At 43.7% G+C, this 205,710-nt stretch overlaps 1 protein-coding gene across 6 annotated transcripts; it reads right to left on the bottom strand.

Annotated features, from left to right (window-relative positions):
• Positions 1–27,796: 27,796 nt before the first annotated feature.
• lamb4 (laminin, beta 4) lies at positions 27,797–183,655 on the bottom strand. 6 transcript variants are annotated; one of them, XM_041203600.1, is made up of 35 exons: positions 183,590–183,655; positions 178,169–178,231; positions 154,729–154,892; positions 150,764–150,899; positions 150,333–150,406; positions 139,059–139,247; positions 138,061–138,124; positions 129,930–130,144; positions 128,322–128,442; positions 123,418–123,606; positions 121,904–122,083; positions 109,306–109,418; positions 107,621–107,700; positions 106,820–106,970; positions 103,441–103,569; positions 101,107–101,286; positions 100,189–100,310; positions 96,097–96,217; positions 94,411–94,588; positions 90,563–90,706; positions 87,635–87,866; positions 86,731–86,888; positions 79,348–79,572; positions 77,148–77,365; positions 76,782–76,878; positions 72,204–72,573; positions 59,042–59,196; positions 46,880–47,088; positions 39,724–39,927; positions 39,448–39,592; positions 37,583–37,790; positions 33,833–33,971; positions 32,428–32,604; positions 30,290–30,440; positions 27,797–28,235 (listed from the first exon to the last, which is right to left on the bottom strand). In XM_041203600.1, exons 2-35 carry the CDS (start codon positions 178,194–178,196, stop codon positions 28,102–28,104), a joined length of 5,400 nt encoding a protein of 1,799 aa, XP_041059534.1. In that variant the 5' UTR covers positions 178,197–178,231; positions 183,590–183,655; the 3' UTR covers positions 27,797–28,101. The 6 variants fall into 6 exon arrangements, 5 of the variants coding, with proteins under 5 accessions (XP_041059534.1, XP_041059533.1, XP_041059535.1 ...); XM_041203599.1 differs by having other exon boundaries at positions 154,729–154,981; positions 183,590–183,637; XM_041203601.1 differs by having other exon boundaries at positions 183,586–183,634.
• Between the last annotated feature and the right edge of the window lie 22,055 nt (positions 183,656–205,710).

The following is a 205,710-nucleotide window of genomic DNA, read 5'->3' as shown; positions in this document are numbered from 1 at the left end:
TATGGCCCTTGATTCCTTTACTGGTTAAAAATCTGTCTATCTTAATCTTGAATATTCTTAATGACCCAGCCTCTACAGGCCTCTGCGGCAAAGAATTCCACAGATTCACCACCTTCTGAGAGAAGAAATTCCTATTCATCTCTGTCTTAAATGGACGACCCCTTACACTGAGATTATGCCCTCTGGTTCTAGACTCTCCCAGAAGGGGAAACAGCCTCTCAGCATCAACCCTGTCAAGACCATTAAAAATCTCATACGTTTCAATAAGGTCACCTCTCATTCTTCTAAACTCCAATGAGTACAGGCCCAACCTACTCAACCTCTCCTCATAAGAAAACCCCTCCATACCCTAGTAAACCTTCTCTTGACTGCTTCCAATGCCAGTATACCTTTCCTTAGATATGGGGATCAAAATTGTTCACAGTATTCCAAGTGTGGTCTAACCGGTGCCTTGTATAGTTTTAGCAAGACTTCCCTATTTTTATACTCTATTCCCTTTGAAATAAAGGTCAACATTTTATTTTCCTTCCCTATTACCCGCTGAACGTGTATGCTAGCTTTTTGGGATTCAGGCATGAGGACCCCCAACTCCCTCTGTGCCACATCTTTCTACAGTCTTTCTCCATTTAAATAATATGCAGCCCCTCTATTCTTCCTGCCAAAATGCATAACCTCACACTTTTCCACATTATATTCCATCTGCTAAGTTTTTGCCCACTCACTTAACCTGTCTCTATCCCTCTGTAGACTCTTTGTGTTGTCCTCAACTCTTGCCTTTACCACCTATTTTTGTGTCATCCACAAACTTGGCGATAGTATATTCACTTCCCTCACCCAAGTCAATAATATATATTGTAAATAATTGTGGCCCCAGCACTGATCCTTGTGACTGTCCACTTGTTACAGGTTGCCATCCTGAAATGTCCCCCTTATCCCAACTCTCTGTCTTCTATTAGTTAACCAATCCTCTACCCATGCTAATATATTACCCCCAACATCATGGGCTCTTATCTTTTTAAGCAGCCTTATGTGGGTACCTTATCAAATGCCTTTTGGAAATCCAAATGTATTACATCTGCTGCTTCCCCTTTATCTATCCTGCTTGTTACATCCTCAAAGAATTCAAATAAATTTGTCAGGCATGATTTCCAACAAAAAAAAAAATTCCAAGAGGAGGACCCACCATACATGGTTATTATCTAAAAAAGTTAAAAATAGTATCAAAATTAAAGAAAAAGCATGCCATTGTGCAAAGATGGATGGCAGGTCAGAAGATTGGACAGAATATAAAAAACAGCAAAGAATGACTAAAGAATTAGAAGGAGGGAAAATTAAAGTACAAGAGAAAACTAACTGGAAAAATGAAACTAGATAGTAAGAGGTTCCATAGTATTTTAAAAAGAGTTAACAAAGTGAGCATTGGTCCTATAGAAAGTGTGTTTGGGGAATTAATAATGGAAAATAAGGAGATGACAAATGAATTGAATAGGTATTTTGCATTGGTCTCAGAATCCCAGAAATAGCTGTAAATCAGGAAATGGATGGGACGGAGCAACTCAAGAAAATTACAATCACCAAGGGAGTGGTACTGAGCAAATTGTTGGGCACCCGACAATTCTTCGGGTCCTGATGGACTTCATCCTAGGGTATTAAAAGAAGTGGCTAGTGAGATAGCTGATGCATTGGCTTTGATTTTCCAAAATTCTCTAGATTCAGGGAAGGTTCCATTATATTGTAAAATAGTGAATGCAGCTGTTTTATTCAAAAAGGGAAGGAGACAGAAAGCAGGAAACTACAGGTCAGTTAGCTTAACATCTGTCAGAAGGAAAATATTAGAAGCTATTATTAAAGGTGTTATGGCAGGACACTTAGAAAAATACAAGGTAATATGGCAGAGTCAACAGGGTTCTGTGAATGAGAAATCATGTTTGACCTGTTGGGGGAAGGAAAGGTTTAAAACACAATCTACTGGAAACCGGGGGGTGGGAAGCTGTTGATGTGATTTACTGGTTCAGAGGAAAACAGGGTGTTGGACACCAATGTGTTTAGCAATTCTATAATTTAGCTGATAACAATAAGTAAGTGATAACTAGCACTTGGGAAAGAAGGTGGGCATAGTGGTAATGTCGCTGGATTAGTAACCCAGAGACCCAGGCTAATTCTCTGAGGACATGGGTTAGAATCCCACCAACACTTCTGATGGAATCTGAATTCAGTTAATAAATCTGGTAAGTCTCAGTGATAGTGACCATGAAACTATCATCAATTGTTGCAAAAACTCATCTAGTTCACTAATGTCCTTTAGGGAAGGATATCTGCCACCCTTACCTGGTCTGGACTACATGTGACTCTAGATTTTAGGCCAGTCATCTCAGCTGCAGGACATCACTGCAGGAGTCCCTCAGGGTAGTGTCGTTGGCCCAACCATCTTCAGCTGCTTCATCAATGACCTTCCTTCTATCATAAGGTCAGAAGTGGGGATGTTCGCTAATGATTGCACAATGTTCAGCACCATTCACGACTCCTCAGACACTGTACCAGTCCATGTCCAAATGCAGCAAGATCTGGACAATATCCAGGCTTGAGCTGACAAGTGGCAAGTAACATTCACACCACACAAGTATCAGGGAATGACCATCTCCAACAAGAGAGAATCCAACAATTGCCCCTTGATCTACAATGGCATTACCATCAGTGAATCCCCCACTATGAACATCCTGGGGGTTACCATTGACCAGAAAATAACTGGACTAGCCATATAAATACTGTGGCTAGGGGTGTCAGAGGCTAGGAATCGTGCGACGAGTAACTCACCTCCTGACTCTCTAAAGCCTGTCCACCATTTACAAGGCACAAGTCAGGAGTGTGATGGAATACTCCCCACTTGCCTGGATGAGTGCAATTCCCACAACACTCAAGAAGCTTGACACTGTCCAGGACAAAGCAGCCTGCTTGATTGGCACCCCCTCCACAAATATTCACACCCTCCACCACCAGCGCATAGTAGCAGCAGTGTGTACCATCTACAAGATGCACTGCAGGAATTCACCAAGGCTCTTTCAACAACACCTTCCAAACCCATGACCACTACCATCTAGAAGGACAAGGGCAGCAGAAAGATGGGAACACCATTACCTAGAAATTCCCCTCCAAGTCACTCATCATCCTGACCTGGAAATATATCGCCGTTCCTTCACTATCATTGGGTCAACCTGGAACTCCCTTCCTAACAGCACTGTCGGTGTATCTACACCACATGGACTGCAGCTGTTCAAGAAGGAAGCTCACCACCACCTTCTCAAGGGCAACTAGGGATGGGCAATAAATGCTAGCCCAGCCAGCGAAGCTCACATCCCATGAATGAATAAAAAAAAAGACCCACAGTAATGTGGTTGACTCTTAACTGCCCTTTGAAATGACCGAGCAAGGTCAGTTCAAGGACAATTAGAGATCGGCAACAAATGCTGGCCTTGCCAGTGACACCCACATTCCATGAAAGAATTTTTAAAAAAGTATGAAGGATTGTTATATGTAAATAAATGAGTTATAACAAGCATGGATACATGTGTCTTTTACCCAATAAGTTGCCTGTGATCACTTCTATCTGTGGATCATTGGCTCTCTGGTCAGTGTCCCCAGTGTTGAGTAAACCAGATTAACTCCACTCTCTCCGGACTCTGAAATATCCCACAACATCTGGTGCAGTTGGCAGGATATCAGGATATCCATATACAGGCGGCGGCTCCACAGCTATAGTCTGAGTAAATAGAAATACTATATTTTATGTAAGAAAGTAGCCAAGTGGTTATGATACTGGGTTTGTAACCCCAAGATCAAGAGTTCAAATCTCACAATGGCAAACTATGAAACAATGTAACTTCATCTGAAACAGATGGAAACGTGTTTGTACTCGAAAGAGTTACTAGAAAGTAGAAAGTAAGAAAATAGAACTACTATCTTTTCTGTTAGACCGACCCGGGATATCCAAACTTGGGGTACCGGTGAGAGGGGAGGTTACTGATCAAAGGTGCACCCAAGCTTTAGGCTGGTTGGCTGGAGAGGGAGTAGAATCCCAGAATTTTATTGGAAATATAGTCCCAGAATTTTATCGGGTGTACAGTCCCAGAAGTTGTACAGGGAGTATAGTCCCAGAGGCCCCAGTGAAGGGGAAACCGGTTGGGGGGGGAACTGTTTTCTACCAAGGAGTATAGTCCTCATAAAATAACATTAGTCATGTCTGAGAATGACTCACAGTGGGGACCGGTGGGTCCGTGATCAAGTATTTTATGGACAAACGTAAGAAAACTGGGAGTAAGATGAAAAAGGATGGTTTGGGACCCCCAGATGAACACTGTGAGTGGTGGTCCCGCCAGCAGAAAAATAGAAAGGAGAAAGCTATGATAATAATGTGCCAAAGTCATGTTTGTGACCTGGCAGACATAAACAGGCAAAGATCTGAGAAAGAGAAGGAAGCATTACAAGCCCAAATAGCTAGTATTCGGAGATGAACACAGAAGACATTATTTGGACAGGTGATCTATGACGATGACGTAGACGAGGGAGATTAGAACAGAGAAGTCTTCGAATACAGACACAGAGACGACTGGCCAAATGACTGTGAGGATGACCCACCTAATTATGCCAGAGTTAGGGAAGAAATTCCAAGTACCCCAACCTTTTATTCATTCTTACTGGGTCTAGAGTCAAACTGCTAGCCCCTGTTATCTATCGATCAAAGAATGGTGGCCAGAAAGTAACAGAAGTATTTAAACCCTTTACACCCGGGGGAAAGCAGATATTGCCAAAAGACCTGGAAACCCTTAAACTGAACAATGGTAACACCAAGTTCTGGAAAAATATAGAGGAGATGATTGAAATTCATAGTATGCATTGTAGAGATATCCACACACTGATCCTGACTAAGTGCCCACAGACAGCCTGGACTAATTTGCCACAGGCATGAGAGATGGGACATGGGTGGATCTCCAAGATCAAAATGTGGCTCAAAGATATACTGGATTTAAGAACACCATCAAGCAAGATCTAGGGGATGGCCAGGGTAACTGGGGACCATCACAGGAATCAAGTAAAAGACAGGACCCCCGATGGAATATGTAGAGCGTAAATTCACTGCCTATAAAGAATTTTCAGGAATGCCCAATCCCACTAAGGATAATGAGGTGTTCCTAAAGATGTTAAAGGAAGGGTTGGGACCCAGTCACAAGAAGGTGTTAGACCTGGGACTACGGGTGGGATAAAGTATCGTGGCAATCCTGCAGTGGGCCAGTGAGGCAAAGGCAAAGTCTGAGGGTATAATGAAGGACAAAGTAAGTGCAGCAGGGGCAGTGATGGGTGATAGTGGTCTGAGATGCTATAATTGTGGGAGACAGGGACATTTGGCCCAAGATTGCAGGGAGGCAAAGCTGAAGAATGGCGAGTGTCATAATTGTGATAATTGTAATAAAGCCGAATGTCAGAATAAAAGCGGACGTGTGGAAGTCAAAGATCCAGGACAAGTAGCCCAAGGTTCCGAGACATCCGGATTTGGGGGAATGGCTTTGACCCCCGAACAGATCTTAGAGGTGATAAAACTTACCCCTGAAAAATAGGTAACACCTTTGCATCGTTAGGGGACGGCGGTATACAATGTTAGTGGATACAGGAGCTTCAGTCTCTATTACAGATCAGCTATTACCCACTATGCAACATGCGATACGTATAGCAGGTGTGGAGGAAGAATTTTGCTTGAGCTACGTAGTGAAATATAAATATTAGAAATAGAAAAATTGGCAATGCTACTTTACTTTTGGGTTTGTCCTAATCCAGAGGGAACCATATTGGGAATAGATATACTTGGGGAAATCGATGAATCCAGGGTGCAAGCGGGTAATCTGGCCCACCTCAGTGTGGTACACCTGGTTAGTATCAATAATAGGAAAATACTAGAAAGGGACTGGACGCAGGAGGGGATATATGGACTTACATGCATCCAGATACCTGGAGCCTGTGCAACCCACAAACATATCTGCGGAAGGGTTAATATGGGGCTGTGGTGATAAATGGCCATGCCCATAAGCCACACAGAAAATGTTCCACCAAACCGGCTGCCTTAGAGGCAGTCAAGGGTATTATATAAGAATTGGTTAGACTGGAGTGCTCAGGGAAAGTAACTCAACCACAAACTCACCCATATGGCCTGTCCCGAAGCCTGACCATCGATTCTCCTGAATTGAATAAAGTCATCCTGTGCCAACATCCAATAGTTACTAGCCCCGCAATGGTTTTCAGTGGATTGAGAGCAGAACACAGGATATTCACAGTCTTAGACATAGTGAATGGTTGTGGGGCTATGTCCCTCGCTGAGGAAGCACAGGGTAAATTTGCATTTACAGTGGATAATAGACAATACGCCTGGACACGATTGTTGCAGGGATTCCACAACAGCCAAGGGATGTTTCACCAGGTAATAAACAACACCTTGGAGATGATTTTCCGAACACAGTAGGACAGTAGTGTGTTATAGTATGTGGATGACCTGCTGATTGCATCCAGTGGTGAAAGAGAGCACTGCGGAGCCTGTGTCTGTGTATTGCAGCTCCTGGAAGTTGCAGGGTTTAAGCTCAGTCCAAAAAATGCCCAGGTAGGCAAGAAGGTGGTACAGTACTCAGTTCTCCATCAGGCAGGGACATGGGTCCTATCAGAAGACAGACATGCAGCCATGTGAGATTTGCCACGTCCCACAAATGTTAGAGGTCAGAAAGGTGCTGGGACTCTTTAACAACTGCAAAGATTTCATACACACCAATGCAGCCATTGTGGGACCCCTCCAGGACCTGGTTAAAAGGGGACGAGCACCACTGGTGCTAATAGTTTGGGGACCTGACCAGGACCAGGTACACCGAGAAATAAAAGGAGCCCTCATTCAGGCACTCGCAATGGGTCTTCCAGACATGGAGAAGCCATCCCGCCTATACTGCAATCATGACGGGCAGTAGTATTACAGTGAAATGGTAATGCAAGACCACGGTGATCAGAAGAGACCAATCACATATTATGGAAATGTGCGTGGTCGCCCCTGACTGCTGCCTGGGCAGTCAAAGCATGTGAGCCAGTGGGGATAACCGGGTTGATATTACTATGCAATAGACATGGTCAAGTTGCTAAACTCAGGCAGGTTGTGATCAGTATCCGATAGCCGCCAAGCTGCCTGGGAAGCGGTATTAATCCCGAAAGACAAGTCAGTACAGATAGTGCGGGATACCAGAGTTAACCCGCCCGATGGCATGAATCCCACAATGGTGAGGATCAGCTGTAGGAAGAGGAGATTAGTCGAGTACGAGCCACAGCCATGACTGACCCTGACCAGGAGTTCTTTGTAGATAGGCTAGGACCAGGTGGGGAGTGGTTATTTTCCAAGGTGACAGTAGCTCAAGGAGCCCTGAGACCCGTGGACTCAGCTCAGATCACAGAACTGGTAGCGTGAACAGAAACCCCAAGATTGGAGAAAGGAAAGGCGGATACACATTTACACAGAGCGTTGGTATGCATTTGCAGGAGCGCAACATTACATGATGGCCTGAGGCTGTGAGGGTTTATCTTACCGGGGTGGGGGAGGTCAGGTACAACACATGGATTTAACGAAGAACCTTGTGGAGACAGTAGGGCTACCTGCGGAGGGAGCGCTGGCTAAAGTTAAAGCCCACCAGAAAATCATTACTCTAGTACAGCTGGGAAACATGTGGGCAAGCCAGATAGCGAGGCAAGCAGCCAGCGCAGAAATGGAAATGTCTGCAGGCACAGCCTGACAGGAGGGGGAGGAGGAATGCAACCTGGTGGACATCTACAAGACCACCGAAAAGGGACAGAAGGAAATGTGGGAAAGTAAAGGGGTGACGAAGGGACCCGACGGGATATATAGGAAAGGAGGGCGGGTAGTGGCAGCCGAGTGTGTGGGCCAGGGTTTACTAGAACTTTACCATGAAACAGTTCAACAGAGTAGACCACCGAGTTATTGCGACGAGGCTGGTGGGCCGGACTGGGTCGGGATGTCGCAAAGTGTTGCCACAAATGCTGAAAATGTGTGTGCAACACAATCCAGAGAAACCCATCAAGCTAAAGGTGGGATATCAGGAGTGCCCCAAGGGTCCATGAGGAAATATCCAGATTGACTTTTGTGGGACCCTTACCAAACAGTCGAGGAAAAACCTATTGCTTAGTTGTAATAGACCAATTCACACGATGGGTAGAGGCATTCCCGATAAGGGATTGCACTGCCAACACTGTTGCCAGGATCCTACCGGAGGAAGTAATATCCAGATGGGGAGTATGCTTTCAAATAGACAGCAGTCAGGGAACACGTTTTGCGAGCAAGGTCATGAAAGAGGTCTGTTAGGAGTCAAACAGAAATTTCAAATACCCTGCCATCCCCAAAACTCGGTAATGGTGGATGAATGAACTGGGCCACAAGGACAGCCATAAGCAAAGCAATAGCTGAGAGTGGAAAAGGATGGGTACTACCCACCATACTGCTTCAATTCAGATCAACACCCAAATGGATTAAGGGTATCACCCCAGATGAGTTTATGCCGGGGAGAGCAATGCAGATCCCAGTTGGAACACTGATGGGTATTGATGACATAGGACCTGCTAAAGATAGGGTTAGGAGATACTTGCAGTTACTGTGCCAACAACTGCGAACCCTTGGGCAGGATGTAAGAGAACAACAAGGCATAGACGACGTGAAGAGGGCAGCCGGGAACGAGGGAGACCTGGAGATACCAGAGGTAGCCAGCCAGGTAATGATTAAAGTATTTCCAGAGAAGCCAGGTGGAACAGACCCTATGGCATTGTGATGACTAGTGACAACTGTATCTGCATAGACGACATAGGTGGAAGCGCTGGCCGCAAGCAAAACTATTTAATGGCTGATTTGTGTGCTTCACGGAGACCAAGGGCAAGGCGGATTCCAGAAATTAACTATATCATTGCAGGTTTAAACATGGCCCCCCACATATGGATCCAGATATGTATCGTTCTGTTGGTCATAACAACATCCACATGTGCTTACAGAAGATTCAGGGAAGGAACACTAGGGAAACTAATTCAAGTTGAGGGGGAAATATATCCTCAATGGGGTGTATTCCAAAATGGCAGTGCCACTACAAAATGGCACGGTTAAACTGGTAACTGTATTTGATGGTGGCACCCTCTGTTTTCTACGTCCTAATTGCAAATAACAAGAATGGAATTCCTCCATCCCAATCCCTTGGATAATCCTGACTGTACGCTTTCATCATAATTTTTAGAGTTTGATGCCATTTTTCCAAAGCCCCTTGTGACTCAGTATGATAAGCTGTTGACTTAAATTGTTTTATTCCCAAACTGTTTATTACTTCCTTAAACAGCTGTAACATAAAATTTGAAAGCTGATGTGAATTTCCTTAGGTAAACCATATCTTGTAAAAATTTAGTTAACTCTTCCACCGTCTTCTTTGTTGTAACATTTCTCAAAAGGTATTACTTCAGGAAACTTTGTAGACACATCCATTTTTGTCAGTAAATACTGATTTCCACTTTTTGTCTTAGGGAGAGACCCTACACAATCAATCATGGCCTCGTAAAAGGTTCTTCAAATACTTGAATTGGAATTAAAGGTGCTGGCTTAATCATTGCTTGTGGTTTCCCTATCACCTGACATATGTGACGTTCTACAGAATTTGACTACATTCCTATGCAATCCAGGCCAAAGAAAAATGTTTTTGTACTTTCACCTATGTTTTTCTAATTCCTAAATGTACCCCCATTAGAATTTCATGAGCTATCCTCAGGATCTCATTTCTATATCCAAATGTATTACAATTTGATGTACCTCCCTTCAGCTTTCATTTACTGAAACATATTAAGGCCTCCATTTTATCATTAAAGCATTACCCTTAAGGTAATAACATTCTGGAATACATTTTGCCTCTGTTTCTGACTAAGCTGTTTGATATGAATGAATGTTTTGTTTGCAAATTCTTTTTCTGTAACTCAACTAACCTCCTTGAGTTAAATACTTAAGCTGAATTGTCTTCCAGTCTCTTCTAGTCTTTTTTCCTGAACAATGTTATCAAACACAGTGTCAGCTAATTGGGCTTCCATGTCTTCTCACTGCCTTTCAACTTCATGTTCTTCTTGTTTCAACCTGTGAGCCTGTGATCTCATTATCACACAATCTGGAAACAATCCAGGATGCTCTCTCTGTAACAGTTCTGTTGAAAACACTTCTACAGGCTGCTCAACTACCATAGGCTTCACCCACATTTGTGATCCAGCTATATCATTACCCAGAATAAACTGAACCCCTGCAATAGGCAATTTTTCCACTACTTCAACAATCAACTCACCTGTTTTCCACTTACTCTTTAAATTTACCTTCCACTATGTAATAGGTTTAGCATCTCCATGAACCCCACTTATTATTAGCTATTGCTGCAATGCTCCTTCTGAATAACAAATGTCGCTATCCCACAACATTAAGGATCGACTAGCCTCTGTGTCTCTTAAAATTGTAACATCTTTACCTATTCCACCCCAGTACACATGGAAAGACTTTCCCTTCACATACAAAATCTTTAAACATCTCTGCAACCTGCTCCTCTGAATTCTCTTGGGTAAATTGTGAACACGTTCTCGCTTCTTTACCTATGACTGATTCTTCCTGTTTCACCTGTACACAAGCCACTGGTTTTGCCTGTTCCACAGTACTTTTACTCCCAGAAGTTTTCTGCACCCCTATAATTCCAATAGATTTTCCCTGCAATTTCCAAAACACTGACTTTGTGTGTCCAACTTTATTACAATGAAAATACCTCAATTTTCAAATGTCACTTCTACCCTCAGCACCTTCCTTTTTATCCTGAGGATAAACTTCTTACAAATTTCCACTCACTCATTCTCTTCCCTGACTACTTACCCTTCTTTCACCTTCCCACTTTCTATCCTTTTCTGATTTAAAAGGGTGATGAAAAACAGTTTAGCTCTATGAACTAACTCACAAATCATCAGCTACCTTTGCTGCTTGTCTTACCGTTTGAACCCTCTGTTACTCCACGAGTTCTCACAACCGAAGGAAGTGAATCTTTAAATTTAAATTTTTCCAAGACAATTACTTCTCTAAGAGCTGCATATGTTGTTTCTATCTTTCATGCCTGTATCCACCGGTCAAAATTACTTTGTTTTACTCTTTCAAACTCAATATAAGTTTGCCCAGGTTGTTTTCTCATATTCCTAAATTTCTGCCTGTATGCCTCCGGAACAAACTCATATGTACTCAAAATAGTCTTTTTTTTAAACACCTCATAATTTAGTGACATTTCTTCTGACAGTGAAGCATAAACCTCATTTGCTCTACTCACCAACCTCGATTGTAACAACAATGTCTGGTTTTCCTGTGGCCATTTCATCTGTTTAGCTATCTTTCCCAGTGAAATAAAGAATGCTTCAACATCTCTTTCCTCAAACTTTGGAAGAGCTTTCACAAATTTAAACATCTTCCCACTGGGTTTTAGGTTAAAGGTTTTTTCATCATCAGAACTTTCATCAGAATCTGAACTTTTTAAAATCCAGCTTTTTAAGCTGATATTCTCTGTCTCCTTCCTTCATTCTCTCTTCCATTGCTAACTTTTCCCTCTGGAGATCAAGTTTTCACATTTTCATTTCTTTTTGAAATAATCTCTCTTTTTCCCTTTCTTTCTCCGCTGTCTCTAGTTCCAGTTTTTTCATTTCCAATTCTTTTTCCTTTTCGTTTGCTTCCGATTCAAGTTTTCTCAGTTCCTTTGCTTGTTCAAATTCAAACCTCTTCATTTCTAACTGAAGTCTTACTCCCTCCAGCTGTGACTCACTAGTGTCAGGTATCACTTCCAACTTTAAATGCATTGCTATACTTACAATTATATCTGCTTTCTTAGCCCCTGCAGATACCCCCAATTGTAATTTATCCGCAAATTCCAGTAACTTAACTTTAGTTACCTTTTGTAAACCAGCCAAAGTTATAGCTTCAAATCTCAGACAAGTTTTAGCAACTGCCAAAGCCATATTTCAGCCTCACCACTTAAAAAAATCCTTACACCAACACCTGAATTCAAAGTGTTTCTCATATTCATAACCTTAAGATTCAGCAATTCCAAACCAATCAAGGATTTTCAAATATATCCTGTAAAGAGCCCCCAACTATGTTATGGCACCGCTGATGGTAAATGCTGAGTTGTTCAAATCCCAAAGGGAAACTTGAAACAATTGCCACAATTTGTTTTGCAATTTGTATAAATTTCAAGATGCGTGCCCTGAATTCAGTAATAATAAGACTACCAAGTCTTACAGGTTTTTGCAAAACTAGATTAAACATTTATTAATAGAAGAAATGACTTTAAATACATACATAGATAAACAAATTACTACTATGATAACTTTTAAATCCCCAACTTAATCTGACTCCCAGTTACACTTTCGTTAAGTCAACAGTAAGACATATTTTTAAAAGACCCAGGCAAAGCAAACGATACCTTGAACAGTTGAATTCAAAGTGAGGTCAATTCAGTTCCTGAGGACAGTAGTTTGAGGCATAGATGCTGAAGGCTTTTCACACTTGTTGAATCTTAGAATGCCTTCCTTTATACATAATCTTCGCTCCTTTATACATATTTTCTCCTTTGAATGCAAATTCCCATTGTTTCACTATGTCTTTGGACTTTATCTTTCTGATAATCAAAATCTCTCATAGTACTAAGTTTTACCAGTAATCTTTGGGGAAAATAAAAATCTCTTTCTAAACTATACCTGACACATTTCACTCCCTCTTTTGAAGACAACCTAGCCTGGTTTATTTAAAAATGCAAATGTTCCCTTAACACCTATGTTTCTAAACATCCCCCATGTTTAACTAATTAACATTTCAAACATAACTTCTCTTCTTACATCAAAACACCCAGACTAGCTGCCTCTAATTCAATTAAGTCTCACACTCACACAGACACTCACACACACACACACACACACACACACAGACACATATAGACACAGACTCTATTTAACAATAAATTCCAGTAACACCATGGACATTATTACATCTTCCTGACAATGAACTGGTACCCATAGGCCTAAACATATCAGATATAGGCTTATCCTTTGGTGCTGGTCAGAACTTGGGCACTGTACATGGCATTGCTGAATCAAGTGTTGAAACAAGCAATTCAGTTCAATGACAGAAGTAAGCAAGATCCCCGACTCCAGAGAAAGGGGTGGAAAAAGTACAATCTGGTTAATGACACCACTACACTGTTGAACACAGGCCATTCGGCAGTTAATTCGATTGATTTGACATGGGTGGACTATAAAGTTGCAGGTTGAGTGCTCCACTTCAGAAAATATTAAAGGAGGAGCAGGGATTCCAGAGCAGACAACTCAGTATGGACCAAAATCTGACCTGGATGGCGTAGGCCTTGCTAACAATATTGTAGAGTCATGCACAGACTATTAACGAATTAATTAATGAAGGCCATAATGCCTCACAGAAAGCAGCACAGAATGATGCTGGAGGTACCTATGGATCATGGGTGCTTGAACAGACACAAGAGACTCTGAGGCAAATAGATGAGGGAGTAATACCCCTGCGGATCACAAATAAACAATTGACCAACCTGTCTAGAAAGAGAGGGTCAAACATAGCTCAGAGGTTTGATACATGTGTACTCAACTAATGCAGAATGTGTTGTGAAAAATGGTATGTTGCTCGGTTTGGTCTTGCCAATCCCTGTGATAACAGAATTTACACCAGGAAGAACATTATATAGAGCAGAAAATATAGAAATAATTTTTAGAGGAAATTATTATGTAATGTGCCATCATATGTAGTGGAAGTAGAGTACTGTCCTAGATGGGTGTAATGTAGTGTCCTCCACAGCAGTGTGCCCCCATCCAATATACAAGAGAGAAAAGGCCAGGTGTGGATTTAGTACAACAAAGTCTTTGAATATTTTTAAGGCAGAGGTAGATAGATTCTTGAAATGCAAGGAGGTGAAAGATTATTGAGGGTAGGCAAGAATGTGGAGTCGAGGTTACAGTCAAATCAGCTATGATCTTATTGAATGGCAGAGCAGGCCCGAGGGGCTGAGTGGCCTACTCCTATTCTTAATTCATTTGTTCATATGTCATACCCCGAAGGTACCCCCACCATCCCCCGGCAAAATATGCTGGCAAACCCCTCGGAAGTCCCAATGCACTGACTACATGGGAATTGCCCGGGAAGTTTGGAATTCTGATGGGCAATTCACCTGTGTCTGGAACCTTCTGAAAAAATTTCCAACTCTGAGTTAGAGTCGGAGACTTCGGATGGTTCTGACTCACTTACCTAAATAGTTATCCAGGAAAAATTAGAAGGATAAAAAGCAGTTCTAACTGACTCCCTGAATACCCCCCCACTGACCTGACTGGCCCCTGACACCCTGACTTACTACCCCAACTACACGCCCCCCGAATCCCTGTACAACCACCTGACTCACCCCGACCCTGCCTGACCTATCCTAACACCTAACCACCCAGTTGCCATCCTAACCACTCTTCCACTCACATGCCATCCTAACCCTTCAACCATTAACCTTACACACTTAACCTCTCTCTGTAGCTTCTCAAAGTGGCTTGGGAACCTTTAATCTTTCTATTTACCAGAAATAGTAGCTAGGGAGAGACGGTGGTGTAGTGGCAATGTCACTGGACTAGTAACCTAGAGGCTCAAGCTAATGATTTGGGACGTGGATCCAAATCTCACCATAGCAGGATTTGAATTCACACAGTATCTTTACAGTGCAGAAGGCGGCCAGTTAGCCCATCAAGTCTGCATTGGCTCTCTGAAAGAGCATTCCACTTAGTCCCATTCCCCTGCCTTATCCCTGTAACCTTGCACATTCTCTCTTTTCAGGTAGCAATCCTTTTGAATACCCCGATCGAACCTGAGGAACTCCACTACAAACCAGAAGTTTCCCAACCACTGGGGTCAAACTGACTGGCCTATAGTTGTCAGCTTTATCCTTACACCCCTTTGTGGTCAAGGGTCTAACATTCTCTAGTCCTCTGGCACCTCCCTCGTGTCTAAGGAAAATTGGAAGATTATCATTAGTGACTCTGCAATTTCCACTTATCCTTCCCTTGGTACCCTTGGATGCATCTCATTCGGTCCTGTTACCTCATCTATTTTAAGTAAAGATAGCCTTTCCACCACCTCCTTCCTCTCTATTGTAAGTTCTTCTGATTTACAAGTTACCTCCTCTCCCATCTCAGCTTGTCTAGCACATTCTTCCTTTGTAAAGACAGATAAATAAATCTGCAATATAAAGCTAGGTTCAGTAATGGTGACCATGATAACTGTCATTGATTGTTGTAAAAACCCATCTTGTTCACTAATGTCCCTTAGGGAAGGAAATCTGCCATCCTTTCCTGGCCTGGCCTGCATGTGACTCTAGAACCAGTGTGGTTGACTCTTAACTAACATGTCACTCACTTCAAGGGCAATTATAGATGGGCAACAAATGCTGGCTTTGCCAGTGAAGCCCACATCTCGTGAAAGAATAAAGAAAAAGAGAATGTGGCTTTGACAATAATTCTCCCCATTGCGCTCTGCGAGGATTGCTGCACTGCGTGACATTTTGTCTGATGTGAAATTTTGGGCCATTGTCTACTCCAGGCAGACATTTCAGCTGTGGAAACAGATTCAAGCTAACATTAAAGAGATGATATAGATCACCAGATCAGCATAAGAAGGGCAGTAATTTGTTCGACGAGGAGATAGGAAAATGATTTTAATGGGAATCCTTAATCAACCGACTAGAAACTTGGAGAATTCAAGTTCTTCTTGATGTAATGTATCAAGGAACCAAAAATAAGCCATGTTCATCTTGATTCAGTATTCATTAATAATCCATAAAATGTATCTGACCTGAAAATCAAGCATCCGAGGGGACAGTGACCACAGAATGAATAAGTTCAACGTGATCTGGGAATCAGCAATGCTGAAGACCAGAAGCACTGCACAAGTTTAAAAGGAATTAAATACAAAGAAATGAAGAGACAGATAAATGAAATGGATTGGGGAACTTGTTCAGCAGCACTTCAGATGAAGAGAGGTAGAATACTTTTAAAGGTAAAATGCTGAGCATGTAGACTAAAAACATACCCCAAATCAACAAGCTCTGTCTGAATAACTTTAACCTTAAATTAAATTACAAGCATCCTGAAAGGGAAATAACAAAAATTACCTCAGTAAATGCTACGGAAGAAGATTAAGGGAAATAATAAAATATAGGAACATGTTTAAAATGTAATAAGAAAGATAGGGAAAAAAAGCATAACAGTAGAGGCTAAATATAATAAAAAAAACAACTTTCAGTACTGCAACAGTTGGATGATAGTGTTAGGAAATAGAGATAGTTTAAGTAAGTTATATTTGTATTTTTGAGTTTTAGGAATGAGTTTAAGCTCTAAAGTTTAAGTTTGATTTGTATTTCTGTGTTTGTGTGTTAAGGAAAGGTCAAATTGAGTTTAGTTTCACTTTAAAAGATACGTGCATTTCTAATAAGTGTTTTACGACTTGTAGCTAAGTTAACAAATAAGAATAGAGGAATTGGGTTGTTGCCTAGTAACAGGGGTCCAAAGAGGCAGGTCCCTCCCACAGACACAGACATAGAAAAAACTAACAGCAGTTTGATTTAGAAGCTGTTTGAGTTCAGTTGATTTTGAAAGTAGCTGCCAGGAGAGACTGGAGCAAAGGGGACAGATAGCCAGTCCCAAACTAAAGGAAAGACCCCAAAATCCAATGGACTGGAACAGGAAAAAGTCCTAAGCAGACCTTCTAGTCAAAGGAAGGACAGGTACCTGGAAAAGGTCCTGTAAAGTGAAGTTAAGAGTGAGGGGCAGAGAGAAAGGCTCCAAGCTTCAGATTTAAAGAGACGAAAGCTGCAAAAAGCAGATTTAAAGCAAGAACAGCTTACAAGAGGCCAGAATGTCCAAAGAGACAACTGAAGGTCTGTAACTCTTTGTTATGTGCATGTGAGGCAGTGATACTGTTGACGGCTAAGTTGGTGAGAGAGACTGTGTGGAAGACAGCTTGAATGGATGTGGTGACCCAGGGGAGAGGAACATTGGAAGGAGAGTTCAAAACCCTGGAGGTGAACACTTGTGAAAGCCATCTGAGAGAAAGCGTTGGTTTTGGAGAAGATTCTATAGCGAGTTCTTGGAGATTGGAAACTCTCATGTGAAAAACAGACTTTGGTGAGACCAGTTGGCTCATGGTGTGATAAGTGTCTGGTGAGAGGGTGGGGGGGTGGGTGCGTAGTTGAAGAGAGATCCATAGCAACTGGTTGGGGTGGCATCTGTCATTTGGTTTCAGAGTGTGGTGTGTCTGACTGCTGGGTGCCTATTGGTTTATATGGACTGTGTACTACTGTGAACATTAGAGTACAAGATGGTTTTTGTGACTTGCGTTATCTTTACAATATCTGTAAAGGTATAGTTGTGGGTAAAGGAGTATTGTAATATAATTCATCTTGTTAAATAAATGCTTTACTCTTTTGTTAAAAGTTCATTAGCTGACTCTGGTGACTGTTCTGTCGCCACTCTCCACATATCTAAATAAACAAATTAAAAGTTAGGATCTATCAAGCTGGGTTCCATGCTGGGATCAGGCTTGTCCTGGGGTAACCTTCGCTGGGATCATAACAGACAAAGAAGATGTGGAAACTATATAATTGGCAAATGGGCTTTAAGGATGGGTGAAAAATAAATATTCTGGATGATGACAAGGGAAGACATGAGTAACATACCCTTCACAGATAGAGATAACAACCAGCATCAATGATTCTATATAAATGAGAAAAAAAAGTCCAAAAAAGAATTAACAAATAAAACAAATATAATACAGGCAACTACAGTTTATTCATTTTATTTCCATTCCATTTAAAATAATGGAGTTAATTATCAGGAGTAAATTTAGAGATTATCTCTTTAATAACTTAGTAAATAGATCCAGATGGGGAAGGTCCTGCATGACGAAATCCAATGGATTGTGAAAAGCCCTATGATGTGCTCTCCTTTGACTTCTAAAAGACTTTTGACATAGTTCCAAATGAATACTATTACATAAAGCAATAGGAATTCAGGGCAAGTCAAATGAATGAATTAATAACAGACTGACTGAAGGATAGAAAATTATGAGCATTCATTAGAGAAGTTATGCTAGGGTGAGAGTGCATTACTGAATGAGGTAAACTGATGCTTTGGTTGTGGGATCTCTCTAATTTACTTAAATGGCCTGGACTTAGAAACTTGATGCAAACTGATCAAATTTGGAAATGATATCAAATTAGGAACGGCACTAAAATTGGGGGAGGCATCTCAGAAATTACAGGACTAGCTGGACAATGCAGATGAAATTAATGTAGACAAGTGTACTGCAGATTGGAAGGAATAAAAAGTGCCATACACTTTTCCTTGAGTAGTGTTGATATAGCTAAGCATGAAGCATCCCGTGAAAGAATAAAGGAAAAAAGGCTGGATGAGTGTCAATAACCATAGAACCATAGAAAAGTTACAGCATAGAAAGAAGCCATTCAGACCATCATATCTGTGCCAGCCATAAAAAGAGATAAAAGAAGCTAGCCAATCATTTTTAATCCCACTTTCCAGCACCTGATTTGTAGCCTTGCAGGTTAGAGCATTTCAGGTACATATCCAGGTACTTTTTATATGAGTTGAGCGTTTCAGCCTCAACCACTAATCTAAGCAGTCAATTCCAGATGCCCACCACCCTCTGGATGGAAAAGCTTTTCCTCATGTCCCCTGTAAGCCTTCTACCAATCACCATAAATCTAAGCCCCCTGGTAACTGACCCCTTGGCTAGGGGAAACAGGTCTTTCCTGTCGACCCTCATAATTTTGTACACCTCAATTAGGTCACCCTTCAGCATCCTCTGTTCTAAGGAAAACAACTCTAGCCTATCCAATCTTTCTTCATAGCTGTAATTTTCAAGCCATGGCAAGAATCTTGAAAATCTCCTCTGCACTATCTCCAGAACAATTATGTCCGTCCTATAATGTGGTGATCAGAACTGTACACAAAATTCCAGCTATGGGATAACCAGCGTTTTATACAGTTCCAGTATTACATCCCTGCCTCTGTATTCAATACCTTGTCCAATAAAGGAAAGCATTCCATATGCTTTCCTTACCACCTTATCCACCTGTCCTGCCACCTTCAGGGACATGTGGACATGCACTCCAAGATCTTTCACTTCCTCAACCCCTCTCAATATTCTCCCATTTATTGAGTATTCCTTTGCTTTGTTTGTCCCCCTCCACCCCAGATGCATTATCTCACACTTCTCTGGATTGAATTCCATTTGCCACTTTTCCGCTCACTCAACCAAACCATTGATATAATTCTGGAGATAACAGCTATCCTCTTCACTATCAACTATGTGGCTAATTTTTGTGTAATCTGCAAATTTCCCAATCATGCCTCCCATATTTAAGTCCAAATCATCAATATATATGACAAAAAGCAAGGGCCCCAACACTGAACCCTGTGGAACGCCACTGGGAACTGCTTTCCACTCGCAAAAACATCCATCGACCATTATTTTTTGTTTTCTGTCACTAAACCAATTTTGGATTCAACTCACCATCTTCCCCTGTATTCTATGGGATTTTCCTGACCAATCTGCCAAGAGGAACCTTGTCAAATGTCTTACTAAAATCCATGTAGACAACATCCACTGCAATACCCTCATCAATCCTTTTTACTTCCTCAAAAAATTCTATTAAGTTAGTAAGACACAATCTTCTCCTAACAAAACCATGCTGACTACCCCTGATCAGTCCATGCCTTTCTAAGTGACAGTTTATCATGTGTCTCAGAATTGATTCCAATAATTTGCCCACCATCAAAGTCAGACTGATCGGCCTATAATTTTCTGGCCTATCCCTTACACCCTTTTTAAATATTGGTAGAACGCCTGCAAACCTACAATCCTTTGGTACCTCACTTGTATCTAGTGAGGATTAGAAAATGATTCTCAGAACATCTGCTATTTCCTCCCTGGCTTTCTTTATCAACCTGGGATACAATAGATCCGGACTTGGTGATTTATCCACCTTCAAGGATGCCAGTCCCTCCAGTAATTCCTCTCTCATTATGCTTATTGCATCTAATATTTCACACTCTTCCTCTTTAACTAAAATACCTGCATCATCCCTCTCCTTCGTGAACACAGAGACAAAGTACTCATTGAAAACCCTGTCCAAATCTTCAGCATCAATGCACAAGTTATCATGTACATCTCTGATAGGCTGTACCCTTTTCTTAGTTATCCTCTTGCTCTTAATGTACTGGTAATACATTTTTGGGTTTCCTTTGATTTTACCTACCAATATTCTTTTGTATCTTCTCTTTGCTTTCCTGATTTCCTTTTTCACTTCACCCCGTACTTTCTATACTCCTCTAGGCTTTCTACAGTAGTAAGCTTTTTGTGACTGTCATACGTTCTCTTTTTCTGCGTTATCTTACCCTGTATGCTGCTGGATAGCCAGGGGGCTCTAGATTTGGCACTACCCACTTTCTCATTGTGGGGACATGTCTATACTGTACCCGTAGAATCTCGCTTTTGGATACCTCCTATTGATTTGACACTGTTTTCTCTTCTAGTAGCTGTATCCAGGCCACTTTCACTAGTTCACCTCTCAGCTTTGTAAAATTTGTCTCCTGCAAAGTCAGAACTTTTACTCCTGTTCTATCTTTTTCCTTTTCTGTAATGATGCTAAATCTAACTGTATTATGGCCACTATCTCCAAAATGGTCCATCACTGTTACTTCATCCACTAGCCCAGCTTCAGACTAAGGCTACATCAAGAATTGCGTCCCCTGTTGTTGTGCTGGCTGAAAAAAATCTCAAAAGCAGTTCAAGAATTTTGTGCCCTCTGTAGTCTTCACACTGTCCGTATCCCAATTGATATTAGGGTAGTTGAAGTCTCCAACTATTACTGCTGTCCGAGTTTTTGCACTCAGAAATTTGCCTACATATTTGATCCTCTAACTCCCTTCCACTATTTGGGGGTCTATATGTGGATGCCCTTTTTTTAACTTCTGAGCTCAACCTATGTGGCCTCATTTGCTGCTTCATTTAGTATAGCATCCCTTCTCACAGCCATAATTGTTTCTTTAACCAATAATGCTACACCCCACCTATTTTGTCCCCCTCCCTATCCTGCCTGAAAACTTTATATCCAGGGATGTTGAGCTGCCATTTTTGCCCCTCCTTAAGCCAAGTTTCCCTTATAGCTATGAAATCATTCTGCCATGTATCTATCTGTGCCCTTAGCTCATCAGCTTTATTTGCTGGAGTCCTTGCATTTACATATACACCTTTTAACACTGCCAAATTCCTGTGCTGTACACTTTTTAATCTGTGCTGCTGCTGTCTTTCAGAGTCACTCATTAATTCTCCATCTCCTGTTCCCTGCTCAGGTTCCCAGCTCCCTGCCAATCTAATCTAAACCAACTCTCTCCCCCCACCAACTTTCGGCCCCCGGCCCCCAACAGCACTAGCAAATCACCCTGTTAGGATATTCGTCCCAGTCCTGCTCAGGAGTAGACTGTCTGGCTTGTACTGGTCCCACCTTCCCAGAATGGGTCCCAATGCCTCTGAAATCTGATGCCCTCCCTCCTACACCAGCTTTCCAGCCACATGTTCAGTTGCTGTATTTTCCTTTTTCTGTACTCATTTGCACGTGGGACCAGGCGTAATCCTGAGATTACTGCTTTAAAAGTCCCGCTTTTCAATCTGCGTCCTAGCTCCCCAAAATCTGCTTTTAGGATCTCATCCCCTTTCCTACCCAATTCATTGGTACCACAACCTCTGGCTGATCACCTTCCCCCAGAAGAATGTCCTGCAGCCGCTCCGTGACATCCTTGATCATGGCACCTGGGAGGCAACATACCATCCTGGAGTCATGTCTGTTGTCCATAGAAACGCCTGTTTGTTCCCCTAGCTAATGGATCCCATATCACTACTTCCTTTCCCTTCTTCTACCTTCCCTCCTGTACAGCAGAGCCATGTGTGGTGTCACAAATCTGGCTCTGACCATACTCCTCTGAGGAACCAACGCCCTCACCAGTATCCAAAACGGAAAACCGATTGGCAAGCGAGATCTCAGGGGACTCCTGCACTACCTGCCTAGTTCTCTTGGAGCGCCTGGTGGTCACCCATTCCCTTTCTGATCCAGACCCTTAAGCTGCAGTGTGACCACCCCTCTAAACATGCTATCAACGTAGCTCTCAGCCTTGCAGAGGCCCACAGGAACTCCAGCTGCTGCTCAAGCTCTAAAACCTGGAGCTCAAGGTTCTGCAGCTGGTAACACTTCCTGCACATGTGGTCGTCTAGGACACCGGTAGTGTCTATGACTTTCCACATATTACAGGACATGCATTCCACATGACTGAGCTGTCCTGCCATTGCTTCAATTTTCTCAACTTATGTTAACTTTATTTTACTTTGGTTTACTTATACTACTTTATTTTATCTGGCCTTGACTTTACTTTATTTTCCTATTGCTTGTGTTTCTTACTGAAATCTAAGTAGCTTGCTCTTTTAAGAAGAATAGGTTTTTCTAATTTTCAACTATTTGAAAATCCTCCCTAACAACAGTTTCTCATCAACCGATGAACTTGTGTTCTTTCTGTGATGTCACTCTTGCATATTTTCAAAACTCAGCCCTCTCGTGCAGCTTTTCAACTCCTGGTCTCCTGCAGGCTGGGAAAGATAGAGAAAGAAAAGAAAAGAGAGCACCTCTGGCTGGCCAATTAACTGCCGGCCAGTGTGAAATGCACGCAGAGACAGGCTCAGCTCTGTTGGCAAGGGCAGGAAGAGGGCGGGGGCTGGGACCAGTAATGATGTGGACAGGGGTTTAAATGGAGCTCCCTGAAGGTTGGAAGTCTGTGTTCAAGAGCCTCAGGGAGCAGCTTTGAAAATCGAATTGTTTGACTCATCACATCAGTTATTGTACTGTTACTGTCTGCAGTGTGTCATCTGCACCCACAGCCCATATCAGGTGGGATGGAAGTGCTCAGAGCCAGCCTGCCCCTTGCTTTTCCGATGAGTGCCTGCGGGTTTTGCTGGAGGCAGTCAGTGCCCAACACGACATCTTGCTGCCATGAGACGATAAGAGGAGGCAAGCTCATGTGACAAAGAAGGCCTGGATGGATGTGAAAGGCCTGGTCAGTGACTATGATGTCATATGTAGGTCCTGGATCCAGTGCAGGAAAAGGCTCAATGACCTTCTGGTGACCAGGGTGCATATTGAATCCAGTTGGAACCTTAGATAGATGTCCTTGTGGATGGCAGCACTTGCTGGTGCTCATGGGTATAAAATGTAGAGCGTAAGGTGGCACATAATCCTGTGCCTTAATAGACTATGGCTAGCATGTATTTCAGGGTGAGGTGCAGCAATGTGAAGGGTACGTGAACTTGCGTCCATGGTGGGGGTGGCTGCGATTTTCTGGCATGTAGAGGGGGTCTAATGAAAGCACTTTTGGTCTGACAGGAGGAGTCACAGTGTGCAGGAGTGAGGTCGGACAGATGGTGGGATCCCAAACCTTCTCTTAAGTCAGGCGGAGGAGCAAGCACTGGCAGATGGTGTGTGAACGTGGAGCCAGGTCCTGCCGGTCACAGAAAGGCAGGGTTCTTGGATGAGGGTAACAATCCAGTGAAGAGGGAAGGGATTGGGAGAGGGAAGAGAGATTTCGGGCAGCGGTTGTAAGATTGACATGTGAAATCCACTAATCCCTGTTGCTTGCCCATTCAGAAGTCTTTGTTCAGCCAGATGTCCATTCTGAAAAGCAACCAGGCTACATGCACTCTGACTTCATTATGCTGTTTGATACTGACATTTTTTCTTCTTCCCTCAGATGGAACATCATCATGATCCCAGAAGAACCCCGAGGACCTTCCTGTGACCGAGGGTACCCAGCTGCCAGATGCACACACGTCGCGTCCTCCCTCTGTACCACGCACCAACACAGATATAGACACATCAGGAAGCATATGTGTAACAGAGCAGATCGTAATGCACAGTGGTGATTGCACGTCACACTCCTGAGGAGCTGGCGGAGGCAAAGTCCCTAGGGCGCCGGCAGTTGGAGGATTGCCGGAGACCAGGACGATGCTGAGCCCAAGGCAGATGATGAGCCTTTGGAGTCGTCCATCAGGTGGTCGATGCTGGATGTCCAGCAGGATGCCCATGAAGATCTGGCAGAGATCCCTGATCCCATGGTCTCAGTGTTTGAGGTGTCCATGCACAGAGTGTGTACTGTGTTGGCCCAGAGCTCAGAATGCACAGCTTCCTCTATAGAGAGAGCGGCGACTCTCATGGAGAGGCATCTCCAGGAACTCATTCAGAGCTTTCAGGGATTGTGTTCAGACCTGTAAACTGCCAGTGTGAGAGATGATGAGGCACCGAATGACTCTGCTAACTGCCCGTCCATCAATGGTGAGTAGGGAGGTTCAAACCAACCTCATCTGGGCAGGCGACTTGCAGTATGAATCTGGGCTCTCCTCTCAGGGCGCTCTTAATGATAGCAGCAGCTCCTCCACCCCTCTTCCAGAGACAATTGGATCTGGGGAGAATGTGATGACTGAGGAGTGCCCAGCTGGACTCTCCTGCCCAGATGGGGCCTAAAAAGACTCCGCTGTCTAGAGGATGGTTGCTAGTCATCAAGGCCGACGGTGCATCAGAGTCAGCAGCCTGCCTCCAAACCAGCTGCCAGCGAGGGGGAAACACCAGGATTTAGCACCCGCAAACGGAAATTTAAGTCACAATGATCACATAAAGGGTCTGACAGGTGATTAATTTCTCCTTGACACATGTGTAATGGTATACTTATGTCTCTGCCTTCCATATTAAAACATTAGATAAAGTGCAATGGCCTTAGTGTGCTTCATGCAATTGTTAGGGAAGAGACCTGGGATTCGTGTGTCACATATATAAATGGCTGAAAAGTTTATTTCAGAGGTTGAGGCATGAGTGAAAGGTGTCAGGAGTGCCTGATGTTAGGTGACATTTCTCTTGCCATCACCTTGACTCCTTGCTTTGGATGTATAGTTGAAAGTCCTCTGAATCAAGGCCTCCCTGGTCTCCCTGCCTTCCATAAGCATGCTCACATCGGGATCTTGTTCCTTACCCTGGGGCTCTTCAGGCTCCTCCTCAGACTCAGCACTTGAATCATCCTCTGTGGCCTCTGGAGCAGATTTGCTGTCTTCATCCTCCAATAGGTCCCCCTCTTGAGAGAACAAGATTGTGTGGTGCGCAGCAGACAAGAAAATAAGGGAGATGCGTTCAGGAGGATATTGCAGTGATCCTCCCCAAGCGATCCAGGCAGTGAAGCCTCATCTTCAGTAGGCCTATAGTCCTCTCAATTACTGCCTTTGTGGAGACATGACTGCGGTTATAGCTCTCCTCAGCTGTAGTCCTTAGGTGTCTCAGCGGTGTCATCAGCCACCTTTTCAGCGGGTAGCCTTTGTCTCCCAGTAGCCAGCCATTCAAACGTGCTGGAGCAACGAACAGCCTTGGCAACTGGGAGTGAAGCAGGATGTAGGTATCATAGCAACTTCCAGGACAACTGGCACAAAGCTGTAGTATCTGACTCTTGTGGTCACACATAATCTGGACGTTTAGATAGTGGAAGCTCTTTCTATTGACAAAAGCACCCGGCTCCCCTGCTGGCATCTTTATGGGCACATGCATGCAGTTAATGGCTCCCTGAATTCGGGGAAACCCTGTAATTGCAGCAAAGCCTCTGGCTCACTCTGCCTGGCTGGCCTTTGTGTCCTGATGTGGATGAAGGTACTGACCCTTTGGAACAGTGCACCTGTGAACAACTTGATGCAGCTAGTGACAGCCGATTGCAAGACACCATGTAGATTTTGCACTGACCCCTGGAAAGATCTGAGGCACAAAAGTTCATGGAAACTGTCACCTCCAGAGCCACTGGTATAGGATGGCCACCTACACAGAGGCAATTTCGGAATTGATAATTTCATACATAGAAGTGACAGTGTCCCTGGAAAGGCGGAGCCTTCTTTGGCACTGAACCTCTGACATGTCCATGTTGCATGATCACTGCCTGTACACTCAGCATGCCAGATAATGACATCTTATCTGGACCCTTCTGACTTGCACTTCCTGCTTGCCCTCCACCCCTTCTGGCTGTGCCTCTCAGTCCATAGGGCCAACTCTGGGACGGTTCCTGCAGGCAACTGGCCTTCTCTCCTTCTGGCCCTCTTCCGAGGAGGTCCCTCCAGCAGAGTACACAATCCCCATTTTTGTCCAGATGGTTGCACAGGTTTCTGCACAGAAGGGGCCTTTCCGCAGGAAGCCTCCGCAAATGCTTAAAAATCAAAAGAGTTCGCCAAAACACTAAAAACAATGCCAGAAATGATCTCTAAACCAACTCCAGACAACTCACAGCATAATTCCTAGCACCTCACTTTAGCAACGCCCTGTAGGCCTTTTATCCCGCCCTGGATGTGGAAAGAATGAAAAATGTGAACGATTGGCCCATGCACTGAGAATAAAAGCACACGGACCACTCAAAATTACTGACCATTGTCCTTTAAATGGCTTAATTGGCCCTTTAACTGTTGGCAGACATGGGTCTGACTACATTGGAGAAACCAAATGTAGACTGGGTGACCGCTTTGCAGAACACCTTTGGTCTGTCCGCAAGTATTACCCAGACTTCCCTGTCACTTGCCATTTCAACACTCCACCCTGCTCTCATGCCCACATGTCCATCCTTGCCTTGCTGCATTGTTCCAGTGAAGCTCAACGCAAACTGGAGGAACAGCACCTCATCTTCCGACTAGGCACTTTATAGCCTTCCGGACTGAATATTGAGTTCAACAATTTTAGATCATGAACTCTCTCCTCCATCCCCACCCCCTTTTCGATCCCCCTCTTTTTTTTCCAATAATTTATATAGATTTTTCTTTTCCCACCTATTTCCATTATTTTTAAATGTATTTCCTTTCCATTGTTTTATCTCTACCTTTTAGCCTTTTTTGATTCCTTCTCCCCACCCCACCCCCACTAGGGCTATCTGTACCTTGCTTGTCCTGCTTTCTACCTTTAACTATCACATTCCTTAGATAATATCACCACCTTCAACACCTCTTTGTCCTTTTGTCTGTGACATCTTTTGGTTATCTCCACTGGCCCTCTATCCAGCTCTACCTGTCCCACCCACCCTTAAACCAGTTTATATTTCACCTCTCTTCTATTTTTACTTAGTTCTGTTGAAGGGTCATTTGGACTCGAAACGTTAACTGTGTTCCTCTCCATAGATGCTGCCAGACCTGCTGAATTTTTCCAGGTATTTTTGTTTTTCTTACGTTTCCGACTTCCGCGTGCATCAGCCGACCAAAATATCGCGAAGTGTCACAATGATGTCGGCACGTCCTCCGCAATGTCCCATTTCGCGACCATTTGTGTCTACCGCGCGCCATTTGGCCAGCACAAAATTCTGGTCAAAGAAAGTGAGCAAGGTACAGGAGCTTATAAAATAAAGAAATAAATCAAGGATGGGTAGATATTTGGTAAGCAAGTTATATCAGGTTAGAGATGTTACCAGTTGATTGGAAGTCCAGTGTGTTAGGGAATTGTTTCTTCTTGTGATTTTGCGCATGGTTGATTGGCAAAGAGGGATAATTAAATATTTGCAGTTGTGGTCAAAATCATTGCTTTTATTACAATTTGCAGCTTTGCAAAATGCAAACAATAGTCATTTTGAATGAATCATCAAGGAGTCAACATACATAAGTTCAATTTATATAAAAATTAGTGTCATGTTGCTAAGGTGATTTCATTGTGCATAACAAAACATAAAAGCACCTTTACAAAGTATCACTCTTCCACATTAATGTTGGCATTTAAAAAAAATTATAAACGATATTACGTAAAATTTTAATTTTAAAAGTTACAAAAAATAAGTGATAATATTAAGGTACAGGACTGGAGTTTACAATGGTTAACAATCATTGTAGAAACTGACCTTGTTGTCAATTTCCTTTTTAATGCTGGTCACATTTTTTTCAAGGTCAGACAAATAATCTGTCTTCGCCTTTATTTTCTTATTTCCATCTTGTAATTTCTTCTCCAGGTCTGTAAGTGCAGAAAACAAAATCAGTTAGCATTATATCACTATTTACCATCTGTTGTCCTCACTATTAGACTACTAATCAACAGATTTTTTTTCCTCCACTTGCTGCTAACATTACTGATGGGTTTCCTATGGCACACTTTGATTGTGACAAAGTATGGCGCGTAACTTCCGGTGGCGTGGCAATTGAGCTGGATTGCCACTCCGCTCACATAGTTTCTTACCTTGAAATCCAGCTGTTCCCATCTCGCCCGACCTTTTGACTCAGGCAGGGTGAGAGCTGAGTAACGCAGCAGATTCGTGAGGCCTCCAATCGAGGGCAGCTCAGTCGAAGGTAAGCAAGCCATGCTCTCTTTTTTGTGGCACTAGTTGTAAACCAGGTAAGATGAAAGGTCCAGACACTTTGATAAGCCAGGGAGAAGTGTATAAAGTAAGTGGGTAGCATTTGGGGCTGGAGGGTCAGGTGGCGGTGGTCGGTAGGGGGGGTGGGGTGGGAAGCATGGGTCAGGGTGGTTAGTGGGGGAGGGCGGTGGTCAGGGTGGATCAGTGCTATAGTTACACAGAAGTTAGAAATGGTTTTAATTCTTCAAACTGTTTCTGGATAACACAGTCAGAATCATCCAGATGTTTGCAATTTAAATCGCATTTTCGGATGGTTTCCAATGCAGGGCAATTGCCCAAAGGTTGTTTGAACTTCCTAGACAATTGCCATGCAATCCTTACCTGGGAACTTCTGGTGGAGGGGGAGCCAGGGGGAGATTCCCCTGCCTATCTTTGGGGTACTCCTCTGATACACTGCCCTGGAGCTCAGAAGGAACGGCCCAATATTCCAAGAATGTTTGTATTGATTTTCAGATGGTGCCTGCATCATTGCATCAGGATACCCTGGGTCTTTGGAAATCCTGTACATCCAATTGTGTGATGTTCCTCTTCTTTTGGTAAGTTAATGAGGTTTAGAAAACTTGCTATGAAAGCTTCAGTTATGTCCTTAACACACTTTTACATTATATTCTAAACAATGTCAACATCATTTCAAACAGCAGCTTGAAAAGACCCTGAGGGAAGAAGTGAATACAGCTGTAACTTCCATCCACAAAAGTTGGAACAATGGGATTCACAGAATTAGTGAGCACTTCTGCAGCAATAAAGTACAGCTTGCAGACCTACAGTTTCCCTCATTTAGCCTGAACTTTTCCAGACACTGCTGTTAAGGGCCCATTCTTCACCTAGGACTCCTTATACTTAGGTAAGTAACTCTTTTGAAACACTCTTCATAGATCAATGCCTTAGAAACAAAACGGCCAAAGCTATCCCAATCAAACTAGTAAGAAATCGTTTTTGGCATACTTTTTAAAGCTCGTTTGATTAGATTCAAGCTGTGTATGTCGCAGGAAACTTCTAGTCATAGTGAACAATCATGGTCAGTCAAATGTAGGTAGGAACTGCTTCCAGTAATTGCTAGTTTGACCATCTTCAATATGGTGAGTGTTGTACAGTGTTGGTTATAGTTCGGTTGGTCAGAAGAAGTCTTCATGGTCATATGTAGGTTAACTGTAAGTCTTTATTGACTCTTAGAACTATTTGCAAATATACAGTAAAGGGTGCAAGCTAGGAACTGTTTCCATGCTTGCTGGCACACATGGCTCTGTCCAACACTCAAGTGACCCTGGGTGCAGGTAATGTGCCCTCTCACATCACTGGGTGGGTGTTAGTATACTCAGTCCCATATTAACCCTATATGTGCCAGACTATTATACTACACTGAGAAGCTTTTTAAAATAAATCCTTGGGATGTGGGCCTTGCTGGCAGGGTCAGCATTTATTGCTCATCCCTAGTTGCGCTAGTAGAAGATTGGCTAAAAATCCTGTTTTTAGAAACTATGTTGGCATCATGAGAGCTCTCAGCAAAGCACAGGTTGTACATTTCCACAGCTTATATTTTTTTCAAACATTATGATTAATAAATGAATAAAATAACTGTACAACAATGAAGAGGCTAGGCTCCACACAAATCAAACATATACCCCATTCTCTTGGTTTAACAATGGACATCTACCTGTAATTCTTCTCAGTTTTTCTTCCAGGTCTTTGGCCAGATCAGCAGCCTGTTGTTGTAATTGTTCTGCGTTTTGTTTTCCATCAGTTGGAATATCTTGTACATTTATTTTGCTTAATTTTACATAAGTTTCATTCATTTTTTGAAATTCCTTCAATGATCAAAACATAACAATGTCTTCAAACAAATCAGATAATTTACAAGTAACATAAAATAAAGATATGCTTAATTGAGAACAAAATCTGTTAGTTGAGAAAACACATTGTAATGGTTTAAAAAATAGAACAGCAGAACTCAACACACAGGTGGTCATTCAGGCTCCAATCAACTTAAAATGGCTGTGCTAGTTCACAGGTAGAGCAATCCAAAGCTAATTTCACAGTTCTGTTCTGTTTATAACTTTATATTTACCTTTGTTTCAAATATTTATCCCTTTTTCTCCCAAAGATATAACGGTCTCTTTGACTGTAGTCTAACCATCGATTTGTACAAATTTATTATTACCCCTTTGCCTTCGACATCATCTCCATGACCTTATGGCCTTCTCCATTATGAGAAAGACCCATTAACCCTAAACCTTTAATTCCTCGGCCACTGAATAAGCCCAGATCTGGTTTAAGAGGAGGTTGTTTTTTTCGCTCCCCAGAGTATAATGAATATTTGGAAATGCTGGCTGCTTGTGTGGTGAACGCTGATTTGTTAAATTCCTTAAAAGGGAGAGCTGGACTTTTTTTGTGGCTGGTTCACATATCACCTCATACAAAAAGTAGATATTGTATCAAATTGATGGGGCCAGAGTGATGCCAGATCTGACTAGTTTTGATCACCTAGAGTAGTGGAAGAGAAATTTCCCAATTTTTTCCCCCACAAGTTGGCCCGTGTTTTTATCTGGTTTTCACTTCTACCAGGAGATCATGTGTTTTTGGGTGGTGAGGAGAGGGTATTGTGATACACTTTGACATTAATCAGCCCCAGAATGAATGGCAGAAGGTTAAAAATTAAAAATTGGGGACTGGATCTCCAGTCGGTCACCAGCGATCATTTTTACAATGACAGATAGCATGATTTACATATGTCCTGTTTTGGAGATACTGGGCAGTTCATTACAATATTTATACCAGGCTCTCTCATTATATTTGGGAGTTTTATTTAAGCTTTACAGTTGCTGTGCAGGTATTGGCAAACCTAGCAGCTAAATAGAGATGGGAGCAGCTGACTGCAGAAGTTAAGTACTTCTTAGAGCATTGCAGGAGTGCTTCCCTCTAGTTGCTCGTACAAAGCTTTGGCTTCTTTTCTGCTTGCCATTGTCTCCCCTCAATGCTGGGGTTGATCAAATGCAGCAAACTACCCACTGCCCCCCAATTGCTGTGAATGGCCCCCAGTTCTGGGCTTATCCCACTGGTTTACCTGCCCAACACCTGCCAGCCTATTAAGCTGTTGGGTGGTAAATGAAAGGAAAAGATGATGACCTGTGGGAAATTTGGCAGCATTTCAATGTCTCCAGGATTTACCCACTTCTTAATGCAGCCACTTGTTATCATGCACCTCTGCACTTTGTATATTGTAAATATTGGGGTAAAGGCTTCACAACTGTGTTCAACTGGCTGGATAGACCTGTCATTGTTTGTATGTTTGTAACTTAACTTTCTATTCATAATGCAATATAACTCTGTGGAAACTGCATCACTGAGGAAAATCTAGGCCTCTATATCTTGCAAAACAAAAAAGACCTGCTTCTCAATGGTCTGGCTTGAACCATGGCCCTACAAGTGAAAATTCTATGTCCTAATCTGCATTACCATTGGGGTTTTGCACCAAGAATTGATAATTGTTGGGTACATCCCTGACACACCAATTAGTAGTTAAGATAATAAGCATCAGAGTACCAAAAGTTAATTTTTACTCACAATATTACTTATTTGGCCCAATAGGTCCATAGTGTTTATGCTCCACAAAAACCTTATGCCTTCTTCACCTAACCTGATCAACGTCTCTTACTATTCCTTTTTCCTTCATGTGTTTAGCTAGCTTCCCCATAAATGCATTAAAGCTAATCGCTTCAACTACTTCCTGTAGAAATGAGTATTTAGTAATACCATTGTATTATAACTTTATGAAGATATGATTAAAATAATTACTTGTTCAGCTTCCTCAGCAAGATTCTTTGCTTCACTTGCTTTCTTCATTGCCTTTTTAGTCACAATCTTGTTGTTAATGGTCTTGTTTTCCAATTCTTCAAATTCATTTTGTAACATTGTTAGTTTGTTCATTAAATGCATGAGATTGTCAGAAATTGACTTGGTTTTCTCATTAACCTGTCAAGAGGAAGTTAAAACATGAAAGCCTAAACATGGTGAGTTGAGAAAAAATGCAAATTAGTGATCTTTCATTGACTGGTGTTAATTTTAGTATTGCAAGAAATTATAATTAAAAACCAATTTAAAAAGATGTGTGACAATGCTAGGCTGGTTACACATAAGAAAATCACTTGTATGGAGAATTTGGAAGGGAAATAAAATATATTTGAAAGAAAGGGTATGACAAAATACTGGCAGGTAATATAAAGGTTAAATGATAAAAGATTTTATAAACACAAAAGGTAAGAGAATAGTTTAAAAAGTTTATAAATGAGTTTTCTGTAGTTGCCTATTAAGAAATGTTTAGTTGTTGTTGATTTTTGTTATAAAGTTTTATGGGAATCTTGGTATACGATTCATTTGTGTTAGTCACTGAACAATTTGTATCTCTTTATAAAAGTTATTGGTCTCTATGGGAATCATAATACTATTAGTTATCCCTCAATCAACATCAAAAAATCAGATTATCTGATCATTATCACATTGCTGTTTGTAGGATTGTAGGTTTGTAGGATTGCTGCATGCAAAATGGCTGCCAGGTTTCCTACATTACAGCAGTGGCTACATTTGAAAGTGCTTCATTGGTTGTAAATCACATTAAGATGTTTGGTGGTCATGGAAGACACTATAAAAATGTAAGTGTTTTTTCCTTTCTCTGGCCATAACTTTTCAAATGTCCTTGGGCATGGCATTCATGCCAGATGTCTAGAGGATTGTCCTTGTAGCATCTATGTTCAAAAAGCCTAAACCAGTTAATAAATGATGGTTATATAAACAAAAATCAAAATGTTAAATTAAAGTGTTGGGAGGTGATTGATATATGTAACCACACTGTAAATGCATTAAAAAAGATTTATGATATTGGTACACGTAATGGCTCGAGCAATCTCAGGCCAATATTAATGTACATAGTTCTTTCAGAAACATGAAAAATGATTAACTGCAGAACGATGTTTAACATCCATATGGGACAAGGTGGTCTCTTGACAACCCTTTTTGTCCAAACCATAACTTCTGATTTGAAAATAGAAGGAAAAACTGTGGTATAGTTGAATATTATACAATGGGATTAAGACATATTAAAGATTACCTGGCACCTTTATAAAGAATTCAAGCATTTCTGTAATCTGGATTTTAAAGTTATAACTTAAAACTTTTAATTAGAATTAAGATCCTTCCTATTTACCTGTGAAATCTTAGTCTGAAAATTATTTAGGTAATCAAAGATTGTCTTCATCATGTCTGTGACATGTTTTTGGACCGCTTTAACTTTGTCCAGATCTTTCTGTAGTTCCTTTGGGCTTGGGATCTCTTGGGCCGCTTTCCTAAGAATTCACATAAATTTACCACAGTATTTATGTACCAAGGAAAGTTAATACACAAAGACACTTTTCAAATGTAAATGGATTCACTGTCTGATAGCTACTGTTAAAATAATATTATGCAGTATCATGCATTCAGATGGCACCATACCATAGACAAGAAACAGTAGAATAACACAATTGCACATATTTGTTAAATTCAATCATAATGAGGTTATTAGGTGGATATCACATTAATTGTTTGGTGTGTTATTAGTGCCTGTTACAATTGTGAGGCATATAAGATTATGTTTTGGGATTTGTTCTTTTGGTTTACAGGGTTATTCAATTTTGGGACTGTAGCTTTAAATTTAGGGTAGAGGAAAGGGGTCATGTGACCTGTTCTACAGTCATTCTGACAGTAAGCCTGAGGGGTTTGATTGTTAGAGGAAAGGGGCCATGTGACCTGTTCTACAGTCATTCTGACAGTAAGCCTGAGAGGTTTGATTGTTAGAGGTCAAAGGAGGGCTCAGATTATTTTACTGAGAGGAAGGTACACGGTATACATGCTTGGAGAGAATGACAGCAGTTTCTGAGTCTGCAATGAGTTGACTCTGTGTCCCCTAAAGTCCCAGAAAAGTGTTAAAGTTATTGAGTTGTAAACAGTTGTGCCGTAAAATATCCTATTATTCTAAGTTTGAATGGAGTTAGGATCAAGGAAAGCTGATTAGCATTTCTATTTAGATGTAAAGCTAATGTGTTTCCTGTTGCACGGGGAAAGAGGTAGAGGAAGCCATTGTTGAAATCAGGCTACAGGTCCTATAAATCTGTTACTATCCCAGACAAGATTTTTGTCTTGTGTGACCTTTAGCCATCTGAGAGGCAGAGAGCAGGAAATAGAAGCAGCCTGGCCTGGACATGAAGTGCAAAAAATGCTGCCTCTGCTATTCACTACGCAGAACACAGGTGTGAGATCACACTCAGATTGAAGACCAAATTTGTGAGGATTTAGAGGAGGCGGGCAGATTTGCATAGCCTGGAGCTAGAGGAAAAAATCTACAGTAAACCCTCACAGGAAAGTCAGTTCTGCGATTGGAGCTACCCAGCTAGAAAATTAAGAAGGAAGTAACTCATTGGAAGCCAGGACAAATTGGGAATATTTTGCTATAAGAACTGTAATGCTGTAGAGAATGCAATGTGTGATAATTAAGTAAAAAGAAAATGTTTATTTCTGTATAAATTATAAGTTGTCTACAAAAAGTAAATTGTGTTTAGTCAATAGTGTTTCTTTAGTCATTTGTTATAGTGAAAGTTTTAAAATGTGAAGTATTGACATGTCATTCTTTCAGCTTATAACTGGAAATTTGAAACTATTTTTAAAAAGTTAAAAATCGGTACAGAGATTGTTACAACTCACCCAACCATTTGTATGTTGATCATTTCAACTTTTGTAGAATTTGCTTAATTTACATGGTCTGAGTGAGTCCCTGTCCTATATTGGGTTTGTGGCTGGGAACTTGTTGAATGGGTCTATGAAATCTCTTGTAAGCAGGTATTAATGGTTGGCTAAAATGGGTGAATTTAAAGATTGCTAATATTTTTAATGTATCCTTCAGGCTTTGCAAAGGGTGTATTAGGCAACAAAGAAACTTGGTGATCTTAGCATAGGCATGCAGTGACTTGGAGGTGTATGTTGACAATATCCAACTCTACTTTCCACCACCAACCTCAATACCATGAGCTGTTCTGGTTGTCAGACTATTTGTTGTAAATAAATCAGAACTTCCTTCAACTCCACACTAGGTAGAATAAAGCCAATAAATCACCTACCATCAAAAACTCATTATACCTTTATGTAATTTTCATGCCCCTCTCCAGCTGGGCACTCCCTATACACCATCAGGTTTACCCTATCAATGTCCCATACATCCTGAGCTTTAATTTCGACAATATCTCTGCCTCTGCCTTTTTCTCATTCTCACTGAATTCTTTATGCACATTTACATTACCTCCATATTTCTCTAATGCTTTTCTTATCCATTTCTTGTGGTTTGCCATGTACAAACTGCAACTTGTCATCAGCTATGGTGTCCATATCCTGTCCTGCATTAATTCAGATTGCTTGTAACCCCCATCCTCACAGATCTATTGACTCCATTTCCAAAAATCCTGATTGTCATATACAAATTTCTTCATGGCTGCATGCCACTGTACCCAGCTCTGCACTCCTGCCATTTGTCTTTACTCCATCGGTTCTAATTCCTGTGCATCTCACCCCAACGCCAAGTCCAAATCCTTGCCACACCTCCCTCCTGATCCACCACCCTCGGCAGAACTTTCAGCTATCCCAATTCTAATCTTTAGAGCTATCTCACTTCTGCCTTACTGCTTCTCCCTCTGTCTTTAAATGTCTCCTAAACATTGGCCAGGATTTTTCATTGGTCGGGCAGGCTTGGCAGGAGCGGGTGGGGGTGGTTGGGAACCCAACCACCGCCTGTGATTGGCTCCGTACCGCCATTTTGCGCAGTCGGGCCTCCAGCAGAATACGCGAGCGTTCCTGTGCGTGCAGGGGAAGGAGGGAGAGTCAGGTCCAGCGCTCTTTCACACATGCATGTGAAAGAGTGCTTCAATCTCCCTGAGGCAGAGGACTGAAGCGCTTTTTAAAAAGATAAATAAAGCCAATAAAAATTTAATGAAACATGTCCCCTCATGTCACATGAGGGGACGTTTCATTAAATTTTTATTGATTTTATTTGTTTTTATGACTGTCACATGAGATGGGACATGTTTTTATTTTTCAGAAAAAGTTTTTGCATAATCATTATTAGCCTTAGGAAACCTCATCCTGCTCGTGGATGAGGTTTTCTGAAAAACGTAAAGGCTGCTTGGCCTTTTCGCCTGCCCGCCAACCATTAGGTTGGACGGGCAGCGTAACAATCATGTTAATTATCTGTTTAATGACCTTAATAGGCCTATCAATTATTGGCGAGTGCGCAGTCGACTCTGGCTTGCGCCGGCTGAGTGAAATATCACGAGACAGTGCGATGACGTAGGGGTGCATGCCCGATGTCATCTCGCATCATTTTACATTCCGGTGTGTTGGGCCCTCCCCCGCATGCCGAATGGAAAATTCTGCTTATTATAATTTTACCAATGTTTTCAATCATTGATTCTTAACTCTGCCATCAAGTGGCATCCATTTCTGCTCTATAAACTACCTTTGAGGCATTTTCTAGATTAAAATGACTATATTGCAAATTGTTGCTTTCATTGTTGATATACTCTGGCTATGCAAAGATGCACGATTTTCCATACATGACTCATCTATCCAAATGGGTGGCAGGACAACAGGGGTACCTTTTAACAAGTCATGATTTCTGTTTTCCATGCACTACACTGTCAAAGAATTGAGCATACACAAGTTTGATCATGAGATAACAAAGTAAAGGAACAAATCCTTTTCTCTCCTTTTTTCTAGCTATAGTTAAGATTGGGATGCAACAACTTAGGGAATATGTAGCCAGTTTGCAGCAGAAGAATATTATAAATAAAAAGTGAAGAGGCTGTAAACTGTCAGCAGTAGATTACAGAATAATAATTAACCAGGCAGGTTATTTAACTATAACCCTACATACTCTGCTTTCATTGCACGTTTCAAAAGCGTCTTTGCTTCTTCAGAGCGGTTGTTCAGTCTTTCCACTTCTTTATCTATGTCATTAATTTTGGAAAGGATGTCTTGAATTTGTTTGTTTTTCTTCCTCACTTCCTCGGGCGTAATGGGTAATTTGATGGAAAGAACGTGGTTTGCAATTTTTTCAAGATCTTCGGAAGAAACGCTGTCCGCTTGAATTGGAAGAGAAAGTGTAAAAATACAAGTTGCCTTCATAAATGAAATATAAAGAACACATTTCTCAAACAAACAATCTGAAGTAGAATTATAATTTTTACGATCATAAATCCATACTGTCATCTCTTTATTGGATGACCAGCTTGGCAGATGGCCTATTTTTGGTGTAACTTCTACAAACGCTTATTTGCTGGATTGAACAAGACTGTGCTGATGTACGATGGTATAATGACTGAAAGACCAACTATTATAGGGTACGCTTGCCAATTGTAAGAGAATGCAATTTTTCAAACAAGATACATGCATTCTCAGGAACAAAGTTTAACATGTTTCACTCCTCCTTCGAATACAAGGAAACATGGGAAAATAAAGATAAAAGCAAAATACTGTGGATGCTGGAAATCTAGAACAAAAACAAACATAACTGGAAAAACTCAGCAGGTCTGACAGCATCTGCGGAGAGGAATGCAGTTGACGTTTCTAGTCCATATGACCCTTCACCAGAACTAAGGAAATAGAGAAATAAGGTGAAATATAAGCTGGTAGAGGGGGGTGGGACAGGTAGAGCTCGATAGGGGGCCAGTGATAGGTGAAGGCAAAGAAGAGATTGCCAAAGATGTCATAGACAAAAGGACAAAGGGGTGTTGACAGTGGTGATATTATCTAAGGAATGTGCTAATGGGGACATTAAGGGTAGCAAGCAGGACAAGCTAGTGGCAGATGGGGGGGTGGGGGGGAAGGGATCGAAATGGGCTAAAAGGTGGAGATAAAACAATAGATTGAGATAAATTTAAAAATAGGTGTGAAAAGAAAAATATATTTGTAAAAAAATTATAAATAATTGGAAAAAGGGGGATTGAAAAGGGGGTGGGGATTCTTGCTTGATGTCTTAATGTCCCCAATAGCACATTCCTTAGCTAGTATCACCACCGTCAACACCACTTTGTCCTTTTGTCTATGACATCTTTGGCAATCTCTTCTTTGCCTTCACCTATCATTAGCCTCCTATTGAGCTCTACCTGTCCCATTCCCCCTCTACCAGCTTATACGCTTATATTTCACCTCATTTCTCTATTTCCTTAGTTCTGATGAAGAGTCATTCGGACTTGAAACGTCAACTGTATTCCTCTCCGCAGATGCTGTCAGACCTGCTGAGTTTTTCCAGGTATTTTTGTTTTTGTTATGGAAGAATAAAGCACCATTTAGCCTTGAAGCTCTTTCATTTCATAACTCTAATCATGAACTCTACTTGTCCCATTTAATGTTCAAAGGGATAGCTGCCAAACTTTCAGCCAGTGCCCAAGGGTAAATCAGATTGTAAATACTCTACAATAACTGTAACTTAGTCATTTCAGAAAATTTGCCTCCCTTAGTATGACATTTCTAAGCCTGCAGCATCGCAGAAGCCAAATTTTTCTTTATAACATTTGATTATCTCTGTAAGTATTCTTTTCCCCCATCAAATTCAACTCATTTGTTCTCCTTGTGAACTTTTCCCCTGCAACTTTCTCTTTCTTTTCCTCCTTTGACTGCTTGACTGTTTACCATGATAAAGTTCCACAGATATCATTTGCCCTGTTATACCAAATGAGTCTTCTTCCTGTAAAGAAAATCCAATAAAAGTGGCAACAGGGAGGGAAAAGGACTAAGTACCTGTGAGAAACTCTTTCACTTTACTGATGATGGCTTTGCTTTCTTGCTTTTCCTTTTCAAGTTCATCCTTAGTCTTAGTTACCCTATTGGATAATTTGGTTGCCTTTTCCTTGGTTTCCTGTGTCATGTTTCTGAGGGAATCAATCTAGAAAAAAAAAGGAAGGCTGCCTTACTAGTACACAAAATTAAAGCCTTCCTAAATTCCTTGGCTTTTGCAATCTAATTGAACAAGTACATAGTTCTTTATCAAAACCTGAAACTATAAGACATGGTTACCATGCTTATTGTGTTCTGTAATTTTTCTAAGAGACGGTTCATCTGGTCCATTGTTTCATCAGCTTGGGTTCTTGCAGACTTTGCCTCTGACAGAGCTCCAGTACAGTTTGGGGCACCACATATTTGATTTCCAAACCTGTCATGACATAAAGCTCCTCCACATCGATCTTCATCACAGGATAAATTCCCTTGTGCTCCACAAATCTACAAAATTTGTTAGAGGAAAGTAGTTGAAAGCATGATGTACAATGTGGCAACAGTAAATACAGTTGCACCAAGTACTTTTGGTGTTTTGAAACATAAGGCAGCATTTTCCCGCCAGTGAGCAGGGGGGCGGGGCCTGCTCGGCGACACGTAAAATGATGTGCGGTGACGTCGGGCAGGTATCCTAACGTCACCGCACGTCATTCAGATTTCAGTTTGGCGGGCGCGTAGCTGAGTCGGCTGCGCTCCCACCAAACTGTCAAAGGCCTATTAAGGCATGTTAAAAAGTTATTAGAGTAATTAACTGAGATGCCCATCCAACCTTATGTTGGCAGGCAGACGAAGAGCCCAGGTGGCCTTTGCGTTTTTCATGAAACCTCATCCATGGGCGAGATAAAGTTTCATGAAGGGTTTATTATTTAAATAATTTTTTTTGAAATAAATAATGGACCTGTCCCAGCTCATGTGACTATTTCACGTGAGGGGACATGTCCTTAAATTTTTTTCCCACCTTTATTCAAATTTCTATAACTTAAACAAATCTCCCTGAGGAAGATCTCTGCACGTGCGCGAAAGAGCACAGGGAACCACTTGGGGAACCACCTCCCCTCCCCCGCCTGCACAGGGAGCGTTCAGCGCTTCCGGGCGTGCGTCATGATGGGCGGGCCTTAATTGGCCCGCCCACATAAAATGGCGGCGTGGACCAAATCAGGGGTGCTGATCGGATTCGCGCCCACCCCTGCACAACACCCCCGACAAGGGGAGATTTCTGGCCATAATGTCACAAAAATTCATTCTTGTTTTTTATCTGAGAAGTTTTTGTATTATGAAAATGTGGTACGTTTCCATTTAGGCAGGATCTCAAACTATTCTCAACATTATTGCAACAAATTCACTCTTTTCTGTAGCAAATCTTAGAGGAGCAGTTCTCCATAAGTTTTATCGTGCAACTTAAAAGTAATGTTTACTCTTTTCCTTCTATCATTTGTAATTGAAGTGTTATCTTGAAATTGTAGATTTGTGACCTTTTAGAGTCGGAGCACTAACATGAGTTTGGCTCGAGAAGAATTACATTTTTATGTTCTCTCAGCAGTGATGCAATATTATCACATTAACAATTCTACCAGTAGAAAGGCCGGATTTCTGCTGTTTTAATCACCCGTAGGGCTAAAGGCTTTAAGTTAAATATTGGGAATGAAATGCAGGGACACTACTTAATTAGTAAAAGGTGATTTCAGGACTAATATCAGGAATTCCTCTTTACAAGTACAGAGCAACATTTCAGACAGCCGTGGAGAAAAGAACCAAAGATAAGATTAACATTTATATAGCAACCTACACAGGCGCTCTCCGACATTCCCACAGAGAATACAGAAACGAAATGGAACATACTTTGAGACACTATCCACATTACTGTGATCTCAACCTGAAGGTGCCCTGTCATTGGTGCTGGGTTGAAGTGGAAGTCAAACCTAATTTACTTAAAGGAGGCCTGTGAGTTAAGAAGTTTCACGTTGATGTGCACATTTCTCACCCCTATTTAAAATCGTGGCTCACATGATAGAGGGACAGTCATTGATGAAGAAGCTGAAGGTCATTGGGTTGTGAATATTGCTCTGGGGACTATGAACTGGAACTATGCACGGAATTTCTGAGCCCACTGGCGGTGGGCGTAATAGGTGGGGTGTGCGGAAAATATGGCGGGACCTGCTTCACGACGGCGTGAGCACAGGTCACGATCTTCTGCTCAGCCTGCCAATGGCGGGCTGCGTTTCCTGCCATCGGTCAGTGGGGAGCTATTTGTAATACGTTAGCATATAATTAAAAGGCCATCCCGCCAAGCTCTTGGAACCCCGCCGTATCGTCCATCTGCATTGGTGGGAAAGCACGCGACGTGTTTCACAACAGCACACAGGCGACGTGCAGTTGGCGGCCTTCACTCTGGGGCAACTGAAGTGAGTGAGCAGCAGCGTTCTCCACAGCTCGCCCGTTGTTTACAGGCCTCAGGGGCGCCGGGGGTGGGGGGTTCTTTTTTGCCAATCTCTTTAAACGTGTCCTCTGGTTACACACACTTCTGTCACTGGAAATACTTTCTTCATAATTATTTAATCAAAACCATTCATGATTTTGAATACCTTTATCACATCTCCTCTTAAGCTTCTTTGCTGTAAGGAGAATCATCTCAGCTCCTCCAGCCTCACCACATAACTGAAGTCTTACATCCCTGCTACCATTCTGGTAAATCTCTTCTGCACCCTGTCAAAGTCTTGACATCCTCCATATAATGTGGTGCACAGGTTTGAACTCAATACTCCAGCTGAGGCCTAATCAGTATTTTAAAAAGGGTTAGGCTAGAATTTTCCAGACCCGTTAACGTCGGATGTCATGGTGGACGAGGTAGGGGGACAATATGGCCAGGAGGCCAAAAATCGATTTCACGCTGGTATGAATGCACAGTGGGATCATCCGATGGTGTCTGCCCATGGCAGAATGCCAATCGTGGTGGAGGCTGGCGTGAACCCACTTTGTATCCTGCTAATGGGTAAGACCCAACCAGAACCGTCCCCCCACGCCAGATTTTCTGTTACGCCGGCGGGAAAACACGCAAGCCCAGAACAAATATGGACAAATGTGACGTGCAGAAGTCGGGACTTACAATTAGGGCCTTACCCAGATCTTTGACATCTGAGGAGCAGAAGACACTGGAGCCCTACAGCTACCGGACCCTGGGTATGCTGGGTGGATGCTCACGGACTTGGCTCCACCATAAAGCAGCTCATGGAAGGTGGGAAGTCTCTACTCATGTCTCGGGCCTGCTTTGAAATATCATGGTCTTGGCCATGGGCTGCTCCGAATGATCGGCGAGCGGAGGGCAGAGGAAGATCCAGTTGTGAGTGAGAGAGGAAGATGTACTGGGGAGAGTGAGGTTGGGAGGGGTGGGGGATGAAGATGTCGGGGGCAGGTGAGGTTGGGAGGGGGAGCAGGGAGTATGGGGGGGGAAGAGGGTGTAAGGTGGAGGTAGTGTGGCAAGAGGGAGAAAAGGTGTAAGGGAAGGAGTCGGGAGCGGGGGAGGGAGTATAATGGGGGTGGGGGAAAGGAGTCCAGAGGGGCGGAAGGAGCCTGGAGTGGGGGGTGCGGGAGGGGAGGTGTCTGCAGAGGGAGGAAGGCATTCAGAGGGGGGAGAAAGGCATTCGGAAGGGCGTTCAGAGGAGTCTGGCGGCGGGGTGGGGGGGGTGGTTGGTGATGGAAGGAAGGAGCCCGGGAGGGGATAATGGTGGAGGAAGGAATGAGGTGCGGGATATCAGGGTGAATGTGCAAGGGAGGGGTCTGTGGAGTCAGTTACTGCCTCCTGGGGTGGGAATTGAGTGTGGATGTGGTAGGAGGGGATGGTGAGTATAAGAGGGGGGCAGAGTGAACCGGAAGGCTAGGAGGGTGAGAGTGCAATGGTGTTAGTAGAAAGAATGGGGACTTGGAGGCTGAAGGGTACCCTGGGGGTGGGAAGGAGGTGGTCAGGGAGGTCAATGTAGATGGGGATGGGATTCTCAGGAAGGTAGGGAACCTACATGTTCACCTGGACATTCTGGAAAGAAAAGGGTTCTGGTTGCTAGGTAACATGGGGAGGTGGAAGGTGATGTCAGGGGAGTCAACAGTGATGGGGGAAAGGATATGGGTGACTGGGGGAGGGGAAGGGACAAGGGAGCTTATGAGAAACATGATGACGACCATGTTTTTCAAATCAAAGTGAGCGAAGCCTCGTGTTGGATAGGCACAGGTGCTGCATGAGTGTGCAATTGGTGGGTGAGTAGAGATGCAGGTCAACTCAGGTGGACAACTGAAATAGAACCCTAGCAGACAACACTTGTGATCATAATTTCTTACCTTTTCTAGGCTTACCACTTTTTCTAGGTGCTGCCTTGACATCCACAGCAGGGTTGGAGACAGCCTGTGCAACAGTTGGCCCTGTTGCCTCTGATGACTTCATCATGGGTCTTCTGGAGAGCTGAGGCCTTGTGGGTCTGACTTACTTTAACTGTCCTCCTGTGGGCCAGCTGTTCCCTCTGCAGTGACAGAGGACAAGGTTGAGGGGGTCACAGGCAAAGTGCACTGGGACGGAGAGGACAGCTTCTGAGATTCCTGAGTGGATGACCCAGGAGTGTCCAGCTGCCACTTCTCCTACCTTGGGGTGGTCGAGGGCCCCGGACTGAGTGACACCTTGAGGGGAAAGAGCATCTGGAGGGACGTTGAGGTGCCCTGTTTTCCTCACACTGTTTGCCACTGCAGGAACTCACCCGTGGCTACCGCGATGGAGTGGAGGTCTGTGTGCATCTCCATGTTCTGCTGGACTAAGGTCTCCATGGCATCCACCATCCTTCCAATGGAGGCCTCCATAAGTGCACACGTGGGCACCATTTCATCAGAGAGCAGATGGATGCATTCTTCTGACTCACGTGCCACTCTGTTGAGGGCTTCCAAGAGGTCTGCATGATGTTCCCTGCCTTCTGTTGACTCTCTACGAAGAGTTGGAAGACCGAATCCAGAGGCTCATCATCTGACTCGGACCTCACAGGTGCTTCTTTCTCAGCAGTCCTCCGAGTGCCGGGGAGCTCGGCTGAACCTGCCTCCTCCTGCTGCGGATATGTGTCTGTGCAGTGACCACCAGATTGTGAACTCAAGCCTACTCTAGATCTAGATCTAGGTCCCACTGAGCTGTGTCTCTGTGCTGGTGCAGGGTGTGGCTAAGCGCTGCGATGGGTCATCCAGACTGTTTATTTCCAGCTCTTCAATGGAGGAAATGTCTTCTCGGCTGGAGCTGATGACCTGGAAGGAGCTGAAGTACTGACTGGCTGAGGGCTTCGGTGGCTTGGCAGAGCTCCCTGTGAATGAAAGTAGAGATAATTAGTGCATGGCGGCAGAGTCAAAAGCAGGAGAGAGAGAGAGAGAGTATTCACAGTTGCGTTGAGAGAATGATGGTGCGGTGCAGGATCCTCACATGGGTGTTCACCACCACCCTCATCGTCGCCATAGGCATGGTCATGTCCTCAACAGTCAGCGCAATAGTACACTCCTCAAAGTGAGTGAGTGGCCTAATGTGGGCGATTGCACCCCCCTGTCTGAGCAGGCTTCTCCTGCATGAAAACAAATGAAGAGAATGTGAGCAGGATGCATGGCACTGCATGGAATGTTTGTGTGATGAGTGGAGCCATGGATGGGATGAGGACATGAGCTCCAGAGGATATGAATCTGATGGAGGTGTGAGTGTGTGTGTGAGTTAGTGGTGTTGTCCCTTGAGGTGTGAGATCTCCGTGGATGTGTGATGGGTTTGTGAGTGTGAGAGTTGAGAGTGATGAGGTGGTTGACTTACTCTGGCTGAATGGATGAGAGCATTCACCCTCTTCCTGCACTGGATGGCTGACCTCTTCTGTGCTCCAGTGGCACTGACCGCTGCTCTCACCACCTCCCAGGCTAGATTGGTGACTCTGGTGGACCTCATGCAGCCAGAGTAGGGGTAGAGGACATTGTAGTGGCTTTCTGCAGTGTCCAGTAGGCCCCCCTGAGAGGTGTCATTAAACTTGGGGGCTGCCATCTTCTTTGCTTTCGGGGCCATCTGTCGCCTGGAGCAGTCCTGGTCTGAAGACATGGGGCAGCATTTTCAGGTTGGCGAGTGGGAGCAGGGGTCGCTCACCAACGCGTAAAATGACACAGGGTGACGTTGGGAGTGCATCCCGACGTCACCCTGCATCATTTAGGTTTTCAGTTTGGCGGGCTAGCAGTTGAATTGGCTGTGCACCCACCGACTTGTCAACGGCCTATTAAGGCCATTAAAAAAGTAATTAAAATGATTAATGGACCTGCCCGTCTAACCGTAAGGTTGGCGGGCAGGCGAAGAGCCCAGGCAGCCTTCTGAAAAAGCATGAAACTTCATCCACGGGTGGGATAAGGTTTCATGAGGGATTTAAAATGTTCGAAAAAATTTTAAGTAAAGGTAATGGACGTGAACCAGCTCATGTGACAGTGTCACATGAGGGGATGTGTCAGGAAAATTTTTTCTTACCTTGAATAAATTTTTAAAAGTTCAGCTGATCTTCCTGAGGCAGCACTTTGCCTCAGGGAGATCCATGCGCTCTTCTGTGCGCACGTGTGAAAGAGTGCACAGGGAATCCCCCCACCCCGCCCACACAGGGAGCGCACAGCGCTTCCGGGCAGATGTCATGCTGGGCGGGCCTTAATTGGCCCGCCCATGTAAAATGCTGGTGCACCCCCGACTGGGGGCGCCGACCGGGAACACACCCGCTTGCGCCCGTTCCCACACAACCCCCCAAAACGGGGGATAAATGCTGCCCATGAAGTAGGCTGCTCTCTGGTGCGCTTTAAATATGGTCTGTCCGCAAGCGATCCGGCGTGTTTGCTATGAATGCATTATTAATGAGGCGGGACACACCGGGAACGGGATAATACGCGCATTGTGGCCGGCGGATAAAAGGTCCTTTTCGCCCACTACCGCACTTTGTGCAAATCCTGAACGATTCCACCCTCAGTGATTTTTTCTTGCTTTCATACTCTATTCCTCTAATTAATAAACAGCCTGCTCGACTTGTCCTGTCGTCTTCAAAGATTTGTATATGTATATTCCTAGGACTCAATGTTCTTGCATGTCATTTAAAATTGTACCATTTAATTTATATTGCCCCTCCTCAACTTTCCTACCAAAATGTATCACTTCATGTATTAAATACGTTTCTGCCTATTATGCCGATTAAAATCTATGCATTTTCAATATCATGTGGTTAAAGTTCTTTCTAGAATTTTTAATGTTTTTGGCATTTTAGAAAGCCTCACTTTGTCTGTCATGAACTGACCTGATTTTTAAAAATTCTTTGTATTTCTTTGCCCATGAATTATCAACAACCATCCTATCTTTCCTTGAAATGGTTTTAATAAATGCAGGACCCACCTCATTATTCATAGTATGCAAATCCAATAGCTTAGTCTTGTTCTTCAATGCATGAATCCTATTTCTATCAATCAACATTGCTTTGTCTAACAAGGTGGCTGCCTTTTCTCTTGTTATTTTTGAGTTGTTCAGCAGCACTTCTGAATCATTCACTTTTTGCTGTGAGGCTTCTGAATTCTGGTAGTATGTTTCAATATCTTCAAAGCTACCTGTCAACAAAAGGAAAATCATTATACTATCAGCCCTTGAGCTGAACCTAACTTCTGACTATAAATTTTATCACTATAGACTGATGGAAGAAATGTCTGAACACTATTTGCTCTGAATGAGCTGACTTATTTTATTAAGCTATTAAAAATTGGTATGCACACCTCAAAAGATTATATTACCCTGTATTTTATCTCAAGGAAGCAATTAATTGCAATGGACTTCCCAAAGCTTTCATGCCCATAAATGCAGACTTTTTTCACTTCATGTGCTATATCTTAATCAATCCTTTGGCTTTTAGCTTTAGTGGTAAGAACAGAAAAGCAGAATATTTTTTAAAATGTGTGAAACTTCTAAGCGTTAATGTTCAGAGAGACTTCAGTGCACTTGTAGAATGAACACAGGAAGTTAGCATGCAGGTATTGTAACTAATTAGGAAGTCAAATGGCATGTTGACCTTATTGCAATGGGATTGGAATACAAGAATAAAGAAGCCTTACTGCAATTGCACAGAGTTCTGGCCAGACCATAGCTGGAGTATTGTGTGCTGTTTTGGTCTCCATTCGAAACAAAGGCTGCACAGTGAAGGTTCACTAGAATGGTTCACAAGGATTGTCCTATAATGAGAGTTTGTGTAAGTTGAGCCAATACTCTCTGGTGTTCAGAGAATGAGATAATCTCATGGAAACATACAAGATCCTGAAAGGGCTTGACATGTAGACACTGAGAGGTTGTGTCCCCTGGTTGGGGAATCTAGAAATTGAGGGGTCCAGTCTCAAGAAAAAGGGTCGATTACTTAGGACTGAGATGAGGAGACATTTCTTCAGTCAAAGGGTTGTGAATCTTTAGAACTCCCTACCCCAGAGGGTTGTTGGTGCTCCATCATTCAAAATATTTAAGGTTGTGATAGACTGATTTTTGATCCCCAAGGGAATCAATGAATATGGGGAGCAGGTGGGAAAGTGGAGTTGGGGCAGGAGATTAACCATGATCAATATTGCAAGGAGAAACAGGTTCAGCGCATCTACTTGTCTATAGTCTACTCATGCTCCTTTCTTATGTTCTTAATTGTACATAACTGACTGACAGCCTGTTGTCTGTGATCAGGTTTTTGTTGGTTTCTGGAGTCAGGAGAGATGAATATATCTTAAAAATGAAGGGGGCACTTTCCAAGTAGACAACTTTGCTTTGATTAAAGGAAAGATCTGGACCGCTTAGATTATTTCGCAATAAATTTTGTTACAGTCTAATTTGGGTCAATAGACAAGAGTTTAGGTGTGGCCTGAGCAACCTCCACATAGACTCCCGAAGTCTGTTGAAGAAATATAAGTCATAAATGATCAGGTCTCCAACGTCATGATTTTTCAATCTGAGTGGTAGTGGTGTGAAGAATGGTTTAAATGCATCAAATACACGATTGCCGTTCATTATCATGGTGGCGAAGCTATGCTAATTACCTTCTTGCACAGAATTACATAGCAAGTACAACACACAAAAGAGCCATTGCTAAAGTTTATGCTCCACACAAGTCTCCTCCTACCATAAATTATTTCATATTATCTTTCTTTCACATGTACTTAACCAGTTTCTCTTTACATGCATTGTTTGCTGGTTTAAAAGGTAATGAATGGCCAAGCATTGCAGAAGTCGTAGAAAATATGAACAAGGAGCAGGAGTAGGCTATTCGGCCCCTCGGGCCTGCTCCACCATTTAATAAGATCATGGCTGATCTGATAATAACCTCAAATCTGCACCCCGCTGATAACCTATCACGCCTTGCTTACCAAGAATCTATCCACCTCTGCCTTAAAAATATTCAAAGACTGCTCCCACCGCATTTTCAGGAAGAGAGTTCCAAAGACTCACCACCCTCAGAAAAAATTTCACCTCACCTCTGTTTTAAATGCGCGACCCCTTATTTTTAAACAGTGACCCCTAGTTCTCGGTTCACCCACAAGAGGAAACATCCTCTCCGCATCCACCCTGTTAACGCCCCTCAGGATCTTATGGCCTATTAAGGCCATTAAGGATTTAATTAACGTTATTATAAACGCCTGTCCAACCTTATGGTTGGCGGGCAGGTGAAAAGGCCAAGCGGCCTTCGCGTTTTTCAGGAAACCTCATCCATGAGTAGGATGAGGTTTCCTAAATCTTTCATTTGATAAATAAAAAAATTTTCATTAATATAAAAACATGTCCCAACTCATATGACACAGTCACATGAGAGGACAGGTTTAAATCAATTTATAAACCTTTAATTTTTTGAACATCAATTTAATCTCCGAGGCAGCTCCATGCCTCAGGAAGATTGAAGCACTGTTTCACATGCATTTGACTCTCCCTACTCCCCCCGCCTGCACAGGTAGGGCTGAGTGCTACTGGCCATGTATTATGCTGGAAGGGCCTTAATTGGCCTGTCTGTGTAAATTAATTATCTAAGTTGAGATGGCTGGGCAGATGATGTGCTGTAGCTGTATAATGTGGGAGCTGGCAGATCCCATTGCGAGTTGCAGTGACCACATCTGCAGCAAATGTTGTTGCTGGAGGAACTCAGGCTCAGAATTGATGAACTGGAGTCCGAGCTCCGGATGCTGCGGCACATCCGGGAGGGGGAGAGTTACCTGGACGCTTTGTTTCAGGAAGCAGTCACACCTGGTAGATTAAGTACCTCAAGTCCGGTCAGTGGTTAGGGTCAGCAGGGTGTGACTGCAAGTGAGGCAGGTAGAGGGATCCTGTGTTCAGGAACAGAGAAGCCTCAGCTCTTGACCTTGTCCAACAGTACAAGGTACTTGCTCCCTGTGTGGATGAGGAACAGGGCTGTAGGGAGGATGAGCCAGCTGACCACGGCACCGTGGCACAGGAGGTCATTCAAGAGGGGGGAGCAAAAAGACAAGTGGTAGTTGTAGGGGATTCTATAATTAGGGGAATTGACAGCTTCCTTTGTAAGCAGGATCGAGAGTCCTGTATGGTATGTTGCCTGCCTGGTGCCTGGGTGAGGGATATCTCTGACCGCTTGAAAGAATATTGGAGAGGGAGGGGGAGGATCCAGTTGTTGTGGTCCACATCAGGACAAATAACATAGGTAAGACTAGGAAAGAGAACCTGTTTGGGGATTATCAGGAACGAGGCAGTAAATTAAAGAACAGGTCCTCAAGGGTTATAATCTCCGGATTACTACCCGAGCCACGTGCAAATTGGCATAGGGACACGAGAATAAGGGAAGTAAACACGTGGCTAAAGGAGTGGTGCGGGAATGAGGGATTCCATTTTGTGGGGCACTGGCATTAGTATTAGAACAGGAGGGATCTGTACTGTTGGGACAGTCTCCACCTGAACCAACCTGGGACCAATGTTCTAGCGAAAAGGGTAAATAGGGTAGTCAACAGGATTTTAAACTAGAAAGTGGGGGGGAGGGAAGGGTAAAACTCCAAGAAGTATGATGGGAAACAAAGCAGCAGATTAGCATATGGGGGGGTGGATTCAACTTCATGGAAAATTATGAAAAAACTGAAAAGAAAGGAGAGCCCAGGAGAGGCTATTAAAGTCTCCAGAATACAAAATAGGACAGAGTGTTTGGAAAGGGTTAGGAATCTAACTTTAAGCACATCAGATAAAAGGATGACAATGAGAAAGGGGATGGGAAATACAGGACTGAAGGTGTTGTATCTGAATGAATGCAGTGTACGAAATAAGGTAAATAAGCTTGTGGCGCAGATTGAAATTGGCAGGTATGATGTGGTGGGCATCACGGAGACATGGCTGCAAGGGGATCAGGACTGGGAGCTAAATTTCCAAGGATATACATGCTATCAAAATGATAGGCAGGTTGGCAGAGGGGGTGGGGTTGCTTTGTTAGTAAGAAATGAAATTAAATCAATAGCAAGGGTCAGATGATGTAGAATCTGTGTGGGTAGAGTTGAGGAACCGCAGAAGTAAAATAATCATAATGGGAGTTATGTACAGGCCTCTGATCTGTAGTCAGGATGTGGGGCACAAGATACACCAGGAGATAGAAAAAGGCATGTAAGAAAGGCAAGGTTACAGTGATCATGGGGGATTTCAATATGCAGGTAGACTGGGAAAATCAGGTTGGTAGTGGATCCCAAGAAAAGGAATTTGTGGAATGTCTACAATGAATGAGATGGCTTTTTGGAGCAGCTTGTGATGGAGCGCACTAGGGAACAGGCAATTCTAGATTTAGTGATGTGTAATGAGGCAGATTTGATAAGGGAGCTTAAGGTGAAGGAACCTTTAGGAGGAAGTGACCATAATATGATAGAATTTACCCTGCAATTTGAGAGGAAAAAGCTGGAATCAGATGTAACGGTATTACAGTTGAATAAAGGCAACTACAGAGGCATGAGGGAGGAGCTGGCCAGAATTGACTGGGAGATGAGCCTAGCAGGAAAGACAGTGGAACAGCAATGGCAGGAGTTTCTGGGAGTAATTTGAGAGACAGCAAAAATTTATCCCTAGGAAGAAGAAGCATACTAAAGGGAGGACGAGACAACCATGGCTGACAAGGGAAGTCAGGGACAGCGTAAAAGCTAAAGAGAAAGCATACAATGTGGCAAAGAGCAGTGGGAAACCAGGGGATTGGGAAGCCTACAAAGACCAACAGACAACAACTAAAAAAGAAATAAGGAGGGAGAGGATGAAATATGTCGGTAAACTAGCCAGTAATATAAAAGAAGATTGCAAGAGTTTTTTTAGATATATAAAGGGTAAGAGAGAGGCAAAAGTGGACATTGGGCCGCTGGAAAATGACGCTGGAGAAGTAGTAATGGGGAACAAAGAAATGGTGGAGGAACTGAATAGGTACTTTGCGTCAGTCTTCACGGTGGAAGACACGAGTAACATTCCCAAAGTTCAAGAGGTGAGTATGGTGGCCTTTACCAAGGAGAAGGTGCTAGGAAAACTAAAAGGTCTGAAGTTGGATAAATCACCTGGACCAGATGGATTACACCCCAGAGTTCTGAAGGAGATAGCTGAAGAGATAGTGGAGGCGTTAGTGGTGATCTTTCAGCAGTCACTGGAGTCAGGGAGGGTCCCAGAGGACTGGAAAATTGCTGATGTAACCCCCCCTGTTTAAGAAGGGAGTGAGGCAAAAAGACGGGAAATTACAGGCCGATTAGCCTGACCTCAGTTGTTGGTAAGATTTTAGAGTCCATTACTAAGGATGAGATTTCAGAATAATTGGAAGTGCATGGTAAAATTGGGCAAAGTCAGCATGGTTTCATCAAGGGGAGGTCATGCCTGACAAATCTGTTAGAATTCTTTGAGGAGGTAATGAGTAGGTTGGACAAAGGAGAGTCAATGGATGTTATCTATTTGGACTTCCAGAAGGCCTTTGACAAGGTGCTGCACAGAAGCCTGCTCAGTAAGATAAGAGCCCATGGTGTTAGAGGCAAGGTACTAGCATGGATAGAAGATTGGCTATCTGGCAGGAGGCAGAGAGTGGGGATAAGGGTGTCCTTCTCAGGATGGCAGCCGGTGACTAGTGGAGTTCCGCAGGGGTCAGTGTTGGGACCACAACTTTTCACTTTATACATAAGTGATTTAGATGAAGGAACTGAGGGCATCCTGGCTAAGTTTGCAGATGATACAAAGATAGTTGGAGGGACAGGTAGTATTGAGGAGGCGGGGAGGCAGCAGAAGGATTTGGACAGGTTAGGAGAATGGGCAAAGAAGTGGCAGATGGAATATGACACGGGGAAGTGTGAGGTCATGCACTTTGGTAGGAAGAATAGAGGCATAGACTATTTTCTAAATGGGGAAAGAATTCAGAAATCTGGAGTGCAAAGGGACTTGGGAGTCCTAGTCCAGGATTCTCTTAAGGTTAACTTGCAGGTTGAGTTGGTAGTTAGGAAGGCAAATGCAATGTTGGCATTTATTTCGAGAGGACTAGAATATAAAAGCAGGGATGTTCTGCTGAGGCTTTATAAGGCTCTGGTCAGACCACATTTAGAATATTGTGACCAATTTTGGGTCCCGTATCTCAGGAAGGATGTTCTGGCCCTGGAGAGGGTCCAGAGGAGGTTCACGGGAACAATCCCAGGAACGATAGGCTTAACATATGAGGTACGTTTGAGGACTCTGGGTCTATACTCGATGGAGTTTAGAAGGATGAAGGGGGGATCTGATTGAAACTTACAGAATACTGAAAGGCCTGGATAGAGTGGACGTGGGGAAGATATTTCCATTAGTAGGAGAGACTAGGACACGAGTAATTTCCCGTCTTTTGCTTCACTCCCTTCTTAAACAGGGGGGGTTACATCAGCAATTTTCCAGTCCTCTGGGACCCTCCCTGACTCCAGTGATTCCTGAAAGATCACCACTAATGCCTCCACTATCTCTTCAGCTATCTCCTTCAGAACTCTGGGGTGTAATCCATCTGGTCCAGGTGATTTATCCAACTTCAGACCTTTTAGTTTTCCTAGCACCTTCTCCTTGGTAAAGGCCACCATACTCACCTCTTGAACTTTGGGGATGTTACTCGTGTCTTCCACCGTGAAGACTCAAAATAAAGGGAAGACCTTTTAGAACAGAGATGAGGAGAAACTTCTTTAGCCAGAGAGTGGTGAATCTATGGAATTCATTGCCACAGAAGGCAGTGGAGGCCAGGTCATTGAGTGTATTTAAGACCGAGATAGATAGTTCTTGATGGGTAAGGGGATCAAAGGTTATGGGGAGAAGGCAGGAGAATGGGGTTGAGAAGCTTATCAGCTATGATTGAATGGCGGAGCAGACTCGATGGGCCGAATAGCCTATTTCTGCTCCTATGTCTTATGGTCTTATGGCGGTGCGGAGCCGATCGCAGGTGGCAATCGGCTCTGCGCCTGCCCCTATCCATTCCTGCTGAGCCCGCCCACCATATGAAAAATCCTGCTCTATATGTTTCAATCGAGTTGTCTGTTACTCTTCCAGATTCTAGTGGATACAAGCCTAGCCTGTCCAATCGTTCCTCATAAGACCATTCCAGGTATTAGTCTGGTAAACTTTCTTTGAACTGCTTCTAATGCATTTACATCCTTCCTTTAAAAAGGTGACCAATACTGTATATAGTGCTCCAGATATGGTCTCGCTAGCGCTCTGTATAACTGAAGCATAACTTCCCTACTTTTGTATTCAATTTCCCTCGCAATAAATTATAACATGCTATTAGCTTTCCTAATTACCTGCTGTACCTGCATACTAGCTTTTTGTGATTCATGCACTAAGACACCCAGATCCCCCTGCATCTCAGAGCTCTACAATCTCTCAATATTTAGATTAATATGCTTTTTTATTCTTCCTGCCAAATGGACAATTCCACATTTTCCCACATTATACTCCGTTTGCCAGATCTTTGCCCACTCACTTAACCTACCTATATCTTTTCATAGCCTCCTTATATCCTCGTCACAAATTACTTTCCTACCTATCTTTGTGTCATCAGCAAATTTGGCATCATCCCATCCATCCCTTCATCCAAGTCATATATAAATTGTAAACAGTTGAGGTCCCAGCACTGATCCCTGTGGAACACCACTCATTACATCTTGCCAACCTGAAAAAGACCAATTTATGTCTACTCTTTGCTTCCTGTTAGCCAGTCAATCTTCTATCCGTGTCAATATGTTACCCCCTATACAATGAGCTTTGATTTTCTGCAATTACCTTTGATGTGGCACTTTATCAAATGGCTTCTGGAAATCTAAATACATTACATCCACTGGTTCCCTTTATCCACAACACAAGTTACTTCCTCAAAGAACGCCAATAAATTTGTTAAACACGATTTTCCTTTCACAAAACCCATGTTGACTCTGCCTGATGACCGTGGACTTATTTAAGTGCCCTGCTATAGCTTCTATAGCTAATTGGGCTGCAGTTTCCTGCTTTCTGATTCTCTTTTTGAATAATGGAGTTACATTTGTTATCTTCCAATCTAATGGAACCTTTCCTCAATCTAGGGAGTTTCGGAAAATTAAAACCAGCGCATCAACTATCTCACTAGCTACTTGTAAGACCCTAGGATTAAGTCCATCAGGACCGGGGCACTTGTCAGCTCACAGCTCCAACAACTTACTCAGTACCATTATCTCTGGTGATTGTAATTTTCCTGAATTTCTCCCTCTCTTCCATTTACTGATTTATAGCTGCTTCTGAGATGTTAATGGTGGCTTGGTGTAAGTCACTTGCACCATCATCTTCTGTAACATTTGTGTTGGGACATTACCACACACCATAGATAGATCATTACTGTGGCACAACCTTTCAGCAAATTCAATAGCATATTTTACATGTGTTGCAAATGACTAGTCCTAAATGAGATGATTAGAGATCTTTTCTATGGAGTCATTTGAAATTAACTTCAACACTTCTGAAATTAAGGCCTTGATATGTATGGGGTGAGAGAGGGAGCACATGTTTCTGGGGGAAGCATAAAATGCGGAGGTCCTGCTGAATTTAGCAACAGGATCTTATCAGTATCTTTTACTTTGTTTCCCAGCTGGCCAGTTGCCAAGTGGGAAAGCCACATGTAGGAAGTAACAGCCGGAGAACTCCGTGTACAGTTTCCTGCCATTGGAAAAGAACAGTGAATGATGAGGGGTGCAACAGCCAGGAGGGAAAGAGGGAGGGAAGAGTTGGAGCACAGTAGGTTAGGACAAATCAGTGGGTTGTGGGAGGGAGAGGCAAAGGTTGTGGGGCAGTGGTGTTGTGGACTGGTAAGCGGAAGAGACGGAAAAGTCCTGGGGATGAAGGAAGGTTCAGGTTTGCGGGTTGTGAGGAGCTGCTGGCTGATTGTGAGCTATGGGTCAGCAGATCATGGCAGATGATTTGGTAGGGGGTTGGGGCATAGCACTCCTGCTCCTCTTAGCCCACAAGCACTCCTGGATCTAGCCACTCCAGTCTCTTGAGCCCTTTGCTGGCCAGCATTAAATCCAAATGTTTATAAAAACCAGAGGAACTGGGCCTCAATGACATATTATAATGATGGACCTGTCTCTCCAGAGTGGGCCACTTGGACTCCACGAAACCCATGTGGTTAAACTAGAAGTGGGTGCATTTATGGCATGTTTCACACATTTCTGAATTTAACCACCCTCCTCTTGACTCTCTCTTACTGGTTTTGTGGTTGTGAGGCAAGGGTGTGTGGTGGGAGCGGTTAAAATTCCCCCCACGTCTCAATCCTTGTACTGATCTTTTTCAATTTATATTTTTACTTACTGAGCCTGAATCTAATGTTGATGATTCTCTAATTTCCTGATCATTATTTAAAAACTTAAGAAAAGCATGGAATGAGAAGGGATGAGATTCAATGGATTTTTAAATCTCCTAAAAAGGAAAAAGTCTGCCATCTTCAAAAATTAAAATCAGGCAAATGTCAATAACTTTGTGCTGACCTCATTTATACCAGGGACACAAAGAAATATATTCTACATAAGAATAGACCTAACTAGTTTTCTCTGTATGGAATTTCCCCGATTCCACCATATAATAACTGCAAGTGCAACAAAATAAATGACCAGGGAAATGGAGGAGGAGAGGAATATGAAGGGAACATTCCACACATGTAGGGCTAAGAATCTGCTTACTGCGACTCATTAAATTCACCTGGTAGAATAGGTTTGGAGCAGGTCAGTGAAAGAAAACCAACCATTTCACTATGAAACAAAAGCAGATACAGTGAAAGGGCAAAAGATACAAACCTAAGAACAATGATAAGGAATTTCATGATTGCTTTCCACCCCCAATCATATAGCATGAAAAATACACGTAGACTTCGCTAAAAAAAAACCTTGAAACAAGATTTTGCAAAGCAAAGAAAACTTAATTAAAATGGAGATAGGCATTCCAAAGTAAACAAGGCAGACCTAATTCTGGATTAGCAATATAACTGAAACGCTGTTGAGATAAGATATGCTTCACAGCTTCCGTTCTGCACAGCTGAGTTTTGAGGGCCTTAGTAACTAAAACAGTTATGGCTTAAGTATGGAATAAATCAAGCAACACCTAGCCTGCCCTAGGCTTGTGACAGGATGTTATTTCTTCCATGAGTGAGTTGCAAAGCAAGTGTGAATATTTTATGACACCACTCAACTCAATATGTTGGTAGTTTGCTGTCAACTACTATAAGGAAAAAATCTTGTTGCAAAGGGGTCTTTAAAAAATGCTGTTAATATGGCACTGCTACCTATTAAGAAATAGGGACTTTTTGTTTGGGTTAAGCCTTTATAATTGTGTAAATACGAGGTGTGTAATGGTGGAAAAAATGAGAAGGTTAGAAGTTTATGATGTTAAGTACATCTTGTGAAGAAATTGTAAAGAAACCTCCCAGGGGAAAAAGGTGTTAAGAAATAGGAACTTAGTCCGGGCGGAGGCAGAGGGCTCCATTTCCCAGCAGGCCCTAGAGTTCCAGGCATGTGCAGAGTGCGAGAGTGTGACAGGCTGTGTGTGCTCTGTTCAGGTTTGTTTTTTTCAGTTGAAGGGCTCAGCCATCCGGGACATCGGGAGTACGCCTGTGCAGGGGGTGAGAACAAGGATCACGAGACCCAGGGTTTTGGGCACCATAACATGGTGAGTCCCAGGACCGAGAGGAGAGAACACAGAGAATCCAAGGAGAGGTCCCAGAGAGAGAAACCACTGGGGAGAGGAGCAAAGAAAGAGGCTCCAAGCAGCAAAAATGCTGCTGTTGGTAGGCTCCAGGTGGTGAGTGCCTGGGAGAAGCCCTAGAGAACTGAAAAGGCAGTGGAAGGTTGGTGACATTGTGTTGTGGGCAATTGGGGCAAAGGTAAACCTTTGAAGCAGAAATGTTCTCTGCTCAGAATAGCTGAAGAGCTGGAGTTGTATCTGTGAGTCAATGCTGGAATATGGTCTTGGGAAGCCGGTGGAATGTAGTATCAGCAGAAGAGATTAAACCATCCAGAGGTGAGCAGTCATTGAGGCATTCTGAGTCAGAATAACTTTGAAGGAATTCAGAGGCTAGATCTTCAAAAGCGAAGACTTGAAATCCTTCGTAAGGGAGACAGAGTTTTATTGAGATTGTGTAATTCACAGTGGACACTGACATCTGGGTGGGTTGCTGAGAAATCCATGGGATCTGTCTTGGTCGCATCAGCTATTTATTGTGCAGGGTGGTGTGTTCAACCACAATTTGCCTGTTAACTCACACACACCTCATGTTAATTCTGATTGTTAGAGTATAAGATAGATAATGTAAATTGTTTTACTTTTCTGACTTTGTATAGTAAAGTTTATTTTGGTTTGTTTTAAGCCATGGAATCCTCTGGCTTTATTCTTTTAGCAAGTACCTTGGATCTCAAATCCTTGACCTCCCTTCCTAACAGCGCTATGGGTGTACCTAATCTACATGGACTGCAGCAATTCAAGAAGGTGGCTCACCACCATCTTCTCAAGGGTAATTAGGGATGGGCAGTAAATGCTGGCCTGGCCAGTGACTCCCACATCCCATGAATAGAATAGATAAAACAAAAGAGATAACTGTGTCACAACCAGTCTTTAACTCTGATCTGTGCAGATCGAGTTGACTCCACACAGTTAAAGAGTTAACATGCTCTCCGCAGTGACATCATTTAGATGTTTAAAAACACAATTGTAAAGCAAAAACAGAATTACCTGGAAAAACTCAGCAGGTCTGGCAGCATCGGCGGAGAAGAAAAGAGTTGACGTTTCGAGTCCTCATGACCATGAGGACTCGAAACGTCAACTCTTTTCTTCTCCGCCGATGCTGCCAGACCTGCTGAGTTTTTCCAGGTAATTCTGTTTTTGTTTTGGATTTCCAGCATCCGCAGTTTTTTTGTTTTTTACAATTGTAAAGCATATGGTTATTTCAACAAATCACTTTAATTTTAGTAATCACCATTTTAATCAGCTAAATCCAGCATTCATTTAGCATGGACATACTCCACAGGAATGTTAGTTTAATGGCTCTTCCACTTGTATACTTACCATTTATGTTGGCTTTCACTCTAGAGTTCTTTCTGAATCTACTCACATCCTGAATGAGCTTATCAACTTCCTTATTAAGATCATCAATGTCTCTATTAAGCACTTTGGTGCCATTTGAAATATTCACATTTGGATCAATCTGCATTTTGGTTTCACTGCACAACAAATAAATTGTAAAGATATTTAACACATTATTACATAACACATAATTACATAACTGTGTGGTTATATATTAACACCTTTTGTCTCACATTAGTACCATGTGTGCCATATTCTGGCAAAACTGGAGTCAATGGGAATCAGGGGGAAACCTCTCCGCTGGTTGGAGTCATACCTAGCACAAAAGAAGATGGTCATGGTTGTTGGAGGTCAATCATCTCAGTTCTAGGACAAAAACAAAAATAGAATTACCTGGAAAAACTCAGCAGGTCTGGCAGCATCGGCGGAGAAGAAGAGAGTTGACGTTTCGAGTCCTCATGACCCTTCGACGGAACTAGTTCTGTCGAAGGGTCATGAGGACTCGAAACGTCAACTCTCTTCTTCTCCGCCGATGCTGCCAGACCTGCTGAGTTTTTCCAGGTAATTCTGTTTTTGTTTTTGTTTTGGATTTCCAGCATCTGCAGTTTTTTTGTTTTTATCAGTTCTAGGACATCACTGCGGGAGTTCCTCAGGGTTGTGTCCTAGGCCCAACCATCTTCAGCTGTTTCCTCAATGGCCTTCCTTCCATCATAAGGCCAGAAGTGGGGTTGTTTGCTGATGATTGCACTATGTTCAGCACCATGTGCGACTCCTCAGATACTGAAGCAGTCCATGTCCAAATGCAGCTAGACCTGGACTATATCCAGACTTGGATTGACAAGTGGCAAGTAACATTCACACACACAAGTGGCAGGCAATGACCATGTCCAACAAGAGAGAATCTAACCATCACCCTTTGACATTCAATGGCATTACCAATGCTGAATCCCCCACTATCACTACTACCATTTACCAGAACTGGATTAGCCATATAAATACTGTGACTACAAGAGCACGTCAGAGGCTAGGAATCCTGCAGTGAGTAACTCACCTCCTGACTTCCCAAAGCCTGTCCACCATCTACAAGGCACAAGTCAGGAGTGTGATGGAATACTCCTCAATTGTCTGGATGACTGCAGCTCCAACAATACTCAAGAAGCTTGACACTATCCAGGAGAAAGCAGCCCGCTTGATGGGCACCCCTTCTACAAACATTCAATCCCCCCGCCACCGATGCACAGTAGCAGTAGTGTGTACCATCTACAAGATGCACTGCTGAAACTCACCGAGGCTCCTTTGACAGCACCTTCCAAACCCATAACCACTCTCATCTAGAAGAACAAGGGCAGCAATCACATGGAGACACCACCACCTGGAAGCTCCCCTCCAAACTACTCACCATCCTGACTTGGAAATATATTTTGTTGTTAGAAACTCAATGGCTGAGATTTTCCCAGCATGGAGTGAGTCCTGACAGTGGACCGAGAGGCAGGTCCCAAGCCCATGTGGGAGGTCAACCAGACTGTGGTGGCAATGTTTCTGTTGGCGGCCAATTAAGAGGCCTCTGCTGAGCTTGTCATGCAATTAAGGATGACACGCTGTCAGCCCAACCAATCAGAGCTCTGCAACCTGGGCAACACCACAGAGAGAGAGGTGAAAGGGGACTTAGGGGAGGTAAAAGAAAAAATGTTGTTGTTCTGGGGCCAGGCAGGGACACCCTGGTGATTGGAGGGGAAACCCCTCCAGTGGTGGTGTCGGGACCAGGGTGGCGTGGGACCATTGCCGTTGGCAGCCCCCTCCTTGGGTAATGGAGCCTCTAGAGCCCCCTCACCCCACTGGAAAGCTGCTGGGAGCCATGCAGTGGCGTCATCATGTGACAGGCCTTTCCCCCCCACCCCCATCTTAGGGATGGGCAATAAATGCTGTGCCAGCAAAACCCACACCCCTTGAAGGAATAAATAACAAGATACATAAATACTGGCTTCCATATGTCATCTACTTTCCAAAAATTAAAAAGAAAACAAAAATTAAATTTAAAAAATGGGTTTCAGTTACGTATTAGATTCATAATTATCATCAGGTTTATGCCTTAGATTGGTATTAGGTTTGAGATTATGTAAGATTTACAGCACAGTAGGTGGTGATTGGGTAGACCTGGTCTATGCCATGTTTATGCTCCATGTAAGCCCTTTCCACCCCTCTTCATCTAACCCTATCTACATATTCTTCTATACATTTTTGCCTCATGTACTTACCTAGCTTTCTCTTAAGCAATGTATGCCATTTCCTTCATCTAACCCTATCTGCATATTCTTCTGTTCATCTTTGCCTCATGTACTTATCTAGCTTTCTCTTATGCAATATATACCATTTCCTTCAACTACTCCGTTTGAGAGCAAGTTCCACAGTTGAACCACTCTTTTGGTAAAAATAGTTTCTCCTGAATTCCCTATTGGATTTATTGATGAACATCTTCTATTTATGGATCCTAGATTTGGACTGACCTGATGGCTAAAACATCTTCTGAATCTTGACCCCTTTATAAATTTATAGACCTCTTATTAGGTTACCCCTCTGCCTTTCCTTTAATGGAGAAGTCACAGTTTGTTCAGTCTTTCTTATAGCTACAACCTCTCAGTTCTTGTAAACTATTTTTACACCTTTTCAATACACCTATATCCTTCTGGTAATATGGAGCCCAGAGCTGTATACACTACTCTTAATTGTGGACTTCCCTGCTTTTCAGTTCTAATCCACAGGACATAAACCCCAGTGCTTTTTTTGCATTTGTTATAGTCTTGTAAACCTTATTTTTTGCTACTTTTACTGATTGATGAATGTCTAGCCCTCGATCACTTTGCTCCTCTATTCCATTTAGGGATAAATACAGTGATAATACAACTTTATTTGAGGAGATGGTTGCAGAGGATTGTTTTTTGAAGTAGAGATGCAAACTGGGATGAATTTGTCAGGGTGAGATACATTTTGGAGATGACTGTATTGTGTGAAACTGGCCACCAGTTTATGTATTCATTATGATGCAGTCACAGTCAGTAGTTCAGGGTTGTATTTTGACAACAACCTGCCATTAGGTGACAGGTTTTTAAGGGGCAATCCTACACCTCATCATATATGATTTCCACATTACAGAATCTGTGTATAATCTGTCAATGAATTAGCGTACAAATAAATTGATTGGAAGAAGTGCAAAAACAACTCCAGAGGCAATATTACACGACTTAGTTGTTCATTAACTGTAATCTAACTTTTAAACTTGCAAATCTGAGGTTTAAAATATGCCAAGCTCCTTTACATTTCAGATGTTAGAAAAGCAATACCTGTAACTGGCACAAAACAAAAATAAAAATAAAAATACCTGGAAAAACTCAGCAGGTCTGGCAGCATCTGCGGAGAGGAACACGGTTTAATGTTTCGAGTCCGTATGACTCTTCAACAGAAATGTAACTGGCATCCTCTTTTCTAAAATTAAGATTATTTCACAGATCTTCAGACTGGTTAAGTACAAAAGCTCTGCTCCTCTAGTTAGGTTATAGTGAGCTTTTAAAATAACTTAGGGGAAAAATTTTGGGTGCAGGGATCATGATGAGTAATTAGCCTATGCCTGGTTCTGGTGAGGCAGGCAGCACACTCAACAGGACACCGCATGATGTACAGCCTAGACCTGTTAAAGGCAGCTTGCCACTCTTAAAAGGGGAGGTGTACTCAGGATATAGCAGCTGCTGCAACTGCCTCAGGAAGGCTGGGATGGAAAGTAAAGGACAGCAAATGAAGTAACAGGCCAGAGAGAGGGCTCCCAGGTTTTCAGATGTGGGTGAGGGTGGTGGAAAAGAAAAGAGATGCCATGTTCCCCATGGGGGCCTAGAGGCCATCAAGGCACACACTGAGAATGGAATGGGAGCAAATGGCCAAGGAGGTCAATTTCTGGGGTCAGGCCCAGAGGACCGAGGGCTGCAATGCTGGAAAAAATATGAACAAATGTAACCTCATGACAAATGCAAGTATTGCAGAGTTCCCCTGATCGATCCAGGCAGCAAAATCATTGTCTCAGGATGTCGATAATGTTGCTCCATGATGCTCATGGCGAATACATGACTTTTGTTGTAGGCATGCTGTCCATGCATGGTGGGGTAGCAGATGGGAGCCAGGTGTACAGCATATATCCTTTGTCACTTAGCAGCCACACTTTTTTGAGTTGGGCCAAAGGTAGCTGGTACAGCTGACTGGCACTGAATGAATTTGTCATGGCTGCTGCCAGGAGGACAGGCATTCACTGACATGATCTTCTGGGCATGCTCATATGCCAACTGATAGAGTGTCAACCCTTGTGGTTGAGGAACATCTCCCTGTTAATATGTGGGGCCTGCAAAGCGACTTGTGTGCAGTCAGTATTACCCTGCACCACCTAGATTTTTGCTATCCTGGCAAAGCCATGTGCTCATTCCGCTTGCTTCTCTCTGGTCAGTGAGAAGACAATGAAATCTCTTCTCTTTCTTTCCAGGGGCTGTGTCACCTCCCTGATGCAGTGATGGATGGTGAACTGAGAAATGTTACTAACCTCACTTCTTTCCACCTGGAAGGATCTGGTGACTTAGAAATTCAGGGCCTTGGTGATCTTGACAGCCACTGGCAGCACACCCTCCCTCTGCCATGTGGCTGCAGGTTGGGTTGTAGGAGATCAGTCATCACCTTCTCCATGAAACATGAGTGCCGAATGCACTGCTCCTGGCTGAGATAGAGAAATGCTCCCCAATGGTGGATAGTGCCTTCGGTTGAGAACCCTGTCCTCCTCCTCACTTTGTATACCGTTTCCCCTCTCTGTGGCCTGTGCTCTATTTCCAAATTGTTCTGCAGCCCAAGAGGTACTGCAACTATAGTCATAATGAAACAGATCTTTTCCTGAAAGGCCTTCCAACTTCTCTGACATCCTTGTCAAAATCCCGCAAAATCCAAAGTTTGCAAACTCCTCTAAAGACAATTAACGTAGTGTTCCCACTAACTCTGCACCAGTGGAAGAAAATCAGAAGACCTCACCTAAAGGTAATATGGTTAACCTTCTAAATAGTGGGCTATCCCTTGCACTTTTGAGCACATGTAGAACTGGGAGTGTTTGAGAAAGGGCATTGGCTTGATCTGCATGATCCAAAATGGCAGCATGTCAAATTAGTGTAGAGGCTGTTTGATTCCAGGATTCACTCACTCTGAATGTTTCCTGTTTACACATGACACACCCACACAAGCTCCCTGACAATCTTTGGGAGTGCACAGACCACACCGATAGTGACTGGTAGTGTTCTGGCCGCCATTTTTGGAGCTTTGGGCTGCTGTAACACTGCCACAAGTGACTATGGACATGAAATTCATGGCCTTACTGTAATCCGTCACAGCCGTCTCACCAATATTAGTCTATGATGTGGTGGACTACAACTAAAGCACTACATAAATAGAGTAAAGATTCTACATGTTTCCACAACACAAATTTACTGTTAATATACTTATAGTTATACTTCTTCATTTTTGTTCAAAAGATATATTTTATTTAAATGTCTGTAACTCAAAGTGCATGTTCCTTGGAAGGATGGACTGTTCCTGAAAACTCATGGCCCTTTAAAAATACAATGTTCATTCTGCATGTGATATTTGGTGCTGACCCTACCTAAGTTTTTGATTTTGGGCTGGGAGAGCATCTAATTTACATGGACCAGTCAGCCATCCCAGGTGGATGCCCCAGCCCCCCCAACCAGCAGGCTGGCATGGCTGCTTTCACTAGCTCGCCAATGTCCTGAGGGGAGGAAATTTCTGGCCTGGGTGTCCTGGGCAATGACCACACCACTGGCATTGTTTTGGGTAGCTTTCAAGGCCTTGGGCAGGGCAAGACAGCTGGCTCTGTCTGGCTCCCAGCCTAATTTGTAGCCCTTTCACTGCACTTTTGGCCTTATGTAATAGAAGGATCATGGATCTTTGGCTCTAGTATATGGTATTCTCAAAGGAAAGTAAATCCTGAAATAAAATAAAATGGGAGATTCAATGTGAACCAACTCACATTAACTGGAAAGATGTATCAACAGTTAGTTTTTCACCTATGGTTCATATTTCAACTTTTTCTTTAGGCAAAGCCTATAAAATACCCTTCACAGACTGCAGATATCACAGGAAGTTTCAATTACCTTTGCCTACGATCGGAATTAATTAAAAAAGCTACACAAGCTAGTTGCTAGAGGGCTGACTTAAATTATGCACAAGCTGCACAATTTAAGTCAGCCCTCTAGCAACTAACTTGTCACCACATCATAGCATGGTAATGGATAAGGTTCAAACTGAAAAGTTAAAAGAAGTGTGGGTTTTAGTGAGTGTTATGATGTATCAGAAAGATGCTATTATGTGATATATCCCAACTAAAAATGATGAGTGCGTCAGAACTTGTCTATAATCTTCCAGCACATTACACTAGCTTCCACCCCACTTCAATCATTGGCGTAGACAACCACATTGCTTGCCTCTTGTTAAATTTAAAGTAAGCCAGGCAAGCCGTGGATTTAAAATTGTAACATCAATTATCTTATTATGAAGGGCATTTGTTAAACTTAAAATGTTGTAATCATTGAAAAATATTTTTCAATAATTAATTGAATCATTGTTCAAAGATTCAATTAATCATTGAACTAATTCTATGATTTATGATTTTATGGATGCTGGAAATCCAATACAAAACTCAGCAGGTCTGACAGCATCTGTAGAGAGGAATACAGTTAACGTTTCGAGTCCGTATGACTCTTCACCAGAACTAAGGAAAAGTAAAAAAGAGGTGAAATATAAACTGGTTTAAGGTGGGTGGTGGGACAGATAGAGCTGGATGGAGGACCAGTGTTAGCTGGAGATAGCCAAAAGATGTCATAGATAAAAGGACAAAGAGGTGTTGACGGTGGTGACATTATCTAAGAAATGTGCTATTAGTGACATTAAGGGTAGAAAACAAGACGAGCAAGGGACAGATAGCCCTAGGGCAGGTGGGGTTGGGCGGGTGGGGGGTGGGGGGGTGGTTGGTGGTTGGTGAAGGGATCGAAATAGGCTAAAAGGTAGAGATAAAACAATGGACGGAAATATATTTAAAAATAATGGAAATAGGTGGGAAAAGAAAAATATGTATAAATTATTGGAAAAAGGGATATCGGAAAGGGGGTGGGGATGGAGGAGAGAGTTCATGATCTAAAGTTGTTGAACTCAACAGTCAGTCCGGAAGGCTATAAAGTGCCTAGTCGGAAGATGAGGTGCTGTTCCTCCAGTTTGCGTTGAGCTTCACTGGAACATTGCAGCAGGCCAAGGACGGACATATGGGCATGAGAGCAGGGTGGTGTGTTGAAATGGCAAGGGACAGGGAGGACTGGGTCATGCTTGCGGACAGACCGAAGGTGTTCCGCAAAGCGGCCACCTGTCTGTGTTTGGTCTCTCCAATATAGAGGAAACCACATTGGGAGCAACGAATGCAGTAGACTAAATTGAGGGAAGTGCAAGTGAAATGCTGCTTCACTTGAAAGGAGTGTTTGGGACCTTGGATGGTGAGGAGGGGGGAAGTAAAGGGGCAGGTGTTGCACCTTTTGCGGTTGCATGGGAAGGTGCCGTGGGAGGGGGTTGAGGTGTAGGGCGTGATGGAGGAGTGGACTAGGGTGTCCGGGAGGATGCCACTTTCAAAAACAGTTTCTCTGACATGTCTTCCTTCCTCCTTAACGGAGGTTTTCCACCCATGTTAGTTGACAGGGCCCTCAACCGGTGTCTGGCCCATCTCCCGCGCATCCGCCCTCACACCTTCCTTTCCCTCCCAGAACCATGATGGGGTCCCCCTTGTCCTCACTTATCACCCCACCAGCTTCCGTATTCAAAGGATCATCCTTCGCCATTTCTGCCAACTCCAGCATGATGCCACCACCAAACACATCTTTCCTTCAGCCCCCCCACCGGCGGCATTCCGCAGGGACCATTCCCTCCGGGACACCCTTGTCCACCCCTCCATCACCCCCTACACCTCAACCCCCTCCCATGGCACCTTCCCATGCAACCACAGAAGGTGCAACACCTGCCCCTTTACTTCCCCCATCCTCAACTTCCCCCGTCCTCACCATCCAAGGGCCCAAACACTCCTTTCAAGTGAAGCAGCATTTCACTTGCACTTCCCTCAATTTAGTCTTACTGCATTCGCTGCTCCCAATGCGGTTTCCTCCACTTTGGAGAGACCAAACGCAGACTGGGCGATTGCTTTGCGGAACACCTTCGGTCTGTCCACAGGCATGTCCCAGACCTCCCTGTCGCTTGCCATTTCAACGCACCACCCTGCTGTCATGCCCACATGTCCATCCTTGGCCTGCTGAAATGTTCCAGTGAAGCTCAATGCAAACTAGAGGAACAGCACCTCATCTTCCAACTAGGCACTTTACAGCCTTCCGGGATGAATATTGAGTTCAACAACTTTAGATCATGAGCTCTCTCCTCAATCCCCACTCCCTTTCCAATAATTTATATATATTTTTCTTTTCTGACCTATTTCCATTATTTTTAAATGTATTTCCATCCATTGTTTTATCTCTACCTTTTAGCCTATTTTGATCCCTTCCCCCCACCCCACCCCAACCCCACTAGGGCTATCTGTCACAACAAAAACAAAAATACCTGGAAAAACTCAGCAGGCCTGGCAGCACCTGCAGAGAGGAACACAGTTGACATTTCGAGTCCGAATGACCCTTCAACAGAACTAAGTAAAAATAGAAAAGAGATGAAATATAAGCTTGTTTAAGTGGGGGGGGGGGGACAAATAGAGCTGGATAGAGGGCCAGTGATAGGTGGAGATAACCAAAAGATGTCACAGACAAAAGGACAAAGAGGTGTTGGAGGTGGTGATATTATCTAAGGAATGTGTGCTAATTAAGGGCAGAAAGCAGGACAAGCAAGGTACAGATAGCCCTACAACTTTAGGTCGTGAGCTCCCTCCCCCATCCCCACCCCCTTTCTGTTTCCCCCTTCCTTTTTTTTTCCCAATAAATTATAAAGATTTTCCTTTTCCCATCTATTTCCATTATTAAAAAAAAACCCACTAGAGCTATACCTTGAGTGCCCTACCATCCATTCTTAATTAGCACATTCGTTTAGATAATATCACCAACTTTAACTTTAACACCTATGTGTTCTATCGTACTATTGTCATTGACATCTTTTGATGATCTGCTTCAATCACTGCTTGTTTGTCCCTACAACCACACCTCCCCCCCCCTCCACCTCTCTGTCTCTCTATCTCTCCGCCCCCCCACACACACACCTTAAACCAGCTTATATTTCAGCTCTTTCCTGGACTCGAACTCAAGTTCTGTCGAAGGGTCATGAGGACTCGAAACGTCAACTCTTTTCTTCTCCGCCGATGCTGCCAGACCTGCTGAGTTTTTCCAGGTAATTCTGTTTTTGTTTTGGATTTCCAGCATCCGCAGTTTTTTTGTTTTTATCTCTGTGTTTAATTGACTGCCACTGCTCTTCAAGAAATGCCTACCTCCTTGAAGAAGTTCTGTTCCTCTCTGCGACAAGATTTCCGTATCTCTCTATTGCCTTGTTCACCTTCATTGCTTTCCATTTCCCTCCTAGTGTTTGACAAGGTGTTTACTAAAACCCGCTTTCACAGCCATATCTCCTTTCTCAGTGACTGTCTCCGTCTCCGACTTACCCCACGTGGATTTCAACTGAAATTCCACCCCTCATGTTTTGAACCCACCCAGGATTACAGGTATCTCCGGGACATAAAACGTTTCTCGGACTGCTGTTCCCGTCACATTCTGAAATCCACTCTCAGTGCCATGCGCCGCCATATGAACACACTTGACCTCTCCCTCCAGCAGCACCGCCGTACCCTTTTTCAAAGCTGCGCGTGCCCCCAGTTTCATTTTATCCTTCGGCTCATCCGACGCCTCAACAAGAAACTTTTTCTCTTTCTCTCAAGTGCTAAGGAACGCAAGCTCCAACAACTCATTGACACCAACACCCATCTAGGACCCTCCATCCCTGCCTGTCCCTCCGTCCCCACCCTTTCTTCCAGTCCCAACCCCAGCCGTGTATTCACTATACCCCCTGACCTTCCCCTCTCTGATGCTGAACGTTCAGTGCTCAGCAAAGGACTTAGTTTTATACCCTTACGCCCTCACCTCAATGAATTTCGGGCTCGGCATGATACTGAACTCTTCTTCCGCCGTCTTCGTCTCCGGGCTCACTTCTTTGGGCAGGAGTCCTCTCCCAGTTCAACGGATCCTTTTACCCATCTCCAATATTCTCCCTCCACCTGGACCCCTCCCTCTGGATTCTTACCTTCTCTCGATCTTTTCATTAAGAACTGTCGGCGCGACATTAGTCGTCTCAATTTCTCTGCTCCTCTCACCCATTCTAACCTGTCTTTCTCTGAACTTACTGCACTCCATTCTCTCAGGTCCAACCCTGACATTGTCATCAAACCCGCTGACAAGGGTGGTGCTGTTGTTGTCTGGCGCACTGACCTCTACCTCGCGGAGGCTGAGCGTCAACTCGCAGACACTTCCTCCTACCTCTCCCTGGACCATGACCCCACCACTGAACATCAAGCCACTGTTTCCAGGACTGTCACTGACCTCATCTCCTCTGGGGATCTCCCTCCCACAGCTTCCAACCTGATAGTCGCCCAACCTCGGACGGCCCGCTTCTATCTCCTACCCAAAATCCACAAACAGAACTGCCCTGGTAGACCGATCGTCTCAGCTTGCTCCTGCCCCACAGAACTCATTTCTCGTTATCTTGACTCCCTTCTCTCTCCCCTTGTCCAGTCCCTTCCCACCTACATCCGTGATTCCTCTGACACCTTACGTCACATCAACAATTTCCAGTTCCCTGGCCCCTACCGCTTCCTCTTCACCATGGACGTCCAATCCCTCTACACCTCCATCCCCCACCAGGATGGTCTGAGGGCCCTTAGCTTCTTCCTCGAACAGAGGCCCGAACAATCCCCATCCACCACTACTCTCCTCCGTCTGGCTGAACTTGTTCTCACGCTGAACAATTTCTCCTTCAACTCCTCTCACTTCCTCCAAATAAAAGGTGTGGCTATGGGTACCCGCATGGGCCCCAGCTATGCCTGTCTCTTTATGGGGTATGTGGAACATTCCTTGTTGCAGTCCTACTCCGGCCCCCTTCCACAACCCTTTCTCCGGTACATCGATGATTACTTCGGTGCCGCTTCATGCTCTCGTCAGGACTTGGAAAAATTTATTAATTTTGCTTCCAATCTCCACCCCTCCATCATTTTCACGTGGTCCATCTCTGACACTTCCCTTCCCTTCCTTGACCTCTCTGTCTCAATCTCTGGTGATAGGCTGTCCACCAATATCCATTACAAACCCACCGACTCCCACAGCTATCTCGACTACAGCTCCTCACACCCCGCTTCCTGTAAGGACTCCATCCCATTCTCTCAGTTCCTTCGCCTCCGTCGCATCTGTTCCGATGATGCTACATTCAAAAACAGTTCCTCTGACATGTCCTCCTTCTTCCTTAACCGAGGTTTTCCACCCACGGTCGTTGACAGGGCCCTCAACCGTGTCCGGCCCATCTCCCGCGCATCCGCCCTCACGCCTTCTCCTCCCTCCCAGAAACATGATAGGGTCCCCCTTGTCCTCACTTATCACCCCACCAGCCTCCGCATTCAAAGGATCATCCTCCGCCATTTCCGCCAACTCCAGCATGATGCCACCACCAAACACATCTTCCCTTCACCCCCCTTATCGGCATTCCATAGGGATCGCTCCCTCCGGGACACCCTGGTCCACTCCTCCATCACCCCCCACTCCTCAACCCCCTCCTATGGCACAACCCCATGCCCACGCAAAAGATGCAACACCTGCCCCTTCACTTCCTCTCTCCTCACCGTCCAAGGACACAAACACTCCTTTCAAGTGAAGCAGCATTTCACTTGCATTTCCCCCAACTTAGTCTACTGCATTCGTTGCTCCCAATGTGGTCTCCTCTACATTGGAGAGACCAAACGTAAACTGGGCGACCGCTTTGCAGAACACCTACGGTCTGTCCGCAAGAATGACCCAAACCTCCCTGTCGCTTGCCATTTTAACACTCCACCCTGCTCTCTTGCCCACATGTCTGTCCTTGGCTTGCTGCATTGTTCCAGTGAAGCCCAACGCAAACTGGAGGAACAACACCTCATCTTCCGACTAGGGACTTTACAGCCTTCCGGACTGAATATTGAATTCAACAACTTTAGGTCGTGAGCTCCCTCCCCCATCCCCACCCCCTTTCTGTTTCCCCCTTCCTTTTTTTTTTCCAATAAATTATAAAGATTTTCCTTTTCCCATCTATTTCCATTATTAAAAAAAACCCCACTAGAGCTATACCTTGAGTGCCCTACCATCCATTCTTAATTAGCACATTCGTTTAGATAATATCACCAACTTTAACTTTAACACCTATGTGTTCTATTGTACTATTGTCATTGACATCTTTTGATGATCTGCTTCTATCACTGCTTGTTTGTCCCTACAACCACACCACCCCCCCCTCCACCTCTCTGTCTCTCTATCTCTCCGCCCCCCACACACACACCTTAAACCAGCTTATATTTCAGCTCTTTCCTGGACTCGAACTCAAGTTCTGTCGAAGGGTCATGAGGACTCGAAACGTCAACTCTTTTCTTCTCCGCCGATGCTGCCAGACCTGCTGAGTTTTTCCAGGTAATTCTGTTTTAGCCCTAGTACAGGCAAGGTACAGATAGGGCTGTCACTTGCTTGTCCTGCTTTCTACCATTAATGTCACCATTAGCACATTGCTTAGATAATATCACCACTGTCAACACCCCTTTGTCCTTTTGTCTATGACATCTTTTGGCAATCTCTAGCTATCACTGGCCCTCTATCCAGCTCAACCTTCCTACCACCCCCCAAACCAGCTTATATTTTGCCTCTTCTCTATTTTTCCTTAGTTCTGTTGAAGAGTCATATGGACTCGAAATGTTAACTGTATTCCTCTCCGCACGTGCTGTCAGACCTGCTGAGTTTTTCCAGCTATTTTTGTTTTTGTAATCAATGAAAACCTGTGTAGTCATACAAAATGGAGTACATACCTGATCTTTACAAAATAATCCTTTGTCCTTTCAAATGCGTCAGAGGAAATAACTGAGTCATTCAGAATTTTGGCAAGCGCAGCAATTTTCTTTTCTAGCTTTTTAAACCATTCAAAGGAAGGCCCCAGTTTTACTCCAGGCACAGAGTTGGTCTTGTTGAACAGGCTTTCAATTGCTGGGATGAGTGCACAGATCTCTTCATCCAGCAGTTTAAAGCAAGGATGACACGGTGTGCATTTTGGAAACTCCTTGCAGTAACCCCAGGCACATTTGTTGCAATGCTGCCCTGTTACACCTTCACGGCAGTTACAAGTGCCTGTCGTCTTGTTACACGCAGGATTTTCTGTTCCTCCAAATTTGCAGTTACAGGCTGCAAGGGGAATATTGAAAGAATGAGCATTTTAAAATGTTGATGTGTGAAATGCTTCTGAACAATGCTTTGTAATAGCATGGCATCATACATTGACTATGATACGCAGAATCACCATTTCGATTGGAGGAAACAGGATGAAAACTCATAAGTGATATATATTTAGCTTAGGCAGTTAAAATTGCAAACGAGTATGAGAAGTAAAGTACTGCTTAATGGGCACTATATAATTAATCATTATGAACAGCTATATAAAATTGGCCAGTTTGCATTTCACTTCACTTCAAAAGATCAGGTAATGTACTCCATTTTATATAACTACACAGATTCACAGTTCTTCACCTCTTATAGCCATTATTCTCCCTTACACATTGGTTACTCATCAGGCTACAACGCAGGAGTTCGAAAAAAGGAAAAAGTGCACTTTCTATCCATGAGAGGCAGGTTTAGAATTGTGATGTAAGGAACAGTACTAGTGAGTGACACCATGCGGATTAAGTCAGGAAGCCAGCAGGCTTTAAATTGAGTGAATTACAAGGTCATGTCATAAATGGTGTGCTTTTCTCCGCTGTTGTTCCAAATTATATATTGCTTTTTCACTGGGGATCTTGAAGGAAAACATGGAATCTCTTGTTTCAAAAAAATAAATTTAATAGGAATTATTTTCTTTCAGTGTAGATATAATTCTGAGTGATGCTGTGTGATTAGATCTCTGGAAGGTTGTTATTTAGTGAATACTGTATTATAGTAGGGTGAAATAATATTTGCAAATTAACAATGCCCTAAACATTCTATCCTACACTTTCAGGCTAAGTGCTTGCTTGTCTCCTACTCTGTGTATTGTGATCTGCCCAAGGGATGGATTCTCTGCTTATTTCTCCATGCCTTGGGGTCCTGCGCTTTCCTCTTCTGTTGCTCTTAAGAGCCTCCCATTTTCAACTTTGATGAGCAATGAGCAAAATGACCAGGGAAAAGAATACATGACGAGGTTTCCCATTGCCAATTCCTCATGTGCGCTTAAAGGAAACAAGTCCTGGTAAGCAACCTGTAAGCAACCATTGTCGCTCGAGGTTCTAGCTCTTCCACCAGGGTTGGACCTGAGAGAACGGAGTGCAGTAAGTTCAGAGAGAGACAGGTTAGAATGGGTGAGAAGAGCAGAGAAATTGAGACGACTAATGTCTCAACCCTAACATTGTCATCAAACCTGCTGACAAGGGTGGTGCTGTTGTTGTCTGGCGCATTGACCTCTACCTCGCAGAGGCTGAGCGTCAATTCGCAGACACTTCCTCCTACCTCTCCCTGGATCATGACTCCACCACTGAACATCAAGCCATTGTTTCCATGACTGTCACTGATCTCATCTCCTCTGGAGATCTTCCTTCCACAGCTTCCAACCTGATAGTCGCCCAAACTTGGACGGCCCGCTTCTACCTCCTACCCAAAATCCACAAACAGGACTGTCCCGGCAGACCGATCGTGTTGGCCTGTTCCGGCCCCACGGAACTCATTTCTCGCTATCTTGATTCCCATCTCTCTCCCCTTGTCCAGTCCCTTCCCACCTGCATCCGTGATTCCTCTGACACCTTACGTCACATCAACATTTCCAAATCCCTGGCCCCAACCGCCTCCTCTTCACCATGGATGTCCAATCCCTCTACACCTCCATCCCCCACTGGGATGGTCTGAGGGTTCTCTGCTTCTTCCTCGAACAGAGGCCTGAACAATCCCTATCCACCACTACTCTCCTCCGTCTGGCTGAACTTGTTCTCACACTGAACAATTTCTCCTTTAACTCCTCTCACTTCCTCCAAATAAAAGGTGTGGCTATGGGTACCCGCCTGGGCCCCAGCTATGTCTGTCTCTTTATGATGTATGTGGAACATTCCTTGTTCCAGTCCTACTCCGGCCCCCTCCCACAACTCTTTCTCCGGTACATCAATGATTATTTCAGTGCTGCTTCAGGCTCTCTTCGGGACCTGTAAAAATGTATTAATTTTGCTTCCAATCTTCACCCCTCCATCATTTTCACATGGTCCATCTCTGACACTTCCCTTCCCTTCCTTGACCTCTCTGTCTCAATTTCTGGTAATAGACTATCCACCAATATCCATTACAAGCCTACTGACTCCCACAGCTACCTCGACTACAGCTTCTCACACCCAACTTCCTGTAAGGACTCCATCCCATTCTCTCAGTTCCTTCGCCTCCGTTGCATCTGTTCTGATGATGCTACTTTCAAAAACAGTTCCTCTGACATGTCTTCCTTCTTCCTTAACCACGGTTTTCCACTCACAATAGTTGACAGGGCCCTCAACCGTGTCCGGCCCATCTCCCGCACATCCGCCCTCACACCTTCTCCTCCCTCCCAGAAACATGATAGGGTCCCCCTTGTCCTCACTTATCACCCCACCAGCCTCCGCATTCAAAGGATCATCCTCCACCATTTCCGCCAACTCCAGCATGATGCCACTACCAAACACAACTTCCCTTCACCCCCCTGGCAGCATTCCAAGGGGATCGTTTCCTCTGTGACACCCTGGTCTACTCCTCCATCACCCCCTACTCCTCTTCCCACGGCACCTCCCCATGCAAACGCAGAAGATGCAACACCTGCCGCTTCCCTTCCTCTCTCCTCACTGTCCAAGGGCCCAAACACTCCTTTCAAGAGAAGCAGCATTTCACTTGCACTTCCTCCAACTTAGTCTACTGCATTCGTTGCTCCCAATGAGGTTTCCTCTACATTGGAGAGACCAAATGCAGACTGGGTGACCGCTTTGCAGAACAACTTTGGTCTGTCCGCAAGAATGACCCAGACCTCCCTGTCACTTGCCATTTCAATACTCCACCTTGCTCTCTTGCCCATATGCCTGTCCTTGGCTTGCTGCATTGTTCCAGTGAAGCTCAACGCAGACTGGAGGAACAGCACCTCATCTTCCGACTAGGCACTTTACAGACTTCCAGACTGAATATTGAGTTCAACAATTTTAGATCTTGAATTCTCTCCTCCATCCCCACTCCCTTCCCATTTCTTCCCCTCCTTTTTGTTTTTTCCAATAACTTATATAGATTTTTTATTTTCCCACCTATTTCCACTAATTTTAAATGTATTTCCACCATTGTTTATTTCTACCTTTTAGTATTCCCCCACCCCCACTAGAGCTATCTATACCTTATCTGTCCTGTCTTACACTCTTAATTAGCACATTCCTTTAGATAATATCACCACCTTCAACGCCTCTTTGTTCTTTTGTCTGTGACAACTTTTGGTTATCTCCTCCTATCACTGGCTGCTTGTCCCAACAACATCCCCACCCCCCCCCACACCCCCCTTAAACCAGCTTATATTTCACCCCTTTCCTAATTTTACTTAGTTCTGTTGAAGGGTCATGAGGACTCGAAACGTCAACTATATTCTTCTCCGCTGATGCTGCCAGACCTGCTGAGTTTTTCCAGGTATTTCTGTTTCTGTTTTTGTTGAAGTGTACTTGTTGACTGGCTGACTGTGGACTTTCACCGAGGGCCTATGGGGATTTTGTTGCTGGAGGCTTCAGTGGGCAGCATATTGTGAAGATTCTGCATTTGATTGAATCATTCATGTGTAGGGCAAGGATGGTTTACTGCACAGCTGATGCTTGCTTTCTACAGCATCCTCCTATTCCTCTAGATAGTAAATCCCCAATCTAGATTGTTACACTGATCATGCCATTTTATGTCTGGAGATGGTAGATCTCAACAGCCCAGTTTCTCTGCTACTAACAACAGTCACTTTATTTTGGTAAAGTAAAGTACCCAAAGAGCAAGACACAACTGTTTAGATATGAATGAAAAATTTAAAGTTAGTTATAATAATACTTTGTATTTTTCAAAGGAGGTTATGATGGTGACACTCTCTTTAATGCAGCTGTGGGAATATGTAGAGCATACTCAATTTGGGTTGCTGGTTGCGACAAATTGGTATTCTGCTCCTTAAGTGTTAGTTACCTGACCCAACCTGACAGACAAATAAAGCTTGGGAAATTAGTGGCAACACATGCACTGATATAGGTTCTGCTAAAAAAAAAATTCTACGAGCTCTTAGTTATTACCTCATAACAAAGTACAATTTTCTTTTTGTTTTCTTGGTTCCAAAAATGTCCTAAATCTTTGGAATCTCTCTAAACCATTTAAATTACCTGTGTATAAGTGCTGTCAGAGAAATAGATACTCACAGTTGCACTGCCCCCTTGGATCTCCATAATAATTATCCTGACATTCGGAACATGTTTTTCCACCATAGCTGTCCTTGCACTGACATTGTCCAGTAAACTGAAAATATATAATTAAAATCAAATGTAAAACACAGATTCTTAAATTGACAGTTAAATGAGTGTTATTAGCTGGTGTGGTGATACTAGATTCAATGCAGTGTCATTTTTAAGTGACAGAACAATGGTTCCCTCTCCTGGACTGAGAAGCAATGCCCAACACTTTACTGGTGCTCAGAAATGGCTCTCAATCTATGACTTGTTCAATATTAGTATTTTTACATGCAGCATTGCTATATCTTTGATTAAACATGCTAATTTCCTTCTTGCCTCGTCACATTGCGTGCTAGCGGAGTTCCGAGGGTCACAATAGCAAGGTTCACATCCTCTTCCACTGAGCAGGTTCCAGAAGCCCGGAGCACATTTGTTGCAGTTGCTCCCAACCACATTTAGTAAACATGGACACTGACCAGTTGCTTGATCACACAAACATACGGCATCAGGAAGACAATGTCCTGCGTCAACTCCAATGCCATTGCAAGAACATTCTGAAACATAATTTAACAGCAGGGTAGATTAGCATGTAAGTAAAGAACTTGCGTTTAGCTATAGTGGCTTTCACATTTTTTGGATGTCACTAAGTGCTTTTCATCCCATGAATTATTTTTGTTGTATAGTCACTGCTATTATGCGGCCAGATAGAGTAGACTCGAACGCAAGTTCTGTCGAAGGGTCATGAGGACTCGAAACGTCAACTCTTTTCTTCTCCGCCGATGCTGCCAGACCTGCTGAGTTTTTCCAGGTAATTCTGTTTTTGTTTTAGAGTAGTAACCTATTTATTTCAAATGGGTTAATACCACTGTTAATATAGCTAATTGCAAAATGCTACACATAATAAGTGTTTATAGCTGATTTATAGGCTTAACTATATACTAGCCAGTGTTAGTAATGCACCATGTGATTCAGGAAGGGTAGCATAGCGGTAATGTTCCTAGTTTATCCAGAGGCCCAGAGGAATGCTCTGAATATGAGTTCAAACTCCATCATGGCAGATGGGGAATTTAAATTCAATTAATTAATAAATTTGGAATTAAAAAGCTAATCTCATTACTGATGATCATGAAACTACCAAATTGTTTAAAAACACATCTGCTTCATTAATTCCCACCAGGGAAGAAATCTACCATCCTTACCCTGTCTGACTGACATGTGTCTCCAAACGTAGCAAGGTGGTTGACTCTTACCTGCCCTCTGAAATGGCCTAGCAAGCCGCTCAGTTATGTCAGACTGCTACAACTGGACGGACCACTCAGCATTGACCTAGGCAGCAGGATTGCCAATGGCAAACTCTGCCTTGTCGATCCTGCCAAGTCTTTCTCAGTAACATTAGTGCTTGTGCCAGAATTGGGAAAGTTCTCCCAGAAACTAGTCAAGCAACATGCTGATTATTACCTGATGCCAACCCTCACTATCACCTTCTCAAAGATAATTAGGGATGAGCAATAAATGCTGGCTTGGCCAGTGACACTCACATCAAATGAACAAATAAAAAAATTTAGGCCTTTGATAACTTTTTTCTCATTCTTATGCAAGAAGACATTTTTAAACTTATCAATGCAACCATTATCTATAATGGAACAAGTGAAAATGAAGATAAAAGCAAAAAACTGCGGATGCTGGAAATCCGAAACAAAAACAAAAATACCTGAAAAACTCAGCAGGTCTGACAGCATCTGGTGAAGAGTTATACGGGCTCAAAACTTTAATTGTATTCCTCTCTGCAGATGCTGTCAGACCTGCTGAGTTTTTCCAGGTATTTTTGTTTTTGAAATGAAAATAAAGTGTTGGTCTTATTTAGTGTACACACCAAAGAAAATAGATTGGGATTATTCCTTTTCATGGATGTCCTATATAATATGCTACCTCATTAAAACCATCAACTTTAAGGTCTATAGCATTTAACTGCAAAACCAAGGTTAAAGTTTCTTAGCAGCCTAGCAGGACAGTGCTACCAAAACAAAAAATGGGATAATTAAATTTCAAATGTTGACAATTGCACTGGCTACTATGTAATTCATTACAGTGAGGAAGATTCTCTCATATTTTGCTGTGTTACATGACTTAGTGACAGAGATCATGTTTTACCAGATGAATATTGCAGTTGGCTTGAGATTCAGGGCAAGAGTAGCACAAGAACTGAACACGTAATTTGGACAAGACTTGTGGCAGCTTAACAGTTTTATCACTAGATACCTTAGCAGGATAACATTGACAAAACTAATTTCAACCCTGCTTCTAACCTAGAAATACTAAATTTCTGCATATTAGAATATATATATTTTCAGTGTGTGTGTGCTGTCAGCCTACAGTAATTCCTTGTTGCTAGTTACACAGTCAACTTCCACTCCAAAGCATAGGTTGCAAATATACCAGTGAAATTCTACTCTGAAGCTGCCTTTAGGATGTATTGAGCTATAACTTGAGCACATCTATAACCTAGTTAAACTGATTAACCTCTTCAGAATCTTACTTCTGCAATCCTTGTTCACAGCAGATCCATGGTATCCTGGCTTGCAGAACTGGCAGTTCGATCCATAGGTGTTATACAGGCATTTCAAACACTCTCCTGTCTGCTGGTCACAAGACCCTGGATCTCTCCTGTCTATGTTATTATTACAGCTACAAGGCAAACAGCGATCTCCAATCCCTGTCCGAATGCCGTAGAATCCAGGGGAACATCTCTCACAGTGAATTCCTGGACAGAAAGACACAACAATTTTAATACAAATGCAGTTCTACATTGGAACCAATCTAATGGAATATAGAGACATGTCACCATGGTGATATACCGAGATGTGAAGTGAATTACAGACTAAATACATTGCTTCAAGAAATAAAAATTCAACAACCTTTATAGACCTGTGAAAAATAATAAATTGGCTATTTGATCATAGTTTCCTCACTTGCCCCCCAAACCACACCTCCCAAACACCTCCATCCATGACGCCTTCTGATCCTGGGGATCCTGGAGTCACTGTGGGGACCCATGGTTGGTTGGAAGTGGGATTGTAACTGTAGTGCCAACTGTCTGACCACACTTGAGTTGTTTGAATTTACCCCATTCTCTTTCATTTCATAAATAGTAAAAATTGAACATCATCTTAACCATAATTTTAAACAATATATGGATCTTAGTTTCTCAGCTGTAACAATTACAGCAAACTCAAATAGCAAAGGGCAAGGCTGCAGCAGCAAGGAGGGGATTTTTAGATTTGAATATACTCGATGGAGTTTAGAAGGATGAAGGGGGGATCTGATTGAAACTTACAGAATACTGAAAGGCCTGGATAGAGTGGATGTGTGGAAGATGTTTCCATTAGTAGGAAAGACTAGGACCCGAGGGCACAGACTCAGAGTAAAGGGAAGACCTTTTAGAACAGAGATGAGGAGAAACTTCTTTAGCCAGAGAGTGGTGAACCTATGGAAATCATTGCCACAGAAAGCTGTGGAGGCCAGGTCATTGAATGTATTTAAGACCGAGATAGATAGGTTCTTGATTGGTAAGGGGATCAAAGGTTACAGGGAGAAGGCGGGAGAATCGGGTTGAGAAACTTATCAGTCATGATTGGAGCAGACTCGATGGGCCGAATGGCCTAATTCTGCACCTATGTCTTATGGTCATACAACAGAAACAGACAACTCATATTTAGATATCACCTTTCACATTGTAAAATGTTTTAAAGCTTTTCACAGGAGCATTATCAAACAATTTGGTACTGAGCCACTTTAGGAGATAATAGAGCCAATGACCAAAAGCTTCAGAGAAGTAGGTTTTAAGGAGCATCTTAAAGGAGGAATGAGAGACAGAGAGGTTTACAGATGAAGTTCCAAAGTTTAGGGCCTTAACAACTTAAGCTATGGATGTAAATGACTGGTTGATTAAAATTGGTGATGTTCAAAAGGCCAGGATTTGAGGAGCACAGATATCTCAAAGAGCGTTTATAGGCAATATACCATCTAATTTGTTTTTTGGGGCAACTCAAGAGGCCAACTTGTGCGCAGCCTATACTGGACAGCAATTTAGAGGGGACATCAATTGTTGGGCTGGGAAAAATTATAGAGATAAGAACGGGTTGAGGCTATGGAGGAATTTGATAACATGGTTGAGAATTTTAAAATCGAGACATTATTTGGATGATTTCAAGTTTCTGGAGAGTAGAATATTGGAGCCCAGCAAGGTTGCATTGAAATAGTCAAGTCTAGAGGTGAAAACAGAAGAATGAGGGTTTCAGCAACAGGTGAGCTGAGATGGAGCAGAGTCGAATGATAACAGAGTTATAAGGTTGGAAATAGACAGTCTTAATAATAGCACAGGTATGTGGTCAGAGCTCATCTCTGGAGTCAAATAGGATGCCAAGATTGCAAAAAGTCTGGTCCAGCCTTAGACAGTTGCCAGGGAGAGATGGGAATTGGTGGCTAGGGAATGGTGTTTGTGCTGTGGACTGAAGATAATGGGCGGAATTTTCCGAGCCCGCTGCTGGCGGGCGTGATAGGTGGCGTGCACAGAAAATATGGCAGGACCCACTTCACGACGATGTGAAGGCATGTCATGATCTTCTGTTCAGCCTGCCAATGGCAGGCCGCTTTTCCAGCCACCCATTGGCGGGGAGCTAATTGTAATACATTAGCATGTAAGAAAAAGGCAACCCCGCCAGGCTCTTGGAACCCTGCCGTACTGTCCATCCAAGTCATTGGCGGGAAAGCACACCAACGTGTTTCACAACAGCACGCAGGCAAGGTGCACTTGGTGGCCTTCACTTTGAGGGAACGGAGATGAGCGAGCAGCAGTGTTCACCACAGGTTGTCCATTATTTACATACCTCAGGGGCGCTGGGAGGTGGAGGAAACTGATGCCCGGCCCTGCAGGTGACTGCTGAGGGGGTTGGGGGGGGGGGGGGGGGGGGGTGGGGGGGGGTGGTGGGGTGGGGTGTCAAGCGCTGTCCTGGTGTTGCATCCCGCGCACAGGCAAACGAGGTGGGGGGCCAGGGTAAGTGAGGGGAGTGTCCATGCATTAGGGACACCTATAAACTGACCATGGCTCTGCAAGTAAGACAGATCAGGCACAGCCACAGTTATATGATTGGGGTCGGACTCCTAGCCTGCCCACCCATGCAAGAATTGCAGCCCTCCCCACCAACTCCCCCACTGCTGGAGGTGCTCACAGCCCCTTGCAATCTCAGCGTTAAGTGGTGGTCACACAGGGCCAGAAAAGGTGCTAAGTACAGCCATGATAACCATGTCTTTCTCTCTTTCATGCTGGAGGAGCACCACGTCAGGATCATGGATCCTGGTGACTTAGCTGTATGCCTGATGGTCTACAGAGACCATAGAAGATGGAGGAGAGAGCAACTGAGGCAACTGGCCACGCAAAAGCAGGAGCAGCAACCTCAAGAAGAAGGGGCAGTAGGGGCTCCTGCACATGCTGTCCAGGAGTGACAGCGAGCCGTGGCTGGTCGGTGCCTAGTGACATCCTGAGTCTATAGATGACTGAGAACCAGTGTCAATGAGGCCTGCACATGCCTAGGGACCTGGTGGCTCACATCTGCCACTTACTGCAGGACATGGTGCTAAGGGGACATGGAGGGCATCCACTGCCAGTGGCTCAATTTCTATGCCACTGGGTCCTTTCAGGGCTCCACAAGTGACCCCTGTGGGATTTCACAATCCGCCAACCACAAAATGCATCCATGAGGTCATGGATGCCATCTTCTCCACGGCACACAACTTTGTGCATTTCGCCCGGGACATGGACAGCCAGGATGCAAGGGCCATTGGATTCACCCTGATCTCGGGATTCCTACAGGTGCAGGGTGTGATTGATTGCCCTCATGCGGTGCTCAGGTCTCCATCACTACAAACGGTGGGCTACATCAACTGTAAGGGCTTCCACTCAATGAATGTGCAGCTGGTATGCAACCACCAGAAATGCATCCTGCAGGTATGTGCACTGCTTCCAGGGAGTGTGCACAGCTCCTACATCTTGAGTCGTTCGTAGATCCCTGTAGCCTTCCATGGTCCACAGAGGCTGCAGGGTTGGCTCCTTGGGGACAAGGGGTACTCGCAGAGGCCGTGGCTGATGACATGCGTGCGGTGGTCTCAGACTGCAGCAGAGCGACGCTATAGTGAGGCTTATACAGCAGCTGCAACTTGGTGGAGCAGACCATCAGGATGCTGAAGATGCAGTTCCAGTGCCTGGACTGGTTTGGTGGATCCCTGCAACACAGTCTGCAGAGGGTGTCATGTATCTGCTGTGCCCTTTACAAACTGGAGCTGCAACGGGGTGAGGAGCTAGCTGAGGAGGAGCTGTATGTCTCCTCCGATGAAGAGGATGCTGACGGGGATGAGGGTGAGGGGGTCCTCGATGGTGACAACAAAGGAGATGAGGATCTTGCACTGGCTAGACGAGGTAGGCGCACTTGGGAAGCCTTCATAGCTGCCAGGTTTGTGGAGGATGATGACAACATGCAGTGAGGTGTCCCCATAGATCCTCACATCACAGTTGTGAATGTTTTGACTCCAGTCTGGCTTACCTCAGTGCCAATACCCTCAGAGAATGCTCCTGTCATGGAGATGCAGTGGAGGCCCTACTAGTCACTTGATCGCAAGAGGATGATGACCACATGCAGTGAGGACACTCCATAGATCTTCACTTGGCCTCTGAGAATGTCTGACTCCTGTCTGGCTGAGGGCAGCTCGCTTGCACTCCATGATCAGGGCCATCTCAGAGACGTAGCCAGGAAACTTTAGATGCATCTGATGCTGTGTCCGCCTTCAGCACCTAAGCCCTTCAGGAGCTGGTGCACAGCATCTCTGGTCGCAGATACTAGTGTGTTGGGGGCCAGCCCCACCTTATAGGTGCTGAGAGCACACAGAAAGAATGAGAGAACTCTGTGGCGCCTGCTCACTATATTCTGACAGCAATGACCAGCACTGCTGAGGTGCAGGCATAAGTAATGTTTCCAGGGATTGTGAGGCTGGACCATCACTGTGGTCTGAAGGCCGAACAGAGCACAGGCAAGAGGCCCTGGATTGAGACACCTGCCTTTTATCTTGTGCATAAAGGTTTCACATCACAGACAAGAATACTGCCCATCAGAACAAGGAGCCACAGGCAGGGAGACATTTTTGGGAGTTTATTGACAATAGTGAACATTCTGTACAAGTGATTAACACCCATGCCCAGGCTGCGCAACTAACTGTCCTTAACTTTCCTAACCCTGCTGTTACATCTTGGTGCTCCCCAGACATCCACAGCAGAGGTGGAGGCAGCTTGCTGACTGTGACACTCTGTCTGTGATGACTTTGGCGGGTGTTCTCTGGAGGGCCGAGACTTGGAGAGCCCCGGCCTGCTTTCGGGGTCCTGCTGTGTGGCAGTAGCACTCTCCTCGGCCTATGAAGCTGGATCTGCGGAGGTCACAGGAAGAGGGGAATCAGATGAGCTGATCACTCTCAGAGTCACCTGGGTGGATGGCCCCGGAGCGTGCTCCTGCTGATCCTCCTCCCTGTGGATGCCCCTGGCCGACTCCGTAAGCGGGAGGGGTAACTGGAGTGAGATTAAGCTGCCTGGCACCCCTCTCATGTACACACTGGAGGCTGGCTATGGTGTCAACACTGGAGTTAAGTCCATGCAGCAATGCAGGAGTGACATCCTGGATCAAGGTCCCCATGGCAGCCGCTATCCTGCCAGTGTTGACCTCGGTACTTTGCAGTGCTGGTGCTATCACCTCAGCCTGAAGACAGACGGAGTCCTCCATCATGCCCTGCAATCTGAGGAGTGCAGCTGACATCCCTTCCTGATGTCCCCGAGCTTGCATTTGCAGTTCCAGCAACTGTGCCATGACCGAGTCCAGAGGCTCAACAATGTTCTGGCTTCCAGCAGTTCTCCAAATGCCAGGGACCTGGGAAGTCCCTGCCTCCACCTGCTGTGGATCAGAAAGTGCGATGTGCTCACCAGATTGTGGTCCCTAGGTGTGTCTTGCTGCGCTGGTGGAGGGTGTGGGTGAGCACTGTGGTGGGATTTCTGGGAGGGTGCCTTCAGATTCCTCTTTGGAGGTTTCTTTGGAGCTTGCTTGGGGGCTCTGGGTCATGGACTCTGTTTGCTGCTTCCCAGATGTGCCTGCGAAAGCAAGGAGAGATAATTAGTGGATCCTCACTTGGTAGAGCAGCGCCGAGCTCACCATCGGCATAGGACCAGTCCCGGTCGTCGCCAGCCACCTGGGTGGCCCTGTTTTCAAATTCTGTGAGAGCTTTGAATTCTGGCATCCCTTCACCTGTCTGTGATCTTTCCCTCCTGTTGTGAGCCAATTTGTCCTGCATGGATAGAGATGGGGAGAGTGTATCAGGATGCCTGCCGGGCCAGATGACAAATATGCCTGGCCTGCGTGGGTGGTGAGGGTCCCATGGACAGGATCAGGACAATGATGGTGTGTATGAAAGAGTGAATGGTGATGTCCCTTGCACTGGCAGTGAGCGAGGGCCCTGTGGGTGTGTGATGGGTTTGCGAGTGTGAGAGTTGGGAGTGATGAGAAGAGTAACTTACCCTGGCAGAGCAGAGATCATTCATCCTTTTGTGGCACTGGGTGGCTGTCCTCTTCTGAAGGGCGTTGGCGCTGACCACCACTGCCACAGCCTCCCAAGCCGGGTTGGTGATATTGCTCCCATCCTGCGGCCAGAGAGGGGTTAAAGCACACCCCGGCGGGCCTCCACAGCATCCAGAAGCTGCTTGAGGGGCTTGTCGTTGAAGTGGGGGCTGCAGTCTTTTTACCTTTGCTGGCCATGTCTCCCAGGCAGCGGTGGTGAGCTGGTGGCGATGAGCGCTTTGCTGGCGGCTGCCTTTTAAAGATGGCGGCTGGCATGATGCAACAGCGGGGTGATGGCGAGTGGGCGAATGAGAGCCCCACCGCCATGGAAATGGTGTGTTTCGTGGGAGTGAATAAATAATGAGGCGGGCTCAGGAAGACACGGCGTGAAAACCCGTCATTTTCGTCAGCAGGTATTACTCCATTTTATCCGCTCGCTACTGCACTTAGTGCAATTCTGGGAAACTTCCGCACAATAGTTTTGAAGACATTACCCCAGTAACTAAGTGCAGCTTATTTTGTCAACATAGTTACAGCAAATCTCTATATTTCATTGTAATGATAAGCCACAATAGACCACTTCCTTGCTCCCTTCTTAACACATATTCACACCAATGTAAATATCTGTCAAGTGGAAGGCAGAGAGAGGTGTTAAAGTTCACTTTCACTTTGTGTGTTATTACTATTTCTTTTTAAACTACAGAACATAGACTTGCTGGGCATAACTAATGTAGTATCCAGATTTTCTTAAATGCTGAAAGACTTTGTCAAGACATCAGATCTGAAAACCAGTTGAGAACTGACCAAACTCAGTGCAAATGTACAATATGGGTCTGACCGTAGAATCAATGATGAAGCACTGTAAGTATCTTGCAGTAGCTATTCAATGGTGTATTTTGTAAGAGCAGTGTATAACTGAGCCATTCAGACCAGAAGCCCCATTTGCAGATGTCACCTGAAGTTGGTAGGGCAGCTACAATTGGCCTCAATGCCTTGAGACACATATCAGCCAAGATTCATGTTTATGATCATGAATCAATGATCCTTGATGGTAAATACACATGTGGATATTGAATGTAGCCACATAGATTTCTGATACTTAAGTGAAAATGCCACTTGCTAAGCACCTGTGGAACTCAGAATGGCTCAGGTTATTCAGGAGAGGAAAAAATGCATCTTATAAGTTCCTAGAAAATGGTTTTTAAGGCAGTTAAACTATCATGTCATATTGTTGATTTATGTTAGTTAGAACACACTATGAATAATCTTCACACCTGTATGGCCTTCAAGGCAGGTACAAACCAGTTGTACAGTTCTAGGATCTTCATAACAAGAATAAGCAAAATAGCGTCCACTGTTTGGGATGTCAGGACACTGACATGGTTGACAACGTTCATTTAAAATTGGATTCCCAAAGTAACCTTCACTACAGCTGCAAAGACAGAAATACAGTTTTAAATCACATGTGGATGATTAGGAACATGTGAAAACATCCACTGTTGTAATTTATTTGGTTACCAATATGCCACAGAACACGGATAATAATAAAATTAATGCAGACTTATCAGCACTGTTGCGCTAATCTTCTCAGGAAACTGGGAACAGCCTTAAAAACAGAAACATGGCAGCAGGAAACAGCCTTGGAAATGTTAGTAGCATGAAGCTCAGAACAACAAGACACTTGATGTGCTGAGTTCATCCTGTGCGATCTCTTTAATTGATACAGTGATCATTGTGAATAGAAACTGAAGCATTTACACTATATCCTGCTGGCAGAAAGAATGCTGGATCTTTATGTCCTAAGTGTTAACTGTTGATAATGGAAATATTTTGTTACCAGTACTGAAATTAGTCTAGGCAGGAAGTCCTTTTGATAGAAATCATATGATTCTATCAGATAGTGCACAGATGTACTTTAAAGAAACCATTAACATATTGAGACTGGTTAAGTCTTGTGCCGGCTTTGATATTGATAGCAAGTGCCATTTGCCAGCTGCTACTATTCCTGTTGTTTGGCATCATACGGAAAGACATTTAGAATTGTGATTTCCATCATATCAAAAACAATCCACTTACAAATAGGTACAGCTGTCATTAATGCTTGGATTTCTAATATAATTGATTTCTATCATTATTAAACCAGCAACAATGTTAAGACTAAAATGTTGCACTCCATACCGTTCGCAGTTATTTCCAGTGGTAAATGCTCTACATTTCTGACAGGCTCCTGTTTGAGGGTCACAGTGCTTTGAATAACCATTACACTGACATGGCCGACAGGTAGGGAATCCATAGTACCCAGGCTGACAGCGATCACAGGCACGGTCAACGATATTTCTGCGGCAACGGCATTGTCCAGTTCTCTGATCGCAGATTGAATCAATGGATCCTTGACGGTCACAGTAACAGGCTGGAAGAGGAAAGTTTAGCAATCATGAACTAGAGGCAATCTCCAATCAATGGAAATAAAAGCAGGACACCAGGTGCAAGAGATTAAAACTCAGATCAAAGCATTCTTCAGCACTGTCTTCTATCAACATTAAACTATCTATCAAGTTTTAAAAGCTGACAACATTCGTCATTTTCTTTTGAGGTCACGGGGGCATTAGAGTCACTTTAATTTGCTTTAATTGCAAGGCTACTTGTTTGACACTGGTTAATTAACTAGGTGAAAGCCCATGTTACTGCTTCACTTTCTATTCAAGGACAATACAAAACATTGATGCGAAGCAGGTATGACTGCTGCAAGAAATGATAAGGGAGGGCAAGTTTTATTTTCTCAGTCATTCTTCAGATGAATGAAAATCTATTGCTTTTTACATCAAAGACCTGGTGAGCTTTAAATTATTCCTAACTGCCAGCATTGATTTTTAATTCATGTTTCAGCACATTTTATACTAATGAATAAGCTGACTGAAAACAACTGGAAACAGTTTTCCAAGCACCTTCTCAGAAAGGCAGGTGTCTGTCTTTTGGCTTTAAAGAAAAGGGAAGATGAAGAGCACATGGTGTTTGAAATACACACTTGTTAATATTCGAGCACAAGATGTTCCGAGATCAATATACATACAGTGTACTCCAGGAGTAAAGAATTAAAGTATTTGCCAGAACATCAAGGCAATAACAGCCCATTGACAACAAAAACATCCATCTGCTATCTAACCTAATCTCACATGGGATCAATTGAATTCATCCAATCAATTTAACAATGAGACATTCAAGTTCAAGTTGAGACATTCAAGTTTTGCAATTGTAGTTATTGAACCATATTTGCAAAAAATGTTACGTTTATAAGTAAAGAATCAAAATTGACAGTGGATCAAGACCAAAAGAGGACACCATCAGGAATATATAATAATTCTCATAATATTATTGGAATTTATTATAAAATAGAGTAATAGTGGGATGTGTCTGTATGAGTCTGTGTGTGTCAGACTTAACTGAATTAGTCTGGGTGCTTTGAAGTAAGAAGAGAAGTTAGGTTTGAAATGTTTATTAGGTAAACATGGGGAAGTTTAGAAATATAGGTGTCAAGGGAACATTTGGATTTTTAAATAAACCAAACTAGATTGTTTCCAAAGGAGGAGTAAAATATGTCACCTAGCCAGGTATAGTTTAGAAACAGTGTGATTATTTTTCCAGAGATTACTGGTATAAAACCTAGTGCTATGAGAGGTTTTTATTATCAGGAAGATAAAGTCCAAAGACATGGTGAAACAATGGGTATGTGCATTCAAAGAGGAAAAATATGTATAAAGGAGAGAAGACTGTTTGTAAGGGAAGGCATTTTAAGATCTTAGAAGTGTGAAAAGCCTTCAGCATCTATGCCTCAAGCTGCTGTCTTGTTAAGAAAATTCACTTTGAATTCAACCTGTTCAGAGTATCATGCTTCTTTGCCTGGGTCTTGTAAAATCTATGTGTCTTACTGTTGCCTTAACAGAAATGTAACTGGGAGCTAGTTAATTAGGGGAATTTAGAACTTATCATAGTAGTAATTTTTAGATCTATGTATGTATTTAAAAAATCATTTCTCTTATTAATAAATGTTTAATCTAGTTTTGTAAAACCTGTAAGACTTGGTGGTTTTATTACTACTGAAATCAAGGCACACGTCTCGAAATTTATACAAAATGCAAAACAAGTGGCAGCTGTTTCAAGTTTCCCTTTGGGCTTTGAACAACTCAGTATTTACCATTGGCTGTGTCATAACAACACATAATAATAACACATTCCAAGGTAACGGTCCATTGTTGACTGTATTTAAGGCTGGGATAGACAAATTTTTGCACTCTCAAGGAATCAAGGGATATGGGGAGTGAATGCAAAAATGGAGTTGCAGCCCAAGATTGAATGGTGGAACAGGCTCAATGGGCAGTATGATCTACTCTTGCTCCTATCTCTTGTGTTCTTATGTGAACAGATTGATATCAGGGTAACTTTATCAAACCAAACAAAGTGTAGGCTTGGACTCAAGATTTAAACTGAAGTTATGATGTACCAGCTAATAATCTCATTAGTATAGAAAGTAACATTCTAAAGAGAATAAACAGAAAACAAAATGCACCATATCATTTTTATGTGGTACATGATAGCAATTCGGCTGTGTACGAATGGAAGTACTAAACACTGTCTAGTGTAAAGCATCTTTTCATCTGACAGGAAGCAATGCCAGGTACATTCTGCTGAAACTACACAGACAGATTGCTGGTAAACAGTTGTTAGCTTAAGGAAACATTATCAGTATATTTGGCCAATATTAAAAGAAATGAAAAATGCAGAGCTTTATGATGATACAAGGAGAATAATGAAAACATCGTTAGAGCTTAGAGCTCTATAGGAAATGGTGGCAGGTTGAAAGCAGTTTGGATAGTTAGAGGAAGCTCTGTTTGATCTTCAATAATTTTGTTGGTTTGTTCAACTAAAACAACTTAAAATAGGAATAAGCTTTGAAAAATTAATATCCTGCACCCGTACACTTACTGGATGACTGTATGCTTCAATAGTTTATAATGAACATTTGTGTACACCAAATAACCTTTACAAATATCCATAAAACTTGCCTTTTATTAAACCTTCCTATTCATGTTGTGCTAGCGACTGACTTACGTGAGCAGCCATCGGGACCAAATCCATAAAATCCAGGTGCGCAGAAGTCACAGCATCGCCCAATCACACCAGGCTTACACTGGCACTGACCACCAAACTTGCTGCAGATGGGACTGATTGACCCCTGAGAATTACAGCAGCAGGCTGTGGAATGTATAAAATAAACTCAGTTCAGTTTGCAGGTAATTAACACCACTGTTATAGCTACGGAATACAAAAGTCGGTAGCATTATATCTAAATTAGAAAATTCAGACCAAATTGTAGCACTTCACGATGTTATAGTGATTAAATAAATAAATCCCCCCTCTAATTTTCTCTTCTTTTTTTTACCTTATCCTGAAGCACAGGGGCAATTTTAACCTAATTCAGGATTGTTGGGGTGGGGGGCAGTGGGGGAGGTGGGCAATGCTGGATTCATACCTGCCCAATGCAAAGACAAGGTGCAAAACCAGCGTTCCATATAATTCCATGGGTTTCTCAACTGGTGAGTTAGGATAAACTTACCCCTGAACAGAACCTTGCTATGGGATGGAACCAGGGCCACCAGTTACCCTCTGGTACCTCATCTTTGTCCCCTTACCTCATGGGTAAGCATGGGTTTCTGGTTCTCAATGTGGCTTTGACTGATCTTTCTTTTGTAAAGCATCCACACGTGCACACTTTATGGCTGTGAGGGGAGGCGATGGTGGTATTGTTGCTGGACTAGTAATCCAGTGACCCAGAGTGATGCTCTGGGGACCCAGGTTCGAATCCTGCCATGGCAGATGGTGGAATTTGAAATAAATAAAAAATCTGGAATTAAAAGTCTAATGATGACCTTGAAACTATTGTCAATTGTGGATACCCTCCATCGTGTTGTGTGGCACTACCAACATACCAAATGGGATAGATTTCGAACAGATCTAGCAACTAAAGACTGGGCATCCATGAGGTACTGTGGATCATCAGCAGGAGCAGAATTGTACTCGAACACAATCTGTAACCTCATGGCCTGGCATATCCTCCATTCTACCATTACCACCAAGTCAGGGGATCAACCTTGGTTCAAAGAGTGCAGGAGGGCATGCCAGGAACAGCACCAGACATGCCTAAAAATGAGGTGTCAACCTGGTGAAACTATAACACAGGACCATTTATGTGCCAAACAGCATAAGCAGCAAGTGATAGAGCTAAGCAATCCCACAACCAACCGATCAGATCGAAGGTCTGCAGTCCTGCCACATCCAGTGTTGAATGGTGATGGACAATTAAACAACTCACTGAAGGAGGAGGCTCCACAAATATCCCCATTCTCAATAATGGGGGAACCCAGCACATCAGTGCAAATGATAAGGCTGAAGCATTTGCTACAATCTTCAGCCAGAAGCGCTGAGTGGATGATCCATCTCGGCCTCCTCCGGAGGTCCCCAGCATCATAGATGCCAGTGTTTAACCAATTTGATTCACCCCACGTGCTATCACATGGCTGAAGGCACTGGATGCTGCAAAGGCTATGGGCTCTGACAATATTCCAGCAATAGTACTGAAGACTTGTGCTCCAGAACTTACCGTGCCCCTAGCCAAGCTGTTCCAGTACAGCTACAACACTGGCATCTACCCGGCTATGTGGAAAAGTGCCCAGGTATGTCCTGTACACAAAAAGCAGAACAAATCCAACTGGATCAATTACCACCCCACCAGGATTTGTTCTGCTTTTTGTGTACAGGGCATACCTGGGTACTTTTCCACATAGCTGGGTAGATGCCAGTGTTGTAGCTGTACTGGAACAGCTTGGCTAGGGGCGCGGTAAGTTCTGGAACACAAGTCTTCAGTAAAATAATGGAAGGGGTCATCTACAGTGCTATCAAGCGGCACTTGCTTAGCAATAGCCTGCTCACTGATGCTCAGTTTGGGTTCCACCAGGGCCACCTGGCTCCTGACCTCATCACAGGCTTGGTTCAAACATGGACAAAATAGCTGAACTCCCGAGGTGAGGTGAGAGGGACTGCCCTTCACAACAAAGCTGCATTTGACCGAGTATGGCATCAAGGAGCCCTAGCAAAACTGGAGTCAATGGGAATCAGGGGGGAAAACTCTCTGCTGGTAGGAGTCGTACCCAGCACAAAGGAAGATGGTTGTGGCTGTTCGAGGTCAGTCATCTCAGCTCCAGGGCATCACTGCAGGTAGTGCCCTCGGCCCAACCATCTTCAGATGCTTCATCAATTACCTTCCTTCCATCATGAGGACAGAAGTGGGATGTTCACAATGTTCAGCACCATTCACGACTCCTCAGATACTTAAGCAGTCCATGTCTAAATGCAGCAAGACCTGGACAATATCCAGGCTTGGGATGTAAAGTGGCATGTAATATTCGCGCCACACAAATGTCAGGCAATGAACATCTCCAACAAGAGAGAATCTAACCATCACCCCTTGATGTTCAATGGCATTACCATCACTGAATCCTCCACTACCAACATCCTGGGTGTTACTATTGACCAGAAACTGAATTGGACTAGCCATATAAATACTGTGGCTGCAAGAGCAGGTCAGAGGCTAGGAATCCTGCGATGAGTAACTCATCTCCTGACTCCCCAAAGCCTCTCCACCATCCACAAGGCACAAGTCAGGAGCGTAATGGAATATTTTCCACTTGCCTGGATGAGTGGAGCTCCCACAACACTCAAGAAACTTGACACTGTCCAGGACAAAGCGGCCCACTTGATTGGCACCGCATCCACAAACATTCACTCCCTCCACCATCAGCGCACAGTAGCAGCATTGTGTACCATCTACAAGATGCACTGCAGGAATTCACTAAGGCTCCTTAGACAGCACCTTGCAAACCCATGACCATCACCACCTAGAAGTACAAGGGCAGCAGACACATGGGAACACCACCACCTGGAAGCTCCCCTCCAAGTCACTCATCATCCTGACTTGGAAATATTGCCGTTCCTTCACTGTCGCTGGGTCAAAATCCTGGAGCTCACTTCCTAACAGCACTGTGGATGTACCTACATCACATGGGCTGCAGCGGTTTAAAAAAGCAGCTCACCACTACTTTTTCAAGGGCAACTAGGGATGGGCAATTAAAGCTGGCCCAGCCAGCGAAGCCCACATTCTGTGAAAGAATTTAAAAAAATCACTGAACAGAGATGGTGACAGAGATGAGATGCCTTGCTAATTTTTCTCCACCCTAGTTCAATAGCACTTGATTGATGGACTGGCGAAGGCAGCATAGATTTAGGACTGAACTTCACACCTACTGCTCTGTATTTTAATGTATTGACCTGCACATTTATCCATTTGTTGGGGGCTATGCACTCTAAACTTTGATTTATCAGCCAATTTGACATTTTATAAATATACAATGGAATGCCGATATTTTTCATCAGTGTTATCCTGATGTGTAAATTGTTCAGTGTAATTTCTCCAGGTTGTCAGTAACAGCTGTATTCAAAACAATGTGTTTGAGAAATAGACATGGTTTTGAATTCCTTACAAATAAAAACTGAGATTATGTGGATATATTATTGTACACCAGCTTCCTGAGGCTGCTATATTATGTCTCTCTGTGCGAGGGCCAGAATGCTAATATCAACTAAGGAAATATCAAAGTGACTCCATTGGGATTCCTACTGATTATTATCAAGACTAGTGCTGGATGCTAATCAGGTCATTTCTGTGCTTGAATCAGTTAGCATTGACTTGGTACAAACATCTTTAGAGCTAGTGATGAATTTACTTGTTCAGTTCACCTCACATCGTGCATTAAATAGCTCTAAATAAATTGATGGTTTTGTTTCAATTCAGTGTGTAGAACTTGCACAGTGTGAATTTCTTCCACTGAGCCTCTTGTACTCACGGACAGCTCCATTGTGGATCCGAGCAGACATGCTGGCTATCAGTCTCTCACATACTTCCGGTAAAGTCTGAGGTCCCACTTGATAGGCAACATCAATGCATTGATATCGTCTGTACTCATCCAAATCTGCTTCACTATTGAAATCTTCCAGAGAGTTAATCCTTGGAATCAGACCCAGCTAATGGACAAAAGAAATAAAAATCTCTTCATTAACCAAAAGTGCTCAGTGACCTGTGGGGGAGAACTGAGCTTCCATGTAACATGGAGAGTCCAGTGCAATGTTACAGAGATTCTGTCTACCTACCCTGATTAATTATAAAGATCACATGGCACTAATCTAAATAATACCTGCCTGGTATGCTTCAGTGACTGAAATCATATCTGACACTAAGGAAAATGATTTTAGCTGTTGAAAAGCAATCATCCCAATCCCCAGATTTTGCTCTGATAGTTCCTTAGGACAGTGTCCTAGGCCCAGCTATATTCAGCTATTTCATCAATGACCTTCCCTCCATCATATGGTCAGGCAGGGCAATTTGCTGATGATTTGACCATTAACATTGTTTGGGTAATGAAGTGTTCCATATCCACATGTTAAGACTGGGCAACATGCAAGCTTGGGCTGCTAAGCATTAAAAATACTGGTGCCATATAAGTGTCAGGCAACTAGCATTTCCAACAAGAGGGACTAACTACTCCCCCATGACATACAATAGCATTATCATTGAATCGTCTGCCATCAATATCCTGGAGCTACCATTGAGCAGAAACTTAACTGGATAGTTATGTAAATGCCAGGACAGAGACTAGACATTCTGCAGCAAGTAATGCAACTCCTAACACCCAAATCCTTGCAATTACAAGGCCTTGCCAATGACATCTATATCCCAAAAATGACAGAAGACAATACTAAAATGTCTTATTTTTATGAAAATTCAACTGTCAATCTCAGCATTGATATTTCTAATGCTACACTGTTGCTATGTACTGTATTTGAAAAGTAAAAGCAGTGGCCATGTCCATTGGTTTGTGATTCTCAGGGCAAACAGATTAGATCATGTAATGTGGTTCTCAAAAATGCAATCAATATTGAAAAAAAAAGCATAAAAATGGAATGTCACCAGTTACCATCCAACAGTGATGTGTTTGGACAATATTCCTGTCTGTTATTTTTATATTGGTATTACAATGGGCTAATTCTTCAGTTAAAAAAGACAAAGGCATAAAAGACATTTTTCTGCTAATACCGAGAATAGAAATTTCTAGATCAGATTGACAAGCAAGTTATGTGAAACCATCAGTTAATATCACATGTTGCAAATTACTGTCTCCACTGACCTTACAGCAAAGCCAAACACCTAAAATTCTCCTTATTTCATTTATATAGATGACAATCTTGAATCTGTGAGAAAAAGCAATCTAATAGTTCAACCTAAGAGCTAACTAAGTTTAGTATAAATTATTTCACAGAGCTCCAGTATGCTGCTTAAAGAACCTGATTACAAAGTTCATTTGATGATACAGCAAATAATTTGCTATGCGTGTTATCCATTTACCCCTTCTGTGACCTGTGTCTCCTGGCAACATTTTAAACATCAGAATTTGAAAATAGCCAGTGCTATGATGTCGACACTTTATGAGTACATCGTAAACTGCTATAACATGAAGATCTAATTCTGTGCTTACAGAATCAATCAAGATGTGACTGCTGGGCTGACTGTTTGGAGTAGGAGATGGATTGAAGTAAATCTCCACAATATACCGTACTTGAGGCTCCAGGCATAGTGGGGTGTTAAGGATTGCAATCCTGTTTATGGAAAAACACAAAGCTATAATTATATCATAATGCCTGAAACAAAATTGCTTATTGTTTACTGTGATTAGCCACATGGTGTAAACAATCTCATTCTTTACATGGTTTATTATTTTAGTTGCATGATAAGGACATGTTTTCTAATGTACCTTTCAAATCACTGTATTGGTTCATGTTAACTTTAAAGCTGATATTGCACCCCTTCTTTGATGTGTACATAATACTAATTAACATGCATGGGAATGCCTGCTAAAGTGGTATTGTTGCACCCACTTGCACCTGATACCAACAATGGTACTGTCATTCAACAATGTTGAGAGCAAGTATCTGCTGGCCCACCAAAATTCAATGAAAATCAATATAATCAATAGACAGTTTATTACCTGGTAGTTCAGAAGTTGAGTTTCATTCATTCAAGGGATGTGGGCTTTGCTGACCAGGTCAGCATTTATTGCCCATCCTTAAAATGCCTTGAGAATGTGGTGATGAGCTGCCTTCTTAAACTGCTGCAGTCCCTGTGATGTAGCTACACCCACAGTGTTGTCAGGGAGGGATTTCCAGAATTTTGACCCAGCTACAGTAAAAGAACAGCAGTATATTTCCAAGTCAGGATGGTGAGTGACTTGGAGGTGATCCAATCTATCTGCTGCCCTTGTCCTTCTAGATGGTAATGGTTGTGGATCTGGAAGGTGCTGTGTAAGGTGCCATGGCTTGTTTCTGCAGTGCATCTTGTAGATGGTACGCACTGCTGCCATTGTGTGGAGGGAGTGAATGTTTGTGGATGTGGTGTCAATCAAGCGTGGCTCCTTTGACCTGAATGGTGTCAAGCTTCTTGAGTGTTGTTGGAGCAGCGCTCATCCAGGCAAGTGGAGAGTATTCCATCACACTCCAGACTTGTGCCTTGTAGATGGTGGAGAGGCTTTGGGGAGTCAGGAGGTGAGTTACTTGCTGCAGCATTCCTAGCCGCTAATCTGGTAGTGTAGCCACAGTATTTATATGGCTAGTCCTATTCAGTTTCTGGTCAATGGTAATCCCCAAAGATGTTGATAGTGGGGGTTCAACAATGGTTAGATTCTCGCTTGTTGGAGATGTTTATTGCCTGGTGCTTGTGTGGCGCGAATGTTACTTGCCAGTTGTCAACCCAAGACTGGATATTGTCCAGGCCTTGCTGCATTTAGACATGGACTGTTTCAGTATCTGAGGAGTCACGACTGGTGCTGAACATTGTGCAATCATCAGTGAACATCCCCACTTCTGACCATATGTTGGAAGGAAGGTCATTGATGAAGAAGCTGAAGATGGTTAGGCCGAGGACACTACCCTAAGGAACTCCTGCAGTGATGTCCTGGAGCTGAGATAATTGAACTCTAGCAGCCACAACCATCATCCTTTCTGCTAGGAATGACTCCAACCAGCAGAGAGTTTTTCCCCTGATTACCATTGACTCCAGATTTGCTCGGGCTTCTTGATGCCACACTCGGTCAAACGTGGCCTTGATGGCAAGTGCAGTCACTCTCACCTCTGGAATTCAGCTTTTTTGTCCATGTCTGAACTACGGCTGAAATGAGGTCAGGAGCTGAGTGGCCCTGGTGGAACCCAAACTGAGCATCAGGGAGTAGGTTATTCCTAAGCAAGCACCACTTGATAGCGCTGTTGATGACCCCTTCTATCACTTAATTAATGATTGAGAGTAGACTGATGGGGCAGTTTTTGGCTGGGTTGGATTTGTCCTGCTTTTTGTGTACAGGACATATCCCGGCAATTTTCCACATTGCTGGATAGGTGTCAATGTTGTAGCTGTACTGAAACAGCTTGGCTAGGGGTGTGGTAAGTTCTGGAGCACAAGCCTTCAGTGCTATTTCTGGAATGTTGTCAGGGCCCATCAACTTTGCAATATCCAGGGCCTTCAGCCGTTCCTTGATATCACATGGAATGAATCGAATTGGCTGAAGACTGGCATCTGTGATGTTGGGGATCTCTGGAGGAGGCTAAGATGGATCACCCACTTGGGATTTCTGGTTGAAGCTTGCTGAAAAAAGAGACATGCTTTCATCTTGCACTCATCAAGATAGACACAGTAATGCCAAATTTCAAAGGGAACAACTATTTATACTGCAAGAGAAAAAGGGTGCTGATTGGTTGTGGAGTCTGCTGTGAATGGTCAAGACATTGCCTTGGTGAATGCATTAGGGAGCTATTATCCCCATGCTTTTGTTTATTCAAAAAAGGTACATTGGCTGGACGTATTCCTTTTGCCTCCAGAGGGCAGGTCCCTATATATGAATATGTAGTTTCTAGCAGGTGTAAGTGAGCTAAATTGTGAGCCCGACTAATTATCTTAAATTAGATGTTAGTTAATTTTTAGCACATTTGGGATTGTTCAGCAAGTGCTGCCCAATCATAGAATCACATCTAACATTATGTTCTGAGTTTACAAGTGTGGATTTCTTGAGTACATTCAGCACTCTGCCCATTGCGAACAGCCGATAAGTTATGTAAGTTGTTGGGACTTATGGCCTACGCAACCACTTTTGGATCTGAAAAATGCCCAGACAACCTCAAATTACCCTGGAAGCGTGCAGCGTCTGAAACATTTGAGTAACAGGTGAAGCTAGCCATTTCACATGCCACTATGCAGTGGCAACATGAGTAGTATTGGCTGTCAAGCCAAAAATACGTTCTGCCTACCGCATAAGTGAGTAATGTGGTATTTGAATTTCAGTTCTGACGCGATGCCAGGTGCGTAGGCCATACATCCCAACAACTGGCAGATCATATCAAACAGCATGACCCTTTGGCTATTCAAGCCATTTGTTCTTGCAAAACGCAAAACATAATATCTAATATTGGATGTGATTCTGCAATTGAGCAGCATTTGCTGAACAATTGCAAGTGTGCTAAGAATTACACTTACAACCAATTTAAGATTATCGGTTGTGCATGCAATGTGGCTCACTTACACTTGTTAGAAGGTACATACATTCATATGCAGGGATCTGTCCTCTGTAGGCAAAAGGAATATGTCCAGGCATTGCACCTTTTTTTGAATAAACAAAAGTATGGTGGACAATAGCTCTCCGGTGCATTCACCATGGCGATATCTCAACGAATCACAGCCAACTTGCCAACCAATCAGCACCACTTTTTCATGCAATATAAATTGTTGTTCCTTTGAAATTTGGCATTCATGTGTCTGTCCTGATGAGTGCAAGACAAAAAGCTTCAACAGCATGTCTCTTTATCCAACAATACAAAATTTATTCTGTAAAGTCCAGGATGGCTTCAGTCTTGCTGATCTTAATTTAGAGAAAGTTCTTGCATGTCTATGACTAGATGTTGGACTAGCAGTAAGTTAGCAGTGATGGTCAAAGATGATGGCAGAAATTCTAAATGAATCAGTACAAAATGGTTTGTCATTTCAATGAAGTGTGTCAATTATGTATTATTCTTCAAATATATCAACTCATAAAGTTAACCTGCCCATGAAAATCAGCCTTATTCTGCTGCAGATAGGAAGGAACTTAAACCACCAAGTGTAATTTTAAATCATTTCTAAAATTATAACTATTTTAACATTTATATCACTGGGATCTGTGGTCTGGATTTAAACTTCCAGTAGCTTTCTGGTGGGGAACAGGACTGAAGGGGTAAGTTTTACTTTTATCACTAGGTGTAAAACGAGAACACTGAACCAGTTGCCTGTGTTATACCCTGCTGGATTTCATCATAGAGTCACAGAAATTTACTGCACAGTTGAAAGCTATTCAGCCCATCATGTCTGCGCTGACTGAAAATGAACAATCCAGCTTAATCCCACTTTCTAACTTTTGGTATGTAGCCTCACAGGTTACAAAACTTTATAAGAAAAACAATTTTTCGTATGATGTATCAATAAAACCATTAATACATAAAGTAATGTGCAGCATAACTTCAAAAGAATCAAGTTATTTGCAGTATGCCCTGACCTGGTAGTGGCTGGCATAGCAAATGTATAAGCTTCACGTGAGGGCAAGTTATTTCGACACTGGCTATCCCTCGGTTGATTTGTTGGCTGAACTCGAACGCTGGCCATCCAATCATCCGTTGACTGTATTAGTGACAAAGAAACATATGGTCATTTTACAAATAATCGTGCATAAAAAATTTTGTTTATAAATTGGAAATCCTCAAAGAAGGGCCGAGGTCCAAAGGACACTGTTAAGTCAAAGAAAGTAGAAAGGAAATTTGGAAAATAATGATTAGGTAACACAAAGTTCAAGTTTTAAAAGAGTGAAGATTGTAAGAGGAAAAGAGACTGAAGAAGGTAATGTGGCACACAGTTTTGACACATTGGAAATGAATCAATGAAATGAGACACTGAGTTGTTGATCTGTGCATTGAGTTGAACTCAACTTGTTAATGTGAAGGGAGGAGGAAGAATTTGAAGACTGGTATGTTTCTGCGTAAACCCTTAGGGTTCTATAGCAGAGCTGTTGGATTGTTTTAGACAGCCCTAGTAGTCTAGCATAGGCACGATGGGCTGAATGACTTTCTGTCATGCTGTAAACTTCCATGACCTATGGAAACTTCTATGTTAAATGGTGTGTTTACACCATAGGAGGAACGAAAGTCCCAACTGAGGAGTACTGACCCTAGTAAAGTAAAAAACGTCAACAGAGAAGAAAGGCTGTAATAGAAAGAGAAGGGCTGGGGGATGGGGTGAAGGGGAGGAAAGAGGGATTGGAGGCTAGAGAGGAATCACATATTAGACCAGAATTTTCTTGCAAACTTTTACGCAAGTGTAAGAGGCATGTCTCGGATGGCTGTGGGCTATTTGGTGAGTAAACAGTTACATTTGGTATGTCTGGGAGAGTGAAAGCTGAAGCATGCAGCATTTTGAATACCTCTGATTCATAGCGAATGGCAGCTGTGAAATCCATCAGGTATGGAATGTTGTCAATAATGAATTGCAGTCCCATTCCATGGGGGACACGAGCAAACCCCAGACCTGTCCAAGTTGCGGGTCTATCAGGAGTATGTTCTCTGGAAACAATCTGTACTTGAGATTCTGGATTCACATTTTGCTAAAGAAAGGAATGTTTCAAATATAAGCCTCTTTTTGTTTTACCTGTCACATATTTTCCTAAAAGAGTACCTCCCAGAATTAGACTTTACAAAGTGTGTCCTTCTAACATATACAACAATTATCCACAAGTCCTTTACCTTAAGTATACACTAGCCTCACCAGGTACTGATGTTTCCCAACCAACACAACTTGCACCTATGTAGCATTCCTTACATGTCGGATGATTGTCCCATGTTAACTCACTTATTACCCATTCACTTACATTGGGCCCAATGCCTTTACAATAAAGGGGAAAGGAACACTGAGGGCAGAATTTTAACCATGGTGTGCTGTTCTCAATCGCAGAACAGGAGATCAACGCCACTTCCACCCTCTTGCCTTTTACTGGTTTCCTTGTGATTCAAATTAAAATTTTAAATATTGTCAGAGTGCATGGGAGACACCTGTGATCACGTGGTGGGGGAAACTTTTCAGTGTTTTTGCATTCATTCTTTATTGAATATTCATGTTACTGTCCTGTGTTGTACTCGCCATTCTGTGGGACATGACTGAACTTGCAGGCTCAGCTGGCCCTCCCTCCATGCATTGTAAAGGACATTGTCTGAGATCAGTCTCACCAGGGATAATTGAAATGTTGTAGGTGAACTCAAAGCCCTGTAAGGACTCTGCCAGCCAACACCCTGAGATGGACCCACATGTGGACAGTACTGACACCACCCTTTAGTCCCCTGATTTTCTTACCTTGACTAACTGTTGCCATCACACCCAGGATATCACTTCACCCTCCATGACCCTGACCCCACTCTCTGCATTCCCTTAGATGCCTCTTCCACTCCTCCATGGCCTAGACATCCCTCCATACCCCCCCCTCACTACTGACTCCCTCTTGCTGGTTCTGAGCCTCCATGTAAACCGCCATTCTCCTGCTCCCATCCCTTGTGCCACAGAATTCAAAAAGGAAAACTGCTGATCTCAGACACAACTGCACAAAGCTGTCTGTTGCACGTCACTTTTAAACAAACATGAATTGGGTGTCACGAGATTCTCTTGCACCGCTGACTTTATCATGAAGGTAGGATGTGATTACAAAAGGTTTTAATATAATGAGTATTCATGTCATGAAAATGCATTACAAGTAGGAACCCACCACACAATGGCGTGAGGCCTGACCCACCACCAACACGCCACTGAATCAATCTCTAAATTTAAACCCGACGTCAGAAATACAAAATTTCAGCTCCCGCCTAATTAAGTCACACCACCTGCTACGTTTCCCACTCTTGAAGGCTCCATAAAATCTCCCCCTGAGAATGGGATAAGGGAAGGAGAATGGAGAGGGTAATGATCACGGAAGAGGAATTTGAGGAGATTTTTGAAAGGGGAAGAGATGGCAAAGCAGAGGAAATAGGGCAGAAAATTCCAGAGTGTAGGAGTGGAGGCACTTTCTGATTGCGAGAGTAACCCCAAGACTTTCACCAATTTCTCACGGCTGATAACAGCAGATTGTCTTTTGTATGGTAGGTGGTCTGAAAACAGACTAATCCCATTGCCACTAACAGTATTCTACGGCTGGAGAAATAAAAAGGAAAACAGAGAGAAATCAATGTCTAGGGTTAAATTTCTGACTTTCAGAAATTCAGGTATGCAGATTGCAATTTTGTGAATTTTTAAATTTACATTTATGGTCACTGGGAGCATAAAATTATAAAATGGCCCTTATATTCCATTATATGATGCCATCCCACAATTACTAGCAATAGTAACTAAAAACCTCACTAACCTCCATTGCCTTGTTTTCCTTATACCAAACTAAAGCAAATATAAAAAATACTTCAAAATGCTTATAGAATAGCTACTATGAAGAATAATAGATGCTTGATAATGTGTTTAAGACAATAGCTCAATCTTAAATGTTGAAAGGCTTTTGAAATTTACTGTTGTCATTAAATGACTTATTTGAACCATTTGCGTCATTGCTAATCTTTGTGTACAGTGTCCGGCAAGTGAACAAACATTGGACTGGCCAGTCATTCCAATCCCACTTTTGCCTATAGAAACACAGCAGAGGTGCTTTTTACAAATTATTTTATGATGATTGGCGGTTATGAATTTAACAATATGCAGAACATTTTACTTTAGAAGCTTTTCATACCCTCTTCCTTTGACGTCGCATATGATGTTTAGCAATCCTGTTAAGTATCAGTCTACCATGCTCCACTCTAAAGTTGTAGCCTCGCCTTCGTAAATAGTCATCACATGATGGCAACGATGTAGGCCTTACCTGAGAAAAGAACTCATTCCATTACTGAAGAAAATAAGGAACATTGTAACTGTATCTATAAGTCTATTTAGGAAGTATTATAATATTAGAATTTTTACATCAATAATGTTGTCTTTCATAAAATAACATTTTGGAATGCAGCATATCAGTAATTTATGACATGCTATGCTTGTGAGAAATAAGTTTGGGCCTATGGTTTCCAAAACGCCCCATCATTGGGGCTTTCCTCTGTCATAACTGCACCTGGTGTACACTAATTGATAGACACTGATTGTTATGAATATCATGCCAGGATGGTAGATTAAGATGAACTTGTTGGATCATGGTCTTTTTGGTCTATAATTCAAAGTTCCTACGTTTGGTGAGTATCTCAAAATTGTCTTGATTTTCTGATTTTCATGATCTAATAATGTCACAGTTGTGTAATTATTACTGATTAAGTGGCAATGATAAGATTCTGTTCTGTTGAAGAGTCATACAGACTCGAAATGTTAACTGTGTTCCTCTCCGCAGATGCTGCCAGACCTGCTGAGTTTTTCCAGGTATTTTTATTTTTGTTTTGGATTTCCAGCATCCGCAGTTTTTTGTTTTTATTTTATATAAGATTCTCATGTTGGATGAGATAAGCACAAGTAATATCTTATTCCAATCATGGAGTCCAGAATGCTTTATATCATTTAAGTTGCAGAATGAAATGAGAAGCAAACAAATAATGTAGCCCTGGGCAGCATTTTGTGATAGGTCTCTGAGTTCAACTACAAACTAGACATATGGAGTTAAATTCATATCTCTCAGTTTACAACACATATTTTCTGGCCTTTTTAAATTAAATACCAAATTTTACACCGATCCAAGACCTCCCACTCTCAGTTTAATGATGCTCCTGATAAGGAGGAATTGCCTGCAATTTATTCATTTTAATCGGGGCCGAGGAGCTGATTTGGAACTGTATCATAGTTGACAAAGCATGCTTAATATTCAGCCAGTGACAGAGGCAGATTTACCATGAAACACACCGTGCCACGGCACGGGGCCCCCAAATGATGAGTGAGTGCTGAACTGTTGGAAGTGCTGTCTTTCAGCTGAGACGTTAAACTATCTGCTCGGCTATACACAGAAAATCTTCTGGTAGTTTCCCCCCTCTCAAGACACTAAAACAAACCATTACGCAATTTGTGAGCTTGATGTGGCTGGAGCGAAGGGGAGGGAGAGGAAGAGTGGGGGCTGGGAGTTGGCGGGGGGAGCGGAAAGGAGGATTCAGTATAAGCAGCCTTAGCATGCCCCAGGCAATGTGGATGGTTGGCTGAGATCTGAGAGATGGGAGACACTCTCCAGTGATGTCCATGTAATAATCCAACCTCTTGTGGCTTTCAGATCCACCCTCCTATGTTTGCTTGGTTATAGTGCATGGACTGCTTTTGCCAAAGCACCATAGGTTTCAGTCAAGCAGACTGAGTACAATGAATGCAACAGGGTTCCAGGGAGAGTAATGGTGACACAGTTCCAGCTTTCAGAGGCACCATATTGCTTTGCTACGTGGTTAGTTTTCAATGTAGGTTATAAAACGAGAAGGATAGGAGAGAGAGAGAGAAATGATCTGGATGCACAGCACATTCATTTTACTGCATAATAACCCTTCTCTTTGTTAGCAGTACAATGGCAGGAAAAGAAAGCCTGAATATTGGAAAAACTGATTGGGGATCCAAGTTAAACTGAACAATAACTGGGAGATCAGGGGGGTAATGAGCGAGAGGTAAGGGGGATGCCATTCCATTGCGATGCTATTCATTCAGTGGGAACTGGGTGGGAAAGGGGGTGGTTTTGATGTTTTCTTGAAGCGTCGGCCTTTTTTGTTGTGTGTGTTAATGGGGGTTGTTTCGGGCTGGTACTGTTGCTTAGAAAAGCAGGGGAATTTTCCCTGCAGTCTTGCTACCCATCAACCAACATCACAGAAGCAGGTTATCTGGTAAAGGTCACGTGTTGTTTGTGGGAGCTTCCTGTGTGCAACAATGACTGCAACTCAACGGTACTTTATTGGCTATATTGTCATCGTTCATGACCACCGGATGTCTCAAAGCATTGTTACATTTCAATCTTTCTTTTAAAAACTCCAGCATAAAGATGGGGAGAGAGAGATCTAAGAAAGTCACAGGTTAAATTAAACTAGAGACCGCTAGTATGGAAATGACAAGATGACACACCCCACCCTCCCCCAACCACCGCCTAACGTACTTTGACAATTCTATTGCCTACTTCATATATTGGTACATTTAAGGGCAATAAATAAGTTGTGAGGTGAGCTCGGGTATAAATTAACTGTTTTATAAGATTGAGCTAAACCAAGAACTTTAAACTCTAACCTGAATGATTAACCTATTCACAACATGTTATATTACTGATAAACATCAGATGGTTTAGACCGTTGCGACTTCTTTCAACCTGAGAAATTGGCAACACATTAAACAAGCTAAAGAGTCAATACCGAGATGAAATGCACAGTGCAGAATCAGCGATACCAGAAGGATCATCGTCTTCGTTTCTCTCTCCACAGGAACTGCTTCATGTGCTGAGTATTTGCAGCATTTATGTTCATACTTAAGACATTTAACTGGGTCAGATCTGTTCTCAATCTAAAGAAATTGGTCCCTTCCAATTAAATTATTTTTTTGCTGGAGATTGCACCATGTCCAGTTCACAACCAGTCGAAAGCTCATGATTTTTGCAACATGAGCTGCTCGACAGAGGTTCCTTTACATTAGGCTTGAACTCAGAATTTTGCCATTGCAAACGCCTCAATCCTGCCATTAATGGACCATGTGCTAACTGATTGCGCCATGAGAGTAAAGCAGTGCTCACTTGCATACACGTTTTTATGTTGTAATATCTCATTACAGGCAATACATTTTTTCAATTGATTGCCGAGGACTGAGGTTATATGATAGTGTGCAAGAGTTAATCCATAACTGTGAAAAAGCAGGTGAAATAACCAATGCCCTGTTGTTTTGGGTTGTGACTAGTATGAGGGTTGGGGGTGGGTTGATGCTGGTGTGTGGGGGGGGGGGGCCCAAAAATGAAGTTGGGCTTAGAGCCGCACTACTGTAAATCCGCCACTGACATTATTCTATGGTTCTTTTACATTTGGGTGACAGTGAAAGCATTCAAGCAAATGTGGCTTAAACATTAAATTTCACAGTAGTGCCTAACAAGGACTTTATCTGAAAAAATAAGTAAAGGTTTCAGAGATACGAACCAAAGAACCACTATTCCCTAGTTGCACTGCAAGTTCAGCTTCGTACAAATAGTAATCCAGTGGAGCAAAGAAGTAACCTGGAGCTGGTTCATTACACTGGCGGCTGATAATGTTGGGTAGACAACGACACTGTCCATTATGCAAGGAACAACTGCAAAACATGGGCAAAATATTTTCAATTAACTGCAGTGAACAGGCAGTAAATGATACGGCAGTACCATGGTGTAATGTTGTTCTCTATTCAGAAAATTGTCCGCCACATAAGCTCCTTCCACTGTTTTTTGTGAAGAGCTGTTTACATTGTTCAAATTCTCAAGCAGATTCTTGGTAATGGTAAGCATTTCATACAGTGAGACATGACTTTGTAAAATTAATTGTAAATCACTCAAAAAAATCTATTCTGCCTTCCAGTTACAAAAAAGAATTAAATCATTTATTTCAATTAATAGTTCTCATTAATATCCAGAAGCTTTAGGTTAAAGCAAACAAGTACAAGTGTTTGAAGTTCTACACACTCTGTGGTGCTTATGCTAAAAGAACCATTACTTCAACTTAGAGTAGGGAGAGATGGTTTATTTTCACTGATCAAAAAGAGCCTGCCAACAATTGGTTTTCATTGGTTCTTTTATTTTTTCAGACTAGTGAATCTCCTGTGATGTAGCTCATAGTAAATCCAAAGGTGAAACGGTTTATAATGAGGAGAATGCTATACTGTGTCATATACATTATACTATATTGCTGCTCAGGTAAAGTTGTGTTTAACCTGCTCCAGAAAAATTATAATATAACAAGTGTACTTACAGATTATCATAGGCCCCTCCAATGTCACAATCACAGGGGGAACAACCATAGATACTGGTTCCAAGGCCCCAGTGGTTCAGCTATAACAAAATACAGTAACACCATTAGAAGTAATACTACAATAATTTCAAAAAAATAATGGAATACAATGACTGCCTTCAGACTGGTATCTTGGTCATGCGACTGCTCTTCATGTGTGAACCAAGGTAGTAAATACTGGAAATTCATCTAAGAGAGGCTTTCTGGGGGAAACAATGGTGTAGCTGTAATGTCACTAGACTAGTAATCCTGAGCATATGGGTTCAAATCCCACCATGATAGCCAATAGAATTTGAATTCAATTAATAAACCTGGAGATCATGAAATTATTATTGTAAAAAACCATCTGGTTCATTAATGTCTTTTAGAGAAGGAAATCTGCCATCCTTACCTGGTCTGGCCTACACATGACTCCAGATCAACCGTAATGTGGCTGACTTCTAACTGCCCTCTGAAATTGGCCGCTTAGTTCAAGGGCAATTAAGGAGGGCAACAAACGCTGGTCTTGCTAGTGACACCTGTATCCTATGAAAGAATACAGGAAAATAGCCAAACCTGATGCTGCACTCATCTGACATCTGAGCAGAAGCTGGAACTTTCACAGATCCTTCTTTTGTTTCACTAGTCCAGGGCTACTGAAACCGACTGTAGATTCCAGCCACCTGCTCAGTCCTTCATATAGCTGTCCTAGTTTAAATCTGTGTACCCAGCCAAGGCAGAGATTAAACCCTGGTTTTTGATTTGTTCATTGACTATGAGATTAGATAGCAGAACTGCTACCAATTATCCATCAAAGTTGATCTGCAACTGCCTGCCTTACTCAACTTAACTGATCTCATTATGGGACAAACAAGCTCTGTCTCACCTTAAAGTTAAAGAGCTTGAAAGTCCTTGGGTTAGAGAAAGCTAAGAGTGGGCTGATTGTCTGCCAGGGAAGGCAGAACTTGGTCCTGAACACGTTTCTTCCCTGTTTACCTTCTGCTTTAAATACCAGTGAGGGATGTGGGACTAGTAGATACATTTTCTGCCCTCCCCATATCAAGTGATTTTGTCTTGGGGAGTTCCTAGTCAACTCAACTCTTGGAATGACCCCTTTGTAAAACCGAGACTGACAAAGACTGAGAACTGTCATGGGTTCTATTGTAGTCCTTGGAAGAGCCCCAAATGTCACAGGCAAAGTTAATCAGTTCCAGAGCAGAATGACTACCTTCCTAAAAGTGGCAGCAAACTTTCTTTGGAGCATTTTCAATACTTTTGCCCTGCTTCTCATTGCCCCTTCCTGACCCTTCTCAAGGGCAGATAGGGATGGGCAACAAATGCTGGCCTTGCCAATGACACTCACATCCTATGAAAGAATAAAGAAGAAAGAACCCTCTAATATGTCACTTGGGCATTTGTTGCCAGGTCAGGATGGGCACCTCTGATTTGCTGTTACAGGCACAGGCTGATCATGTAAATGAACCAGTCCCTGCAATTTTGCTCATTGGGGTGGTTTCCTTCTCGATGGGTGTGGCTGGGATGCTGGTCCACTTGGGCTGACAGAGTTGGACTCTTGGACATTAGGCTTGTTGTAAAGTTTTTTTGCATAGTATCATGATGAATGATTGAAGGTAATTGGTAAGGTGAAAGATTGTATTATAACATACCAGACACTGCTCACAGCTTTTCCCAGTCACATATCGGTGACAGTGGCACTCCCCAGTGACTGGGTCACAAGCAGGTTGCGCTGACACACTGCCACGTGAATCACATCGGCAACCTGAAAAAATATTCAAGATCTACTTCTGAGTAATCTGTTTGCATCAAAAACCTAGTAAAACAACATAAAGCATCTATTAGGTCTACAATTAGTTCTCATTTGATTGATGTTCTCAGCTTCAGTCCCACCTCTAATCTCAAGCGCCTCCCATCCTCTCCATTGCTAAGAAGGTTTCAGGCAGCTAAATCACCTCTCATTGGGTCTGGTATTAATAACAGGGCCACCCATTGTTGTCAGCATGAGGCCAGTGCCATGTTGAGGCCTTGGTTTTGTTCCCATGATACCAGCAAGCTGTGGGCACCAAACAGGCTCCCCACTGCAGCTTGCTGGTTATGGAAAAGAGAATAGAAATTCATCTGGCTCTTGCGCCAAGCAAACCAACAATTGCAGCCTTGGGGGAGGGAGGCTATGCTGGGAGCGAGGGCTGGGACAGGCCAACAGCACTTCCCATGAGAAAAAAGGGAACATATCTTGTTCTGTTTGTTGAGCAACTTCTAGTGGTCCCTTTAAGGATCATTCAACACCCGGTACAAATCAGTGTAGCATGTGCAACATACATTTCACCTTTTTGTACCTTGAAATTGCAGTTAGGATGTTATGGACAACATGGATCTCTATTTGCATAATGCAGATGGCCTCTCACCAGAAACAGACTGGCACTCCAGACAACATTCTCAGAACTCAGCCTACGATGATGGGAGCCAAAGTGCCAGTTTAAATGGATGGTAAGTGACCCAACACCATTTTGGGCTTTTGCCATTTCACTTGTCGGGCAGAGCAAGTCAAGATCAGGTCTGACAACTCACCCCTTTAAAAAACCCAATCTATGGGCAGAATTTTCCATGCCCGCTGGTGTGGGGCATGATCAGCAGCATGAGCGGACAATATGGCGCAATCGGTTTCACAACAGAGTGAAACCAGTTCGCGGTCGTCCGCTCAGCCTGCCAACAGCGGGCCATGTTTCTCACCATCAGACATCGGGAACCTCATTGTAATACACCATCATATCTTCAGCAGGCCAGCCAAGGACCTGCTATTAAATATAGCGCAGAAGCATTCACCCCGAAGGTAGGGTGGGTGAAGGAAGTGACCACGCATTAGGGAAACCTGCATAAAGCGAGTAGTACTCCTCTGCTACTCAGATAGTTCATGTGCAGACACATTAATATGATTGGTGTCGGGCTTCTAGTTTACCTTCCCGCTCGAGCAGTACAGAGGCATCAAAGTGTCACCAAGTGTTCCAAATCTTTACATCCCGCCCCTCTCTGCCCTCTGGCACAGACTGCAAAGTCATGAGCATTTTATTGGACGGCAGAACAACTGGGTGACTGCACATGTACAATCTCCTTGCTAAAGCTGGCCATGGAGCAGTCACTGCTGGGGGCGCTCACAGACGCTTGTAATGTCAGCATCCTGTTTTGGACCAGTCTCCCCCATAGTACAAGCTAACAGTGCAGCCTTGCAGTGTGGTTTAGGAGAATGCCTGCGCCTGAGCTGAGAGCACAGCATGCAGTCCAATGGGCAAAGCTGCTGCCAATCGGTCAGGTGCAGTGGGGCGGAGGTGGGTGGGGTTTCGGGCAGCCATGCAGCGCACCAATCTCTGGCCATCCAAGTGGAGGTCAGCACTCTCCGGGAACCGTTAAGGGGCCGTCACACTTAACCAGGGCAGGTTCTTAATACACCCATGCTAACCACGTGTCTCTCTCTTTCATCCTGCAGGAGGAGTACATCGGGATCATGGAGCTTGATGAACCAGCTGTATGCCTAATGGCCTACAGAGCATGAAGATGACAGAGGAGAGAGCGGCTGAGGATCCTGGCTGTGCAGAGGCAGGAACAGCAACCTCAGGGAGAAGGGGCGGCTTCGCAGGCTATCACAGTGAGCCATCGCAGGCTGGTGCCTAGCGTTATCCAGGGTCTGTAGACACTGCCTTTCATTCCTGCAGATGACCAAGAACCAGTGTCACTGGAGACTGTGCATAGTTGGGGAACTGGTCAGTCACATCTGCCAGCTGCTGCAGGATTAGGTGCCATGGGAACATGGAGGGAATCCACTGCAAGTGGCTGTGAAAATGACTGCTGTGCTCAATTTCTTTGTCAGTGGCTCCTTTCAGGGCTCCATGGGTGATCTCTGTGGGATCTCTCAAGCATCCACACACAAATACATCCATGAGGTCACGGGTGCCATCTTTGCAAGGGCACACAACTTTGTGCATTTTGCCCAGGACCAGGACAGCCAGGAGGCAAGAGCAATTTGATTTGTCCAGATCTCGGGTTTTCCACAGGTTCAGGGTGCGATCAACTGCACTCATGTGGCTTTCAGATCTCCGTTGCAACTCACGGTACACTACATCAACCACATGGGGATCCATTCGCTGAATGTGCAGCTGGTGTGCAACCACTAGAACCGCACCCTGCAGGTGTGCACACAGTTTCCACGATGGCTACATCCTCAGTCAGTCACAGATCCCTGGAGTCTTCCACGGTCCACAGAAGCTGCAGGGATATCTCCTCGGGCTACCCAAAGAGACTGTGGCTGATGACACCCATGTGGCAGCCTCAGACTGCAATGTAGCAATGGAATAAAGAGGCTCATGCTGCAGCTCACAACTTGGTGGAGCAGACCATTGGCATGCTGAAGATGAGGTTCCGGTGCCTGGACCGGTCTGGTGGAGCCCTGCAATACAGTCCACAGAATGTGTCACACATCGTTGTTGCTCGCTGCGTCCTTTGCAACCTGGTGCTGCAATGGGGAGAGGAGCTGGCTGAGGAGGAGATGGAAGAGCTGGAGGTCTCCTTCAATGAGGAGTACACCAACAGGGATGAGGGTGAGGAGGTCCTCAGAGGCAATGATGATGGGGATGAGGCCCTCGCACTGGCTAGACAGGGCAGGCACATTCGGGAGGCCCACATAGCTGCTAGATTTGTGGAGGATGATGACGACGTACAATGAGATGACCCCATAGATCCTCACAGTGCATCTGTGAACGTTTGACACCAGTCTGGCTTATGGCAGCATGAATATCCTCTGTGAGAATGCTCCTGTCATGGAGATGCAGTGGAGGCCGTAATAGTCGCTCGATTGCAGGAGGATGATGACAACATGCAGTGAGGACACTCCATAGATCTTCACACAGCCCCTGAGAATGTCTGACTCTTGTCTGGCCGAGGGCAGCTTGCTTGCGCTCCGTGATCAGGTCATATCATAGAGAGACAGCCATGAAACTTTAGAAGCATCTACTCCTTTGTCTGCCTTCAGCACCTAAGCCCTTCAGGAGCTGGTGCACAGCATCAGTGGCCACAGATGCTGAAGAGGTGGGGCCCTGTAGCGCCTGCCCACTACATTCTGGCAGCAAATGTCAAGCACCTAGCCTAAGTGCAGGCATCAGTAATGTTTCCAGGGAGTGAGAGGCTGGACCATCACTTTGGTCTGAAGGCCGCACAGAGCACAGGGAAGAGGAACTGGACTGAGTCACCTGCCTTTATATTGTGCGGAAAGGTTTCACATCTGAGTGACAAGAACACTGCTTATCAGAACAAGGAGCCACAGGCAGGGAGACATTCTTAGGAGTTTATTGACAATAGTGAACAGTATGTACAAGTGATTAAGACCCACACCTAGGCAATGCAACTAATTCTTTGTTCCCAGAGGGCTGGTCTGTTGAGCGCCTTCCTGTCCCTTGATCAAAAGAAGGCATTTGACAGGGTGGATCACAAATATTTACTCGGAACTCTGCGAGCGTTCGGGTTCGGGATGCATTTTGTCGCCCGGATCCAACTTCTGTACACCGCCGCGGAGTGTCTAGTGAAGGTTAACGGGTCCCTGACGGCGCCCCTTCGCTTTGGGAGAGGGGTACTTCAGGGCTGCCCCCTGTCTGGCCAGTTGTATTCTATTTGCGTAGAGCCTTTCCTGCGCCTCTTGCGGAGGAGATTGTTGGGATTGGTTCTGGGCAGGCTGGGCATCGGGGTGGTCCTTTTGGCTTAAGCTGATGACGTGCTCTTTATGTTTAGCGACCCGGCTGACCTGTGGAGGATGCACAAGTGCCAAGATGTCTACTCTGCCGCGTCTTTTGCCAGGATCAACTGGGATAAATGTTCTGGACTCCTGGTCGGCCCGTAGCAGATGGATCCCCTACCCGAGGAGCTCAGGACTTTCACCTGGAGCAGGACCAGCCTCCTCTACCTGGGGGTCCATCTCTGCCCTGCTGAGGAATCCTGGCCGGCGAATTGACAGGAACCGGAGACGAAGGTCACCGCTCGCCTGCGGCGCTGGACAGGACTGCTCCGAGTGCTGTCTTACCGGGGTTGAGCTCTGGTCATAAACCAGCTGATTGCCGCCATGTTGTGGTATCAGCTGGTCACTTTGACCCCTCCCCCGGACTTTGCCACGAAAAACCAGAGAACGCTCGTCGACTTCTTCAGGGACAAAAGACTGCACTGGGTCACCACTGAGGTTCTGAGTCTCCCACTTAGGGAGGGCAGTCAGGCACTGGTGTGCCCTTGTACCCAGGTGGCGACTTTCCGCCTTCAGACCCTGCAGTGATACCTTTACGTCGAGCCTCCTCCGAGATGGTGTGCCCTGGCGACGTATTTCTTTCGCCAGGTGCATGGCCTGACTTATGACGTGCAACTCCTGTTTATAGAGCAGAGGGACCTTAGTGGCTCCTTGCAGGCGTTGCCCGTCTTTTACCAGGATCTGATCAAAGTCTGGAACATGGTCGCCTTGCGACGCAGCTCTCCCCTGTCAGGAGTAGCGGCTATCATCAGAGCCACTGCTCAGGAATCCGCCCCTCTGTCCTTTTCAGTGGCTGGCGGAGAGGAGGCCTATGACTGCCGGGGTGACCAGGATCGGGGATGTGCTGGGTGGCGGAGGAGTGGGCTGGATGCTCCCTCAGGAGTTGGTGCGTCACACGTCCATGGGCGTCCGGCTCGTGGCCGATGCCATTCAAGACCTCAGGACGGTCGTGCTCGGCCCCCAAGTTATTTTGGATCTTGAGGTGGCCCAGGTGTGCAGTGGTCTTCTGCCTGAACGTTCCCCTGTTCGGATGGAATTCCACATTGGTCCCAAGCCCCGAACACTCCCTTGGGTGCTGGTGCCTCACAATATGAGCCAACTCAGGGAAATGCCCTCCATGTCCTTTAGTATGGCACGGAGGAGCTTCCTGTATGAACTGCTGCTGCACACCTTTCACCTCCTTGCCCTTGCCCACCGCCCGGACACGCCCTGGTGTGCCTTGTTGCCGTCTGGTGGTGGAGGTCCCTGTTGGGATGCCCTCTACAGAGGTGTCCTCCCGCTTTCCACTGGGGACCTGGGGTGGAGGGTGTCGCATGCAGCAGTCCCCTATAATTGTAGAATATGTAGGTTCACGGACTCCCAGGATACCTGCCCTTTTTGTGGTCTTGTGGAGTCTGTGGACCATGTTTTTATAGGGTATTGTAGGCTGCACTCCCTTTTCATTATTTAAAAAACCTTTTATTTCTGTTTTGTTTGCACTTCAGTCCCACGCTCCTGATCTAAGGACACCTGGTGCGGAGGGGGGGCCAGGAAGGAGGAGGACCTCCTTCTGAACCTGCTCTTGGGCCTGGCCAAATTGGCCAATAACAGGTCCAGGCAGCGGGTGATCGAGGTGGTCGTCCCGCCCAACTGTTTGGCCCTCTTCCGCGGCTACGATCGCGGCTGGGTGTTCCTGGAGAGGGAGCACACAGTGTCTGCTGGCACTGTCAAGGCCTTCCGTGCCCGGTGGGCACTGGAGGTGCTGTCTTACCTGGGTGCTTCATCGACCCCTTTAATCACAGTTTGATTTAATGTTTGTAAGTTTCCTTTAAACTTTGTCCTTGGTTTTACAGCTGACCTGACTTAGGGGCTGTGTTTATTTTATCCTTTATTTTGTTAATTTAGTTTAATTGTTTGACTCTGAAAGATTTAATTCTCCGTTCCCAGAGGGCTGGTCTGTCGAGCGCTTTCCTGTCCCTTGATCAAGAGAAGGTGTTCGGCAGGGTGGATCATGAATATTTATTCGGAACTCTGCGAGCGTTCGGGTTCGGGATGCATATTGTCGCCCGGATCCAACTTCTGCACCCTGCCGCAGAGTGTCTAGTGAAGGTTAGCGGGTCCCTGACGGCGCCCCTTCGCTTTGGGAGAGGGGTACGTCAGGGCTGCCCCCTGTCTGGCCAATTGTATTCTATTTGCGTGGAGCCTTTCCTGTACGTCTTGCGGAGGAGGTTGACGGTATTTGTTCTGCGCGGGCCGGACATTGGGGTGGTCCTTTCAGTTTACGCTGATGTCGTGCTCCTTATGTTTAGCGACCCGCTGACCTGTGGAGGATGCGCGAGTGCCAAGATGTCCACTCTGCCACGTCTTCTGCCAGGATCAACTGGGATATCAGTTGAGAGCACGCCTCCCTCCTGGCCCCCCTCTGTACCGGGTGTCCGTAGATCAGGAGCGTGGGACTGAAGTGGGGCTGGGGTGCTTTTTTGACCCCCTTAATCACATTTTGATTAGATGTTTGTAAGTTTCCTTTCAACTTTGTCCTTGGTTTTACAGCTAACCTGACTTAGGGGCTGTGTTTATTTTATTCCTCATTTTGTTGATTTAGTTTAATTGTTTGACTCAGAAAGAGGTAATTCTCCGTAACCATCCTAACCCTGCTGTTACGTCTTGGTGCTTCCTGGTCATCCACAGTGGAGGTGGAGGCAGCCTGCTGATTGCGACACCTTGTCTGTGATGACCTTGGTGGGCGTCCTGTGGAGGGTCGAGACTTGGAAGGCCCAGGCCAGCTTTCAGGGTCCTGCTGTGTGGCAGTGTAGCTGGAGCTGGAGTTGCTGTGATCACAGGAAGAGGGGAGTCGGATGGGCTGGACACTCTTGGATGGATAGGCCCGGAGTGTGCAGCTGCCGATCTTCCTACCTATGGGTGCCTGAGTGCCCCAGGCTGATTCCTTAAGGAGAAGGGGAGCTGGAATGAGATTGAGCTGCCTGGCACCCTTTTTGCATACACACTGTTGGAGGCCAACTATGGCATCAGCGATGGAGTTGAGCCCGTGCAACAGTGCAGGAGCGACGTCCTGAACCAAGGCCTCCATGGCAGCTGCCATCCTAACAGTGTTTACCTTGGTGCATTGGCATGCCGGTGCAGTCCTCTGAGTGCCAGATGCCAGAGAGGTCCCTGCCGCCACCTGCTGTGGATCGGACAGTACGATTTGCTCACCAGATTGTGATCCCAGGGTTATTCTAAAGCGAGGTCCCACCGAGGTGTGTCGCTGCACCTGGGACGAACTGAATTGCTCTACAGAGAGCTGGCATGGGCTCGGTGGACTGAGTGACCTCCTTCTGTGCCCTAATGAACCGATGACAGGACATCTTGCTGTCAGTGATATCATCCACTCAGAGGTGGCATCAATTAAGAACTTAAAGAAATTTTAGCAGAAATCAACATGATTGCTTAAAAAAAATGAATTTTCCTCAGGCAGCCACAAGGTGGTGCTCAGAACAAGCTGATCCATGAAGTATCAATCATCCACTAAATACTCCATAAAGAGAGGAAGAAACAGACCCGTAAAATGGTCATAGAATTAGGGACACTGAGTACTAATTGGTAGAAACTTGACATCCATTAAAATAGGGGTAGTGAGACTCAAATTCCTGCACCTCAAGGATGCTTCAAGAAATTATGTCCTGAAACCGTGGCAGGCACCCCAAGCCACTTGCATGTGCTAATACAATGCTTAAAGCCTCTTTTAGGGATAAGGTTGCCAACTCTCCGTGATTGCCCTGCAGTCACCAGGAATTGAAGGTAAATCTCCAGGATACTGCTGTGCAACCCTGGAGGAATATCATCAGGACATTAAAAAAGATTGTTTTTTTCTTCATTATCTTTGAACATTTCTCAACATAAAAATATTGAAAATGGGAAAATAAAATCTTTTTGGCTGACAGTCAAGCATCATCCAGTTGGGTAATGATTCTTTTTGCTTTCCAATTTCAAACAATGCTTGGCAGTTACTGCCAGTAACCATCAGCCAGTGCATTCTCCATTGTAATGCCACTACCAATCAGAGCCCACTTGGCAACCAATCAGCATTCTCTTCTCATACAGTATAAATTGTTGTTCCCCTTACATTTGATATTCTTGCAAATTGTCCTGATGAGCTCAAGACAAAAAGCTTTAACAAAATAAAAGTTTCTCATTTTTCAGCAATGCTTTCCAATTGGCATAGGAAGGCAGTGCGACAGAAGGATGAATGTGTTGGTCAACTAATGGCCAGAGCGTGGAGGCAAGACATATGATGAAACCTCCAAGAATACATTTAATCGCAGTTAGCAACCTGATTTAGAGACCTTCCGTGGAAATTGGGCTTCCCTGAATGTAACAAGTATGCACTCAGCTCTGCTGCAGTTTTCTAGATGTGGATGTGGCCTATAGCCAGCATTCACCATTTAATTGAGTGTTTGATTTAGTTTTAAGCTGATGTAGAGCCAAGAGGAGTAGGAAGACACCACAGCACACTTGGTTCTTGGCAGTTGCCGCTGGCAACAACCCTGCCTCAGCCACCCTCCAGTATAATGCACCAAATATGTTTCGCGGGAATCGTTCATTCTTCAGTGTGCCGCTATTTGCACCCTATTAAAATGAATATTTAATAGCTTTCCACAAGGCCCATATAATGCTCAAAAAAACGCCAGATAAATGGCATGTGTATAAATGGCATATGTAAAGGACAGGATTTTCCTGTGGACACTGGACCAAATAGTGCTCTTGAGCCCACACTTGCCGGGAATCAGGTCGCTGGAGTTATTTTCCAGGAGCCCAACACCGCGCTCAGTGTCCTTTAAAGAATAGTGGGTGGGTTGCCCACATTGCCGACCCAATCAGACGTCCAGCAGATCCAGAGACTTAGCAGCCCCATGAGAGAGGTGGGTGCTGCTTGAAGCTGCTCTGAGAACGTGAAGGCACCTCAAAACAGAAGTGCCCCTAGGGGCATAAAGTTAAAGTAAAAATTCAAAGGGGCCAAATAGGCAGGTCCAGTGTGGACAGGAAACCCCTCCAGTAACAGTGTTTGGGTTACAGGTGCAGCCTTTGCTACAGTGGCTCCCTCTTTGAAGATGGACCCATAGCCTGGCACATGGAGGTCGCCTCCATGGAGCTGGCAGCCTCCGCACATGATGGGGGATGGTAGGGTCGCTGCACCACCGGCAAAAATCACAGAATCGCAGAATCACAGAATCTTAATGACACAGAAGGAGGCCATTCAGCTCATCGTGTCTGCAACGGCTCTCCAAATGAGCATTATGACCTAGTGTCATTCCCCTGCCTTTTCCCCGTACCCTTGCAAATTGTTTCTATTCAAATAATCATCGAATACCCTCGTGAATGCTTTGATTGAACCTGCCTCGACCACACTTCCAGGCATTGCATTCCAGACCTGAATCACTCACTGTATGAAAAAGTTTTTTCTCATGTCACATTTGCTTCTTTTGCAAATCACTTTAAATCTGTGGCCTCTTATTCTTGATCCTTTTATGAGTGGGAACAGCTTCTCCCTATCTACTCTGTCCAGCCTGCTCACAATTTTGAACATCTCTATCAAATCTCCTCTTGGCCTTCTTCTCTCCAAGGAGAACAGTCCCAACCTCTCCAATCTATCCTCATAGCTAAAGTTTCTCATCCCTGGAACTATTCTTGTAAACATCTTCTGCGCTCTCTCCAATGTGTTCACATCCTTCCTATAATATGGTGCCCAGGACTGTACACAATCCTTCAGCTGAGGTGTAATTAGTGTCTTATATAAATTCAGCATAATCTCCTTGCTCTTGTAGTCTATGCCTCTATTAATAAAACCTAGGATACTATATGCTTTATTAACTGCTCTCCAACTGTTCTACCACCTTCAATGATCTATGCACATATACAGCCAAATCTTTCTGCTCCTGCACCCCCTTCAAAATTTCACCCCTTATTTTATATTTTCTATTCATGTTCTTCCTACCAAAATGCATCACCTCACACTTCTCCACATTGAACTTCATCTGCTCCCTATCTGCCCACTCCACCAAATTGTCTATGTCCTCTTGAAGTTCTACACCATCCTCTTCGCAGTTCATAACACTCCCAAGCTTCGCATCACCCGCAAACTTTGAAATTATTCCCTGCTCATCAAGATCAAAATGCCACTAAACTGGTAAAATCTAATTGGGGCCTTAAATAAGCAAATTGGTTGCCCACCACTGTTCAGTGGGCAGCTGATCCATTTCCCAGGTTGCACCTGGTTTCCTGGTGGCAGGAATGCATCGGGAAGAGCCTCAATGCAGCTGCCCTATTTTCCTGGCCCCTATTCCTCCAAGCCCTCCACCACAGGCTGGGAAAATTCAGCTCAAATTGTCAGCTTGTATAATTGGATTTACATATAGTGAAACCTCTAGTGTCAACTAGCACAATATTTCTTTAAACACTGTCAGAGTTCCATTTTATCAGGTTATATTTAATTAACTTCTGGGATATTGTGGCCTAGAAATTCATGCCTCTGTTTGGATAGGTTCATATTGGTTCAGCTAATTTTGGGCTCCAGGCCCTATTATCACTGAATCGGTAAAATGCAGACATAGCCTGTCTCCAGGCAGTTCACCAGAGCAAAGACCGCGAAGATCAGACTATTGCATCATTGGAAGAGGCCCTCAATTAAGCCCTAAGAAAAGACTGGGAGAGCAGGGTGACTGGAAGGCGGGGACGATTGGAAGGATCTGAGAGGGAGAGTAATAGTGGCCAGGATGGAGGGCAGCAGTGATCAGGTGGTGGGGACTAAGGTAGCAAAAGGGTGGTGGCAGTGATCATTAGAGAGCAAGCAGTAACCGGCACTGGCCAACAGTTTTAATGTAGGGTGAGAAATCACGCTCCTGCTCCTGGTAAGTATTTTTAAGGTAAATATTTTTAACAAGTGTTTTGATGGTTTGTTGTCTTCCCTGATATTAGAGAAGGCACGTCATATAGGAGCTCAGCCCTTATATTCGTATGCGAAGGGCCTATGCCTGTGTCAAGGCCATAGTTGGCTATTTTCTACCTACACCAATATGGTAAGTGGTGTACATCACACTCATAATGAGCGTGAGGTTTCTCTCTGCCATATTGGAGGTTCAGGGGCCCATTTAGAGCCAAAACATAATTACGTGTTATTGAATTTCTAGGTGCCTAGCTCTAAAGGGTCTAAGATGTTTGCATTGCACCCACTAGTGATGTTGAGTGATTTCAATAATAGATCTTATCATGAACTTGGTTGCAAGCTTGAACAGATTACAGCTATCTTGGAGCTTGCAGCTGTCAATGACCTTGTATGCCTTTGGGCAATAGCTATTGGGCTGTAATTCTTTTTTAGAATTTCTAGTTGACACATAATACCATAGTTTGCTTTGACTGGGCTTGTTATCAGAACATGTGATTATTTCCTTTGCCTAAGCTTGTTATCATGTTATACTATTGTAGTATTCATGATCTCATCATACCTTCTATCTGCATGGGGGCAATTTTAGTCACATTTAACAGTATTATACAGATGTATTGGAAATGCTCTAGTTCTGCAGAATGGACTGTTGGGCAGGTTCTTCCAGTTTTAGCAATGGAAGAGTTGAATATAGAGGCAATAAATGCATGGTGAGAGCTTCAACAACCAATGAGCTCAGGCAGAGATAGAGACAGAGACAGAGATGGGGGATGTCACAGAGATGGAAGTCACCAATCTTAGCGAGGATTTGGGTTCTGAAGCTCCACATAGGGTTAGCTAGGACAGGGAGTTTCCAAATAGTCTGGCTCCATCTCAGACAGTGGCTAGCAAGAGGGATGCAGTTGGTGGCTAGGGAATGCAGTTTTGATAGGGACCAAAGACACTAAGTAGAATAGCCCACTAGACAGTGGAAACAAAGCAGCTGCAAGCACAAAAAATTAAAGGAGTTGTATTTATATGTTCCCTTTCACAACTTCAGGACTCCCCAAAGCAGTTTACAGTCAATTGACTACTTTTGAAATGCATTTAGTGTTGTAATATAGGATACAAGGCAGCCAATTTATGCATAGCACTGTCCCACAAGCAGCAATGTGATAAAGACCAGATAATCTATTTTTAATGGCATTGGTTGAGAGATTGGAAACTCCTGTACTCTCCTTCAAAATAGCATCATGTGATCCTTTACATCTACCTGAAAGGGCAGATGTAACATCCCACCTGAAAGACAGGACTCCAGATTCCTTCAGTACTGTACTAGTCTGCTAGCCTAGATTATGTGCTCAAGACCCTGGACTGTGATCTAAACCCACAACTTTCTGATTGAAAGGGAAAAGTGCTACCTGAGTCATAGTTGACAGAATATATTAAAAAATATCTGCACTACATGTAGATTATATATTATAATGAATTAAAAATGTTAAGATTGGGTAAGTGTGAAATATAGATATTCCAGTAAACAACAGAAAGATAAATTTCTTTCTTAGTTCATACACACCTTCACACCCTTCAGTATTAACAGCGCTTAGTCCAAAGTAGCCAGACTTGCACTGATCACATCTTGTCCCTTCAACATTTCTCTTACAAATGCAGTGGCCAGCAACTGTACGGAGGCTCGAGTCTGAGTGACTTTCACACATTCCATTGTTCAGTGAGCCGTTGAGATCACAGTTACAGGCTATGAACCGAAGAACAAAAGCAATAGGTTACAAGTGATGCATTTCTAGATAGTTGAACAAGATCAGTTAGACCTGCTTCTTACATTACTCCAAAGACTAGCCTGAGTTCCTTTAAGTTGCAAATGAGGACTTAATCAATTTTTTAATAATAATCACACGTTTTTGGAAAACAAACTAGGGTGATCTAGAATTTTTCGTCTTCAGTAGTAATGAAACAGTTGTGCCTATGATGCAATGTTGAATCATTTCCTGGTATTTTTCAATCTTTTAATTGTAAATGTAAACTATACAATTAAGAAATCAAGATGAACTCTTCTTTGGTTATTTATTCAAAAAATGCATATTTGGATGTATGATGTAACCAGACTTCCTGGGTTCAAGTGTATTATTACTGAAAAGGAAAGTTGTATGATCTGCACTAAGTCTTCAGGAATTTGGGTGAGGTGAAAGCAATTTCTCAATTGAGGCATTTAGAAAAACTCCAAGTTATATTCTTTTAGAAAGCATCTTTAAATGTATTCTTATTATAATTGAACTAAGGTTTATCCTAATAAATTCATTCATATCCTTTTCAACCTTTGTGATTATGTTTCTAATTTTCTGAAGTTTAATTTTAGGTTCATGACATTATCAAGGATTTTTTTGTGAAAATCGATTTAATTTCAAAATCCTAACAATTGGAATTAGTGTTGGTTGCAAAGCTGAAAACATACAAGGATTGCCTTCAACAGTCTGTTTTCCCCTCATTGGAAGAGGTAGAAGCATAGGACTTCATTTGCCTTCTGAGAAAACACTGTACTCAGTGTTATCCTTTATTAATAAGCTTATTTTAAATATTCATTTTAATTACATTAAGTTTTTTAATACCACACATTTAGTACCTGATGTTATGTTATTTAAGGTGGTGCTGTGTTATATTTGTAACAGAATTGTTTCAAAAATGTCTTATGCAGCAGTGAAAGTCTTTTGATTTCACTCAGTCTGGAGAGATTGGGCTTTATAAACTTCATACAGTACCATGTAACATGTCAAGCTCGGCTTCTAAAAATAATTTTCAAGGATTTTTTTTAATTAATAACCTAGGTGTGAAGAGAAGATTGCACCATAATTGCATAAGCCATACGACGCTGAAACCAAACTTAATTGTGAAAACTTCAATCCCTACACAATGAATGGAAGATATGTTTGTTCAATTATTGTGGTTGCCTTAAAGTTCTACACACGTGTATATATAGGAAAATGTGGTCATTTTGGCTTTGTTTGCAAGTTTTTACAAAGCGTCACCTATGGTAAGAATTAATCCATAAATTCAAAAGGATAAAAGCAAACCTACGGACACATGCAAATGGGTCAGAAATCATTCTCCTGGGATCCTGGTAGAAGAAGGGCTTGCACTGGTCACAGTTTTGACCCATTGTATTGTGTTGACATTCCTCACAAACCCCACCACTGACCTCTCCGCTGGCCAAATACACTGCCAGGTCAAAATGGCATTTTTCAGAGTGTCCATTGCAGTTGCATCCTGAAAAGGAAGAAGCACAAATCATCATTTTAAAAATGACATGGAAACGATTGAGTGATCTTCTGCATTGGTAGCCAAGTAAAACATATTTATTGCATTAAAAACTTTTAAGAGAAAAACAAAACAGTTTAAATTTGTAGCAATGGGAGATCCCCCTGCACTTCTTTGAAAAGTGCCCTAGAATCTTATGCATGTACCTGCAAGAGTAGACAGGCTCTCAGTTTAACGTCTCATCCAAAAACTCTCATAAGCTGTGAAACACTTTTAAAATTCTCTTAAAATTAAATTTTTCCTTTAGGTATGAAGAAAGGGATATCTTAAAAACTTGTTAATATATTTCTTAAAATATGCTTTAAAAAAACTGACGATAACAATGACAGTCATAAATTGTTCCATTTTGTATTTAAAGTATTTTTCAGTTATTTAAAATCGGGTTACTCACAGATGGTGCTCTAGAAACTCTGATTAAAAATGCTTATATTTTGCGATAAAGCCATCTTCAACTGTAACAGTAAAATATTTAGTAAAACTGCATCAATGGAACTAAATCTCTTCAATACATCAAGCAACACTTTTACTGCAAATTTTTGCAAAAAATTATTTTAGAACTTTGCTCTGTTCCATGGAAGAAACTGGACCAGATTTTTGCTCTTGAGTTGGGTATGCAGAGTTGGAAAATTTCCTGGCTCTCTGCACATGCCTCAGGAAAAACTGCCCTGAAAAACAGGAGGTTTGTTCCAGGGTGGGGTAAGGGGCATGAGTATGCTGGAGTTGGGCCCACCGTCTGTCCCCGGAAACAGTTCGGTGGCAGCCTTAGGGGCTGTTGGGTGCCGAGGCAGGTCTGTCCCGGTGCTCTGGGACTTCGTCCCAGTTGTAGACCCTCTAGCCCTCAACCCTCACACCTCCTCAACCACTCCCCATGCTCAATTCATGTCAACCCATGCCCCCACAAACTCCCATGGCCCTTATAGCCCCTATGTCAACTTAGTGCCAATCCATGACAACACATGACTCCCAATTCATCTCCATGGCCCCTTATAGCCCCATACCAGCTTAGTGCCAACTCATGCTAACACATGCTAACCCTTTTCCCTTACACCCTCCATATCGATCCAATGTCCCCTCATACGTCAGGAGCCTTGCTGAGGTGAAATAAAATAAAGTTCACCAAACATTAGTATCTATAGCAGGGGTGGGGCATCATTTTCTTATCAAGGGCCACTCATACATAGACAAAATCAACCGTGGGACACACACACACAAAAAACAACTTAATTTATTTATTCCTAAGAGAGAATACAGAAACATTCAACTCACCCACTGCTTTGATGCAATGGTTGAGTTTGCTTTTCCTTAAGCTTCTGTGTCTCAATCACAGCACTCCTGAAATTCAGCTGAACTTTTTGCTTGCTTTCCTTTCCCATTCTTTCTGTCTCTCTTTCTTTCTCCTTTCCCATTTTGTCTCTGTCTGTCTCTCTCGCTCCTTTCCCACTCTGTCTGTCTGTCTCTCCTTTCTCATTTTGTCTGTGTGTGTGTGTGTGTGTGTGTGTGTGTGTGTGTGTGTGTGTGTGTGTGTGTCTCTCTCTCTGCTCTCCCACTCTGACTGTCTGTCTCTCTCTCCTTTCCCACTCTGACTGTCTGTCTCTCTCTCCTTTCCCACTGTCTGTCTGTCTCTCCTTTCCACTCTGTGGCCAGAAATTTCCTGTCAGCGATTTGGAGCCGGGACCTGCTCGCCGACAGGAAAATGATGTAGAATGATGTCGGGCGGAACCCCTGATGTCATCCCGGTCCCTTTAAGTTTTTAGGAAGGTGGGTAGACAGCGAAATCAGCTGTTCACCTGCCGACCTGTCAATGGTCAATTAAGGCCAGGAGCCCGTAATACATGAAACCTCATCCACTGATGGGATGAGGTTTCATGTTCCTTTATAAAAAGTTTAATAAAGTTTATATTGTTTTTATTAACATGTCCCATCTTGTGTGACATTGTCACATGAGGGGGACATGTTAATAATATTTTTATTTTTCTATTTTTTAACTTTTGTGCACTGTCGCTAATCTCCCTGAGGCAGCACTTAGTCTTAGGGAGCAGTGCGCATGCGCGAAAGAGCGCACTTTGACAGCTGGGGATTCCCTCCCTTTTCCCTCCCACTCATCGCGCAGGAAGCGCATAGCGCTTCCTGTTGGGAAGGCCACTGAGCAGGCCTTAATTAGCTCACCCACTCAAAATGGCAGTGGGCCCCGTTTCGGCAGCGGGGGTTGGCTGTCTGCCCACCGCTGAGCCGGTGGGGCCTGCACACCCACCAAGGGCAAAATTCTGCCCTGTCTCTCTCTCGCTCTGTCTCTCTCTCTCCTTTCCCACTCTGGCTTAGGTGTCCTGCTCCTTTTCTCCCCTGCCGTGGATTACTCACAATTTACCACCTGATCTGCAGCTAGCCGCTTTGCATCCCCGCCCTGTGCTCCTGCTCCCAGATCTTGGGCCTTGTTCTCTGCCCACAGCTTAGGCCTTGGGTGAGTGCGGCTGAGGCTCAGGCATCAGAACATGATGGTGGCTGGCCCAGAGTGCAGCATGTGGGGGGCAGGACTGGATTTTTAAATCTCCCCGTGGGCTAGATGAAAAAGTTAAACAGGCCAGATCCAGCCCCCGGGCAGGAGGTTCCTCACCCCTGATCTATAGTATACTATTAGATATACAGTATAGTATAATATCTATGACAGACTTAATTATGTTAAAAAACACTCTCATTGATAGAAGTCCATATTCATTATACTTAAATTCCCAGAAGTACTTAATCCCTCATAAACCAGACATTTGTATTCATAGCCCCACATCAAAAATAGCTAATCCCTTAATAATCTCTTGGAATTGTCGATCAAACTGTGAATTTACAGCCCCCTACCCCTGCATTAATAATAGGTTGTGGAAGCAGTCAAGCAATAATAACACTATAATGATATCACTTAGGATTATGTCAACAAACAGCTTTTGAAGCTGCAAACACTGACTTTTTTCAGCTCAGAGACACAGTGGGCTGATTTGGTTCAAAATTTCAAAGGCAGGGCATTTAAACAACTTGACAGCTTGACAGTTCCACAGAACCTATACACCTTTTATGAGTATTCACCTCTCCTGTTAATAATTGTAAGTCACACACTCCTATGAAAATGGGGTCTGTTTGAACTCAGCAATGAGTTGTTACGATCCTGGACCAGATCCCCAAGTTTTTGGTAAGATCCAGTTAAGAATCAATAATGTTTTATTTTAAGTAGACAAAGTTTGAGATCCCAGATACCTGCTATGAGAACAAAGCCACAGGATTCCACGGGTTTTGAATAAACAAAAATAAACGTAACTATACAAGGTCAGAAAGATAAATCAATTTACAATGTCTATATTATACTCTAACATTCAGAGTAAATATGAGGTACATGTGAATTAACAGGCAAACTGTGGCCAAACACACCACACTGCACAATAAGTGACAGATGCGATCAAGTCAGAGTCCACAGACTCCTCAACAACCCACCCAGACATCAGTAAACACTGCTGAGTCAACCAATTTCATTGAAACTCTGTCTCTCTAATGGGGATTCCATTCTTTGCCTTCAAAAATCTAACCTTGGAATTCTTTCCAGATGTTGCTCCAACTCGGAAGGCATCAATGACGGCCCAATTTACAGGGTTTCAATCTTGTCACCTGAGACTCCATTCCCCTAGATTCCCAGGTCTGTACTCAAGCACCAACTCACAAGCACAACTTTAGCTCTTTAGCTGCACCAAGCAGAACACTACTGCTCCAAAGGGGTACCGTTCCCCCAGCAGCCTCCAGCAGAGTCACCAAGCTTCTGCTGCCTTCTCAGATTTTCAGGGCTTCTCCTGAACCCTCATCACATAAAGTCTGCCAACTGCAGCCTTTTCTCTGATTGCAGCCTCTTTCTCTGCTTCTCTTTTTTTCCCCTTAACTGGGACCTACCACTGTCCCCTCTCTTTGTCCCATGTCTGGGACTCCTCTTTTGGGACCTCTCCCTGTCCCCTGCCTGAGACACTTGTCTGCAATGGAGCTCTGTTCCTGGGTCACATGACATGAGGTTTCGTGCCATTTTCCCTTTCTGTGCAGGTGCACTAGGCCCATCCTCCACCCAAAAAACTTTAAATGATGACATGTGCATGGGCAGCCCACCCCCAGTCCGCGCATTAGCGGAAACTCTGGACCCTGTCAGGACTCGGACTTTCCGACCTCTGCTTTTGACGGGAAGGCAAGTTGGGCGTTCATAAGAGAGTTCAAATGGCCCTGCTAGGATTGGGTTTCCCCATGTGTAAGTCACATCATGCTCCTTTTCCCTCCTGGCAAAAATAAGATTTGTCGGAAATGGGGGTGAGACTTCTGGATCCAGGGTCCCAGCATTGTTTTGGATAAGGTGCAGAGCCTCCATGACTCATGAAAACTATGCCACTATGTTCAGTGATATGAAAATCAGTTTGAGCGAAAAACAACAAACCCACCCCTTAAAGCTTTTACAATTTTCACCTGGTCACTGATTGCACTCAGAGTGGAATTTCTTGGCCAGCATATTTAACTAACAAAATGTATCAAAACAATAGCTGTGTAAATTACTTCATTTTTCAAAATCCAGCTCAGTTTTCAGTTCTGAGTTTTTGGGAATTATGAGACAAGTTAAACAGATAATGAATCAAACCAGACGGAATAGTCCTTACTTCTACATTTGTCTCTCTCTGTTCCTATCGCTGGTTGCCACGGTGAATCATTGTACAAGTCCTTACACCTTTCACAGTTTACACCTTCTGTATTGTGCTGACAGACACATTGTCCTTGCACCTAGGAAAACATTTGTAATAGAAACTGATTTAAAGAATTGTGACCAATAATATAATACTGCTATAAACTTTAACTCTTATTGGTGACATTAAAGTTTAGTTGAAACCGCAGTCTCCAAGAGGAAACACACCCTGGACACATCAAATTCAGAATTCACATTTACAAATCTTCTGTAACTCTGACCCAACTGCATTTGCAAAAGTCTTCCAACTTTACATCCCATCCAATGCCCTTTAATTGTCTGACTTCTGTGCAGCTCCTCCTTCTACTTCTGCTATGAGAAGCAGAGCCTTCAGCTTCCTTGTATTTGGTCACTTTTCTGAATGTTCCCCATCTCTGCCTTTCTTTTCTCCTCTGTGATGCACCTTGCCATATTTTCTATGGTAAAAACATTACACAACTGCAAGCTCTCATTAAGAGTGCAGTGTTTGGGCCATCTGATTGGTTAGAATATTTGATTTGTTAATCTCTAGTTCTGGCTTTGCGATGTGATTAATTGTAGGGTTTTTGTACTTTGATGATTGGTTGATGGAACACTCTAGCATTATGGCACACAATAATACATCTACAAGATGCATGATTTTAAATAGGTTTTCCTGCAACTTTGTGTTCTATTATGCTCATGTTTTTATAATTTGTAAATCACCGGTTAGACCTCAGGTAGAGTATCATGTTTAAGTCTGAGCACTACCACAGAGGGTGTCAAGACTTTGGAGAGGGTACAGAGAGTACTCAAAAGGTATCAGGGATGATGAAATTTAGTTACACAGAGATAAATTAAAATTGTTTTCTTTAGAGCAAAGAACGTTACGGGAAGATTTAATACAGGAGTTTAAAATTATGAGGAGTTTTGATAGAGCAAATAGTGAGGGACTATTTTCACTAGCATGAGGGTCAGGAATCAAAGATTACAGAACTAAGATAGCAGGAAAATGAAGAGAATGTTTTTTACACAGTGAATTGTTATGACCTGGAATACAATGCCTGAAAGCATGGTGAAAGCAGATTTAATGACAACTTTCAAAAGGGGAGTGGATATATACTTACAAAGGAAAGATTTACAAGGTCATGTGGAAAGAGACAGGGGAATGGGATGAATTAGATAGCTCATCGAAAGAGCTGGTGATGGCATGATGGTACTAATGACCCCTTTCTGTGCTGTGACATTTTATGATTATATCTGAATTGCCCCACCCCTTGCAAAGGGGGCTGATGGGGCACTTGGCTGCAGGGGCTCTGTTACCCAGACCCTGTGCAATGCATCATTTTTTATTACCTCCGGGGCAGGCAGCTGCAAAGAGGTGCCCCTGGTGGTGAGGTAGAAAACAGGGACTCTCTCCATACCTTGAAAAATCCATTGAGGTCAGCAGTTGAGGTGCCAGGTGGCACATTCTTGTATTTATGTTCACTCTAATTTTCTGAAAATAATTTGAGGAGTGCGCTTTTTAAGGTGAAAAGGAAAAAATGAGTTTTGGTGAAGTTCTTACCATTCCTTGCTGGCTGAATACATCACCTCTAATATTATCAATAGGTATACACTGGCTGGCATGCCCATAGCAAAAGCAGCTCCCTCGAACAACCATTTCATACAGAGCGTAATAATACTTTTCATTAGCTCTGGTCTGCCTTCTCCGCAACCGTGTATCTCCAAGTGTGTGAAGTTGAGTGAAATTTATCCGTAGATTGGTAAATGTTGTAAGCTCTGTGGAAGACAGAAAACAAAAATTTGATATGTATCAAATTTGTGAATGAAGCATTTAGGGTGAAACTGGCCTTGGAGGTAGTTTGTTACACAAATTATCCAATTGTATTTTTCCATTAACTGCATTGGAAAAGAAAATCAGAAGGGCTGGTTAAAATGGCTGCCCAATTCGCTATCATCCATTTTGTGCTCAGACCAATTTCACTCCCATTGTGTAGCTTGTCCTCGCTAAGTGAATCATTTAGCAATAGGCAGAATCATCCCAGATTTTCACTAAGTGTGGTAGCGGGCGGGAAAAAGGACATCTTACCTGCTGATTGCAATGGCGGCCTTTCATGATGTATTGTCCAATTCCCGTCTCATTAATTATGCAGCCACAGGAAACACGCTGTCGCACTGGAGGGTGGCCTCCAATTTGCCTGTCATGCCATTACCTCACCGTTTTCTCACGCTGGGGGCCATATTTAAACTGCAGCCGCACGCACACTTCTCAATGCTTACAGCCCAGGAGGGCACCAGTGAAGACATGGCCCCAAAAACTAAGAAAAGTGCAGCCCCCCCTGATTCAGTGATGCATCCTTGGGATGCTTTCTGGGCACTCTGCAGTCACACTGTGATGTTCTCTACCCCTGCTTTGGCCGCAGGAGGCCCATCAGCCTCACCGTGCCGGCTTGTGAGGCAGTGGCAGAGGTGGTCAGAGCCAATGCTGCACACAAGAGGTCAGCCATCCAGTGCAGAAAATGGATGAATAATCTCATCCATGCCACCAGGTTAAGGCAACCATCTCATCACTCTAAACTCATACACTCACAAAGCCATTGCACATTCACTGGCATCTCACTCACTGCCAACTCAAGGGACAACACCACTCACTCTCACATAAACCCTCACATCTCCATCTGGCCTCATCTTCTCTGGGGACTGCGTCCTCAGCCCTCACCCCCTTGAGGCAACTTTCATAGTTCAACTTGTATCACCACACAAACCCTGGGATACCCCTCTTCCCCAGTACAGCCCTCACCCTGCAGCCTCTTCCCTTGCCTGAGACCACTTCTCCCCCTTCCCTAAGTAAGTCCTAGCCCTGCAGCTGTTGAAAAGCCACCCTAGCCTTACAGCCGGTCGGGTAGGTAGAGTCCTGCCCGTGAGCCCCGCTAAAAGTGATGTGGTGCTGCCAGTGAAGCCTGGCGCTAATGATCGTGAGTGCTGCCCAAAGAAAGGTAGGCAAACAAACATCAAAGTCCTGAGTGAGGTGCAGCTTGCCAGTTGCACATCACTTATGTACAGTTTTGAAACAGGTCAGTGTGCAATGACTCTGATATGCCCGGATGGTCCAGTGTGGGGGGGATGGCTGATTCCGGTGAACAGGGCTTATAATTATTAATATGATGTTCTTGACGTGTGGCAGTGGGAAATGCGACCCGCCATTGACGGGTGGAGTGGACGATTGCAAAGTGGTTTCATGATGCCGTGAAACCGATTTTTGGCCTTCTTGCCATATTGTCCGCTCACGCCTGTCGGGGACAGAAAATTCTGGATGATAAATACACATGCTGCAAAATTCATGAAGTAACAAAAAAACACATTCAATTGATTCCACAACAGAGCCTGTTGAAACTGCTTGTATGTGTATTTCAAAGCAAAGCTAGGTCCCCTTTTCCTAATGAACGGGGTTGAAAAACATTTTACTTATTTTTATCAATATAGAGATCACCATCCATTGTTTGACCAGTAAGAACAATGATGCTTCAGGGAAAAATGGTGTCTTCATTCAGAAAACATTTATAGCTTGTGTATTAAGCACTGAGCACTTTTGAATGGAAATTGTCCAGCCCTTTTGCATTCTTCTGTAACCCTCACAGCGGAATGGCCTCAACTTAGGATACAATTAGTCCTGATCTTGCACCTGAGATTCCATTTAACCTTGAGGGGTCAGAGTGTCCGTCTGCATATTGCCATTAAGACCACTGAGCAGTAGGGAGGCAAGAACTCTCAGCCCCTGGAATAACTGCTTCTCTGATCACTCCAAGGACTGGAAAGGTGTATCTGGTGAGACCAGGTGTACCAGGTCTTCAGATGGCATAAGGAGGAACCACCTGGGGGTCTAGGCAGAGGATTAAAGCCTGGACCCCCAAAGATTTCAGGGTGGTAAATCTACCTCTTTGTTAAATAAATAAATTATGTTTATAACCCTGCCTCCTCCACCCTTGCAAAGAGGGCTGATGGAGCAGTTTTCTCATCTTTCAAGCCTGTTACCTCTCCCACAGATCCTGTTTTGTCCACTGCTATTTTTTGCTTGTGGGGGCAAGCAGGTGCCAAGGTGCAGCCCTAGCGGTGAAGGCTCTCTGAAGGCTCGGAATTGGGATACAAAATAGGGAACTTCCCCTACCCTGAAAAATCCATTGAAGTCAGCAGCAGAGGTCCTTGATGAAACATTCTAGTAGCTTTCCTGGGGTGCAATGCAAATTTCTAGCCTTCTTAATCATTAGTTATACCTGCAGGTTTTCTGTCCTTTTGATGCAGTGAATTTCCACTATGAAGTGGAAACAGGAGCTGGGTCTGTTTTCGGGTCAGAAACCTGCCTTTGGTGGGAAGTGGATTAATGTTCAGATTTTCATGGAGATGGTTTCCTGCCCACTTAGAACTAATGGGGGTGGGAATGGTGGTGGGTCAGGTGAAGTGTGGGATTCATTTAGACACCCCAACCCCACAACAGCCATCACTGTCCTGGGGGAGAGATCTGCAGATTGTGCCAAAGCCTTCCACTTCACCAGAGGGAAACAAAATGCCATAGGGAAGCTGGAGAGGTTTGGCACCTAGGGCAGGGAAGCCCCTCACCTCATCAATGCCAAAGTGGATCTAATGCTGGCGATCATAGGATAGAGGAGGGAGCTCCTTTTCCCAGAGGGTAGCAAAAGGAGGCCACCTCCTCATGCGCTGTGATGACTCCTCTGTTCAGCATCATCTCCCTTTACCTCCAATTCCTCCTCCCTAACCTCCTGTTCTTGCTCCTCCGCAGATGAGCAGATTCCTTCCAGGGCCTCACCATCCCCAAGGTCTGCTCTGTGGAGGACTACGTTATAGAGAGTGTAGAGGACCACCACAATGACTGATATAAAAGCAAAAAACTGCGGATGCTGGAAATCCAAAACAAAAATAAAAATACCTGGAAAAACTCAGCAGGTCTGGCAGCATCTGCAGAGAGGAACATCGTTAAGGTTTCGAGTCCGTATGACTTATCAACAGAACTAAGTAAAAATAGAAGAGAGGTGAAATATAAGCTGGTTTAATGGGGTGGGTGGGGGGGGGGGTGGGTCAAGTAGTGCTGGATAGAGAGCCAGTGATAAGTGGAGATAGCCAAAAGATGTCATAGTCAAAAGGACAAAGAGGCGTTGGAGGTGGTGATATTATCTAAGGAATGTGCTAATTACAGGTAGAAAGCAGGTCAAGCAAGGTACAGATAGCTCTAGTGGGGGTGGGGTGAAGGAATTGAAAAAGGCTAAAAGGTAGAGATAAAACAATGGATGGAAATACATTTAAAAATAATGGAAATAGGTGGGAAAAGAAAAATCTATATTAATTATTGGAAAAAAAGGGGGGGATAGGAAAGGGGGTGGGGATGGAGGAGAGAGTTCATGATCTAAAATTGTTGAACTCAATATTTAGTCTGGAAGGCTGTAAAGTGCTTAGTCGGAAGATGAGGTGCTGTTCCTTAAGTTTACATTGAGCTTCACTGGAACAATGCAGCAGACCAAGGACAGATATGTGGGTATGAGAGCAGGGTGGAGTGTTGAAATGGCAAGTGACAGGGAGGTCTGGGTAATGCTTGCGAACAGACCGAAAGTGTTCTGCAAAGCAGTCACCCCGTCTGCGTTTGGTTTCTCCAATGTAGAGGAAACCGCATTGGGAGCAACAAATGCAATAGACTAAATTGAGGGAAATGCAAGTGAAATGCTGCTCCACTTGAAGGGAGTGTTTGGGCCCTTGGACAGTGAGGAGAGGGGAAATAAAGGGGCAGGTGTTGCACCTTCTGCAGTTGCATGGGAAGGTGTCATGAGAGGGGGTTGAGGTGTAGGGGGTGATGAAGGAGTGGACCAGGGTATCCTGGAGGGATCGATCCCTGCGGAATGCCGCCGGGGGGGGGGGGTTAAGGGAACATGTGTTTGGTGGTGGCATCATGCTGGAATTGGCGGAAATGGCGGAGGATGATCCTTTGAGTGCGGAGGCTGGTGGGGTGATAAGTGAGGACAAGGGGGACCCTATCATGTTTCTGGGAGGGAGAGGAAGGCATGAGGGCGGATGCGTGGGAGATGGGCCGGACATGGTTGAGGGCCCTGTCAACCACCGTGGGTGGAAAACCTCGGTTAAGGAAGAAGGAAGACATGTCAGAGGAACTGTTTTTGAACAGATGCGACAGAGGCCAAGGAACTGAGAGAATGGGATGGAGTCCTTACAGGAAGTGGGGTGTGAGGAGCTACAGTCGAGGTAGCTGTGGGGGTCGGTAGGCTTGCAATGGTTATTGGTGGACAGTCTATCACCAGAAATTGAGACAGAGAGGTCAAGGAAGAGAAGGGAAGTGTCGGAGATGGACCATGTGAAAATGATGGAGGGGTGGAAATTGGAGGCAAAATTAATAAACTTTTCCAGGTCCAGACGAGAGTATGAAGCAGCACCGAAGTAATCATTGATGTAGAGGAGAAAGAGTTGTTTGGGGGGGGGGGGGGTGGGCGGAGTAGGATTGGAACAAGGGATGTGGAATGTTCCACATTCCCCACAAAGAGACAGGCATAGCTGGGGCCCATGCAGGTATCCATAGCCACACCTTTTATTTGGAGGAAGTGAGAGGAGTTTAAGGAGAAATTGTGTTCAGTGTGAGAACAAGTTCAGCCAGACGGAGGAGAGTAGTGGTGGATGGGGATTGTTCGGGCCTCTGTTTAAGGAAGAAGCAAAGAGCCATCAGACCATCCCGGTGGGGGATGGAGGTGTAGAGGGATTGGACAGCCATGGTGAAGAAGAGGTGGTTGTGGCCAGGGAACTGGAAATTGTTGATATGATGTAGGGTGTCAGAGGAATCGCGGATGTAGGTGGGAAGGGACTGAACAAGGGGAGAGAGAATGGAGACAAGATAACAAGAAATGAGATTGGTGGGGCAGGAACAGGCTGACACGATAAGTCTGCTGGGACAGTCCTGTTTGTGGATTTTGGGTAGGAGGTAGAAGCGGGCCGTCCGAGGTTGGGAGACTATGAGGTTGGAAGCTGTGGAAGGAAGATCTCCAGAGGAGATGAGGTCAGTAACAGTCCTGGAAACAATTGCTTGATGTTCAGTGGTGGAGGTCATGGTTCAAGGGGAGGTAGGAGAAAGTGTCTGCCAGTTGACGCTCAGCCTCTACGAGGTAGAGGTCAGTGCGCCAGACAACAACAGCACCACCCTTGTCAGTGGGTTTGATGACAATGTCAGGGTTGGACCTGAGAGAATGGAGAGCAGCAAGTTCAGAGAGAGACAGGTTAGAGTGGGTGAGAGGAGCAGAGAAATTGAGACGACTAATGTCATGCCGACAGTTCTCAGTGAAAAGATCAAGAGAAGGTAAGAATCCAGAGGGAGGGGTCCAGGTGGAGGGAGGATATTGGAGGTAGGTAAAAGGATCCGTTGAATGGGGAGAGGACTCCTGCCCAAAGAAGTGAGCATGGAGATGAAGGCGGCGGAAGAAGAGTTCAGCATCGTGCCGAGCCCGAAATTCATTGAGATGAGGGCATAAGGGTATGAAACTAAGTCCTTTGCTGAGCACTGAACATTCAGCATCGGAGAGGGGAAGGTCAGGGGGTATGGTGAATAACGGCCGGGGCTGAGATTGGAAGACCGGATGGGGACAGAACGACAGGCAGGAGTGGAGGGTCCTGGATGGGTGTTGGTGTCGATAAGTTGTTGGAGCTTGTGTTCCTTTGCACCTGAAAGAAAGAGACAAAGTTTCTTGTTGAGGCATTGGATGACACGAAGAATAAAATGAAACTGGGGGCACAGCTTGTAATGGATATTGTTGGACAGTCTATCACCAGAAATTGAGAAAGAGAGGTCAAGGAAGGGAAGGGAAGTGTCAGAGATGGACCATGTGAAAATGATGGAGGGGTGGAAATTGGAAGCAAAATTAATAAATTTTCCAGGTCCAGACGAGAGCATGAAGCAGCACTGAAGTACTCATCGATGTACCGGAGCAAGAGTTGTGGGGGGGCGGTGACCAGAGTAGGACTGGAACAAGGAATGTTCCACATACCCCATAAAGAGACAGGCATAGCTGGGGCCCATGCGGTTACCCATAGTCACACCTTTTATTTGGAGGAAGTGAGAGGAGTTTAAGGAGAAATTGTTCAGTGTGAGAACAAGTTCAGCCAGATGGAGGAGAAGTAGTGGTGGATGGGGATTGTTCGGGCCTCTGTTCGAGGAAGAAGTGGAGAGCCATTAGCGCAGCTTAGAAAAAGGGTCCAGTGGTGCTGCTGGAGGGAGAGGTCGAGTGTGTTCATGTGGTGGCGCATGGCACTGAGTGTGGATCTCAGAATGCGACGAGAACAGCAGTCCGAGGAGCGTTGTATGTCCCGGAGAAACCTGTATTCCTGGGTGGGGTCGAAACTTGAGGGATGGAACTTCAGTTGAAATCCACGTGGGGTAAGTCGGAGATGGAGACAGTCACTGAGGAATGAAATATGGCTGTGAAAGCGGGCTTTAGTAAACACCTTGTCAAACACCAGGAGAGAAATGGAAAGCAATGAAGGTGAACAAGGCAAAAGAGAGATATGGAAATCCTGTCGGAGAGAAGACTGAGATGCTTGCAATGACTGAGATGCTTGCAGGAGAGTATTGGAGAGCACCACCTGATGGGTCCTGGCACTGGAGTTGCAATTTCAGAAGCCCGATGGTCTGCTCAATAGCTGTCCTGCTGAGCGGCTGGTACTAGTTGTAGCGCCTCTGGGGTTCCCTTAAGGGGGGCACTGACAATTCAGTCCTATCAGCCATTGGAATCAAGGGATTTCCCTTGTCCTTAGGATCCATCCATGCACTTTGGGGTTTGGAGTGGAGAATGTAAGACTCATGGCAGCTGCCAGGAAAGTGAGTGCAGACATGGAAGCAGTTCTTCTTGGACATTGAGGGATGGAGGCCTTTATTTTTGAGGAATCTCACTGGCCGGCCAATCAGTGCCATCATGGCCACATGATAGTGATTGATACTAGCAGCCATAGGCAGCCTTGCCCCCTGTCCTTCTATCCCCAGGATACCAGGAGGATGCCGATCCTGTTCAAATCCAGGGTACTGAGTACCCACTCTCCTTCCCACCTCTGATGCACCAAGAGAACCACCTTTATGAAAAGCCCAGTCCCTTTTGCCCTGAGGACCTGTTATGGAGTCAGGGTGAAGCCCTGGGGCAGCTATGATTGGCTCCAACTGTGTACCCAGCTTCTCTCTGTTGTTGTGAAACTGACAGCTTGTGAAACCTTTTTGTCCTTTTAAATATCCCACCCTTCCCCTTCGGCAATCTCTAAACAAGCTTTTTAATAGTCTTACTTGAGCTGAAAAAGAGGGAGTTCGGGATTCCTGTCCTGCCCTCCCTCTACTGCTCCTTATTGCCAGCACTGGGATCTGTGCCTCGAAATTGACAAGACACCCAGCACCGGTATTCTCGAGGCTCCCACCACCTCCCATCCTGCCTTCGGACGGGGCCCTGAAAATTCAGCTCTATTTGTTTGACCAGCGCAGGGCCTGTGGCTTTACTCCAGCTTAAGGCACCTGATTTCAACTTAATAAATATATTACTAGAGGTGAGAAGTGATTTCAGGGATTGGAACCTTATATAGGTTCAGATTCATACAAGTATTAGGACTATAATCGCTGCAAAAATCAGCTTTTTGCATACTTATGGAAAAGTGCATACCTCGTATCTCATAGCTGTATGGGTCATGGATTTGGAAATGTGGGTCCAGTGCTTTCAGAACAACCTGCACACAAATATTTTAAATAAAATTCTCTTAAACCAGCAAACTGTTAATTGATATAGTAACATTAAATATTTTTAAAAGATCAATCATCAAATATCTGCACCAGTGAATCATTAAACGATTGTACCACATTCACATGGGACTGTTTCATCAGCATGTCATTAATATATATGAAAATCATTTTAAGATGATTTTAGAGTGTCACAAGTCTGCAGCATAATGAGAGGCACTGGAAACTTTATAAAGAATATAATAGATTTGGTTAAATCAGCCACACTCCAATGGCAGAATTTAATTCAGCCCATGGGAGTGGGCTGGGAGATGGGGGTTGGCAGTAGAATTGGGAGGGAAGGTGAGGGATTGGAGTGCCCATCGCTTTCCCAACTTTCCCACTGATTAAGTCAGGGTCAGGGAAGGTCAAGCATGACCTACCCGCCTGGAAGCTGATTCTACCATCTGCGAAGTGGCCCTATGCCACTCAGTAAACGTTGGTCACCTGCTTGTAAGTTGGGGTTGGGGAGGCATCCTGTGACCCAGGGAGGGCCACTCCCCAAGTGACAAGGGCCGCCTGCTCAGAAAGCACTCTCATTCCCTTAACAATGACCCCCTCCCATCTCCTACCCTGCCCCCACCTCCACCTACCAACCCCTCCCCCACCACCCCGATTGTGGCTTCTAGAAATGACCGCTGTGGGGTTGCCCCTAGCTCTTTGGCTGGTGGAAAGGCTCACAGCCACAGCCATTAAATTTAGTCCTATTATGGTATCTACTTTAGGCCTGTGGATTTGTAACAATGACCTATTGGTACAACTATCAACTGTTCATGATGCCTTTCTGGTTGGTGGCAGGAGTTGCAGTGATTAATCAATATGTATGCTAATAATTCAGTTACTGGTATTAAAAGTGTGGTAAAGAAATTAATTTTGACATCATACCTCTCCACCTGTAGAAGGTTCAAGGTCAGAGTATTTTGAATCACATATTACATCACCCACTCTCTGTGCAGGTCCAGCGTGAATATTTGGGAAGGAGTGTGCACAATCATATGCAAAGTATCGCATCATTCTCCATGTTTGACCATAATCTGATGATCTCTCTACTAACATTGCAGCTGGACGGAAAGTCTGTGGGTGAGAAAGGAGCAGGTTGATCAGAATATTTCACAGGAGTAGCTATATACATTGACTTACTGTGCTGCCCAATCCCCAATAACTTGGCTTTGGCCTTTAAATTTTTCTAATTTTTTTCATTCAGAATTGGTAGATTGACAATGGCCATTCCAATTTCTCTGCTCTCCTCACTCACTCTCACCTCCCTCTGAACTTGCAGCACTCCATTCTCTCAGATCTATCCATAAGATTGTCATTAAATCTGCTGACAAGGATGGTGCTTGTGCCACAAGAGGTGAACTGAGCTCTATCTAATGGAGGTTGGAATCTCCCTCTCTGATACCTCCTCCCATACACAAACCACAATTTCCTGGACCATAAACCCACATTCTAAACATCAAGCCATTGTTTCCAAGACTGTCATTGATCTCATCTCTTTTGGAGACCTTTACTGCCTGTAACTCCTTACAGCCTGTTCTATCTACCTCATTCCCAAGATCCACAAACAGGATTGCCCTGACGGACATATCATTTCAGCCTAATTTTGCTCCATGGAACTTATTTCTTCCTAGCTTGACTACTCTTTTTCTCCCTTGTTCAGTCTCTTTACATCTGCATCCACAACTCTTCAGACAGGCTATCTCACTATAACAGTTCCAGTTCTCTAATTTTCTTTTCATTGTGGATATGCAAAATCTTTATGTCTCCATCCCCCTTCAGGACATTCTGAGGATTTTCCGTTTCTTCCTTTAGTGGAGATCCAACTATCCCCCACTCACCATTGCCCTCCTTCGCTGCCTGAACTTGTTCCCACATTGAACAACTTCTTTGAATCCACTCACTTTTCCTAAATAAAAAAGCATTGCCATGGATACCTGCCTGGTTCCTAGTTATGCTTGCCTGGAACTTTCTTTGTTCCAGTCCTACTCGGATCCCCTCCCTCATGTCTTTTCCTGATACATTGACGATTGTACCACTTCCTGCTCTTGCTTGAATGGAAAATGTCATCATCTTTAATTTACACCCTTCCCTCAATTTCACTTGGGGGCTGAATTTACATCCCATGGGTGGGCATGCATCCGACCTGACCAGGTGTAAAACAGCGCGAGAAGACATCGGGCAAGCGTCCCGACGTCATCGCGCACTCGTGAGATATTTCGCTCAATGGGTGGGTGAAAAAGTTGGAAACTTGTCTGTCAACAATTAAGAGGGCAATTAAGCCCATTACAGCGCAATTGTCTCCGATATTTCATGGCCCGTCCAACCTAACGGTTGGTGGACGGGCGAATTGGCCAGGCGGACTTTGCATTTTTCATCAAACCTCATCGAAGGGCAGGTTGAAATTTCTGTTATGAAATAAATTTTTTTTAAAATCTATGGCTGTCAGTTGGCCAACAAGTGTGAAATCACGGTCGGGGGATGACTGTGGTCAGCAGTCCGTTTCCTGACTGCTCCCTGGCCCACCAATCAGGTATGCTGGCCAAAGGTAAAATTCAGACCTTGGTCCATTGATTGAATTTTTCGAGGAGGTGACTAGTTGTGTAGATGAGGGTAGTGCAGAGGATGTAGTTTTCTTGGACTTTTGACAAGGTCCCGCATGGGAGAATGGTTAAGATGGTAAGAGTCCAATGGACCCAGGGCAATTTGGCAAATTAGGTCCAAAATTGGCTCAGTGGCAGGAGGCAGAGGGTGATAGTTGAAGGTTGTTTTTGTGATTGGAAGCCTGTGATAAGTGGTGTGCTGCAGGGATCGGTGCTGGGACCCTTTCTGTTTGTAGTGTACATTAATGATTTAGACATGAATATAGGAGGAATGATCAGTAAGTTCATAGATGACACAAAAATAGGTGGTGTCATAAATAGTGAGAAGGAAAGCCTTAGATTACAGGATGATACCGATGGGCTGGTAAGGTGGGCAGAACAGTGGCAAATGGAATTTAATCCTGAGAAGTGTGAGATGATGCATTTTGGGAGGACTAACATGGCAAGGGAGTACACAATGAATGGTAGGACCCTAGGAAGTACAGAGGATCAAAGGGACCTTGGTGTACATGTCCATAGATCCCTGAAAGCAGCAGCACAGATAGATAAGGTGGTCAATAAGGCATATGAGCTACTTGCCTTTATTAACCGAGGCATAGAATATAAGAACAGGGAAGTTATGTTGGAGCTGTATAAAATGCTAGTTAGGCTACAGCTGGAGTACTGTGTGCAGTTCTGTTGCCACACTATAGGAAGGATGTGATTGCACTGGAGAGGGTGCAGAGGAGATTCACCAGGATGTTGCCTGGGCTGGAGCATTTCAGCTATGAAAAGAGACTAGATAGGCTAGGGCTGTTTTCCTTGAAGTAGAGAAGGCTGAGGACAGATCTGCTAGAGATATGCAAAATTTTGAGAGGCATAGATAGGGTAGATAGGAAGAAACTTTTCTTCTTAGCAGAGGTGTCAACAACCAGGGGGCATAGATTTAAGGTAAGGGGCAGAGGGTTTAGTGGGGATTTGAGGATAAATTTTTTTCACCCAGAGGGAGGTTGGAATCTGGAACACAGGTTCCAGCCTGAGGGGGTGTTAGAAGCAGGAACCCTCAACATTTAAGGAGTATGTAGATGAGCACTTTGAAATGCCATGGCATACAGGTCTACGGACCAAGTGCTGGAAAATGGGATTAGAATAGATAGGTACTTGATGGCCAGCACAGACATGATGGGCTGAAGGGCCTGTTTCTGTGCTGTATAACTTTATGGCCTAAATCTCCTGGTCGGCGGGCAGGGCCGTGCATCACCATTCAGACCTTCAGCTCGGTGGGCACGCACTGGAATTGGCTGTGCGCCCGCCGAACTGTCAAAAGCCTATTAAGGCCATTATTCAATTAATTGAGGCACTTGTCGAGGCTGCCCGTCCAACCTTAAGGTTGGCGGGCAGGCGAAGAGTCCAGGCGGCCTTCGCATTTTTCATGAAACCTCATCCGTGGGTGGGATGAGGTTTCCTGAAGGCTTTATAAATTTAATTAAATGTTTTATAGAAATTAATAAACATATCCCACCTTATTTGACAACGTCATATGAGGGGACATGTCTGAATTATTTTATTTTTTTATTTATCACATTTTAATGACTTTCCCTAATCTCCCTGAAGCAGTTCCGTTCCTCAGGGAGATTTCTATGCTCCTTTGCACGCATGCTTGAAATAACACAGGCCCTGACTCTCCCTCCTCCCCCTGCCCTCACAGGTAGGGCTGAGTGCTTCCGGGTGCACGTCACGCTTGGCGGGCCTTAATTGGCCCGTCCACGTAAAATGGCAGCGTGCAGCTGATTGCGGGCGGCAATCAGCTTCGTGCTTGCCTGCGCCCGCTCCCGCCCAGCCCACCCGACTGGGAGAAAATTCTCCCTTATGACTCTATGGACAAAATTTTTAGCTTGGTGGGTGGGCACATGCCTGACCAACTCAAGCGTAAAATGACGCGGGTTGGTGTCGGGAGAGCATCCTAAGGCTAACGTGCAGTTGCACGATATTTTGTTTGGCAATTAAAAGGCCTGTTAAGATCATTAAATTATCAATTAAATAGAATTTTTCACTGCCCGTCCAACCGTACGGTTGGCAGGCAGGTAAAAAGACTAAGGAGCCTTTGCACATTTTAGAAAACCTCATCCAGAGGCAGATTCATAATTGCTTGCCTCCAGGAAGATCGCACCAGGCGTCCCACCATGGCCACATTCGGGTTTCCCACACAGAATTGAGATCGTGACCAAACCCGGAAAGTCCATGCCAATATTTCAGGTGGATGCTTTTCACAGAGCTGGGAAAAGTTAGCGATGTAACAGGTTATAAATAAGGGCTAAGGCAAGGAAAGGGAAAAGATGGGGAAGAACAACAGCGAAATTCTGTGATAGTATAGAAGGCAGGAGAGATTAAATAACAAAAGGGATGATGTTACCTAAAGAAGATGGTGAGGAACAAAAGATGATCCCGTGGGAGGTATAAATGAGAGCAGTGGAATTATAACCAACAGCCGCTATCCCAAAAAATGCAGAGGCTATGATCTGAAATTCTTGAACTCAATGTTGAGTCCAAAAGGCTGTAAAGTGCTTAATCAAAAGGTGAGATGCTGTCCTTCGAGCTTACATTGAGCTTCATTGGAACAATGCACAAGACGAAGGGCGCAGAGATAAAAGGGGGAGTGAATGGAGAATTAAAATGACAGGCTACTGGAACCAATGCAGAGGATACTGCATCATGAGCATGAATATAGTATACTAAATTGAAAGAAGTAGAAATAAATCTCTGCTTCACCTGGAAAGAGCGTTTGAGGCCCTTTCCAGCAGGAAGGGAGGAGGCAAAAGGGTATGTGTTTCATCAACTTCACTTGCATGGGTAGGTGCAGTGGAATGGAAGTGTTTGGGGTAATTGTGGAATGGACCAGCATGTCACATTGGGAACAATCCCTTCAGAACACTGAACAGGAAGAAGTGACTTGTTGTGGCATCACACTGGAGGTGACAGAAATGATGGCGGATAACCAGTGGAGGCTGCTGGATGAAAGGTGAGGACAAGGAGATCCCTATCGTGGTTCTGGAGGGAGAGTAAAGGGTGAAAACAGGAGTGTGGCACATGGAAGGGACACAGTTGTGGGCCCTTTCAACCACAGTGGAGGGAAATCCTCAGTTAAGGAAAAGGACGCACTGGTGCAGATGGTGGCATTGTCAGAACAGATGCAGCAGAGACAGGGAAACTGGAAGAATGGAATAGCATCTTCTCAGCAAATAGGCTATGAGGAAGTGCAGCCAATGTAAATGTAAATGGTTTAATGTTAATATTGGTCAATAGTCTAAGGCCAGAAATGGAGAGAGAGAATTTGAGGAAGCACATGAAGAGTTGGAAATAGAGTCATAGAATCTTGCCTTTATCAGGCGGGCTCGGCAGTGGTGGGCGGGGGGCGGTCAGGAAGCCGACAGTTGCCTGCGATCGTGGCTGGAAGGCAGTTTCACGTTGACAGGCCAATTAAGGCCCTCCCAACGTGAAACGCGAGCAGCAGCGTTCAGCGGTCAGCGTTCCCTGTGTGGGCGAGGGGGGAGTGTGAGCGGGGCTGCCTCAGGGAGATGGAGTTATATAAAAAAAGACATTACAAATTAATTAAGTTTAAAATTTTTACTTTATTTTTATTTGCTTTAGGAAACCTCATTGTGACACCCTGGTCCATTCCACAATTACCCCAAACACTTCCATTCCACTGCACCTACCCATGCAAGTGAAGTTGATGCAGCACATACTCTTTTGCCTCCACCCTTCCTGCTGGAAAGGGCCTCAAACACTCCTTCCAGGTGAAGCAGAGATTTATTTCTACTTCTTTCAATTTAGTATACTATATTCATGCTCATGATGCAGTATCCTCTGCATTGGTTCCAGTAGCCTGTCATTTTAATTCTCCATTCACTCCCTCTCTGATCTCTGCGCCCTTCGTCTTGTGCACTGTTCCAATGAAGCTCAATGTAAGCTCGAAGAACAGCATCTCACCTTTCGATTAAGCACTTTACAGCCTTTTGGACTCAACATTGAGTTCAACAATTTAAGATCATAGCCTCTGCATTTTGTCGGATAGTGGCTGTTGGTTATAATTTCGCTGCTCTCATTTGTACCTCCCCAGAAACATCTTTTGTTCCTCACCATCTTCTTTAGGCAACATCATCCCTTTTGTTATTTAATCTCTCCTGCCTTCTGTACTATCCCTATTGTTACCTATTGTTCCCATTCTTTTCCATTTCCTTGCCCCTGTCACATCGCTAACTTTTCCCAGCTCTGTGAAAAGCATCCACCTGAAATATTGGTCTGGATTTTCCAGATTTGGTCATGATCTCAATTCTGTGTGGGGATCCCAGATGTGGCCATGGTGGGACGCCTGGTGCGATCTTGCCAGAGGCAACCAACTAAGAATCTGCCTCTGGGAGTCCTGTCTAATTAGGAATGATGGTCAGAGCAGGGAAGCAGGAAGTCAATCAGAAGACCTGTAGCAATATCCAGCTGGCTACCCCACCAACACCAGTGCTGAGGGAGCTAGATGAATTTTTTTGTTCCTTCTTAGGATATGGCCCATCCCTAATCGACCTTGTTCACAGGGCATTTAAGTGTCAACCACATTGTTGTGGGTATGGAGTCACATGTGGGCCAGACCAGGTAAGGACGACAGATTTCCTTCCCTAAAGGGTATAAGTGAACCAGATGGGTTTTTATAACAATCGGCAATGGTTTCATGGTCATCATCAGACTTTTAATTCCAGATTTTTATTGAATTCAAATTTCACCATCTGCTATGATGGGATTCAAACCCTGGTCCCCAGAATATTACCCTGGGTCTCTGGAATACTAGCCCAGTGACAATACTACTATGCCATCACCACCTCACCACGTGAGAGCGCACCAAATTGAATGCACTCCCTGACACTGTTTGCAAATGTTTGACTGAAGTGGCCCATCAGTGTGGAGGGGGCACTGTTCCGACATGGCTTCCCCCTCCCCCTCCCCCTCCCCCTTATTTTCCCAGCACCTCCCCAAACTACCATTGTTTCCCCAGGGCCAAGAAATGTCAGCCCATTAACCCCGTTTCTCGGTCACTGTTGCTGCTTGACCTGATGAGTGTTTCCAGCATTTTCTGTTATGATTCCCCATTAACCTGCTCTTAACAACTCACTTGGGATTGAAATAAATGCAGTGGGATTTCAGTGAAGCCTGGAATTGCAAAATAAAAAGGTATCTGTTTGAGAGTGTTCTGTGAGATTGAGCTTTGCTCAACAATTCCATTTGGTCAAGTAGCTGCGGCTATAGAGTTGCAGGCAGGAGGGTGACTGGTAACAAATTACGGCAATCATTACACTAATACTTAGTGGCAGCAAATTCGGAAAAGTTTCACTTAAGCACATGACACTCCTCAAGAGTCTCAGCTGAGTCTTAAAGGGGAATAACTTACCAAGATATAATCAAAAGCAGAAACATTTGATCATGAATCATATTTCAAATGGAATAATTATCACATATATTTTCTTGAATTTGTAGTGGAAATAAAATGTACAACCACATTTTTCCCCAATTTTAATAAACGCCACTCTCCAAAATTAGAAAGAAGATTGGGGAGAGGTGCTTGGTCAGTGATGTGAGAGCACAAGTGCAATAATTCTGTGATCCCAACCCCACAGCAAACTCATGCTCCTGGTGACTGTGGCTCCACATTGGGACTATGGAATCACACTTACTACGACTTGAGGGATTTAACCTCTGTTATGTTGGTTGCTATTGCATTGTTAGTGATTTTGAGTTGATCATTTGTACCTTTATACTACAGATGTCAGCCTTAGATTAGTATCTGTTGGGCACAATGCAAAGAAAAGAAGACCAGCGTTTCTCTGCCATCTGTTTCTCACGCTGGCTTCAGTAACAAAAGAGGGTTGCGCATGAAGGGTCAGGCGTGAGCACCCCTTCACTCTCTCCTAGCATAAAAATACTTTAACAAGTTTTCTGGTGGCTTAACAGGATTCCTTGTCGCATCTCTTACACATGGCTTTGCAGATAGTTTAAAGCCATACTACACTCAGCGCAAAGATGAAACCATGTTAGATTACCGACTTGAGGAGGTCACAACTATTTAGCTATAATACACTGAGGAGTGAGATGGACCCCTGATCTGATCTCCTTTTGGGGTTGAGGATATTTTGTACTCTCCCTTCCGTCAGTGTGAGTATTCTTCTCCTGGGTGGCTGTAGAGTTTGTGGTAAGTCTGCCTTATTCTTCATCAGGATCTGAGTAGTAAGCCCAAGCTTTTATTGGCTTTCTCTCCAAGGACATTAAGGCACTACAATTTCTCTTTATGATACCAAGGTCTGTCTTAATCCTGTACCATCTTGTCATGGAGTTTTTCAATGATTGTGCCTAACTTCTGTTTGTCCAGGACCTGTACTCTCTCCCAGGCTTCAACATTGGTAACTCACGTGCTCTATGCCTGTGTTTAAAGTTCTGAGCCTGGTTGCTTCTCTGTTCTTCCTCGCACTGTTTTACCATCTTGGGATTTTTTGTGGTGATATTGGGTTTGAGTTTTTGTTCTAGAGATGAAAGCTGTATTTTCGATGTCCTACCCATTATTAAGCCTGATTGTGAGAAACCATTGTCGTGGTGAGTTTCAGAGAATCTCAAGCAGCATACTATGGGAGAATAGACAATCTCCAACCTCAGAACTCAGGAGAGCTAGATTAAGGGCTTCATTTTTCTTCAATAAATCTTTGACAGTTTGTACCCTTCTCTCAGCTTCTCCATTCACTTGAGGATAGCGAGGTGAACTGGTTACATAAACAAAGTCTTATTTGTTTGGGAAATTGTGGAATAGCTCACTAGCAAATGTGGGCCATTGTCGGACACTAAGATGTCCGGGATGCCATGCGCTGCATAAATTCTCACGAGGGATTGGAATACTGCTTTTACTGCAATACTATGCAATCAGTTTACTTCAACTCATTGAAAGTAGTAATCAATGATGATAAGAGAAGCTTTCCTCTCAAATTCAAATAAGTCCAGTCCCAGGCACTCCCAGTCCTTAATGGAAAAGCAGAAGATAATAGTGATTCTTTTTGTCCTTGGCTGTTTACGGCACAAATAAGACAGTTAGAGATAATTTCTTCTATACAGCGAGTAATTCCTGGCCACCAGACAGATTGCTGTGCTGTTGCACAGCATTTTACCATTCCTTAATGATCCTGAAGAATATCAAGCAGCAATGTTCTTGGTATGACAATTCCCTTGTTGAAAACTAGTAAGTCATCAATGACTGCAAGGTGCTTGTGCTTTTCAAAGTACTACTGTAGTTTTGGATTAGGCAATATTCTCAGATTTGGAGAGATTCTTCATTTTGTTGCTGGGTTTGTTTTATTTCCTGTAACTGTTTTGCAGTAACTGGTAAGTGCTGAGATGTTAAGGGTGTATATATGCTTCAATCTCCTTGACAAAGTTTAAATCCTCTTGTTTGGTTTCTTCTGATGATATTCATGGTAGTTCTGTTGAAGAGTCATATGGACTCGAAACGTTAACTGCGTTCCTCTCCGCAGATGCTGTCAGACCTGCTGAGTTTTTCCAGCTATTTTTATTTTTGTTCATGATAGTGTGTTTGCTGTTGTTTGATACTTCCCTTGCACTGTAAACAATTTTGAAAATTGATTTTGCAATGCACTGTTATAGTTCTCATCAGCAGCTTCATAAATTTTATGGATCAATTCCAGTTTTAGACATGCCTTTCAACTTAGTAGTGGTCAATTTTGATTTTGTATAACATAGAGAGGTTTGAGGACCTTTCAGTCTTTATATTTCAGCTTTTACATGAGTTGGCCTTTGACTTTTAAAGTTGTCCCACCAGGGCCTTGTAATTTGATATGAAGTGGTGTACAATGAGACACTCAGGCTCGACCAAATTGCTGGTATAAGATTTAAAAGTGTTTGCAGTAAAAAAGGATCACTAGAGTAGGTGTAGTAAGGGATGTGACCTTTTTGCCAGGCTAGGATAAGTGGATGACTGGACAATGTAATAAATCGTCAGGCTAGCTAAGGCAAATTTGCGTTTTTGAATAAACCGCTGGCATCATTGTGATTTTTTGTGACTTCATCTGTAATTGTATAGAACTAGACGTGCAATATAAGAAAAATGTGGATCAATAATGAAGTATTGTGAGGATGGTATAAATATATGGAAGAAACTGTGTAACTTTGAGTAGCCTCTTAGAGCAATCTGAGGGTGCTTTCTCCTGTGTGTATACTTGTATTGAACAAACTGCTGCTTGATTCGCCTACAGCTGACTCTGTGTCAAGTTCCTTTAGATACTCCACAACAGATAGACAAGGGTTGCAGTGTTGTCGTTTGACCCATTTGACTTCATCTGATAAAACAGGAACCCCTGCTTCTGTCTCTAGCTTAAACTCTGTAGGGTGTCCAGCCGCTTTGAGTTTAATACTTCACACTTGTTTTCAGTATCATTTACCACACCCAGGAAGTTTAGTTCCTTTGCTTGTGGTTCTTCCAGTTTTTGTATGTGGTTCTGTTTTAAAATTTTCTCCTTTTTTAACAGGTTGTCAGTGTTTTCAGTGACAAACAGTTTTGTAGTTAAAGTGGTATACTGACCTAGTCTTTTTGATCCTTTTTGTGTATTCCTGAGCAGTTCTGTGCCTTGTGAACTTTTTTCTCCAGTTGGCCCAGTTCTGAGCCTGTTATGAGCCTGTTGCATTCTGAAATGGTTCTAGGAGTGATACTATGCATTCTATGCTTCTGCTGAGTCCTGGAATTGTTCTCGCTTCTGTGCCGCTGCTTACTGCTTCGGGCCTGTGCTCACTGTTGTCCAGTCTCTGGGTCTGTGCCTCAGCTTGTATTTGCTGCTCCCACAATGTTCTGATGTCTTCATATTTTTTCTTTTGTCCTTCCTTCGAAGATCTCTTTTCTTGCCAGCCTTGTATCTTCTTTTTAAGGTCTTCTAGATCTTTTACTCGCCACCACGTTTTGTGTGGTTGGGGTCTAGCTGGGGGTTTTGTGGATTGTCTATTCTCCCAAAGTCTACTGCTCGAGTTTAGTTTCTCAAAACCACTACTCTTTTTTACAGCAAGTATTCAAACATTTGGACCTCTGCACAAGGTTAGAGCTTTTTGTCCTTCCAGATCGCTCTTACTTTTCAGTCGTGATCTCATTATTATTACATCAGCATCATGTATGCTTCTGATGTTAACCCTTTACTCTACAATTTCCATCCCTGTGAAATCCATCAAAAATGACTGCAAAATGTCACAAGTGATTATTGTTGTCTCCAGAGATGAAGAAATTAGCTGCCTCTTGTCCATTTCTTAAAGATGGGTATGGACATGGAGTATTCAGCATAATTTTAGATTCTAGGGCTGTTGAAGGAAAAGCAATCTGTATCCTCATCTCTTGATAATTATTAGGAGGTTCATGGGAAAAAAAAAACCCACAGAAGACAGGCCAGCATGGAGTCATGAGTGTAAATGAATAAACCTTTATTAACATGAACACTTGCCTTTCCAATGGTTTATTACTTGACTAGGCATTAAAAAGAAAATGTGAAATTATTACCTTGAAGGAAAGAATAAGATGACTAAATTGAAAAAGTGTTTCCAAATCCAGTTGAATGCTGACTTGGTGCACACCTACAGCAACAAAGAAATTCATTGTAATTCAGTAAATATGACAGGCTGCAAATTGTTGATCTGTATAGGCAAGATTAATAGACAAGGAAATTGCTGTTGGCTACAATACTGGATGAATGCTTAACCTGTGGCATGGCATCCCTCTATCTGTTGTTTTAACAGAAGCATTAGCCTATTTACTTTAAATTTTCTCAACATCTCCTCCCCCTTTCTGAATTGACTCTGGCACTTTGATTCTGTCCCATTCCACCCAGTTAAAGGCAATCTTCCCTCTATCTCCAATTCTCCAAATGACACAATCCAGCTCCTATTTCTTATGCTCTTTATTACCTGTACCTCTCCTTGCAGCAAACATACCATTTTTTGACTGCCACCATTTCCTTTTCCGATCTGGCTCAAAAGCTGTGATAACATTTTCAATTAGGTGGCTGTTGGTAGAACTGATATAGTTGTAAGGTAATCTTGAATCACAAATAAAACACTTTTGTTCATCCTATTTTTTGAAAAACAGAGAGTCTTCAGTATATTATAACTCATGCATACATTTTATTTAAGAATGCTAATTAATGTATTACTTTCAAGTCTGCTGTTTAGTTTTGCTTGTGTAAAAAGTTAGGAAGTCACAGTGGCAACACTGATTGATAGAAACATGAAATTGAGGCTACTAACAATATCAGCTGATCCCTATTAGCGCAGGTTTGTGAGGGCCCCTCTATGTTCCCAGAGGATGCACAGCAACCTGAATTAAGTCCTCCTGAAAATCAGAATGGGCAGACCACCAACAAATTGGCAGATTGTTATCCTCCTGTTTTTTTGTCCCACTACTACCCCATTTACAGGTATAAACAGGGCAACAGTGAGATAAAACTCTGCTCCGTCAACTTCACACAAAAGAATCATATGAAAATACAACCATGGCGCCAATAATCTATGCATTTGGATTAACCACTTTTATAAATTGCCAAGAGATTAAATATGTATTATGATGTCTGAACAAACATAATTTCAGATCTTTTGATGAAAAAGAAATGATTTTGCCATGAACTATAAATTATACTGATTATAAATGATAACATGTAATTTAATGTGGAAATAGAATGGCCAGATTTATTGCATTTCTTTCCAACTGTCAATTAAAAAATTGCTCCTACTCCATTTGATTTGAATCTAAATGAATATAATCTAGGCAAACGAGACTGAACAAATATGATTTAATACACCTTGCCCTCAAGCAACAAACCTTAATTCATCACAGCAAAACAGTGTTGCTTGAAGTATTGTGGTTCATTCTGGTTTTAGAATACATTTTAAGGTATAAAATACATTATTTGTTTTATATACATGCTCAGAGCAATGAATCCAAACAATGATGTGACAATTTCTGGGCTAATCCATGTATTAATGCTGAAGGCGAATTATAGTACACCACCATGCATTCACTAATGGATTACTGAAACTTTTCTACCCATTCACTCTTACCAAGTGATCAAAACATTCTTCTTTCATTGTTTGTCTATGTGGCCAAACTTTTAATTAGCCCAAGGCAATTAAAGTAAAATGCTCTTCAGCTTTGCATGAAATAATTATATTGTAACAATTGAGGTATCTTCAGGTTTCTTTTATCCTAATAAGTGTTCATGTCATTTGTTATGGATCTTGGCTTGTTAGGTGCCTGTCTGCTCAGGAGCCCCTAACGATATAGTGCAAGTCTTAATGAAAACATGAACTAACTTGTGCACGAATTATAAAAATATTCCATTTGACACTATAGTGAAAGCATCTTTTGCGCTAAATTAAACATGCACTCAGGAATTTGTTATCCAGCCTTTCAACAGTGCATCATTAATGGCAGGTTATGGCAATTCCTTTCACTTCTAAACACCTCCATTAATCACTTGCTCTTGTAATGCAATGTCTTAGAAAAAGTGTAATCTTTCTAAACCACAAGAAGCTCTCATTCTTTAATTTTACTCTAATATTTATCGGTTTTATGATTTACAAATCTGTTTCTGCATGACTAATACTAACTTGTCTTGGCAGAATATTCTTGTATTTTGGAGGTAAAGACATGCAGTGTGTTTTGTCATGTCTATTTGAACCTCTTGATTAGATTTCGTCGATCATGTTGTATCATGATTATGAAAGGCAGACACAGTAATGCATCAGATGATTCCCAACAATCTATTTGATAAACTGCAAATAAGGATGTAGGTCAGAGTAAAAGAGATAGTTATGCTACCCATATATAAATCTTCTGACAATTTTTTTCTCATTGCAGAAATATTCACAGGGCTGTCTGACAAACAGTCAGTGAGGACAAGGGATAAATAAATCTGTAAGAGAAAATGAAAACAGCCTGTAACTGTAGGAAATGAACTGGTCTCAATGAAATAGGGTGGACCTGCTGTAAAGGAAAGCTCCTACTCCATGCCATCAGTAGAAAGTGATCCAGTTGTGAAATTTAAAAGGTGATATTCCGCAAAACATTAGACTCTGCTGTATCCATTCTTTGGGCGTAGATGGGGGCAAAATCCACCACTTGTTTTCTGTGTCTCAAGGGCTTCTGAAATAGTTTGATGCCATATTGGATCGGGGACTATTCAGGTGTCTCTGGAAGCTGTTTAAAATAAGGCCCTTTCATATTTTAATGAGAAACCTGCTGCCTGTTTCAGGATCCCTCAAGAAATTAATTGGAACTGAGCGGAAGATGTGGCCAGCTTGCTCCGCTCAGGTTTTTGGGTTCTTCAGCAATCTAGCCAGCAATTTGGTAAAAAAAAAATTTAACTTATCTTTATGTGGTGTTTCTCCAGGCTCTTCAGCACAGCCAGATGGCCAGCCCAAATTAGTCCTCTTCAAACAGATGAGCTGCCTCTGGATGCCTGATCGACATCCACATCTCGCTAAAAGCTTATCCCAGTTTTGGTCATGCTGCCTCTATTTTCTATCTCTTTTACTCTGACCTACATCTTTACTTGCAGTATATCAAATAGATTGTTGGGAATCATCTGATGCATTACTGTGTCTGCCTTTCATAATCATGATACAACATGATCAACGAAATCCAATCAAACAGTTGAAATAGACATGACAAAAACACACTGCATGTCTTTACCTCCAAAATACAAGAATATTCTGCCAAGACAAGTTAGTATTAGTCATGCAGAAACAGATTTGTAGATCATAAAACCGATAAATATTAGAGTAAAACCAACAATTCTGCTCCCAAAAATTTAACCTGTATTAGAGCTATTTCTACACATAGGTTTTTGTGAATTGTGCCAGCTTTCCTATCCTGGAGGAGCCTCATGAGCATGTTTCTCTCCGCTGGTTTGTTTCCACCATATTTTCTTCCCTTCCATTATCTACTCTGCTGAGGAGTTGGTTGCAAATGGTCACCTTAAGGTGATATAGGCAGTACTCATCTTTGCATAATTTTTAAAATTTGTTAACAGGACCAGGGCAGCGTTGGCTAGGCCAGCATTTTTTTATTTTTGCCCATCCCTAATTGCCCTTGAGAAGGTGGTCGTGAGCCACCTTCTTGAACCGCTGTAGTCCATGTGGTATAGGTACACCCACACTGCTGCTAGGGAGGGTTTACAATATCTGTGATCTTCAAATGGGTCACCATTTACTGGGACCAAAGACCCTCAACCACAGCAAAAGTGGTAACCAAGAATACGGTTTAGAAACCTACATACAATTGATCAAGCACAATGAGAATCATTTGTTTCTTCACTAAATTAAATTGCTGATCAGGTGAAGAGTTTCATTCAATAAGAATGGCAATTGATGATATGAACAACACATGTACTTCGCAGCCTGGGTTCGCTGTCACTCTGGCACTGTTTGATCATAACAGAATTATTGAGGCAGATTTCAGGAATTCTGTTATGGTTGTGATGTTGCTTCTGGACTTCCTCACCTGTGCTGAAGCCATTCCTAGTTCTAAAAATTGCATGCCTTGGATGGGTTATAATCAAGTACATTATTCATAATATTTGACACAATAAAAAAAAATCTCCAGCAAATTGCCCTTTCACAAACCTCAGCCTAACTATTGATATGTCACAGTTTAATCTAGATCCTTAATATTGATATTATTTGTTCACGGTATGTCGATATTGGTGCCGAGGTCAGCATTTAATCCCCATCCCTAATTGCCCTTGTGAAGGTAGTGCTCAGCTGCCTTCTTGAACCGCTGTTAAACTTCTTAAAATATCTTTATTAGTTAATTTTGACTTACTGTACGATTATGTCTCAAGGTAGAATGCTAATGCAGAAAATTGAATTAAAATTTAATGTTTTTAAATGTATGAACTGACCTGTAAGTGACCTAGGATGCAATATGTTTGAGGTCCATTCAAACCACAGGTTGAGGAAGCAGATAGCTGGCTGCTGCGGCCCACAAGCAGGTCTCCAAGAGGCGGGTGACAAGACCCAGCATTGCAATCCTCTTGAGCGTAGGCAACATTTATCAATACTGTAACTGCATAATATAGTTTAGGATAAAACAAAATACATATCCAGTTCATTCCCACGATAGGACAATTCTTAATCAGGACGTAAGTGCAGTGTCTGGGGAAATGGAAAAAACAGTTTGTTGCAGCATGTCATAATCATCTGAGACTGTTTTTTTTTAGATTTCTATCCCTGCTTTTGAATCTCTCTGTGGTCTCATTCCACTCTATCTCAGTAATTTTTTTCTGGTCTTACAACCCTCCAAGATCTTTGTGCTATTCCAATTCTGGTCACTTGCTCATTCCTGCTTTTTATCTCTCCATCATCAGCCTTCAACTGCCAAGGCCTTCAGCTCTGGAATTCCCTCCCTAAACCTCTCTGCCTCTCGACCTCTCTTCCTTCTTTATGATGCTCCTTAAAACCTACCTCATTAGTCAACTGCCCTAATATCTTCTTATGTGGCTTGGTGTCAAGTTTTGTGTGGTTATGCTCATATGAAAAGCATTGTAATGTTTTACTGAGTTAAAAAGACTCTGTAAATCCAAGCTGTTGTATTAAAACATAATTTTTTGATGTAGAGAGAAACTTTACTTGCACTTGACTTGTGCTGCATCTGATTTGGCAATGTTGAATATGAATATGAGAGAAAAGTACATTTGTGTTCCATTCCTCGCCACTGAGACATAACTTAGGTGAGAGCCAAAAGCATTAGTTGAAAAGAATGTGGATGATCAGATCCTTACCTTTTTGGAGTGCTATAGCATCAAACAGTGTAAGTTCAGAAGACAGCGTGATTCTAGTTTTCTTTTGGGTTTAAGTCTTAATTTCAGGTGGGCGTACATCACTTATTTCCATTATGATCAAAAAAGTAGGCAAGAAATCTACAGACATGTGTTGGGAGAGGGATCATATAAGATATTTATCTCTTCTGACCTTTTTCAGTCCTTTCATATGTACATAAGACTTGTACAGTGTAGAGAGTTCATAGGAATGTTGAGAAGAGGAGAAAGTTGAATAATCTGCATCGGAATAGCAATACTTAGAAAAAATGTTCAGGAATATGGAAGAGTGATACTCTTTTGTAAAATATAAGTAGGTCTACTATAGCATTGCTGAAAGATAGACAAGGACTAGACTTGTATCTTTGTATCTGTTTCAGCTCTCTCTGGCAGTATTGTCCTCACAGTAGAATTCTCAATTTACAAAGTAGAAGTAAAGTGTAACCAATGGGCTAATGAGAGTGAAAAACTTCAAAGTAAATGATACCAACAGAGAAAAATTATTGGAGGAACTTAAGGGACAAGAAGCTGAGAAATCCCAAGGGCCTGCTGGCACAAATCCTGGGGATCCTAGAGAGAAAGCTGCAAAGATAGTGGATGCACTGCTTATGATATTCCAAAATTCCCTGGATTCGAGAATAGCCCCAGTTTGAAGTTAGCAAATGTAACACTGCTATTCAAGAAAGGAGGGAGAGAGATAAAACAGGGAACTTAAGACCTAATAGCCTGACATCAGTTGTCAGTCTTAACAGTGTACTTAGAAAATCATAGTATGATAAGACAGAGTGAGTGTTGTTTTATGAAAGGGAAATCAAGTTTGTCAAATTTATTCAAGCTTCTAGAGGATGTAACTTGTAGGAAGATAAATGGGAGTCAATAGGTATAATATATGTGAATCTCCAAAAGACATTCAATAAGGTGCCACACAATATGTTAATATGCAAGATAAGAGCTCATGGAGTTGGAGGTAATATGTTATCATGAATGGGTTAATGGACTGGATGCCGAGAGCTGGCATAAAACATTTTCAAGTTGGCAGGCTCTGGCTAGTGGAATGCCACAAGAATCAGTGCTGGGGCCTTAACTATTTATGATCTATATTAATGACTTAAATGACAACACAGTGAATATTCCATGCAATTTCATCGATAGTACAAAGCTAGGTGGAAATGTAAGCTGTGAGGCGGACACAAAGAGGTTGCAAAGAGATATAGAAAGGTTAAGTGAGTGGGCAACAAGGTAGCAGATGGATTATAATTTGGGGAAATGTGAGGTTATTCACTTTGGTAGTGTTACAGATAGAGGAAGAGAGATAAACTGAAACCCCAATTCCCTTCCCTTCTGTCTGTAATCAGTATAGTTTATTTTGAAAAAGTAAATGTGTAGAATTTCTAAAAACCCATTAGAGTGTAGTCAATTTAAAAGTACCAGCAGCAGACTTTCATGGGTTTAAACAAAGAAAAATTTATTCACACACTCACCCCAAAAGATCTATGCTACGTCAGTCACACACTACACACTCAGAAAGATGCGGGGTGGAATCGTCCCTTCCCACCATAAGTTCCGTGGCAGGATGAAAAAGTGGGAGTAATTCGCGCTGTGGAGCAGGGCAGGCTTTTATGTGCAATCATGCACTTCCCGCTTCATTAGTTATGCATACGCATATTCCACATCGAGTCTCGTCATGGGGCAGGCAGGAATTCGGGCGCCCCATCCTCATGTCCAGGTGCCATATTTAAAAGGCACCTGGACAGCCCTTCACTAATGGGAAGAAGGAAAGGTTGAGCGGGAGAAGGCAGCAAGCTTTGACTCCCCGCTTCAGCGATACATCCCTCGAGCATCTCCTGCAGGAGTACAAGAAAGGCGGGATGTTCTTTTCTCCATGGATGGCTGCAGGAGGTCATCCCAGTTGACCATTGCAGCCTGGGAGAAGGTAGCCAGGTAGGTCAGCAATTGTGGGTTCAGAGAAGGACTGCCCTGCAGTGCAGGAAAAAAGGATTAAAATTTAATCCATGCCACTAGGGTAAGTGAACCTTCTACCTTTCCAACCCATCTCACCACATCTGTGATTGTCTTATGGGATCTGAGCTTCACCGAGCAAGGCCAGTATTTCTCTTGCACATCCCTAAACGGCCTTCATGTGGTGGCAGGCTGCTGGCTTACTGAACCCGGAAGTCCATGAGCTGTGCTATTTTTGAGGGAACTGCAGGGTTTTCACCCAGCCACAGTGAAGACACAGTGGGCAACTGCAGGTGCTGCTGCATGGGTCAATACCTATTGACTCCCATGCCCCTGCTGCCTTTGTCCTTCTAATTGCCAAAACTTGTGGGGTTGAAGGCTGTTGTTCCAGGAACCTTGGTGACTTGCTGCAGTGCATCTTGTGCATGGTACACACTGCTGCCACTGTGCACAACTAGTGGAGGGACTGAATGTTGAGGGTGCTGGATGTGGACATCAATCAAGTGGCCTGCTTTGTCCTGGTTGATGTTCAGCTTCCAGCTGCACTCATCCAGGCAAGTGGAGACTATTCTATCTCACTCCTCACATATGACATGCATATGGTGGTCAGGTTTTGGGGAGCCGTGAGCTCAGTTAGCAGCCACAGAATTAGCAGCCTGCAATCTGCTCTTTCATCATGTGTGCTCACAATCCATCTATCTTTATGCAGGAGAAGGCGGCCACAACAGGAGGGAGAGAGAGAAAGCAGGAAGGGGTTTACATGAGATCTGGCCCCTCACATAGTTTGAACATCAGGCTGCTGAGCTGGCAGGGGAGGAGTGACTGTGCCAATGCTGACGGTCAGTGTCTCCAGCCATCTAGTGAGGAAGCATAATCCAGACAACCTTGGCAAATCAAGGCGACTGATGATTGCCATATTTGAGGCAGCCTAGGCAGTCACTCATTCTCTCCTCTCTCCATTCCTTCCAGCAGGAAGAGGGTGAAGCCAGCCCCTGTACCTAAAGTCAGCCCAGCTCCAAGGAGACCTCGGAAGAGGACAAGAATGACTTCTCATCTGTAGAGCTGTCACAGTGTTCACCTGCACCCTCCACCAGCCCAGACACACACATCTCAGTGGCTCATTGATCTAGTTTAGGCTCAGGCTCACACTCCGTTGGTCACCGCACAGACATGTGTCCACAGCAGGAGGAAGACACAGCAGCAGTGACAGCCAAGATCTCTGGAATTTGGAGGACTGCTGGAGAAAAGGTCTCTGCTAAGGCTGAGTCAGATGACAAGCCTCTGGGAGCGATTTTGGAGAGGACACTGGAGCATCAGAGAGACGCAGGGCAACATCAGGCAGGCGTGCCAGGGGCCCTCTACAGAGTGAAACCCAAGGCAGAGGAGTGCATTCACGTGCTCTCTGATATAGTGTCTCTGACATATAAGTGAAGACTCCATGGGGAGGATGGTGGACGCCATGGAGAACCTGGTGCAGCAGAACTCCCACTTCTGCCGGAGATGTGCTCAGACCTGCACTCCTTCACTGTAGCCATGGGTGAGCTTTCGCAGTGGCTATACAAGAGGGGATGGCGTACCTCGATCTCCCTCCAGGTACCCCTTCTCTACAAGGAGTCAGGGCACCCAAAGGAATGAGGACCATCAGGCACGCATCCTGGGAGCTTCCACCCAGGAATCTCCAAGGGTGCCCAGCTGATACCAATCCCCTCTGCCTGTGACCCCATCAGCTCCAGCTGCTCGTGCCGAGGCGGGTACACTTGCCTCTAAGCAGGAGAATGGAAGCAGGCTGGGGCCCGTCAGGCCTTGGGCCTCCAGAGACGCCCGCCAACGTCATCACAGACAACAAGGCATGGTGGTCAGCAGGCTGCCTCCACCTCAGCTGCAGATGTTGAGGGAACCACCCAGATGTAGTGATACAGTAAGGAAAATTAAAAAGTATTGAATGAGCACTGGTGGCTTGGGTTTTCAGTGATTGTAAGTAGTTTCTGAACTCCCAAGTATATGTTATATTGCACTGATTGGAAGTTTCCTGGATACATTCTTGCTGCATCCCTTCCAGGGGTGGACCAAGGGTGGGTCTTCCTCCCTCTAATACATGGCTGCATGTGGAAACATTGCTCTTTGATGAGGGTGATGACTTATTTGTGCAAGAGGCCTCCCATTCACACTATTCCACTTGTCTCCCCTGCCCTTGAGACCCTTTTGGGAGAACTTGTCACCATGAATAGACTAACCACATGAGCCCTTGTCAGGCAGACCCATTCCCCAGGGAGAATGAAGGTTTGCAGTCACGACTTGGGCTGACATTCAGCTGCATACCCCTTGTAGGCATCCTTCTCCCCCAACTTCATCCTTAACTCTTCCTTGAGCAAATGGCCATTGGCTTTAAGTGAACAGCAGTTCTACACCTTGCTGGGATCTCATTGTTGTGAGAGCCTTCTGGGCCAGACCTGCTGCCGTCACCAAATAGTGAAGAATAGCAAATGGGAAAGCTGTCATACATTCTCCAGATGTTTATTAGGGTTTCCCTTTAGTTGTCCAGTTGTGCTGACCTTGCACTCCACCTGCCTAAGCAGACCTTCTCCCCAGTAATGTTTTGCACTTGGACATCGGGGCATTGCCTTGGTCTGGAACTGGCTCTGTCTCAGGATGGTGCATGTTTCATTACAAACTGTGCTCACAACCTATCGTCCTCCCGCTGTCACTTACCAACTCCCCCATTATGGTCAACCTCCGTCCAGCCCCACTAATGTCACCTTCACTCTCCCCTCAGTTACCTGTCAGCCTCCCCCCATCACCCTGAACCCTATCATGTTAATCTATACATGCCTTACCTCTCTGCTGAGCCTACCCCAGTCACTGCTCCTAGGCCCACCCTAATCCGCCCCACTCCCCTGATCTGTTTCACCATCCTTGTCCCCCTCAGTGATTCCCCAGATGAGAACTATACCTACCACACCTGGATCCTGACCCTCCCACCCTACCACATGCCACTTCCCCCCCATTACAGTCACCGTCCCCTCATATCACCAGCACTCCCAGGATCCTAACGTCAATTTGACTGATCCCTCCTTCTGGAGCACTCTGGCCCCATCCCAACTCCCCTCCCTCCCCCTTCATGCCTTCTTTCCCCTCTCACTCCATTCACAACCCCCCCTCCCCTTGTTCTCATCTGGAACCCCACACTTGTTCTCATCTGGACACCCTTCCTCTCCTCTTTTCCTGCAGCTGTTGTCTTGTCAGTGTTGTTGATCAGACTGCCCCTAGTCTCTTCTGAGTTTTGGGATAAAAGGAATTCAGTATCAGAGAACCAGTTTCAGTCACATGGTCAACGGCCATTGATATACAATGGAAGGTAGATGGTGATCTTTCACACTTAACCTGTGGATAACTGGTCTTGTCAGGTTTCCTTTGTTACATTGCAAATCTGGAGACATTGGGCAGAAAATTACACTTGATGTGTGGGTGTGTGCCTGACACGCCGGAAGGTAAAATAAAGTGCGTTGACATTGGCTGAGTGTGCCGATGTCAACGCGCACTCTCATGATAGCTAGGTCGGTGGGCAGGTGTCAGAGCTGGAAGTGCACTGCTGACAATTAAAAGGCCTGTTACAGCCATTAAGTTAACAATTGTACTGAATTTCTCACTGCCCGTTAACCTAATTTATGGCAGGCAGGCGAAAAGGCCAAGCGGCCTTTACATTTTTTAGGAAACCTCATCCACTGGTGGGATGAGGTTTCCCGAAGCAAATAAAAATCAAATAAAAATTTAACACTTGAATTTAAAAGATGTCCCTGCTCAAGTGACAGAGCCACATGAGGGGACATATTTTATTACATTTTTATTTCCTTTTTTTTAATACAGCACTTCATCTCCTTGAGGCATGGCGCTGCCTCAGGGAGATTGAAGCACTCTTATTCACGCATGCGCGAATTGCACGCTAGGCCTGTTCGCACTCCTCCTCTTGCCTGCACAGGCAGCGCTGACCGCTGCCACTCGTATATCACGCTGGGCAGGACTTAATTGGCCCGCCTGTGCAAAATTGCAGTGCAGAGCCAATTGCAGGCAGCGGTCAGCTTTCCGACCATCCCCGCCCACCCCAGCCGAGCACCCCTGCCAAGGGCAAAAACCTGCCCATTGTGTCTCGAGCAGAATCTTGTTGAGACATTAGGGGTCTTGCCTACTTGCTGGAGAGCTGTCGAGAGACCTGTACTGCCTCCTTTTGGGAAGGCCCGCTGAACCACATGCCAATCAGGCAGTGGTGAGGCCAGCGGTGGGCCTTCCCCTGGAATAAAGACCCTGGAGGCTGAAGCCTCACCTACCAATAGCTGCTGGCCAATAGCTGCTGGCCAATCACAGGCCGGTAGCTCTTGTACTCAGCACACCCATAGCTGCTGCCGGAAGAATAGGCACCAGATTCCCAGCATTGTAGAACGACAAAAGCCTCAGGTAAATAATGTGGGAGAGGGGTTTTTGGGGTGCGGGTTATGGGGAAGGGGTGCAAGGGGGTGGGTAGCAAGGGCGGGTCCTCCCCACCCCTTTCTGATGTCCTGTCCCTTGATCAGGTACTGAGTGACTTTGATCGAGGGACACCCGCACCCCCCCCGCCCCTGCCCCCCTTCCCCACCCCCCAACCCTCCATTACCCAACCCTCCACCACCGTCCCCCCAGAGGTGACAAGCTGTCTGCACAGATTTACCTATCATGCCTGCCTTATGGCAACAGGTCCACCTGCAGCTGGCATAATACCAATGGTGGTGGGATGAGACCCTTAAGTAGTCATTAATTGGTCACTTAAAGGCTTCAGTAGGAATGTCGTAGGGTTTTCCGCCCTGAACTTAATTCTGGTGGAGACCGGAAGCTGGGTTTCCATACTCCACCATCCTGCCTAAGTATCCACACTTCCACCCATCCACCCTTCCTGCTTCCAAGCTTGCCAGCAGCAAGAGCACAAAATTCTGGCTGAGGAGTCCATTGACTCTGTGTTTTGAAGTAAGTTTCGAACAGGTTGAATTCCACAAAAGAACATTGTCTGGGCATATCCATTCAAGGGAGAGGCCCCCACCAATTATGATTTAAATTAGAACTTTCCGGAAGCTTGATAGTCTGGAATGAAATTGCAAAGGTCACCTGACCCCCTTGGCAGCTATCTTAACAGTTCATCAGTGTCCATTTTTAAATAATAAAGGCAGTTCGAGAAGCTTCCAAATGAGCACCATCCATGTTTAAAGTTATGAATATGACATGGCTTTCTCTGGGCATGATGGTAGTAAGAGTAGAAAAACAAGATATTTTTAAAAGGTGTTATGCTTTTAAATGTTAATGTTCAGAGAACCTTGTATGTGTTTGTACAAGAAACACAGAAAGTTAGAATGCAGGTATAACAAGCAATGATGAAGGCAATTTGCACGTTGGTCTTTATTGCAAGAGAATTGGAGTGCAAGAGTAAGGAAGTATTGCTACAATTTTACAGGGCTTTTGTGAGACCACACCTGGAATACATTGTACAGTTTTAAGAACATAAGAGCAAAAGAAATAGGAGCAGGAATAGGCCATTCGGCCCCTCAAGCCTGCCCCACCATTCAATAAGATCATGGCTGATCTTCCCCAGGCCTCAACTCCTCTTTCGTGCCAGGTCCTCATAGCTCTCAACTCCCTGATATTTCAAAAATCTATCTACTTCCTCTTTAAATACTTTCAGTGATCTCCACAGCTCTCTGAGGTAGAGAATTCCAGATATTCACTACCCTCTGAGAGAAGAAATTCCTTCACATCTCAGTTTTAAATGAATACCCCCTTATTCTGTAACCATGCCCCCTAGTTCGTGATTCCCCCACTAGTGGAAACATCTTCTCAACATCTACCATGTCAAGCCCCCTCAGAATCTTGTAGATTTCCATAAGATCACCCCTCATTCTTCTAAACTCTAATGAATAAAGGCCTAACCTTTCTTAGCCGTTCTGGATAAATCAGTCCCTTCATCCCAGGAATCAGCCTAGTGAATCTCTTTTGAACTGCCTCCAATGCCAGTTTTTCCTTTCTTAAATACGGGGGCCAAAACTGTACACAATACTGCAGGTACGGCCTCACCAATGCCCTGTATAGTTGTAACACAATTTCCTTAGTTTTAAACTCCAACCCCCTGGCAATACAGGCCAAAATTCCATTTGCCTTCTTAAATACTTGCGGCACTTGCATGCTAACTTGTTGTGTTTCATGCACAAGAACACCCAGATCTCTCTGTGCTACACTTATTTGGAGTCACTCTCCATTTTAACAATAGTCTGTCTTTTGATTCTTCCTACCAAAGTGCATGATCTCACACTTTCCTACATTAAATTCCATCTGCCAAGTTTTTGCCCACTCGCTCAACCTGTCTATTTCCCTTTGCAGATTCCTTATGTCCTCATCACAACTCGCCCTCCTGCCTATTTTTGTATCGTCTGCAAATTTGGATACATTACACTCTGCTCCTCCTCCAAGTCATTAATATAAATCTCCATATTTAAGAAAGGACATACTTGCCTTGGCGGCAGTACAGTGAAGGTTCACTAGATTGTTCCTGGGATGAGTGGATAGTCCTGTGATGAGAGGTTGAGTAAATTGGACCTATATTTTCTGGAGCTCAGAAGAATCAGACATGATCTCATTGCAACCTACAAGGTTCTCAAGGGGCTTGACAGGACAGGCGCTGAAAAGTTGTTTTCCCTGATAGGGAATCTAAAATATGGGGGCACAGCATCAGGATAGGGGTCGATCATCTAGGGCTGAGATAAGGAGAAATTTCTTCACTCAGGGAGTGGACAGGAAAGTGAAGTTGAGATAGAAGATCAGCCATGATTGTATTGAATGGTTGAGCAGTCTTATGTTCTCATTTATGCGTCTGCCTCCCTATTTTTGTCTGCATTATTCGAAAGATAACAAGCATGTACTAGTGGGAGTTGGGAAAAGTGAGATAAAAAAAGTGGTAATGCCAAATGAAGAATCAAATCTACAGGCAAGCAAGACAAGTGAGATTCAGGTGAAGGTCCAAGTGAGATTTAATTGGAGGCGGTGGCATAGTGGTATTATTGCTGGACTAGTAATCCCGAGACCCAGGGTAGTGCTCCCGGGACCTGGGTTAGAATCCCACCTCAGCCGATAGTAGAGTTTGAATTAAATAAAAATCTGGAATTAAAAGTTTAATTATGACCATTGTTGTAAAAACCCATCTGGCTCACTAATGTCCTTTAGGGAAGGAAATCGGCTGTCCTTACCTGGTCTGGACTACATGGCCCATAGCAATGTGGTTGACTCTTAAATGCTCTCTCAACAAGGGCGATTAGGGGTGGGCAATAAATGCTGGCCTAGCCAGTGATGCCCACATCCCATGATCGAATAATAAAAAATTCAGGTGCTTGAGAACAAATTGGAAATAAACAATGGTGCAATGATGTGCAATATCGTACTGATGATGGTATGGATAATGGCTTTAAAGGAAATTTAAAAATTGATTGTGTTGTCTTAGCTCAAAAATACTATTCATACAGCTGATTCACAGTGTTGTCAAAAATAGAAATGGTGCTGGCATCATTTTGAAAAATAAATTCAGCAATGTGTTTGGTTGAAGTTGAAGCTTTCAGGTGTTTGTTTTGTGTGGGATCTTTCAGTGAAGCTGTTTAATTAAGTTGGTTATTTACAAATGAGACACACTTGACACTTGTCCTTTAACTGCTATAGACCCAGTGAACATGTTACCATGTGATTTTAATATGTGCAATGCTACAACACACAGGCATTGAATTTTGTAAGCATAAATGTATAATTATGAGATTGTTTATCTTTTTAATTATTCATAATAATAAACAAAGCTAACTATAAACATTAATTTTTTTATATTACACTGAATTGAATTTTTAAAAAATTCTAACTTTTTAATGCTGTAAACATATATAATTCTATGAATACACAAATGGATGAGGTTTGACTGAGGGTCAAACTGATCTACAAAAACTGCTACTTGCTTGGCTAATGTAGATGCTTTTGGAAGAGAAACAGTAATGGTGAATCAGAAAACAGTGATGGTGAATAAGTAGAACATACTGGAAAAGAAATTGTGCTGCAAGGCAAACACAATAAAAATAATGAACCCAGTGCCTCTCTGGTGTAAAGCTGTTGACATTTTGGCTCTATGCATTTCCAGTGACTGTAGCACTTGGGCATCCATCAATCTCTTGATTCATGCACAAGCTAAAGGCAGGAAGCCATGAGGGGGAACAGTTAGGTCTCGTTCATTGCTCAAAACAGGTTTGAACTAGACATATCAAGCTGGGCCCTAGGGGTACCAGGATTGCTGTACCTGAGAGATAAGATGCTCTTAAAGGTTGCTGGGGCGCATTAGGCAGTGTGGAACAAAGGTGCTGGACTGATTAGAAGATAAAATGAGTAAGTTTCTATATTGCTGTTTTTTGTTGAGGTGTTGGGGGTGCAGTGGAAGACAGGTGGGGCTGTCTCTGCAGCTGTCTCTTGGAGAGTTCTTTTATATGACTGGGCGGAGTATTTTTGCTTAAATGGATTAGTTGTGAAAAGATTTGGTGCAAAATGATTGAAGACAGGGTATAAAGTTTTTGCACAATGTAATTGATGAAAAACTAGAGCATGTCCAATTAGATCGCAGATAAGCATAACCAGTGAGGAAGAAACCAAATACTCGGTGTCCATGAATGCATGAAGTGACAGTTATTCTCGCACTTTGCTCACGACATTCAGCAGGAAAAGATACAGTTCATTTTATTATTTAAATTTGATTTCCCACATGAGCACCAAAGGTCACAATCACATGCAACCTGCTGATTTGAGCCATTTTCCCCAAAAACAATTAGGCAGAGAACATAAACCCCCTGGGGCGAATTTTGTCCTCATTGGGTGGGCTGGGTGGGAGCAGGTGTGGGCAGGCATGCAGCCAATCGCAGCCTGCGATCGGCTGAGCACCACCATTTTACGTGGGCGGGCCAATTAAGGCCTGCCCAGCGTGACGCGCACCTGGAAGCGCTTAGCGCTACACGTGCGGGCGGAGAGAGGGGGGAGATTCAGAGCCTGTGGCCTTTCACGCACACATGCACGGAGCTGTCTCAGGGAGATTACTTTGATTGTCAAAACTTAAAGTAAAGAATTTTTAAAAATTATTCAGACATGCCCCCTCATGTGACAGTGTCACATAAGCTGGGACATGTCAATTAATTTTAATGACGTTTTTTATTAAACTTATAAACCCTTCTTGAAACCTCATCCTGCCCATGGATGAGGCTCCATGAAAAATGTGAAGGCTGCCTGGGCTCTTTGCCTGCCCGCCAACCTGAAGGTTGGACGGGCGGCCCTGACATTGACTTTAATGAGGTGATTAATGGCCTTAACAGGCCTTTGATAGTTCGGCGGGCGCGCAGCTGACTCCAGTGCGCGCCTGCCAAACTGAAGATTGGAATGATGCGTAGTGATGTCAGGACGCATGCCGGACGTCACCGTGCGTCATTTTACGTGTCGGCGAGCGCGTCCTGCCTTCCTTCACGCCGACCAGAAGGTTCAGGCCCCTGTTTTTAAAAAAAATGAAATTATAGAAAATAAAAAAGTGCTTCCCCTGATTATGGCGGCAAAAGGTGAAACCTCATGAATGTTCCAGTCCATTTGTGAAATGCCCTCAGCAAAATGACCAGTGTACAGCTGGAACACATGGGCTGCAGCGGTTCAAGAAGGCAGCTCACCACCACATTCTTAAGGGCAGTTAGGGATGGCAATAAATGCTGGTCTAGTCAGCAACATCTACATCCCATGAACAAATAAAAAAAGTGAAGTTTCTTCATTTCTGATGTTGATCCCATTTTCACATCTTTGCCAGGGAGGGACAAACAGACTCCATTGGCAGGATTTTCCACACCCGCCCGCTGCCATGATCTACTGGTCCCGCCGCAAGTCAGTGGACTTCTGGCTGGGGCTCAACCTCATCTGCAGTGGGTCCCACCTGTGCTGGGGATGGAAAACCCCGGCCCATGAGTCATGTCTGTTGTATAGCGTAGTATGTGCTATGTGCAACATTAGGTTTATTCACCTTACAGAAGGGTTATGGTTACCATATTGAGTTGTTGATTTATTATCATTCTTATACTCTATTGAAATCATTTGTAGTAAATTACTAGGGGCAGGATTTCTCAGTGGGCGTGTGGGGGCAGGCCCGACATGCTAATGCGTAAAATGACGTGCGATGATGTCGGGCATGCATCCTGATGTCATTGCGCTGTCTTGTGATGTTTCGTTCAGTGGGCATGCGCCGTTAAGAAAGTGGCTAAGGTAATTGTTAATGCTGCCCATCCAACCTTAAGGTTGGCGGACAGGTGAAAAGGCTAAGCGGCCTTTGTGTTTTTTAGGAAACCTCATCCACGAGCAGGAGGTTTCCTAAAGCTTTCATTAAATAAATAAATTTTTTTTTGCAAAACAAAACATGTCCCATCTCATGTGACACAGTCCCGACTCTCCCTCCTCCACCCCCGCCCACCCGCTCGCACAGATAGCGCTGAGTGCTATGGCTTGCATCTTATGCTGGGCGGGCCTTAATTGGCCAGCCCACGTAAAATGGTGGCGCGGAGCTGATTTTGCAGGTAGCATTTAGTTCTGCGACCACCCCTGCCCGCTCCTGCTGAGTCCGCCTGCTGCCTAAAAAATTCAGGCCTAGGAATCAATTGCATCTCTGAGTTGGAGCGGGAGTGAGGGACCAGATGAATGAGTTTCGCTCAGGTCCTGCCAAATTTAATGGTGGGATTCAATTAGCAGTTTTATTGCCCATGTTTCCCTGCCGCTGGATTGAGAGACTGTCAGCGGGCCAGGCCTTCAAAACCAAGCCTTAACCAGGGAGCAGTGAGAAAGGAAGGAGGGATCAGAAAGGTTGAGAGTGGGGAGGGGATGTGTCGAGTGATGTTGTCAGAATTGGAGGTCAGCAGGGAGATAGGAGGCTGTGATCCTGGGAAGATTGGAGTCTGGAGCTGAGAGGAGACTGGAAGGAATAAAAACAGAAAGTGCTGGAAAAACTCAGCAGGTCCAGCAACATCTATGGAGAGAGAAAGAAAGTTAACATTTTGAGTCCAAGATGACTCTTCTTCAGAGCTGAGAAGAGGTAAAAGTGTGATCGGTTTTATGCTGTTAAAAAAGTGGGGAGGATCAGGTAGAATAAAAAGGAAGGTCAGGGGTAAGTTAGAGGGCTAAATTTAGAGCAGTTAAATAACAAATACATTGTGGAACAAAAGGCAAAGGGAGAGATAATAGTTGTAGTAAAGAGGCAATGCATTGATCCAGAGTGAGTGTTAATGGCAGGATAATGGACAGCTCTGTCGGAAAACAATATACAGACTGGCTCTTGGGAAGAAAAAAATCAAAATGGAGGGCAGAGTTCATGGTCTGACGTTGTTGAACACAAAATAGAGTTTAGAAGGCTGTAAAGTGCTTAACTGGAAGTGCTGTTCCTCAAACTTGCGTCGATCTTCATTGAAATATTGTAGGTAGCTGAGGGTGCAAAGACACAGGATGACCCTTAAGAGTGTGAAGGCTGATGGGGTAGAAAGTGAGGACAAGAGGAACCTTCTTGCGATTCTGGGAAGAAGGGAAAGGAGTGAGAGCAGAAGTGCGGGAAATGGGTTGGACACGGTTGAGGGCCCTGTCAACCACAGTGGGTGTGGAGCAGTACTCAGTTGAGTAAAAAGGAGATTGGAAGGGTTGGGAAGGAGGTCTCAACCCCCTCCCACGGTACCTTCCCATGCAACCGCAGAAGGTGAAACACCTGCCCCTTTACATTCCCCCTCCTCACCGTCCAAGGGCCCAAACATTCCTTTCAAGTGAAGCAGCATTTCACTTGCACTTCCCTCAATTTAGTCTACTGCATTCGCTGCTCCCAATGCGGTTTCCTCTACATTGGAGAGACCAAACGCAGACTGGGTGACCGCATTGCAGAACACCTTCGGTCTGTCCGCAAGCATGACCCAGACCTCCCTGTTGCTTGCCATTTCAACACTCTGCCCTGCTCTCATGTCCACATGTCCATCCTTGGCCTGCTGCAATGTTCCAGTGAAGCTCAATGTAAACTGGAGGAACAGCACCTCATCTTCCAACTAGGCATTCTACAGCCTTCCGGACTTAACATTGAGTTCAACAACTTCAGATCATGAACTCCCTCCTCCATCCCCACCCCTTTTCCAATCCCCGTTTTCCCAATTATTTAAAATTTTTTAAATATATTTTTCTTTCCCCACCTATTTCCATTATTTTTAAATGTATTTTCATCCATTGTTTTAACTTCACCTTTTAGACAATTTCGATTCCTTCCGCCCACCCCACCCCCACTAGGGCTTTCTGTACCTTGTTCGTCCTGCTTTCTACCCTTAATGTCACCATTAGCACATTCCTTAGCTAATATCACCACCTTCAACACCCCTTTGTCCTTTTGTCTATGACATCTTTGGCAATCTCTGCTTTGCCTCCACCTATCACTGGCCCTCTATCCAGCTCTACCTGTCCCACCCCACTCAACCAGCTTACATTTCACCTCATTTCGATATTTTCTTAGTTCTGATAAGAGTCATATGGACTTGAAGCATTAACTGTATTTCTCTCGGCAGATTCTGTCAGACCTGCTGAGTTTTTCCAGCTATTTTTGTTTTTGTTTCATAAAAAGTGGGGTTTGTCTAATAGTGAGGGGAAGGTGAAGAAGGTAAACTGGATCCAGCAGGTTATTGAACTCCTGAATCTGATGATCCTCACCTCCCTTTAACTGCCAGGTTTCCTGAGGTCTGAGAACTTGGCTGAACATGGCTTAAAATGGTGGCTCATTCCGAGGCACGCAGCCTCGTTATAATGTTTAAATAACAAACCCACCTCCTGCGAGTGGACCCGGTTGCCCACCCATCACCCTGCTTATCTTAAAACTGGAAGTGGTGGGTTTCAGATTTTTAACATTTTCACATCCCACCCGAACCAAACCAGCCTGTTTTGGGGGGTAAAATCCCACTGCTAATAGCTGTTTGCAAAACTTAAAATAAACTGCATAAAAGAAACTTCCAAGACCAAGTGAATTATTTGTTCCTGGCAATGCGAATCTAAATGACAGGTTTCACCAAGCTAAGAAAGGCTTAGGTAAACAGTCCATTGATAGAAATTCTCCTCAGCATGGCTCAGCTTGTTCAGAAAACTGCAGCCCCTCAGCTAATAAATGTTATTAATGTAGGACTGACATAAAACTCCTGTAATGCTTTGCAAAACGTTTTGCAAGCATTCAGCAAAACTGCAGCCTCAGAAATCACTCAGTGTTATTTTCTGATTCAAGTGGAGAAACTTTAAGCTGACCAGCCTATTTAAAACAATTTTCCTAATGGCCACGGTGTTGGCACTCACTTGCTGGGCCTGACAGCATGGAGCAGGAATCAGGGGTGGGGCAACAAGACCAACCAACTGATGTTTAACATTTCAATTTTTTGAAACATCAGCAGGGATGACTGAATAGTGGGTTTATGTGTGGATCAGCTTCATGGGGGAGTATTTTCCCTTCATCGGATGGGCGTGGTGGGCTGGCCTGGGAATGGCCGCGCAATGGCCCGCTGTCCGTGATCGGGCTCTGACCAATTAATGGCCAGCTAGCGTGAATCACGCGCTGAAACGCTCAGCACTGCCTGGGTCAGGGGTGGGGAAGGTCGAGCGTGGAAGTCAGCGCATGTGTATGGGTGCGCTCACAGAAAGCTCCCTGAAGGCACAGAGCTGTGTCAAGGAGCTGAAGATTTCTAACGTTAAAAATAAAGATTTAAAAATTAAGGTAAACATGTCCCCTCATGTGACTCTTTCTCATGAGCAGGGACATGTTAGAAATGAGGTTTAAACATTTTTATTTTATTTTTAACACCAGAAACCCCATCCTGCTGGTGGATGAGGTTTCCTCAAAAACCCAAAGGCCTTTTGGCCTTTTCACCTACCTGCCAACCGTAACAGCCCTCTTAATTGTTAGCGGGTGTGCTGCCGACTCCCACGCGCGCCCGCCTACCGAAATATCACATGAGTGCCTGATGACTTCAGGATGCTCGCCCGACGTCATTGCGCGCTATTTTTCTCCCGTTCGTGTCAGGCACGCTCCTGCCCCACGAGTGAAGAATTCTGCCCATGAAGTTAAACATGTATGTATTTCACTGACACAGTTGGACATATGTTCCCCTCAAGGTAAATTAAATTTAAGTATTATTGCAACCCCTATTCAGCAAATACAGACAAACAGTCTGCCATGACAGGTTCTAGCAAATGACTGGCCCCTACTGAGATCAAGGAATTATTTCAAATTGGGATGCATTAGTTTTCCAAGATTGGGCTGGATTTCGCTCTCATCTATGAAGTTTGTTACATTTGCATTTCCCCGTAAACTTTCTACGGTCTTTTGGACTGCAAATTCCCGTCAGCCAACTATCAAAAAGCACAGCATTCTGCACACAGCATCTGGGACCTATGTGGACAGAACAAGCAACAGTGTTTCTCCTTATCCAATTACATTGTAGAATTGTTACTGAGCGGCACAGAGTGTGAGTCAGTAAGTGTCAGATATTGAATTCAATGTCAAATCAGGCACAGAAAGCAAAATGAAGAGAGAGAAAGAAAAAAGAGAGAGATAAAAGAGACAGAGAAAAAAATTAAAATAATACATTTTTACTTTAAAAAATCTCCAACCATAATAAAATTTGAAGGAATGAGATTCCAGACTTGTGAAAGTTAATATTCAAAATCAAACGTTGTTTGACAGGAACTAAGACTCATTGCACCATTCAAAGGGAACTGACATTGGAATGGAGAAGGCCCAACTTTTTCTGACCAGTTTATGCACATCAATGAGGTGAGTACAACAACTCCAAGCCATCCTATATATCTGAAGATGAGTCCCTAGGCCAGATGTTGATTTTGAGAAGTTAATGAAGGAACATAGCAACTTATGGATATCCATGTTTAACTGCTGTGTGTGGATGCCACCACATTCTGTCTGATTTCTATGTAAGTTCCATGCATACAATGGTGAGTTCTGTTAACCTTAATGTTATTTCTACTGCAAAATTTGGCTTGCTAATTAATACTACCACTCCGGCAACTCAGTGACTTCAATTGCCTTGATCCTCCCTATTTCTGTAACTTCTTCAAGCCCTACAGCCCTCTGAGATCTCTATGCTCCTCTAATTCTGATTGTTTTTGCATTCCTGATTTTCTTTGCTCAAGCATTGGCAGCAGCGCCATAACTGCCTATGTCTTAAGGTCTTGAATTCTCTTCCTAAATTATTTTCTCTCTACCTTACTCATCTTCTTAAAACCTATGTTCTTGACCAAGCTTTTGGTCATCTTCCTCAATATCTCCTTAGGCGGATGTCAAAGTTAGTTTGATAATGCTCCTGTGAAGCTTTTTAAAATGTTTTACCACGTCAAAGTCTCCATATAAATGTAAATTTTTGCAGTTGTTGTCTATGCCAAATGGTCACTTTTACAGCAAGCCATAATATTTCTTTCTCTTTCCCATTGGGAATATTTCATCAGCACACAATGGCTTTTAGTTTTGCAAATAAGTATTTTAATTTTATAACTCTTCTTGCTGCCATATTCTTCAGGCGTTGCATGCCTGGATGTTGATAAGCCAACTGCCAAAATGTTTAATGGAATGAGGTGTTGTGGTGCAGTGGGTAGTATTCCTGCTTCTGAGCTAGAAGTCTGGGATTCGAGTCCCACTCAGGGACTTGATGGCCAAGCAAGGTGCACTCATAACATGGCTGAATACATGCAAATGGCAGGTGGTAAGAGCAGGAGAGATTTCTGGTCAACCATGTGATGGAGGGAACTGGAGTCTCTACCATCAATATCTGTAGTTCCAGGCTGCAACTTGCATGTGAAAGTGTATGTTACCACAGCAACCTGGACTCCCTGGGGAGCTGGTTGGCTCAGTTGGCTGGACAGCCTGTGTGGATCAGATTGGTGCCAACAGCATCAGGTTTGACCCTTGTTCTGGGTGGGGTGGATTTGGGACCTGCCTCCTTGCCCTAACTGTGGTGGAAGTCATGGCACTGTGGGTTGGATCAGCTTTTGAGCAGAGAACTGAAGAAGAATATTTAACTACTATGTTTTCTTAATCTTACATACAGGAACTCCATTCTTTTAAAGTTCTGCATTGCATTTAGCTTCCCAAAGTCACAAGTGTGCATATCTTTCTCACATCCAGACTATTTCAAAGCTCGCCTGGCCAGCCTCTTAGTATCTACTGTTATGAATATGAGATTTTTATAGATGATTATGTTTTGAGCTGCCTTTTTAATTCAAGGAAAAAAGGAGGTATGAAGAGTGTCACATGATCTGCTTTGAGTTCTGCTCAACAACAAGCGTGGCTTGGTTCCCTTGAAGACAAAGGGGCCCAGATCAGATGCTACTGAAATGTACATTCTGTATTTCATACCTGAAAACAAAGACAAGAACAGCTGGGATGACCATGGATCGACGTTTGATCTCCGGGTTTTTGGACAGAAAGGGAAAGAGGGAGAGGGAGAGAGAAAGCAAGCTACCAGGTGAAATGTGGGAGGGAGGACAGTCCCCAGTCAAAGAGGCTCATCCCACAACACTCTAAAGTCTCTGAAGATTTGCCTTGGTGAGGCCAGGAAAAGAAATTGACAGAGTGAACTTTACTGCTGGTCGGGAATTCTCTTGAAAACTGAGGAAAGCACCTTTCAATGGTCATTTGATGTTACAATTCAGCGAAATGAGACGTAAACCCATTGGAAGCTAGGAGTGGCTGTGGACTGTTTCCTATAAAGACTGTAATCCTGTGGAGAGTGTGCTGTAAAGTATATTGCAGCATGTGGTTATCAGTCATGTTAAGACATTAATGAGGGCTTTCTTTTCTGTAGTTTAGAATTTTGGTTACTCACTAGGTAACGTTTACTTAATGTTGTCTTTAGTTTGTTTGTCGCTGTAAAAGTCTTAAAACTTGAAATCTTGTTGCCCAATTCCTTTAGGAAGAGGGGGTCTCATTGAAATGTATAAAATTCTGACAGGGCTGGACAGCCTGGATGCAGGAATGATGTTTCCGCTGGATGGGGAGTCTAGAACATGGGGTCACAGTCTGAGGATACAAGGTAGGTCATTTAAGGCTGAAATGAGGAGAAACATCATCATTCAAAGAGGGTGGTGAACCTGTGGAATTCTCTACCATAGAAGGCTGTAGAGGCCAAGTAACTGAATATATTTAAGAAGGAAATAGATAAATTTCTAGACCCTAAAGGCATCTAGGGATATGGGGAGAGAGCAGGAGTACAGCATTGAGATAGAGGATCAACCATGATCCTATTGAATGGCAAAACAGGCTGAAAGGACCGAATGACCTACTCCTCCTCCTATTTTCTACAGGCAGGATTTTAAGCCCGCTGGCCAGCGAGCGTCTGACCCGATCAGGTGTAAAATAGCACGCGATGATGTAGGTCGAATGTCATCAGGCACTTGTGCAATATTTCAGCTGGCGAGTGTGTGCGAGAATCAGTAGCACGCCTGCCAACAATTAAGAGGCTTGTGAAGGCCATTAATCAATTAATTTAAACCAATTTTTTGCTGCTCGTCCAACCTTACGGTTGTTGGGTGGGTGATTTGGCCAGGTGGCTTTTGGACTTTTTTAGGAAACCTCATCCACGGGCAGGATGAGGTTTCCAACTTTAATTTAAAAAAAAAACTTTTTGACTTAATTTTTATAACGTTTATGTTCATGTCAGTGAGTCCTCTGTGGACACATGTTTTTCACATTTTCAGAATGTTTATTTTTGATTTTAATATTCTTCAGCTCCCTGAGGCAGCTCCCTGCCTTCAGGGAGCTTTCTGTGTGAGCTCCCCCGCGCACGCACAGACTTTTGCACTCGCACTCCTCCCGCCCCCACCCGGGCAGCGCTGAGCTTCTCAGTGAGTCTTTCATGCTGGCCGGCTGTTAATTGGCCAGCCAGCGTGAATTCACGGTTGGCAGCAGACTGTTTCCTGGCCGCTCCTGCGCCCGCCTGCCCAACAACTTGAAAATCCTGCCCAATGTTTCTACATTTCTATTTTCTTAAAAGTTATCGGTCTCTACGGGGATTGTGACACTGCCCTCCAAAAACATGAATTCATCCAAAATCAGCTCTGACTCTTGTTCTCCACAAAATTCTGCTCCCTCTGGTACTGCAAATTTCAAATCCTCCCAACTTCCTTTATCCCAAAATTGGTAGCTGTGCCTTCAACCCTCAAATTGGAATTTCCTCCCTAACCCCTCTGCCTCTGCACTCTCCGTCCTTATGGTCCACCTCTTTTACTAAACTCTTGCTCACCTCTCCCAATATCCCCTCCTTTGACTCGGGGTCCATTTTTCCTGCTGTGAAGCAACATTTTTAAAAATGCAAGTGTTATTATTAATGCAATTTAATTAAAACTCCCATTCATAAAATGAAATAGCATTTTTATTCATACTGGGCTTCATTTCTTTAGATATTTATTGGCTCAGCCCTCGGATATTAAAGAAGTGAGAGAAATGGATAACCAATTCAAATCACAATGAGATGCAATTGTTATGAAATCAAAGGTAAGTTATTAAATATAAATGTTTCTTTTTAAAAGTCTGCTTATCTGATGATTGCAGTGCAGCTAATTGGATGAAACTCTGATGGTTATTTTTATTCACACTCAGTTGACTATTGTGACAGAGAGTGAATAAGCATGGTGGAAGGAAGATAGTAATGCAGAAACACACACAGAATATCTTCAACAAATGGACAGGTTATTACTGGAATGCCTATTTCCCTCTGATACTTGTCCACCAACATTTGTACCCCTATTCTCTTGTTTGGCAGACTGCTGCTAGTCGCAGTGTATGTCCAGCTTACTTCCCTTTGTTGATACCGATAATTGTTTTGTGCCATTGTCGTGCTGATAGGCCAGAAATGTAGTCTACATTTGTAATGCAAGTGAAATAGCAACAGTTGTAGTGAATGAAATAAGTGTTGTGAAGGTGCTGAGAATGTTACTGAGTTAAACGTGGTTAAACTAGGAAGTCCCAATTAATGTATCTGTGGTGGTACAATAATGTAATTAGGCAGGTATCTTTCACCCTCAAAGATAAATAGAAGTCTACATTGTTCAAGAGGAAGCAGTCATTTTTATGTTGTCCTCAAAGATACAAAACACAGCAACAACTTTGTGGAGCTAATTGTTATTTAAGTTATCGCACATGAGGGTGAATTTTTAGGTCTGTGAGTGGGGGTGGGGCCCTCTCGCTGATGTGTAAAATGAGGCGGCGTGACGTCACCCCGTGTCATTTACATTTTCAGGTCGGCGGGCGAGGAGCCGAGTCGGCTGCGCACACGCTGACCTGTCAATAGCTAGTTAAGGCCCTTAAAGAAGTAATTGAAGTAAGCAATGGACCTGCCCGTACAACCTGAAGGTTGGCGGGCAGGCTGGAGCCCAGTTAGGCTTTCAAAAAAACATGAAACCTCATCTATGGGCGGAATGAGGTTTCATGAGGGTTTTAAAAATGTTTATGAAATTTATAAATAAAAATCATTGACATGTCCCAGCTCCTGTGACAGTGTCACATGAGGGGACATGTCAATAATTTTTTTTTTCTCTGTTCAACACAGTTTTTAAAGTTGAAAGGATCTCCCTGAGGCAGCACTTTGCCTCAGGGAAATCTGTGAGCTCTTCCACTCATGCGTGAAACAGTGCGCAGACCTGCTCAGGAAATTCCCCCCACCACCCGCCCTGGCCTGCACAGAGAGCACACAGGGCGTCAGGGCGGAAGTCATGCTGGATGGGCCTTAATTGGCCCGCCCACGTAAAATGGTCCGTGCTCTCGACTTGGGGTGCCAATCAGGAACCTGCCCACACGTGTCTGTTCCTGACCCCCCCCCCCCCCTCCGATGGGGGGATGATCCAGCTCCATGGTGTAGAATTTCAGAGCGGCAACATGTAGGACTTCCTGTCATACCCATGTTAATGTTTTACTCTTTCCTTAGTTCCATTTCATTCTGCTTTGCTATAATTGAAACATTTTCACATATCCTGCCAAAATTATTTTGGGCTTTGTGGGGAATGGTTCTATTCCTGTGTCCAGGCTGAAATTAAGTGGGAGCGGACTGAAAATTGAGGTGCACAACTTACCACCCCTTTCCTGTCTGCTGATCCTGCTCTTACCTGACAGCCATGTGGGTGCCTGTTAAAGGATTTGTTGGACAGCCATCGGATACTGGAACCTTGACCAACTTTTCTGTTCCTTAGCCCAACATGTTGAGACCACTTCTTGTGTCTCAACTGCTGCACCAGTTGCGCACAGCCAGATCAGCATGCATTGGGAAACAGACCTAGGAGCTTCTGGCGTGTATAGCTTCATCTATAACTGGAGTTCTACTCAGGCTCAGAATAGGGAATAAGAATTTCAATGCTTTGCAATGATAAATATCTAATAAAATGATTTATTGCAAATCAGCTGCCTAAAAGTGAATAAACTGATTACCAAATGTTGCTACATTTTTTCCGTACTCACCAAGAAATGTGACAACCTGTAGCCTCATCTCTTTGTGTAGGATCAGGAACGGCAATAGTTTTTCTGAAAGGAAAGCATAAAACTGAGAATATCGTTGACCAACAGCAATAATGTGATTTTTCATACTGAATGTGCATGATTTCAATAAACACAACTTAGCTGTCGATAATGGGGAATCCTGTATGTGATGGACTTGGTCTAATAATTTTCTACTAGTACAAGGAATCAGGTTTTGTAATGTAAACCCAGTAAGCTAACATCTGGAGGTCAAACTCTTGAGATCCAACTCAAATGCGCATCAGTATAAAAATGGCTTAAAACATGGAAATTATGAACAAATGTCCCTTCCCTCTTCACCTTTCTCCTCTACTTTGCCTTTCCTCCCTCCCCACCCCCATCATCTGTCTCCTTTCCCCTACTTTGCCTTGATTGAATGTAGCTCCGTTGGTCACGCACTTGCTTCTGAACCAAGGGGTTCTAGCCCCACATCAGAAGCTTGAATTCCAAATTTATGCTAACATTCCAGTACAGTGCTGATGGTGTGCTACATTGCCAAAGGTGCTGTCTTTTGGATCAGTCTTTAAACTGAAGCACCTTTGGCTCTCTCAGGTGAAAGATCGCATGGTATCATTTGAAGAGGAGCAGGACTTATAGTTGGTGTCCTGGCTAATATTTATCCATCAGTTAACATTACTAAAGCAAATTATATTGTTGTTTGTGGGGCCTTGCTGTGTGTAATTTGCTACCAAGCTTCCTATATTACAACAGTGATCAAGCTTTAAAATTACTTTATTGGATATAAAGCACTTTGGAACATCCTGAGGTTGTGAAAGGCATTTTATAAAAGCAGGAATTACTTTTTTGACTCAATTATCTCTCTGCCCTTTAACCCTGTTTCACAAGAAAGGTGCCCTCACTTGATGCAATGAGAGATTGACTAGTAATAAGATCATACATCTGTTTCTAATCCCTCTCAACCTATTCCATTGTAAATTTCCAGATCCAATGTAAGTTTGTTGCGCAATGATTATACACCCCACCAGCATGACAAGTTTCCATTATAAATGTGGATATAGAAATTTAAAATTAAAGTATTAAAATCAGGGTGGACTGCATGACTTTAAAAGAGAATTAATTTTGAATTTGTTAGCCTTTGCCTTTTCCTAATACTTCAACTGAAGACCAGAATTGGTCTTGACTCCCTGGGGTAGATCTTGTATTTAAGCAATAGTGTAAAATGGGTGATCGTGAACTAACAGCCAGTTTTACAACACACAAGATTTTTTTTTCCATTAAAGACAATGGGAGTGGCAAACATGGACTAAAGGGCTGAACTCCAGAGGTGAGGTGAAAGTGACTGCCCTTGACATCAAGGCAGCTTTTGATTGAGTGGTGGCATCAAGGAGCCCTAGCAAAATTAGGGGAGGTGATGGCATTGTGGTGTTGTTGCTGGACTAATAATCCAGAGACCCAGGGTAATGGTCTGGGGATCCAGGTTCGAATACTGCCAGGGCAGGTGGTGGAATTTGAATTCAATAGAAACCTGGAAATTAAAAGTATAATGATGACCTTGAAACCATTGATGATTGTTGTGAAAACCCATCTGGTTCACTAATGTCCTTTAGAGAAGGAAATCTGCTGTTCTTACCTAGTCTGGCCTACATATGACTCCAGGCCCACAGCAATGTGGTTGACTCTCAAATGCCCTCTGAACTAGGGACGGGTAATACATGCTGGGCTGGTCAGTGATGCCCATGAATGAATAAAAAAAAAACTAGAGTGAATGGAAATCAGGGGGAAAACACTCCACTGGTTGGAGTCATTTCTAGCAGAAAGGAAGATGGTTGTGATTGCGGGAGGTCAATCATCTCAACTCCAGGACATCACTGCAGGAGTTCCTCAGGGTAGTGTCCTCGGCCCAAACTTCTTCAGCTGCTCCATCAATGACCTTTCGTCCATCATAAGTGCTAATGATTGCATTACGTTCAGCACCATTCATGAATCCTCAGATACTGAAGCAGTCCATGTCCAAATGCAGCAAGACCTGGACAATATTCAGGCTTGGGTTGACAAGTGGCAAGCAATACAAGGACCAGGCAATGATCATCCCTATTGAACCATTGACCCTTGACATTCAATGGCATTACAACTGCTGAATCCCCCAATATCAATATTCTGGGGATTACCATTGACCGGAAACTGAACTGGGCAAACCATATAAATACTATGGCTTTAAGACAATGTCAGAGGCTAGGAATCCTGTGGCAATTAATTCCTCTCCTGATTCCCCAAAGCCTGTCCATCATCTACAAGAACAAGTCAGGGGTGTGATGAAATACTCTCCACTTGCCTGGATGAGTGCATCTGCAACAGCACTCAAGAAGCTCGACACCATCCAGGACAAAGCAGCCCACTTGATTGGCATTCCCTCCACCACCGATGCACAGTGGCAGCAGTGTGTACCATCTACAAGATGCACTGCAGGAATTCACCAAGGCTTCTTAGACATCAGCTTCAAAACCCATGTTACCATCCAGAAGGACAAGGGCAGCAGATCTATGGGAACACCACTTCCTGGAAGTTCCCTTCCAAGCCACTCACCATCCTGACTTGGAAATGCATTGCCGTTCCTTCACTGTTGCTGGGTCAAGATCCTGGAACTCCCTCCCTAACAGCGCTGTGGGTGCACCTACACTACGTGGACTGTAGCGGTTCAAGAAGGCAGCTCACCACCACCTTCTCAACAGTAATTAGGGATGGGCAATAAATACTGGCCTAGCCAGCGATGCCCACCTCCCATGAATGAAAAAATGAAATCAGAATCCTGACTCTAGTGCACAAGTTAAGATCTATCTGCCTCCATGTGGAGATTGAATAATATTTGTAATTATTTTAGAACTGTACCTCCAGTATGTATTTCCTATGCATCTCACTGAATCTTAATTAAAAATATTCAAAATTCCTAGCAATTTTTGCTTTATGCTGGCAGCTGATTGGTGTGTATCAAAAGGTCTTTCAGCTGATTGGCTCCTCTATAAATGTTGCTTTCTAAAGTGTTTCCAGAATACTTTATAAAATATGTTCCACTGCCATCTTTATTCCTTTAGCAACTGCAACGTTTATCGTGATAAATTTTATCGCTAATACAATAAATTCGATACATTGTTTCACAATAACATGATATTATTAAATTCTGCATCTTTGAGTGCTTTCAAAAGCCTAAGGCATGAATTCATCCATGATATTGTGGGCTGTGGACAAATTTATTGCAAGTTTTCATATGATTCTCCATAGTTAATCTGTTTAGTAGCAGGGCATCTTAATCCTCAGTAATTGCTAGTAATTATAACTGTTCTTCACAAAACCTAAAGCATGAACTTTGGAACATTTTGAAACAAGTGTTGACAATAAAATTATCTTCAGTGGCTCGTTTTTAGTCAAGGAAATAGGGTGAGATATCAAAAGAGACAGAGGGACAGACTAAGATATTTTTAACATAAACGCAGAAAAATTTGATGTTAGAATTTATGATATATAAAACTTACCCATGAATTTGTTCAAGCAATATTAAAAATCCCTGCTCTTCTATCGGAGCTCATGGCTCGAGTTGGAAATATCTAGGCACTCTTTTGGTAAAGGAAGAAATAGCAATGTTTTTAGAAGTGGTAAATTATTACCATTACAATTGTTACAACTGTGAAGCTGTATCAGTAATGTGTACTCAGTGACAGTTATCTCAGCTTGCTGGTTGCCAATAAAAGACAAAGTGCTGCCCCATTAAGGCTGCAACGGATCCAAGCTAAATGTCACACACATACATGTTGTGGGAGATCTTATGATGGTTTATATGTTTATTTTTAAGCATTGCAAATTTAATATATTTTAAATAATCTGTTATCTGATATCTAAGAATCATTTCTGAACAGTTCTCTGTTTATTTCATTGTTGGAAACCCATTTTATCCACTGCAATTTTTAAATGGTTGATTTATTTACCATCTTGTGTCTGGATGACCATTAATGGACTATTGGTTGATATAGCCCAGGGAATGTCAGATCACACCAAAACTGAGATAAAGACTTATCAACAAATCATTTCTACCAGAACCAGTTTCCTTTTATTCTTTTCCTTGACACTGATGTTTTTAGAGAAAGCAAAGGATATTTTTAATCAATAATGATATTAAAAATGCAGAGATGCTGTGACTGACACATGCACAATTAGCTGGGTCCACACAATAATTGAACAAACCCCCTCAAATCCACTCACTATGGTTTCCAGATGCTGGATCGAAGCCAGAGGTCAGGGTGTTTTTTTTTTTGAGGAGCTGCAGGAGCACACCTGTGTCTACTGGCTCACAAGGAAACAAAAAGAAAATGGCCTCGCTTTTCGGGGATTCATCTGGCCCCAGCTACTTTTGCCCCCAGGTTGGCCTGATGGAGAAGCCATGATGCTTTACCTCCACAGGCCTCAATTTAAAATTGCAGTCAGAATCTGATAACATAATTGGACCTCGATCTGCAAATTTAAAGCAGGACCTCACTGCTTTTCGTAATGTATACCAATCACTTGCTCAAAAGAGGAGGCTAAAATGCAAGATGCAGGAAATCAGTGGGATTTGTGGGGATAAGTCACTGCCATTATAACTACCCATCTGCATGGTTTCTGCTAGGTGAACAGTTAATATCAGACCAACAGACTTTGCCAGTAATCCTTGGGTGGGAATCCTGTAATCAGTATTAGGTGCAGATGCTTTATACTAACATTACAAACATATTACTCATCCTTTTTTTATTACAAAACATGGGAAACTTGATACTTCAAGATAAAGGCAAAATTAAAGTTTGTATAAAACACAACATTTATTGTGATAATCTGCGAACTATGTCACTGTTTACTCTAGGAGTTGATTGAAGACTTTGACTACAGAATTTTCACTGTATGTTAAGCAGAAACTAATTTTAACAAAAAGACAAATATTTCCACACAATATCATCCTAATATTTTTATTTTAAGTCAGTTAATAATTTAAACAAGCTACATCTTATGCCATATATTGCTTTTATCTTTTAAATCCAATTGGATTTTATGTAATTTATATGTTTGCAGTCAGCCAGTGATTTTGACAATCCAGATACACAAGGAATTTTACAGATATTTACAATTTATAACAGAAGAGTAGCTGATTTATTATTATTCCATTTTGCGGCGAAAAATACATCAAGCAATTATAAATAGTTACTTTGGCTTGGGCTATTGAGAATCAATGTCTTGTATGAACTACTTATTTAAATCTCATGAATAAAAGACTCCCAAGTTAATAGAAGCTAAACACAAATATAAAGCAAAACGTTCATCTAAAGTTTATAGAAACATCTATTCTACTTAAATAGACTTAAATATGTAATTTTGTTCACCTACTTTGACTTTCCCGTCCTCTTGTAAAGCGTATGGCTTAATCAGGGAGATGAGGTGCAGCAAGTAAAAGCACACATGAGGAACGTTCAATTAAATACAAAGTGTTGCCCTCGGGCACCTGGGTGTGGAGGAAAAAGTATTTGATATCAGAGTGTTGACTTGTGAAGAATTCTGTTGCATGCTGTCTCTTGTGGCAGTTGTTAACAGCACATAGGACTTGTATATTTTAATTCTAGATTTTCGATCAATCATTTATTTATAAACATAGAACAATTAATTCCACTCAAGATCAACGTTATTAAGTTTCTATCCCACTAACAAGAACAACTTGCATTTATATTGCACTTTTAATGTAGTAAAAATATGGCTGAAAACAGACTCTTTTTGTGGAAGCTTTTCATCTTGCACCCATCTGGACAATTTGCAAGAATACCAAATGTAAAGGGAATAACAATTTATACTGCAGTGCTGATTGGTTGGCAAGAGGACTCTGATTGGCACAGTCATTGCCATAGAGAATGCACTAGTTGACAGTGACTGAGAGTTAACTGCCAAACATTGTTTGAAATTTAAACTAGGCAGCTTGATGCTGATTGGGAAAGGCATTGCCCTGAGGAATGAACCAGTGAATGGCTATCACTTATTTTATTTAGCTGAAACAGGTGCAATGTGTGTAATGTTCTTTCTGTCTGCAAAGAACAGGGCCCTGTGTGTTAATATATGTAGCTTCCAGTACATGCAAATGCACCACACTGCAAGCCTGACTGACAATCTTAAATTGGCTGTCAGCATAATTCTTAGCACACTGAGGATTATTTAGAAATGTTGTCCAATCATGGAATTACATTTAATGTTGGACACTGTGTTTTGAGTTTTGCAAGCACGGGCTGGTTGGGTACGGTCTGTACTTTGCCCATTGCGGACAGCAGAATGGACATGCTATTTGATAAGATCAGACAGTCTTGGGATGTACAGCCTACATACCTAGCATCACACTAGCACTGAAATTCATATACTACATTACTGACTTGTGTGATAGGCAGAATGTCTTTTTGGCTTGATGGCAGCATCCTGTTAGTAGCAAATACCACTTGTATTGCTACTGCATAGTAGTTGTGTGAAACAGCTAGCTTAACCTGTTGCTCAAAGTTTTGAGATACCTGGCCATTCCAGGGTAACCTGAGGTAGACTGGGCACATTGCTGCTGTCAAGCCAAAAAGATACTTTGCAGACAGAAAGAACATATATGCACATTGCACCTGTTTCACTTAAACAAAATAAGTGATCACCATTCACTGACTCATTGCTCAGAGCAATACCTTGACCAATCAGAGTCAAGCTGCTTGGTTTAAATTGCAAGCAATGTTTGGCAGTTAACTGTCAGCCACCATCAACTGGTGCATTCTCCATGTCAACACCTCTACCAATCAGAGCCCACTTGCCAATGAATCATCACTTTCTTCTCATACAGTATAATTATTGTTTCCTTTACATTTGACATTCTTGCAAATTGGCCTGATGAGTGCAAGACTAAAAGCTTTGACAAAAAAGTCTATTTTTTCAGCAATAGTCAAGTTCTGCACTACCAAATGTCTAGTAGTGGGAAAATATCCCATGGTGCATCAGAGGAGGATTATTAAACAAAGTTCAACACTAAGTCATATAAGTAGATATTAGGACAGGTGACCAAAGCCATTTGTCATTTGTTCTGAGGATGTGAGCATTGCTGGCAAGGCCAGCATTTATTGCCCATCCTTAATTGCCTTTGAGCAGATGGTGATGAGCCGTATTCTTAAACCATTGCAGTCCATTTGGTTTAGGTACACCCACACTGCTATAGGGGAGGGAGTTCCAGGATGTCACTCCACCTCATTTCAATTTTCAGGTCGGTGGGGGCGCACCCACTGACCTGTCAACGGCCAATTGAGGCCATTTAAAAAGTAATTCAAGTAGTTAATGGACCTGCCCGTCTAACCTTAAGATTGGCAGGCAGGTCGGGAGACTTGGCGGGCTTCAGAAAAAGCATGGAACCTCATCCATGGGCGGGATGAGGTTTCATGAAGATTTTTAAAAATTTTATAGAAGTTTGAATAAAAGTGATGGACATGTCCCAACTCATCTGACAGTGTCACATGAGGGGACATGTCAGAGAAATTTATGTTTGTGCATTGACGATTTTTGAATTTGGCACAGATCTCCCTGAGGCAGCACTTAGCCTCAGGTGCTCAAAAAAGCACATTCCCGGCTTAGGCAATCCACACCCCCACCCACACAAGGAGCGCATAGCGCTTCCTGGTGGATGTCACGCTGGGCGGGCCTTAATTGGCCCACCCGCATAAAATGGTGGTGCGCCCTCGATGGGGGGTGCCAATTGGAGGTGCACCTGCCCGTGCCCACTCTTGCACTCCGCGCACCACCCCCCCCCCCCCCCCCCCCCCCCCCCACAACCCCCACCCCCAACAAGGGGAAAATTCTTCCTTTTAAGTTTTTTGTAATCTAAATAGGCAGTAAAGAAATAGAATCAGTAATAGGTCAGAATGGTTTACTGGATCCAGACTGGACAAATGAGTGGATGAAGCTGATCTCCATACCAAAAAGTGACAGTCTGTTTGATAATTGCAGTCTTCTTCTCTCCTTTTTCTTTGTCTCCTCTGGTGCACCAGAATATAAGGAAACTCTTCGATTTCTTCTAGGCAAGGGTTTGAAATGGCAGATTCCTCTAATTTCTTTGGTCTTCTTGAGCTAACTAAGGTGTTAGGCTAGAGACAGCATTGGTTCACCTCCAGAAGGTATCTTCAGTCCAAAGTGTTGTTTTTACCTCTAGAGAGTCTGGTTATATACCTTATTTTTGGGAGGCTTCTATCAATGGTCTATTGGCAAGAGAGTATTTAAGCTGATCACTCCTATTTCCATTGCAAGTCCATTAAGTCATCTTGTGGCTCATCTTTTCTTAGGATGTCCTGTTTAATCTTCAGACAGTTGGTTCACGTATGGCTCATGAAGTCAATTCCCACCCCCTTATCAGTATGAGCAATGTCTTGTTTCACTGCTCATGCTAGAGACATGTCCTTGGCTGAGATAATGGCCTTCCTTGTCTTGTGTTTGTCACACAAGGAAACTGGTATGGGAGCTTTCTTTATAGGAGAGAGGGGGAGCTTTCCTATAATATTCAATACATTTCTTAGGATTTTATAAAATTATTAAATGGTGATTTCTTACAGTGGGTACTGTTGAAGGGGCTTTGGCAAGTTTGGGAAAAGAGTAGGGTGGTCTGCGCCGGAAGCTATCAAAACTGATCACATTAACGACGTGGGTTAGGTGACATCATCATGCTTGTGATGATGCCATCCTGATCAAAGGTTCTCCATTGTTGGAGCGATGGGGGTGGTGGGGTGGTGGCAGAGAATGGGGGTGAATAAAGTGTTGAAGCAAATCTGACTCTTTCTTCTCTGTCCCATCAAGGCCACTGCAGATGAGGAAAGGACCGAGCACAGGTCCCTGCCAGTGCTTTACTAAAGTGAGTAAACTGCAGGTCAAAATACCAGATGTGAAGCCATGTGGCATTGACAATGGCCAGACAACTAAAAAATGGCGTGATACAAAACCGGATGTCTGGCCACGTTGGCAAAGAGATAGGGTTTTATTAGTGTTGTAATGAAGAAAATATTACAGAGGCTGAGAGGTTTAGAGAGCAAATGCTGGAGCGTAGAGCCTAGGCAGCTGATGGCATGGCCATAACGGTGGAGTGATGAAAATTAGGGTTAGAAGTTTACCATCACCGTGCAGGCATGCACCCGACACACTGGAACGTAAAATCACGCGCGATGACGTTAAGTGTGTGTCCCAACGTCACTGTGCACCGTCGTGATATTTCGTTTGGTGGGTGCGCACCGGAGTTGGCTGCATGCTCGCTGATAATCGAAAGGCCTATTAAGGCCATTAACAAGGTAATCAAGTTGAAATTTACACTGCCCGTCCAACCTAATGGTTGGCGGGCAGGCAAAAAGGCCAAGTGGCATTCACATTTTTTAGGACACCTCATCCACGAGCGGGTTGAGGTTTCCTAGCGCTATTACAAATTAAATAAAAACTTTCTTTTGAAATTAAAAATATGTCCCATCTCATGTGACACAGTCACATGAGGGGGCATGTTTCATTGAATTTTTATTGCATTTATTAATTTTTTCAAAAAGCGCTTCAATCTCCCTGAGGCAGCTCCTTAATTGGCTCACTCGTATGAAATTGTGGTGCGGAGCCGATCGTGGGCGGTGGTTGGCTTCCTGACCGCCCCCGCCCGCTCCCACTGAGCCTGCCTGACGCGGGAAAAATTCAGGCCTAGATGTACTAGAGGCCAGAATTAGAGGAGCGCAGATGTCATGAAGTGTTGCTGAGCTAGAGGAGGTTACAGAGATTGGGAGGGGTGAGACCAGGGAGGCATTTGAAATTAAGGATGTGATATTAAAATTGAGGACCAGAAGTCAATCTAGGTCAGCAAATACAGGGGTGACGGATAAAGAGAACTGTACGAGTTAGGAAATGGGCAGCAGAGTTTTGGATCCATTTATAATGGATGGAATGTAGGAGGCTGGTCAGGAAAGCATTGGTATCTAGAGGAAAAAACAGCACTGATGAGGGTTTCGGCAGCAGATGAGCTGGGGCAGAGACAGGTGATGTTATTTATCTGGAAATAAATGTGGAGGATATAGGGTCAGAAGCGCATCTTGAAATTCTGAAGGGTCTTGATAGGGTAGACACTGAGAGATTGCTTCCACTGATCAGGGATTCTAAAACACAGGGTCACCATCTCAGGATAAGGGACCGATCAGTTAGGACTGAGATGTGGAGAAATTACTTCATTCACAGGATGGTGAACCTTTGGGATTCTCTAGCTCAGAGAGTTGTGGATGCTCCATTGTTGAACACATTTAAGGCTGGGATAGACAAATTTTTGATCTTTGAGGGAATTAAGTGATATTGGGGTGTAACAGGACACCACAATTGCAAGTGGTCTGGCTCAGCCACAGTCAATTGCTAGGGAGAGGACCAAGAAATGGATTTTGTGGTGGGGTCTGAGGACAATGGATTTGGCCTCCCCAATGTTTAATTGAAAGGATTTCTGCTCATCCAGACAAGCAACATGACAATTCAGAGGTAGTGGAGGAGTCGAGAAAGGTGGTAGTGAAGTAGAACTGGATTATTGAGACTATAATATAAGCCAGCTATTCAATTTTTAACAAAAAGTGGCAAGAATCATGGATTAAAATTGCTTAAAAACCCAGGTGTACCAAATAATAAAATTGGATTTGATTTAGTTCAGTCACTTTAAATCAGTGGCCCTGACCATTATTTGAATGCATCAATTAGATATTAAGATTGCTGAGTAGGCTGTAGCATCATCAGCACCCTGCCATCTGTGTAAGATGATGGACATGCAGCAAATTAAATCTGTTGGGGATGGGATAGCTTCATATGGGACACTTTTACTGATGGCTAAGCGGACCAACTTGGCGAGAGGCAGGCTTTTGCCACAAGTGTCACATTTGAAGTGGTTATCGGTGTCATTGTGGATTATTGTTTTCAGTTTTGGCACCTGTTGCCAAGTCGCTGTAGCCACTGATCATCATGGTGGCACATGCCACCCCACAGGTGATGTTGCCATTTTCCTCTGTTATCAGCTCGTGTCTTCCAAGTGCAAGAATCAATGTTTAGGGCCTTCATGTCATTCCTGCAAACATCCTTAAAGTGGGGCTTTTGGCATCCTACTGGTTGTCTGGCTCTGGCTACCTCTCTATCCAGAAAATCCTGAGGCATGCAACCGCCTTCCATCCTACGAAGTGCCCGAGCCAGTGAAGTTGCCTCTGTTTGATGAGTGCCAACATACTTGGGAGATTTACTTTGGAGAGGACTGCCGCATTCCTGATTTTGTCCTTCCATGTGCTTCCAGGAATGTGCCACAAACAGCGAAGATGAAAGTTGGTGAATTTTCTTTCTTGAAACCTGCAAGTCGTCCATGTTTCACAGCCATGCAGCAAGTTGTGAGAGCACAGGCCTCATAAAACCAGCTTCTTGCTCCTAAGAGTCAGCTTGATGTTATCCCATGCACATTTCATGAGATGGCTGAAAGTGGTAGCTGCTTTCCAAAAACGCACATCAAGTTCTGCATCGAGAGACAGTTTGTCTGTTACTGTGAAGTCAAGATAACAAAATTTGCTAACCATTTCCAGTGGGGTGTTATTCAGAGTGATCAGGGATGGAGATGTGACACCCTGGCCCATAACCACAGTTTTCTTGACAAAAACAAAAATAGCTGGAAAAACTCAGCAGGTCTGACAGCATCTGCCAAGAGGAACACAGTTAACGTTTCGAGTCCTTATGACTTTTAATCAGAGCTAAAGAAATATAGAAATGTGGTGTAATATAAGCTGGTTGAGGGGGGTGGGACAGGTAGAGCTGGATAGAGGGCCAGTGATAGGTAGAGGCAAAGAAGAGATTGCCAAAGATGTCACAGACAAAAGGACAAAGGGGTGTTGACGGTGGTGATATTATCTAAGGAATGTGCTAATTCTGACATTAAGGGTAGAAAACAGGACAAGCAAGTGGCAGATGGCCCTATTGGGGGTGGGGTGGGGGGAAGGGATCGAAATGGGCTAAAAGGTGGAGATAAAACAATAGATCGAAATAAATTTAAAAATAGGTGGGAAAAGAAAAATATATGAAAATATTATAAATTATTGGAAAATTATCGGAAAGGGAGTGGGGATGGAGGAGAGAGTTCATGATTTGAAGTTGTTGAACTCAATGTTAAGTCTGGAAGGCTGTAAAGTGCCTAGTCGGAAGATGAGCTGCTGTTCCTCCAGTTTGCGTTGAGCTTCACTGAAACATTGCAGCAGGCCAAAGACGGACATGTGGACATGAGAGCAGAGTGGAGTGTTGAAACGGCAAGCGACGGGGAGGTCTGGGTCATGCTGCGGACAGACCGAAGGTGTTTCTTGACGATTGTAGTCAGGGTTAACAAGTTACAGGCATGGGAGAGACAATTCATAAGTCTTTGTAGCTGAGTTTCCATGTGAACAACTAGCACAGTATCATCAGTGTAGATGATTTCTCTAATCAAAGCATGATATATTTTTGTCTTTGATTTTAGTCAGGATACATTGTAGAGCTTGCCACCAGGCTGAGTGTGCAGGTAAATTCCTTCCATATCTCTAGGGAAGGCAAAGGTCAGGAGCATAGGGGGAAAAAATACCAAAGAGAGGGTGAGGACGTGCCCTGTTTTACTCTTCTTCACCCTGAAACTGTCGGAAATGGTGCTGTCAAATTACACAATGCATGTTGCCGAGGAAGGAGCAGATTAGACTGATGAGCCTTGATAGATGGCCAATTTCCAGAAAATCTTGTAACAGCTGTGCTGATGGTGTTGAATGCTTTTGTGAGATCTGTGAATGGAAGGTAAGGAAGTACATCCTGGTCCCCACAATTCTCTTGTAGCTGATGTGTGGAGAAGATCATGTCCACTGTAAATCTGCCAGCATGGAAACAACACTGTTCTTCTGGACACACTCAGTGTATAAATTATATGGAGCCTTATCCTAGCATTATCCTAGAAAAGCTTTTCCTACTGACACTAAGGAGTGAGATAGCCCTATAAAGAACAAAAAAAAACAAAGGCAACAGAGGAGATTGAAACAATGTGGGTCATAGCATAACATCAGAATTGCATCTGTGGATGGTGCTTGAAGTTTATATTATTGAGTTATAAGTAACACCATGCGTGACTGGCTTGGAAATTTAAAGAAATAATTTTCAACTTGCATGCTCTTTCTATCCTTTGTCACCAGGTGGTGCTGCACCATTATTTACATTCAAAACACTTCAGACTGTGAACAATGATTACTGACAAAATATTGATAATTTTCACAAATAAGGAACTTGCCACAATTTTTTTTTTATCTGGCCCTTGTTCCAGAGCTCATGGAATAGAACCTATTGGGTTCATCATGCCTGTGCTGGCTTTTTGAAAGTTATCTAATTAGCCCAATTCCCCTGCTCGTTCTCCATAACTCTGTAGTTTTTTTCTCTTTGATTATTTAACCAGTTCCCTTTTGAAGGATGTAAGGGAACACAATTCAGCAACCAACCCATGCCTTAGATCTTGTGGGAGGTGGGTGAGGCCACTAGAACCTCACACTGAGGTTCTCCCTCCCCTGCTGAGGCAGTTTCCCTGTTTTTGTTCCCTGTTCCCACTTGTGTCAGCTCTCTTTCCATTCCCTGTCCGCCTGCCCCTTTCCTCATCTACTCTCCTCCTAGTTCCCTACCTTACTCCACCCATTCCCGTTCGCTCGGCTCTGATGAGGTCAGATAGAAATCATTGTGTTGTAAGCAAGTGAACAGATAGAGTCACAGTGATAAAGCAAATCTCATTTACTTAATTTTACTTCAAACCCATCCTCATGGATAAGAGAAATGATTCATGATGCCTTGCTCTGAATTAGTGATGTTTTGAATGCTTGCTTTTATCAGTCCAACATTGAAACAGTCCAAGGTGTACATCAGCTCAGTCATCATTAGTCTGACAATGAACAACCCCAGCCCCTCCAGCCTTTCCCTTTGAAGACCCTTCCAGACTGACTTTTATAACCTGTGCCTCATCCCTCTGCCTTTTTTCTCCATGTGTTCATAGTAATTGGGGGGAAGGGGTGGGGTTCCCTCTGTCTCTCCCAGCCAGAGGTTGCTTGACAGACCTGTCAAGCTAAAGCATTCTCCCCCCATCTTATTGGGTCCCTCATCAATCTGACACAGGTCCTTGAGAGCAGCTGTGTTCTTCAGAACTCGCTAAGACTGAGCCATGAACCGCTCTTGGTGGTTCTGCCACTCAGCATACATCCAGTGCCATTGCTTCTTCCAAGCAGAATTGTTAAAGGAAAGCATTAAAGGCAATGGAGAAAGGTAAATCCATAGCATTACTTTAAATTACATTGCCAAAGTGGGACAAAGAATTCAAGTTTAAACCAGTAAATGATAAGTTTAAGACTATCAATCTACATATAAAGAGCGGTCCCTCCAATACTCAAGCCTGGGTTGTGGAGGGAAAAATTATTCAATAAGTAAGTTGATGCTGCAATGGGAAGGGGGTGGGTTGGGGGGGTGGGAGGGGTGGTGTCGGGGTTGGGGGGGGTGGGGGTGTGGGGTGGTGCGGGGCATGAAGGGTAAGTTTGGCTGAACAAGTAGCCTGAGAGTTATGCAGAAAATATTTTCAGGCTTTCAAATGAATTGCATCTTGGAATGTCTGCAAAATGCCACTAGAGAGTATTAATGATGTTTTAGTGATCCTTGGCAACCCGACACTAGACTTTGAATACAAGAGCTGAGCTTTTCTTAACAATCATTGAATGTCAGTAACGTCTGGGTTTCACTTTCAAATTTTGGACCACTCCAGTCTCAAAAATGGTTAATATCATATGTTGCAAAAGGTTTCCAACTCATACTAATGTTAAGTGTAATTCTTCACCTTTTTTTAACATTACCTCTTTCTACCCTTTCCTGTTCTGGTGCAATTTATTTATCATTAACCAATGTAATTATTCCCATTTACGGTCATTGAAAAAAGAAACATTGTAGATCAATTTTTTTTAAGCTGTTCCCATTTCCAGAATAGATTCTTCACTGTTGCTGTCAAAATCCTGGAACTCCTTTTGTGTTCCTACAACACATGGGCCAGGATTTTTTGGATGGTGGGTTTTCCCTTTCCGCCATCTGAAGAGTCGCCGGAGAACACATCCCCGTCGATACTGTCTGGTTTGCAGCCATTTAACGCCCCAACAAATGTTAATTGGCTTTGGGTGGGTCTTTCGCCCCTCAGCTGGGAGGAAGTCCTGGCTTAGAGAGCTGTCGGCTAATCTGATTGGCCAGCAACTCTCTGAACCCTGCAGTGCCAGAATCTGCAGTGGACAAGATTGGGACTGCAAGCAGACCCCAGAGCCTAAGTCCCAGGAGCCCAGGAGTCTCGGACTAGGTAGGTATTTGGGATGATGGGTATTGGGTTGTCAGTGGAGAGGCTGGGGTTGGGAGGGGGTCCCCACAGTGGTCAGACATTTTGAGGGGGGTGCCTGATGTTAAACAGAGGCTGTTGATGGTGGCCCCACCCCCCCCTTCCCGCCTGAGGCCTGAACAGGCTTACTTTTCGAGCTCCCCTCCCTGCTGCTGACCTCCTCCTGCCAGCCTGAAAATTGAGGCTGGGCAAGAAATGGCCAATTATTGACCACTTAAGGGCCTCAACTGGGACAAGGGTAGGTGGGCCGACATAAGCCTCGTCCGTCCAGGATAAAATTGCTGAGAGGTCAGGGCTGGCGGGAATCTGTCAGGAATGCCATCTGACAAATTTTAAGCTTACCCCTCACCTGCCAGCGGGGAACATTAAAGTCTAGCCATGGGCTGCAGCGGTTCATGAAAGCGGCTCATTACCATCTTCTCAAGGGCAATTAGGGGTGGGCAATAAATGCTGTACTAGCCACGCCCCATGAATGAGTAGAAAAAGAGACAATGGAAAACTTTGGGTTGTTTTTGGAGGATGAAAGGACTCAAAATAGAGTAAATTTCTGGTTCACTAATGTCCTTTAGGGAAGTAAATCTCCTGCCCTTTCCTGGCCTGGCCTACATGCGAGTCCAGATCCACAGCAATGTGATTGCTCTCAAGGACAATAAGGGATGGGCAACAGATTCCGGCTTTGCCAGCAATGCTCACATCCTATAATAATATAAAAAGGTAATAAAAATTAACTTTTAAAATGATAAAATTAGGTGAGAGAGTTGAGAATGTGCAAAAAAGGGAAAGTTTGACAAACCAAAGTAGCTACTTAAAATGTTGTATTTTTGGTTAAAATTCTGATTTAAGTGTTATTTTTGAAGAACATTGCCAAGGCAAATGTCTGTTATTCTTGGCTCCACTCACAAACTTCCACCTCAACCAGCAGCGTTCTTATATAATATAAAAACAGAATTACTTGGAAAAACTCAGCAGGTCTGGCAGCATCGGCGGAGAAGAAAAGAGTTGATGTTTTGAGTCCTCATGACCCTTCAACAGAACTAGGTGAATCCAAGGAGAGGAGTGAAATATAAGCTGCTTTAAGGTTGGGGGGGGGGGGGGGGGGGGGGGGTTGGTGTGGGGGGGGGGGGGGGTAGAGAAGTGGAGGGGGGTGGTGTGGTTGTAGGGACAAGCAAGTAGTGATAGGAGCAGATCATCAAAAGATGTCACAGACAAAAGAACAAAAGAACACAGAGGTGTTGAAGTTGGTGATATTATCTAAGCGAATGTGCTAATTAAGAATGGATGGTAGGGCACTCAAGGTATAGCTCTAGTGGGGGTGGGGGGAGCATAAAAGATTTAAAAATGATGGAAATAGGTGGGAAAAGAAAAATCTATGTGAATTATTGGAAAAACAAAAGGAAGGGGGAAGAAACAGAAAGGGGGTGGGGATGGAGGAGGGAGTTCAAGATCTAAAGTTGTTGAATTCAATATTCAGTCCGGAAAGCTGTTAAGTGCCTAGTCGGAAGATGAGGTGCTGTTCCTCCAGTTTGCGTTGGGCTTCACTGGAACAATGCAGCAAGCCAAAGACAGACATGTGGGCAAGAGAGCAGGGTGGAGTGTTAAAATGGCAAGCGACAGGGAGGTTTGGATCATTCTTGCGGACAGACCGCAGGTGTTCTGCAAAGCGGTCGCCCAGTTTATGTTTGGTCTCTCCAATGTAAAGGAGACTGCATTGGGAGCAACGAATACAGTAGAATAAGTTGGGGGAAATGCAAGTGAAATGCTGCTTCACTTGAAAGGAGTGTTTGGGCCCTAGGACGGTGAGGAGAGAGGAAGTGAAGGGGCAGGTGTTACATCTTTTGCGTGGGCACGGGGAGGTGCCATAGGTGGGGGTTGAGGAGTAGGGGGTGATGGAGGAGTGGACCAGGGTGTCCTGGAGGGAACGATCCCCACGGAATGCTGACAGTGGGGGTGAAGGGAAGATGTGTTTGATGCTGGCATCATGCTGGAGTTGGCGGAAATGGCGGAGGATGATCCTTTGAATGTGGAGGCTGGTGGGGTGATAAGTGAGGACAAGGGGGACCCTATCATGTTTCTGGGAGGGAGGAGAAGGCGTGAGGGCGGATGCGCGGAAGATGGGCCGGACACGGTTGAGGGCCCTGTCAACGACCGTGGGTGGAAAACCGCGGTTAAGGAAGAAGGAGGACATGTCAGAAGAACTGTTTTTGAAGGTAGCATCATCAGAACAGATGCGACGGAGGCGAAGGAACTGAGAGAATGGGATGGAGTCCTTACAGGAAGCGGGGTGTGAGGAGCTGTAGTCGAGGTAGCTGTGGGAATCGTTGGCTTGTAATGGATATTGGTGGACAGTCTATCACCAGAGATTGAGACAGAGAGGTCAAAGAAGGGAAGGGAAGTGTCAGAGATGGGCCACGTGAAAATGATGGAGGGTGGAGGTTGGAAGCAAAATTAATATATTTTTCCAAGTCCTGACGAGAGCATGAAGCAGCATCGAAGTAATCATCGATGTACCGGAGAAAGAGTTGTGGAAGGAGGCCGGAGTAGGACTGGAACAAGGAATGTTCCACATACCCCATAAAGAGACAGGCATAGCTGGGGCCCATGTGGGTACCCATAGCCACACCTTTTACTTGGAGGAAGTGAGAGGAGTTGAAGGAGAAATTGTTCAGTGTGAGAACAAGGTCAGCCAGACGGAGGAGAGTAGTGGTGGATGGGGATTGTTCGGGCCTTTGTTCGAGGAAGAAGCTAAGGGCCCTCAGACCATCCTGGTGAGGGATGGAGGTGTAAAGGGATTGGACGTCCATGGTGAAGAGGAAGCGGTTGGGGCCAGGGAACTGGAAATTGTTGATGTGACGTAAGGTGTCAGAGGAATCACAGATGTAGGTGGGAAGGGACTGGACAAGGGGAGAGAGAAGGGAGTCAAGATAACGAGAAATGAGTTCCGTGGGGCAGGAGCGAGCTGACACGATCAGTCTACTGGGACAGTTCTGTTTGTGGATTTTGGGTAGGAGGTAGAAGCTGGCCGTCCGATGTTGGGCGACTATCAGGTTGGAAGCTGTGGGAGGAAGATCCCTGTCGCTTGCCATTTTAACACTCCACCCTGCTCTCTTGCCCACATGTCTGTCCTTGGCTTGCTGCATTGTTCCAGTGAAGCCCAACGCAAACTGGAGGAACAGCACCTCATCTTCCGACTAGGCACTTTACAGCCTTCCGGACTGAATATTGAATTCAACAACTTTAGATCTTGAACTCCCTCCTCCATCCCCACCCCCTTTCTGTTTCTTCCCCCTTCCTTTTGTTTCTTCCAATAATTTATAAAGATTTTTCTTTTCCCACCCATTTCCATTATTTTTAAATCTGTTATGCTCCTCCCACCCCCACTAGATCTATACCTTGAGTGCCCTACCATCCATTCTTAATTAGCACATTCATTTAGATAATATCACCAACTTCAACACCTCTGTGTTCTTTTGTTCTGTTGTCTGTGACATCTTTTGATGATCTGCTCCTATCACTACTTGCTTGTCCCTACAACCACACCACCCCGCTCCACTTCTCTCCCCCCCCAACCCCCCCCCCCACCTTAAACCAGCTTATATTTCACCCCTCTCCTTGGATTCATCTAGTTCTGTTGAAGTGTCGTGAGGACTCGAAACGTCAACTCTTTTCTTCTCCGCTGATGCTGCCAGACCTGCTGAGTTTTTCCAGGTAATTCTGTTTTTGTTTTGGATTTCCAGCATCCGCAGTTTTTTGTTTTTATTCTTATATAATATGTTTGTCAACATTATGGATCTCCCTGGCCTCTCACATTACCACTAGGCAAGCCAGATTCATAACCTATACACCTTCCACATTTCTAGGTGGATTACTTCAGGAAAGGTGCCAAGGTCATGGAGATGAAGCAGTTGAGATTTACAAGAAAGTGTCAAGAATATGAAGATTTAGTTCCGAGAAAAGAATAGAAAAGTGACAAATACTAACCCATGCCCAATGATTGCAGTGCAGACAGCATGCCAACTTTATCCTGCCTACTCATTTCAATGAGTTCAGGGTCCAGCCAGGATTAACAGTGCTGTTATTTGGCAGGAAACATCAGCAGGAGCCCAAATTTTGATTGGCTAGCACTACTTCAAGCCACCCTGTGCTTAATGACGAGGTGCATCGTAGCTGTTAAGGTGCTATTTTTGAAAATATTTTTCTTTTAAAATAGAGGTTTAGTCTGTGGGTGTATCTTAATTGGATTAAAGCCAGATAGTCTGGGTGCTTTGATATGTACTAGTTTTTATATGTAAGAGAGACAGTGTGCATTTGCATTTTTTGAATAGAGGATTCAAGAAGTGGGGTGAAAATTGATGCCTCTCTAGCAGCTACCAAGCAATATGTTTATATTACTAATAAAATTGATATTATGAAAGGGTTTCATTGTTAAAAGGTGAAGTTCAGAGAGGTTGTTGATACAATGAGAATTAACATTCAATGGGGCTGGTAGGTATAACTTCAGTAGTTTTCAGGTGTGCAGGCAGAAGCAATGTAAGATCAAAAGGCAGCTGCAAGCCTTCAACTGGCTCCCCAGTGAAAAGAACCTCATATTGGATTTGTAAGGTGAAAGTGCTTTGCCTGATGTCTGGTTAAGTCTATGGGTTGCTGTTGCCTTAATGGAGATTAGTTTGGAAATTTGTTAAAAAGTATGATAGTAGTAATTTGTAGCCACGTGCACATATATTTTAACCTGTGTAAATTAATAAAATGTTTAATTTAGTTTAGTGTTAGACCTCGAGAACTAATGGTCTGATTCCCAAGTTTAGAGTTGCATCTCAAACATGATGCTTAAAATGATTGGTTATGACAGTCGTTTGAAGTTTCCCTCTGGGATTTTAAAATAACTCCGCTTTACCAACTGCATTGGTCATAATAACTGGGGGCTTGTCTGGGATAAATTATATTTCTAATTCCAAGGAATTAGTTAGGAATTGGTGATTCTTAAGCTTATGAGTACGATAGGCACTTTGAATTGAAGAGTTGGTGAGGTATTTTAGAAGTGGTGAGACTGCAAGATGGCTTTAGCATTTGCGAAGACTTGTCTGGGAGTAGGAGAGATAACTCTAATTTTGCTGGAGAAAATAATCAAAAATAAGTTAACAGGGTTGGTCGATTAGTTACAATTGGGGTTACCTGCAGGAGCTAGGAAATCTGATGTAATTAAAAGTATAGCACAGCATCTACAGTTGGATGTGAAACCTGACAATAGTGAGTCACAGCTGGAAGCAGTGAGACTTCAGCTGCAAATGAAAATGCTTGAACTAGAAGCAACGGACAGAGAAATGGCTTTTAAAGGGGAATTAGAAATTGTGAAGATAGAGAAGGAGGAAACCGAAAGAGAATTTTGAGGAGCAGGTTGCAGGAATGTTTAAAGACTTCGTATGTTAAGGGGAAGTCTTTCCATGTGTACAGGGCGGAGTGGGTAAATATGTTAAAATCTTAGGAGACACAGGGGCTAGTCAATCCTTAATGTTGTGGGATAGCGATATTTGTTGTTCAGAGGGAGTGCTGCAGGAGAAGGCAATAAGTAGGGTTCATGGAGATGTTAAATCTATTCCATTGTGGAAGGTAAATTTAAAGAGCAAATGGAAGAATGGTGAAGTTATAGTTGGAGTGGTGGAAAAATTGCCCATTGCAGGGGTTCAATTTATTCTGGGTAATGATATAGCTGGATCACAAATGTGACTGATTCCTATGGTACTTGAGCAGCCTGTAGAAGTGTTTTCAAAAGAAGTGCTACAGAAGGATTGTTTCCTGATTGTGTTATAACAAGATCAAAAGCCCATAGGGAAGAACAAAATAAAAAAAGATAAGCAGGCAGTTCAAAGGCAAGAAGAAGGTGTCAAAATCCAAATAGCTGGCACTGTATTTGATAGCGTTGTTCATGAGGAAGGAATGCAGGACACTTAAATTAAAGTGTTTAACTTAAAGAGGTTAGTGGAATTACAGAAAAATGATTTGCAATTAAAACAGTTATATCAGAAAGTTTATTCAGAAACCAAAGCAAAATGTATTCCAATATGTTATTATCTTCGAGGGAATATATTAATGAGAAAGTAGTGGTCAGATTACATATCAGCAAATTAAAGCCTGAGGGAGGTGTATCAGATTGTTATCCCATTAGGTTATAGAAATGAGATTCTGAGGATTGCTCATGAAATTCCAATGGGGGGACATTTAGGAATTATGAAAACACAGGAAAAGATACAGAGGTATTTGTTTTGGCCAAGATTGCATAGGGATGTAGTCAAATTCTGTAGAACCTGTCATATATGTCAAGTAACAGGAAAAGCACAAGCAGTGATTAAGCTTGTGCCTTTAATCTCAATACCAGCATTTGAAGAACCTTTTACCAGGGTCATGATTGATTGTGTAGGACCCCTCCCTAAGACTAAAAGTGGAAATCAGTATTTATTAACAATAATGGATGTGTCTACCAGGTTTCCTGAAGTGATACCTTTAAGAAATATTATAACTAAGAATATCATGCAGGAGTTAATTACATTTTTTACAAGATATGGTTTACCTAAAGAAATATAATCAGATCAGGGGTCAAATTTCATGTCACAACTGTTTAAGGAAATAATGAACAGTTTGGGGATAAAACAGTTTAAGTCCACAGCTTATCATCTGGAGTCACAAGCAGCTTTGGAAAGATGGCATCAAACTTTAAAAACTATAATAAGAGCATACTGTCAGGATTATGCACAGGATTGGGGTATGGGAATTCCATTTTTGTTATTTGCTATTAGAGACACTCCTAATGCATCAACTGGTATTAGCCCTTTTGAACTAGTTTATGGTCATGAGGTAAGAGGACCACTGAAATTGATTCATGAGAAATTGGTGGTTCAAAATTCAGAAACTACTCTCCTGGGTTACATAACAAATTTCAGGGAAAGATTGAACTGAGCATGTGAGTTGGCTAGGGAACATTTAAAATTCTTACAGCAAGTGATGAAAGTGAAAGCAGATAAGCAGGCTAGAATTCAGTTTTGTTTCTGCAGAGAAAGTATTAGTTTTATTACCAATACTAGGGGATTCCTTAAATGCAAGATTTAGTGGGCCTTACAGGATGGAAAAGAAATTGAGTGAAATAAATTATTTAATAAATACTCCAGATAGAAGAAAGAAGCAGAGGGTGTGTCATGTAAAAATGCTTAAAAAGCACTTTAACATGGAAGAGAAACAAAAAGAGGTGTTAGTGATGGTGGATGATGAGAAAGAGGTAGAAGTGCAGGACTCTGAAATTATTTTTTCTCTAATCAAATTGGATAATGAAGGGGTGCTTGAAAATTTAAATGAAATGTTGAGTTACCTTCCAAGCAAGTGTCAAAGTGATTTGGAAAAGCTACTGCAGTCACACAAACCTATTTGTGGAAATAAGTTGGGAAAGACACATTTAGCTTTACATGACGTATGCATAGAAATATAATCTTCAATAAGGCAACAACCTTACAGATTAAATCCAACAAAGTTATCACAAGTACAAAAAGAAATTGATTTCATGCTTCAAAATGATATCATTGAGTCTAGTTGCAGTAATTGGAATTCGCCTGTTGTACTGGTACTGAAACTGAATGGAATGCAAAAACTGTATATGGACTATCAGTGGAAATCAGTATTTATTAACAATAATGGATGTGTCTACCAGGTTTCCTGAAGTGATACCTTTAAGAAATATTATAACTAAGAAGATCATGCAGGAGTTAATTACATTTTTTACAAGTTATGGTTTACCTAAAGAAATATAATCAGATCAGGGGTCAAATTTCATGTCACAACTGTGAATGTAGTGACAAAAGTGGATTCATATCCCATACCATGGTCAGAGGATTGCATTGAGAAAGTGGAACAATTGAAATTTATCAGAAAGATTGATTTGCTAAAAGGATATTGGCAGGTACCATTGTCAGAGAGAGCAAAGGAGATATCAGCTTTCGTAACGCCAAATGGACTATATCAGTTTTAAGTCATGTCATTTGGCATGAAGAATGCACCTGCGACATTTCAAAGACTGACAAACAAAGTAATTGCAGGTCTGAGCAATTGTGCGGTTTATATTGATGATCTAATTGTTTTCAGTCAGATGTGGGAGGAGTGTTTACAGCATCTGGAAGAATTATTTACTCGACTACAATAAGCTAATTTGGTGATGAACTTGGCTAAAAGCGAATTTGCAAAAGTACAAGTTACGTATCTTGGCCATACCATTGGACATGGTAAGGTGGCTTTAAGAGATGCGAATGTCAAGGCTATCGTGGATTTCCCAGTGTCTACAACAAACCAAAAAGTTTTGAGATTTCTGGGCATGAGTGGGCTTTACCGGAAATTTGTATCAACATTTAGCCAAGAGGTTGCTCCACTGACTGAACTATTAAAAAAGAACAATAAGTTTCAATGGACACTGGAGTGTCAGAAGTCATTTGATAGTTTGAAAACTGTATTAACTACAACAACAGTGTTGGCAGTACCCAATTATGCCAAGCAATTAAAATTGGCCATTGACGCAAGCGGTATAGGCATTGGGGCTATACTATTACAAGTAGATGACACTGGAATTGAAAAACCGATAGGGTATTTTTCACGGAAGCTGAACATGCAACAGAGAAGGTATTCAATGAAAGAACAAGAGACTTTGAGTTTGGTGTTAGCATTGCAGCATTTTGAAATTTATGTTGCAAACAATTCATCAGAAACGATTGTTTATACAGACCATAATCCTTTGAAGTTTTTGGACAAATTTTGTGACAAAGATGCAAGGCTTTTCAGTTGAAGTCTATTATTACAACCATTTAATCTATGTATTATACATATTGCTGGAAGAGAAAACCTGTTCACAGATGCATTATCAAGAGTTTGAAGTTTAAAGGAAATTGGGACTTTTGCAAAAAACCTGGACACTGAACTGGCATGATTTCTGTTGATACCAAGGACTTGTATATATGTATTTATGTTAATGCATGCATCTGGTAATGTAGTAGTGTAATGAGTATAGGAGATAGTGTGAGGTGGGTTATTAAAATGAAGCAATCTTTTGGAATTATGAAGGCTCATCTTTTGATGAGGAAGGGGATGTCATGAAGCTATTAATATATATAATATTTTTGAAAATATTTTTCTTTTAAAATAGGTTTAGTCTGTGGGTACGTCTTAATTGGATTAAAGCCAGCTAGTCTGGGTGCTTTGATACATATTAGTTTTGATATGTAAGAGAGATAGCGTGCATTTTTTGAAAAGAGCATTCAAGAAGTGGGGTGAAAATTGACACCTTTCTAGCAGCTGCCAAGCAATAAGTTTATAATACTAATAAAATTGGTACAATGAAAGGGGTTTCATTGTTAAAAGGTGAAGTTCAAAGAGGTTGTTGATACAATGAGAATTAACATTCAATGTGCCTGGTAGGCATAACTTCAGTAGTTTTCGGATGTGCAGGCAGAGACAATGTAAAATCAAAAGTGAAAAGGACCTCATTTTGAATTCGTAAGTTGAAAGTGCATTGCCTGGTGTTTGGTTATGTCTATGGGGAGAATTTTCTCTCCGTTGGGCAGGCCATTTGGGAATGGGCGCAGGAGAGTGCAGAGCCAATAGCCACCTGTGATCAGCTCCATGCCACCATTTTACATGGACGAGCCAATTAAGGCCCGCCCAGTATGAAGCTCAGCTCCTGAGGCTAGCGGGAGTGGGTGGGTGGCAGGGCTGCAATGACCACTGGGTCCAATGTTCAAATAGAGTGCAGGCAGCCTCGCAAAGGCTGTTCATCATGGCCAACAGAAGGGCTCCCCAGAGCGCTGCTGGAGAGTGGCAAGGCAGGAGGGTAGGGCAGCGGGGCAGTGTGACCCTCGGTTTTCTGATGATTGCCTAGCTGCCCTCCTGGAGGAGGTGGCAGCACGTTGGAAGGTCCTCGTTCCTAGGGACGTGAAGAAGAGGCCCCCCCATCTGACCAAATGTACCTGGGAGGGGGTGGCAGACATAGTCAGCTCCCATGACGTGGTGTGACGCACACGGATCCAGTGTCACAAGCGTTTCGATGACCCCTTACACTCAGGAAGGGTGAGTACCATGTTGGCAGAGGTCACTTAACACAGCAGGTAGGCTTTCTCCCAGTGCCGCCACCCTCCCCACCAACTTTGAGGGCAGTTATAGCATTGAAACTTTCACAGCATGTTTCCCTCGCTGGGTGGGCCAGCAGATATTGCCCATGCCTAGTTCACCCTGAGAGGTTAGTGCTGAGATGGTTTCTGCACCAGCAGCATATGTTAGACTAATGCCCAGAGTACTGTTTTGGGGGCAACCTCAAGGATCTACACCTAGGCGCAGTGCTGGAACTGCAAAACATGTCAAAGTCAGGCTGCTGACATGCTGGGAGCGGAGCCTCCAAGTGGCAGAGCACCAATCCATCTGCTGCCCTTGGCATTCCATGTGCTTGTGCCTCCTTGTTTTGCAAGGTTAGACAGTGTGGTGGCAAATGTGATGGGAGGCAGCATGTGGGCAATGGGGTGGGGTGGGAGTCAACCCTGGCTTCTTGGTGTGAGTGTGCAGCAGCTGCAGGATGACAAATCACTGGAGCCCTGCAATGTCCCACTCAGGTTGGGGTGGCAGGGATGCGATGGGAATCCAGGTACAGGGTGGATGAATCAATGCTTCTCTCTCCTTTTCAGGAGAAGACTGCACATAATGCCGCCGAGCAGATGCGGACTGGCAGAAGCCAGGCCCAGTTGGCCGTAATAACTAGATACGAGCAGGAGGCGATGGATCTGGAGAGGCACCATGCGCTCAGGTCCACCGGTGGTGGTGAAGCTGAGGTGCCACGGGGAGGTAAGATTGCTATGCACTGAGGTCACCATGTGTGTCCCAGCAGCCACGCACTACTGAATGTTCAGTGATTGAAGCTTCCAATATGGGGGTTGACCATTGATTATGGAAGTATGAGCACATACTGATCCAGGGGGACAGGCATGTACATTGACATTGTCTCCACTTGAACTAATCAAATATCCTTGTTCTTCCTTTCAGCCTCACCGAAGCAGAGCCGGGAGGAGGAGGCAGAGGGGCCACCTCTCACACCTGAGGGCCCTGAACAAATGGAATCACCAGCGTCACACCATCTCTGCCAGGCAGGCACCAGCACAGATACTTGCACCTCGGTGGGAATTAGATCGTCGGCAAGTGTCCCAGGGCATAGCGGTGAAGACACTTCACACTCGCTTGAGGTGCAGGCAGAGACAGAGAGTGCCCATGGCACCAGCAGTTGGAGCACTGCTGGGGACCAGGCACTTGCTTGGTCAGTGGCTGATGATGTGCCTCTGAAATCGATCGTGAGGCAGCTAACGCTGGAGGTGCCGCAGGGTATGCCGGACGATCTGGCGGAGATACATGAGGCAATGAGTGTCATGGTGCCCATGTTGGAGGAGTCCACGTGGTGCATCATTGATGCAATGAGCTTCATGGCCGAGCGCCATGCTTCCTCCATGGAGACAGTGGTGAAACTTGTGGAGAGGCTCCTCCAGGAGAACAATCAGGGATTCCTGGGGTTGTGTTTGGACCTGCAAACCCTCACAGCGGCATTGACCTCAGCTGGCCAGTGCCAGTGTGAGAGATGGATTGGGCACCAAGTATCCCAGCTAGGTGCCCATCCATCAATGATGAGCATGGAGGTCCAAAGCAACCTCACATCAGCGCATGAGCTGCCTGTCATCTCTGTGGGCCCCTCTCAGGGCACTCCGGATGAGGGTAGCAGCTCCTCTGCCCCTCTGCCAGTGACCATAGGATCCGATGAGGCTGGGGCAACTGGGGAGGTGCCAGCCATGGAACTGGCTGCTCCCTCCCAGGCGGGGCCAGCACAGGCTCCACGGGCCAGAGGATGCACGCTAAGGTCATCAAGGCCAACAGGACAGCACAGTGAGCCGGCTGTCTCAGATGCCAATGCCGACGAGGGGGGAGCGCCTAGACGTAGCACCCAGAAGCGTAAACTTAAGGTACCTTAGGCACACCACTGGTTTCTCACTGGTAGTTTTATGTTGAATCTATATTAGTTAAT

The sequence above is a fragment of the Carcharodon carcharias genome, chromosome 13, assembly GCF_017639515.1.
Source record: "Carcharodon carcharias isolate sCarCar2 chromosome 13, sCarCar2.pri, whole genome shotgun sequence".
Taxonomy (NCBI): Eukaryota; Metazoa; Chordata; class Chondrichthyes; order Lamniformes; family Lamnidae; genus Carcharodon; species Carcharodon carcharias.
The sequence above is the reverse complement of the archived record's forward strand: the minus strand, read 5'-3'. Positions and strand labels throughout refer to the sequence as shown.

Excerpts from the sequence above, each read along its gene's own strand:
- lamb4 (XM_041203598.1), bottom strand. Across the intron at positions 128,443-129,929 it reads TATTCAGCCAGCAAGGAATG|GTGCAAGGACAATGTGTCTG; the intron begins GTAAGAACTTCA and ends ATGTTTTCCTAG. Across the intron at positions 107,701-109,305 it reads AAAGCTGTGAGCAGTGTCTG|CTGAACCACTGGGGCCTTGG; the intron begins GTATGTTATAAT and ends ATTTTGTTATAG.